Source organism: Aotus nancymaae, unplaced genomic scaffold (genome assembly GCF_030222135.1).
Source record: "Aotus nancymaae isolate 86718 unplaced genomic scaffold, 86718_ANA_hifiasm-v0.15.2.pri h1tg000040l, whole genome shotgun sequence".
Taxonomy (NCBI): domain Eukaryota; kingdom Metazoa; phylum Chordata; class Mammalia; order Primates; family Aotidae; genus Aotus; species Aotus nancymaae.
In genome coordinates, this window is record NW_026988454.1 from 56135552 (window position 1) to 56346656 (window position 211105).

At 40.1% G+C, this 211105-nt stretch overlaps 1 protein-coding gene, 1 non-coding gene and 1 pseudogene across 2 annotated transcripts; 2 read left to right on the forward strand and 1 right to left on the reverse strand.

The window, feature by feature from the left end:
• Positions 1 to 568: 568 nt before the first annotated feature.
• SLC16A10 (solute carrier family 16 member 10) lies at positions 569 to 153370 on the reverse strand. The gene is made up of 6 exons (XM_012438442.2): positions 153028 to 153370; positions 61636 to 61780; positions 56488 to 56941; positions 20630 to 20773; positions 11508 to 11736; positions 569 to 1690 (listed from the first exon to the last, which is right to left on the reverse strand). The coding sequence occupies exons 1-6, from the start codon at positions 153368 to 153370 to the stop codon at positions 1458 to 1460; spliced, it is 1548 nt and encodes a 515-aa protein (XP_012293865.2). The 3' UTR covers positions 569 to 1457.
• Positions 149824 to 149928, forward strand: LOC135268506 (U6 spliceosomal RNA). The gene has a single exon (XR_010336820.1). It is a non-coding gene; the product is annotated as a U6 spliceosomal RNA (small nuclear RNA).
• Positions 153371 to 198979: 45609 nt separating the features above from the next.
• LOC105707496 (glutathione S-transferase Mu 2-like) lies at positions 198980 to 199632 on the forward strand (annotated as a pseudogene).
• Positions 199633 to 211105: the final 11473 nt, after the last annotated feature.

The following is a 211105-nucleotide window of genomic DNA, read 5'->3' on the forward strand; positions in this document are numbered from 1 at the left end:
TTCTAAAAGTTTATAATAAGAACATGAAAAGGTAGTATGGTCAAAATGTAGATGTTTCTTTCCTGCAGAAGAACCATCCACAGGCAAATTATCTCAGTCCCCTGAATATGAAATATGAGACTATTACAAGAGGTAAGGGGCGACCACGTGTATGACAAAGCGAGGTGCTGAATGTCTTTACAATCAAAATCGCTAACTTAAAGGCCTAAGGTACTAGAGTATAATTGCAGGGATATAGGAAAATGTTCTTGTTTTTAAGGGTCATGGCATGACTTCAGTTTTAATTTTAAGTCCTCCAACTAACAGCTTTCTTATGATAACCTGTATACAAAGAGCAAAAAATAATGAGAATGTTAATAGGGAACACACTAGGATAAATACATATGAGTGCAAATTTTTGCCAGAAAGTTCTGGAAATGTAGGACTTGGTTCTTTTTATAAGTGCTTTTAACCTTTTCAGACTCATTAATTTCATAAACTAATTTAAGTAATTATTTCTATCAGATACAGGTATTTTCTTCACAAATATAAAGGGTTTTGCCCCTCCCCCCCACCACATCCTCCAGCCCCCACCAGTTTGTGCCTGTAACTGCCACTTGATAACATGCTCAGTAAGACTTTAAATATCAGGTCCTAGTGCTAACAAATCCAGAAGTCAGAAAAATTCTAAGTTACAATTGCCAGAATATCTTTCATGCATTCTATTTTACTTTATTGGTACAATTTAAACAAATTCAGAAATATGAGTGTTTCCGGCTACTTTAGTAAAACACACTGCAAACACAAAGGGAACAATGCCGTAAACTTAAATGATTTCTGAACAGCTCAGGATTCTCCTGGAGAGGACCCTTTTCATCTCACATATTGATTCTGAACACATTGTTAGCACCTGCTCCCTTGACATTGGAGCAAGTCAGAATATCTTAATATAATAGCTTATTTAACAGCAGGAAAGCAACTTTAACATAGACTTGAGGTTTAGGTAGATCTGGTATTATCCAAAACCCAGGCTTAAATTCAGCAAAAAGTTTCCAAAGAGCATAAGAAAGTAAAACAGAGGTACCAGAACTGAAGACATCATTAACAAATAAAATATTTCCACTCCTAACCAAACTGCAACCCTTTCAGTATAGCTTGAGGTATTTTTAAATATTTGTACAAGCTAAAGAGCATTCAGTTTCCAAAGTTGCTTTTTACTGAGATAGCTTCAAATTTTCACAATGTGACTTTCAGACATGTTTTATATACCAGAGTCTCTGCCCTCAGACTCATGGCAACATCTGAGATATTCGGTGGCAGAAAATGGTTCTTGTAGTAATAAGGGTTCTAATTCCCAATTATTGTGCTATTCCTAGGATGTGATTAAAAAAATATTAAATTTGCAATTCGTATAAAAGGAAAGGAAACTTGCTTAAAATTCAGAAAGCAAGTCCAGTCTGGTGGAGGTATATAAGACATTAAATAATAGAGTCAGATTCTTTCTTGAAGATTCCAGATGAACTTGACAGCAGAGAGTTCTGGTTCTCCAGCATTTTCTCCATCTTTTCTTTTCCAGTGGTTTTATTCACCTCTCTTTGCTTCTTACTATGGATCCATGGGATAAAACAAAGCACAGCACCTCCAATAAGGGGAGGGACTCCAGCGAGGTAGAATGCCATATCATAGGAGCCCAGCTTGTCACGAAGTAACCCTGAGAAGGGAAAAAGCTGTCACCAAGGGAGAACAAGTGTGGCTTTCTAGGGGGTCTCAGATCAGTCACACGCATGGCCTAGTCCAGCCTAATTCCACCTCAGCAGGACTGGTTCAAACATCTCAGATATCAGACTTTTTATTTTATTTTATTTTATTTTAGGAAACAGATCTGAAATATAAACCGTTTTTGATAGGAAGAAAAAGATCTCATATCTTTAGCCTTGTCATAAAGTACAGGCCTCTGGATTTTCATACCGAGATACTACTTGAAAAGATAGAAAGGTAGACTTTTTTTTGTTTTTGAGACAGGATCTCACTGCATCACCTAGGCTGGAGTGCAGTGGCGTAATCATGGCTCACTGCAGCCTTGACCTCCCAAGCTCAATTGATCCTCCCCGCTCAGCCTCCTGAGTAGCTGAGACCACAGGTGCATGCTACCATGCCTGGCTAATTTTTATATTTTTTGTAGAGATGGGGTTTTGTCATGTTGCCCAGGCTGGTCTCAAGCTCCTGGGCTAAAGCGATCCTCCCACCTCAGCCTCCCAGAATTCTGGGATTACAGGCATGAGCCACCATGCCCAGCTTCAAACTACTCTTCGGTCTATTTGTTTTTCATGAAATAACATGAAACTATTTTAAATTATAATTCAAAATTAAGAAAAATTGTAAATCTAATAATTTGGATGAAAGTTAGGTTGTTATATACATTTTGGAAAGAAACTAAGGTTTATTAAGTACCTGGGAAGAAAATATAAGAATATAAGAATGTATTAATGGCATTCTATATTTGGGTTCTGCTTCTAAAAACTATTATTTAGGGTACTCATCATTTCTAGTTTCTCTATAGAATTCCAGGACTCATGGTTTTAAAAGCTATCTTAGCGTTTGTTTTTAAAGTTTTATAACTTATACTATACAACATAAGTTATCTAAAATGTCCAGGGAACATACTGTACTAAGTATCTGACTTTGTTAAATAAATAGCTGACTGTTTGTCCAGTTAAGTACCAACACATAAAAATATGTACATCCATTCTACGTATATAAAACAGGCAATATTGGCCAGGTGCAGTGGCTCATGCCTGTAATCCCAGCACTTTGGGAGGCTGAGGTGGGTGGATCACAAGGTCAGGAGATCGAGACCATCCTGGCCAAATGGTGAAATCCCGTCTCTACTAAAATACAAAAAAGTAGCCAGGCGTAGTGGCATGTGTCTGTAGTCCCAGTTACTGGGGAGGCTGAGGCAGGGAATCACTTGAACCCAGGAGGCAGAGGTTGCAGTGAGTGGAGATTGCACCAGTGACAGCCTGGCGACAGAGCGAGACTCTGTCTCAAAAAATAAAAAGACAATATCTGTAAATATACAAGTTTTCTATCTTGGGAATCAGACTATTCCATATATAACTGAACTCTTCATCCTTATGAACACTTATAATTATGTTTTGCTCTAATACTATGATGCCCTCAGAGTCTCCTGGCGAGCCAGGGGCTTTCTGCTGCCGGTTGCTGTGTGCTGGTGTTCTGCCTGCTTTAGAAGTTTCATGTTACCTCCCTTATTCTTGCTGTTAACTGTCATTTCTGGTAGCAGAACTATTTACTACTAAAGTGTCATGTATGTAAAATCTCCTGTGGCCTTAGCAACTGTAAAACTAAGCTTGTAGGGTATAAAAAAGAGTGAATAGTATATTACCTGTGGGAGAGAAGAAGGAATGGAGGCTTCTCCTGTAGGAATACCATGACCTTTTGAACTTAAACTGTATTTGGTCTGCTCAGTAGTAAGTCTTGCTTGATTCATGACGAGGAATGCAGTTCAGGATATGAGAAGGAATTGAGCTCAACCTTCACTGAGCACCTCACGTGCCAAACACAGATGACAGTCCATACATTTAAATTTTATTGTATTTATATTGAATCTTCTAATACTAATTCACACAGGCACCCAAGTAATACTGAACATGAGACATCTTTATAATACCATTCAGAGAATTTCTAGAGGTGGAATTCACATGAGCTAGAACTAACAACTAGCTATTTTAAAGTGAACAAGTCAGTGGCATTTAGCGCATACACGATGTTGTGCACCCATCGCTTCTATTTAGTTCCAAAATATTTTCATCATGCCAAAAGGACACTTCGTCCCAATTAAATAGTTACTTCCCAATCCTCTTTCTCTCCAGGCCCTGGCAACCACCATTTTCTATCTGTAATGAATTTACCTATTATGGATATTTTACATGAAATGAGTCATACGATATACGATCTTTTATTTTATTTTGAGACAGATCACCCAGGCTGGAGTGCATGGTGCTATCACAGCTCTGCAGCCTTGATCTCTCAGCCTCAATAGACCCTCTCACCTTGGCTTCTGGAGTAGGTGGAACTACTACTATTAGTATGTGCCACCATGCTAGGCTATTTTTTTTTTATTTTTAGTAGAGACAAGGTCTTGCTATATTGCCCAAGTGAGTCTGGAACTCCTGAGCTCAAATGCTCCTCCTGCCTTGGCCTCTCAAAGTGCTGGAATTACAGGTGTGAGCCACCAGGCCCAGCTGTGTCACCTTTTATGTTTGGCTTCTTTCACTTCGTATGATGTTCTTGAGGTTCATTCACCTGGCAGCATCAGTTCTCCTCTTTATGGCTGAATAATATTGCACTGTAGATATTCTACATTTTGCGTATCCAGTTATCTATTTATGGGCATTTGGGTTTTTTCTACTATGTTATTTTTCTTTTTTATGTTATTTTTTTTGTTTTGGGCTCTGGGGTACATGTGCACGTCCTGCATCCTGCAGGATTGTTGCATAGGTACATACATGCCATGGTGGTTTGCTGTCTCCATCCCCACCCCACTGTTGCCTACATCAGGTATTTTTCCCAGTGTTACCCTCCCCATTCTCCCTGTCCAACCCCACTGTCCCCCACCTCCCCTCCCCTCCACCCCCCCACCTAGCCCTGTGAGTGTTGTTCCCTTCCCTGTGCCCAAGTGTTCTCATTGTTCATCACCTGCCTATGAATGAAAACGTGTGGTGTTTGTTTTTCTGTTCTTGTGTCAGTTTGCTGAGAATGATGATTTCTAGGTTCATCCATGTCTCTACAAAGGACACGAACTCATCAGTTTTAATGGCTGCGTAGTATTCCATGGACATTTTTTTTGTCCAGTCTATCATCGATGGGCATTTGGGTTGGTTCCAGGTCTTTGCTATTGTAAACAGTGCCACAGTGAACACATGTGCACGTGTCTTTATAATAGAATGATTTATAATCCTTGGGATATATACCCAGTAATGGGATTGCTGGGTCAAATGGAATTTCTATTTCTAGATCCTTGAGGAATCGCCACAGTGTCTTCCACAATGGTTGAACTAATTTACACTCCCACCAACAGTGTAAAAGTGTTCCTTTTTCTCCACATCCTCTCCAGCATCTGTTGTCTCCAGATTTTTTAATGATCACCATTCTAACTGGTGTGAGATGGTATCTCAATGTGGTTTTGATTTGCATTTCTCTAATGACCAGTGATGATGAGCATTTTTTCATAGTTTTATTGGCTTCGTATATGTCTTCTTTTGAAAAGTGTCTGTTCATATCCTTTGCCCACTTTTGAATGGGTTTGTTTGTTTTTTTCTTGTAAATCTGCTTTAGTTCTTTGTAGATTCTGGATATTAGCCCTTTGTCTGATGGGTAGATTGTGAAAATTTTTTCCCATTCTGTTGGTTGCTGGTTTACTCTAATGATTGTGTCTTTTGCTGTGCAGAAGCTCTTAAGTTTAATTAGGTATCATTTGTCTATTTTGACTTTTGTTGCCATTGCTTTTAGTGTTTTATTCATGAAGTCCTTGCCTGTGCCTATGTCCTGAATGGTTTTGCCTAGATTTTCTTCTAGGGTTTTTACAGTGTTAGTTCTTGTGTTTCAATCTTTAATCCATCTGGAGTTAATTTTTGTATAAGGTGTAAGGAAGGGGTCCAGTTTCAGCTTCCTGCATATGGCTAGCCAGTTTTCCCAACACCATTTATTAAACAGGGAATCCTTTCCCCATTGCTTGTTTTTGTCCGGTTTATCAAAGATCAGGTGGTTGTAAATGTGTAGTGTTACTTCCGAGGCCTCTGTTTTGTTCCTTTGGTCTATATCTCTGTTTTGGTGTGAGTACCATGCTGTTTTGATTACTGTAGCCTTGTAGTATAGTTTGAAGTCAGGTAGGGTGATGCCTCCAGCTTTGTTCTTTTTGCTTAGGATTGTCTTGGCTATGCAGGCTCTCTTTGGTTGCAAATGAAGTTTATTTTATTTATTTATTTTTTCTATTTTTTTAATTTCTTTTTTTATTTTAATTTTATTTTCCATACGAAGTTTAAAGTGTTTTTTTCCAGTTCTGTGAAGAAGGTCAATGGTAGCTTGATGGGGATAGCATTGAAGCTATAAATTACTTTGGGCAGTATGGCCATTTTCAGAATATTGATTCTTCCTAACCATGAGCATGGAATGTTTTTCCATCTGTTTGTGTCCTCTCTTATTTCCTTGATGATCAGTGGTTTGTAGTTCTTCTTGAAGAGATCTTTTACCTCCTTTGTTAATTGTATTCTTAGGTATTTTATTCTCTTTGTAGCAGTTGTAAAGAGGAGTTTGCTCATGATTTGGCTCTCTGTCTGTTATTGGTGTATAGGAATGCTTGTGATTTTTACACATTGATTTTGTATGCTGAGACTTTGCCGAAGTTTCTTATCAGCTTAAGGAGGTTTTGGGCTGAGATGATGGGGTCTTCTAAATATACGATCATGTCGTCTGCAAAGAGGGACAATTTGACTTCTTCTTTTCCTAATTGAATGCCCTTTATTTCTTCTTCTTGCCTCATTGCTCTGGCTAGAATTTCCAATACTATATTGAATAGGAGTGGTGAGAGAGGACATCCTTGTCTAGTGCCAACTTTTAAAGGGAATGTTTCTAATTTTTGCCCATTCAGTATGATATTGGCTATGGGTTTGTTGTAAATAGCTTTTATTGTTTTGAGATACGTTCCATCAATACCTAGTTTATTGAGAGTGTTTAGCATAAAGGGCTGTTGAGTTTTGTCGAAGGCCTTCTCTGCATCTCTTGAGATAATCATGTGGTTTTTGTCTTTGGTTCTGTTTATGTGGTGAATTACGTTTATAGATTTGCATATGTTGAACCAGCCTTGCATCCCTGGGTGAAGCCTACTTGATCGCAGTGGATAAGCTTTTTGATGTGCTGTTGGATTCGGTTTGCCCGTATTTTATTGAAGATTTTTGCATAAATGTTCATCATGGATATTGGCTTGTAGTTTTCTTTTTTAGTTGTGTCTCTGCCTGATTTTGGTATCAGGATGCTGTTGGTCTCATAGAAAGAGTTAGGGAGGATTCCCTCTTTTTGTATTGTTTGGAATAGTTTTAACAGGAATGGTACCAGCTCCTCTTTGTATGTCTGGTAGAATTCAGCTGTGAACCCATCTGGACCTGGATTTTTTTTGGTCGGTAGTCTATTAATTGCTGCCTCAACTTCAGCTCTTGTTATTGCTCTATTCAGGGTTTCAACTTCTTGGCTTAATCTTGGGAGAGTGCAAGTATCCAGTAATTTATCCATTTCCTCCAGATTTACTGGTTTGTGTGCATAGAGTTGTTTGTAGTAATCTCTGATGTATTTCTGAGGAATTGGTGGTGATCTCTTCTTTGTTGTTTTTTATTAGATCTATTTGATTCTTCTCTCTTTTCTTTTTTATTAGTCTAGCTAGCAGTCTGTCTATTTTGTTGATCTTTTCAAAAAACCAGCTCCTGGATTTATTGATTTTTTTGAGGGGTTTTTTGTGTCTCTACCTCCTTCAGTTCTGCTCTGATCTTAGTTATTTCTTGTCTTCTGCTTGCTTTTGAGTTTTTTTGATCTTCCTCCTCTAGCTCTTTCAATTTTGACAATAAGGTATCGATTTTAGATCTTTCCTTGCTTCTCACGTGGGCATTTATTGCTATAAATTTCCCTCTAGACACTGCTTTAAATGTGTCCCATAGGATCTGGTACATTGTGTCTTCATTTTTGTTGGTTTCAAAGAACATTTTTATTTCTGCCTTCATTTCATTGTTTATCCATTCATCATTCAGGAGCAAGTTGTTCAGTTTCCACATGATTGTGCGGTTTTGAGTGCTTTTCTTAATCCTGAGTTCTAATTTAATTGCACTGTGGTCTGAGAGAGTGTTTATTATGATTTCTGTTCTTTTGCATTTGCTGAGGAGTGATTTACTTCCAATTATGTGGTCAGTTTTGGAGTAAGTGCAATGTGGTGCTGAGAAGAATATGCATTCTGTGGATTTGGAGTGGAGTGTCCTGTAAATGTCTATTAAGTCTACTTGGTCCAAATCTGCATTCAAGTCCTGGATATCCTTGTTGACTTTCTGTCTCATTGAGCTGTACAATATTGTCAGTGGAGTGTTAAAGTCTCCCACTATTATTGTGTGGGAGTCTAAGTCTCTTTGTAGGTCTTTAAGAACTTGCTTTATGTATCTGGGTGCTCCTGCATTGGGTGCATATATATTTGGGAGAGTCAGCTCTTCTTGTTGCATTGATCCTTTTAGCATTATGTAATGCCCTTCTTTGTCTCTTTTGATCTTTGTTGGTTTAAAGTTCGTTTTATCAGAGACTAGGATTGCTACCCCTGCTTTTTTTTGCTCTTCATTTGCTTGGTAAATCTTCTTCCATCCCTTTATTTTGAGTCTATGTGAGTCTTTGCATGTGAGATGGGTCTCCTGAATACAGCATACCGATGGGTCTTGATTTTTTATCCAGTTTCCAGTCTGTGTCTTTTGACTGGGGCGTTTAGGACATTTACATTCAATGTTAATATTATAATGTTTGAATTTGATCCTGCCATTTTGTTACTGGCTGGTTGTTTTGCCCATTAGTTGATGTGGTTTCTTCATTGCGTCATTGTTCTTTACCTTTTTTCCTGTGACTGGTACTGGTTGTTCCTTTCCCTGTTTAGTACTTCCTTCAGTAGCTCTTGTAAGGCAGGTCTTGTAGCAATGAAATCTCTCAGCAATTGCTTGTCCATAAAGGATTTTATTTCTCCTTCACTTATGAAGCTTAGTTTGGCTGGATATGAAATTCTTGGTTGAAATTTCTTTTCTTTAAGGATGTTGAACATTGGCCCTCACTCCCTTCTAGCTTGCAGGGTTTCTGCCAAGAGATCCACTGTGAGTCTGATGGTCTTTCCTTTGTGGGTGACTTGACCTTTCTCTCTGGCTGCCCTTAGGATTTTTTCCTTCATTTCAATCCTGGTGAATCTGACAACTATGTGCCTTGGGGTTGCTCTTCTTGAGGAATATCATTGTGGTGTTCTCTGTATTTCCTGGATTTGAATGTTGGCCTGCCTTGTTAGGCTGGGAAAGTTCTCTTGGATAACATCCTGAAGAGTGTTTCCCAACTTGGATTCATTCTCCCTGTCACATTCAGGTATGCCAATCAAGTGTGGATTAGGTCTTTTCACATAATCCCATAGTTCTTGGTGGCTTTGTTCATTTTTTTTCACTCTTTTTTCTCTTTTCTTGCCTTTTCGTTTTATTTCATTGATTTGATCTTCTATCTCTGATATCCTTTCTTCTGCTTGATCAATTTGGTTGTTGAAACTTGTGTATGCCTCACGAAGTTCTCGTGCTGTGTTTTTCAGCTCCATCAAGTTGTTTATGTTCTTCTCTAAGCTGGTTATTCTAGTTAGCATTTCATCTAACCTTTTCTCAAGGTTCTTAGTTTCTTTGCATTGGGTTAGAACATGGTGTTTTAACTCAAAGAAGTTTGTTATTAACCACCTTCTGAAGCCAGCTTCTGTCAATTCATCAGATTCATTTTCTTTTTTTGTTCCCTTGATGGTGAGGAGCTGTGATCCCTGGGAGGAGAAAAGGTGTTCTGTTCTTTGATGGTTTCATCCTTTTTGCGCTGCTTTTTTCCCCATCTTCGTGGATTTATCTCCCTTTAATCTTTAAAGTTTGTGATTTAGGAGGAGTCTCTGAGCGGACTTTTTTTCTGTTGAGGTTGGAGCTGTATCTTTTTTGGCCTGTAGAGGGCGTTGCTGGGCTTTCTCGGGTTCAGTCAGGTTGCTTGGCGAGTGGTCCTTCCCTGGAGTTTGTTTGCAGGTGAGATTGGCCCCGCATTCCCAACGGACTCTCTCCTTCCCCAGCTGGATCTTCCTGGTTGGGGTCAAACTGGTGTATTCGCTGCCAAGCTCTTTAGCGAGGGCTTCAGTTTGAGTTCTTTGGAGGTGGGGCCTGCAGGCCTTATGGTCTGTTTCCCTGCTTTCAACTCTGCCTCCCTCTGTGGGACAGTCCGGCCCACTGGAGTTAGTCCAAACTCCCGCCCAGGTCCCTGTGACAACTTGCTGCCACTGTGGTAGCTGCTGCTCAGATTTGCATGGACTACCCACGGCGCCCCACCATCTGGCAAGGCTCTTCTGGACTGTGGGTTGCGAGAGGGATGAGATAAGCACAGGATCCAAATCAGAGCACTGAGGTAAAAGTCCCCTGACCCTCTGTCTGAGCCAGCTGCACAGGTGGGGATGCGCCCTCCCACTCCCGTCTTGATTTGCCCCCCTGGGCGGCTCTCGCCCTGCGGCTCCTTCCCTGGGCCTATTTTCAGAGCCCTATCAGTCCCACAGAAACAAACCTGGAACCTCATTTGGAATCATGAAGTCCTCTAGCCCTCTGCCTCTCATTTGCTGGGAGCTGCATTCTGGTGCTGGCTTCTCTGGCCATCATGGCGGCCCCTCCCGCACCCCACACTATGTTATTTTTCATCAACTATTCCTCAGGGAGATGTATGATCTCTTACAAAAAGCCAACAAATTTAGAAATATTTCAGAGTCTTTATCTTTTTTTTTTTTAAGATAGGGTCTTGCCCAGGCTGGGGTGCACTGGTATGATCACGGCTCACTGTAGCCTTGACCCCTGGGCTCAAGGGATCCTCTCATCTCAACCTCCTGAGTAGTGGGGACTACAGGTGCACAGCACTACGTCCGGCTAATTTTTTGATTTTTTTTTTTTTTTTTTTTTTGTAGAGATGAGGTCTCACTATGTTGCCCAACCTTGTCTCAAACTCCTGGACTGAAGTGATCCTCCCACCTTGTCCTCCTAAAATGCTGGAATTGCAGGTGTGAGCCACCGTGTCTGACCAGAATCTTCATCTTTTTTTAAAAAAACATGTTTCCATTCCTTTAGAGTGCATACCAAGTGAAATATAGAAATTGTGAATGCTGAAAGCCCAAAAGCTTACTGTTACACTTTTTTTTTTTTTTTTTTTTGTAGACAGGGTTTCACTCTGTTGCCCAGGCTAAAGTGCAGTGGTTCAATCACAGCTCACTGTAGCCTCAACCTCCTGGGCCCAAGCAATCCTCCCATCTCAGCCTCCTGTGCAGCTGGGACTGCAGATGCATGCTACCATGCCTGGCTGATATTTTTATTTTTTGTAGAAATAGTGTCTCACTATGCTGCCCAGGCTGGTCTCAAGCTCCTAAACTCAGGTGATCCTCCTGGCTCACCCTCCCAAAATGCTGCGATTGCAGGTGTGAGCCACTGTGCCTGGCCCACTGTTACATATTTTATTCAGGGTTTTAGCTACCAGTAACGATAAGAGGGACTCTTCAGCAAACTTTTTCAACATACCGTTTATAGCTAGCCTTATTAAAAATGTTGCCGGTAAAGCACACATAAAAGCAAAAGACCAGTAATCAATAACCTGTAATATGTTTCACATATAAGTGAGACTTAATTAAGACCTGAAGTAGAAAATACTATAAATTAATATAATTACTGAAGAATCATTATATTTACCTGCAATGGGTGGGCCAACAGTCATGGGTATAGACATGAATCCGAGCAGAAATCCAATTGCTTGGGAGACATCCTGGGCACCGACTAACTCAAAGGCTATGGGAGCCATAATGGAAATGAAGCATCCATCGAAGAGACCCATGATGAGACACACAGCAATAAGGGCCCCAAAGACGCTACACAGGGGAATCATCATGGACATCAGACCAATGAAGAAGAAGGAGAGTACCTAGGACGGACGCCATAACGTCAGCTCTGCTCTCAGGAAAAGTGAATGTCACAACTACCATGCAACATGCTTAGGACTTCTAAGTGATGGCTTGTTCTCCCTTTTCCCCCTGCCACCGCCTCACTCACTTTGATTTTACATACATAATCAACTCCTATAGTCATCTCCTTCAAGTTCCCCCAGCACTTTCTCAATATTTCCATTAAGGGACAAGAAGAAAATAACCTTTTTTTTTTTTTGAGCCAGAGTTTCGCTCTGTCACCCAGACTGGAGTGCAGTGGTAAGATCTCGGCTCATTATAACCTCCGCCTCCTGGCTTCAAGCGATTCTTCTGCCTCTGCCTCCTAAGCAGCTGGGACTACAGGCAAGCGCCACCATGTCTGGCTTATTTTTGTATTTTTAGTAGAGATGGGGTTTCACCATGTTGACCAGGCTGGTCTCAAACTCCTGACCCCAAGTGATCCTCCCACCTTGGCCTCCCAAAGTGCTAGGATTACAGGCATGAGCCACAGCACCCAGCCGAAAATAACTTTTTATATGCTTACCTTCCCTCCCAGCCCTTGAACTCAGAATCTGTAAAAAAAAAAAAAAAAAAAAAAAAAAAAAGATTTGCAAGGCATGGTGGCTCATGCCTGTAATCCCAGCACTTTGGGAGGCCGAGGTGGGCAGATCACCTGAGATCGGGAGTTTGAGACCAACCTGACCAACATGGAGAAACCCTGTCTCTACTAAAAATACAAAATTAGCTGGGCGTGGTGGTGATCCCTGTAATCCCAGCTACTTGGGAGGCTGAATCTGTAGAATCACTTGAACCCGGGAGGCGGAGTTTGCAGTAAGCCGAGATCATGCCATTACACAACAGCCTGGCCAACAAGAGTGAAATTCCATCTCAAAAAAAAAAAAATTTATGAAATTTAAGGATCCTGTACCTGGTCAGTGCTCAATCAGCTCAAATTCATTAAACAATTGATTTTTTTTAACCTTTAAAACTATGTATACTTCACTGGCAGACATTACAAATAAATTTAAGCACCCCAGAGTTAAGGTTTATGATATTTATTTTGAGCCATTGAACACTTTCATTTCAGTATTAGAGTAGTTAATAGAATCAAAAACCTGATTTTGCCCACTATTTGGTAGGCACCGTGCTATGTGCTAGAGATTTCAACAATGAATAAGACTCTGTTCCTACCCCTGGGTTATGGAAAGATGGATATTTAAATAAGCACAAGTGAAGTGTTTATATGCTGCCGTAGTTATATATTCAAAGTATGGGCCAGGCGTGGTGGCTCACACCTATAATCTCAGCACTTTGGGAGGCCAAGACAGGCAGATTACCTGAGGTCAGGAGTTCAAGACCAGCCTGGTCAACATGGTAAAACCCCGTCTCTACTAAAAATAAAAAAATTAGCTGGGCATGGTGGCACACGCCTGTAATCCCAGCTACTTGAAAGGCTGAGGCAGAAGAATTTCTTGAGCCCAGGAGATGGAGGTTGCAGTGAGCCAAGATCATGCCACTGCACTCCAGCCTGGACAACAGAGCAAGACTGTCTCAAAAAAATAATAATAAAATAAATAAAATGACACAAAAAAATAAGAAATAAAAATACAGCATAGTGGGCACAAAAAAGGAGAAAATAGTTAATTCAATACGTTTTTTAAGGCACAGAACTTATTAAAACTGAACAATTTACTAATCAGCAGAAAAAATGTTTTTAAAAGCATCAGGTTTTTTAAAAGTATGCATATTATAGCAACTATCATTTATTTAGTGTTTACTAAGTGCCAAGCATTATTGTAAGCACTTTAGATTGATTATCTCACTGGTGATCCTCATAACAACTTTATGAGGTGATTACTAATGTTATCTCCATTTTACTGATGAAGATAGTGATGCTGGGAGAGGTTAAGTAATGTGCCCAAAGCACAGAAGATGGAGCCATCCTGGAACCCATGGTCCACGTAGGCAGCAGCAGGCAGTGAACAGAACTGTGCCTAGAGGTTGCCTCCCAATGACAGTGAGGATGGGGAGGAAAGAGAGACCAGATAAAATAGGTGCATGCATCACTGTCTTTATCTGTTCTATTTTTCCTAGGCTCCACTAGCATGCCTACGGACCTACGGATGCTGGAGGTTGGTAGTACACCTCAGGACAGCCACTCACCATCTGAGGGGCTCTGAAGGTGCAGAGTGTGAGTTCTGGGTGGAATTCAGGCGTGTTGGTTTTCACAACTTTAACACAAGTGGTCCACTGACACCAAAATAGGAAACATGCTCTTGAAAAATGTTTCATATTGGGTTAGTTCTTTTTGACACCATCATATCATATAGTTGGTACATGTTTTCTTCAATCACTAAAATATGATCTTACGGTAAAATTATGGTTAGTTTAAGATTGTGAGTTGGCCATTTGAAAAATAAGCCTAGCACTTCACACTGGCATTTCTAAAGAACAAAATCTCCCTATTCTTCTGATTTGTATTTGCTAATTAAATATCCTCTTCAACACAACTTCCATGACAGCATGAGCATAACTGCTTAGCAGTAATTGCCAGGCTGTAAGCCCAGCAGGTTGGAAAGAACTGGGGCTCAAAGGGACATGATCAGCTTCTAAGCTCTCTATGACCTTGAGCAAGTAAAAAGACTTCCTTATGCGTCCCATTTATTGAGACAAAAAGAGACCTAAAGATAAAATGTAGAAAGGGGTTTGAAATTAACAAGTAGGGAAAGATTTAAGTAGTAATTTTTATTGAATATCTAAGTAGATAAACCCCAATTTTTTATTTTTTATATTTGAAACAGGTGTCACTTTGTTGCCCAGGCTGGAATGCAGTAGTGTGATCACAACTCACTGCAGCCTCAATCTCCTGGGCTCAAAGTAACCCTCACACTTCAGTCACCCAAGTAACTAGGACACGCCACCATGCCCGGCTAATTTTTTATGTTTTGTAGAGATGGGGTTTTACTATGTCGCCCAAGTCAATCTTGAACTCCTGGGCTCAAACAAACTACCTGCTTTGGCCTCCCAAAGTGTAGGATTACAGGCATGAGCCACTGCATCAACCCTAATATTCTTAACAGTAGAAACATTTTTATTCTATATACAAACACAAAAGGAGATAAACATAGAAACTTACTTAAATATTAGAAACATATCTATAATCACAAACTCCAGGAATCTAGAATAAAACTTCAGGATGGTAAGGGGCCAGATTTAATGGATTTAATTGTTAAAACTACAGACCAAACATTCCCAACCATGCCACTGTAATTATATAAGGTTTTCAGGAATATATATATTTTTATTTTAATGTGCTTCATATTCTTTTCCTATTTTGGTCAGTGCACATTTCCCTTTTTGTTTTTTGAACACCAGAGCTGCCTGCCAACAAATTTCTTTAAAGATAAGAAAACCAGCTCTGTAGAATTTTAATACCTAGTTAATTTTTAAAGCCTAGTACAGTACTTAGCTTTGTTAACTTTTCAACTTTGCTTAAGTACTAATGTTATTTTAGAACAATTTATGTAATATGAGTCCTGGAACTTGGCCTCTTCAAATTTTTGTTCTTTGGTCAGTTTTGTAAAAAATTATTTATGTAAAAGTTTCTAACTTATTGCTATATATTTCGAGCATATTATTTCTTTATACTTCCCCAACTGCAAGTTGTCCTTTTCTCTGTTCAAACTATATTGTTATATTCTTTTTAAAATTAGACAATGATTTATGTAGTTATTTAAATGTAATTTTTTTCATTTTCTTTTAAGACTTGTGTTTATAGAAATTTATACATCTATTCTTTAAGTGCTTCTCAGAAAAATAATTTGCTTCTTTCACCTTATTTGTAGCTACTGTAGTGATGCTCCTTCCCAGCAGATGCTTCTACCTAGAATCTGGCTAAATTTGGAGGTAAGTGGGTGAGGCTGGTGAGAATATACCTATTCCTTATATGCAGGGATGCCTGAGCCACAAGGACCACATGCCGACATTTGGCAAACTACACATGTAACAGATTCAGTGCTTCAGCACTCACCAAAATAAATATTAATCCAGGCATCAAATACTGATCTGGTGATCTGGGACTCAATGTGAAAGACGAATAAATTTAGTATTACATACAATCTTTTAAAACTTGCCCTCAAACACAGCAGCTCGTGTTAGATTCAAATAAGAGATACACAGCCTCCTTATTTTCTCCTAGGCTATGGCACTGACAATAAGTGGGTGACACTTTACATGTCTATATTGCTTTTGTTTTCTTTGAGGAAATATATCATATATCATAAATACATAAATATAATATTTGTTATAATAGCACAGGCTACAGAAGAATTAACCTTCTGTGAGTTAGTGTATGTACATGGGAACAAAAGATTCCTTTTGTTCTTACCTTTCCCATTTCTATCTCAAGGAGAGTGTTGCTAGAGAAATGTCAGTTTAGGTTTTTCTCAAGAATCTTAAATATAGCTCAAGAGGAAATAATGAGCTGCACCTGAATAAGAAGGCATCTTGGAGATGGACATCTAATTGACGTTCCTAAAGTTTAGTCAATATAAAGTCTCCAGACTTTCAGAGCCTCTGATTAGGCACCCAGGACAGAAAACAGTTGGCAACAGAGTTCTGTTGGTCCACCACAAACTAAACCCACAATACTAACTTTTAACTTACTGCTGTGTAACTGCAGACCAACATGGGACAAGCTAAGAAAGGCTATATTTTCTTTTGTAAATTACTAGAAACAAGTATTAAAATGTGTTCCAAAAATGTTGCAGATGATCTGTCTGCCCTATCTAGGGGAAGAGGACATTCAAAAATTGTTTTGGAATAAAGTGCTGTTGTATAAAATATATCATGACTTTATCTATTACAGCACCATAGTCTATCATCTCTCACCTGGACCCTGTACTGATCTCCTAATGGGTCTTCCTCCCCTCTTACACTCTTGTTTCCCCTCCGTAATCTGTCCTCCACACACAGAACAACCACAGTGACTTTAAAAATGTAAAATCAGACCTACATCCTTCAACAAAAGTCCACTACTCTGAAAGCAAAGTCTCTTCATCTTGGCTTTCAAGGTTAAGTCTAATCTGGCCCACTCTAATTTCCCAGTCTCTTCCCATGCCACTCTCCCCATCTTCTTGGGTTTCCAAACACATTTGGCATCTTCCTGCTTCAGTCTTGCTTTAGGAACTCAGGGACTGTGTCTGTCTTGTTTGCTTCACCCTAACAGCATCTGAGCTGGTGCTTGGGGCACAGGAGCACTCAAGTTTTTGAATGAATGAAAGCTGAAAGTCTGTAGTGCAACAAATGTCCATTAGAGGGCTCCCTTGACACTGGAGAACAAGACTGTTAGATGAGGATGTCTACAGTGAGATATTGACAAAGTGATTGTGATACAATAAATACATATTTATTTATTTATTTATTTTAGAGATGGGGTTTCACCGTATTGGTCAGGTTGGTCTCGAACTCCTGACCTCAGGTGATCCACCTGCCTCGGCTTCCCAAAGTGCTGGGATTACAGGTGTGAGCCACTGTGCCCAGCCAATAAATACATTTTTAAAAGTAGCACATTACCAACTGCCTTCACTTCCTTCTAGCTGTGTGACCAGACTGTCTGTGACTGCCTGGACCTCTATACACACTGACACCCACAGTGAGGTAGCCTCTCTGTTCCTCAGTGTTCACATCTCTAAGTGGAAATAACAATGGTACCTCCACTCTTAGAGGGCTGAGGCAAGGATCAATGAGATGACGCATGGAGAGCACTCAGTTCATTGTCTGGCACATGAAAGTCCTCAATAAATGGTTGACTGTTATCAAGTCAATTAATGCAAGTTAATTTTATCTGTAATACCTTTTCCAATAATTTTCCTGTGTCCAAATTTAACTTCTTTTTCAAGGCCCTGCTCAAATACTGCCTTTCATGGATGATATAATTTGACAAGCTTAATCCCCAAATCCTAAGGCCTCCCTTGTGGCTCGCCTTTACCTTCCTTCCACAGCCAAGCATTTGGACAAAGTTGTCGATATCTCCATTTGTGAAAATGATCACGATCAATTTTCCACAGCTGCCATCCACTGAAACCATTCTCTGTAAGGTCGCTCATAGCCTCCCTGTTCTAAATTCGATGAAAACCTTTCAGCCTCTTTGTCACTAGCTACTGGCACTGCTGACCACTCCTGCCCCGAGAAACTCTCGTCCCTGTTTTTCTCCCCTGTCTCTCTGGCCACTCCCTTTCAGTCTCCCTAGTCCTCCACTGACTTCATGTAGCCCATCAATGCCAAACTCTCAGGCCTTTTAACCCACAGGCTTCTTATCCAGACTCTTCCATGAGCTCTAAACTCAACTTGGCTTTCCTACAGGTATCACAAACTTAACATGGCAAAAATAAACTCATTGTTGGGGCAGAGGCAAGTAGGTTGGGTGAAAAAAAATTTTTCAATTAAAAAAAAATTCATCACCGTACTTAGATCTACTGAATATTGATCTTGATAAGATAGCAAAACCATCCACTCCATTACCTGAGTCACAAATCTCAGATCCAGTGTAAGTGGCTTCATCAGATTCTCAATGTCCCTAGCTTATTCCATTTGATCTCAATATCTCTGCCTTGGTTCTTCCTGTCTAGACCCCTGGACTACCTTAATATAGTTTCCAACTAGTCCCTGGGCCTCATCTCTTTTTTTCTAAATTTTAGAGACAAGGTGTCGCTCTGTCACCTAGGCTGGAGTGCAGTGGCATAATCATACTCCTTTGTAACCTCAAAGCCCTAGGCTCAAGCGATCCTCCCACCTCAGCCTCCTGCATAGCTAAGACTACAGGTGTGTGCCACCATGTCTGGCTAACTTAAAAACTTTTTTTTTTTTTTTTAGAGATGGGGTCTCACTATGATTCCAGGATTACCTCAAACTGGCCTGAAGTGATCCTCCTGCTTCAGCCTCCTAAAGTGTTGAGATTACAGACATGAGCCGCCATGCCCAGCCTTTTTAAAAAATAGCTTTATTGAGATATAATTCATATTCTATTAAATTCACCCATTTAAAGTGTACAATTCAGTGAGTTTTAGTATATTCACAATATTGTACAACCATCATCACTATCTAATTTTATAACATTTTCGTTACCCCCACAAAGCAGTTACTCCCCATTCCCTCCTTCTCCCAGCCCCTATAACCACAAATCTACCTTCTTTCTCTATGGAAAGAGACAGAGATGACCATTCTGGATACTTCATATAAATGAAATCATTCATTTGTATGTGGCCTTTTGTGACTATCTCAACTCTTACCCCCTCCTCCATTCTATTCCACTCATCATAGTTACCAGATTGATTTCCCCACCCCGCGCCCCAGAGATGGAGTCTTGCTCTGTCACTCAGGCTGGAGTGCAGTGGCACAATCTCGGCTCACTGTAACCTCTGCCTCCCAGGTTCAAGTGATTCTCCTGCCTCAGCCGCCTGAGTAGCTGGGATTACAGGAAAATGCCACCACACCTGGCTAATTTTTGTATTTTTAGTAGAGATGGGGTTTCGCCATGTCTAATCTCAAACTCCTGGCCTCGGGTGTTCTGCCCACCTCGGCCTCCCAAAGTGCTGGGATTACAGGCATGAGCCACCATACATGGCTGAGATTGATCTTGATAAAACACAGCTCTGGCTGGGCATGGCTCACACCTGTAATCCCTGCACTTTGGGAAGCCAAAATGAGTGGATTGTTTGAGTCCAAGAGTTTGAGACCAGCCTAGGCAAGACAGTGAAACCCTGTTACTATAAAAAAATATATAAAAATTAGCCAGGTGTGGTGGCATGCAACTGTAGTCACAGTTACTCAGGAGTTTGAGGTGGGAGGATTGCTTGAGCCCAGGAGGTCAAGGCTGCAGTGAGCCATAATGGCACCACTGTACTCCAGCCTGTGTAACAGAGTGACACCTTGTCTCAAAAAACAAAAAAACACCAACCTCCTGCTGCCCCAACTTATGTCACTCTCTGGCTTAAAATCCTTTAATAGCTCCTGGAAGATTTCAGGATAGAGTTCATGTACATAATGGCCCTTCCCAAGCTGCTTCCTGTCTATCTCCCCAACCAATCCATCCACTATTCTTCCTTTATTTCATTCAAACATTCGGTTTCCCAGATATATCCTCCCATGTCACACCTCCACAGCTTTCCCATGTGTTTGTCTCTGCTCAGTGCACGCTTCTCTGTCTTCCTTTTCCACATATTTGGTCCTCACCTCTTTAACTCTGTTCAGACCCTCACTAGTGACTCAGATGCACGGTGCCCGGTGTTGCCATGGCACCCATCTAGCAAATCCATTATTCCACTGTGCTGCAACACTGTTTTATCTTCTCCCATGAGACCATTAACTACTAGCTGAGGGCACAGACCATGTTTCACTTAACTCTTCAGCATTTAACAGTGTGTCGCATGAAGGAGTCACTTCAATACCTGTTCTGTTGATTGCCAGTAGAGATTTTGGAATTAGCATTTGTTTATACTCACCCCAAAACACCAGGAGGCAATTTGCCCTAAAGAAGTTCAAAAGTCACACACATGACCAAATTTCATAAGACACCCAGAGGGCACAGGATCTGCACATGACTATGAGAATTACACCAAAAAACATTCTTCTTAGAAAAATCAATGCATGAAAACCATTCTGGTTTGGTGGAGTTCCATAACAAAACAAAGGAAATGTTGTTTCATTGCCAATTTCTCATGTTTAAAACACAGACTCATAACTAATTTTGTCCTTGAAAAACTGCCTATAGGAATTATGTCATAGAAAATATTTCTCATTTTTATACAAGAATTTAAGCATGTAAGCACATTTGATAAGCCATCAGGTGATGAGAATAAATTTTTGTAGGGGAAAAAAGGTGTAAAAAAGTACCTGCAGATAAACCTTCTTCACACCAGGCACATAATCTGCAATCCGGCCAAAGAGCAGTCGTCCAGCTCCTGAAGTGATGCCAATGCATGTGAGAACAATCTCTTTATTTTTTTTATCTTGAAATCTTTCATTTACATGCTTCATCTGTAGGCCAAAGAGAAAGAAACCACACTAAGTATAGTAGAAAAACTTGACAAGTTTGAGGCTTTGCATCAAATGCATTTGCTTCTCTGCAATGTTATAGGCTCACAACTTTTTCCAAATTCGAATATTTATAAAATTTGTCCTATGATAATTTTTCATGAAAACATATGAAAAAAAATTGAACATGTTTTAGCTTTCATCTTTAAAAAGCATTTTTATGGCTGGGTGCAGTGGCTCATGCCTGTAATCCCAGTACTTTGGGAGGCCAAGGTGGGCGGATCACAAGGTCAGGAGTTTGAGACCAGCCTGGCCAATATGGCAAAATCAAACCTCTACAAAAAATACAAAAATTAGCCAGGCGTGATGGCACATGCCTGTAATCCCAGCTACTCAGGAGGCCGAGATAGGAGAATCCCTTGAACCCAGGAGGCAGAAGTTGCAGTGAGCTGAGATCGTGCAACTGCACTCCAGCCTGGGCAACAGAGCAAGACTCCATCTCAAAAAAGAAAAAAAGCATTTTTATAAGAGCTATTTTTCAACAAAGGGTTAGAACCATACAATTATAAGCTAACACTGAGCCATTAGCTAACGGAAGAGAACAGACATTTGAACATAATTGTTCTCTCAAGGTCACCCAAGGACTTATCTGCTCCCTAAGAGATAGTTCAAAGGTCAACTCTGGAGTTTCATTTCTTCTAGGAGGACCTGAACCAAACTGACACTCCTGAAATAAGTCATAACAGAGCTTCCAGAATGAAAGCATAAGGTTCTCTACCTGTAAAGTTGCCTATTTGTGTAGCATTAGAACAGATAAAGATGCAGGGGCAGCTTAACATAGCAGTTAAACGATAAACCTCTGGAGAGGCAGACTGTTTGCATTCAAATCCTGGTTCCGTCCTTATCAGCCTTGTGACTTTGGATAAGTTCTTAACCTCTAGGGTTTTAGTTTCTTTGTCTATAAAATGGAAATTGCAGTAGTACCTACTTCAGAAATTGGTTGTGAGGATTAAATAAAATGCCTGTGTAAAGAGCTTAGAACAGTGTTTGGCAAAGAGTTAATAACAATCAGATATTAATTTTAGCCTTTTTTTAAAAGGGCATTTCTCCATTTACAGTGTACTTAGAACAGAGACTACAGCGACCTGTGGGCCACGTAAGCATATCTTGTTTGACCTTTCCATAATGCCCGACACTCACTGTCCCCACACAACACATTGGTTTCAGTTCTGGAAGTCTGCAAACAAATTTCCCACCAAATACAACTGCCCATATAGTGCCTTACGTGGCAGTGAATAGCTTTTCTAGATGATATCACTATAAAACACTTCCATTTTGCATTGTAAAAGCCCATTTATATATCCCAACACCATCTCCTTTCTCTCTTCTCTTTCAAAACTAGTAACCGTTCGCCCTAGTTTCTGTGTTTTCATACTGGTCCAGAATAATCCTCCTAAATATGGCTTTAATCTCATCAATTCCTTATTCAAAGGTGGCCCACTGCCTACGTTTACACTCCTTAGTTTGGTATTCAAAGCCCTCGGTAACCTGTTGCTAATCTAGCTTTGTACCTTTGTTACCTACTGATCTTTGACTCAGAGGTAGAAAATTCATCTGACTTATAAGCCTGGCTAAACAAACAAACAAACAAACAACAACAAGCACAAAACAGTAGAAAATTCAAATGTCTAAGGGCCCAACAAAATAACATAAAAAAGTAAAACAGGTTCCTTGGAGAGAAAGGACATATACTTCAGTCGATTGTTATCTATAGGACTACGAGTGTTGCCAAATCTACCCCTGGGGCCCCTTTTATTTAAAAGAAAGTCAGAAGTCTGGATTTTGTGTGGAAATGTTGGCACCTAATTTAAATTCAGGACACTGTGTGATCCAGCCCTGCAAAAGCCAAACAAAACACGTCTGCAAACTGCATTAAGACTGCTTTGATCTCAGCCATAATCCCATCTGGCCCAGTAGGACAGGTTTATTCGCAATGTCAAACATGCTAAGATGTTCTTACCCATCTACATTTCTGCTGCCTCTTCTACCCTCTTTAACTTTCTAACTTCTTGTTATTGCCAACAGTTTTCATTTGGCACCTTAGGTATTATGTGTTCCTACCCAGCCCTGTTAGTGTCTCTACACATTCTCTTAAGTAGACACTTTCACGTAAAATTAGACATATCCAAAGTCAACACGCCCCATGCTGAACTCGATTCCCCCTCACAAATTGCCTGCCCCCCGTTTCACTTAATACACTACTCTTGGCCCAACTATCCATGGTAGCAACTGACAGCTACCCTAGATAATTCCCTTTCCCTCTTCAAATCCAAGAGTCACTGCTGAATCTTAATGATTTACCTTCTAAATCTCTCAGACTTGCTTCCTTTGGCCCACGTTCCTCATGGCATTTTAGTTCCGTTCCTACCACTCCCTACGAGGACCACTACAGTAGCCTTCTAACAGCAGTGCCTCTTGCTTGGGCCCTCACTTCTAAATCTCTCCCCTCTAACCTATGCTCCCTGAGAACACCAGTTTAGTTTCAAAATGAACCTGTCTCAAACAAACAAAAATAAGAGACATTCCTTAGTATTCATAAAAGACTGAATCTACCAGACATTTTTAAAAATGAAACTAAGAACACATGTCTGTCAAATGGCTATTATTCTTTATTAGTGGTTTATTCCCCGACCCCTCTTCTACTTTGTAATCCTTAAAAGGAATAATAAGGTGAAATGTTTGAGGTATTTTGAAAGAAGATAAATTGGGTAAGCCCAAATTATGCTTAAGTGGGAACTTAGTTCTTCAACTAGAAGGGGCATTATTATTTTATTTATTTATTTATTTATTTGAGATGGGAGTTTCACTCTGTCACCCAGGCTGGAGTGCAGTGGTGTGATCTTGGCTCACTGCAACCCCCACCTCCCTGGTTCAAGTGATTCTCCTGCCTCAGCCTCCCGAGTAACTGGGATTACAGGTGTGTGCCACCACACCTGGCTAACTTTTATATTTTTAGTAGAGATATGTTTCACCATGTTGACCAGGCTGGTCTGAAACTCCTGACCTCAAGTGATCTGACTGCCTCAAACCTCCCAAAATGCGGGGATTACAGGCATGACCCACCATGCCCGGCCCAGAAGGGGTATTATTTAACCGAATTTTGTTACTGTCATGATTATTTAAATAAAGCAAGAACTTCAGCTTCAGCTACTCCCTCCCTGTTCCCACCAAAATCTGCAAACTAAAAAAGTTTATTTGGTCAGTACGTGAGGGAATAGAGATTCTGGATCTCTAGATCCTTCTCACTGAGGCAGCAGTACCCAAGAGGTCTGGTATGTTCTACTTGTAGCCTGGACCATCCATGACTGCTGCTAACTGTTTTACAAATTTCTGCCTATCTGTCATCCTCTGGAGACTGGCATGTACTTTAGTTCAGCAGAAAGTGAATACAGGACAAAGTGGATACTTCTAATAAACAGTTGTAGAGATATGAAAATGTTGAAGAGGTGTTTTCATACTTAACCTAATTTATTTTTTAAACCAAAGCTTACACTAGAGGCCACTGTCTACACAGGGGATATATTAAGTTGTAGAGCAGTTGTTTAAAGTTAACTTTAAAGATAAGTTAGACTTTATCTAAATGTATTAATTGTCAGGAATTCATATTTTATTTATGTTCTTAAACATCTGTTTAATTCTGGGCTGCACACTTCCAGGGCATTAACAAAACCTTGCTAATTGATGTCTTCAACACTGCCTGTGCCTGAAACATTTTTGCTTTTGGAGACAGTTTCACTCTTGCCCAGGCTGGAATGCACTGGCATGATCATAGCTCACTGCAGCCTCCTGGGCTTAAGCAATCCTCCCACCTCAGCCTCCCAAGTAGCTGGGACCACAGGTACATGCCACCACACCCAGCTAATTTTCAAATCACTTCTGTAGAGATGTGCTCTTGTTAGGTTGCCCAGGCTAGTCTCAAACTCCTAGGCTCAAGCAATCCTCTGGCCTTGACCTCCCAAAGTGCTGGAATTACAGGCATGAGCCTCCATACCTGGCCCTGGATAACTGTTTCTGACTAGCCAACTGAAGGCAGGTTCCTCTCCCCTCACTAGAGCCCACAGGCAGATCCTGTTTTTTGAGAGGTCTCAGGCAGTAGCCTTAGAAAGTGATCATCTCACTGGAACTCAGCCCTGGTCTCTCTCCTCTCCACCTCTCTCTTACAGAGGAGCCACAGTGCAAGATATTTGGAGATATCAGATCGTGTTCTGATGAAGAAGCTAAGGCAGAGTCCTCTAGATCTGAGATATCAACCACAGAGGAAGTTAAATGGGTGGCCACAGTACAAAAGCAGCTCCAATAAAGCTGACACATACATGCATTAGACACTCAAGCTTCCCATCACCAAATGGTTTCATGATAGAAGAATGCCCAACAAAAGGGAACCCCAAATCACTTTATTTACAGAAACCTCTGAAACCCAGTGGTGGTACACACCTGCAAAGCAAGGATGCCAATGCCGTTGATGAAAAAGGTCCAATCATTACCTACTATACTGTTTTCTAAGATTGTGTACTTTGGCCATGCCTTGATGGTCATTATCTTCCTCCTTTTAAGGGGGTGAGTACTTTTTATTTAATGGCTTTTATGTAAGGTTTATGGATGTTATTTAATATGATAAAATACTGGTGCACACAAGTTAGACTATATGTTTTTTGGGGAATCATAGTTTAAAAAGAAGGGGGATTACTAGAGACTCTTCAAACAAAAGTAACTTTATTTCTGACAGAGGACTCGGAGTGACAGCTGACTGACAACTATAAAGTGATAACAAAGGCCCCATCACAGAGGCCAGGAAAGCAGGGCAAAAACAGTCCCAGGGGAGCAGTGCAGACTGTGGGACTAAAATAACTGCAACTGTCTTCTAGACAAAACCGAGGAAAACAACCCCTCCACCACCCCCAGTACTTATCATCCACTGCTGTAGCAGTTAACTATGCTCTTTGGGAGATAAGATTTCAATAACCCAGTCATCACCTGTACTCATTTGCAATGATTTTGATTCTCTCATCTCTGTCCTTCCTCATCAGATACACATCATCAAACTGAAAGGGGTGGACAATAGGTAGGCCTGTACACTAATTTTATCTCTAGGAGAATAAACTCTTTGGGGGAGGGAGGGGACCTAAATGTTTTACATTTACATGGTACATCAAAATATGGGATAATAAATGCTACATAATATTTACAGCAATGATGGAATTCAAACTGATTCAACTTCCTACTTTCCAATACGAACACTAAGTTCAGAGTACGTTTACTCACTGCTGTCAATACCAGAGATGGACAATTTCAGCTTGTTGCTTCTCATTAACATGCATTTTGGAGTAATTTTAAGAAAATATCCATCCAACATTTGAAAAGCTATTCCATAACTCTGGAAGACCATTCTGCCTAAATTTGAAAAGTAAACTTTTTTGAAAGGTAAACTCAAAAAGCCTGGCCCCTTTAAAAAATAGATGTATATCTGAAAGGGAGTAGAGAGCCTGCAAGAGTGGGTTAATGGATAATCTGAGTTTGTTGCAAATCAAAACTTAACACTACCCTTTGACTTAAAAGTAGGATGAACAGAAGCCTTCTGAATGAAATCAAACAGTTTATTTTTGTTTTCTTTCTTCCTTTTTTAAAAGATTGTGTTTCCCCTAGCTCTGTTTTTGCTAGAGGAAGTAAATTAAAACAAGTGGGGCCCTCCCTTAGGAAGTTTTGCATGAGCACTGCACACCAGCAAGCTGAGCGAGGTGATTAAAGGTGGAAGAAAACTAACTCCATAGATTTGAGTACCTAAAATTAATCCCTTTACACCAGAAAACACTGAAATAAAACTTTATGGTCATTGATAGATATTCATTGATTAGAACAGCGTCAAAATGTCATTTTAGCTTGTTTAATCTCATCAACTGTGCCTTGAGACTAAGGTATCTCTAAGATGTGCTTGAAAGGAAAATTTTCTTTGCTTGCCAACATTTTTAGGACTGAATCTTTTGGTAGCCCAGTGTCTATTTTTTAATGATATTTCTGTTGTGGCTAAACTGTGGTTCAGGTACCTACTGCCTCCTCAGCAGTTGACCAGGTGGAGCGCAGACCTTTGGCCTAACAGGACTGTAGGAGGCATGGGTGGTTGGTTCTGTTTGTTTTTTTTTTTAAACAGCTGATCTTTCCATTTCATTAAGATGGATTTCCATGTTGTAGCTAATCATGCATGGCACTGTTAAGCATGAAAAAGAACTAGGAAAAAAGAAGTTTCTGGAGTGCAGATTATTTATTAGCTACCAAAGGACAGAAAAAAAGAAGAGTTCGGAAGGAAGAGATGGCTGATTGTTTAAAGAACCTAATTTTGAAAACATTTCTAACTCTTAAAAATTCTTTAAAAGCCTTTGTTATTTCTACTTTTTTAAAAAAATAATTTTCCCTGGATTACAAACAAAACAAATAAATAGTCCATCTATGACATAGCATCATTTAGATAAAATCAAGATTTAGTAAAATGTCCTAGAGGAATTACCAACCAAAACCAGCTTGGATTTAGATGCCAGTTTAAATAACCCTGCATTTTAGAAGTTTAAAGTAGACTTCATCTTAAAATAGAAATAAATCTCTAGGATTTTTAGGTAACTTGAAATGATTTAGTGACTCTAAATTCTGTGCCAGATATTTCACAAGTTATCAAAAATTGTTCTGTTCCTTCCCCAACAATGAAAGATTTAATATATATATTTTTTTGAGATGGAGTTTTACTCTTGTCCCCCAGGCTGGAATGCAATGGCATGATCTTAGCTCACTGCAACATCCTCCTCCTGGGTTCAAGCGATTCTCCTGTGTCAGCCTCCCAAGTAGCTGGGATTACAGATGGGCACCACCATGCCCAACTAATTTTGTACTTTTAGTAGGGATAGGGTTTCACTATGTTGCCCAGGTTGGTCTCAAACTCCTGACCTCAGGTGATCTGCCCACCTTGGCCTCCCAAAGTGCTGGTACTACTGGTGTGAGCCACCATCCCCAGCCTAAATTCAAATTTGATTCTGAAGTTTCTTTTTTGAAGTTTCATTCTTGGCACACCAGACTTACCACTCTCTTAGATCCTTGGTTCCTGGCAAGTTTGAATGAACACAACAGACTGTGTCTATGGTGGTCATCAAGATGGCTCCTGAGGGCTCAGCCATAGTTGGCAGCCTACCTGCATAACTGACTGACTCCAGTACCTTAGTAGAGCACTTTGAAGATATAAAAGTGGCTGCAAAGGCTCTGTAGATGTGGACTCCCATTTGTGATTCATGCTCTTTTGAGGCATCATGTACTTCCATGTTTTATATTTATTAAAAAACAAGAAAAGGGGATATACTCTTTAAACTTATTTCTGGATTGATGTGGTGATTAAGCCACCTATTGGCTAAATGTGCATGCAACTGAACAGACAGGTGTGGGTTATGGAGTCTCTAATGAATAGTGGAATTACAGTCACGTGCTACATAATAACGTTTCTGGTCAAAGATGAACCACATATACAACAGCGATTCTATAATATTAAAATCCTGTATTTTCACTGTACCTTTTCTATGTTTAGATACACAAATACCATATGTTACAACTGCCTGCAACATACAGTTCAGTAACATGCTGTACAGGTTTGTAGCCTAGGAGCAATAGGCTATACCTATGCCATATAGTCTAGGTATGCAGTGACTACATCATGTAGGTTTATCTAAGTACACTGTATGATGTTTGCACATCAATGAAATTGCCTAAGGATGCACTACTCAGAACATATCCTCATTGTTAGGAGACACATGACTGTACGTGAATTTGGAAAAATAGTCCAAAGTGAACAAATGCACCCAACAAAAGGCTAGTTGAAATGATATTAAAGAGGGGATCCAAGATGGCCAAGTAGGAGTAGCTCTGGATTGCAGCTCCCAGTGGAGGATGAGTGGTCGCTGTGTTTCCAGACAGATTTTTATTACCCACAGACCAGGAGATTCCTGGGTGGAGGAGCACCACGGGTCTCCAACACAGCTGTTTCAGCCAGCATGGCGGGTCTCCGCACAAAAAGAAACTCACACAGGTCTAAGCACCATTTCAGCTGGCAACTAGAGTGCCTGGGAGACAGAGTCACCTATTCAACTGATAGAAAGGGGACTGAAGTAGGAAGCCAGGCCAGGAGATTCCCAGGTGAAAAAGCACCACAAGTCTCCAGCATGGCTGTTTCAGCTGGCGCAGTGGGTCTCCACACAAAATCTCACACAAATCCAGATGCCTTTTCAACAGGTGACTGGAATGCCTGGGAGACAGAGTCACCCATTCAACTGATAAAAAGTGGACTGAAACAGGGAGCCAGGCCAGGAGATTCCCGGGTGGAAAAGCACCACAAGACCCCAGTGCAATCTGGTCGCCATTTCAACTGGTGACTGGAAAACAGGGTCTGAGGCAGGGGGCCAGGTGATCAGGAATGGTTGGTCTCACCCGCACAAAGACCAGCAATCTGAAATGCTTTGGATTGAGAGTTTCACAGCAAGCACAGCTGAACCCGGGACAGTCTAGCTCTGTGGGGGAGGGGCGTCCACCATTACTGAGGCAGTCCACCACTACCGAGGTAGTCCGCCATTGCTGAGGTGGTCTGCCATTGCCAAGGCAGTCCACTGTTACCGAGGCAGCCCGCCATTGCCGAGGCAGTTCTAACTATACCCCTATAAACAAGACTGCAAGGAAGTTCACATAGCAACTAGGCAGAGCCCACAGCAGCTCAGCAACGCCTCTGCTGGCAGACTGTGACTAGGCTGCCTCCTCACTGGGCAGGGCATCCCTGAAAAAAGGCAGCAGCATGACAGAATCTTATAAATAAAAGCCTACCTTCTGGGGACAGAGCACCTGGGGGGAAAAAAAAGGCCATTATGAGTTCTGCTGCAGCAGACTTAAACGTACCTGCCCAGAAGCTCTGAATGGATAAACGGAGCTCACAGCTCAGCACTTGAGCTCCTATAAAGGACAGACTGTCTTCTCAAGCAGCTCCCTCACCCCCATATATCCAAAGAGTCACCTCATAAAGGACAGCTCAGACTGATATCGGGCAGGTATCCTTCTGGGACAAAGATAGCAGAAAAAGAAACTGGCAGCAACCCTTACTGTTCTGCAGCTGCTGCAGGTGATCCCCAGGCAAGCAGGGTCTGGAGTGGACCTCCAGCAGTCCTACAGCAGAGGGGCCTGACCATTAGAAGGAAAACTCAGAAACAAAGAAATAACTTCATCATCAACAAACAGGACATCCACTCAGAGATGTCATCCAAAAGTCACCAACTACAAAGACCACAGGTAAATAAATCCACAAAGATTGGAAGAAACTAGCACAAAAAGATGAAAACACCCAAAACCAGAACACATCTCCTCCTCCAAGGGATCACAACTCCTCACCAGCAAGGGAACAAGGCTGGATGGAGAATGAGTCTGATGAATTGACAGAAACAGGATTCAGAAGGTGGGTAATAAACTTCTCTGAGCTAAAAGAACATGTTCTAACCCAGTGCAAAGAAACTAAGAACCTTGAAAAAAGGTTTGACAAAATGCTAACAAGAATAAACAGCTTAGAGAAGAACATAAATGAATTGATGGAGCTGAAAAACACAACGCGAGAACTTCGTGAAGCATACACAAGTTTCAATAGCCGAATTGACCAAGCAGAAGAAAGGATATCAGAGGTCGAAGATCAACTCAATAAAATAAAACGAGAAGGCAAGATTAGAGAAAAAAGTAAAAAGAAATGAACAAAGCCTCCAAGAAATATGGGATTATGTGAAAAGACCTAATCTACATTTGATAGGTGTACCTGAATGTGACAGAGAGAATGAATCCAAGCTGGAAAACACTCTTCAGGATATTATCCAGGAAAACTTCCCCAATCTAGCAGGGCAGGCTAATATTCAAGTCCAGGAAATACAGAGAACACCACAAAGATATTCGTCAAGAAGAGCAACCCAAGGCACATAATTGTCAGATTCATCAGGGTTGAAATAAAGAAGAAAATTCTAAGGGCAGCCAGAGAGAAAGGTCGGGTCACCCACAAAGGGAAGCCCATCAGACCCACAGCAGATCTCTCAGCAGAAACCCTACAAGCCAGAAGAGAGTGGGGACCAATATTCAACATCCTTAAAGAAAAGAACTTTCAACCTAGGATTTCATATCCAGCCAAACTAAGTTTCATAAGCAAAGGAGAAATAAAATCCTTTACAACAAGCAATTACTCAGAGATTTCATCACCACCAAGCCTGCTTTACAAGAGCTCCTGAAAGAAGCACTAAACATAGAAAGGAACAACCAGTACCAGCCACTCCAAAAATGTACCAAATGGTAAAGAGCATCAACACAATGAAGAAACTGCATCAACTAACAGGCAAAACAACCAGCTAGCATCAAAATGGCAGGATCAAATTCACACATAAGAATATTAACCCTAAATGTAAATGGGCTAAATGCCCCAATCAAAAGATGCAGACTGGCAAATTGGATAAAAAGCCAAAACCATAGGTGTGCTGTATCCAGGAAACCCATCTCACATGCAAGGATACACATAGGCTCAAAATAAAGGGATGGAGGAAGATTTACCAAGCAAATGGAGAGCAAAAAAAAAAGCTGGAGTTGCAATCCTAGTCTCTGATAAAATAGACTTTAAACCAACAAAAATCAAAAGAGACAAAGAAGGACGTTACATAATAGTAAAAGGATCAATGCAACAAGAAGAGCTAACAATCCTAAATATATAGGCACCTAATACAGGAGCACCCAGATACATAAAGCAAGTTCTTAATGACTTACAAAGAGACTTAGACTCCTACACAGTAATAGTGAGAGAGTTTAACACTCCACTGTCAATATTAGACAGATCAACAAGACAGAAAATTAACAAGGATATCCAGGACTTGAACTCAGACCTGGACGAAGCAAACCTAATAGATATTTACAGAACTCATCACCCCAAATCCACAGAATATACATTCTTCTTAGCACCACGTTACACCTACTCTAAAACTGACCACATAATTGGAAGTAAATCACTCCTCAGCAAATGCAAAAGAATGGAAATCATAACAAACAGTCTCTCAGACCACAGTTCAATCAAGTTAGAAATCAGAATTCAGAAACTAACTCAGAACTGCACAGCTTCATGGAAACTGAACAACTGGCTCTTGAATGTTCACTGGATAAACAATGAAATGAAGGCAGAAATAAAGATGTTCTTTGAAACCGATGAGAATGAAGACACAGCATACCAGAATTGCTGGGACACATTTAAAGCAGTGTCTAGAGGAAAATATATAGCAATAAATGCCGACATGAGAAGCAAAGAAAGATCTAAAATCAACACCCTATCATCAAAATTGAAAGAGCTAGAGGAGCGAGATAAAAAAAAACAAAAAAACAAAAAAAAAAAACAAAACAAAAAACCTCAAAAGCTAGCAAAAGACAAGAAATAACTAACATCAGAGCAGAACTGAAGGAGATAGAGACACAAAAAACCCTTCAAAAAAATCAATAAATCCAGGAGATTGTTTTTTGAAAAGATCAACAAAATAGACAGGCCACTAGCCAGATTAATAAAAAAGAAAAGAGAGAAGAATCAAATAGATACAATAAAAAACAATAAAGAGGATATCACCACAGATTCCACAGAAATACAAACCACCATCAGAGATTACTACAAACAACTCTATGCACATAAACCAGTAAACCTGGAAGAAATGAATAAATTCCTGAACACTTGCATCCTCCCAAGCCTAAACCAGGAAGAAGTGAAAACCCTGAATAGACCAATAATGAGCACTGAAGTTGAGGCAGCAATTAATAGCCTACCAACCAAAAAAAGCCCAGGTCCAGATGGGTTCACAGCCGAATTCTACCAGACATACAAAGAGGAGCTGGTACCACTCCTTCTGAAACTATTCCAAATAATCCAAAAAGAGGGAATCCTTCCCAAATCATTTTATGAGACCAACAGCATCCTGATACCAAAACCTGGCATAAACTCAACAAGAAAAGAAAATTTCAGGCCAATATCCATGATGAACATAGATGCAAAAATCTTCAATAACATACTGGCAAACCGATTGCAACAGCACATCAAAAAGCTTATCCATCACGATCAAGTAGGCTTCATCCTGGGGATGATGCAAGGCTAGTTCAACATACACAAGTCTATAAATGTAATTCACCACATAAACAGAACCAAAGACAAAAACCACATGATTATCTCAATAGATGCAGAGAAGGCCTTTGACAAAATTCAACAGCCCTTTATGCTAAAAACTCGCAATAAACTAGGTATTGACAGAACGTATCTCAAAATAATAAAAGCTATTTATGACAAACCCACAGCCAATATCATACCAAATGGGCAAAAACTGGAAGCATTTCCTTTGAAATCTGGCACTAGACAAGGATGCCCTCTCTCACCACTCTTATGCAATACAGTATTGGAAGTTCTAGCCAGAGCAATCAGGCAAGAAAAAGAATTAAAGTGTATTCAGTTAGGAAAGAAGGAAATCAAATTGTCTCTATTGGCAGATGACATGATTGTATATTTAGAAGACCCCATCGTCTCAGCCCAAAATCTCCTGAAACTGATAAACAACTTTAGCAAAGTCTGAGGATACAAAATCAATGTGCAAAAATCACAAGCATTCCTATACAACAATAACAGACTTACTTAAAGAGAGCTAAATCAAGAGTGAACTGCCATTCACAATTGCTACAAGGAGAATAAAATACCTAGGAATACAACTAACAAAGGATGTAAAGGACCTCTTCAAGGAGAACTACAAACCACTGCTCAACAAAATAAGAGAGGACACAAACAGATGGAGAAACATTCCATTCTCATAGTTAGGAAGAATCAATATCGTGAAAATGGCCATACTGCACAAAGTAATTTATAGATTCAATGCTAGCCCCATCAAGCTACCAATGACCTTCTTCACAGAACTGGAAAAAAACACCTTAAACTTCATATGGAACCAAAAGAGAGCCTGCATAGTCAAGTCAATTCTAAGCAAAAAGAACAAAGCTGGAGGCATCACAAACTATACTACAAGACTACAGTAATCAAAACAGCATGGTACTAGTACCAAAACAGAGATATAGACCAATGGAACAGAACAGAGGCCTCGGAGGCAACACCACACATCTATAACCATCTGATCTTTGACAAACTTTACAAAAACAAGCAATGGGGAAAGGATTCCCTGTTTAATAAATGGTATTGGGAAAACTGGCTAGCCATGTGCAGAAAGCAGAAATTGGACCTCTTCCTGACACCTTACACTAAAACTAACTCCAGATGGATTAAAGACTTAAACATAAGACCTAACACCATAAAAACCCTAGAAGAAAACCTAGGCAAAACCATTCAGGACATAGGCATAGGCAAGGACTTCATGGCTAAAACACCAAAAGCATTGGCAACAAAAGCCAAAATAGATAAATGGGACCTAATTAAACTCCAGAGCTTCTGCACAGCAAAAGAAACAATCATTAGAGTGAATTGGCAACCAACGGAATGGGAAAAAATTTTTGCAATCTACCCATCAGACAAAGGGCTAATATCCAGAATCTATAAAGAACTAAAACAGATTTACAAGACAAAAACAAACAAGCCGATTCAAAAGTGGGTGAAGGATATGAACAGACACTTTACAAAAGAAGACATATATGAGGCCAACAAACATATGGAAAAAAATGCTCATCATCACTGGTCATTAGAGAAATGCAAATCAAAACTACATTGAGATACCACCTCACGCAAGTTAGAATGGCAATCATTAAAAAATCCTGAGACAACAGATGCCAGAGAGGATGTGGAGAAATAGGAACATTTTACACTGTTGGTGGGAGTGTAAGTTAGTTCAACCATTGTGGAAGACAGTGTGGTGATTCCTCAGGTACCTAGAAAGAGAAATTCCATTTGACCCAGCAATCCCATTACTGGGTATATATCCCAAGGATTATAAATCATTCTATTATAAGGACACATGCATACACATGTTCATTGCAGCACTGTTTACAATAGCAAAGACTTGGAACTAACCCAAATGCCCATTGATGATAGACTGGACAGGGAAAATGTGGCACATATACACCATGGAATACTATGCAGTCATAAAAAATGGTCAGTTTGTATCCTTTGTAGGGACATGAGTGAACCTGGAAACCATCATTCTCAGCAAACTGACACAAGAACAGAAAATCACACACTGCATGTTCTCACTCATAAGTGGGTGTCAAACAATGAGAACACATGGATACAGGGAGGGGAGCATCACACACTGGGGTCTGTGGGTGGGGGGGAACTAGGGGAGGGACAGCAGGGGGTGAGGAGTTGGGGAGGGATAACATGGGGAGAAATGCCAGATATAGGTGATGGGGAGGAAGGCAGCAAACCACATTGCCATGTATGTACCTATGTAACAATCTTGCATGTTCATCACATGTACCCCAAAACCTAAAATGCAATTAAATAAATAAATAAATAAATATATATATATATATATATATATATATATAGAGAGAGAGAGAGAGAGAGAGAGAGAGAGAGAGAAAGAGAGAGAGAGAGAGAAATGATACTATACTAAATTTTAGAATTTTAATATAGGCTTTTGTTTTAGATGGAGCCTTGCTCTGTTGCTGAGACTGGAGTGCAGTGGCAGAATCTCAGTGCACTGCAACCTCTGCCTCCTGGGTTCAAGAGAGTCTCCTGCCTCAGCCTCCCAAGTAGCTGAGATTACAGGTGCGTTCCACCATGCCCAGCAAATTTTTGTATTTTTAGTAGAGACGGGGTTTCGCCATGTTGCGCATGCTGGTCTCAAACTCCTGACCTCAAGTGATCTGCCTGCCTTGGCCTCCCAAAGTGCTGTGATTACAAGCGTGAGTCACCATGCCTAACCTAAGATGGGCTTCTGATATGGTTTGGATGTTTGTTCCCTCCATATCTCATGTTGAAATGTAATTCCCAATGTTGGATGTGGGACCTAGTGGGAAATGACTGGATTTTGGGGGTGGATCCATCACAAGTGGTTTAGCAGCATCCCCCTGGTGATAAGTGAGTTCTTGCTTGAGTTCACCAGAGATTGGGTTGTTTAAGAGTGTGGCAGCTTTCCACCCACACTCTTGCTCCCAATCTCATCAAGTGACCCGCTGCTCCCACTCTGCTTTTGCCATGAGTAAAAGCTCCCTGAGGGCTCACCAGAAACTGAGCAGATGCTGGGGCCATGCTTCCTATACAGCCTGCAGTCATAAGCCAATTAGACCTCTTTTCTTTATAAATCATCCAACCTTGGGTATTTCTTTATAGCAACACAAGAACCTAATACAGCTTCATTTTAAAACAGAAAAGGATACATTCAGAAAGCATTATTTAAATCACTGTGATCTGAGGTAACTTGATAACTACTTATTTAATGACCTTGCCAAGAGTGTCAATAAGCAGGTATTTTGTAAATTCACAAAACCGGTTCTACTTTCTACTGTTAGCTATTGAAATTTTAACTTATTTAGTTTAAGATTTGATTTTTGAGGGAAACAAAGAAATTAGGCCATTAGTTCTTATTCAGCTTCCTAATTTTGCCCTTAATTCTGAAGTGAAGAAAAATAGATCTTTCCATGAAAATTCTGCCTTCTTCTAATCTCTCCTCACTAAGATTTAGGCCAATGATATTGGCTAAAGTGCTACTTTGCCAAAGTCTCCTATCTATCTTTCTCTTTCCCTCAGTCTTTGGCAGGTATGGTGTTCAGCCTCTTCTATTAATCCTAAGAGCCATCTAATTGCTGGCTCAAATTTGCATCCACAAATTCTAATTTGTTTTTACTTGAATGAAGATTAAAATTTGTAGAGTAGGCCTAGATCAGCTTTCCTTCCACTGTTACATCATTTCTACATACTTCTGATATTGTCTATCCCAACTGTTCCTTTTCTTATTCTTATTTCAGAATTCTGGCATGGGGTTTGGGGAAACGAAATTAACATTAGTCTCTTGGTATCCATGGAGAACTGAACCCAGCACCTCCTTGGATACCCATATCTATGGATGCTCAAATCCCTGATATAAAATGGTGTAGTATTTGCATGTAACCTATGCATATCCTCCTGCATACTTTAAATAATCTCTAGATTACTTATAATACCCAATACAATATAAATGCTATGTAAATAATTGTTATTCTGCATTTTTATATTTCAATGCTCTACACAGAGAATTCTCTAGTAACAAACTATGATCCCCAGAAATGGTTCCTGAAAGTATAGTCTCCGGTTGTTGTTGTTGTTGTTGTTGTTGTTGTAGAGATGTGGTCTTGCCATGTTACCCAGGCTGATCTTGAACTCTTGGGCTCAAGCAATCCTCCCACCTTGGCCTCTCAAAGTTCTGGAATTACAGGCTTGAGCCACTGAGCCCAACCTGTATTGTTTCTTAATTTATGTTATTTTTTATTGTTGTTTTTGTTTTGAGATGGGCTCTTACTCTGTTGCTCAGGCTGGAGTGCAGTGGCACAATCACGGCTCACTGCCACCTCAACCTCCCAAGTAGCTGGGACTATGGGCACAAGTCACTATGCTCAGCTCATTATTTATTTATTTACTATTTTTATGGAGTCTCACTCTGTCTCCCAGGCTGGAGTGCAGTGGCATGATCTTGGCTCACTGCAACTCTACCTCCTGGGTTCAAGCAATTTTTCCTGCCTCAGCCTCCTGAGTAGCTGAAAAACTACAGGCAGCTGCCACCATGCCTGGCTAATGTTTGTATGTTTAGCAGAGACAGGGTTTCACCATGTTGGCCAGTCTGGTCTCGAACTCCTGACCTCAGGTGATCTGCCTGCCTTGGCCTCCCAAAATGCTGGGATGTTCAGCTAATTTTTTAATGTTTTTGTAGAGATGGCATCTCACTATGCTGCCTAGGCCAGTGTTATTTTTATTGTGGATTATTTTCCTCCAAAATATTTTCAATCCATGGTTGGTTGAATCCAAGGATGTGGAACCTCGGATGTAGAGGACTGCCTATATCTTAATTATGTTTAGTTTTGTCTTGTAATTATATAGTGTTCAGAAAGAAAAGGACCACAAGCTGGTAGGAGGACAGATAAGAAAGTGGAAGGCCTGAGTACTCTGGATTAAGGCAGCCTGAAGAGCAGACAGAAAACTTCCTTGGACTGGGAATCAGATGACCTTGGCATGGTAGGGAAAGAAATGTTTTCGGAGCCAAATAATAAACTCTTATCCTTATTGAAGCTAAAACCTTGGGCATCAGTTTCCCAGTCTCAAATACTGCACATTGGTTCACAGTACCGCCTCATCAGGGTTGTTTTGGAAATTTGTGGGGGCTATTTTTATCTTTCTGATATACTTTTGCCCAAGCAGTAACTTTTCTTAATTTTTAATTTTTTATTATGATAAATTCCTATCTCATAAAATTTGCCATTTTAACCATTTTAAGTTTACTATATTAAGTACATTTACCTTGTTGTGCAACCGTCATCACCATTTAGCTCCAGAACTTTTTCATTTTCTCAAGCTGAACCTCTGTACCCATTAAATAACTCCTTATTTCCCCCTCACCCTGGAAACTACCATACAACTTTCAGTACTTATGAATGCGACTTCTCTAGGTACCTCATCTAAGAGGAACCATACAGTATTCGTGCTTTTGTGCCTGGTGTATTTCACTTGGTGTAACATGCTCACGGGTCATCCATGTTGTAGCATGTATCCCAAGCATTACCATTACTTCTTTTATTTCTCCTTTATGTAACAAGTGGACATTACCGATTTTTAAAAACATTATGTATAGCGGTAGGGTAGGCTTTGTTTCTTTTTTCTAAAATCAAAGACAAGGCCTGGAATATAGAGGTCTTCTTATGTGGGAATTTTAATTCAGGAGAGAAAAGGAGGCACTGGATGTGATACTGCTTTGGGTACATTACAGGGTTGCTGTGAAGGTGAAAGGGATGCAGAGTTGAGAAAGCGCCTCACAAGGAAACGGGGAACGTGGGGACATTAGGTGATTCCTAATCCTGGGCAATTCCAACCGCATCATTCAGAAGAGCTCCAAGGGCTCACAAGCCTAGCAAGGAAATACCTGGCAGAAAAAAAGAAATTAATGCTTGAGGAATCAATAGGGAGCTAAGAATTGTCCTCTGAGAAAATGCTGAAAAGGACAAGGTCAGGAACTGAAAAGTTCCTGGGGCAGCTCCTGAGGAGTAAGGAGCATATAAAAGAAAACATGTCCACAGAAGCCGAGATAACAGGTTGGGAAAGGGACACTTGGTTTATTACTGAGGACATTATAATGCTTCACAAATTCAATAATCAATATGTGGCAGCATTCTAAATCCCACTGATATGTGTGTGGGTCAAGAGGGGCATGGGCATCTGTTAGCATACTTGTTGGGTGATGTTCACACTCACACTCCCTGTTCTTCTGGAAGCAGCTGGGAGATGGCACAAAGCACAGAGCATTATTTCACTCCAATAAGACTGTATACCTCTTGGCATCCATTTCCATACCTTTAAGTTATTCCACATTGAAACTAGTCTAGATAATTGTAAAATCACTTTTATTTATATTATTTAAGGTTTAAACCTCATCCTGTCTCTAACTATATGTGTGTGACTTGAGAAAGTCTCTTAACTCACTCTTCCCCCTGCGAGATGGAGATAAAACTGTTCTCACCTTATAATTGAAGAACAAAGAAAAAAAGCACTTGAAGAAAATAAAGTGCTATTAGAATGTAGTCATGAGTAGAGAACTTAGTAGATCTTGTACTCTACCAGACTATAAACTCAGTCAGCCTGTAAAGTCAACCTAAAATCAGTTAAAAAAAAAAAAAAAAAAGATTGAATGCCAGGCACATGCTAGGTGCTGGGGCTACAGCAATGAAGAGGACTCTCGCCCTACCCTTGTGGAGTGTTCAGTCTACCTTACCCATTTCTTCCTTAGCATTTCCTGAGGTGTTAGGACACTTCCCACACAAAACTCCCCAATGTACCAATGTATTTTGTAGATAAATCCACAGTTTTCACCAGCCTTTCCCATACTTACATAGACTATATTACCGAATATAAGGACCTAACAAAAATACACTACTGCTGTTTTTCAATTTAAGTTAAAATTATATCTTTTCAAATGTTTGTGGGTTTCTTTCTCCCTCACAAATTTAAAATTTTTTAGAAGTTTGGGGCCTACATTATGAGGATAATTTCCAGCCCTCAGTAATCCATGAATCACTTCTAAAAACTACTATTCAATTATCTATAAATGTTTATTTTGGCTAAGTATAATCTGGAACACATGACAAACTTGGTCTAGCTTACTATAAGCAGAAGCTCTGTTTTAGTTTAATTATTTCTACCCGATCAGTTCTCTAGATTTCTTCTGTATTATTAGCTCTTCTCTCAAGTTCCTATGTTAGTATATATTTTGAAAAGAAAAAGCTAGTTTGTTTTGATGAGTGTTCTGTAAATACTAAACTTCACCATGAATGAGTAAACAAGTGGTCAGAGAAATAAAGATCCTTATTCATCTCAAGTAGGAGAATGCTGGTGAATACTGCCTAAGGCACAAAACTGATAAATGGGCAAATTGTCACTAACCTGAATAGTCAAATTGCAGCAGATGTTGAGATCTGAAGGGAAATAAATGCAAGGTTAGAAAAGCTAAAAAAAAAAAAAAAAAAAAAACAAGAAAAGCATAGAGTCATTATTGAAAAAATCTGAGAAAAAGTAGGGACAAAGTGAAGGAGAGAAGGTGTCTTTATCATTCACCGTAACAACCACATGAGGCCGGGAGTGATGGCTCACATCTGTAATCCCAGCACTTTGGGAGGCCACAGTGGGAGGATGGCTTGAGCCCAGGAGTTTGAGACCAGCCTAGGCAACATACTGAGACTTCATCTCAGAAAAGAAGAATAACCACATGAGAACTAAGTAACACTAGTGCATTATTAGAAGAGATAAGTAGTTAATAAAGTACATAATATGGCTTGACTGTATGCCCACTCAAATCTCATCTTGAATTATAACTCCCATAATCCCCATGTGTCCTGGGAGGGACCTGGTAGGAGGTAATTGAATCATGGGGGTGGGTTTTTCCTGTGCTGTTCTCATAATAGTGAGTAAGTCTCATGAGATCTGATGTTTCATAAAGGGCAGTTCCTCTGCACACACTCTCTTGCCTGCTGCCATGTAAGATGTGGCTTTGCTCCTCCTCTACCATGATTGTGATGCCTTCCCAGCCATATGGAACTGTGAGCCCAATAAACCTCTTTCTCTTTATAAATTACCCAGTCTTGGGTATGTCTTTATTAGCAGCATGAGAACAGACTAATACAATAAATTGGTACTGGGTAGTGGGGTGCTGCTATAAAGATACCCAAAAATGTGGAAGCAACTTTGGAACTGGGTAACAGGCAGAGGGTGGAAGTGTGGAGGGCTCCAAAGCAGATAGGAAAATGTTGGAAAGTTTGGAACTTCCTAGAGACTTGGAGGGCTCAGAAGACAGGAAGATATGGGAAAGTGTTGGAAACTTCCTAGAGACCTGTTGAACAGCTTTGACCAAAATGCTGATAGTGATATGGACAATAAGGTCCAGGCTGAGGTGGTCTCAGATGGAGATAAGGGATTCGTTGGGATCTGGAGTAAGGGTCACTCTTGCTATGCAAAGAGATGGTGACATTTTGTCCCTGCCCTAGAGATCTGTGGAACTTTGAACTTGAGAGAGATGATTTAAGGTATCTGGTGGAAGAAATTTCTAAGCAGTAAAATGTTCAAGAGGAAGCAGAGCATAAAAGTTTGGAAAATTAGCAGCCTGATGATGCAATAGAACCATAAAAACCTAGAAGTAAAAACCTAGGCAATACCATTCAGGACAGAGGCATGGGCAAAGACTTCATGACTAAAACACCAAAAGCAATAGCAACAAAAGCCAAAATTGACAAATGGGATCTAATTAAACTAAAGTGCTTCTGCACAGCAAAATAAACTATCATCACAGTGATCAGGCAGCCTACAGAATGGGAGAAAATGTTTGCAATCTATCCATCTGACAAAGGGCTAATATCCAGAATCTACAAGGAACTTAAACAAATTTACAAGAAAAAAACAACCCCATCAAAGAGTGGGTGAAGGATACGAACAGACACTTCTCAAAAGAAGACATTTATGTGGCCAACAAACATATTTAAAAGAGCTCATCATCACTCGTCATTAGAGAAATGCAAATCAAAACCACAATGAGATACCATCTCACACCAGTTAGAACAATGATCATTAAAAAGTCAGGAAACAACAGATGCTGGAAAAGATGTGGAGAAATAGGAATGCTTTTACACTGTTAGTGGGAGTGTAAATTAGTTCAACTACTGTGGAAGACAGTGTGATGATTCCTCAAGGAATTAGAACCAGAAATACCATTTGACCCAGCAATTCCATTACTGGGTATATATACTCAAAAATTATAAATCATTCTACTATAAAGACACATGCGCACATGTGTTTATTGCAGCACTATTCACAATAGCAAAGACTTGGAACCAACCCAAATGCCCATCAATGATAGACTGGATAAAGAAAATGTGACATATATACACCATGGAATACTATGCAGCCATGAAAAAGGATGAGATCATATCCTTTGCAGGACATGGATGAAGGTCGAAACCATCATTCTCTGCAAACTAACACAGAAACAGAAACACAAACACCACATGTTCTCACTCATAAGTGGGAGTTGAACAATGATAACACATGGACATGGGGAGGGGAACATCACATGCTGGGACTTGCTGTGGTGTGGGGGGCTAGGGGAGGGAGAGCATTAGGAGAAATACCTAATGTAGATGACGAGTTGATGGGTGGAGCAAACCACCATGACACATGTGTACCAATGTAACAAACCTGCATGTTCTGCACATGCATCCCAGAACTTAAAGTATAATAAGAAAGAAAGAAAGAAAAGAAAAGAAAAAGAAAAACCCATTTTCTGGGAAGAAATTCAAGCTGGCTGCAGAAATTTGCATAAGTAACAAGAAGCTCAATGTTAATCACCAAGGCAATGGTGAAAATGTCCCCAGGGCATGTCAGAGAACTTCAAGGCAGCCCCTCCCATCGCAGGCCTGAAGGCCTAAGAAGAAAAAATGGTTTCATGGGCCAGGCCCAGGGACCCCCTGCTGTGTGCAGCTTAGGGACGTGGTATACTGTATCCCAGCTGCTCCAGTCATGGCTAAAGGGGTCAAGGTACAGCTCAGGCCATGGCTTCACAGTGTGCAAGCCCAAGCCTTAAAAGTTTTTACCTGGTGTTGAGCCTGCGGGTGCACAGAAATCAAGAACTGAGGTTTAGGAACCTCCATCTACATTTCAGAGGATATACAGAAATGCCTGGATGTCCAGGCAGATGTTTGCTGCAGGGGCAGGGCCCTCATGAAGAACCTCTGCTAGGGTGGTAAGGAAGGGAAATGTGGGGTTGGAGCCCCTACACAGAGTCCCCACTGGGGCACTGCCTAGTGGAGCTATGAGAAGAGGGCTACCATCCTCTAGACCCCAGAATGGTAGATCCACCAGCAGTTTGCACTGCACACCTAAAAAAGCCATAGGCAGTCAATGCCAGTCCATGAAAGCAGCCAGAAGCAGGGGCTGTACCCTGCAAAGCCACAGGGGAAGAGCTTCCCAAGGCCATGGGACCCCACCTATGCATCAGTGTGCCCTGAATGTGAGACATGGAGTCAAAGATCATTTTGGAACTTTAAGGTTTAATGACTGCCCTATTGAATTTCAGACTTGCATGGGGCCTGTAACCCCTTTGTTTTGGCCAATTTCTCCCATTTGGAATGGTGTATTTACCCAATGCCTGTACCCCCATTGTATGTAGTAAGTAACTAACTTTTTTTGATTTTACAGGTTCATAGGCAGAAGGGACTTGCCTTATCTCAGATGAGACTTTGGACTATGGACATTTGAGTTAATGCTGAAATGAATTAAGACTTTGAGGGACTACTGGAAAGGCATAATTGGTTTTGCAATGTGAGGACATGAGATTTGGGAGAAGCCAGGGGCAGAATGATATGGTTTGGCTGTGTTCCTCACCCAAATCTTATCTTGAATGGTAGCTCCCATAATCCTCACATGTCGTGGGAGCAAGTCGGTTGGGGGTGGGGAGGAATTAAATCATGAGGGTGAGTTTTTCTTGTGCTATTCTCGTGATAGTGAATAAGTCTCATGAGATCTGATGGTTTTATAAAGGACAGTTCCCCTGCTCATACTACCTTGTCTGCCACCATGTAAGAGGTGCCTTTGCTCTTCCTCCACCTTCCACCGTCACTGTGAGGCCTCCCCAGCCATGTGGAACTATGAGTCCATTAAACTTCTTTGTCTTTATAAATTACCCAGTCTCAGGCAAATCTTTATTAGCAGCATGAGAACAGACTGATAGAGTATATGAAGAAAAAACAATGATAGGGTCCTACAGCAAAGTATGTAAGACATTTTAATTTTTGACATGCAGATTTTAATAATATATCAGATAAAAATAAGTTGGATTCAAAAATCCAACTGTTGATTGGCCTTAGAGACTTGAGAAATTCTGTTATAAGCCTCCCAAGGGCAACAGAAAGCTGTCTTATTTTTGTATCTTCAAAGTACCTAATACTACCCTTCACCCATAGGACGTTACTGTCCGCTCTGTAATGAGGTTGTCCCTGACTGCCCAAAGTTGTCTCTTACCATCACCTTCCATCTCATTTTGTTTCCTTTGAAGAAAATATCACTATTTGAAAACTACTTTATGAACTTATTTGTTTATTGAGCTGTGTGTGAGAAAGCATCTGTTCTTACCACTGTATCCCCACATCTAGAATGTCTGTGGCACACAATAGACACTCAAATGAATGCTTCAATCTGTTTAACTGATTTATAATTAGAGGAAGTCACACAACAATAAATTAGGGTTGCCATTAGAATAACTTTGAAATCTATTCTAATGGCAACCCTGTCACTTAACTGTGCAACCTTAAGCAAACCTTTTAAAACTCTGAGCCTCAATGTTCTTACCTATTAGTAGGAGAACCACTGTAAGCACTGCTTTCCTTATAAAACTTCACCATGAGAGTTGAATTGGAAAATGTAAATGTGAACAAATGTCTTCATAGACTTTTTGGAAGTTAATTGTGAAGAGAATGAATGAATAAAGGAAACATTTCCAGGCCACATAACAACAACAGAAATACAAGAAATACATATAGGGGTTGAGAGTAAATTTAATCAGCATATGTGAATCTCAGTGGGTAAATTCTCATATTTAGATTAACAAAGGCTGAGTACAGTGGCTCATGCCTGTGATCCCAGCACTTGGGGAGGCTGAGACAGGAGGATCCCTTGACACCAGGAGTTCAAGACCAGCCTGGGCAACATAGCAAGAACTTTTCTCTAAATACATACATACATATATATTTATGTATATTTTTAGAGAAAGGATAGATATATATCCTTGTGTCAAAGAAATGTTATAAGCCTATTTTTGAAAGAAAAATAAAATTACTTAAATTTGAAAATCTTGATGAAAAAGCAATGTGATTACTTTTTATTTTGCAAAGTAGCAAAGCATTCTGCATAGCTAAGTAAAATGAAAAAGGCAAGAAGGGGAGGGAAGAAGGAAGGAAACAGGAAAGGAAGGAAGGAAAGGACAATAGAAAGTAAATGAAACTTTTAACCTCTGGTGTTTTAAGCCTCTAGGCCAAAAACAAAATTATCATTTTAAGCCTTTCTATTTTAATTGGTTGTAGTGCTAAGAAGACTGAGATAGGGCAACTCTTCAGTTAAATAACTCCATTTTAAATCAATAAAAAAATTGGCCGGGCGCGGTGGCTCAAGCCTGTAATCCCAGCACTTTGGGAGGCCGAGGCGGGTGGATCACGAGGTCAAGAGATCGAGACCATCCTGGTCGACATGGTGAAACCCCGTCTCTACTAATACAAAAAATTAGCTGGGCACGGTAGCGTGTGCCTGTAATCCCAGCTACTCAGGAGGCTGAGGCAGGAGAATTGCCTGAACCCAGGAGGCGGAGGTTGCGGTGAGCCGAGATCGCGCCATTGCACTCCAGCCTGGGTATCAAGAGCGAAACTCCGTCTCAAAAAAAAAAAAAAAATTTCCAGCACTCTGCAACCATCATCCACCAGGCTGGGGACAATGTAATGGGCCCCAAGAGCTCCTGTCAGAACCCTATAGTGAACAGAGATAAACACACCAACAGGAGAGAGGTCCCTTCAGCAGCCCATTCCTGGACCTCTGGCAGCCATTCCTGGCCAAGTGTACAGTGACCTTTGGTTTACAAGGATACTACTGTCAGCCTTGCATAGCCAGGGACCATCTGCCACATAGCAACCTTGTACCTGAGCTCCAAATAGATCCATGAAAGAAAGACACCAAAGCCAGTGCAACGGCTGTTGGCAGCTCTAAAAGCAACCTCCTGATTGGGAAATGAACCCTATGAGTTGACCAGGGTTAGGGGAGAAACTAATTTCATTCCTTTAATAATTTTGTTTCTACATACACATTCTGTTTCTATGTACACATTTACAGGCTGGGCTGTAATAAGCTTCCATTTATTTTCCATGGATGTTCTTGGGTGTTACACCCAGTTCTGCTACTTTTATAACTGTGGCTTTTGGCAAGCAACTTAACCACTCCGTGCCTTAGTTCCTTTACCTTTCTTTTTAAGTAGGGCAGGGGGAGGAGTGCAACTACATGACCTGTACAATGCCTTTTAGGTCCTAAGTTACTGTTAAACTTTTTTGGCAGGCACTTAAGTATTTTACTTAAAAGCCACACTTTCAAGAAGACTCAAACTCAAGCCCTGGCTGCACCATGTACCATTCTTACAACCCTGAGCAAGTTGTTTCACCATCTTAAGTCTGGTTCTTTTCTTGCTAGATAGAAGCCCTGATATTGCCCATTTCACATGGTGGTCCTGAGACTCCAATGAGAGATAATGTGGAAGCATCTTGTAAACTAAAATGTTAATAAAAATGTAGGCAATCAAAAAGAAATGTGGGAAATTAATAAATGTTAATTTGTCTCAAACAAACTTGTGGTTTAAAGCACACCCTTGCGTGGCTTGGGGGTTGGGCAAAAATCCGGAACTATGCTCTGAAGCCTAGATGTTGCATCGTTCTTACCATTTTACTTCAAAAAAGCATCAGTTCAATTTCACATGGATACAGAGATACAGGGATTGCATAACTATCCATGTTTGCAATTATACACCTCCAACTTGGTGTGCATAGCCTGTTAAATGAGCACTTTCACAATCTTTTATGAGGGAATATAAACTTCCTAATTACAAGTGAGCTGCGCAAGGGGAGAGGGGCAAAGAAGCCAGAGAGATAACAATAGGGTTAGAAAGCGGGGAAAGCATAGGGGGATGTAGACGCAACACAGGCAGCTGAGGGCTAACACATCAGCAAGGTACGGGCCCTAGAACTTTGTTTGGGTGCTGAAGACTCTTCCTGACAGCATGAATACTTAAGAAGGCCTGCTCCCGCTTGCGCTCTGTGATCCTTAGAGTTAGTGACTGCAAGGGCTTCTCCAAAAGGATGCCCTAGAAGTTGAAGGTAAGAAATGTACTTTCAATGGATCAGACGATTCTCTCCACAACCCAAAGCCACCTTGTAAATGCCAGGCAAAAGCCACTAAGTATGCCTCACAAGGGGAAAATTCTTCAAATTAAGATTTCTATTTCTATTCGCCCCATAACAATTTATTTTCTAGTTGATATAGAAACATGAAAGGACCCTTATTTAATTGGGCTAATTTAGGTTCTTCCAACTTGAATAAATTTTAATTTAATTATTAGTCCAAGGATTTTTGAGATAAATCAATATCTGTATTAGAATTGAAATCTGAGATGATTCAAAGTATACTGCATTTTGAAGAATTGCTTGAACTCAGGAGGCAGAGGTTACAGTTGGCCGAGATCATGCCACTGTACTCCAGCCTGGCCGACAGAGCAAGACTCCATCACAAAAAAAAAAAAAAAGTATATATATATTTGATATTTGATACATTTTATTATTTGATATATATATACTGCATTTTATCAACTAAAACCTGAGACACATGCAAAACAAAATGAAAAACCTAGTGAAGGCCAGGTGCAGTGGCTCGCACCTGTAATCCCAGTGCTTTGCAGGGGAGGGGGGCAAGGCAGGAAAATTGCTTGAGCCCAGAAGTTTGAGACCAGCCTGGGCAATGTGCTGAGAACCCATCTCAACAGAAAATTTGAAAATTAGCCAGGTGTGGTGGTGTGCACCTGTGGTCCCAGCTACTTGGGAGGCTGAGGTGGGAGGATTGCTTGAGTGAGCCTAGGAGGTCAAGGCTACAGTGAGGTGTGATTGTGCCCCTGCATTCCAGCCTGGACAAGAGAGTGAGACACTGTCTCAAAAAACAAAAATGAAAACAAAAAACAAAAACAAAAGCCACAAGTGAAATTTACACATTAACAAGAGGAAACAGTTTCCCAACACACTAATTCTTTAGAGCTCTCTCAGGAGACTAGTGATCCCTCAGTGGCCTTAGCGTTTATATGTGACTAAATTTCAAGCAGTTTACCTTTTTCCATTTTCCTACAATAGTATTTATGTTAATCAAATAATGGATAGATCTTGCTATAAATTTGTACACATCCATTTTTGTTCTTCTGCTATGCTTAATGTTTACTGTAGAAAGCAAAATTGAACACAAAGCTATGTATGGTCCATGTTCTGCTTGTCACAGGCTGTGAAAAGTAACTTTGCAAGGCCTCAGTTTTCTCATATTCACAATATACTAGAGATCAAAAGAGAAGTTAGGACTGAAAATAAGGGTAGAGATATTTTCTCATTCCCATTAATGATATCAGAACAAAAGCTGGTTTCCTCCAGAGTTTCCTCCCTCGCTGTGAAGCATGCTCTGAGTGCTGGAAGAGCTCAACATGGCCTCTGTTCTTAGTTTTGAGACAACAGAAGGGAAATGCGCAAAGCAATCTTTGGTATAGGCCCAGTGTGGCTGAAAATAGCAGCACTCCTATCACTGGATAAGTAATGAAGGAATGCAGTCTCCTTCATAAAAAGAACATAGAACTCAGATAATATGTCTGAAACCTGTGTTCAAATCCCAGCTTTAAGGATAACTCGAATGACTTTGAAGAAGCACAGCTTTGCAGAATTGTTTCCTTGGCTCTAACTATGTGTTACTTATTACATTTATTACACTCGTCCTTGTGCTGGTTCTGTGAGATTTTGGGGATGTGTTTTATACATGATCAATTCTTGGCAAATATTACCTGAACCTCCCTCTGGGGAAGCCACAGAAAGATGAAGGCTTGTATGCTGTTCCTATTTGCATGGCTCAGTGCCCTTAGCTCTGGCTTGGAGCAGTACTGTTGCTCTGACCACAGTGTAAATGGAGGTGCTCTGGATAGCAAGGTCCAATAACTACATTCCAGTGTTGACTGACCCTTGGCAGCATCTGGCACTACTCAAAGCTAAAAAATACCTCTTGAGATTTACATGCTCCATGTACTGACTTATTAGCCTCAAACTTTCATTTCTGGTTTAAAAACACAATTCATTTCCAATTACTAGTGGACTTGAAGTCCATTAATTGCCCTGCTAGCAAGCAAAGGATCTGTCTGTCTTTAATCATAGCATTGGGTAATTGGGATCTTTCTACCACGTCAAAGTTTCTTTTGAGAACAGTCAATTACTATCTATCACAAAGTCAATCCACTTACAAGGGAGTTTTTAAAAAACAGGCTAACGAACACACACGCATTTCAACATATGAGTCAGTCATCTTCTTGACAAAGAACTATGTGGGTCTCAAACTTAAAAACTGAAATTTGACCCAATGTCAGAGAACACAGGTACTAAGTAGCTGATTTTCAAGTTGAGTAGTAGGGGAGAGATATGAGAGTAACTGAAACTAAATCATCAGCTTCATACTGAGGATGGAGCATTTCTTGCCAATGAAAAAAGTTACCATCATTTTTGGTAACTTCATTATCATTGTCATTGTCATACTTTGGTATTTATCAGTTATCTCACACAGGAGACCCTGTGTTCAGTGCTCAACCAAAGCTATGTAGACCCAAGGCTTGGCTATGGTTCTGCATCCTGCATCCTATTCTTACACACACCACTCCAGACTCTTTGAGATTTTTCAGTTGGTACTGAAAACATAGTTGCTTGAGGGACCAGAAATTTCTTCTATTTGTTTAAAAATTTCAGCAAAGGCATAAGTGAACCAGAGCAAAACACATCAACTCTCTCCTCCATCAACAGACAGCATTACTGGTTACTCAATTATTCTGAGGCTTGCTTAGTTTGAGCTTATTTGTTGAATAAGTATTGAATAAATATGAACAACATCATGTCCTAAAGTACAGAATGTAAAAAATCATTATAGCATCAAAGTAGAGGATTTTAAAGATCCAAATGGTGAAAAAATGAACATTGCTTACACAATGTCACTTTAGACTGATACATAATATATTTAGTCATTCAACAAATATTTGAGCACCCAATGTATGCTAGGCACTGTAGTATATGCTTGGGATCTACCACTGAATGAAACAGAAAGATCCTTACCCTTGTGGGTAAGGATCTAGCAGATGTGTAAATACTGTGTAAATACAGAGTAAGCAATGACCACAATAAAGAAGTAAAATAGATAATATATCAGAAAGTATTAAGTGCTACAAAAAGGAAAAGGAGTAATAGGAGGGGTTTGGGAATACCTGGGGGAAAGTGGATAGAGGAAGTTTCATCCAGGTAGTCAGGGTGAGCCCCATTAATAGGTGAATGGCAAAAATGAGTGGGCAAGGAGACAGGGATGGAAGCTCAGAGAGGTAGTGGGGGACAGATTGTGGAGGACCTTGTAGGCCACTGTAAGGATGTTGGTTTCTACTCTTAGAGGAATGGGAAGCCAATGAAGGATTCTGAGCAGAGTGACTTATGTTTAGAAAGAATGCCTGTGGCTTCTGTATAGAGAACAAACTACATGGGGCAGGGAAGGAACAGGGAGACAGACCCATTAGGAGGCTCTGGCAGTGATCCAGTCTAGGGAGTGGTAGCCTGGGCTAAGCTGTGAGTAGTGAGGATGGTGACAGGTGGTCAGATCCTAGATATATTTTGAAAGAAAAGCCACTAGGACTTCCTGACTGGATCAGGACTATGGCATGCAAGGGACTAAGGATGACTCCAAAGTTTGAGGCCTGATCAACTGAAAGGATGGAATTGTCAACTCCTGAGATGAGGATGGCTGGGGTCAGAGTAAGTTTTAGGAGGCAAGATCAAACTTTAGGGTTAGACAGGGATAAGTCTGAAACATCTAGCAGTTACCCAAGTGGAGATATTAAGTAAGTAGCTGGATATACAACTCTGATGGAGGATTCAGGGAAAAGGTCTGGAATAGAACTATAAATTTGAAGTCATTGACATATACATAATGTATGAACTCAGGAGACTGGATGAAACCACCAGTAGAATACATGGAGAAAAAGATCAGGGGACAAGTCCTAGGACATGCTGATATTCAGGGGTCAGTGGGAAAAAGAATTGAGCAAAGAAACTAAGAAGGAGTTATGGGGAGGTAGGCAGAAAACCAAGAGAGTTTATGCTCCTGAAAGCTAAATGGAGAAAAATTGGAGTAAGAGGAGCCATTAAAAAATAAACCCAGAGGCCAGGCACGGTGGCTCACGCCTGTAATCCCAGCACTTTGGGAGGCCAAGGTGGGTGGATCACCTGAGGTCAGGGGTTCGGGACCAGCCTGGCCAACATGGCAAAACCCTGTCTCTACTAAAAATACAAAAAAATTAGCCAGGTATGGTAGCAGGCGCCTGTAATCCCAGCTTCTAAGGAGGCTGAGGCAGGAGAATCACTTGAAGCCAGGAAGTAGAGGTTGCAGTAACCCCAGATTGTGCCACTGAACTTTGGCCTGGGAGACAGAGCAAGACTCTGTCTCAAAAAAAAAAAAAAAAAAGAGATTCCAGAAAACAAAACAAAACAACTCTAGGCAAAAGGGGCAATTCATAAAAACTGATGCAGCTGTTACTAGGAATCATTTTTAGAAAGTTAGGCCTCACTTAAATCGATCTGTAAGATTTGTACCCTTCTAAAAAGATTTTAAGTGGGTAGGCCTACTTAGCTGGTGAATTACCTTCCAGGAGGCATTCTAATTCTTCATTTCAAAAAGTAAACTACAACAAGATCAAACCTTCAACCTCACTTTGAAAGCAAGCATACATTTTCTCTCTCAAATCATCATGTACAATCTAATAAGATCTTAGAATTTCTAACATAGCAATGAGAGCACTCCGTTGTACTTCTGAATCTTCAAAGACCTAAATTGGTAAGTTAGTTCCCTAGTTGATCAAATATCTGATTTGTATACAAAATCTCATGCTCAAGGCCCAATTCCAATGCTATGAAACTTTTTAAAACCACTTTTCCAAATGGATATTATCTTTCTCCTTTTAATCTTCTATCTTATTCTTTAAAACCACTCAGTTGGCAATTGCATTGTCTTACATTAAAATATATCCCATTTTTACACCAGAACTGAGGCAGATATTTTACATACATTTTCTCTAATCCTCACAACTCTGCAAAATTAGATTTATTGCCATAGATAAGGATACTGGTGCTTACAGAGGATGCCCAAAGTTATGCAACTAGTAAGAAACAAAAGCAGGATTTAAACCCAGATCTGTCTTACTTCAGAACATTCCCTTTTTTTTTTTTTTAAATGGAGTTTCGTTCTTGTCACCTAGGCTGGAGTGCAATGGCATGATCTCAGCTCACTACAACCTCCACCTCCCGAGTTCAAGCGATTTTCCTGACTCAGCCTCCCAGGTAGCTGAGATTACAGGTGTGAGCCATCATGCCCAGCTCATTTTTGTATTTTTAGTAAAGACGGGGTTTCACCATGTTCGCCAGGGTGATCACGAACTCCTGACCTCAGGTGATCTACCCGCCTTGGCCTCCCAAAGTGCTGGGATTATAGGCGTGAGCCATCACACCCGGCCCAGAACATTCACTTTTAAGCCACTATTCAATAGTGTCACTTACATAAAAGTACTACATTAATAATTATCAGTCACTATCTCTGTGACCTTGAGCAAGTTACTTCTTTATTTATTATTTGTTTTTTTAGAGACAGAGTCTCACTCTGTTATCCAGGCTGGCATGTTATCCAGGCTGGCAGTGGCGCAATCATAGCACACTGCAGCCTTGAACTCCTGGGCTCCAGCCATCCTCCTGCCTCAGCCTCCTGAGGAGTTAGGACTACAGGTGTGTACCACCACACCTGGCTCTTTATTTCTTCACCTTCCATATTTAAAAGCCTACCACTAGGAGGAGACAAATAAATTAAAAATTATTCAATCTGTTCTTCCTTTAGAGCACTTCTTAATTTTTTTTTTTAGAGATAGGGTCTTAGCCACCCAGGCTGGAGTGTAGTGGCACCATCATGGCTTACTGCAGCTTTGACCTCCTGGGCTCATGTGATCCTTCCACCTCAGCCTTCCAAGTAACTGGAACCATAGGCATGCACCACCATGCCCAGCTAATTTTTTAAATTATATTTTTGTAGAGGTGGAACCTCATTATGTTGCTTAAGCTGGTCTTGAACTGCTGGGCTCAAGTGATCCTCCTACCTCGTCCTCTCAAAGTGGTGGGATTATAGGCGTGAGCCACTGTGCCTGGCTGAGCAAGTTATTTAATCTTTCAAGGCCTTAGTCTTCCCAACCATGAAATAAAGAGGATACATCACAGATACTCCATTGTTATGTATATTAAATAAGAAAATGTATGTAAAAGTGCTTCATAAACTATAGCCATTTTTTATTACATGTACTAGGTTTATGCTCCTTCAGAACAAATTTTTATGCCTCATATATGTGTCCCCTCAACAGTCAATAAAGTGTTTAGTAGGAATTGAACATCATCTATTTACTAGTCTTTTGAAGGATAGGAGACACCTTTTCCCCATATAAAGAGGCAACTAGTGTCCCATTCCTGGTTAAGTATCCATAATTCAAACCTTAAATTACAACAAAGTGACAAACTTAGTACATCACCAAAGAGGAGATTTAAACACCTGTATGGCATTTAGCTATCTGGTCTTTCCTCTACTGTGCTGCATTCAGTGCCATAACGAGTTGAGAAAGAGAAAATCCCAAATCAAAAATATCAACACATTTTGTAAGAAGACATGCCTGGAAGAAGGGAGAGCAGAAAAAAGGCATGGTTTATTAACAGAGTTAACAGAGACTTTATTGTTCTGTGTACCATCTGATTTGCCATCTCCTGATCACAAAAGTATCTATAACATTGTCTAACTCAGGCTTTGATTTACCTGAAGAAATAGCATGTTTATTAAATTTCCTTAGGCATACTCATTTTCCCCCCAATATGATGGACACATCTGGTAATATATCCAGGGAAGTGGCCCAATATGCTATTAAGACTGTGTACTAAGTTTGCTACCAGATAAGCACAGTGGAAGAGAACCAACTCCTGCTCTACCGTTTACTGACATGTAATTCTTGGAAAATCACTTACCATCTCTATTAATTTAGATCTGTTTTTCAGTCTGTAAAACTGGAGTTAATATTTATTTTATCTGCTTTACCGGTTTATTGTGAAAGTCAAATGAAGTAATGTATGTGAAATTAATTTACAAATTATAAATATATAACTAAAAAAAAAAACTAGACAGTCATCTACCACTTTTCCTTTGGTAAATGTCTAGTATTAGCAAAGCTGAGTTATTGATTTCTCTGGGTGTGTTCATGTAGTGGTACCAAAGATAATTTTTTTTTTTAATAAAAGCTGGGTGTGATGGATGGCACATATAATCCCAGCTGAGGCAGGAGGATTGCTTAAAGCCAGTCTGAGCAACTTAACAAGACCCTGTCTGGAAAAAAGAAAAAAACAACAAGAATTTCTACTCATCTTTTTGAGAAAGGACACAATAAACGTTTTCTTGACTACAGAAGCTATGAAAGAGGTTAGTTGGTAAAGTTAATCTGTCACAACAGATCTATATTCCAGGAAACTTAGCTTAAGGTGGTTCAGCTATACCTTCCTAACAGTATGAAAATGGACTATCAGATCAGGATGTACCTGCATGTGTGACAGGGGGCACATACTGGGTCAATTTACTTAGTACCTCTGTCTTTGGAAAATACCAAGTGGCTCAGAGTACTAAAACCTAGTCCTTTCTCATGTCACCTCATTGGTCATCCCAATTGCCTCCTCAACTCCTAGCAAGAAGAGAATAGGAGAATTGAGAAATCAAAATTATTCTTAAACCCAAGACATGTCTACCATCTCTCTTCATGTTTCCTTGTCCTAATTCCTTCCTGAACAGTAATAATTGATGTAATTGATGTTGATAATGCAGTTACTAGCTGATTTCTTAAGCTCAGTAATTCTTTGAAGAGCTGTTACTAACTTTCACCAAAACTCTTAACTAAAGAAAAATTGTACAAATCTCTAAAAGTAGACTATAAGCTACAAAAAAATCCAAGTTCACAAACATACAACTATGTGTGCCAATGCCATTTTTGTTTATCATTTATGATGAACTGTAAATACATTTCAGCCACAAAAGTAAGAAAAAAGGAAGAAACATAATAAACACTTTTGAACAAATGCTGCCCGGGGCAGATATTTTAGACACTGCTTCTTCCTTCTTTTATATTCCCCCGGTAGGGATGAAGTCTCCCTATGTTGCCCACGCTGGTCTTGAACTCCTACATCAGCCTCCCACAGTGGTGGGATTACAGGCGTGAGCCACCAACCCCAGCCTAGACACTAATTATTTTTATTTCAGTATTACCAAGCTGAATTTTGCCTATGAAATAGAAATAAACAGTATAAACTGCTTGAGCACTTGAAATCCTAATTTCCTATAAAATCGTAGCTCTCTTTCCTCATTTGGTAACTTTTCTAAGATATTCCTCTGAATAGAATTCCCATTTTCCCAAAAGTGTACCACAAGTAGATGTGATGTTTCTTTGTATCAAAGTCATAGCTTTTTTGCTAATTAACTAATTTCTATACCCTTCGGTTGAAAAACAATTTGCTGATGTTAGCAAAATCTCAGCCCTAGCTTTGTCCCTGATAAAAGACATTTGAAGAAAAAGAGACCTATCAATTGTTTTATATTGAATATAATTTGTTCCAAGATTTCAGCCTTCCTTTTTTTTTTTTTTTTAAATGTGTTTGTTTGGGGACTTTTATTTTATTTTTAGAGGTAGAGTCTTTTTATGTTGTCTAGGCTGGATTCAAACTCCTGGGCTCAAGCGATCCTCCTACCTCAGCCTAGTAACTGGGACCACAGACAGGCACCATAGTGTCTGGCTGGGTTTGCGAGGTGTTTAAAATACCAAAGACACACTATGAAATATACTCTCTCTGTTTAGTGGTCTGATGGATGTGTTGACATTATCTGGAGAGAACTTTCATTTCAAGAATCCCCAAATTACAACCAGGATAATGTTTGAGGCCAACTTTAACTTGACCTATCTTGCTCTACAAAGAAGTTTTTCTATATGAAATAATAATATTCATGATCAGTGAAGGTGAAGGAGCATACTCACCAAGTGAACATAAGGCACAAAGTATCCAAAAAGTGCAAGTGGTATTCCAACTGCCCACACTGCATAAGCTGTCACCTTGAAGATGGCAAAATTGAAAATTTTTTTTGGAGGACTGAACTTTCTCCTGGAAAAGAGGGAGGATCTGCTACCTCCACTCTCTTTATCTTTGGTACTGGAACCAAGAGGTCGGTAAGTAAAGCCAGCCAAAAAGAGAACAAACATGAAGATGCAGAGCACCCTCAGTGTATGAAAGAGGCCCACACTGTCAATCAGAACCCTTAAGAGCAAAGGCAGCAGAACTGTGAAGACACTGCTGCCAGCAGTGACAATGCCATTCACCAGTCCAAGGCGCTTCTTGAAATAGTGTCCCAAAATGACCAATGAAGGCTGGTATGCAAAGGAGCAGCCGCAGGCAAATATGATTCCATAGGTAAGGTACAGAGGCTCGATGGAACTGTATAAAGATGAAAAAGATGGAAAGCAGCTTTCAATATTTTTACTGTGTGCTTGGTAGAATAAAACCTTATAGTAAGAGCGGGTTTTTGTTCATCAACATATTTTCTACAAATAAAAGTTAGAAAATAGAGGGGAAATAGAAGGGAAAAACACAATAAATCAAGAATGTAGCACTAAACATATTTTAATTTAATCTGAATGTGTGAAAAATAACCATTAAGGTCATTAGTGATTTTGTTCCGCCGCCTCTTTCTGTGATTTCAGGTGACGCACACAGCACTGAGTAAGAACTGTGTTCTCTACAGCGCAGAAATAAAAGTTGGTGCCAGGAAAGGTAAAATCAACAGTGATTCAACTAACAAACCAAAAACCTAGTCCCAATGAAACATTTGTTTTTAAACAATTAGAGTTAACTATCAAAACTAATTATTTCTTGGAGTTTTTCCAGGTACTTACCGAACAAAGGAAAAAGTAGTAAAAGAAAAGGCCGCATTTTATATTTTTTCCCCAAGGTTATTTCAGGAACATTTGCACAGAGGAGCAGTTGTGCCTCATTTTTGCTGGCCTAAGGGCTGTAGACCAACCTTCGCCCTCTATGCACTGTTCCCAATATTGTGCAAGATAACAAGAAATCATATTCTGACTGCAGAAAGACTAAATTAAGTGTGTTCCTTTAGTGATCCCAGTTTGTCAATTGTAAGGCCATGCATGTGTCAAAAGAATAATGGATTAAATAATCTTATAGTTTAACCAATTAATTGCATATTTCTTAGGAAGACAAAGGATCATATCATTATGTTCTTTGAAACAATTATGATAAGGAATAAAACTAGTTCACCTGGATCATCCCAAGGAAAAAAAGAAAGGAATAAAACTAGTTAAAATTTTTTGAAAAGGCTATCAGTAGTAAAAGCAAACAATTTATTAGAAAGTAAGATAGATAAAGTTGGTTAATAATTAAATTTTGGACAATAATGCTAGTCTAGCAACACGCTGAGGTAATCATAAGGAACTTTAGAATCTGATAAAATTAAGGCATGTTGGCAATCCTCTCTCTGAGATGCCCTTCCCCTCTATTAATCCACAGCTAGCACCACCTTCAAATCAGGCTCAAGAGTCACTTCTAGGCTCTCCCAGATTAATCTCACCTAACTCTGATCACCCTTTACTGAATCTCCACTCTTTGTTTAACCAACATATTAAGCAGCTACTATGTACCAAATAAATTGTGGAAAATAAAATTAAAAGTCTGGTCCTTGGCCAGACATGGTGGCTCATGCCTATAATCTCAGCACTTTGGGTGGCCAAGGCAGGAGGATGGCTTGAGACCAGTCTGGCAACATAGCAAAACCCCATCTCTACTTTAAAAATAAAAATTAGCTGAAATTAGCTGGGTGTGATGGCATGTGCCTGTAGTCCTAGCTACTCAGGAAGCTGAGGCTGAAGGATCGCTTGAACCCAGGAAGCCAGGCTGCAGTGAGCTATGATCACACACCTGCATTCTAGCCTGGGTAACAGTGAGACCCTGTCTCCAAAAAAAAAAAAAAGTGGTTCTGCCTTCAAGATACTCATAGCCTGCTTAGTAAAACAAGACATCTATCCCAAATAATAATAATTAATATAACACAGAACAAAACAGAAATTAATACTTCATTCATTCTGTATCAGTTTTTCCATCTAAGTAGTTTTCCAGATAATTTTAACTTACTCCTTAAAGCGCTAATTTGTTTTTAACAATTTTAAAGAAAAAAAATTACGTCTATTATACATTCCTCTGCCTTCTTCAAAGTGTATATTAAAAATATTGTCGACAGCAGAATCATCAGGAACATCAGTTGCTATGCAGTTGTACCACTGCACTGTAAGGCTCTCAGTTGGAAAACCAGAGCTTCTCCCTCCCAGAGAGTGAGGTGTATGAGCTTTGTGATAGCATTTTCACTGCTGCTGAACCATTTTCACTTCCAGGTTTTCCCTTTAGTAACAGATGGTTCCAGTTTGTGAAGTTTGGCAGCTGAATAAGTGCAATGTAAATGAGTAAGGCTGTCAGATACCAATCATATGTGCAAAAAGGATCTAGAGAAGGGACATGGGTATAATCGACCTAAGATGCTGGAGAAAGTTTTCCTCAGAAGGCAGAGTGGGAGCTAGAGGAAAAAAGGGCCTACCACTTACACTCTATACCACATTTCCCTTGCTCCTCTATCTTACTCTCAAGTTTCAGTAGCCCTTGACCAGCAGGCTAAATAATCAAACTGAATAGAAAATATGAGAATATTACATGTAGTAAGGAAATTTTGGTTTCAAGAAATTTTGTTTTACTTAGAGGGTAGAGGAAAAGAGAACTGGGTCACATCATAAATATGTATCATAATATTTATTGCTCAGTGGTCAGAAAAATTTGAAAAACACTGCTTTGTATGTGTGTTTTGTTAACAAACTAGGTAGTAGATTGCATAAGTTGTCTACCTCTCGGTCCCCTCTCTACCACAACTGGAGTTGTAATACATTCGGCAAGTGGTAGGGCCACAGGTACTGACAACAGGTACCTGGAAGCTTCCAGATCAAATAAGCTATCTGACGAGGCATTAATAACACAGTATTATGTTGCTCCTAGAATAAATGACCTCATGGATTTACCTAAACAGAATCTTATTCCAAACAAAACTTTTTTTCTTTAAAAAACGATTTTAGAAGAAAAAAAACATAAACGTACTTTAAAGATGAAATATCTATTTACCACCAGGAAATAAATATAATTTTTAAAAATCCAAATAGGATTTCTAAATTGGATGGCAGAAAGTATGAAAGAATGAGGCTCATGTTAGAGTTGAGGAAGGGATGTGTGTTGCGGGGTGAGGGGTGGCAATGAGTAAAGCCAAGGATTCTGTTGATTAAATATTTAAAAATAAAAAGTCAAATGTAAATTTGACTTATTTTTCCTTAATGACCACATTAATGCTTTTCAACTAAAGCAACATGAGAACAGCTAGGGACAGGAAAGAGGAAATGAAGATAAACCACTAAAGTAGAGACGAAGGATGGAAATAATCTTAAGAGGTTTTCTTCTTCATCACCTCCTCTTAGCCAGAGCTACATATTAAATCAGTGTTCCTCTAACTGAGGATTATTCTACCAATGCAAGGAACTTCCCAGGAGAACTAGAGCTGCAGGGAGAGGTGTTCCATACAGTTATGTGCTCATCTGCTCCTTACAGTTAGTCCCTCTTCAGTGCACTGCGTCTTTTCTCCTCATACAGCAGTCCCCTATCTTTGTGGCACCAGAGACAAGTTTCAGGAAAAATTTTTCCATGGATGAGGCCGGGGGAGGGTGGTTAGGGGTGATTCAAGTGCATTACATTTAGTGTGCACTTTGTTTCTATTATTATTACATCGTAATATATAATAAAATAATTATACAACTCATCATAATGTAGAATCAGTGGGAGCCCTGGGCTTGTTTTCCTGCAACTAGACAGTCACATCTGGGTGTGATGGGAGAAAGTGACAGATCATCAGATCATTTAGATTTTCATAAGGGGAGTGCAACCTAGATCCTTCCCATGTGCAGTTCACAATAGGATTTGCACTCCTATGAGAATCTAATGCCACCACTGATCTGACGGGAGGCAGAACTCAGGCAGTAATGCAAGTGATGGGGAGCAACTATAAATACAGATGAAGCTTCACTTGCTCACCGACAGCTCACCTCCTGCTGTGCAGCCCAGTTCCTAACAGGCCATGGACCTGTACCAGTCCTTGACATGGGGGTTGGAGACCCCTATTCTAATAGATACAGGAAAAGTACATTGACATTAAGCTTTATTTTAAGGTACATTGGACCACTTCATTTTGCCATGATATTTTAAATTATTATTATTATTATTATTTGAGACAGAATCTTGCTCTGTCACCCAGGCACAGGCTGGAGTGCAGTGGCGCAATCTTGGCTTGCTGCAACCTCCCCTCCCGGATTCAAGCAATTCTCTGCCTCAGCCTCCCGAATAGCTGGGACTACAGGCGCACACCATCATGCCCAGCAAATTTTTTTGTATTTTTGGTAGAGACAGGGTTTCACCCTGTTAGCCAGGATGGTCTCCATCTCCTGATCTTGTGATCTACCCACCTCGGCCTCCCAAAGTGCTGGGATTACAGGCATGAGCCACCGCACCCAGCCAGATATTTTAAAATTTTAGCATGTTCTTTTTTTAAAGAACCGACAGGAATTCTCTACCTGGGTTGGAATAAATGGCAGAGTTTTGGTTTCATTAATAAAAAAATTTCATTTCAAGCCTATGAACAGCTACTTTAAAACACCACTTATTGTAACCCTTGGGCCTCAGACTGAGCTGATCTTAAACTAAGGCTGCTGTTTTAGATAACTCATTGTTATAACTTGAGTGCCTTTAGGATTTTTATGTAAATAGAAGAAAAAGATAAGGTAAAACATTCTTTTATGTACCAGAAAACACATACATTCTGATGGATGTCCAAGTCTTAGGCATTACAAGAAAAAGCATTCAAATTCTCAAGCTCTGATTTGCTCTATGGATAACAGTTTGATTTATAAATCATACTGCTTAAAGGTTTAAGAAATGAAAAGGATCTTTGCTTGTAAATAGCAAAGTTTCTGAAAGTAAAACTTTAAGGTATCTAGCAGTTTTTAAAAAGCAACATGATAAAACCAAGTCCTTACCTTACAAAAGAACTGGACATGAGCCCAACAAATCCAACAGCAGCACCCACGACAGCTGTTTTCCGACAACCAAATATGTCTGTGAAGACGCTGACTACTGGACAGCAAAAGAAAATCATTCCCATGGAGAGAGAACCTACCCATGCTGTAAAAGAGGGGAAAAGGGTAGAAGGAATTATGACATGGTAAACTATATTTGTACTTATTCCACTGGACATAATACACATTTAGAAACATTTTCATTTTTAGTTATTTTGAGATCAGATCTCACTCTCTCATCCAGGCTAGAGCACAGTGATATGATTACGGCTCATTGCAGCCTCAACCTCTGGGGCTTAAGTGATCCTCCAGCCTCAGCCTCCCAAGTAGCTGGAACTATAGGCACATGCCACCATGCCTGGCTAATTTTTTAAAAAATTACTTGTAGAGATGAGATCTCACTATGTTGCCTAGGATGTAGAAAAATATAATACAGAAAAGATATAACACAGATTGACAACTAGGGGGAAAGTTGGAATAAATTAGATTGAAATCATAGCTCAACACAATGGCTAATACTAATTGTAATTAGGATAGCAATTTTATGTGTTTAATCGAAGTCTTGAAAAGTTTGTACTTTCAAATAAATTAAACATTCCCCTGTAACTTTAGCACTGTTAATCTCTACTTCAATATCTATCTATGGTTTCAAGCAACTTCTAATCTATGGGAAAAAATTCACTGAAAAAACAAAGAGATGTATTTAGGAGTATATATATAGGTGGTCAAACTGCAAAGAAATAATGACATTTGAAATCAGGATAGTAGAAATGATAATCATTTGGACCCACTAGTTAAGAAGTGATCATGTGCAGCCAGGCACAGTGGCTCACACCTGTAATCCCAGCACTTAGGGAGCCCGAGGTGGGGGGATCACAAGGTCAGGAGTTTGAGACCAGACTGGCCAACATGGTGAAACCCCATCTCTACTAGTAATACAAAAAAATTAGCTGGGCATAGTAGCACACACCTATAATCCCAGCTATGTGGGACGCTGAAGTAGGAGAATCACTTGAACCCAGGAGGTGAAAGTTGCAGTGAGCCGAGATCACGCCATTGCACTCCAGCCTGGGTGACAGGGCAAGACTCTGTCTCAAAAAAAAAAAAAAAAAAAGGAGTGATCATGTGCATGGTGCCTAAGCTTAGTTTTTTGCCATGGAAATTGACTCATATACCAGTAGAATATTTGCTGACCTGGATAACAGTCACTGCGTATTTATTTTATAAATGTTTATAAAACCACACTTGTGTTAAGTCTTCTTTTCTGAACGTATGTTATATTTCATGATAAAAAATTAAGACTCAGAAGTCATATTCCATATGAAAACCAACAAGAATGAACGAAATATTAAATACAAATAATCATAATTCTATGCCAAAGAAATGAGTGATCTGACTTCATTGAGGATATCAAGACTGTAAATCCTTCTAAAAAAGCATAATAACCTAATGGAACCTAAGTGAAAATGGGCTGTGGAAAAAGCAGACATGAGTCATAGTCCCAGCTCTACGACTACAACATATCCTTGGTCAAGTTACTTCCCCTCTGAATGAGTTTTCTTATCTTGAAAATGGATCAAACACATACCTCAGCATCTGGTACATAAGCACTTAATAATTTACAGATTTTTTTCTTTCTCTCTCTTTTTTTCTTTTCCAAAGCATCAAAATAAATTACAGTTTTAACAATAATGATGACAATGAATTTTCTGTCTTGGTAGATGACCCTAAAGCTATGTAGCTCTGGAAGTCTCCTTATATACTACTCTATTTTCTTAGTAAAGGAAGTTAAGCCCTATGCAAATGATCACTTCTTAGTAAAGAATTTCATTATTAAATTCAAATGAAGCTTTACCATACTAACAATTTTTTGCATTTTTTTTTTTGAGAAAGGGTCTCGCTCTGTTGCCCAGGCTGGAGTACAGTGGTGCAATCTCAGCTTACTGCCATCTCGGCAGCCTATGCTCAAGCAATCTTCCCACCACAATCTTCTAAGTAGCTGGAACCACAGGCATGCACCACCATGCCTGGCTAATTTTTGTGTTTTTTGTAGAAACAAGGTTTCACCATGTTGCCCAGGCTGGTCTTGAACTCTTGGGTTCAAGTGATTGCCTGCCTTGAGCCCAGGAACTTTTTGCCTTCTTATATTTTAAATTACTATAAAAATTATGTGTATTTTAGTCAGTCATATTTCTTTTTTTGTGTTTCTTTTGTAGAGGCAGGGTCTCAGTTTCTTACTCAAGCTGGTCCTGGCTACTCCTGGCTTCCAGCAGTCCTCCCACCTTGGCCTCTAAAGTGCTGGGATTGCAGGCGTGAGCCATGGCCCAGTCAGTCAGCCATATTTCTATTTCCTTTCTTCCCTCACCAGAAAGCAGACTATAATCTTAAAATACAATGAAGAGACCGTGTAAACACTGTCATCTTGACTCAGATGGTGGTGATAGGGATTCAGAAGTACACAGTAGGAAGCAGCTGATTGGCCAAATAAATTAGTATAATCCAACCAAGACATGAAGAACTTTACAATATGGGACTACTTGAGACAGGTTAAATTTTCTTTTTTTTAATGAGACAGGGTCTCACTGTGTCACCCAGGCTGTAGCGCCCTGATGCAGTCTTGGCTTACTGCAACCTCTGCCTTCTGGGCTCAACCTATTTTCCCACCTAAGCCTCCTGAGTAGCTGGGACTACAGGCATATGCCCTCACACTAGCTAATTTTTGTATTTTTTGCAGAGACAAGATTTTGCCATGTTGCCCAGGCTGGCCTCAAACTCCTGGGCTCAAGGGATTGGCCGACCTTGGCCTCCCAAGTTGCTAGCATTATAGGACTGAGCCAGCACACCCAGCCTAGTAAGAATTTTTTAGTCTACTACTTTATATAAAAATTTTACTAATTTCTAATAATTTAATCCGTTTCAAAAAAATTTAGACATCTATTGTGTTTAAGAAACAATGTTATATAAATAGTAGGCAGGCTAGAATAAAACATCCTAACATCTACTTTTATTTTGTATTTATTTATTTTTTACAGTGAACATTGCCTGACAACTAACATCTACTTTTAGATAAAGGCACTTTTATAATTATGGGGCCAACACTAAATACTAGACCACATCAAGAAACCCAAGAGCATATACTTATATTGCATATATTGTTTATATGAGTGAAGGTATTTTCAAGAAAAAATACCTTGGCCAGGCCTGGTGGCTCACACCTGTAATCCCAGCACTTTGGGAGGCGAAGCAGGCAGATCACCTGAGGTCAGGATCAAGACCAGCCTAGCCAACATGGAGAAACCACATCTCTACTAAATATACAAAAATTATCTGGTTGTGGTAGCTCATGCCTGTAATCCCAGCTACTCATGAGGCTGAGGCACAAGAATTGCTTGAACTTGGGAGGTGGCAGCTGCAGTGAGCTGAGGTCGTTGTACTGTACTCCAACCTTGGGAACAGAATGAGATTCTGTCTCCAAAAAAAAAGAGAAAGAAAAGAAAAGAAAACCATTGTACAAATTTTTGTGAATTACTGTGGATTTCAATCTACTGCTATACCAAATATTAAAAATTATAGATTTATGTGTCTATTGAATAATCACTAACAAGATATAATGAAATACAGCTTCTTGTCTTGACTGTCTTCTTAAAATTTATTCAGTGGGGAAAAAATTTCCTTTGCCACTAGATGACCACTTCAGCAGGCCCATTTGATTCTTTTGGCCAATATAAAAATAAAGAAAGGCCTATGGTATTTTAGATAACAAACCAATCTTCACTAGGTAATCAAATCTTTTCCCCAGCCCCCCAGGGAAGCTGGGAAGGGAATGAAATCAGCTGCTTCTCTTCTCTTCCAGGACTTTTCCCATCCCTAGCTGTCGGATCTTTCCAAGGTAGGCATGGGAGACAGGGAGGCTGGGGAAGGAAGGCAAAAAGATTCCAACCTGGGCCTTCCTGCCAAAAGACCTGTCTGCTGATGTTTGAAGCTAACTCTTTTTTCTCAGATGCACTTTCATGGGTTATTCAGATCTCACCTCAGAGTTTCTTCTGGCCACTGCTCCACTAACTTGGATAATTCATTCTCCTCCTGGCTTTTTGGCTGTCATTCAAAAGACTCACTGTTGTAACCTCACTGCTTTTTTAGGCATCTATTGGAACAGGAGTCAAACTCCAGGTTACCCCTCTCCTCCACTAGGCCCACCTCTAATCTGCAGGAAATATATTTCCTTTGCCCTGACAAAGGCTGTAGTATAGGCAAATTCAACACAGCCACCTTTAGTATAATTCTTTCTGTGGGAACAGTAAACCAGCCCATCCTTGTTGGATGTCTTGAAGAGTCAGACCCTGGTCCTCCTCTGTTCCCCGCAACTGGGGAGAATTTTAAATCTCTTAAGTGGTCCCTCTCAAGCCCCTCTCACTTGATACCAGGTGAGAGAACAAAGAGAGATATCAAGTAGGAGAACAAATGAGAGTAACCTCCACGTGTACCATGGTGGAGGGGACACAGCACCGTTTTCTCAAGAGTCCTCACAAAATGCTATTCCTGACTCATAATATCCTTCTTATGTGTTTTAGAGCCTTTAACTGGTTTGAAAACCTACTTTAAAAAGCTACATAAAATATCTCACTTTTGAAAGTCACACTATTGTACTGTAGTGCCCTAACAGAAATTCCAATAGATTCTGTTACAATAATAACTGGCAATAGATGAAGTTAAGTCTGTTTTCTGATCAAATTCAAGAATAAATTAATAAATGGATTAGTTATCTGCTATTGCACACTCACAACATTTCTAGTTTTTGTCAAGTTTTAACATGGCATCTAAATAATCCAGGATCTTAATGAGCTATTGTATATATGCTGCAAAAATAAAATGGACCTTGTTCTCTTTCACCCCTTCCAAGTCTATTACTACCGTTATAATAATAAAGACTCAACAGAGCTAGCTGTTGTGCTGATGATATATTTGTTGTGCTCAGAAGATTATTTCATTTAATCCCCAAAATTCTGTAAGGTAATACTTCTATTAAGTTCATTTAACAATTGAGAAACTGAAGTACATACATAGTTACTATAATATATCCAGCATGGTAAAAATTTTATCTTAAAAATGCAAACTAGACCAGGAACAGTGGCTCATATGTGTAATCCCAGCACTTTGGGAGGCTGAGGTAGGAGGAATACTTGAAGCTGGGAGTTTAAGCCCAGCCTGGACAACAAAGCAAGGCCCTGTCTCTAAAAATAAACAAACAAACAAAAACAACTTTAAAAACTAGCTGGGTATGGTGGCACACAACAGTAGTCCTAACTACTTGGAAGGCTGAGGCAGGAGGCTCCCTGGAGCCCAGGAGTTTGAGGCTGCAGTAAGGTATGATCGTGCCACTGCACTCCAGCCTGGGCAACAGAGCAAGACCTTGTCTCTAAAAATAAATAAATAAATAAAATGCAATCAAGCCCTAGTCCTTCTATTACTTCTACAAAACATCCACAGAGGACTTCATAATATATATCATACCCCCCAGGATCTCTCCTTGAAAGTTGACAGTTGATTTGGAGACCAAAGCATGTCCCCACGGAACTCTCACCTCCACGGGGCTGTCTCAGAACTCATGCCCACTAGGAGGGTATGTCAAAGGCATGCCCACTTGGACACTTTTATAACTTACCTCTGCCCAAGAAGAAGCCAACTCAGGTAACTGCCCAGTAGCAGAGGGACCCTTGACCTTGCTCCTTTCCTCTCCTCCCTTATAAAAATGCCCACTTTTTGCTCCAAAGGTGAATTGGCACATTTAAAGGCAGGAGGCTTTGTACCTCTCTCCCTAAGCTAGCTTTGAAATAAATACACTTCTTTGTATCAGAACTTGCTCTTGTTAATTGGACTCTACATGCAGTGACGAACTAACCTGCTTTTCAGTTACACTATTAAAATTTTAGTGTTCTTTAATGTTCTAGGCTCTATCCTAGGATGTTGGAAATATAAAAGCAAATAATATTTGCTACCTTCCAATAATTTTCAATCTAGTAACATATGCAAAAGTGGTCCAATCAGAGCACCAGATAAAATGTCCCATTTCTTAGGAGACATAGATGCCAAAAATGTACAAGAAAGGCTTTAGAATGTGCTTGTGTACTCTTATTTGAATATGTGTGTAAGTTTGACATCATAGACACATCCAAGAAGCTAAGTTAAGAAATCTTTTTACAGAAAAATACCAGGAAGCTTTTCAATTTCCCCATCCAGACTCTATTTGTTTCCTAACACTATTCTGAAGAAAAAAAAAAAAAAAAAACCCAAGGCTCTAAGTGTATGACAAAAGCAGGATGCAAATCACTCAAAGTGGTTAGGTTTAATATTTAAGAAGATTCTCCTGCATGCTAAATAAAACAAAGGTGTTGTAATTATCCAGATATAAATGGTTGCAAGGGCAAAGTATTTACAAATAAAAACACCCAAAGGGAAGATTTACTGTAGTTAAAGGGTGATAGTCTTTTGCCCTTTGGTAGACCCAACCTGCGATTCCACTCCGTCTTGGCCTCGTTCAAGATTATCTATACTCTGTAATAACCAATATCGATCTAATAGCCTTAAATTATATAAAATAATAGAATGCAAAACTGAGACTAAAATGCAAAATGTTAATATTATTTAGCAATGTCCCCGTAACTCCTGGAGCATGAAGCTGTCTGGCAGCTACACAAAAATTCAGGAATGGGTAGACTGTACTCTTGCCTTGACCATTTTATTGCCATCCTAAAAGTTATTTGGCAGTTATATTGCACTTAGGAGTGGCTTTAAAAATATTTGGGAATCAACTTCTGTTAATGGCACTGGAATAAACTGGTCATGCTAACCCTACTAAATATAACTATTATTAAATCTGGGCTAAACAAAACTATTTAAACATACTAGAAAATATCTTAAAACCTGATAGAAATTGGGAGAGAGTGTGAAAAGCTACAGTTGCAAGAAGAATTACAAAGTTGTGGGCTTTCTTGAGGGCCAACAAAATGTGCAGGTGCTCGGTAGACTGTACAGAAGCCAGAATCAAGAAAAGCAGCATCTGAAAGTTGTAAGAACAAAGCAGAGATATTAGCTGCTGCATGCCACAGTAGATAGGATTTGCAACGTGAGCTCCAGCAAGTTATCTGCTAGGAACAAAACATAATCCTTGGATTAACAAAATGGAATCAGAGTTATTTCAAAATATTATCTACATGTTCAAGTTTCAACCAAAAATTCTGAGGCATGCAAAAAAATAGCCAATCAATAAAAATAGATTCTGAATGGGCTCAGCTGTTCAATTTAGCAAAGATTTCAAAGTTTCTATTATAAATATGTTAGATGAATTAGAAAACAATATTTTTCAAAGAATTAAAGGCCGGGCACAGTGGCTCACACCTGTAATCCCAGCACTTTGGGAGGCCAAGGCAGGCAGATCAAGGGAGGCTGAGGCAGGAGAATTGCTTGAACCTGGGAGGCAGAGGTTGTAGTGAGCCGAGATCGTGCCACTGCACTCCAGCCTGGTAACAGTAGGAGACTCTGTCTCAAAATAATAATAATAATAATAATTAAAGATAAGAAGTGATCTTACTGAGTGAAAAGATAGGGAATCTCAACAACAAAATGTAAATTATAAAAAAAGAGAAAATTCTAGAGATGAAAACTAGGTATCTAAAGATTGAGTAATTTCTGTCTTCAAAGTTCCCAGATCTTTCTTATCTTTCATCTCCAATCTGCTAAGTGAACCTACTGAATGCATTTTTCAGTCATACTTTTGAAATATATTTATATCTTTACTCTGTTATAACTCAATATTGGTATAATAGCTATAAATTGTATAAAATAACAGTATGCAAAACCGATACTAAAATACAAAATATTATTTGCTAAAGTCCCAGTAATTCCTGGGGCATGAAGCTGTCTGGAAACTATACAAAAATTCAGGAGTGGGTAGACTGTACTCTTGCCTTGACCATTTTATTGCCATCCTAAAGTTACATTTTACTGGTAGTTATATTTCACTTAAGAGTGGCTTTTAAAATATTTGCTAATCCACTTCTGTTTATGGCACTGGAATAAAGTGGTCATGCAAACCCTATTACAGATAATTACTGAATGCATTTTTCAGTCATACTTTTGAAGGATGAAGTATTGGAGATAGAGATTACCCAATCTAAAGAAATTACTCAACCTAAAGATAGCTGGCCTGAGCTCACATTGCAAATCCTGTCTCACTGTGAGAGAATAGTATTAAACAAAATTAACTAAATCTTAGAGACCTATGGAACTCTAAGAAGAAATGTGAGTCATTTTGAATAAATAATGGGGCTGGGGACAGTGGCTCATGCTTATAATCCCAGCACTTTGAGAAGCCAAGGCAGGAGGATCATTTGAGCCCAGAAATTCAAAACTGGCCTAAGCAAAATAGTGAGACCTAATCTTTACAAGGGAAAAAAAAATAAGCTACGTGTGATAACATGTACCTGTGATCCCAACTACTCAGGAAGCTGAAGGGAGGATCACTTGAGCTTGGGAGGTTGAGGCTTTAGTGAGCTATGATTGCACCACTGTACTCCAGCCTGGATGACAGAGTAAGACATTGTAAAAAGCAAACAAGCAAAAAGAAATAACAGCCCAAAATAAAAACTGCAAATTGTGTGAAAAACTAACTTACAGATCCAAGAAGTTCAAAGACCGCCCCCCAGCAGGATAAACACTAAGAAAATGACTCCTAAGCTCATCATAATCAAACTGCTGAATGCCAAAAGGAAAATTCTGAAAGCAGACAAAAATAATATATCTAGAGAGAACAATGATACCATTAACAGGTAGACTCTTGTAAATAATGAGGGACAGAAGATATTGGAACTTTCACATTGACAATGCTGAAAGTAGGGGGAAAGTATCAACCAAGAATTCTATATCCAGCTAAACTAGCCTTCAAAAATGAAGGCAAAATAAAGATTTTTAAAATGGAGAGAATTTCTCACTGGAAAATTTACACTAGAAAAATGTTAAAGAAAGTTCTTTAGGCTGAAGAGAAATGACACCAGCTGGCAACTTGGGTTCAAAGGAAGGATAAACACAAATACACACTTTTCCTTATAATTTCTTTACAAGGATAACTTTACTGTTTAAAGAAAAACTATAACACCATATATAGATGTTATAATAAACAAATATGTGCACTACACACTGGAGTCTGTTGGGGGGAAATAGGGGATGGACAGTGGGGGGTGGGCAGTTGGGGAGAGATAGCATGGGGAGAAATGCCAGTATAGGTGAAGGGGAGGAAGGCAGCAAATCACACTGCCACATGTGTACCTATGCAACAATCTTGCATGTTCTTCACATGTACCCCAAAACCTAAAATGCAATAAAAAAAATAAATCAAATTAAAAAATAAAAAAATATGTAAAAACAACAGCATTAAAGATGGATGTAAATGGGTATACACTGTTACAAGGATCCTATATTTTACCTGAATTCTGTATTAACTTAAAATAGATTGGAATGGCTTAAAAATGCATATTGTAATACTCAAAGAAGCACTAAAAATTATTCACAGAGATATAGCTAAAAAGACAATCAAGGAATTAAAATTGATTACTAAAAATTATTTGATTAATGCAAAGGCAGGCAGAAAAGAAGGAATAGAAGAACGAAAGGTAGATGAGACAAATAGAAAACAAATAGCAAAATGGCAGACCTAAATGATATGGCCATATCAATTTTTTTTTTCCTTTTTTTTGCCAGCAACTTGAATTCAAATATACTCCAAGAATCAATTATTACATTAAATAAAAATTGACCTAAAGGTCATTAAATTTAAAAAGACCTAAATTGATATGGCCATATCAATTTTTACATTAAATAAAAATAGACTAAAGACTCTAATCAAATGGCAAAGATTATCTGACTGGATAAAGACATAAGAACTAATTATATCCTGTTTAGAGATACACTTTAAATTCAAAGGCAAATAAGTTAAAAATAAAAAGATGGAAAAAGATATCAAAAGTTAGTAGCCCTGAAAGTCTAAGGTGGCTATACTAATATTAGACAAGACAGATTTTGAGACAAGAAGTATTATTAGAAATGAGGAGAAATACTTCATAATGGTAAAAGTGTCAAGGCATTGGGAAACTATAACATTTATAAATGTATATATACCTAATAACAGAGCTTTAAAAATACATGAAGCAATGAAATTTGATCCCTACCTTACACCATATAAAACATTACCTCAAGATGGATCATAGAACTTAAATGTAAATGTACAACTGAAAACTATAAAACTTCTAGAAGAAAATATTGGAAGGCAGGTGTGATGGCTCACAACTGTAATCCCAGTCTCAGGGCTCACCCAGGATCCCTGAACGATGAGTAAATGTGGACTTCCATTTCCAAGGCTTCTTGTCCTCAGACTTTTGCTGAAGGCAGATCAGATGAAGCACCGAACCTCTGGTGAGCCAACTAATAGCGAATGGTGCAACTACAGAGGACAGGATGCTGGAAAGGACCCTGACACCCACCCTTCGCCCCATGGCTCTCAAGGGTTGGGAGTGTCAGCCTCAGTCCGGGAGTGTCAGCCTCGGTCCAATCCCGTTTTTTTCTATGGCATTTTCCTTCTTTTGGTGGGGCGGGACGGGGGCCGGGGGGGGGGGCGCGGGGCGGCTGTCATAGCACCTATCTCTTCTTTTACAATGTTAAGAGTGTTGTTACAAATTACAGAGATATTACTGGGTAGAATGAGCGTTTGGCCCAGCCATCACATATGCAATTCAGAACAATGCAGTTTCCATCTGTTCTTAGAGAAAAGGAGGATACAGCAATTAGAAGTGTCTTTTGTTTATTTCCTTGTTGAAGGAATCCATTTGCATAGAGCAAGAGGTTTTTTCCCCCAGGTACTTTCCCCTTCTTGTACTCAAGCTATTTTCTGTCTCTTCTCCATAATATCAGGAGTTAAATACAGCCCTGAGAATACAGGGAACTTTTCTATGTAAGGTTTTTTTTTTTTTTTTTTTTTTGTCCTTTTGGAAGGCATCTTACTAGGCCAGGACCACAATTCATGGGACTTCCTAACTTAATGATTCCATTCACCCTCCTGAGGCACCTTTTTGTCCCAAACTCAATTTCAAGCTTTGGGTTGAAGCCCTAGAAAGAAAAACTGGATCTGAGGGATCCAGAAGCAGACGGCAACGAAAGTCAAGGGACACAGCACAGATGAGTAGGACTAATTCTTGCAGATTAAACCCCTCCTTCATGGAAGGAGGCCATGCTTGTATCTATGACATAAATGAAGTCTAGGAAACTCAAAGGTTACCAACAGCAGGGAGGATAAGCAGCACATAGGTGAGTATGGATAACTTCTCTAGGCCTCCCTGTTCCACACAGATGAAAGCTGTGTTGGCATCCATGGGCAGCACCTGCCAAGGTGGCTGGGACTCAGAGATACAAAGATGGAAGAAAGGGAACACCTTTTCTTTCTCTCCCTCATATACACTAGATATACGCTGGGAAAAGAAAGGAACTAAAGGACACCTTCTCCCCCTCTTTCCAGATGGGCAACCCGCCATCTTCAGCCTGTACTTCTTTTGAATGCATCCTGGGACTCTTTTGAAATAAATGCCTTCTTTTTCCTCCCCTGTTTGTCTTCATGGATGGTTAATTGTGTCCCTATACCACAGGACACTATTTTTGGATGCATCCCCCAAACTGAGAAAAGTTTAATTTCCCCAAACCTTAAACTGCTTGAGTTAAAATTGGATTGAGAAGGGAACCCAGAAGCCTGACATGCCAGCAACAAGTTCTTACCAGTCAGACTTCTGGCCTCTTTCTCCCTGTGCAAACCAGTAAAAGGAATGATAAAAATCACTGTTTACTCTTCTGTAAAGTTTTGATTAATGGAAAAAGGGATTTGTGAGGCTAATCTTAAACTGTAGCCAATCTGGCGTGCTTTCTGTGTCTTTCCGTATAGTTTTGTCATAAGGGGGAAGACAGAATAGGATACAGGCCTAGGACCATAAGCCCACTGTTCAAGCCAGCCCTGCAAACTGGTCAGTTACAAACTTTGCTACAGGTCTCTGAGGGAAAAAAACTGAATGAGGCCTCCATCTTGTTTTACGTCCTTGGGAGCTTGACCTTGTAACCACATAGCAGTACTTTCCTTTGGTCTCTGCCATTTTACAATGGCAGCCCAGGTTCAATCCTGGCTTAGGGAATGAGTACTTTCTGGTTAATATCTGTGTGACTTTTATTGTTTGCTGATTCTCTTCCCCTCCATGACACCTAGCTTCCTTTCTTAAATATTCCTTTCTCTGAGCTATCTTTAAAGATTCTAGATTTTGTAAAAACTGCTTTACCACCTCTTTGAAAATACCTTGTACACTCACAATTAAGTCACAACCTTACTTAAGGCTTTGGTTTCACCTGTGAGGTTACTTTTGGTAAAGTTCAAAAGCCAGAAATATTGGCCACTTGATGTGGCTAAAGTTGGGCAACAAGGGATTTAAAAGGATAGCCTCGGATCACAAGGTCAGGAGTTTGAGACCAGCCTGATGAACATGGTGAAACCCTATCTCTACTAAAAATACAAAAATTAGCTGGGTGCAGTGGCATGCGCCTGTAATCCCAGCTACTCAGGATGCTGAGGGAGCAGAATCACTTGAACCTGGGAGGAGGAAGTCGCAGTGAGCTGACATTGTGCCACTGCACTCCAACCTGGGCGACAGAGTGAGACTGTCTCAAAAAAAAAAAAAAAATTTTTTTTTTAAAGTAAGAAGAGTATGGTCAAAAGTCGGCTTAATTAAAAGTGGACATCCAAGCTATAGGTATGCTTAGAAGACCTTTATGTTTTTCTCTTCTTGGATCTTGTTTCACTGGAAAAAAGAATTTTTTTTGCAGTCTACTGAATTACTTTTCCCCATTTTGTCTTGCCACTCTTAATGCATGCATGAGAGGCCCTCAGATAACTTCTGATGGCCTGGGACTCTCTGGAAAAAATAGAAGCAGTACTACTGACCCCATTTTAGAAAAAAAACCTCTGTTTTCCTCATGGAACTCCAATAATTAAAAGCACAGAAATCTCTCTCACAATCTGTTTTTGTCTTCCATCTATAACTGTTTATCAGGCCCTAGAAAGTGCATGCTTTCCTAGCCCTGTTCTTGAAGGGCTCCATCCTGAGTCTAGTAATCTAATTAGGAGATTGGCCAATTTAAGTTTAATAGTAAAAGATTGGTTAATGATAACAATGCATTGTAAAACCTTCAGAATGTTTTGTGGACCACGATGGCTTTCTTTTTTCACATGTGGCAGTTTTAAGTCATTAGTGTTTAAAATTAGTACTTTTTTTATATATGTATATTTCATTGCACTTTAGGTTCTGGGGTACATGTGAAGAACATGCAGGATTGTTGCATAGGTACACACATGGCTATGTGGTTTGCTGCCTTCATCCTCATCATCTATATCTGGCATTTCTCCCCATGTTATCCCTCCCCAACTCCCTACCTCCATTGTCCCTCCCCTAGTCCCCTCAACAGACCTCAGTGTATGATGCTCCCCAACCCCATGTCCATGTGTTCTTATTGTTCAACACCCGCCTATGAGTGAGAACATGTGGTGTTTAATTTTCTGTTCTTGTGTCAGTTTGCTGAGAATGATGGTTTCCAGGTTCATCCATGTCCCTAAAAAGGACATCATTTTAAATCATAAAAAAATTCATCATTTTTTATGGCTGCATAGTATTCCATGGTGTATATGTGCCATATTTTCCCTGTCCAGTCTATCATCTATGGGCATTTGGGTTGGTCCCAAGTCTTTGCTATCGTAAACAGTGCTGCAATGAACATTCGTGTGCATGTGTCCTTATGATAGAATGATTTATAATCCTTTGGATATATATCCAGTAATGGGATTGCTGGGTCAAATGGAATTTCTATTTCTAGGTCTTTGAGGAATCACCACACTGTCTTCCACAATGGTTGAACTAATTTACACTCCCACCAACAGTGTAAAAGTGTTTCTATTTCTCCACAGCCTCTCTGGCATCTGTTGTTTCCAGATCTTTTAATGATCACCATTCTAACTGGCATGAGATGGTATCTCAATGTAGTTTTGATTTGTATTTCTCGAACGACCAGTGATGATGAGCATTCTTTCATATGTTTGTTGGCCTCATATATGTCTTCTTTTGAAAAGTGTCTGTTAATATCCTTTGCCCACTTTTGAATGGGTTTGTTTGTTTTCCTGTAAATCTGTTTTAGTTCTTTGTAGATTCTGGATATAAGTCCTTTGTCTGATAGGTAGATTGCAAAAATCTTTTCCCATTCTGTTGGTTGCCAGTTCACTGTAATGATTGTTTCTTTTGCTGTGCAGAAGCTCTGGAGTTTAATTAGGTCCCATTTGTCTATTTTGACTTTTGTTGTCAATGCTTTTGCTGTTTTAGCCTTGAAGTCCTTGCCTATGCCTATGTCCTGAATGGTTTTGCCTAGGTTTTCTTCTAGGGTTTTTATGGTGTTAGGTCTTATGTTTAAGTCTTTAATCCATCTGGAGTTAATTTTAGTGTAAAGTGTCAGGAAGGGGTCCAGTTTCTCTTCTTTGCACATTGCTAGCCAGTTTTCCCAACACCATTTATTAAACAGGGAATCCGTTCCACATTCCTTGTTTTTGTGAGGTTTGCCAAAGATCAGATGATTGTAGATGTGTGGTGTTGCCTCCGAGGCCTCTGTTCTGTTCCATTGGTCTATATCTCTGTTTTGGTACTAGTACCATGCTGTTTTGATTACTGTAGTCTTGTAGTATAGTTTGAAGTCAGGTAGTGTGATGCCTCCAGCTTTGTTCTTTTTGCTTAGAATTGACTTGACTATGCAGGCTCTCTTTTGGTTCCATATGAAATTTAAGGTGGTTTTCTTCAGTTCTGTGAAGGTCATTGGTAGCTTGATGGGGATAGTGTTGAATCTATAAATTACTTTGGGCAGTATGGCCATTTTCATGATATTGATTCTTCCTAACCATGAGCATGGAATGTTTCTTCATCTGTTTGTGTCCTCTCTTATTTTGTCGAGCAGTGCAGTGGTTTGTAGTTCTCCTTGAAGAGGTCCTTTCTATCCTTTGTTAGTTGTATTCATAGGTATTTATTCTCTTTGTAGCAATTGTGAATGGCAGTTCACTCTTGATTTAGCTCTCTTTAAATCTGTTATTGTTGTAGAGGAATGCTTGTGATTTTTGCACATTGATTTTGTATCCTGAGACTTTGCTAAAGTTGCTTATCAGTTTCAGGGGATTTTGGGCTGAGACGATGGGGTCTTCTAAATATACAATCATGTCATCTGCAAATTGAGGCAATTTGACTTCCTCCTTTCCTAACTGAATACCCTTTAGTTCTTTTTCTTGCCTGATTGCTCTGGCTAGAACTTCCACTACTATATTGAATAGGAGTGGTGAGAGGGGGCATCCTTGTCTAGTGCCAGATTTCAACGGGAATGCTTCCAGGTTTTGCCCATTCGGTATGATATTGGCTGTGGGTTGGTCATAAATAGTTTTTATTATTTTGAGATACATTCCGTCAATACCTAGTTTATTGAGAGTTTTTAGCATAAAGGGCTGTTGAATTTTGCCAAAGGCCTTCTCCGCATCTATTGAGATAATCATGTGGTTTTTGTCTTTGATTCTGTTTCTGTGGTGGATTACGTTTATAGACTTGTGTATGTTCCACCAGCCTTGCATCCCTGGGATGAAGCCTACTTGATCGTGATGGATAAGCTTTTTAATGTGCTGTTGCAATCGGTTTGCCAGTATTTTATTGAAGATTTTTGCATCTATGTTCATCATGGATATTGGCCTGAAGTTTTCTTTTTTAATTGAGTCTCTGCCAGGTTTTGGTATCAGGATGATGTTGGTCTCATAAAATGATTTGGCAAGGATTCCTCTTTTTGGATTGTTTGGAATAGTTTCAGAAGGAGTGGTACCAGCTCCTCTTTGTATGTCTGGTAGAATTCAGCTGTGAACCCAACTGAACCTGGGCTTTTTTTGGTTGGTAGGCTATTAATTGCTGCCTCAACTTCAGTGCTTGTTACTGGTCTATTCAGGGTTTTCACTTCTTCCTGATTTAGGCTTGGGAGGGTGCAAGTGTTCAGGAATTTATTCATTTCTTTCAGGCTTACTGGTTTATATGCATAGAGTTGTTTGTAGTAATCTCTGATGATGGTTTCTATTTCTGTGGAATCTGTGGTGATATCCCATTTATCATTTTTATTGCATCTATTTGATTATTCTCTCTTTTCTTTTTTATTAATCTGGCTAGTGGCCTATTTTGTTGATCTTTTCAAAAAACAAGCTCCTGGATTTATTGATTTTTTGAAGGGTTTTTTGTGTCTCTATGTCCTTCCGTTTTGCTCTGATCTTAGTTATTTCTTGTCTTCTGCTAGCTTTCGAGTTTTTTGATCTTGCTCCTCTAGCTCTTTCAATTTTGAAGATACGGTGTCAATTTTAGATCTTTCCTTTGGGCACGTGGGCATTTATTGCTATAAATTTTCCTCTATAAACGGCTTTAAATGTGTCCCAGAGATTCTGGTATATTGTGTCTTTATTCTCATAAGATTCAAAGAACATCTTTATTTCTGCCTTCATTCATCCAGTGAACATTCCATGAAGTTGTGTGGTTCTGAGTTAATTTCTGAATTCTGAGTTCTAAATTGATTGCACTGTGGTCTGAGACAGTTTCTTATGATTTCCGTTCTTTTGCATTTGCTGAGGAGTGATTTACTTCCAGTTATGTGGTCAGTTTTAGAGTAGGTGTGATGTGGTGCTGAGAAGAATGTGTAATCTGTGGATTTAGGGTGGAGAGTTCTGTAAATGTCTATTAGGTTTGCTTCATCCAGGTCTGATTTCAAGTCCTGGATATCCTTGTTAATTTTCTGTCTCGTTGATCTGTCTAACAATGACAGTGGAGCGTTAAAGTCTCCCACTATTATTGTGTAGGAATCTAAGTCTCTTTGTAAGTCATTAAGAACTTGCTTTATGTATCTGGCTGCTCCTGTATTGGGTGCATATATATTTATGATCATTAGCTCTTCCTGTTGCATTGATCCTTTTACCATTATGTAATGCCCTTCTTTGTCTCTTTTGATTTTTGTTGGTTTAAAGTCTATTTTATCAGAGACTAGGATTGCAACTACTGCTTTCTTTTTTGCTCTCCATTTCCTTGGTAAATCTTCCTCCATCCCTTTGTTTTAAGCCTATGTGTATCCTTGCATGTTAGATGGGTTTCCTGGATACAACATACCTATGGGTTTTGACTTTTTATCCAAATTTGCCAGTCTGCATCTTTTGATTGGGGCATTTAGCCCAGTTACATTTAAGGTTAATATTGTTATGTGTGAATTTGATCCTGACATTTTCATGCTAGCTGGTTGTTTTGCCATTAGTTGATACAGTTTCTTCATTGTGTTGATGCTCTTTACAATTTGGTATGTTTTTGGAGTGGCTGGTACTGGTTGTTCCTTTCTATGTTTAGTGCTTCTTTCAGGAGCTCTTGTAAAGCAGGCCTGGTGGTGATGAAATCTCTGAGTAATTGCTTGTTCATAAAAGATTTTATTTCTCCTTCGCTTATGAAGCTTAGTTTGGCTGGATATGAAATTCTAGTTTGAAAGTTCTTTTCTTTAAGGATGTTGAATATTGGTCCCCACTCTCTTCTGGCTTGTAGGGTTTCTGCTGAGAGATCTGCTGTGAGTCTGATAGGCTTTACTTTGTGGGTAACCCAACCTTTCTCTCTGGCTGCCCTTAGAATTTTTTCCTTCATTTCAACCCTGGTGAATCTGACAATTATGTGCCTTGGGGTTGCTTTTGTTGAGGAATATCTTTGTGGTGTTCTCTATATTTCCTGGACTTGAATATTGCCCTGTCTTGATAGGTGGGGGAAGTTCTCCTGGATAATTTCCTGAAGAGTGTTTTCCAGCTTGGATTCATTTTCTCCATCACATTCAGGTACACCTATCAAATGTAGATTAGGTCTTTTCACATAATCCCATATTTCTTGGAGGCTTTGTTCATTTCTTTTTACTCTTTTTTCTCTAATCTTGCCTTCTCATTTTATTTCATTGAGTTGATCTTCAATCTCTGATATCCTTTCTTATGCTTGGTCAATTCGGCCATTGAAACTTGTGCATGCTTTGTGAAGTTCTTGTGCTGTTGTTTTCAGCTCCATCAATTCATTTATATTCCTCTCTAAGCTGTTTATTCTCGTTAGCATTTCGTCAAACCGTTTTTCAAGGTTCTTAGTTTCTTTGCACTGGGTTAGAACATGTTCTTTTAGCTCAAAGAAGTTTGTTATTACCCACCTTCTGAATCCTGTTTCTATCAATTCATCAGACTCATTCTCCATCCAGCCTTGCTCCCTTGCTGGTGAGGAGTTGTGATCCCTTGAAGGAGGAGAGGCATTCTGGTTTTGGGTGTTTTCATCCGTTTTGTGCTGGTTTCTTCCCATCTTTATGGATTTATCTACCTGTGGTCTTTGTAGTTCGTGACTTTCGGATGGGGTCTCTGAGTGGACATCTAGTTTGTTGATGATGAAGTTATTTCCTTCTGTTTCTTAGTTTTCCTTCTAACGGTCAGGCCCCTCTACTGTAGGACTGCTGGAGGTCCACTCCAGACCCTGCTTGCCTGGGGATCACCTGCAGTGGCTGCAGAACAGTAAGGGTTGTTGCCAGTTTCTTCTTCTGCTATCTTTGTCCGAGAAGGATACCTGCCCAATGTCAGTCTGGAGCTCTCCTTTATGAGGTGACTCTTTGGATATATGGGGATCTGGGAGCTGCTTGAGGAGACAGTCTGTCCCTTATAGGAGCTCAAGTGCTGAGCTGTGAGCTCCATTGTTCTGTTCAGAGCTGTTGGTCAGGTACAATTAAGTCTGCTGCAGCAGAACTCATAACGACCTTTTTTCCCCAGGTGCTCTGTCACTGGAAGGTAGGGCTTTATTTATAAGTTCCTGTCATGCTGCTGCCTTTTTTCAGAGATGCCCTGCCCAGCAAGGAGGTAGCCTAGTCACAGTCTGCCAGCAGAGGCATTGCTGAGCTGCCATGGGCTCTGCCCAGCTGCTGTGTGAACTTCCTTGCAGTTTTTTTTATAGGGGTATAGTTAGAACTGCCTCAGTAATGGCAGACTGCCTTGGTAATGGTGGACTGCCTCGGTAATGGCAGGCACCCTTCCCATGGAGCTGGACCATCCTGGGTCCAGCTGTGCTTGCTGTGAAACTCTCAATCCAGAGCATTTCAGATTGCTGGTCTTTGTGGGGGCGGGACCAGCCAAGCCAGATCACCTGGCTCCCTGTTTCAGCCTACTTTTTTTCAGTTGAACGGGTGACTCTGTCTCCCAGGTGTTCCAGTCGCCAGTTGAAATGGCACCCGGATTTGTGTGAGTTTTTGTGTGGAGACCCACTGCACCAGCTGAAACAGCTGTGGTGGAGAACTGTGGTGCTTTTCTGCCCAGGAATCTCCTGGTCTGTGGGCAGTAAAAATTTGTTTGGAAATATGGTGGTCACTAACCCTCTGTGTTTTTGCTGGGAGCTGCAATCCAGAGCTGTTCCTATTCAGCCATCTTGGATCTCCTGTTCCAAAATCAGTAGTTTTTAATGGAAACAACTTGACCAAAATTTGTCACAGAATTTTGAGACCCATTAAAAAAAAAAAAAAGAAGACTAGTCAATGAAAAATCTTGCAACTACTGGCTCTTCTGTCTGTGTAGTTATATATGTGTAATGTGTGTGATGTTTGTATAAAAAGAGCTCTAATTAATTGGCTTAGAGAAAAATAAGCACTTAGATCAAATATTTCTTGAAGGAAAAATAAAAGCTGTAATGCCTTTTAGTTCACATGATTTTTTAAAAATATATATTTGATTGCACTTTAGGTTCCGGGGTACATGTGAAGAACATAGTTCACATGATTTTAATCTTTGAAAAATAGAAAGTTTTAGAGATTATTGGTATAATACAAACATCTTCAAAATGTAAATATGTGGTCTAAATTATGCAGGTCAGTTACTAGGTTTATTAAATGTTTTAAAGTTATAAATTGCTTCTTTGGCATTTTCTTCTCTCTCTCTCTTTTTTTTTTCAACAGTCTCGCTCTGTTGCCCAGGCTGGAGTGCAGTGTCATGATCTTTGTTCCCTCTGCCTCCCAGGTTCAAGTGATACTCCTGCCTCACCTTCCTGAGTAGCTAGGACTACAGGCATGTGCCACCATGCCTGGCTAATTTTTGTATTTTTTTTAAATAGAGACAGGTTTTCACCATGTTAGCCAGGCTGGTCTTGAACTCCTAACCTCAGGTGATCCACCTGCCTCGGCCTCCCAAAGTGCTGGAATTAGAGGTGTGAGCCACAGCACCTAACCTGCTTCTTTGGCTTTTGAAAATTGTTCACCTTGCTTGCTTTACAGTTTGGTAAGGTCTGCGGACACATGGAATTAACTACACCCCTAACTATACTGGAAAGTGTCAGACCTTATCTGTGCCTAGCACATAACTGAAATTACTTACCAGGCTTTACATTAAAATTAAAAATTGCTAAGATTTATCATTATGCCATGTAATTGAGACGACTGAAAACAGATTTACATCAAGGCGTTTAAGGAAAGTAAAATGTGTTTTTAGCAAAGGATTATAAGGCATGGGAATGTACATTTTTGTCTAGTTTAGAGAATTAAAGAATTGTTTTAAGTTGCATAAGATAAAGTTCAAGGTTTAAACAAGTTGTGGAAAGTTTGTAAAAATTAACCTTGCAAAAGAAATTCTGTATGTGAACATACCAACTAAATTCAAAAGAGTATTATATGGTTTTTCTGTAAATTGAACATTAGAATAAAAGCACAATAAGGTTCTGTTATGGCACTGATCTGCTCTTTAACAAAAATTTGTAAAGGTTTATAAGAATCTCACCTCATGGTCAAACTGGTTAAGAATGGGCAGAATTATCTATGAGGTTTCCTCAAAAAATAAAGGGTATGGGGGAGACCAGAGACAGATTGTTTGGAAAGCTGTATTCCCTCTTTTTTTCTCTTTTATTTGAGACAGAGTTTCGCTCTTGTTGCCCAGGCTGGAGTGCAATGGCACGATCACAGCTCATTGCAACCTCCGCCTCCTGGATTCAAGCAATTCTTTTGCCTCAGCCTCCCTCCCCAATAGCTGAGATTACAGGCATGCACACCACACCCAGCCAATTTTTGTATTTTTAGTAGAGACGGGGTTTTTCAATGTTGGTCAGGCTGGTCTTAAACACCTGACCTCAGATGATCCACCTGCCTTGGCCTTCCAAAGTGCTGGGATTATAGGTGTGAGCCACTGCACCCAGCTTCCCTTCTAATGAGTAAAAGTTTTTACCTTTTAAAAAATGTTTGAGTCATTGAGACCATCTTGATCAACATGGAGAAACTCCGTCTCTACTAAAAATACAAAAAATTAGCTTGGCATGGTGGCACATGTCTGTAATCCCAGCTATTCAGGAGGCTGAGGCAGGAGAATTGCCTGAACCCAGGAGGCAGAGGTTGTGGTGAGCCAAGATTGTGCCATTGCACTCCGGCCTGGGTAACAAGAACGAAACTCCGTCTCAAAAAAAAAGAAAATTTTTTTTGAGCCATTATTTTGGCTAAATAAATGACTTAAGGTAATCTGGAATTCTATTTCATAATATAAAGTGTTTGAACCTCTAACATAATTAACAAGCTTCCCAAAATCAAACTTCAGTTTCAAGGTTGTCTTTTCTGACTGCTTACTTTTGGATGTTACAGAAGGCTTTTGGAGCTTCCAAAAGAGAGGTAAACAGGATTAACTGACATGTTTAGTTACATGGGATTGCCAAAATAAAAATAATGTTTAATCTTCTTCAGGTTATATTTTAGTAAAAATACTATTATATGTTCCAAAATTGTATGGTATTTCTAAAATTCTAATGTCTGAGTATATGCTATCAATCATAACTAAGATTATTATGTTGTTATTGTAAACCACAGAAATAATCAAATTTCTTTGTCAATCATGTTTTTGAGTGCAACTACCCAAAGACATTTTGTCATTCACAGACAACTGTCTTATTTTGATCCTTTTTAAAAGATGGTTTATAATCAGCTATAGGACTTTGACAGGTGCTCTCAAATGGAGGTTTCTGATAACTTTGAAGATTGTCACATTGGAATAGAGCAAAAATGTACAGGACTCATGAAGAGCTGAAATGCTCATGAATATCAAGCAGAAGAAGAGTTAACAAAATGTACTGAACTAATAGAAAGCTGAAGTAATCTTTAACTTTTTGTTTAAAACACTGCTGATCCTTGTTTTGTTTTTCAGTGTCAGGGAAACTTATTTTGAGCTATCTATAGCTTTTAACAATTGAGTAAGCTATACTCCAGTGAACAAAATAAATTTGAAGCACATTTATTTCTTTCTGCCTAGTTTCTCCAGAATTTGGAAATTATTTGTGAGTATTCTTTTTTTTTTTTTTTTTTTTTTTTTGAGACAGAGTCTCACTTTGTCACCCAGGGTGGAATCTAGCAGAGTCATCTTGGCTAACTGCAACCTCTGCCTCCTAGGTTCAAGCGATTCCCCTGCCTCAACCTCCCAAGTAGCTGGGACTACAGGCATGTGCTACCACGCCTGGTTCATTTTTGTATTATTAGTAGATACAGGGTTTCACCATGTTAGCCAGGATGGTCTTGATCTCCTGACCTCGTGATCTGCCCACTTCAGCCTCCCAATGTTCTGGGATTACCAGCGTGAGCCACCGCACTGGCATGAGTATTCTTAATTTGCAGCAATACAGTTATTTGCATCAGTGCGATAAGAATCAATTTTCTTTTGCAACAGGACACAATTGGAGAAACTGACTGTTTTGCCAAGGCTTTGACTGGAAGGGTGTGCTTACATTTAAGAAGTCAAGTCTGACTTGCGGAGCCAATAAAAGCCCCTTGGGAAAACTGGCCTCATACTTTGTCTTCTACATAGTCCCTGTACAGGGTTCCCAACCTGTGGTGAGTAAAGAATAGGCCCAAGAACCCCGTGATATCTTGGGACCTAAAGAGGAGAAGAATTTACCCAACTCATAGGTATTTGAGGGTACAGACCCATGGCTGGGCTCAGCTTTGAAAAGTTTTATCTTAAATTCCTTGTGGAACAGAGTTCCATCAAAGCCAATTTAAAAAGCCTGTGTGAAAAATAATTATTCTTGCTGTACTTTATGCAAATAACCAGGCCAAATATAAGACTAAAGTTTTATTTTGCAAACAACTCAGTCATATCATGATTTGTCTTTGACAAAAATGAGAACTGGAGAGAAAAAAATTATGTTTCAAAAGTTACCATATACTTGTCATTAAATTCTAGTCTCGTTAGTTGTTTTTAAGTTTTTGTCTGCATTTTAGACTAACCCTGCTTACTTCTGTAAACCAACCAGTGATCATCAGCTGTAGCTCAGAAGAAACAAAAGGGATGGGTGATGTAAAAATCTGGATCAATATTCTAGTTCTGGGCAATTATCCTGCAAATCCTGCCAGGTGATAGGAGTAAATAGGGTGTCCATAACCTGGAAGCTTCTTTGTTTGGGAGAATAAGACCAAGGAAGCTGACCAAAGCCAAGCCTCATGCACCCAAATCTTAGCAGGCATAACTATAACCACCAGTTATCTGGACATGTTGGCAGCCTTGGGATTTTTGAGCTGTCTTTACCCCCTTATTTCGTTTTTATATATGTCTTCTAATAATGTGGTTTTTCTTTTCTCATTTTCAGGCCATCAAACTCCAGTGATGCTACTGGAGCCTCAGATAATGACTCCCTTTTACCAGGGAACCTTAGATAGGCCTCTGAGGGAGAGTTGACTGCCATTTTCCCAACACAGCACCCCCAGTCAACAGGAAGCAGTTAATCAATCATTATCCCTATTCTAATGGCCGTTAGACATACCTCTTCAGAGGAGAAAATTGATAGTTGCAGGAGGCAGACAAATGCCTAGGCAAATCAGGTGTAGGGACAGGTCCCTAGTGAAACCCAACCTTCAAACTAAAGACAGTTTAAAGCCTAGCTACAAGTCCCAGGTAAATCCATGGACTGGATTGAGAACCTGTCTCCCTGTTTGGCATGTTTTCCTCTGATTGATCCCCCACCCTTCACCTATTTTACACATACCTATCCTTTGTTTTTTCTTTGAGACAGAGTCTCACTCTGTCACCCAGGCAGGAATGCAGTGGTGCAGTCTCAGCTCACTGCAACCTCTACCTTCCAGGTTCAAGCAATTCTCCTGCTTTGACTTTCCAAGTAGCTGGGACTACAGGTGTGTGCCACCACATCTGGCTAATTTTTGTATTTTTAGTAGAGATGCGGTTTCACCATGTTGGTCAGGCTGGTGTCAAACTCCTGACCTCAGGTGATCCTCCTGCCTTGGCCTCCCAAAGTACTGGGATTACAGGCATGAACCACCATGCCTGGCCACATATCTACCCTTTCCTAATTGGTTTTCTACACTATCATGACCACCTTTGAGTGTTGTCTTCACTTTAACCTTTTTTGCATACTCAAAAACCAACCCATATGTACTCCCCATTCTGAGTCTATAAAAAGCCCCAGGCCCAGACGCAGAGAGAAAGAGAAACCACTCACACTTCAAACTGTCAGCATATCCTCATTCTTTTCAGATGCATGATAAGAGCTTGGGAACCACTAAACATGGGTACAAGCTATAGCACAGTTGGGCCAAGTGGGTGGGGGCCAGAGGCAGGCCCATGGCCAAGCAAGTCCCTGGTTGGCAAAGCAGCTGAGAAAAATCCTGCGTCATCAGCACTTTGGCAGGCCAAGGTGGGCAGATCACCTGAGGTCAGAAGTTCAAGACCAGCCTTGCCAACATGATGAAACCCTGTGTCTACTAAACACACACACACACACACACACACACGAATTAGCTGAGCATAGTGGCACACGCTGCTAATCCTAGCTACTTAGGAGGCTGAGGCACAAGAATCACTTGAACCCAGGAGATGGAGATTGCAGTGAGCTGAGATTGCACCATTGCACTCAAGCCTGGGTAACAGAGTGAGACCGTGTCTGAAGAAGATGGAGAAGGAGAAGAAAAAAATAATATTGGAGAAAATCTTTATGATCTTGGTTTAGGCAAAGATTTCTTAGACATATCAAAAACCTAAATGCCCATACTAGAAAATGTTGATAAACTAAACTTCATCAAAACTAAGAACTTCTCTTTGAAAGGCACTGCTAAGAGAATAAAAAGACAATCCACAAACAGAGAGAAGATTTGCAAATTACATATCTAGTAAAGAACTTGTATGCAAATTGTATATAGAATTCTCAAAACTTGATAAAAACCAACCAACTCAATTTTAAAGATTTGAACTTTACAAAAAAGATATATAAATGGAAAATATGTATATGGTACCCAATATCCTTAGTCATTAGGGAACTGTCAATTAAAAAAATGAAAAACCACACACACCACAGGATGTCTAAAAAGGACTAATCATACCAAGTGTTGGTGAGGATGTAGAGCAGCAAGAATTCTCACATACTGATACTGGGAATATAAAATAGTCCAAACACTTTGGAAACCAGTTCAGGAATTTCTTAAAAAGTTAAACATAAGCCTACCATATGACCCAGCTATTCCTCCATTCCTAGGCATTTGCCTAAGAGAAACCAAAGCATATGCCTATACAAAAATTTATATCCAAATGTTTATAGCTGCTTTATTTCTAATAGTCAAAAACACAGAAAGAACCCAAATGTCTGGAAATAAGTGATTAGATAAACAAATTATGGTATATATATGTAATAGAATACACAGCAATAAATAAGAGTTAACTATTGATAAATACAACAACATGTACATGCCCCAGATTCTAGCAATTCCACTCCCAGGTGTGTACTCCAGAGAAATTTTGCACATGTGCACAAGGAGAAATGAATAAGAATGTTCACAGAAGCATCTGTAATAGTAAAAATCTGGAAACAACCTAAATTGCCCATCAGTCGTAAAATGAATTAAAAATGTTGGCATTAACATACAATGGAATATAGATTCACACATTTGTAGTCATAGCATAAAACATGATGGGAATAATTAAAGCAAAGTAATTACCTGTGGGAAAGTGTGCATGAAGGGGATTAGGAACAAAGAAGGATACACAGGGGACCACAGCTTGGCCTGTAATGTTTACATTTTTTTTTTTTTTTTTTTTTTGAGTCAGGGTCTTGCTTTGTCACCAGGCTAGAGTGCAGTGGCAGGATCACAACTCACTATAGCCGCTGGTCAACTGATCCTCCCACCTCAGGCTCCTGAGTACCTGAAACTACATGCGGTAACACCTGGCTAATTTTTGTAGAGACAGGGTTTTGCCTTATAGCCCAGGCTGGTTTCTAACTCCCGGATTCAAGTGATCTTCCCGCCTTGGCCTCCCAAAGTACTGACATTACAGACATGAGCCACCATGCCCGGCTTACATCTTTTCAAAAATGAGAATGTTAGGATCTGAGTAAAGAGTAGTGGATATGCAGAAAATACATGTGTTAGGTTATTCTCTAGATTTTTGTTTGTTTAAAATATTGAATAATACAAAAAAGTACTAAAGTTAATTTGCAGATCTTCAAAAGGTTATCTAGAGCAGGAGTCCCCAACCCCTGGGTCTGTTAGGGACCAGGTCACACAGCAGGAGGTGAGTGGCAGGTGAGTGAGCATTACCACCTGAGCTCCACCTCCTGTCAGATCAACTTCAGTATTAGGTTCTTATAGGAGCACAAACCCTATTGTGAACTGTGCATGCCAGGGATCTAGGTTGCACATTCCTTATGAGAATCTAATGCCTGATGATCTGAGGTAGAACAGTTTTATCCTGAAACTATCCCCCACCCCATTCATCAAAAAGTTTTCCTCCATGAAACCAGTCCCTAGTGCCAAAAAGTTTGGGGACTGCTGATATAGAAGAGGTAAAATCACTTTACCAAAAAAAAGCTAAAAATAGGGAAAATGTGCCATGTAATTGTCATGGCAGAAAAGTAAATTTTACAAATAAATAAATAATAATACAGAAAACAATTTCAAACTCTTTTCATTATAAAGATCACTTTTAAAGTGATCTTTTTTTGCAAAATTAGACTTATATTTTGCAGACCATATTTTGCAAAATTAAATCTTAAAATCCAAACATCCCATTCCTCTGAAATTAAAACTTCTCTTCACATTATATTATTAACAGTTCTTTTAAAACATCAAATCAAAATACAATAGAACAGCTTTCTGTTATCTCCTCTCATTTCTGCATACTGATAGCATTTCATGATGCTTTCACAGTTATCTTTTTTTGGCTATAAGTCAACATCGGCAACTAGAACCACAGTTATTCTTCTTTCTTTTTAGTCAGATATAACATTGTAGGAAGGATCACAGTTCTGATACTCTCTGTGGCATAGATCTGCCTTAAAACCACAAGTAGTCCGAAGTTATATTCTATGGTTTCACTGCTACTGACTACTCAGCTAACTTGTATCTTCATTTCTTGGAAACCTCATTCTCAGATAAAAACACCAAGTTTTATCTCAATAGTACAATCAAAATGTGAGCATTTCCTACCTTTTAAAAAATAAACTTTCATTTTAGAATAGTTTCAGATTTACCTAAGAATTGTGAAGACAGTACAGAGAATGCCCATATACCTCACAGTTTCCTCTATTATTAATGTCTTACAACAGTATGTTACATTTGTCACAATTAATGAACTAATATTGCTACATTATTACTAACAAACGTCTATACCTTATTCAGTTTTAACTAATATCCTTTTTCTATTCCGAGATCCCATCCAGAGTACCACATTATATGTAGTCATCATGTCTCCTTAGACTCCTCTTGACTGCAACAGTTTGCCAAACTTTCCTTGTTTCAGATGACCTTGACAGCATTGAGGAGTACTTTCCAGGTATTATATAGCATGCCCCTCAATTAGGATTTGTCTGATGTTCTTCCCATGATTAGTCTAAGGCTATGAGGTTTTTCTGGAAGCACGACTACACGAAGTGCCATTTCATCCCATTAGATCCAGGGAACACAGTGAAGTATCAACATTGCTTAGTGCTTTCAATGTAAACCTTGATCATCTGAGTGGGATAGTTTGCCAGATTCCTCCACTGTGAAGTTGTCTTCTTTTCCCTGTTTACACTGCAGTCCTAGAAGTAAGTCACTAAGAATAGCCCACACTTAAAGGAGTGAGGAATTAATTATGCTCTGCCTCTTTGACAGTGAAGTATTTACCTACAAAAATTATTTGGAATTCTTCTGCATGGGAGATTTGTCTAGACTCCCACATTTATTTATTTATTCAATCACTTGTTTATATCAGTATGGACTCAAAGACATTTATTTTATACTTTGATTTAAATTCAAATACTTCTTCATTTTGTTGGCTATTGCGAACTCTTTCACATGGCTCCTGTGACCCTTTGACATACTCCCATTATTGAGAAGCAGTTTTATTGTTTTTAGTTTTAGAGTACTCTCTTGCTTTCTGATATATAAGATGCTCCAGGCTAATCTTACATATTTTCATTAGGCCTTTCTTCAAGGAGCCCTGGTTGCTTTTACTGAAGAATAGTATTACAAACCAAGATAAATGGGTGCTAGATGTGCTTGTTGCTATAGGGATGACATGGCTTCTGGGCCCTCTTAGCCAATGGAGCTAGGAAATACATGTGCATGTACCAACCTATCTATCTATGCACATCTATAAATATTTGTCATGTGTAACCATCAGTATCTATATTAAGCTAAACATAAATTCACACTGAGCACACTTACATATACCTCCAACTCTAATTCATTATCACATGGGTAATTCTAGCTCCTTCCTTGCTTGTCTAAAATCTTCCACCATTACAACAATGAAAACTCTGGGAATTTTCTACTTTTCACCTCAGAAAGTTACAAAAGTAAAAGAAGAAATGAATTTATGTTTTGAGAGGAAATCACTTCTTCAAATAACCATATTATTATGTTTTTTTGGGCCAGGCGTGATGGCTCACATCTGCAATCCCAACACTTTGGGAGGTCAAGACTGGATACTTGGTTAAGGCCAGGAGTTTGAGACAAGCCTGGGCAATATAATGAGATCCTTTCTCTAAAAAAAAAAAAAAAACATTTTTTTTTAATTAGCCAGGCACAGTGGCATGCACCTGTTGTCCCAGCTACTCGGAAGGCTGAGCTGGGAGGTCAAGGCTGCAGTGCGCCATGATCACAACACTGCACTCCAACCTGGGTGACAGGGCAGGGCAAGACCCTGTCTCAAAAAAAAAAAAAAAAGCCATTAGATGAGGCCAGAGATAGAATCTATAACCCAGATACAATCATCCTGGCCCCTGGTAGAACCACTTACTACTTTCAGAATTGTCTTTTTTTTTTCCTTTTGAGACGGAGTCTTGTTCTGTTACCCAAGCTGGAGTGCAGTGGTGCGATTTCAGTTCACTGCAACCTCTACCTCCTGGGTTCAAGCAATTCTTCTGCCTCAGTCTCCCAAGTAGCTGAGATTACAGGCACTGCCACCACGCCCGGCTAATTTTTGTATTTTTAGTAGAGACAGGGTTTCCATGTTGACCAGGCTGGTCTCTAACTTTTGACTTCAAGTGATCTGCCCATGTTGGCCTCCCAAAGTGCTGGGATTACAGGTGTGAGGCACTGTACCCGGCCTCAGAATTGTCTCTTGATGTCACAGCCTCATCTTTCATCAAGAGATGCTTAAAGAAACTGCTGATAAAATCCATTATTACATCCACTATATGGCCAATGCCAACATTAGTTCATTATTCAGTGCTTCCTATAAGAAACAAAGGGGCAAAAAACATTTGCCTCTTTGAGTAAAGTAACATATAAATTGTGTCTTATTTAACCACATCCATCTTGCTTGCCAGAAGCTTAGAGTCAAATCTGCCAAATTTGCTAGAGTCAAATTTGCTATTGCATTATAACAACTATATAGGCCCTGATTGGTTATGTGTTTATATAACCCCAGTCTTAACAACACATACTATGTTATATTTTCCATGGTTACTGAAATTTACTTTCTACTCCTATCCTACCATTTTATTTGTCTTTTGTTTTATGCTTCTAAAAACTACCTCAAATCCTTTACGGAATGAAGTAATATAAATTAATGCACATATAATCCTATTATTACTATAGTTGTTTAATCTTTGAAATAATAGCAGGATTAATGGCCTATAGTGGGAAACCAGTTAAGAAGAAAATTTTTTACTAGGTTCTTATATAAGATATTGAAAAATATTCTCCAAAATAGAGAGGAAATAATAAACTGTTCTTAACCTGAATGTTATCATTTTCTCATAAGATTCTATGATGTAATTTTAAGTTCTGAACCATCAGGAAAAATACTTTCCTAATTAGATCCCCTTCAAACATCTATTTTCTCTACACCCATTTCTGTACACCTCCTTTCCCCCAGTGGTGAACCTTTGCCTCTTTTGTTAACTGCAGGAACCATATGGGTGGTGGCTGGACCAAGATTTAAAATCATAACCATTAATGATCATGAAGCCTAAAAATATACCCAAAAGCAAGCATCTTATCTTTGTCAGGAGAAAGGAAAACTAACATTTCTTGAGAACCTGCCACATGGCAGATAATCTGTAGGGGCACTTTAGATATACAGTTTCATTCAATCTTTGAAGCAACCCCAGGTGAAAGAGGCAAAGCTCAGAGGTTAAGTGATTTGCCTAAGGGCTCCCTACTATTTAAATGGAAGCTTCTAGATTTATACCCCTAGCCTTATCTGACTAGCTCAAAGACCTGCTCTGTCTATTCCATCACTCCTTATAAGCAACCACACTGCTTTTATTGTTTGTATTTATTTATTTATTGCTCTGTTGCCCAGGCTGGAGGGTAGTGGTGCAATCTCAGGTTACTGCAACCTCCACCTCCTAGGCTCAAGCCAACCTCCCTCCTTAGCTTCCTGGGTAGCTGGGGCTAAAGGCACACGCGACTGCTCCCAGAAGTTTTGTATTTTTTGTAGAGGCAGGGTTTAACCATGTTGCCCAGGCTGGTCTCAAACTCCTGAGCTCAAACAATCCTCCCACCTTGGCCTCCCAAAGTGCTGGGATTACAGGCATGAGCCACTATGCCTGGCCATGCTGCTTTTATAATTTCTTGTCAGTGCACCTAAGCTAGGGAAACTTCTAAAGATGGGAGAACAATTTAATAATGCTTAACAGAATAAGGACAAGAAAAAAGCTATTTAAAATGCCTTTCTATGGAGGAATATATCAGAACCCAGCTCTTCCAAAAATGTTCCAACCTATTGGCTCTCAGCACTCTCTCTCCCTTGAGCTTCTCCAGCACTTACTTACCACCAGTGCCACTCACTGTCACTAACCCAAGGTTCTTAACCCTGTGCATTCTTTTTAAATGCACACACATGCACATATACACACACACACCTTGTCTCCCCAAATCTGGGTTTCTTAAATGCTGCCAGCATGCCTTATATGTGCATTTCCCTCTTCTATTCTTCACATTGTAGTAGATGCACAAAAAGTATCAAATGATTGAATGAGAACATTCAGTCTTTGAAAGGGAAGTTATGGCTGGATATGTAATAGTTGACCCCTCTACCCTTCTCAAAGAAGGCTGTATCCAAATCTATCCCCTCTGTCCTCAATAAGGCATTCCTCTCTTACTCCAGCAGCATGTTCTGGGAAACCAGAGAAGAGTACTTACACATAAAATAAAACTACTTACAGCATACTATCAATCATTTCTATACTCTCTTACAGTGAAATAACCCTGATTCATTAAGATGTTCCTTCAATTTCTCAATATAGCCTTGTTCTGTAAGATTCACAGAACTCTTATGTGACAAGGAAGGTATTTTATGGTTATCTCTAATAAAAATATTGAACAGAGTGGAGCTAAGGATTAATATTTGAAAGAAAATCTAAGTTTTATTTATCAAATTTGTATGTGATGCCTTCATTCATTCAACAAATATTTTTTGAGTATCTATAATATATGTGCCAGTGCTATTCTAGATGCTGAAAAGACAGTGGTGAACAAAACAGACACTAATTCCTGTCTTCATGGAGCTGCCATTCTACCAGGTGACAAAAAGCTAGAAAGAACTGTTGATATGCTGGTTGACAAAATTAGGATTCAAAATCCATACAAAGAGGAAGCTGAAATCAATAAAACCAAATTTAATGAAGAAAAATACAGCATTTAAAGTTCAGAAATTAAATAGATAAGTATGAACAGGAAGAGGATATATAGCTTTATTCATGCAATACACATTTATTTGTAGGTTCTCTTCCCCAGGAGTAGTCACTGAGGGAGTGGAAACAGGTCTTGCTCTGCTGGGCACTGGAGATCTCAAGTCCCTAAGTCCCTAATCTCAAGAAACTCATATTCGAGAAATACAAACAGCAAGGGCAGAACAATGAACAGTGTGATAACTGACCGAGGTGTGTACTGTGTGTTGTGGGACAACTTAGGAGGGGTATCCAGCCCAGACAGGCAATGAAAAGGTAACCACTCTTTCCTCAGGGTAACACCCAAAGTGAAATTAAGAATGAATAGGCTTTCATCAGGCAAGGGATGGGGGAAAGAGGCAGGAACATTCCATGTAAAGGGAACAGCACAAGCAAAATTAATATCTGCAAGTGATTCCCTAAGGATATAGCCACAATCACAGCAAAGCCAAGTCAGTCATCTCAAGAAACACAGACTTTATTATTTAAATGTTAGAGAGTCAACAGCAGATTTTTAAAACCTGGGAATTACATGATTAAATGAGATTTTAGAAACTCCTCTCTGGCAACAGTTTGAAGAACAGAATGCTCATGGGGAGATTGGGAGGAAGGCAGCTGGAAGGCTGCTGCAAGTGACAAATGACAATTGTCTGAAATCAGAAGTGGCAAGGTATCCAAGGAGACAGATTTGAGAGACATGAGTGATGGAATCAACAGAACTTATGATCGATCCATTAGATTAAAAAAGATGAAGGGAGTGAATAGATTGGCTCTTAAGAGATTTAGCTAGGTAATAAAGTGAGGGGAAGACAGATGCCAAGTTTAAGCATGAAGAAAATGAACAGGTTTGGGGAATGGGGAAAGGAAAAGGTGATGAATTTGTTTGAAAATGAAAGCAACTTAATATGCCTGAATATAAGGCAAATTTATTTTCCCAAAATTATTCATCAGAGGAAAAAATAGTTACTTTACATTAAATCCCCTTTCAAAACTTTCTCATCATGGGTACTTTCCAAATTTCTGTATTTTGAACAAATTATTGTTTGGGAAAAACAAGCCAGAAACTACCTTTAATTGTTGCTGAGTATGTATGCTACTAGAGGTCACCTGATGGATGGAAGTGGCCTAAAAGGAGTAAAGAAATGTAACAGATATATAATTTTCCTGAGAGCATACCCTACATTTGCACATTTAGATGTTATAAATTTCAAAAAGCAACACAGTAAGTAGTTATGTTGTGGAGATCAAAAATATACACCCACAGAACAAATTAATAAACAGCTGTCCTAATATTGTGCAAGTAGAAACTTGCCACAGGGAAACTCAATTCCCTGGCTGCTATCCATTCAGGGACTTCCCAGTGGAGTCAACGCAGAACTTGTTTCCGCCCCCTCAGTGTCTACTCTTGGGAAAGAGAATCTGTCTGACTGATGCCTTTGGTAAAAGAACTGGGCATACTCAGTCAGATCCCTCTGGGCTTTTCTTGTCTTTAGCAGTGGCCTGTCATTAGGAGGTCCAAATTCTCTGATTATCCAAGACATAAGTTTATGGCAAAGCCTATAGGAGAGTTTTACAGCCAACTAGCTCATTTGTATTAATAACTGCTATACCAGCCCTCATCCTTTAAATGCACAGGGAAGTCAGCCACAGATGATGATGATGATGATGATGATGGTATTGGTGATACTGAAATCTGGAATTTAAAATGTACAATGTGCCAGATAGTATAGATGCTTCATATATATTAAGTGTCTTAGTCTGTTTTTTGCTGCCATAACAGAATATCAGAGACTGGGTAATTTATAAAGAAAAAAACTTTTATTTCTTATAGCTCTGGAGGCTCAGAAGTCCAAGATCAAGGAGACAGCATCTGGTAAGGGCCTTCCTACTGCATTACATGGCTAAGGCCATCACATTCATGAGGTGGTAAGGAAAGGGAGTCAAACTCTTCCTTTTTTGAATTTTTTTGGAGACAGAATTTTGCTTTGTCACCAGGCGCCAAGCTGGAGTGCAGTGGCATGATCTTGGCTCACTGTAACCTCTGCCTACTGGGTTCAAGCAATTCTCCTGCCTCAGCCTCCTGAGTAGCTGGGACTACAGGCGCACACCACCACGCCCAGCCAATTTTTTTGTATTTTTAGTAGAGATGGGGTTTCACCATGTTGGCCAGGATGGTCTCAATCTCTTGACCTTGTGATCTGCCTGCCTCGGCCCCCCAAAGTGCTGGGATTAAACTCTTCCTTTTGTAAGGAACCCACTACTGCAACAATGGCATTAATCCATTCATGAAAGCAGAGTCCTCATAACCTATTCACCTCTGAAAGGTCCCACTTCTCAATACTTGCACTGGGGATTAAGTTTCCAACAAATGAACTTTGGGAGACAAATTCAGCCCATAGGATTAAGTCACTTAATATCCACAACAATTCTATGAGGTACGTACTCAGTTGACAAAACTGAGGTACTAAGGTTTTAAAGCTTGCTCAAAGTCATCCAAAGTAGTGGTGGTGAGGCTGGAATTTGAGGTCAGCACCCTCACTCTTAAGCCACTACATTAAGAGATAAGAAAAGTAGTACAAAAAGAGCTAAATATTCATCTTCCATAAGGAAGTCTGTAGATAAAAATCTAAGTTTGAAAATTCAAAATACAGCCATATATGCATGCTGTTTTGAAATATGAAGATAACCATAAGAAATAGCTAAAAGAGTTGAAAGCAGTTGATTTTGGAGTAAGGTGCCCAGTATGAGAGGGGAGTAGGGCAAAGGAATACTATTCTTTATTATAAGCCTTATAGAAATCTGATATTATATACTGTATGCATATAAAACTTTGATAATCATAAAAAATTAATTTTAGGAAGAAAACATACAAACTTTGTTGAAATTAATCTGGGCATATGACCAAGTTCCTGCTTTTAAAAATCATATGATCCATTATGATGAAAAGACTTCACAAAACTACCTAGAAAATAGCCTACACTGAGAATGATACTACCGGGAACAGGAGAGTCATGACAGTGCCATAACCTTGCTGAGGATTTGAGAATTCTCATCAAAATTCCTGGGAATAGATTGGATCTGTAGATCAGGTATCAAAGAAAGAAGCAGGTTCTTTAAACCAATTCAGAACGTAGTTTCTCCTGATTAGGGTGGGTGGTGGGGGGACCGGGGAGTAGATAAAAAAAAGTCTAATGTTCATAACTGGTTTTGTCTGACCTAGAATCATAGTTGAATTACTAATTTGCCAGAATGCTTGAAAGCAAAAAGACATCTTTCATTTATCGATGAGAATATCTGTAGTGTGAAGGCTATGTCAATAGCTACAGAGGAAACTAGAGAAGGGTCCTGACTTAATAGGCTGCTTTGTCAAGCAGTATCAATTCTACCAAGGACAATCAATAACAGGCCAGCATAAGTAAAGGAAAACAATTATTTAAAAAAAAAACAAAACTCCTTTGCAAGATTTTGAAAATTTTAAAAGTGATTTGAAATCATAACACTTAATCTTGTTATTTAACACTTAAGAACAGCATATGTTGTTTTAAAAAGCCAAAAGAAACACCCTTCAGAGCTCAGTGTAACAAAAAGTAAAAGAAGTCATTCTAGACAGCTACTATATACTCTTCCTGTTCAAGAGGGAAGAAAGAACTGTTTATTCCCATTTAAAGAGGTTTATCTGAGTATAAGTAATTTAGGTAGGTCTAGGACAAACTCCGAGGTAAAATTTCCAGTTTATCTCAAACTGTCATCCCCTCTGTAGCCCAACATAGAACATGTGTATACATTTTCCTTCATTTTGTGCTAAGTAACTTCATTAAGTACTTAATATGTGCCAGGCACTGTTTAAGTGCTTTATATGCATTACTCCTATTTGACATCGTTTAATCCTCACAACAATTCTGATTGAGGTATTGTTTTTTGTTTGTTTCGTGTATGTGTTTTGTTTTGTTGTTTTTTTTTTTGAGATGGAGTCTTGCTCTGTTGCCCAGGCTGGAGTTCAGTGGTGCAATCTTGGCTCACTGCAACCTTTGTTCACTGCAACCTCCGCCTCCTGGGTTCAAGCAATTCTCCTGCCTCAGCCTCCCAAGTAGCTGGGACTACAGGTGCCCACCACCACGCCCAGCTAATTTTTGTATTTTTAGTAGAGACAGGGTTTCACCACATTAGCCAGGCTGGTCTCAAACTCCTGACCTCAGGTGATCCATCCACCTTGGCTTCCCAAAGGCTGGGATTATAGGAGTGAGCCACCATGCCCAGCCTGATTGAAGTATTCTTATTCTCCTTGTTCCGATGAAGAAACTGAGGCAAAAAGTGGTTTGTTAAACAACTTACCCAAAGCCACACAGACACAGAATGGAGGAAGGGAACCCAGTCTGGATCAAGGGTTGTTAATTGTTACACACTGTCCACCAGGAACAGCCCAACTTCTATAAAGAGCTACAGCAAAACTTTGGAGACATTCGGAGTACCCCTTCCTAAAGCTGTCATGCACAAACAAGACTTAATATTCTAAAAACATATCAACCCACACAGACAAGTTTCCACCTAACAGGCAGATTTCTATCTTGATGAATCAAATGCCTCCTTGCTTATAATTGTTGGCCAGTCAAATAGGTGACACCTTCTGTTCTTAGTACCAATTAAACAAAAATGCTCTAATAACAGCATTCTCTAGCCACAAGTAATTCTGCCAGGAAGTTACTTACTATTGAATAGCAAGAAGTTAAGAGATAAGGACATTAAATGTGCCAAGATAAACCATAAGCTGCATACACAGGCTGAGTTGCAAGCCAATCCTCTCACTTACATTTCTCCTTGACAGTGGATGTGGGACCTGGATCCTCTTTTATGTAAAAGAGTTCATTAGGACAAATTGAGATAGATGATGAATAATGAGAGAGAAAAAACAGCTTAGAAGAAAAATGGGATACCAAGACCATTCATCTTTTACTCCATTCTACCGTGTCCTAGAAATCTTGATCTTCCTACCACAGCATGAAAGAAAGATTTGTCTTAAAATTGTCTCTGCCATTCTGTTTAATCTCAAAATGAAATTTAAATAACAGGCATCTTAAAGTATAGCAGTGGGAAGGTAGACTGACGATCAATAAGGCCTAAGGATGGGAGTGATGTGATCAGCAACATTCCTTTAGAGTCACATAAGGGAAACCCCTGCTAATCTCAAATACACTCTCAAACAAATCAAAGAACACAGGGATACTCAGCACTGACATAATGAGACTCACAGACCTAAACGGTTGCATTTGTGCTGGTCCCAGAGAAGTACATCTCCACATCTGTTGTTCTATGTCACAAAACAAAAAGGGAATTCATCTAACTACCATAAAGTTGTGCCTGTTCCACTGCCAAACTGAGAGACTGACACTGCGTTAGTGTGTGTAGAGGATTTGAGCAGCAGAAGCTCTGAGGTAAGTAAAATATTAATTTATCAAATCCTCCCCCTGAGAGAGCATGAATGCAATGAATTCTTGCATAATGAGGTTTTACTTCCAAGTAGTGCTGAGTGTTCATTTTCTTGCTTTTCTTCCTGTTTCAATTCATAGTTCTAGTTATACTAATTACTATGGTACTCACAGCCACTGTACATGAAGAGAAACATTTTACAGTATTGACCACATTATTCTTAAAACATGATATTGTTTATGTATTGCAAATTAATAAACACTGAGTGCTAGAACAGCTTTGATTTAATGAAACTATGTAATAAGACTATTACATTTTTAAAATAAATCAAATTTGGTTATAAATACTTTATATTTAAAAACTAAAATTCTTGAATTATACTTGTATTTTGCCTTTGATGTTTTTTCTCATGTAACTATTTTAATGAGATATAATTCACATACCATAAAATTCAACCTTCTAAAATATACAATTCAGTGTTTCTTAGTATATTCACAAAGTTATATACCTATCACCATTATGTAATTCCAGAATACTTTTCTTACCCCGAAAAGAAACCCTGTACCCATTAGCAGTCACTCCCATTCCTCCTTCCCTTCAGCTCTTGGCAACTACTAATCTACTTTCTGTCTTTATGGAATTGCTAATTCCGGACATTTTATACAAATGTACTTGTGTACTATGTGGCCTTTTGTGTTTGGTTTCTTTCATTTAGTATAATGTTTTCAAGGTCCATCCATATTGGATCGTGTATCAGTACTTCATTGCTTTTTGTGGCTGAATAATATTTCATTTATTGATATACCACATTTTGCTTATCCATTCATCTACTGATGGGCATGTGGATTGGAATACTACTAGACCATCTGTGTACAAGTTTTTCTGCACATATGTCTTTTTAATTCTCTTGGGTATACACCTAAGAGTAGAATTGCTGTGTCATATGGTAAATCTTTGAGGAACAGCCAATTTTCCAAAGTGTCTGCACCATTTTACATTCCCATCCGAAGTGTATGAGGGTTCTGATTTCTCCACATCCTCACCAACATTTGTTATTGTTCATCTTTTTTATTTTAGCCATCCTAGTGGATGTGAAACAGTATCTCATGCCTTCTATTTGTATTTCTCTAATGACTAATGAAGTTGAGCACATTTTCATATGCTCATCGGCCATTTATCTATCTTCTTTGAAGAAATGTCTACTCAAATCCTTTGCACATTTTAAAATTGTGTTACTTGTCTTTTTATTGTTGAGTTGCAAGAGTTCTTTATATATTCTGGACACCAGTCCTATAAAATACATTATTTAGAAAAAATTATCTCCCATTGTGTGGATTCTCTTCTCACTTTCTTGGTGTGCCCTTTGAAGCACAGAGGTTTTAATTTTGATGAAGTCCAATTTATCTATTTTGTTGTTGTTTGTACTTTTAATGTTATATCTAAGAAACCATTGCCTAATCCAAGGCCACACACATTTATATCTTTACAGTTTGTGAAGGAGGGGTGGCAGAGACAAGTTCTCACTCTATCACCCAGACTGGAGTACAGTGGTACAATCATGGCTAACTGCAGCCTCTAACTCCTGGGCTCAAGCGATTCTCTGGCCTCGGGCTTCTGAGTAGCTAGGAATACAGGTACTATACATATATAATTTTTTAAGAGATGGAGGTCTCCATATGTTACCCAGGCTGATCTTGAACTCTAGGTCTCAAGTGATCTTCCTGCCTCAGCTTATACTTAGGTCTTTAATCCATTTTGAGTTAATTTTTTTATATGGTATGAGGTAGGAGATCTAACTTCATTCTTTTTCATGTGGCTATGCAGTTGCTCCAGCACCATTTGTTGGAAAAACTATTCTTTCCCCACTAAATTGTCTTGGCTTGCTTTTTCACTTAATAATATTCTTTTTAAAACACATCTATTATCTATCTATTTATTTTGAGACATGGTCTTTCTCTCTCACCTAAGCTGGAATGCAGTGATGCAAACATGGCTTATTGCAGCCTCAACCTGCTGAGCTCAAGTGATCCTCCAGCTGTAGCCTCTTGAGTACTACAGGCCACCACCACGCCCAGCTAATTTTTAAGTTTTTTGTAGAGATGGGGTCTTGCCATGTTGCCCAGGTTTGTCTCATGCTGGGATTACAGGTGTGAGCCACAGTGCCTGGCCCTTACTTTTCTTTTACATATTAAACATTATTAAGATGGCCAGGTGCAGTGGCTCATACCTGTAATCCCAGCACTTTGGGAGGCCAAGATGGGAGGACTACTTGAGCCCAGGAGTTCAAGATCAGCCTGGGTACCATGGCAAGACCCTATTTCTACAAAAAATAATTTAAAAATCAGCTGGGTGTGGTGGCATGCACTTGTGGTACCAGCTGCTTAGGAAGTTGAGGCTGGAGGATCATTTGAGCCTAGTAGGTCGAGGCTGCAATCAGCACTCCAGTCTAGGTGACAGAGGGAGACCCACCCTGTCTCAGAAAAAAAAGAAACAATGTTTTTAAAACAAACAAATTTTTATGACTTTTACAGCCTTATAGAATAATTGTTATACAATAAACTGTACATAAAGTATTCAATGAGAAATCTTGACATATGGATGTACCTGTGCCAATATCACTACAATCAAGATAATGAATTTATTTATTTATTTATTTATTTATTTATTTATTTATTTGAGACAGAGTCTTGCTCTGTCACCAGGTGCCGGGCTGGAGGGCAGTGGCACAATCTCGGCTCACTGCAACCTCCGCCTCCCAGGTTCAAGCAATTCTCCTGCTCAGCCTCCCAAGTAGCTGGGACTACAGGCACGCGCCACCACACCCAGCTAATTTTTGTATTTTTAGTAGAGTTGGGGTTTCACCACGGTGGCCAGGATGGTCTCGATTTCTTGATCTCGTGCTCCGCCTGCCTCGGTCTCCCAAAGTGCTGGGACTACAGGCGTGAGCCACCACGCCCAGCCAGATGATGAATATATTACCACAAAAGTTTTATTATACATCACTGCAATTCCTCCCTGCTGCCCTTCCCCAGGTAACTGCTGATCTATAGAGCAGTTTGCCATTATAAGTTAGTTTGCATTTTCTAGACATTTATACAAATAGAATCAGACAGTATGTGTTTTGTTTTTTACTTTTACATTTGTTTTAATTTACTTCTTTGGTAAAAATCATTAAAATATTTTACCTCAAATATAATTCTATTTATATATATATATTTACATATATATATAATTCTATATATATATATATTTACATATATATATAATTCTATTTTTAAAGAATTTTTTAAAGAGAAGTTTTGGATTCACAGCAAAATTAAGAGGAAGGTAAACAGATTTCCCATATACCTCCTGCCCCCACACATGCATTGCCTCCTCTAGTAAAAACATCCCCCACCAGAGTGGTACATTAGTTACAAATGATGAACCTACATTGGCACATCATTATAATCCAAAGTCCATGGTTTATTTATTTATTTTTGTAGTGATAGGGCCTCACAATGCTGACCAGGCTGGTTTTGAACTCCTGGCCTCAAGTGATCCTCCCATCTTGACCTCCCAAAGTGTTATGATTACAGGCGTAAGTCACCACACCCAGCCCCAAAATCCATAGTTTATATTAAGGTTCACTCTTAGCATTATACAGTCTATCAATTTAGACAAATATATAATAACATGTGTCTTCCATTACTGTGTCAAGAGTCATTTCACTGCCCTAAAAATCTTCTGTACTCCACCTATCCATTCTCTCCTGACCAACTCCCTGATAATTCATCTTTTTATTGTTGCCATAGTTTTGCCATTTCCAGAATGTCTTATAGTTGAAATCACATGGTATATAACCTTTCAGACTGGCTTCTTCACTTAGAAATATGCATTTAAGTTTGCTCCATAGCATGGGCAATATAGCAAGACTCCGTTTCTACAAAAATAAAAAAATAAAAAAATTAGCTGGTCTCCCACTTGAGCCCAGGATCTTGAAGCTGCAGTGAGCTATGATTGCATCATTACACTCCAGCCTGGGCAACAGAGCAAGACCTTGTCTCTAAAAGAAAAATAAATATATTTTTTTAAAAGCCAGGCATAGTGGCTCACACTTGTAATCCCAGCACTTCAGAAGGCTGAGGCAGGAGGATCACTTGAGCCCAGGAGTTCAAGATCAGCCTGGGCAACATTGCAAGACCCAATCTCTCTCTCAAAAAAAAAAAAAATTAGCCAGGTGTGATGACATGCTCCTGTAGTCCCAGCTACTTGGGAGGCTGAGGAAGGAAGATGGCTCAAGCCCAGGAGATCAAGGCAACAGTGAGCCATGATTATGCAATTGCATTCCAGCCTGGATGACAGATTAAGACCCTGTCTCTAAAAAAATAAAAATATAAAGGTTCCTCCATATCTTTTCATAGCTTGATACCTCATTCCTTTTTAGCACTGAGTAGTACTCCATTTCTGGATATACTACAGTTTATTTATTCATTTATCTATTGAAGGACATCTTGGTTGCTTCAAAGTTTTGGTGGTTATGAATTAAGCTGCTATAAGCATCCATGAGCAGGTTTCTCTGTGAACATAAATTTTCAACTCCTTTGGGTAAATACCAAGGAATGCAATTGTTGGATCATATGAGGAATGTGTTTAATTTTGTAAGAAACTGCCAAACTGTCTTCCAAAGTGGCTGTAACATTTTGCATTCCCACCAGCAATGAATGAGAGTTCTTGTTGCCCCACATCCTCACCAGCACTTGGTGTTGTCAGTGTTCTGGATTTTGGCCATTCTAATAAGTGTGTAGTAGAATATCATCATTTTTATTTGCATTTTTCTAATGTGCACATTAGAAAAATTTTCTATGATGTGGCACATAATTGCATATGCTTATTTGCCATCTGTATATCTTCTTTGATAAGAGCTCTGTTAGGGTATTTGGCATATTTTAAAATCAGATTTCTTTTTTTATTGTTCAGTTTTAAGAGTTCTTGTATATTTCAGATAAGAATCCTTTGTTAGATGTGTCTTTTACAAGCATTTCCCAGTCTGTGGCTTATCTTCTCATTCTCTTAGCATTATCTTTCATAGAGCAGAAATTTTTATACTTTTTTGTTTCCTATTTAGGTTGATGATCTATTTTGTGTTCATTTTTGTGAAAAGTATAAGGTCTGTGTCTAGATTCATTTTCTTTTTGCATGTAGATGTCCAGTTATTCCAACACCATTTGTTGAAAAGATATTTGCTCCATTCTATTGCCTTTGCTCCTTTGTCCAAGATTAGTTAACGATATTTGTCTGGTTCTATTTCTGGGCTCTCTATTCTGCTCTATCAATCTATTTGTCTGTTCTTTCACTAATACCACACTGTCCTGATTACTTTAGCTTTACAGTAAGTCTTGAAGTAAGACACTGTCAGTCTACAGTTGACTTCATATTGAGGAAGATGAGTTGTCTTCATATTAAAGAAAATGATATTGAAGAAGAAGTAGAAACTTTAACTTTATTCGTCTTCAACATCATGTCACCTATTCTGGGTCCTTTGCCTCTCCACATAAACTTTAGAATCAGTTTGTCAATATCCACAAAATAACTTGCTGGGATTTTGATTGGGAGGGTAATGAATCCCAAGAACTTACATCTTGACAATATTGAGTCTTCCTATCCTATTCATGAACATAGAATATCTGTCCATTTATTTGGTTCTTTTATTTCTTTCATCAGAGTTTTATAGTTTTACTTATATATCTCTTATGCATATTTTGCTGGATGCATACCTTATTTTGAGTGATGCTAATATAAATGGTATTGTAGTTTTTTTGTTTTTTTTTTTGGGACAGAGTTTCACTTTTGTTGCCCAGGCTGGAGTGCAATGGCACAATCTCGGCTCACCATAACCTCTGCCTCCCAGGTTCTAGTGATTCTGCCTCAGCCTCCCGAGTAGCTGGGATTACAGGCACGTGCCACCACGCCCACTTATTTTGTTATTTTTAGTAGAGATGGGGTTTTTCTGTGTTGGTCAGGCTGGTCTCATTTTCTGACCTCAGGTAATCCGCCCTCCTCAGCCTCCCAAAGTGCTGGGATTACAGGAGTGAGCCACCTCACCTGGCTGGTACTGTGTTTTAAATTTCAAATTCCACTTGATTATACTGGTTCCAATTATATTTTATGTTTTAATCCTTACATCATTACTGTGACTAGATCTTGTTACTAGAACACCAAAAGATCTTGATTATGGTAATATACTGATTTTGCTAAAATAAAGGTAAATAATTAATTTTGTAGAATAATTACATAATAATTTTTAATACATGTCTTTGATTTACTTTATTATTCACCCAAACATCACAACCCTATCAAAAGAATACTAAAACATGTGAAATATTAAATAATTGAATTCTGTTGGGTGAGTGCAGTGGCTCCCACCTTAAATCCCAGCACTTTGGGAGGACAAAAGGATCTCTTGAGCCCCTGGAGTTCAAGATCAGCCTAGACAACATACAAGACCCTTATCTCTGTTTTTAAAATTTTTTTAATTAGCCAGATTTGGTGGCACATGTCTGTAGTCCCAACTACTTGGGAGGCTGAGGTGGGAGGATCACTGGAGCCCAGAAGGTTGAGGTGGCAGTGAGCTGTGATTGCATCACTGTACTCCAGTCTGGGTGACAGAGCAAGACCCTGTCTCAAATAAAATAAAATAAAACAAAATAATTAAATAAATTCTGTCATCTTTGATATTTTGCTTTAAATTATTTAATGCTATAACATTAAATATTTTCTAATTTTGTTATAAATATTTGTCAGGGTAGAAAGTATATTTTAATGGTTTTTTAATTTAATAACTTTAAATATTTAGACATAAGGTATATAAATCTCCACTGGCATACCTTAGTCTCTACTGTCATACCTCCATTAGACATAGGATATGTGAGTACTTTAGAAGTCCATCGGTGATGACTTCATTAGACTGGTGGTGGGGGTGCAGGTGAAGAAGTGGGTTGGGCTGCCAACATTCTGTTTCTTTCTTTCTTTCTTCTTTTTATTGGAGACAGGGTCTTGCTGTGTCTCCCAGGCTAGAGTGCAGTGGCATGATCACAGATCAATGCAGCCTTGACCTCCTGGGCTTAAGGCATCCTTCCAGCTCAGTCTTCCAAGGGGCTGGGACTACAGGTGCATGCCACCACGCCCAGCTAATTTTTGTACTTTTTGAAGAGCTGGGGTCCTGCTATGTCGCCCAGGCTTGCCCCAAACTCCAGGCTCAAGTGATCTGCCCACCTCACCCTGCCAAAGTGCTGGGATTAGAGGCAATTAGCCTCCGTGCCTGGCTGGTGTTCTGTTTCTTTAAAAAAAAAAAAAATTTAGGTTTAGGGGTACATGTGAACGTTTGTTACACAGATAAACATGTGTCATGGGGGTTTGTTGTACATATTACATTGCCCAAGTATTAAGCCTTGTAACCAAGAGTTATTTTTTTGCTCCTCTCCCTCTTTCCACTCTCCTCACTCAAGAAGAACCCAGTGTCTGTTTCCTTCTTTGCATTCCTAAGTTCTTATCACTTAGCTCCCACTTATAAGTCAAAAAATAACAGATGCTGGCAAGGTTATAGAGAAATAAGAATGCTTATACACCGTAAGAGTATATGTTAGTTCAACCATTGTGGAAAGCAGTATGGAAAATCCTCAAAGAGCTAAAAGCAGAACTACCATTCAACCCAGCAATCCCATTACTGGGTATATACCCAGACGAATATAAAGCATTCTACCACAAAGACACATAAATGCGAATGTTCACAGCAGCACTGTTCACAATAGCAGACATGGAATCAACCTAGATGCCCATCAATGATAGAATGCATAAAGAAAATGTGGTAAATATACACCATGGAATACTAGGCAGCCATAAAAAAGAACAAGATCTCTGCAGGTCTAGATCTGGAAAAGGGCCAAAATAAAGAAAGGAAAAAAATTAAGAAAAAAAGAACAAGATCATGTCTTTTGCAGTAACATGGATGGAGCATTCTGTTTCTTAATAAGACTGTAAATAATTAGTCTTCAAACTATACCAGTATGCTTTCTTACTATTCTGTATATAGGTTGTATTTCACAGTTAAAAAAAAAAAAGCTAGCAGAGAGAAGGAAAGGGAATGGAGAGGGAAAAGTATCTCAGAAGGTCACAGTATGTGAGCCTGATGGACACCATAAATCGTCTAGACTTTGTGTAAAGTATGGGTGAAGTGGAAGCAACATGCTCACCTTGTTTACTTATTAATTCGGCTTTTGGAGGATTTGAGGTGAGCCATGTAACTCTGCTGGATCCTCTCTCCCTGAGGCAACCAGGTCCTTCATATATATGTATATATAAATATATACATATATATGTATATAAATATAAACTCCACACATACATATATATACATATATATATAAACATATATAAGGTCTGTGTCTAGATTCATTTTCTTTATATATATGTGTATATATATATATATACATACATATATATAAACTCCAAAACTATCAGAAGAGCTAGGAAGGAACTAAGGAAAAAGGACATTCAAAGAGCATTGCAGCTAGGCACAGTGGTGCATGCCTGTAGTCCCAGCTACTTGGAAGGCTGAGGCAGGAGGATCACTTGAGCCCAGGAGTTTGAATCCAGCCTGGTCAAGATTCAAGCAAGAACCTGTTGGAAAGAAAAGAAAGGGAAGAAGAGGGGAGGGGAGGGGTGGGAAAACAGAAGGAAAGAAAGAGGAAAAAAAAAAGCACCAAATGGGCCAGGCACAGGACTAAGTGCTTTGCACATACATATGTTGTTAAATCCTTGCAGCAACCCTGCAAGACAGGGAGGACCAACTCCATTTCACTGGTAGGAAAGCTGAGGTTTACAAATATTAAATAATTCTCCAAAGGACCACTGAGCTGGTTAGTAGTAGAGCTGGCTCACGGCCAGTTCTCTGAAGATTCATTCATCAAATTTAACAATTTATTGCTTTGTCAATAGCAGAGGAGTGATTTAAAAATTGGAAAAATAAGCAAATCATTATGATGAATAAGACAACCAGGCTAGGGGTTCAAAGACCAGATTCTAGTTTAGTTCTTTCTGCCTGAAACACGCCTGCCATCCTCACTACACACTTACTTATTCATTCCAACTCTTACTAAGTAATAACATTTCTGAATTCCCCAAGTTTTCTGCAATGTTAACGTATTACTTTTTTTTTTTTTTTTTAACGTATTACTTTTATAACTAAAAAGAAAGTATTTGGTTTACTTTATGCTTATATGATGTTTACCACAAGTCAGTCACTGTTTTAAGTGTTTTACAAATACTCATTTAATCCTCATACCTACCCTATGAGGGCACAATTAGTATCTGCTTTATATCTAAGAAAACCAAGGCACAGAGAGATTGAGTAGTTTTCTCAAGATTACATAGCTAGTAAGTAACTCAGCCAGGATTCAAAATCAGACACAGTTTGGATCATGCTCTTAACCATTATACATTGCTCTATGTCTATTTAAAAAACATCCTGGTGGGGAAAAGCTACTTTATTATCCTAGTAGATTCTATCGGAGCAGAGATGGGCAGGTGGGAGCATGGATAATAGCTCAATGGACCCAGGTCCAAGGCCCAGGTGGTGGGAGGGTACACGCTCCAGGAAACAAAGGTACTGGTAAGTAGCAGCAGAAGTGAATGGCCCTTCTGGCTGGTGAGGCTGAAGCATGTAATGCAGAGGTAATGCTACCAAGCCGCAAAGCAGCTCCACACACACGCAACAGGATGTCTAGTGTTGAGAGTACAACAGTGCTCATTCAACTGATACTCCCACAAAAAGGTAGAGCCCATCAAAAAAAGAACAGCTTGGGTAAAGATGCTTCTAAACACTGTTTACATGTAAACACAAAGGAACTAGCAACATGTCAGTGAACAGATTCACTGAAGACTATCTCAGCTGTCTTCTAGAAGCTACATAAACAAGTTCCTGTAGTAGAGAAGAATGCTTTCACATGAGTTTAACAGGAAGACCTTCTCCCCTAGAAATATTGTGTTGACGCCACTGTGGCAGCATTTAGTTTAGAACACATTCCCCATGACTACACACACTGCATTACAAACATTTGTCTCCTGTTTTTTTATGATAAAGTGTGGCGGGAGCAGGTCTTAAAAGCATACAAATGAGTGTTAAGAAGGAAACTACATACTCTGACATGATTGTGTTTCATAACCAAATATTCCAGTTCGTAACTCCAGTGTAGGTTTTCTTAAAGAAATGTGATAGCTTGAACTTAACACAAAACCCAATTTTGGAATTCTAGTTGTGTAAAATATTTTCTCAGGATTTTGGATTTTGCTGTGTAAGATGACCTCAATCAGATTGAATACAATGTGTCAAAGAAAAAAAAAAATCACTTTAAATTTTACTTATTTTATGAGGAAGAAAAAAGAAACAATTGTCTCTATCAATTGTCTCAGGTCTTCTGCATTGAGATTTAACAGCATCTCTACTTTGTCCTGTGGCCTTTCACTCAAGTTATCCCTTGTCACATCCAGAGGCCCAAGAGAAAAAAGGCAATTTCGTGGGGGAGCTGTCCGTAAAGATTCTGAATATGGGATTCCATCCTAAGGGTGTCTGGAGTTATATCTTGGAGGCCTTTGAATGCCATATGGCTAGTCTATAGTTATACAAATGTAAAACTTAAAAACCACTTTGAGTTAAACTGAATTTAAATACAGAATAACAGCTTTATCACTAAAATAGCATTTGTCAAGAACTTTGTTCTTTCACTGATAAAACTGGTTTTATAACATGTAACTATTAAATATAAGGCCACTGACAAGAACAAAATATTGGTAATTCTGACAAATTATAATGCATTGCCTATTCACTAAAGCTCTAACCTCAGTTGAAGTACAATATCAGGTGGAGATGGTTTTGTTTTTCCTATTTTCCAACACTGGACTCAACCAGCTTGATAGTTTCACATCGGCTCCAAATCACTGTATTTTTCCACTTGTCCCCCCAACCCCCACCCATTCTTTGCCCACTTTCTTGGAAGCCTGACAGACTGCTCCAAGGTCCAAACACACAGCTGTTCCTTCCAAGGCCAGCTCCAAAACTGACGTGGGCTGCCTGGTAGGCATCATCCCAGTCAATTAGTAATGCCTTTTCATATTTCAGTCTTTTCCTTTTCACTGAAAAGACTTACTGCTTAACTTTAAAAGCTGTTACAGTGCAATGTTAAGTGAAAAATAAGTAGATACTCTATAACTATGTACAACTTTTACGCATATAACATAAGAACTGGAAGTAAATATGAAAAAAAAACAATTTGTTGGCGGTAAAGATTTTTATTGATTTACACATTTTTATAATTATTATTATAGTCTGTGCAATAAAAAGTCACTGAGGTAATTATCATAATCTGCCACTGGCAAGCCCCCTTTTATCTTCTATAAAGAACAACACACTCTTTTTAACACAGAGGTATTCATTCTCTCCACAAAAAATAGCCTTCCTTAATGCATTTGACTTCGATGGCACACAGGTGGAACTAGAGTGTGGTGTTATGGAATTAACATCTCTATTTTTTCTTCAAACCAACCAGTGTATCTTGATCAGCCAGTCTTTCTTCTCCAATGAAAGAGCACCACTCCCTCTTCTTATCAGAACACTAAATAACCAATAATTAATTATTAAGCATATGATTGTGAAGAAACAAATAACAAAACAGACTCTAGTGTAGAGTTAAGAGTGCGTTTGAACCCTGGTATCACTGATCTGCTGCAGGAACTCAAACAGATTAATTGACCACTCTGTGCCTCATTTTCCTCACTGGTAAAATGGGGAAGAGAGTAGTAGAATAATGGAGATAAAACAGCTTGGAACTGGCTCTTCATAAGCACTCAATAAATGTTTGCGATAATTATAATTATTATTAGAATGCTAACCAATTGATGGTAATAGTTAAGCTGACAGAATGATGCAAAGAAACAAACTTACAAGGAAATGAAACACTGTTTTTAAGAAAAAACTCAAGGGTATCACTGCCCCTTTTGGCCTCAGTAGAGATGAGAAAAGCTACTAACAGTCTAAAGCCTCAGAGCAAAGGCAGCAGTATCTTGGGTGGCGCTGCCTGGATTCAGCTTGGTGAATAGGGAAGACATGACCCAGTCCACACAGGTTCACCCATGTAATCTCAAGAAGCCACAGTTTCAACAGGGTCCCTCTCCATGTACAACAGGATTTTGCTTTTTCCCCTCACTCCCCCTACTATTTAATCTATTTTGTGTCCAGTGTTCAGAAACAGCCTCTTCACCCCTTTCCCTCTACTCTGTCTCCACCCTTCATGCCCCTTCAGACTCTTAGAGCAAACATATTCATTGATAGATAACAAGAACCATAATGCCACTTCAGAGATGACTGCTGTGAGAATACGTGATAAATATCATCCAATGATAAGATTAAGAGTACACCAGCAGGAACACTGCAGTTCTAATTGCTGATCAGCCACCACTAGTTGAATGACACATAAGATTCTAGCAAGAAAGACATATTTCTTCTGTACCTTTATTTCCTTCACAGTGCCTGGCATAGCACCTGCCCAAAATAAGACACATCACTCCCCTGCTCAAAATCCTACACTTAAACAAAAAATCCAAGCTCTTTACCCTGGCCTACAAACCCTACACAAGACAGCCCCTCTACCTCCACATTGTACCAATAAAATGTGCCGCCTGTCATTCTGCCTCTTGGCTACTGTGCTTCTGTTTCCTCCTGGAAAGTGATTCCCCGAAGTCTTCATGTGGCTATGGTCACTCAGGTCTCAGATCAAATGATACTTCGTGTGATAGGACTTCCCAACTTGCACCCTTCTCAAGCATTGTCCGGTTTGACTTTCCTCAAAGTCCTTGTCACTCTATAAAATTCTTGTTGACTCATTTACCATTTCTACCACTAAAATGTAAATTCCATCAGAGTAAGCACCCTGTCAGGTTTGCACACTGACTAGCATATAAAAAGGGCTCTCAATTTTTGTTGAGTTAAATGGGTAATAACCTCTGAAAATAATACTATCAATATTTATTGATTGCCTACTATATGCCTCCACTGTTCTAAATATCGGGTTGGTGCAAAAGTAATTGAGGTTTTTGCTGTTACTTTTTATTCTACCCATTATTTCATTTAAGCTACCCAACAATCTACAAGGTCCTCCATTTTACAAGGAGAAAACCAAGACTTTGAGAGATTAAGTTGCTGCAAGATCATTCAGCTAGTAATCGGTAGAGCTAGTATTGTGGTCTGATTCATAATACATAATTCATATAAAAATATAAGAACTTCTATTCCTAACCACAGTGCTATACTACCTCCAAGTCAGATTTCTTCATTTGTAATATATTAATAACCATGTCATCTCACTAGACTTGACAGGCTTATAGTGAGGACAAACATATAAAAACAAATTGAAAAGTATGAAGTGCTATGTGGATACATTATAACATCCTAAAACAGTCATGGACTGCCTCACATGACTCTAACTATATGAAAAAGAAATGTGGTAAGCAATAAAGTTCTTTAATCTCACACTTCATCTAGGGCACAGGGATCAGTAGGAGCATGAATATGACACTCCTAGATACATTTCAACATTAGTCAATGCATATTTCTATGTACTTACCATTCAGCTGCAACTGTATAAACATGAAATACAAGAAGCTAACCAAAGGATTCATGTGAAAAAGAGGACCCATAAATACCAAGAAACACCTCCTGGTGAAGTCAACCTCTTCTTTACAACCAAACACCAGCCCCACTGGCTCCTCATTCATTACATGGAAAAAACTAAGGTAATACCCAGCCTGGAACACTGTTTTGAGCAGTCTTCAAAATCTTAATATTATTCTAGGACTTTAAGATCATTCCTACTGAAGTAGTTAGAGGTTTCAACTATAAATCTAGAAATAGGGCACTATCAATTATAAATCTGACATTTATGATAAATACTACATACATATAAACATATGCCACAAAATATGCATGTGCCTGTGTTTGAACAAAGCCACTACTGAGTCAAGTTACTAATTCCTATGTTTGTCTTCTCTAAGAATTTATAATAGAAATCAGTATATAACTGTAATTCAGTGTAGAGCAGTAAAAGAAACATGAAGTTGAATCCAAAGATTTAAGCTTGTGTCCTAGGTTTTCCAGACACCTCCTGTTTGATCCAGTCAATCTGAGCCTCAGTTTCCTCATCTGTACAATGAGGATAATAATAATACCATCTACCTGTTGGCCAAGTTAGAATTAAGGATGTTACTTTATATAAAAATATACCAGAAGGTATAAGGCAGTAAATAGACTTTACATTTTTTATATAGCAACTAAAAGAAATTCTAATAGCAAATATACAGTATAAATATAAGCTCTTACTGACATTCAAGAACAAAGAGAGTTGTAAAAGATTTATTTAACCACAGAAAAATCAAAAAAATTACATGCCTCCATTCAGACTGTCTAGAAAAATTTAACAGAGGCAAAGGAATTTCAGGGGCAATTTGATGAGATGCGGGTAGAATAGTTTTTTGGTGAACTCATTAAATGAGAATTTTTCAATGAGCCTTAATCATAACATCTTACAGCCTTAATCATAACATCTTACCTTAAATGTGTCCTGGTTTTCCAGAACACGTCTTTCCAGAAATTTCACAAGGAGGTAAGTGATAACCACTCCACACCCACATGCATTTATGAAAACATACTATTGTTTCTACAAAGGTTTACCCAAAACCACTCCCATTAGCTCTGGAGATGAAGTAATGTGTCTATAATTTAATGATAATGCTGCTTTCATTGATAATGTGAACTTTGGTGTGGTAAATTATAGATGCAGAAAGATCTTTGGATTAAAATACATCTTTTGGCAGAATTCACAGATCTACTGAGATGTTACTGAGAATTTGGAAACAAAAATAAAGACTAATTCAGGGTTTAAATAAATTTATTAGTAAAATGCAAAATACTTTAATAAGATACTTTCCTAGTTGTAGTTCACCTTCCTATAAAACTGTACTAAGATTAAAGTATGACTGTCTTTAATGAATTGTGCCATGTAGCCATCAGCACTTAATGATTCAAAGTCTTACTAATTAACAGTAAGGAAAATTTCCAGAAACTGTACAATGAACTGAACTTGAACTCTGACAGTTATCAATGGATGAAACTGCAGAGGTAGGAAGAACAAACAGTTGATAAGCAGACTCTATAAACATTTATTTTTCCTATAGAAAGTCTGTAAAGAACACTTTCTACTTCATGTTTGTAGAGATTTGCTTTTATGTAATGCTAAAGATTACACTTAAAATAATTACTCTCTGCCATTCCTACTCAATTACCTAAGCCAGAATAAAGTTTTAAGAATTCAACAAAGGAAAAACACTCTGGCTAGGCATGGTAGCTCACGCCTGTAATACCAGCACCTGAGGCCTGAGCCCAGGATGACAAAATCTCATCTCTACAAAAAAATACAAAAATTAGCCGGGTGAGATGGTACACGCCTATAGTCCTAGCTACTCAAGAGGCTGAGGTGGGAGGGTCTCTTGAGCCTGGGAGGTCAAGGCTGCAGTGAGCTGTGACCACAATTGTACCACTGGACTCCAGCCTGAGTAACAGAGCGAGACTCCATCTCACACCAGTTAGAATGTCGATCATTAAAAAATCAGGAGACAACAGATGCTGGAGAGGATGTGGAGAAATAAGAATGCTTTTACACTGTTGGTGAGAGTGTAAATGAATTCAACCATTGTGGAAGACAGTGTGGTGATTCCTCAAGGATCTAGAAATAGAAATTCCATTTGACCCAGCAATCCCATTACTGGGTATATATCCAAAGGACTATAAATCATTCCATTATAAAGACACATGTACACGTTATGTTTATTGTGGCACTGTTGACAATAGCAAAGACTTGGAACCAACCCAAATGCCCATCAGTGATAGACTGGATAAAGAAAACGTGGCATGTATACACCATGGAATGCTATGGAGCCATAAAAATGGATGAGTTCATGTCCTTTGCAGGGACATGGATAACGTTGGAAACCATCATTCTCAGCAAACTGAAACAAGAACAGAAAACCAAACACCACATGTTCTCACTTATAAGTGGGCGTTGAACAATAAGAACACATCAACACAGGGAGGGGAACATCACACACCGGGGCCTGTCAGGGGGTGGGAGGCTAGTGGAGGCATAGCAGGGGGTGAGGGGTTAGGGGAAGGACAGCAGGGGGTGGGGAGATAGGGGACGGATAGCATTAGGAGAAATACCTTATGTAGTTGACAGGGGATGGATGCAGCAAACCACCATGGCATGTGTATACCTATGTAACAAATCTGCACGTTTTGCACATGTACCCCAAAACTTAAAGTATAATTTAAAAAAAGAAAAAAATGTAAAGTTTTCCAAACATTAAAAATAAATAAATTTTTAAAAAATCACCATACTGGGGAAGAATTAATAAAAGTTCTTTAAATTTTTTTTTTTAACTATAAGTAAAAAAGTTACTTTTTTTTTTTTTTTTGCAAGCACCACCATACCTGGCTAATTTTTTTGTATTTTTTTGTAGAGATGGTGTTTTGCCATGTTGCCAGGCTGGTCTCAAACTCCTAGGCTCAAGCTATCCTCCCACTCTGGCCTCCCAAAGTGCTAGGATTACAGGTATGAGCCACAGTACCTGGCCTCTATGAGATATGTTTTGGTTTTTTTTTTTAAGAAAAAAAAAGGAAGAAAGAAAAAGAGAAAGAAAAAAAATGAAGAAGAGGAAGAAAAAGGAAGAGAAAGAGGGAGAGAGAACGGGAGTATTGCTTTATTGCCCAGGCTAGAATGCAGTCTAAAAATGGGAATTGAAAACCTCTTTTATGCTAATAATTGTGCTTAACAATGGAGACAGGAAGGAATAAGGGAAGAAAATAACAAACAAGCAGCCAACCAATATTTCATTTAAACCTATGAAATGCTATGCAATTATTGAGGAGTGATTTACTTCCAATTATGTAGTCACTTTTGGAATAGGTGTGATATGGTACTGATAAGAATGTATGTTTTGTGTATTTGAAGTGGAGAGTTCTATAAATGTTTATTAAGTTTACTTGTTTCGGGTCTGAGTTCAAGTCCTGGATATCCTTGTTAATTTTCTATCTTGTTGATCAGTCTAATATTGACAATGTGATGTTACAGTCTCCCACTATTATTGTGTGGGAGGTTAAGTCTCTTTATAAGTCATTAAGAACTTGTTTTATGTATCTGGGTGCTCCTGTATTGGGTACGTGTATATATAGGATCGTTAGCTCTTCTTGTTGCATTGATCCTTTTACCATTATGTAATGTCCTTCTTTGCCTCTTTTGATCTTTGTTGCTTTAAAGTCTATTTTATCAGAGGTGAGAATTGCAACTCCTGCTTTTTATTTATTTATGTTTGCTCTCCGTTTGGTTGGTAAATCTTCCTCTGTCCCTTTGCTTTGAGTCTTTGTGTATCATTGCATGTGAGATGGGTCTGGATACAGCGTACTGATGGGTTTTGGCTTTTTATCCAGTTAATAATATATATGAGTTTAATACTGCCATTTGATGCTAGCTGGATATATTTTTGGAAAGGCTGATACTGGTTGCTCCTTTATATGTATAGTGCTTCTTTCAGAAGCTTCTGCAAAGCAGGCCTGGTAATGGTGAAATCTCTAAGTACTTGCTTGTTTGCAAAAGATTTTATTTTTCCTTTGCTTTTGAAGCTCAGTTTGGCTGGATATGAAATTCTGGGTTGAAAGTTCTTTTCTTTAAGGATGTTGAATATTGGCCCCCACTCTTTTCTGGCTTGTAGGGTTTCTGCTGAGAGATCTGCTGTAAGTCTGACAGGCTTCCCTTTGTGGGTAACCTGACCTTTCTCTCTGGCTGCTCTTAGTATTTTCTCCTTCATTTCAACCCTAATGAATCTGACGATTATGTGCCTTGGGGTTGGTCTTCCTGAGGAATATCTTTGTGGTGTTCTCTGTATTACCTGGAGTTGAATATTGTCCTGTCTTACTAGGTTGGGAAAGTTTTCCTGAATAATCTCCTGAAGACTATTTTCCAACTTGGATTCATTCTCTTCGTCACATTCAGGTACATCTATCAAACGTAGATTAGGTCTTTTCACATAGTCCCATATTTCTTGGAGACTTTGCTCATTCTTTTTTATCCTTTTTTCTCTAATCTTGATTTCTCATTTTATTTCGTTAAGTTGGTCTTTGAACTCTGATATCCTTTCTTCTGCTTGATCAATTGGACTGTTAAAACTTGTGCATATTTCACGAAGTTCTCGTGTTGTGTTTTTTAGCTCCATTAATTCACCTATATTCCTCTCCAAATTGTCTATTCTCATTAGCATTTTGTCAAACCTTTTTTCAAAGTTCTTAGCTTCTTTGCATTGGGTTAGAACAAGTTCTTTTAATTCACAGAAGTTTCTTATCATCCACCTTCTGAAGCCTACTTCTGTTAATGGAACACACTCGTTCTCCATCAGGGCTTGTTCCGTTGCTGATGAGGAACTGTGATCACATGTAGAGGGAGAGGCATTCTGATTTTGGGTATTCTCAGCCTTTTTACGCTGGTTTCTTCCCATCATTGTAAATTTATCCACCTGTCGTCTTTGTGATTTCCGACTTTCAAATTAGGTTTCTGAGTGGATGTCCAACTTGTTGATTCCCAGCGCCGAAATCTGAGCAATCCACTGTGCTGGCCAAAACAGCAGTGTTAAGATTGATGGTGCTTTTCTGCCCAGGAATCGGCCAAAAGGGGACCCAGTCCTGCTCACTCTACACCAAGAACTGCCGCGCTGAGGCGCCAGCAAAACCACCGCGCTGGCCACAAGAGTCATGCTGGCGACCTGTGGGGCTCCTCCGCTGGGAATCTCCTGGTCCATGAGCAACAAAAATTTGTTTGAAAGTGTGGTGTCCTCTCGTTCTCTGCACTTTCACTGGGAGCTACAATCCCGAGCTGCTAGTGGTCAGCCATCTTGGATCTCTCTTTAAAAAAGTTAATTTCTTAGCCACCAATGAACCCCAAATAATTTGGTTCAGTCCTAACTTCACAAGAGTTGAAAGCATAGAGTTCCCTATATTTCTATGACCAATCCTATTACCTATAGTTTACTTACTTCCTGCCAATCAAGAAGCCTATTACTAATCACAAACTCCTTCATCTCATGCCGTATGATGAAATCATCCTGGATTTAGAGCAATTTTCTCTCAGGACCTCAGAGTATTTGGTTTGCTTTTAATGTGGCTCTCAAGCCCTCTGAAGTAGAACACTGGAACCCAAGGCCCCTTTCTCACCTTTGACTGGCTGACTTTTCTGTCCCTTCTGATCCAGGACTGACCCTCAATTCTGAGGATTCTTGAAAATTTTAAAAGGTTGCTGCATTGCTATGTATGTACCTATGCAACAATCCTGCATGTTCTTCACATGTACCCCAGTACTTAAAGTGCAATAAAATATATTTTAAAAAAATTTTAAAGGAAAAGAAGAGGGAAGAGGATTAAAGCCAGTGTCTCCCCTGATGGTAACATAACACAAACCCTACTTTTTTTTCTGATGAATATCAGCAATTTCTTCAGGAGGGTATTTAGGTTAGAAAGGACTCCTTGAGCCAAGGGTCACAGAAGTTAGTATGAAGGAGGACAAAGACTCAAATCCAGTAACCCAGGGAAACCATCTCTGCCGAGGGGCTCAGATTCAGGCTCCTATTGCCCCTTATACCTACATCAGAATATTTAGGAACTGTTCCTGGTTATCCATCTATTGGAACATAAAAGAATCAGGCAAAGATTACTGTCACTTCCTGGCTCAAGGACTTAAACAGTAAACCAAATAACTGAGGCAGTAGCAAGTCTCAGCCAGTAGGTCTTGCCCTGATTCTGTCCTCATGAAATTAGACATTGAAGAAGTAGACTAACACCAGACAAAGACCCTTGTGTAGAGGGAGCCACAGTCTCAGAGGAAAACCAAACACATATCTGAGCATGGATGTGAATTACACAAGTAAATAAATAATTGATTCAGTAAGCAATGATAGGTTGAAAGGGAACAGATTCTTTTACCCTGTAGTAATCTGAAGAGACTTCCTTGCAAGCATTAAAACAACCTGGGCTTTGGCCTATACATTGGGACTATCAGGCACAGTTGCTCATGAGACAATTATATCTGACAGGGAAGGGAAGGGTGGGTGAGAGAAGAAATAAAACTCCAAAAGCCAAGTTACTATGGAACCAGGCAGAGATCAACCTGATAAGATGACGACAGGTGGGAAAAATGGGCCAGAGTCCAAAGCAGCACCTGATGATAAAAATCATACATGGTAATAAGATCCAGATCACAGTAGCCTCCAAGATCATGTTGATCTTTTCAGAAGGCAAGTTAATATGCAACATGTGAGTGAAAGGCAAGTGTAAAAATACACCATGAACAGATAAGGCAATGTTTATTTTCCAAATGAAATGAGTCTCGGTAATGATGAAGAACTGGTAGTAAATAAAATACCAACAGTGATTATGCTCAGTACCCCTGTCAAGAGGGTGGATGACAGTCAGCAACTAAGAGTAAACTTCAAACATGCAGAAAAGCCTAAAACAGTTTTCAGCACCTGCATGGCAGGGCCTGGGAGGTGAGCTCCTGGTCTGGCCGAGGACGTTGCATCTCATCTTCCTCACCACTGCTTTATCAACCCCACTCCCCTCAATAATGTGGTTTGACACCCCCTACCACCACCAAAACAGAAAAGCCTAAAACAGAACCCACCAGTTCTCTCTGAGGAAGCAGGAAGCTGCGCTGAACATGATAAGAATCCAGTAAGAACTCAGTAACAAGAGCCCTTACCTAAAGCAGGTGCTAGGTCTGCATGGAAGAACTGTACCTCAAGGATCTCAATTGTGCTCTGGAAGCTTTAAAGAGCACAGAGTTCTTTAAAGGCAAGCGTTCCTCCCCAGCCAGCCCACAGTGGAGAAACAGCGCTAGCAGATCCAACAGGCATTAAAGTTCCACTTGCCTGGAAAATCAGTGACTTAACCCTCCAGAATCTGAACTCCTTTCCAATTGATACTCAGCATACTGGATTCTATCTTTAAAATCCCTAAGCATATTCTTCTTTGTCTCTGCAGTTTAGGTGGGCTTCCAAGGAATGCTGAGAAGTAGACTAGATTAAAGCCAAGATACAGAGTCAGGTCCAGGTTCAGGACAAACCATCATTCCAGCAGCTGCCCATCAATATACCAGCATGCTGCCAGCCTGGGATAAAATGACCACCATCACTTCCCCCAACACTGTGAGCCACAGACACCTGATCCCAACCCTCCCTTAGCTTGTACCCAGGACCCAGGAAGAGGTGAAGGAGGGTGACAGCAGAACACAGGTTTCCTCCTCTCCCATGTGACCCAGTTGTCAACCCAGGTGAGGGCAATAGTGAACATGGGGTGGGGGTCGAGAAGGGCCTGGAGTACAAGGGTACAGGAAGCCAGCTACCAAGAGCCCATCCTGGGGAGGTAAGGAGGAGGTACCTCACATGAGCCAAACCCAAACCCCTAGAACAGCCTCCATTGGCCCACTGGGCTTAGCTTACAAAACAAGACTAAATATAAAATTATTAAGAATTTTCAAGACGCTGACAGCAGAGCATTAATTATGAGACCCTTCTAAGAAGAGCCCTGCTCTACTACAGAGGTCACATGCCCAGGAATCTGGCCCTGGCTGGTTCTCTGCTATAACATGGAAAAAATCAAAGGAAAGGGAGGTTAGTCTGTTGCTTTCCATAAAGTTTCTTTAAACCAAGCTGTAAATGGAAATAAAAGAATAACACAGAATTTCTCTAAAAACTATGTATTTCAAAACACAATACAATCTTTTTTGTTTGTTTTAGACAGGGTCTCACTGTATCACCAAAGCTGGGGTGCAGTGGCACGATCACAGCTCACCACAGCCTCAACCTCCTGGGCTCAAGTGATCCTCCTGCCTCAGCATCCCAAGTAGCTGGCACTACAGGCACACGCCACCATGCTCAGCTAATTTTTATATATTTTGTAGAGACAGGGTTTTGCTATGTTGCCCAGGCTAGTCTTGAACTCCTGGGCTCAAATGATTGGCCCAACTCAGCCTCCCAAAGTGCTGGGATTACAGGCGTAAGCCACAGTGGCTGACCACAATAAAATCTTGATAATGCTGGTGCCAATGAACTGGACTAATCCAGGCCTACAGGGTTATCAGACTGCCTCAATTTCTCCAGCAGGGAGTGAGAGGCAAATGTGTCATTATATTTCGCTGATCATTATTTGACCTATGGCTCACTTAAAGTGGAATTATAAGAAACTGGTTATATTATATATTCCAAAATTTCCTGGAAATAAACATTCCAAATATACTTTGAATGAAAGAATGCAACAGAAATATTTGACAAAAATGCTTTATATATTTTTTTCTATTAGGGAAATAAAGTTCCTACTTGATTGCTATCTACCCACAGACTTATAAAAAATAACTTTAAAAATTATATATCAAAATAAGCTCTATTTCAGTGGGGTTCAGTTTATACCATAAGTACTAAAGGATAAAAATAATCCTAACACCTTAAGATAAATGTTTCCAAATCAATTCTTAAACACACACAGACACGCACACACACACACACCACTCTGCAATGATTGAGACATTGAGACAACCCTAGTATCTTGCTCAAATATTAATAACCAACACTACGACATGATGTTCATTCTCTTTTTAAAAAACAGCTAAATAATCTACAGTATTCTTCTGGCTCATGGTATAAGTGAAAGTCATCTAGACCAATGCTTAAAGTAGTTCATGGACGGGTACCAGTCTGCAAACTATTACCAGTTCACAATAACTAAAGAAACAAAGAATGTTTAGAAAGAGCAGTTTAAAAGAGCAATTTTATATCTGATAAATCTAATAATATAAAATACAAATGAAAGTCATTATGTCTGATTTTTTGCGGAGTTCTGAAATGGAGGGATGCACACATTAACAGAATCTACTGCCATTTTGGCATTTCACTTCCATTTTGGTTATAAAATGTATGTTGTATAGAAATTCAACTATAAAAAAGCATATTTGAAAGTGCAAAGGCTTCCATAGTTATCTAAGCCTGAACTAGTCCATAATCTAAGTTAAATTTCTAAAACATGACATGAAGAATTGCCATTTGACAACTGTAATAAGTAGCTCTGATTTTAGCGCACTTTTTTTTGCATACTTATATATTTTTTAAACAATGTTGATGCATGGTTTTTTTTAAGTAAAACAGTGTTGATGATCACTTTTCAGACTACATATATGCCTATTATTATAAATATACCCCCAGGAAAAAGTCTTGATTATTTTTCCAAGAATCTGAGAAAGGATTACATTTCTCTGAGAAAAAGGAGAAATGGGAAAAATGCTTCATGAAACCCAAACTAAGGCTGCTGGAAGAATGACGTCAGCATGTTTCCCTGGGTGTCAGTGTAGTTCTGCAATGTGAGGACATGTACAAATCCCTTTTTTGGGAAATGGATACAGGCATTAGTCATGACCAAATTTTTTCTATTTCTAGTCTACATTTCAAGTTAATTTCTAAGATGAATGTCCCCATTAATACTACTTAATGGTTTAAGTCAACTTCATAATTAAAGACTTCACCTAACAGTTCAAAAGAAATTTCCTTATCATAAAAATTGAGTCTGGATACATAAAATACTTGAAAGAAGACATTCAAAATAAGAAAAATGAAGACCAGCAAGCCTGCCAGTATTATGGTTTCCAAACCAGCAAGGTTACAATGTTCTGCATTTCCTCAAAGAGTGTATCTGGTGTTTCTTCTTATAAGGACACTAATCCTATCAGATCAGGACCCCACCCTTGTGACTTCATTCAACCTTAAGTACATCCTTCAAGGTCCCATCTCCAAATATTGCCACACCAGGGGTTTGAGTTTCAACATACTGATTTTGAGGGTTACAAATATTTAGTCCATAACACATGGCTAGCATTATATTTCTACTGGCAGTGATGCTATAGAGCAAAGATCAGCAAAATGTGGCCTGCAGGCAAAACATGGCCCACTGCTCTTTTTTGTATACCTCACAAGCTAAAAATGCTTCTACATTTTGAAATTGTTAGAAAAAATCAAAAGAATATGTCAAAACATACAAAAATGGTGTAAGATTTCAATGTTAGTGTCCAACAAAGTTTTACTAAAATACAGTCACACCTATTTGTTTACACGTTGTACGAAGCTGAGTAGCTGCAAAAGAGACTATGCAGCCTACTCTAAAATATTTACTAAATGGCTCTTTACAGAGAATATTTTTGCCAATTCTTGCTACAGAGGGTTAAAATGAAGCATCTCTATATGATCTGACTGACCCACCTCTAAAATATATAATCAACTTTAAAAAGCAACACTATTTATCACTTTTACCCTGTTTACTTCCAAATAGGATCTGAGAAAGCCTGTTTTTGTGTCAGCAATATTAAGTTCAGAGCTCTTACCAGAACTCCTGGGCTAGCTTAGCCCTTCAAAGATGTGGCACATTGCTTGCCAATGACAGAAAACCCACTCAGTCACCTTAATCTTGGCTTTACTGGAATACACTTGGCTTCATTTCAAAGTCCCATCCCTGCCTCCTTTAGCACAACACCTTCCAGTGTGACCTCAGACTTTTGGTCCTCTTCCTACTTTGACCGTTCTTGTTCTTTGGCTTTGTCTTCCTGAGAACCCTGAAAAATCTTCTGAAGAAGCGTGAAAATATTTCCTCAGTCAGAGATGAACCAGCTTCTCTGGTTGTGTGTGGCAGGAAAGGCAGGTAAAATTAAGTAGTGATACCCATTCTCAACTGCTTTGAGCCCTTCACAGCTTTCTTCATAATGGTCCATCAATGCCATACACAACCTGAAATAATTCATCTTTATAGGTGCTAGACAGAACTGGAGGGAATGAATAAAGAGAGGTTAAAACTACCATAACTTTCATAAAATTTATTGAGCAGGTCATACTTCGTCTTTTATCATTTGCATTCATTTTTTTCCTGTTACAATTACATTTTCTAAAATTAGGGTAGATCATCAACAAGAAGCCCTATGAGGCCAATGGTCTGAATAATAAAGCTCAGAGGTAAATGTTTTCTCTTGAGATACCAATAGAGATTTGCTACTTACATTTATTTAATTATGTTGGGTATTCTTTCATGTATATTGTATTTCTTTTTTGGTGAATTGCCTATTCGTATCTTTTACCTATTTTTGTTTTGGGGTGGTAGCATTTTTAAAAACTTTATAACTTAACATGATAATGACACCAAGTTCAATGTCCTATCCTTCCTTAAAAAGCAGCTCCTAAAATGTCAATAATTTGGCTTCTCTCTCCCTCCTGTTCTCTCTTTCAAGTACAACAGAAAGGGCACTGGATTTGAAGTCCTAAGACACAGATTCACTGCTGAGTCCCTAGGGCTTGTTTACTTACCTATAAAGTGAAGGGGCTAGATTATTGTTCAGCAAGGCCACAGAGGTCTAAAAAGCTTGTGGTCTATTAGTTTTTCTATTCTCCATTCATCAGCAGCTCCCATTCTATCTATGGTGGCAAGATGGCAGCTGTGAGTTAATTATGGGATCTGTAGGGTTTGGGTAGTCATAAATTGGTGGTGAAGCAAAACCCAAAAACAAGAAGTACAGAGAAAAGAAATAGTACTTCATGCCCTCAAAGGGTTCAATTTCTATAAAAAAGATAAAATTAGTTAAGATTCTACCATTTCAGGATCAGACTTTGGCTCTGTTGAGGATGTTAATGGCATTATTGCAAACAAATCGCTTCAAAACAAATAACCAAATATTGACTAAAGTAAAGCCAGTCCAAAAATTCAGTGCATTTGGTGGTACAAAAGAATAAACATGCACATTGGCTTTGATCCTCCCATTTCTTTTACCAATCCTCTTCAATATCCCAACTTCCACGTAATTGTGCTGGGCCAACTTTCTTCTAAAGGACAAAATTAAATAATCAATACGTGTACTGCTAAAGCAATTCCAAGCTTAAAATGGTTTAGTTTTGTCTTCAAAAGCTGCACTACTTTTAGTTTTCTAGTATCCTCTATCCTACCATCTGCCATTTTCTTGAAGAGAAATTCAAATTTACCTTTAAAAGATCTGGCTACCCATAATGAATTAGGTACAAAAAGTTTTACCAATAGCAGGAAGAGAAATGCACTCAAAATTCTACCATCCTAATACAACCATGTCTTCATTTTTCCATATTCCCTTGATCTCTCCTCATATGCATGCCCATTTTTGGAGTTACAGTCATGCGGTATATCCTGCTTTCACCAAGCTTTTCCATGTTGCTGCACAGCAACCATTATCATTTGCATTTGCATGACAGTACATAAAGTAGGTCATCAGTGTTTAACCATTTCTGTATTGGGGGGCATTTAAGTTGACTTCAAATTTTTACTTTTTGTGCCCAGGAGCAGCGGCTCACGCCTGTAATCCCAGCACTTTGGGAGGCCGAGGTGGATGGATCACCTAAAGTCAGGAGTTCAAGACCAGTCTGGCCAACATGGTGAAACTCCATCTCTACTAAAAATACAAAAATTAGCTGGGCATGGTGGCACATGTCTGTAAGTAATCCCAGCTACTTGGGAGTCTGAGGCATGAGAATTGTTTGAACCCCTGGAGGCAGAGGTTTCAGTGAGCTGAGGCTGCACCCCTGCACTCCAGCCTGGGCAACAAAGAGAGAATCTGTCTCAAAAAGAAAAAAAAAACAAAAAAACAAATTTTTACATTTTTGTAGTAATGGTATAGTGAACCTCTTTGGGCATTTAGCGTTTTTTTTGTTTTTTTTTTTTTTTGAGACGAAGTCTCGCTCTGTCACCCAGACTGGAGTGCAGTGGCATGATCTCAGTTCACTGCAACCTCCACCTGCCAGATTCAAGCAATTCTCCTGCCTCAGCCTCCAGAGTAGCTGGGACTACAGGTGCACACCACCATGCCTGGCTAATTTTTTGTATTTTTAGTAGACATGGGGTTTCACCATGCTAGCCAAGCTAGTCTCAAACTCCTGACCTCATGATCCACCCACCTCGGCCTCCCAAAGTGCTGGGATTATAGACGTGAGCCACCATGCCTGGCCCCTAGCCTCTTCTTTCTTATGAGTCACTACACAAGATGCTAGGGAAAGAGATTCTGAATCAAGTGATGTAACTGTATTTGCCATTTTAAAAAATTGGTCTTGCCCAAATTATTTTAATCTAACAGTAAAGACGTTAAAACCTAAGTGTGATACTAAAAGAATATTATGGGATTTAATAAATATTCCTTTTTCCTGGGTATAGGAGGTAAGGGATCCCTATTAGTAGTAAGATAAAACAAATGCCCTTCAGTCCTTTGATTCCTCACTGCTTGAGGAATAAGCAAACATGACTACAGCCCTTTCATCTAGTGATAGGAGGGCAAAACTGAAGACCTCTTTTTAGGTTTCAGAAAAGGGGTAAAAAAAAGTTTGTTAGCTTCAAGGCTGTATTTTAAAAGTGCCTCTTTATCAGATTTTGAGGCATGATACCACTGAGTTTTGTTCAACTTGCACAATAATTCTTTTTATCAAGGTACTCCATGAACTGACCCTCTCTAGATACCACATGCCTGAGAAAGAAAGAATAAGGGAGCAACCAGAAAGCTGGCTTCAAAGAAACATATAATGGAAACATTTCTTACTGCTTATTGACAGTGAGAAATAATGCCAGCCAATCCTATTCATTCCATGACATCTTTACCATTAAAAACTTTTTCCCGGCCTGGCACAGTGGCTCATGCATGTAATCCCAGGACTTTGGGAGGCCAAGGCAGGTGGCTCACCTGAGGTCAGGAGTTTGAGACCAGCCTGGCCAACTTGATGAAACACTGTCTCTACTCAAAATACAAAAATTAGCTGGCGTGGTGGCACATGCCTGTAATCCCAGAGACTTGGGAGGCTGAGGCAGAGAATAGCTTGAACACAGGAGGCAGAGGTTGCAGTGAGCCAAGACTGTGCCACTGTGCTCCTGCCTGAGTGGAGACTCCTTCCCAAAAAACAAACAAACAAACAAACAAACAAACAAACAAACAAACAAAAAACACCCTTTTTCTTGTTTGATCACCACTAAGATAAATGATACTGGTACATCTTTTAATTTAGACACAAAAATGGAGATGTGGAAAGCAATCTGTCCCCACTTCCACCAAAAAAGCCACAGCTACGGTATGATGGACATAGAAAAAATGTGGAAGAACATACAATTAAATACTATTAGAAAATAATAGAGCCCACTATATACAGGCTTCCACAACTTGCTTTGCATGTACCTTTTAAATAATGTAACTTTATAGAGGTTGCAGTGAGCCATGACTGCACCACTGCACTCCAGCCTGGGTGATGGAGTGAGATTGTCTCAAAAAAATAAAAATAAAAGTAAATAAATAAATAATGTACCTTTAAAATATATACTTTTCATTATTAAATACTGAAAGCATTCAGAAAATTGTATGTGCTTACCAATCAATTTTGTCAAATCTTAACTGTAGCAATGTTTGCTTTATAATTTTAAAAAACAAACTGTAGAGATGAAGCCCCTTGTCTGGCCTCCCCCTCCATGCCCCTCCCTCCCTTTATGGAGATTACCACATCCTGTATTGGCTAAACATCATTCCTATGCATGTTTTTATGTTTTTATTACATAACTATGCTTCAATAAAATACATTTACCTTATTTCCTTTGAAATAATGTAATTAAATTTACCTTCAATTTAAAAATGCATATTTTTTGATATACCATTTCTAAAATGAAAATGTATCTTATAATCCATCATGAGACATTACATCATAATTTAACTGGCAATTTTCCCGCTTTCTCAGTGTACATAAAATAATAGTGCATCTTAGCATCAATATAGCCTTTTAGATTGTATGAGATGTGGTAGGATTGCTTTACATGACTTTTTAAGGAAATATAAATGGCATCATATTAGACATTTCACAACTTTGTATTTTCATTCGATATGATGTTTCTGAGATTTACCAATGTTGTCATATGTATGCAACATCTTTAATGTCTTAACTCACTGTGACACACCACAGCATTAGAAGACATTTAAGTAAGGCAGAAGTCCTGTGCTTGCTAATGGAAATGGTAACTATTGATGTTCAAATGTGTGTGCTTGACTTAAAGAAAAGGTATACCAAACAAGATGGAAATAAGAAAAAAGGAAGGAGAGAAGAGAAAGAACAAAAAAATCCCTGCTTGTTCGATTCGTATGTAGCTGGAAACAGCAGACTAGTGAATAACTAAACTTGATGACTCAGGAATAAAAATGACAAGAGGAACTGTTTCCTGGAAATCTATGCTGTTGCTACTCCAGGGCCTAGTCAGAAATGCAAGCTGCTCATATCAGCCACGCAGGCACTGAAACTCCAGACCCTGTTTTTACTCACTCAAAGTTGGCTGAAAACCAGCATCATCATAAGACAGGCGACAACAGTGGAAAGACAAAGAAAGGGCGTTTACATGACTGAGACTGCAGCCTCATTCACTGTTTCCTGTGACTCTGCTCTTCCCTGTCCCTCCACACTCTTCATTTACATTCCTCTTTTTCACTATTACTTTAGTCAAGAAGTCCATTTCAAAGACCCGTACCCATTGTCTGTTTGCCCTACACACTTAAACACACAAGCGCACACATGCACACCCACACACACACACACACTCCCCACGATGAAAAGCCAAAGTAACCACTCAGTACTAGATTTTGCTGAAGGTACACAAGAAATTTTCTATTACTGGTTCCTAAAATGAAACTCCAGTTTTAGCTTTAGAGTGAAAAGTGGAGGAAAAAAAAAAAAAACTAGAGCTCCTGACAACTTTTTCTTCCCCTTTCCATTCAATCAAAAACCATCATGCTGGAGGCAGACTGTATTTTTAAAAAGGGCCTCCAGTGGCCTTCTTCACAAACACACACGGAACCCTTATCTTTCATAGAGGATGTACTGCGATAATTCTTACAGGGATGTATTAAATATTATACTACTAATTCTTACATGTGTAGTTTGCCTCTTTACCTCCATTTAACCATAAGCAAAAATGAATATCTAATTCCAGCTAACACATAAATGCCCACATTTACTCATATTTATTAAATAAAAGTATTACTGAACTCATTAATAAATGTAACCATCAAAGAAAAGAATTCCTAAATTATTTGATTTGTTAATAGGTAAACTACATCTTTTTATCTTTTACAGAGGTAATATTTTAAATTCTAGTATATTTTGTTTAATATAGAGTAATGCAACAAAATTACCCCAAATCACTTTATTGGTTTTTCTTCCTCCAAAACATTCCTGGAAGCCAGAAAATCCACCGGAGTTCTGGTATTTTGGGGCATTCTGCAACTAAAGTTCCTGTTACCTGCTGATACACTTGAAGTGTGTCTAAACATAAATTATTGGAACATTAAACTCTAAATTTGATTAACTCACTTTCTCTCACGTTATCCTAATTAACCTACAGCCTTCAAACTTAGGGATTATTGCTGCCAATTTTGTACAGCCATTTGTTTAGTGCACAGTCTGTTCTAATACCCTGTAAGGCAAAATTGCAAATAAAAATTCTTTTTGATTTCTACTAATTAAATAGACATTGGAATGTGCCATGCCTATAATCTGTATTAATATGTGAATACAAATTTTGCCTACTTCATATGAAGCATTCAGAAAGAATTTATTAAACTAAAATAAATTCTTCATGTAGTAAAGGACTTTCATTTGCTCAGAAACATCAGTGAATGCCTACTATGTGCCAAGCACTGTGCTGGCCAGTGCAAATATAGTTAAAAACAAGACAGACACAGCCCCTAAACTCATGGACTTTCCAAGACTAGGAAGGAAGACAGACATTAACAAATCATTACAACCAAATAGTTAGAAAGCTAATGCAACAATCTGTGCCTTGCACAGCACTTGCCACAATTAAGCTCAGTATCAAAAATACAAATGCTGGCTAGGCACGATGGTTCATTCCTATAATCGCAGCATCTTGGGAGGCCAAGGCAGGAGGACTGCTTGAGCCTATATGCTTGAGGCCAGCTTGGGCAACATAGGGAGACCTCATCTCTAGAAAAAAAAATTTTTTTTAATTAGCTAGTCATGGTGGTGCATGCACGTAGTCCTAGTTACTCAGGAGGCTGGAGTGAGTGGATTGCTTGAGCCTGTGTGGTAGAGGCTATAGAGAGCCATGATAATGCCACTGCACTCCAGCCTGGGCAACAGAGCAAGATTCTGTCTAAAAAAAAATACACACACACACACACACACACAAACAGTCCACTCAGTTACAGACTTTATTGAGTTTATAGATCAAGAATGGTACAAAGGATAGAAGAGAGATGACAAAGTTATGCCTCAAATTAAAATTGTAGGATAATAGTAATGGGTAAACAGCACTCCGTATGTAGTTAATGACACTAAATTGTACACTTTAAAATGGTTAAAATGGTAAAACAAGCCAGATACAGAAAGACAAATACAATATGACCTCACTCACATGTAGAATCTTAAATAGCTGATCTCACAGAAGTTGAAAGTACAATGGTCTCAGAGGCTGAACTGGTTAGAGATGAGGGGGAAATGGGAAGATGTTGGTTAAAGGATATATAATTACAATTAGGTAAGAGGAATAAATTCAAGAAATTTAGAAAATATTGCATTTTTTTTATAGAGCCAGGGTCTCACTATGTTGTCTAGGCTAGTCTAGAACTCCTAGCCTCAAGCAATCCTCCCTTCTTGGCCTCCCAAAGTGTTGGGATTACAGGCATGAGCCACCATGACCAGATGATAACATTTTATTCTTGAAAAATGCAAAGAGAGTGGATGTTAAATGTTCTCACCCCAAAAAATGACAACTGTCTGAGCAAATGCATTTGTTAATTACCTAGAGTTAACTATTCCACAATGCATATATTATGTTATTCATGATATATACATCATGTTATGCATGCTAAATAGATACAATTTTATCTGTCAATTTTTTAACAAAACATATTTTAAATGTAAAAACAAAAAAAGTATAGCATAAAATTTGTCCTTTTGGTAAATTTACCAAAATTATGTAGAAATCAAAAAGAGTTTTTATTTGCAATTTTCCCTTGGAGGGTATTAGAGCAGAGTGTGCATTAAATAAATGGCTGTACAGAATTGGCAACAATTTACAGTAAGTTTACCAAAATGGTAAATTTATGCTATAAATGGGTTTTGATAAATTTACCAGAATGGTAATGGTAATTTTATGCTACATATGTTTTGTCACAAGAAAAAAATGTTAAAAAAATTGTTAAGTTGTTAAATGTTAATAAACTTCACCAAAAACTTAAAACACATGAGTACTTCCAAGTCTCCAGTGGTCGTATAAAAAGAGAGAAGCTATACAGCACAGAAGTGAAAATAGATAGAAAACATGAAATTGCTTGGCTTTGATTATCTGCCAACCTTACATCAATTGTATAGTTCACCTATCAGAGCACAGCTAGAGGTGAGTAAGGGCACAATCTTAGAAACAGGTTTCACTGCAAATGCATGGTTTCTAATCTTCGTTGGATTCTCAAACTTTTTCCTTGTCACTCATCAGCTCCCAAACTTTTGCCATGCTCTCTCAATCTGCTGCTCAACTCCAGAGCCACATTTAATGACTTCTTCCCCTCCATTTCCTGATCCTCACCAAACCTACCTGCATTTGCTCCCATTCTTACTTTCTTCTCTCCAGGTTCTGAAAAGGTGTCTCCTCTAGCAAGAACCTTCCTTGCCAATTTCTGACCTGCTCATGAACCTTATCCCATCAATTAGCCCTTTAGTAACTTCACCTCCTCCCTCTCTACAGGCTCCTTCTTTAAGCTACTTCTCAAGCAACTCCTACCTTTAGAAGAAAAAAAAAAAATTGTTACCCTCCCTTGACTCTAATCTTCCTCTAGCTACCACGCTACTTCTCCCTTTGACTTGGCTTCCTCCCTTCTTAGCCTGCACTCCCATCTCTTCCTCCCATTCACTGCTCCACAGACTATAATCACACTTCACTTCCCATATACCCAGGCCAATGAAAGCATGCTGGCTGAAGTCATCAGGGATTTCCCACTGACTCATTTCAATGGACCCTCTTTGGTCTTTTTTAAATATAGGAAATCTCAGCCATATTTAAATCTCTTGATTGGCAGCACCACTATTCATCCAATCCCCTAAACCAAAGCCCTGTAACTCTTTCCAGGGTCCTCTCACTCCTAACTTTTCTATCTCCTTGTTCTTCAGCCACAGTTTTTTTTAATTTCAAAAAAAGTACACAGTATAACCCACCTGAGAAATTTAAAAATACAGATAATTCAGAACAAAATTTAAATTTAAATTTAATGTACACAAGAGAAATAAAAACATATGTCCCAACAAAGATTTGCACACAAAGCTTCACAGCAGCAGTATTCATAATAGGCAACAACTGAAAACAACCTAAATATCCATCAGTATGTGAATGGATAAAAAATTGTGGTAGGCCAGATGCGATGGCTCACGCCTGTAATCCCAACACTGTGGGGGCCAAGGCGGAAAGAAGGATTGCTTGAGGCTAGGAGTTTGAGACCAGCCTGGGCAACATATGGAGACCCCGTCTCCACAAATAATTTAAAAATTAGACAGATGTGGTGGCACACACCTGTGGTCCCAGTTACTCAGGAGGCTGAGGCAGGTGGATCACCTGAGTCTGGGAAGTCAAGGCTGCAGTAAGCCATGATCATACCACTGCACTCCAGCCTGGGTGACAAAGCAAGACACTGTCTCAAAAAAAAAAAAAAAAAAAAAAAAAAAAGTGGCATAGGCATACAAGGAATACTACTTAGTAATAAAAAGAAATAAACAACTAATACATGCCACAACAAGGAGAAATCTCAAAAGCCTCATGCTAAGTGAAAACCAGATGCAAAAGAAAACACACTGTATGATTCCATTCATATAAAATTATAAAATTTTAGAAAAGGCACAGCTATAGTGAAAGAAAGCAGATCAAGTTTTCAGGAGCCAGAGTGTAGGGGAAAAAGACTAGCTGCAAAAAGGATCATGAGGGTACATCCTGGGGTGATGGACACACTCTATATTACGATTGTGATGGTGGTTACATGATTGTATATATTTGTTAGAACTATCAAACTGTACACTTAAAATTTGTGAATTACATAATATGTAAGTCATCCCTCAATAAAGCTGATTTTTAAAAATTAACTAAATGTAATTAAGCCTTCTAAAATAAGATTTTTAAAATTTACGTTTATTTTCTAAAGACCTTATTTGTATTTCAGTCCTGTGGTGAATGAATCCCATATATAGTATTGTGTTGCTCATAATGACACAAAATTATGATTGGAAATAATACTTAGCTGAATTGCTTTATCTCCAGAAAGCTTATCAAGGCAACAATTTACAATGTATATAAGCAGGTGAATTTTGTTATGCAAATGGCATTATTTTGATTATGATAAATAAGCCGTGTGTTCTTTGATTCTACCTGCATAGCAATCTCATTTATTCTCTTTGAGAACCTCCTGAATGGAAACCTCAAATTCCAAAGGGTAAATACTGGTCTGCCTTTCAGACACTGTACCTACATGGAAAGCACAGGGCTGGGACTTCCTCCTTTCTTTATCACCTTAGGATTAAAATGTATACAAGGGGACTTCAAAAAAGTCATGAAAAAATTAAATTAAAAGATAATGAAAGTTTATTTCTCAACATAAGCTCTATCGAGCTCGAAATGCTTTTGTAGGTAATGATAACAGCCATTAGTCCCTCCCTAAAGAATTGAGGGTCCTAGGAATTTAACCATGTCAATGCAGTCCTTTTTACATTATTAAGTGAAGAAAAATAGGTGCCTTATAAAAATTTTTTAAGATTATGAAAGAAAAAGAAGTCAGATAAAGCCAAATCAAGACTGTAAGTCAAGCCAGGCAGGCATGGTGGCTCACACTTGTAATCCCAGCACTTTGGAAGGCTGAGCAGGGCAGATCACCTGAGGTCAGGAGTTCAAGACCAGCCTGGTCAACATGGTGAAACCCCATCTCTACTAAAAATACAAAAATTAGCTGGATGTGGAGGTGCACACCTGTAGTCCCAGCTACTCAGGAGGCTGAGGCAGGAGAATCACTTGAACCTGGGAGACGGAGGTTGCAGTGAGCTGCGATCATGCCACTGCACTCCAGCCTGGATAACAAAGTGAGACTCCATCTCAAAAAAAAAAAAAAAAAAAAAAAGACTGTAAGTGAATGCCTAATAATTTCCCATCAAACCTCTAGCAAAATTGCCCTTTTTTGATGAGAGGATGAGCAGAAACATTGTCCTGGTAGAGAAGGACTCTCTGGTAAAGCTTTCCTGGGTGTTTTTTGTTTGTTTTTGTTTTTGTTTTTTGGCTAAAACTTTGGCTAATTTTCTCAAAACACTCACAATAAGCAGATATTATCATTCTTTGGCTCCCCAGAAAGTCAACAAGCAAAATGCCTGGAGCATCCCAAAAGTCTCTTGTCATGAACTTTGCTCTTGACCCGTCTGCTTTTCCTTTAACTAGACCACTTCCACCTCTTGGCAGCCATTGCTTTGGTTGTGCTTTGTCTTCAGCATCATATTGGTAAAGCCCTGTTTCATCTCCTATTATAATCCTTCAGAAATATGCCACAGGATCTCAATCCCACTTGTTTAAAATTTCTATTGAAAGTTCCCTCTACAATTAAGGCATGAACAAGATTAATTTTTTTCTTGAAAATTGATATGGATGATCTACTGCTGTGGGCTTCATCTTCAACATCATCTCATCCCTTCTTAAAGGATGTTAGCCATTTGTAAACTGCTGGCTTCTTTAGAACATTGTCCCCATAAACTTTTTGTAAAGCATCAATGATTTCACCATCCTTTTACCCAAGCTCCACCATGAATTTGATGTTTGTTCTTGCTTCACTGTTGGTAGAGTTCATGTTGCCCTGATAGGGGCTTTTTAAAAACTGGTGCCATATCATTCCTTAATGTCTCAAACTAGATCTTGTTCAGACATGTTGTAACAAGTTAGTACAAGTTTATTTTGGTTCAGAATATTTTGAAATCCATGCATGGTTTTTTTTCATAGTGTACATTTTTTCCATGAACTTTTCCAAGACCCCTCATACATTTCTTTATTCCTATGCCCACCCTCTGCATCTAATAAATACAGTACTTAACAATGTTGACTAGTTCACAATATGTATTTGTTTAATGCATAACAGAATTGCTGCCACCAAAAGACTCACTTCCTAAACAATCCATATTCAAACCAATTTTATAACATTAACTTGCCTAATTCTAGTAACCTAAATGCATACACAGGGTGCAAACCTTTACCTATAAAGGCAGCTTTGTTAATCCCTGGCTAGAGGAAAGGCTCTGAACTTTGTCTAGTGCCTATATGAAAATCTACCATAAGATAGTTTATCATCGTAGTTTCCCTGTTGCCCCATAAACCATTTCCAGAGTTACAGAATGTTCATGCTACAATGCAGGGAGGAAAGGGTTGAAGGCAACTCGTTTCTATTCACTTATCATTAAGCTTAGAAAAGCTGATCAGTTTTGACAGTTCTAACTCACTGACTTGCTTTCCAAAAAACTAAGGATAGTTCCAGCTCAGTAGAGTGATTATCCAAAGATTAGTAACCACTGATTAATTTATCCTCTTAAGTAACCATAAATAATAGGGATTACATTGCCTTGACATTCTTCCATAACCCATTCTCAGTTGCCACCAGACACTGAAAGTCATCTTGATGAATTAGAGGAAGAAGACAGATTAATTGGATTAAGCATTACTTTTACTAGATTTTTTTTTCAAAAATATTCTGCCTCTTGAAGTGGCTCAAACACTTTTGTTTTTTAATCAAAGTGCAAAAAATAACTACCACATATACAAAACTAATTATAATAGCATACACATAACATATAAACACTAAGTTCTAGAACACCATGTTTTGAAGTCAATATCAAAAACTTACATTGCTCTTTTGATTCTCAACCTTTACTATTATCAAGTCTCATTGTCTGGTGTGTTGGCGTGGAATTTAAAAGATTATATGACTTTTATTTTTCAAACTCTGAGGAGAAAAATGCTTTAGTTGGACTTACCTTTTCCTCCCTTCCCTATAATTGTTAGAAAACATATTTACTAGTCAGCAAGCCAGTACTTCAGTTCAGCCAGAAGGTATAATAGCAGACAAGTGTGGTCAACATACCGCTTTACACGCTGAACTTTGTTTTAATACAAATTTTGTAAATGAAGCCAAATGATATTAAAAGATGAAACAATAACTAGAAGGGTAAAGGTGTCTTGGCTTGCAAAAAAGGGCAGGTATCTCTTCTTGCACAACTATCAATTCCCTTTCATCCACCCCCTGCTGTTACTGGTTCTTCCTCCAGGGTCACTGCACTTCCAGCACCTTCAACTGGGCTTCAATCACCAGAGAGCAATTCAGGACCTGAGTCCTGAGAGATCACAGGACAGCACGTGAGTCAATACACACACCTGCACACAGGCACTGTGCCGACCTGCTTGCTGTAGGACATACCTGTAGTGCTTTATGCACTGAAAAGTACTTTGACACTCTCTTACTTGAGACGCACTGCTTACTGTGTGACAGGAAACTAAGGCAAAATGCACTTGTGTGTGGCAAAGTGGCCAGTTATTTATTATCTCAATTAGGACTAACTTCCTTCCCAGCCAGAAAGTGCCATAAAGATGACACCTCCTCCCCTAACAAACCTCAGATGTCCATTATGAATGTGCAAACACAGGCCATATTTCTCAATAAACTGTGCAATACCCCACCCTAGTCCTAGTCAGATAACTTAATTTCACTTATTCTATAATAGTATTATAGTAGCTCTCCTAGATAACTTTTTTAAAGAGTAGAATCTACACTTACTTAAAAGAATTAGCTGTTTTCATTTTGAATTGTGAATGAAGTAGTTGGCTCAGTTACTAAACTCTGTGAATATATAAGATAACATCATCTGCTTGTTGAACAGGTTTTCATCACTGTCAATACTTTATATTCAAATTTGAAATACATAAATTAATTGAAATGACTCTAAGCTATTCTCACAGTCTCTCAGTCTAGAACATCTTAAAAATAAGACTTACAGACCAACTTAATTACATCACAAGTGAAAGGAGGACAAACATGCCCAAAGTCTTTGACATGGCCAAAGGGGTCGTGTCAAATTGAAGGGAAAAAGCAACTAAGTTTTAAGACTAAGTTTTGGAAATACATAAGACAGGGATAGTTAAAATTCAGTTCTGACCCTTGGAAAGACACAAATTTGAATTAGAGAAATCTAAAGGCTAGAAAGACATTTTAAGGAATTTCTATTCCTTTTTTTTTTTTTTAAACCAAAGCTAAGAGGTGGCAGCAGCTACAGCGGCCATCCCACTGCAGCCATACTTTTAAATATAATGATTTCAATAGAAATGAACTAAACAACTTAGAAGCAGCCCCTAAGTCCACTCAAGGCAGGACTTCTGGGTTTCTATTATGTCATGTTCCTCTTAGAGACATATGTTCTTTACAAAGCTCCAGCACTGGACTCAGCGTCACCCTGAGATTCCCAGTTTGCATTTCCAGTTACCTGCCTGACATCACCCTTGATGTCCTCCTGACCTTTAATGCTCCACATATCTAAAATGTGAGCCAGCCTTTCCCTGGCAGCTCCTTCTCCTCATGCCCTGCACCTGTCCGTGGCACCATCTGGGGTTGTCATGATTCTGTGGGGCCCAACACAAAGTAAAAATGTTGGTCTCCCTGATCAAAAATTATTAAGACACAGGCTCCAGATGTAGGCATCAACTCTGTTTCTGTGTTCATCACTGTCCACACCCACTCTTTGCCGGAATTCCTGCAGTTTATCCTTTGAAATGCCTCATATCTGTCCCTTCATTCCCATTTCCATGGCTGCCCCTCAAATCTCACTCAGCTTTCAGTCAGGGCTTTGTTATTGGTGTTTCTCCTATTTCTTGCCTCTGCAATCCAGACATCTTTTTAAAGTACTACTTAGAAACCCTCTTCAGAAATCCTCAGTATCTCCCCATTGCCTCTATTAAATAATGTCCAAACTAACCTTGGCATTTAGAGCTACCATTTCCCAGCTCCACCATTCTTTTCCAGCCTTATAGTCTATGACTTTTCACTACATATCCTGGGCCCTAGACAAACCAAACTCCTTGTCATTCACTTAATAAGCCCAGTGTGTAGTCAAGTATAAAGAACCTATGTGATAAAATCGGAGACTTAAGTTTAAATCCAGCCTCACTACTTACTAGCTTTAGTAGACCCACTTAAAACACACAGATCAGAATAGTTACATGAAAGGATTACTGGATAGATAAAATAACCTAAAATACATAGTAAACCATAGTCAAAAAATTCAGTATTAAAACTGCCTCCTAGCCCTTGCCCAGGCCTTACACTCTCACCTCGGATACCCTCTTCTGTTAGATATGCTGAGGAAAGTCTCCCAATCTCATAATGCCTAACTCAAAAACTGAAGCCTTCTCTGGTCAGCTCAGTCAGAAGTCATTCTCCCTTCCTCTAAAATCCTATATCTTGCTTGCACAGTATTTAGCATGTATAGCATATTCTTTAAGTAAATATTGTTCTGTTTCCCCTCATGACCTCTCAAGAGCATGGAATAAGTCAAATTTGTTTGTTTCTTATGTGGCTGTTAGTACATATTTTGTGCTTAAAAAATTAAATGGGTGGCTGGGCGTGGTGGCTCACACCTGTAATCCCAGCACTTTCGGAGGCTGAGGCAGGTGGATCACCTGAGGTCAGGAGTTTGAGACCAGCCTGACCAACATGGTGAAATCCCATCTCTACTGAAAATACAAAAATTATCTGGGCATAGTGGCGTGTCTCTGTAATCCCAGCTACTTGGGAGGCTGAGGCAGGAGAATCACTTGAACCCAGGAGGTGGAGGTTGCAGTGAGCAGAGATCACACCATTGCACTCCAGCCTGGGTGAAAAGAGTGAAACTCCATTTAGAAAACAACAACAAAAAAATTAAATGGGGAGCCAGGCATGGTAATTCACCTATAATATTTGCATTTTGGGAGGCTGGTGCAGGCAGATCCCTTGAGTCCAGGAGTTTGAGACCAACCTGGGCAATGAGGCAAAACCCCATCTCTACAAAATTATGAAAATTAGCCAGGTGTGGTGACATGCACTTGTAGTCCCAGCTACGCGGGAGGCTGAGGTGGGAGGATCATTTGAGCCTGGGAAGTCAAGGCTGCAGTGAGCCATGAGTGTGCAACTATACTCCAGCATGGGCAACAGAACAAGACCCTGTCTCTAAATAAATAAATAAATAAATGCAAAAAATAATTTAAAACATACCCCAAAATTAATTAATAAGATATTTTCAACAGAATTAGCTTGAGTCCAGAGGTTGATGCAAGGTGATAGCACTGAAAGAGATTAAGATATGGCTACTCTTGCAGACTTGATCCTCTGAAGGATCAGATGTCACCTGGAAGAATCACGAAGTTCTCATGCCTAAGTCTCTACATGGTTAATTTCCATTCCTACCCTGCCACCCTAAGATAGATCTTGATCAACACCTAGGCTAAGAGAGCCAAGAAAACAAGGGCATGGCCTTCCTGCCAAGATGTGTCAGATGAAGATCTAAGGCCTAAGATTATCTCAAGCCTTCCTTCATTACCTATGGTAACGAAGTTTTACTCTAATATAGTCACTGGTATATGTCCTCTTGTATATGTAAATATTATATATAATTGCCAGGCCATTTGCTGCTTCTAAAAGGCTCAAAACTGGGAACACAGACTTATAAGCACTGAAATACAATTTTAAACTACTTTTCAAAAATATCATTGGTACTTATCAAATTAGCAAATACTAATAAAAATAAAACCTAACATTGGTAGGGTTTTCAGGAAGCCAGCATATTACTGGTGGCACAATAAACCGATTCAAGTTTTCTAAAGAATAATCTGGCAATGTGTAACAGGTGTTATAAAGTTGTTCACACTCTTTGAACCAGTAATCACACTTTTGAATGTACACTCAAGGAAGCAATCCAAGAAAGGGAAAAAACAATTTGTTCGATGGCATATTCAGATATGCTACATATGTTGCATAACACTGCCTGCTACTCACTAAACAAAGGAGGCCTGGTTGAGTAACCTAGGGTAGACCAATATGGTAGAACATCACACTTACTGAAACAATTAAGCAGGTGCCCTATGTGATACAGAAAAATGTACCCTAAAAAATGGTTCCTAAAATACAGAAAGCAAAAACAAATATTTACATATAAGTGTATAGTTCTGCCAGGCCCAGTGGCTAATGCTTGTAATCTCAACATTTTGGGAGGCCGAGGCAGGCAGATCACTTGAGGCTAGGAGTCTGAGACCAGCCTGGCCAACACGCGAAACCCTGTCTCTACTAAAACTACAAAAATTAGCTGGATACAGCAGCACATTCCTGTAGTCCCAGGTACTTGGGAGGCTGAAGTAAGAGGATGGTGTGAGCCTAAGGTGGAGGTTGCAGTGAGCCATGATTGCACCATGACACTCCAGCCTGAGCAACACAGCAAGACTCTGTCTCAAAAAAAATAACAATTTATAATTACATATTTGCAATTCTGAAAACCCAAACCCAAAGTTTTTATAAGAGAGTATCAACACTTAATTAGAAGAAAAACTTGATCTGAACTGACATGAGGCTACTCAGGGTCTCTATTTAACTCACTTATTCATATATTTTGCTGCAGAAATGTTAATGTATTTGATTATAGGGTATCTGGGACTCTTCTAGGGATGTCAGAAAATACAGGTATCTGTACCAGGTTACTTTTTTTTCTTCTTCAAATTCTATGTATTTCAGTAGGGAACAGGTTACTTTTTTACAATTCAAAAAAATCTGGGCTGGGCACGGTGGCTCGGGACCTTGTAATGCCACCACTTTAGGAAGCCGAGGTGGGCAGATTGCTTGACCCCAGGACCCAACCTGAGCAACAAGGCAAAACCTCGTCTCTACAGAAAATAAAAACATTAGCTAAGTGTCGTGGCATGCCCCTGTAGTCCTAGCTACTTGGGAGGCTGAGGTGGGAGGATCACTTGAGCCCAGGAGGTCAAGGCTGCAGTGAGCTGTGATCCTACCACTGTACTGCAGCTTGGGTGACAGAATGAGACACTATCTCAAAAAAAGAAAAAAAAAATTACACACACACACACACACACACACACACAGAGACAGAGAGACCGAGAGACAGAGAGACAGAGAGAAAGAGAGAGTATGCCCAAGAGTTTCAGATAAACGATTACTATACTGATAGACTATCTACACTGATGACATCTATACATATATAATATATATGTATGTGTATATATATAGATATATAGATATATAGATATCAATACATGTATCAGTTGTAAATTAAAGTAAAAGTGTTAAAGTTTGGTGTTCCCTGGCTTTGTTGATAAAACTGCTTAAGGAGAGTGCATTCTTTAAGGAAGGCTAACCTCCTTATAATGCTTCATCTGCAGGGGTGAGTAAAAAAAAGACAACTGTAGGCTGGGCATGGTGGCTCACGGCAATAATGCCAGCACTTTGGTAGGCTGAGGTGGGCAGATCCCAAGGTCAAGAGATGGAGACCATCCTGGCTAACATGACGAAACCCCATCTGTACAAAAATACAAAAATTAGCTGGGCATGGTGGCGTATGCCTGAGTCCCAACTACTCAAGAGGCTGGAGAAGGAAAATCACTTGAACCAAGAAGGCAGAGGTTGCAGTGAACCAAGATCACACCACAGCACTCTAGCCTGGTGACAGAGCGAGACTCCATCAAGAAAAAAAAAAAGGGGAACTGTAGATAAACCAAATCCAAATCTCCAAATAATTACAGATTCAAAACCAATAAAACAATATGTATTACAATTTATTTTTATTTAGACTGAAGTAAATATCTGTAGATAATTTCACAACATTTCTGCAGACAGTTCAGGCTTCAGATCTATTGAGCATCATTTACAGACAAAAATATATTGAAAGAAGTGATAAACTCTCATGTTTTATAAAGAATCTTCCAGGTGATCCATAAATAGACTAATCTAAAGTTTAAATCATTTAAAAGCATTACTTTAAATGTGTTAGTTTAAATGAACATTTGAAATATAATCTTTTATTTCCTCTGCTTTGCCTATGCTGAGAAAAAAAAAAAAACCTCTTTTTCTTTTTTCTTTTTGAGACAGGGTCTTGCTCTGTTGCCCAGGCTGGCGGGCAGTGGAACAAGCTCGGCTCACTGCAGCCTTGACCTCCTGGGCTCAGGTGATCTCCCGCCTCAGCCTCTTGAGTAGCTGGAACTATAGGTGTGTGCCACCATGCCCAGCTAATTTTTGAATTTTTCATAGAGATGGGGTTTTCACCATGTTGCCCAGGCTGCTCTAGAACTTCTGGCCTCAAGAGATTCACCCACCTCGGCCTCTCAAAGTAATGGGATTACAGGCATGAGCCATCCTGCCCAGCCTTAACCATTTTTAATGCAGGTAAAAACCCGCCAAGATTCTGGCCAGCAACAAAATGTGGAAAAACATACCCTATTTGCCCTCCCTCTTCATATAAAATAGGATTTTTAGATTAGAAATTACTTATCAGCCGAACATGGTGGCTCACGCCTAAAATCCCAGCACTCTGGGAGGCCAAGGCAGAAGGACTGCTTGAACCCAGGAGTTCAAGACCAGCCTGGGCAACATGGTGAGACCCTATCTTGACAAAAAAAACTTTAAAAATTAGCCAAGTATGGTGGCACATGCCTGTGGTCCCAGCTCTTGGGAGGCTGAGACAAGAGAATCGCTTGAGCCCAGGAGGTCAAGGCTGCAGTGAACTGTGTTCGCACCACTACGCTTCAGTCTGGGCAGCAGAGTGGGACCCTGACTCAAAAATAAATAAATAAATACAAATTATTTATCAATTCTGGATTTAATGTTTCCTATATAATTATGCATAAAAAATACAAGTATAAGTCTATTATCTCCTCTGACCCTTCTTTATGCCTCACCAGCAACCCTTGACTCCCCAAAAAAATCAACAAGAACTTAAAATGTAGTCACTTGCTGAGGCTCAGGTGTTATTACTGCATGACAGAGCTCTTAACAATTGTGTATCTGAATCTTTGTTTTAAACCAACATCAAAATATGGCCAAAGGATCTGATCTTATTAAAAATCAGGTCCAGCTGGACGCAGTTGCTCACGCCTGTAATCCCAGCACTTTGGGAGGCCAAGGCAGGCAGATCACAAGGTCACGAGTTCAAGACCAGACTGGCCAATATGGGGAAACCCTGTCTCTACTAATAATACAAAAATTAACCGGGTATGGGGGCACACACCTGTAGTCCCAGCTACTCTGGAGGCTGAGGCACAAAAATTGCTTGAACCCAGGTGGTGGAGGTTGCAGTGAGCTGAGATCACGCCACCGCACTCCAGCTTAGGCAACAGAGCAAGACTTCTTATCAATAAAAAATTAAAATTAAAATTAAAAAAATAAAAGTAAAGCTTGACAAAATTTTGTCTGATGGATAAATATAGAATATGATGTTATCTTCTGAATATTCGGGATACTCACTCACAAGGAAAGGCAAACTACACTTGGATGTGTGCATCAAAATTCTGAAGGACCATGAAGACCTTTTACATTTATCAAGAGGGGATAAAGGGAGTCACAAACACTGTTTTCGGGCTCGGCACAATGCTCAAGCCTGTTATCCCAACACTTTGGGAGCCCAAGGTTGGAGGATCACCTGAGCTCAGGCATTCAAAAACAGCTGGGGCAACATAGGGAGACCGCCACCTCTACAAAAAAAAAATTTTAATTAGCCAGGTGTGGTGGTATGTGCCTATAGTCCCAGCTATTCAGGAGGCTGGGGCAGGAGGATCCCTTGAGCCCAAGAGGTTGAGCCATGATCACATCATTGACTGTACTCCAGTCTGAGCAACAGAGCAAGACCCTGTGAAAAGAGAGGAGGGGAGGGGAGGGGAGAGAAAGAGAGGAGAGGGGACAGGAGGGGGAAAGCAAGCAAAAAGAAACACTGCTTTGATCCATATATAGTATTTCTAATCTGTATTTCATACTTATGCCCATAATTAAAACTTAGTGAAATGAAAAAAGACTTCTTACTTGGGAATAAGGCAAGCCATTTTTCATTGACTTTTTTTAGTTCCTATACGAAAGGTGAAGAATTACTTTTGCTGTTAAAGAAGGCACTTTAGCAAAGAGGTATGATCATACACATTTGGCATGTACATTTGAAAGTACTGCTTTCCTCCATTCCTCCAGCCACTGACAGGTTATCTCTCTTACGTGGTGGGTCTGCACAGTTCCCAGGTGTTCTGGAGTTTCCTGTTCTGAATCTCTGCCAATAAAAACATCCACAGTCCCTGTGTGGGTGGCACCAGGCTAGGCAGGTGCTCAGAACTGTGGTGAGCTGACTGTTCAAGTTATGTTTGGGGTTTAGCTTGTTTTTGTTAAGGTTTGCTTGTTTAATTTTGAATATAAGACCAGATTTCTAGCTAAGTGGTGATAACTGGAATTCTTTTCCAAAAACGACATCACAGGATTTCTGATGACTTGAGTAGGAGACACTATTGAGAGAATATTCTAGAGAACATGCAAGTAAATATGCAGTAAAGAGTTTCAGGTTGGGGACAAGGGTAGGATTCTACTTTCAGGACAACTTTGACAAAAGTACAATTTTTTTTCTAGCCAAAAAGCTGCTTTTAAGTTCAACTTAATTAAAGTAAATACTGATATCATGTAGCCCAATCCTAAATGTGCAAGTTGCAACTTCCTTATCTATAAATGGAGGTAATGACATACCACAAGGCCAGTCTAAAAAATAATGTACCCGAAAGCCTTTTCTTTATGATAACGGAATGTATTATTCCATTTTCATACTGCTATGAAGAAATATCCAAGGCTGGGTAATTTATAAAGAAAAAGAGGTTTAATGGATTCACTGTTCAACAAGACTAGGGAGGCCTCACAATCATGGCGGAAGGTGAAGGAGGAGCAAAGACATGTCTTACATGGTGGCAGGCAAGAGAACATGTGCAGGGAACTGCTCTTTATAAACCATCAGATCTCATGAGACTTAATTCACTATCACAAGAACAGCACAGGAAAACCTGCTCTCATGATTCAATTACCTCCCACCGGGTCTCTCTCATGACAAGTGGGGATTATGGGAGCTATAATTCAAGATGAGATTTGGGTGGGAACACAGCCAAACCATATCAGGGAATATAAAAATCACCACTTTAACAAATATGGATCATCTTTAAAATACCTTTCACAGAATGCTTTATTAGAATAGGTTGAAATTAAGTTCTCTGACTACCATTTTAAGCATAATTTGTAACTTATTTGAATTGATTCTCAAAACTCCAAAATGTAGCTACCCTCAATATTCCAAGTGCATCAAATACGTAACAATTGGATAAAATCACTGTTTATGTCTCAGGGTTGTGACATAAGAATAAAATGGCCAACCATTTCATCAGAATCTCACAAGGACCAACCATCACATGAAGAGAGAAGTGGCACACACAGAGGCACAGAGGCAAAAAGCAGCAAGACAAATTTGGGCCAGTGTAACACTTACAGGTTGACTAGAACACAAACACCAATAAGGGGAGAGAGGCAGGGGCAAGGCTAGAGGGCCAGACAAGGGCTAGAGGGCCAGACAAGGGCTAGAGCCTTTGGAGTAGGGAGTTTGATGTTTTCCTAGAAGTAATGAGTGTCACTGGGCATTGAAACAGAAAAAGCATATGGTTCAATCGTCTAGAAAAATTACTCAGATGTACAACTGAGGACAAGCCATCCTGTTAAGGGATTATGACAATAATTGTGGCCAATAGTAATGAAGGTGGCCAGGCACAGTAGCTCATGCCTGTAGTCCCAACACTTACGGAGGCTGAGGCAGAAGACTCACTTGAGGCCAGGAGTTCAAGACAAGCCTGAGCCAAATAGCAAGATGCCATCTCCACACACACACACAAAAATTTAAATTAGATGGGCGTGGTGGCATGTGCCTGGTGTTCCAGATACTCAAGAAGCTGAGATAGGAGGATTGCTTGAGCCCAGAAGTTTAAGGCTGCAGTGAACTATGATCATGCCACTGTACTCTAGCCTGGGGAACACAGTGAGACCCTATCTCAAAAAATGAAATAAAAAGTGAATGAAGGCATGAATTAAGACACAGCAGTGAAAGAAAAGGGAGATTGATTTATGAGGCATTAAGGAGGTAAACACAAAAGAACTCTGATTTAGCAAAACAGGTAAGGAAGGAGGAGAAATAAGAAGTTAAGATAAATTCCAGGTTTCTGACTTAAACAACCAGAGGTATCATGCCCTGAGAAATGAGAAGGAGGAATATGGATTCAGAAGAGTGTTGACAAGTAGACTGTCATTTTTGGTATTAGGGGAAGGTTGTAGGGAGTGGCTGAAAAATGAGTTCATGTTAGTTTAGTATGATGTACCTGTGTACTCTAATGGAACTGTCCAGAAATAGTAAATAAGGGTCTTGAACACAGAGATGAGATTTGGAAATAGCCCCAAGACAGTGGATGGAAGAGGGCAGGAAAAGTGAAGTAAGTACATGGTCAGGGACTGAGCCTCAAGGAACTGCAACAAAAAAGATGTGAATAGTGTTTATAGTGAATTCTATAAACACTATTCAGTCTTGCACTGAATTAAGAAACATTCTGGAAATGAAGTAGGAAATGCCTACCCCATACTCACTATTATTCCAAAATCCCAGAACCATTTTTATAATCTCACTTATTTTAACAGGTAGTTTAGATTGGTTTATTGCTGTAAGTGAGTTCTCTCAGCTTTTCTACCTCTCTTCCAGTATAAATGACAATCAGGTATTTTTCTTACAATGAAAGATGTATAGGATCACGAAGCAGATTATTCATTCACTGTAAGCAGCTCAACAAAGCACTATTACTAAAAACTTTTCTAAGATAAAGAAATGGCTAGTTATGCAGGCTGCATTTCCTACCAAACAAAACAAAATAGCTTTAGTATAAAGGCAAAACACAGCAGTTAACTTCTGAACTGCAGCCAAAATTTCCTATAATCTAGATGTCGCATACAACTGTACGACGTAGATAACAGTATAACTGTAAACATGAAAACTTGGTGTGAGGGGAACAAATTCTGAGGAAGCACTAACTGACTTGAAGTTTCAGAGGGGCTAGCAAGATATAAGGAGAGGTACTGCAAGATTCATCCATCCCTAAATGCTACTGAAAATCCTATTTTGTGACTGTAATCGACTAAAAAGAAATCTGTCTCCATACAGGGAGTGTAGAGTTGCATTAAAGATTATAGCCAAAGAGCCTCCCTTTCAGGACCTTTTTGATAATCTACTTTTAAACTACTGAATTTTTAATGTTTTAATTTACACTTTTTTTTTTGAAACAAAGTTTCTCTCTTGTTGCCCAGGCTGGAGTGCAATGGCACAATCTCAAAGCAAAATAAATAAATAAACAAAAACCCTAGGCTCTTCATTAGTTCCATGGGTTTTCCAGTATCTAGCAGAGTTAAAACTAAGTTGCACTTTTTTTTTTTTTAAGATAAAGTTTTGCTCTTGCCCATGCTGGAGTGCAGTAGCGCTATCTCGGCTCACTGCAACCTCTGCCCCCCAGGTTCAAGCAATTCTCCTGCCTCAGCCTCCCGAGTAGCTGGGATTACAGGCACACCCAACCATACTCAGCTAATTTTTTGTATTTTTAGTAGAAACAAGGTTTCACCATGTTGGTCAGGCTGGTCTCAAACTCCTGAACCTCAGGTGATCCACCTGCCTCAGCCTCTCAAAGTGCCAAAATTGACTTTCTAAGGAAAAAAAGTGTTCCACTTAATTGCATTTTTTTAAAATTCTTCCCCAAAGTGTCTGATTCCTCCCTACCTAGGCAAGAAGCATGCACATGTGAACAGGTAAAAATTCAACTAAAAAGAGACAACTTGGCTGGGTGCAGTGGCTCACACCTGTAATCTCAACACTTTGGGAGGCCAAGGTGGGTGGATCACGAGGTCAGGAGTTCGAGACCAGCCTGGCCAACGTGGTAAAACCCTGTCTCTACTAAAAATATAAATATTAGCCAGGTGTGGTGGTGGGTGCCTGTCGTCCCAGCTCCTCAGGAGGCTGAGGCAGAAAAATCACTTGAACCCAGGAGGCAGAGGTTGCAATGAGCTGAGATCACACCATGGCACTCCAGCCTGGGCAACACAGAGAGACTCCGTCTCAAAAAAAGAGAAGCTCAAGCTCAGCTTGCTCCCTCAGACACAGCAGGATGTGTAAGGCACTCCTCTAAGTGCCATGTCATCGGCAGCTGGGCACCATAATGGGGCTGTGATGCCATCAGCATTTTTCATTGGTTCTACTGCCCAACTTGGAGTCGGCTTACTTCCCCTTTCCAAAGTCTTAATTTCACCAAGTGAGATTTATAACCATAGAGAAAGAGGTGTCAAATGCCTTCCCCACCCCCATCATCTGTTGAAATGACCTTAGAATTTCAGCCTTTTAGAATAACATTGAGTCCTGTTATATTGCAAATCCTTCAGCGAAATATTCTATTACTTCTGATCTGTTATTAATTTGTATCCCACAACAGATCCTAAGCTACTTGGAAACAGTAGCTTTTTCTCTCAGTCATTATCTCCAGTGCCTAGCACAGAGCCCAAAACAGAGCATGTTAGATAACTTGGTAAACATTTATAGAAAGAGAATTAAAGTAAGATGTGTAAACTCACTTATACCTCAGTGTGAATGAATTTCTTCAGGCCCTTTCCTGAGAAATTGTGGGTAGATTACCCATTGTGTAGGAATAGTTAACCGAGCCCTGAGAACTGAGCCTAAGAGTCTCCTCCTCAGTTCTGCCTAGAAACATTGTCCTGCTGTGGCTCAATCTAAAAGAGCATGATTCTTCAAAGGAAACCCCAGACTTTTGCTTGAATGGCATAGGGCAATATCTTATTCCTCTATGGAAGTCTCTCTACACTTTAGAAATATAGTTTGAGACATTAATAATTTGCAATTGTTTATTCACCACAAAGTGAGACCAAGAAATAGGGACCCTAATCTTTCAGACTTCTTTCTAATTCCACAATGTGTGGTTGAGCACTCAACCAATCACCAACACTTAAATTAATCAACAACATAAAGAACATCATATTTGCAGAATGTTATTTAGTCAATGCAATATGATGAATGATTAAAACTCAGCTCCTGGTGCTTGCTTCAGCAGCACTTTGAATGACAATTTACTAAAATTGGAATGACACAGAGAAGATTAGCATGACCCCTGCACAAAGATGACATGCAAATTCACGAAGCATTCCATATTTTAAATAAATAATAAAAATAAAAATCCCAGCTCTTGCAGTCAGATAAGCCTAGGGTTGAATTCTGGCTCCACTTCTTACTTAAACTCTGTAATCCCTGAGTTCCCATATCTGAACAGAAAGATATTAATAAAGTCTATCAGAGAATTACGGTGAGATTTAAACAAGAATGCATCTAAAATGTTTACCCATAGGGAAGTACGCAAGAAATGTGCACCATCATTTGGAGACCTAGATTCCATTCCACCACCACTTCTCTGTATATCCTCAGGCTAATCACTTGCCATAAAAAAGCAAATGCAAACAAGGAGCCAGAACTAACTGCACTCTAACACCAGGATTATCAATCATAAGTAAGGTAACAGGAAATAGACCAAAACTTTGAAAAATAAAAGCCTTAAACAAATTCCAGATATTTTTTGGCATGTATTTGAAGCTTGTATATGCTTGATCACAGATGACTCAGCATTCGACTATCAAAATGAAAAAGCCTGAGCAATTAAACTTCAAAGCAGATATTCTCAAATAACAGTGCCTGTGGTAGATGAGGGACTTTATGAAACACCTATGTGTGTATCTGTGCACTGAGGGAAAGTGAAAGGGGTGTGGGACAGGGGAAGAGAGAGAGATCTCAACAATAAGTGGCTTAAAGACTATCTTATAACCATATTTGCCACCATTAAGTTTAAATCTGTTTTCTTCCTCAGCCCTTAACATCTATCAGTCATAAAGGTATTACCTAGCACCCGAGTAATGGCCATTGTTCAATCTAGATGCTGTGTTATACAGGGCCATTACCAAGTGCATAGGGTCCTTTTGTGGGAATCAGACAAAGGGCACCCAGAACCCAGGGTGGTTTTCAGTCCCCACTTACCCCTGAGTTGGGCACCCTTGTGCAGTGGCACAACCATATACAGATATACAGCAGTCAGGCAGAGAAGCACAAAAAACTTCACACGTTTAACTAGCATACCTGTAAAACTGTTTATATGATACACACCCACACATACACAAACATGACTGAAAGAGTTGTCAAAGACTGAACTGAGTAAAAACAAGATATTAATCAAAACAGAAAACATGAAGTTTCAAAGAGCGCAAAAGGAAAATGAGGTCCTTCCCTTGCTTTCAGCTACCCACTATTGGGCTATTGTAGCCAATTGGAACTTTGGGGACAAGTAGTAAGTAGAGGCTTTGACACTGCAAAATTCTGATCCCTGGCAAAGCTATATCTCTCTCCAGCAACTGCTCTCTCTCTCTCTCTAAAAAAAAAACAAAAAACAAAAAAACCCACAGACACCAAAGGATCTACTTACCTTTTGAATTTGCAAAAATGATGATAAACAAAAGACTGCTGTTGTCTCGACTGCATTAAAAATCTGTAATCCCAGGCAGGAATTATGCTAAATGTTGGAACTAGTCTTTAAATGTTAACTCTGTCAATTCTGCCTTCTTTTGAGGGCTTTTCCCTCTCAGACTCCCAATACTTACATAGAAAAGACACCAAACTATGTTTGTTTTTTATTATATATGCATATCTCCCCTGCTATACTTCACGTTGATAACCTTCCTTAAAACGTAAGGACATGTTATTATATTTTTGACAATTTTTGTACCTAGCCCATTGACCTGCATACCACAGCAGTTTCAATAGCTATTTAAAGAACAGAAATTCCAGGTTAAATATGGTACCATATTCACATGCACAAAGAGACAGTGTACCATATTCATTGCAGTATTGTTTAGAATGAATTCGGAAGCAATCTAAATGTCCATCAAAGGGAGAATGTATAGAGTATAATATAGTCAAACAATGCAAACCATATAAGTTAAAATGGAAAGAATTTGAATTATCAGTTCAAACTGAGGTATTATGTGGACAAGTCACAAATGTGATGTGGAATGGAAGAAAAGTAAGTTGCAGAATGATACAAATAGTATAATAGTATTTATATAAGGTTTTAAAACTCTCAACACAAACCAGCATTACCTTTGTCTTAGAATTTATTACAGTCTTGCCCATTCCGTGTATGCATACTAAAGACCTAAGGAATATTCATTCTAAAAATAATAGAAAATCAAGGTTTAAAAAAAAGACTATTAATCATATAAAGTTACCCCAAATGACAGGGAGGGAGTCTGATTTAGTAATGGAAATCACTTAGCCCTTGAAGTCAGTTGATACATGTTTTATTGCCATTCTGCTACCCACCAAGACACTTTCACTGACCTACGGTATTCTCACCTAAATGGGATTGACAGCACTCACCTTGCAGGATAAAGTGAAATAATTTATGTTAAAAGTGTCATGTAGAAGGTCTTAGACTTGTTTTTGCCTAATCAGCCAAAAATTCATAATAATGCTCTGCAGGGAGAAAATACTGAATCTGCACCTTTTATATCTAATTTACTATATGGTTAAAAAAAATGTCAAAAAACACAAGAGGAAGAGGGAAGAGGCAACCCCTCACCTTCCTCTTCCTAGTCCCTAATCCGGCTGCCTCCCATGCTTTCTACATTTAGATCAGAGGGCAGAGCGGGGGCGGCGGGAAGGCACGGAACCGTGACTCTTCCAGGGCCCCCTTCGGAACTCCAGTGACCTTCGTACAAATCTCTTTCATTTCGCCAAACTCCACCCCCCCGCCCCGCCAACATACTAACACCCCTCTGCGGCCCAGTAGGCAGATGTACAACTACACAAATGGCATAGTCACGAAAGAGACCACAAAAACGACACTGCGATGTCTGGGGTTTAAGGTTCTGGGGTTCTGTTTGTTTTTATACATTAAAGGGAAGGGCTCCTGTGGGCTGTTAGCGTCTACTCTGCGGAGGGGAAAGGAGGACGATCTCGGCACGTAAGTTCTGCCACCTGCTTGCAAACACAGCTCTGCAGCTGGATTCCACATAAAGACAGGCACCCCGAAGCCCCAGAAACGGCAAGCTCTGTCAGCAACCCGACAGAGACCCCCCGCTTGCACCCTCTGGCACGGGACCCACCGACGCACGTACTCGGGGGCGGGCACAGCTCACACCTCACACGCGGAATGCGCTCTGGGGCCCCATGCGGGTCCCGCAGGCTGGCCTCGGCGGGCGCCGCGCCTCACCTGTCTTAAAGACCATCTTATCATCATCTTTGGAGCCGAAGGTCTTCAGCATGGACACGAAGAGCACCCCGCAAGCGTTCTGGATGCCGAACACCGACCCGTTACACCACATGGCCGCCAGCATCACCAGCCAGCCCCAGCCGCCCTCTGGGGGCTCGGGGGACTCACGGGGCTGCGCGTCCGCCGGTCCCGCCAACTCCACCTCCACCTTCTCGACAGCCGCCTCCGGGCTGTCCGAGGTTCCCGGGCCGGGCGGCGGAGCAGCCTCCGTGGGCACGGGGCCGAGCGGCTGCGCCTCGCCCGCGCCCCGCGAGGAGTCGGGCTCCTCCTGGGAGAGCACCATGGCCCGAGGCGGCCCCCTCAGGTGCTGGAGGAGCGCTTAGGGACACGAGTTACCCGCGGGTTCCCGCGGAGCTGCGGGGCTCCCGGCGGTCTAACGAGGCCGAGGCGAGGACGGCGGAGCCCCAGGCGGGCAGGCGGACGGGCGGGCAGCGCGCAGGCGGCCGCGAGGACAGCTGGCGCGCGCGAGCACCTCAGGGATCGGCACCGAATCCTCTCGGTGACAGCCCCGCACCCCCAACTGAGCCCAATGCCAGCCGCCGGTTCTTAAAAGCACCCCCAGCCTCGCCGGCTGGGGGCGTGGCCGGGAGAGGGATGTGCCCCCACAGCCTCCCGATGATTGGGCCTCGGAGAGCGGAGGCGGGGCGCCCCGCGGCGCGCGGCCCCAGGTGCCGGCTGCAGACGCTGTCTGCGCGCGCGTCTGCGACGGGGCCTCCTCCTGCTGAGAGAGGGGCACAGATGTGTGGGTCACCCCGCCTCAAAGCATGAGCAGAAGGGGCGCGTCTCCTAGGTGCGGGCGCGGTGGGCCCTTCAGGAGTCACACCGGATCTTAAGCCTCAACTCACCCACATAGCGTTACAGTCACCCTAACATTGTCTCGATTTTGTGTTTGTTTTACGTCTTGGCATTCACCTCTCAGTACTAATTATAATATGTAAGATTCGTTATGCCACCTGCCTGCTTAAAAAAGAAGTCTGAAGGATCAAAGGCCTTATTTTATTACTTCAGTTCCATTCTCCTGCATTCGTATACCATTTCCTTATGAACATTTGGCCCACCGAAGATGCTTATTTTCAGTCTTCGCTGCAATTTCAAAGTCTTCAACCAACAAACATTTCTAACAGACAGCTAGAAAGCATTACTTTTCAACTACAACACAGTCGTTTTCACTTTAAACAAAAACTAAAACCTGTATTCAACTCCTCTGTCTCCGTGAAGTATGGAGTGCCATCTTACTTAAAAGAAAGGAAGAGTAACCTACTATGCAATATTGAGGACGCTTCTTAATTTCTGTTATTCGGATTCTTCACTTCAATCAAAGTAAAAATATGCTAGTTATTTGATGTGCCCACCACTGTGATAGAGTACACAGATGAGTGCAATTGATCATATTTCTATCAGTTCATAAACTGATAGGAAAAACAGAGTCCTGGGAGAGACTAGGAGGCTCGGATGATGTGTTTTAATACATGCACAAAAGAGAGAGTGACGTAGTCTCTTAAATTCTCTCCAAAACTGATTCATACGTACGACTTCAGTAGGTGAAGACGGGAAAAGAGCATTCCAGGTAGAGAAAATAGCATAAACTAAGGAAAGCAAGGTGTGCTTGCTTGAGGGATGGGGAACATAGCTCAAGTGTAATATGCCTTACAAATGAGGGTAAAATAGTAAACTAAGGAATAGGCACCACAAGTGCACAAAAATGAATGTATGAAGATGTTACCCTAGTAATGTTGGAAATAAGGAAAATTTGCAAGTATAATGTACCTTGGTAGAGGGCTGATTAAACACATACTTTATAACCTCTAAAAGTTATGAAGATCATCTCTATTTATTGACTTTGAAAGTTGTCCACAACATATTATTGAGCAAAGAAAGCACATCGAATATATATTTTCGCATATGCACACACACATAAGAATTATCCATAAGGCAATACTGATGTAAGTAAATGATTAAGTAAATAAATAATGAGGAGAGAATATACAAATCTCTTCTGCAGGAAATGTAAATACTTTATGTAAATACTCCTCCCTCATGGAGGTGAAGTACAATGGTTCACTCCATAAGTGTGGGGTATGCGTAGTAAATTTCTTCCAAAGAGTACAGCATGAAAAAGGGGCTGGGGGGAAGGAGTAACTTTAGGATACAAAAAATGGCATACAGTACCTCAACCAGGTGATAATGTATCCCTGATATGATGTGATGAAAATGGTACTTTACCTCAATAGTCTTCCTGCCAAAACCCATAATCCCTGGCTAACCATCAGAAAAACATTAGACAAACCCCAATCAAGGGCAGTCAATGAAATATCCGTTAAGTACTTTTCATTTCCATAAACGTCATCAAAAACAAGAAAGTCTGAGAAATTGTCACAGTCAAGAAGAGCCTAAGAGGGCTGGGTGCCGTGGCTCAGCCTATAATCCCAGCACTTTGGGAGGCTGAGGCGGGTGGGTCACTTGAGGTCAGGAGTTTGAGACCAGCCTCGCTGATATGGCGAAACCCCATCTCTATGAAAAATACAAAAATTAGCCAGGTATAGTGGCATTGGCCTGTAATCCCAGCTACTCAAGTGGCTGAGGCAGGAGAATCGCTTGAACCCAGAAGGCAGGGGTTGCAATGAGCAGCCTCTCGCTTTGAGAGGTCTCATGGCTGAGACCAGCAACCAGGCTGGTCTCGAACTCCTAGCCTCAAGCAACATAACTAAGACTCCATCTCTTAAAAAAAAAAAAAAAAGAATATTTACTTCTAACCACCAATAAGCTGTTGAATGAAGCAGAGTTTTAGGTGTCCAGGAAAAATATCTTCTATTTCTATGTCCATACCAATCAATAACTCACATTGTGTTACTGGATTTACTTCACCTTCTCCATCTGAAAATATGAACCTGTTTACTTATACCTATGTCATACTGATGGTATGCTTATAATGAGTTCCTATTCATTAAGTGTTTTAGGATTAGATGAAAAGATTTATAAAATTTTAAAAAGTATAATTGTTCATTAAGTCTAAATGCCATCAGTACTTTATGTAGGACTTTTCATCTGTAGTTTATGTTAAACTTATTTATTAAATAAAATAATCTACTTGATTCCTTATTCTATTTTTTTTTTTTTAGACGGAGTCTCACTCTGTTGCCCAGGCTGGAGTGTAATGGCGAGATCTCCACTCACTGCAAACTTTGCCTCCCGGGTTCAGCAATTCTCCTGCCTCAGCCTCCTGAGTAGCTGGGACTACAGGTGCCCACCACCACACCTGGTTAATTTTTGTATTTTTAGTAGAGACAGGGTTTCACCATGTTGACAAGGCTGGTCTCAATGTCTTGACCTCATGATCCACCCGCCTTGGCCTCCCAAAGTGCTGGGATTACAGGCGTGAGCCACCGTGCCCAGCCCCCTTATTCTATTTTAAAAGACCAACATTTCCTATTTAGGACAGTCTTATTTATTTATATTTTATTTTATTTTTCAGATGGAGTCTTACTCTGTTACCCAGGCTGGAGTTCAGTGGCGCGATTTCAGCTCACTGCAACCCCCACCTCCTAGGTTCAAGTGATTCTCCTGCCTTGGCCTCCCAGGTAGCTGGGATTACAGGTGTGCACCACCACGCCAGGCTAATTTTTGTACTTTTAGTAGAGACAGGGTTTCAGCATGTTGGCCAGGCTGCTCTTGAACTCCTGACCTCAGGTGATCCACCCATCTTGGCCTCCCAAAGTGCTGGGATTACAGGCATGAACTACCGTGCCTGGCCTGCTCATTACTAAATACTAAAATGCTGAATTACTTTAAGTTGAATTACTAAATACTAAAATGCTGAAATATATGGTTATGGATTTCCATTTATACTATATGTAAATCCAATACGTGCATAGTACAGGCTGCTGTACTACAATTTTAATTAGTGTTTTCAATCTAGTGCCCAAGAGTAGCTTTGTATTGCCTTAATGGCTGTGAACAAAATTTAAAACATGATTTTTCCATGTCTCTACTCTCCAAATTATAAAATAGAAATAGTACTATACTATAGTGGTGATTATTTGGCAGGAAGCTGGAGTACTACTGAACTGCTATAATATAAAATTTTAGGCCAGGTGTGGTGACTCATGCCTATAATCCCAACACTTTGGAGGCCAAGGCATTGGGATCACCTGAGGTCAGGAGTTGGAGATCAGCCTGGCCAACATGGTGAAACTCCATTTCTATTGAAAATACAAAAATTGCCCTGGCCTGGTGGCAAGTGCCTGTAATCCCAGCTATTCAGGAGGCTAAGGCAGGAGGATCGCTTGAACTTGGGAGGCAGAGGTTGCAGTGAGCCAAGATTGTGCCACTGCACTCCAGCCTAGGTGACAGAGCAAGACTCCAACGCCAAAAATTTAATTTAATTTAATTTAATTTAATTTTAAAACACACAAAGATATACACATGACCTAGGAACCTTATTGTGAATGCCTTGGTTAAAAATATGCCAGAGAGATTATTCAACATTGGCTTGTACAAGTGACAAATTACAAATTTGGTGGGGAAAAAAAGTACTTTATTTTATTTTATTCTTTGAGACGGCATCTCGCTCTGTCCCCTAGACTGGCAATGGCACGATCTTGGCTCACTGCAACCTCTGCCTCCCAAGTTCAAGTGATTCTCCTGCCTCAGCCTTCTAAGTACCTGGGATTACAGGTACATGCCACCACGCCCAACTATTTTTTCTATTTTCAGTAGAGATGAGGTTTCACCATGTTGGCCAAGCTGATCTTGAACTCCTGATCTCAAGTGCTTCGCCCACCTTGGCCTCCCACAGTGCTGGGAGTACAGGTGTGAGCCACTGCACCGGGCCAAAAAATGCACTTTAAAAATGAGACTGAATTAATTCTCTCATCTCCACCTTTTTACCTCTCTTTCAGAAGTCTCCTCAATCTGATCCTCCTCTGGCATTACTCCTAATCCTCCCAAATCCAAACTAAAACCTGGGACCCCTTCCTGATCTACGTCTCCCCTGGTTCCCTTGAGTACACTCTGGTCAACTCTAGGTCCAGAAGGTCTTTTGACTGGTTCCCTATTTTCCATCCTTGCCGCTGGTTCCTTAACGATTCCTTATTATTTTCAAAGACCATCATAATGACCCACTAACTGGTCTTGCTGCCAGTAAATTCTGCCTGCACCAATTCATCCTCTACCCTATACCTGCCTAAACGGTTCTCCAGCCTTAAGACTGCTCCTCATTTCAGCAACAAGTATAAACACCTCTGTTCCTCCCTGCAGATCTGGCTTCTGAAATGACCTTCTCGCCCCTTTTCTGAATAATGAAATCTCACTCAATCTTCAAGGCTCAACTCTAAAATGGAATTCACTTCTCTGAAGGCTTTATTGATCCTTTCTCTAGGCTTCCATATTTTATTTATAGCATTTTTATGGTCAGTAGAATGTTTTTCAATCTCCTTGGCTAGGGTTGGAATTTTCAGACAGGTCAGATGGTCTTTCACAAATCTCTGAACCACAGCACCAAGTAGTGTTAAGTGCACAACAAATATTTGTTGAACCAACTTGAATAGAATTCAAAAATAATTTAAAGAACCACAAAGTGTAAAATTGAGATCTCATATTTTCAGATGAAAACTTTTCGATATTTTTAAATCAGGTGTTTCTTTTTTAGTTATAAAAGCAACACAGGGCCGGGCAAGGTGGCTCATGCCTATAATCCCAGCATTTTGGGAGGCCGGAATGGGCAGATTATTTGAGGTCAGGAGTTTGAGAGCAGCCTGGCCAATATGGTGAAACCCCATCTCTACTAAAAATACAAAAAATTAGCTGGGCATGGTGGTGCATGCTTGTAATCCCAGCTAGTTGGGAGGCTGAGGCAGGAGAATCCTTGAACCCAGAGGTAGAGGTTGCAGTGAGCTAAGATTGCACCATTGCACTCCAGCCTGGGCAACAATAGTGAAACACTGTCTTAAAAAAAAAAAAGGCTGGGCACAGTGGCTCACACCTGTAATTCCAGCACTTTGGGAGGCCCAGGCAGGTGGATCACCTGACGTCAGGAGTTCAAGACCAGCCTGACCAGCATAGAGACACCCCATTTCTACTAAAACCACAAAATTAGCCAGGTGTGGTGACACATGCCTGTAGTCCCAGCTATCTCGGCTGAGGCAGGAGAATCACTTGAACCCAGGAGGCAGAGGTCGTAGTGAGCCAAGATTGCACCATTGCATTCCAGCCAGGGCAACAAGAGCAAAACTCCATCTCCAAAACAAATTAGTTAGGTGTGGTGGTGCACACCTGTAGTCCCAGATACTCAGGAGGCTAAGGCAGGAGAATTGCTTGAACCCAGGAGGCAGAGCCTGCAGTAAGCCAAGATTGCACCATTGCACACCAGCCTGGGCAACAAGAGCAAACCTCTGTCTCAAAAAAAAAAACAAAAAAGGAATACGGGCCAGGCATAGTGGCTCACACCTATAATCCTAGCACTTTGGGAGGCCAAGGCCAAGGTGGGAGGATTACTTGATTCCAGGAGTTCTAGACCAACCTAGGCAACATGGTGAAACCCTATCTCTACAGACAAAAAAAAAAAAAAAAAAAGGAATGCATACTTGTTACAGCAAATAGCATAAAAACATTAAAGTTTAAATTTTTTTTATTATAGGCGAGGCATGGTGGCTTACGCCTGTAATCCCAGCACTTTGAGAGCCCAAGGCAGGCAGATAACTTGAAGCCAGGACTTTGAGGCCAGCCTGGCCAACATGTTGAAACCCTATCTCTACAAAAAATACAAAACTTAGCTGGGTGTGGTGGCTCATGCTTGTAATTCCAACTACTTAGGAGGCTGAGGCACAGAATTGCTTGAACCCAGGGGACAGCAGTTGCAATGAGCCAAGAGGGTGCCACTGTACTCCACCCTGGGTGACAGAGTGAGACTCTGTCTCAAAATATATATATATATATTTTATTATAGAGTCATTCAAATAACCCCTTTTAACCTTAATATTTGTTATTAAATATGCCTTTATGAGAGATACCGCATTCATTTTGTATTTTTCCTGTAAAAATAGTATAGTATCACCAAAAAAATTAAGTGACTCTTTTGATCCTAATTAAAATTGCTGCAATCAAGATGATGAGGAAACCTGAAGAAACCTGGTAAGATTAGATGCCCAGAGGACAACTAGAGTCACTTACTACATTGGGGTTCTGCCACAGGCCTTGTCCAAAAGTTTTTGTGACTCAAATCTATACATCAGCAAACATACTTACCAATTATTATATATTATGAACCTTCGGGATTGCTCAAAAGCCACAGCCCTACTGTATTTCCTTCTAGTCTTTGTGTCTATGCATTTTTAAACAAAATAAGAATCATAGTTTTATGGATTTAATTGTGTACCCCTCAAAATTCATATTTTGAAGCCCTAATCCCCAGTACCTCAGAATGTGACTGTACTTGGAGGTAGTGCCTTCAAAGAGCTAATTAAATTAAAATGGAGTCATTAAGGTGGACCCTAATCCAACATGACAGCAGTCCACATCAGAAGAGGAGATTGGAACATAGACAGTGACCAGGAAAGGCCATGTGAGAACACAGGAAGGGAGAAGACAGCCATCTGCAAGCCAAGGAGAATGGCCTCTAGAGAAAGCAAACTGCTGCTGACACCTTGATCTTGGACTTCTAGACTCCAGAAGTGTGAAAAAATACATTTCTGTTGTTTGAGCCTGGCATGTTGCCACATGCCTGTAGTCCCAGCTACTTGGGAGGCTGAGGCAGGATGATAACTTGAGCCCAGGAGTTTGAGGCTGCAGTGAGCTATGATCACACCTGTGGATAGACACTGCACTGCAGTCTGGGCAACATTTTAAGACCCCCATCTCTAAAAAAACAAACGACTTCTGTTGTTTGAGCCACTAGGTCTGTGGTGTTTCGTTTTGGCAGCCCTATCAAACTAATACAGCATTTAAAAAATTAGCTGGACATTGTGGTACATGCCTGTAACCCCAGCTACTTGGGAGCCTGAGGCAAGAGAATCACTTGAACCTAGGAGGTTGAGGCTGCAGTGAACGGTGATCATGCCACTGTACTCCAGCCTGGGTGACAGAGTGAGACCCTGTCTCTTAAAAACAAAAGTTAAAACTAACACAGTACACATAATAAAGCACAATTTTGTATCATTTCCCCATGTTATGAAATATTCTTCAAAAGCAGGATGCAAATGGCTATAAAGCATTCTACTGTGGAAATGGACCATAATTTATTTAGTCACATCCGTATCATTGCACACATAGGTTATTTCCGGTTTTCCACTATAAAAAAAATACTACAATAAACATCTTATCACACAAATCTTTATATCTCTAGTAAGTTCTTAGAATAAAGTTATAGATGTGAGATTACTGGTGAAAAGCAATATTTTAAGGAACCTAATACATTGTTAAATTTTAAAGAACTTTATCAATTTATACTACCACAAGTACTGTATCAAAATGCCCATGTTAGTGTACTCCAGAAATTTTTTTTTTTTTTTTTGAGACAGGGTCTCTCTGTATTGCTCAGGCTGGAGCGTAGTGGCGTGGTCTCAACTCACCACAACCTCTGCCCCTGGGCTCAAGCCTCCCCAGTAGCTGGGACCATAGGTGCACAACACCATGCTTGGCTTTTTTTTTTTTTTTTTTTGCATTTTAAGTAGAGACAAGGTCTCACCAAGTTGCCCAGGCTGGTCTTGAACTCCTGAGCTCAAGTGATCTGCCCACCTCGGCCTCCCAAAGTGCTGGGATCACAGGCATCAGCCACTGCACCCAGCAGGAAATCTTGAATAATGTAATTATTTTTAAATCTTTACCAATTTAGGATTAAGATGAAATTTCATCATTAGCTTCTTTTTCAAATCTTTGGTTATCAGTGAGAAAGATCATATCTATTGACTATCTGTATTTTCTTTTTTATAATTGTTTCCTGGTAGTCATTCCTCAGAGAAATTAGCTTTTACTTAGTGATATTTGTTAATATTTCTCCCTGTAGATCTCATGCATTTCTTGTTAGGATTAGCTCAGGCATTTCATTTTCATGCTACCAATGCTGTTGCCACTGCTTTTGGGAATTAATTTTTTTCCATAAGAATGTCTAACTGGTTATTGCTAATGCATTAAAAAGCAATTACGTTTTTATATAGTTATATGATCCCACTACTGTAATGCAATATATTTTTGAGAAATCTGAAGAAATTTAAATATAGTGCTTCAATTATCATTAAATGGTAATTTTTCTTTTAGTCTGGTATTTGACAGTAAAGCCAGCTCTACTAGGTTAAAATAACACAGCCTTAAAAATTTTTTTTTCTGGGAGCTAAGCTATGAGGATGCAAAGGCATAAGAAGGATAGAATGGACTTGGAGGACTCTGGGGAAAGGGTGGGAGTGGGGTGAGGGATAAAAGACTACCCACTGGGTACAGTATACACTCCTTGGGTACACTGCACCAAAACCTCAGAAATCACCACTAAAGAACTTATCCACATCACCAAAACCTACATGTTTCCCAAAAACTATGGAAAAAAAAAAATTATTTTTTTCTCATTTTACAGTTGATGTGACATCTAAATTCTACATCTTAAATAAATAAACTTTTTAAATTTAAATTTTTATGCAGCTCCAAATACCTAACATAGTTTATATTTCTAATGGAAAATAACTTCACCATTGCTTTTTTTTTAATGCAATGACTTCTGTCCTCAAACATTTTGGTTTTTATCTCAAGTGTGTTCAAAAGCAAAACATTGTGCATCAGTTTTTATGCTGTTAACTGTTCCATCAGATTTCTCCTGCCTTGTGCTGGGAGGACAGGGCAGAGACCAGCCCAAGGCTCCCAAGATACCCTTCAGGCCCCCAGGACACTCCACCCTCGTGGGTGTGATGTGGGCCCAGAATCTGCTCTTCAGCTCTTTGTGTTCCAGAATCCAATTATCCCCCCCTCACCAGAGCCATGTAGCTTCTAGAGAATGATTTAGTAAAAGCAAATTTACAGTAAAATGAATTGAGAACCTGCAATATTGTTTTTAAATGTAATTTCATGTACTGTCAGGCCAACTTGCGTATTCTTATGGGTTGCACAGTGCCTTATTTTCCCAGGGGAAAACTCTGTGTTAAAACCTATTGCTATAAAAAGGCTCTTAGGGGATTCAGAACCACGTTTAAAAGATTTAATAATATTTAGAGAAAATGTCATCAAGCTATGCTACCCTGATGTCTCCCCAAGTCCACTATAGAAAACACCAGCTATAATGGCAAAAGCATTTAAGTTTTTTCTTTTTGTGGGGATGGGGGTTGTTTTGAGAAAAAGTCTCACTCTTTCTCCCAGGCTGGAGTGCAATGGCGCGATCTCTGCTCACTGTAACCTCCACCTCCTGAGTTCAAACGATTCTCTGACCTCAGCCTCCCGGGTAGCTGGGATTACAGGCATGTACCACCACACCCAGCTAATTTTTTGTATTTTTTTTTTTTAGAAGAGACAGGGTTTCACCATATTGGCTAGGCTGGTGTTGAACTCCTGACCTCAGGTAATCCACCTGCCTCAGTCTCCCAAAGTGCTAGGATTACAGGCATGAGTCACCACACCCAGCCTTTTTTTTTTTTTTTTTTTTTGAGACAGTCTCACTTTGTTGCCCAGGCTGGAATGCAATGGCACAATCTTGGCTCACTGCAACCTCTGCCTCCAGGGTTCAAGTGATTCTCCCACCTCAGCTCGTCATCACACCTGGCTAATTTTTGTAATTTTTAGTAGAGACAAAGATTCACCATGTTGGCCAGGCTGGTCTTGAACTCCTGGCCTCAAGCAATTCACCTGCCTTGGCTTCCCAAAGTGCTGGGATTACAGGTGTGAGCCACCATACCCAGCCAGCATTTGGAATCAGATGAGTTTCTGTCACTTCACATCTGTGTGACCATGGTCCAGTCGCTAGCTTTCAAGAGGCTAGATCAGTGCTGGAGACCCACAGCAATTCCTGGGCATCTAACCCCAACTGGTCCACCCCATATACCTTCATTCTATTATGATAGCATTACCTAAGTCATGCTGTAGTTTATCTTAGATATATTTTAGTACTATGAATGAGGTTTGAGGAAACCCATTCTTTTTATTATTATTATTTTTTGAGATGGAGTTTCACTCTGCCATCCAGGCTGGAGTGCAATGGTGTGATCTCAGCTCACTGCAAACTCCACCTCCCAGGTTCAAGCAATTCTCCTGCCTCAGGCTCCCAAGTAGCTAGGAATACAGGCAACCGCCACTACACCTGCTAACTTTCGTATTTTTAGTAGAGACAGGGTTTCCCCATATTGGCCAGGCTGGTCTCGAAAGCCTGACCTCAGGTGATCTGCCCACCTTGGCCTTCCAAAGTGCTAGGAGTGTAGGCCTGAGCCACCGCACCTACCGAGGAAACGAAGCGCATTTTTTTTTTTTTTTTGACAAGCATACATAACTTTCTTTATTATTTTTATTATTTTTTTTTATTGCATTTTAGGTTTTGGGGCACATGTGAAGAACATGCAAGATTGTTGCATAGGTACACACGTGGCAGCGTGATTTGCTGCCTTCTTCCCCTTCACCTATATGTGGCATTTCTCCCCATGCTATCTCTCCCCAACTCCTCATCCACCGCTGTTCCTCCCCAATTTCCCCCCAACAGACCCCAGTGTATAGTGCTCCCCTCTCTGTGTCCATGTGTTCCCATTGTTCAACACCCATCTATGAGTGAGAACATGCGGTGTTTGATTTTGTGTTCTTGTGTCAGTTTGCTGAGAATGATGGTTTCCAGGTTCATTCATGTCCCTACAAAGGACGCGAACTCATCGTTTTTAATGGCTGCATAATATTCCATGGTGTATATGTGCCACATTTTCCCTGTCCAGTCTATCATCGATGGGCATTTGGGTTGGTTCCAGGTCTTTGCTATTGTAAACTGTGCTGCAATGAACATTCATGTGCATGTGTCCTTATGGTAGAACGATTTATAATCCTTTGGATATATACCCAGTAATGGGATTGCTGGGTCAAATGGAATTTCTATTTCTAGGTCCTTGAGGAATCGCCACACTGTCTTCCACAATGGTTGAACTAATTTACACTCCCACCAACAGTGTAAAAGTGTTCCTATTTCTCCACATCCTCTCCAGCATCTGTTGTCTCCAGCTTTTTTAATGATCGCCATTCTAACTGGCGTGAGATGGTATCTCAATGTAGTTTTGATTTGCATTTCTCTAATGACCAGTGATGATGAGCATTTTTTCATATGTTTGTTGGCCTCATATATGTCTTCTTTTGTGAAGTATTTGTTCATATCCATCGCCCAATTTTGAATGGGCTTATTTGTTTTTTTCTTGTAAATCCACTTTAGTTCTTTGTAGACTCTGGATATTAGGCCTTTGTCAGATGGGTAGATTGCAAAAATATTTTTCCATTCTGTTGGTTGCTGGTTCACTCTAGTGATTGTTTCTTTTGCTGTGCAGAAATTCTTAAGTTTAATTAGATCTCATTTGTCTATTTTGGCTTTTGTTGCCATTGCTTCTGATGTTTTAGTCATGAAGTTCTTGCCTTTGCCTATGTCCTGAATGGTTTTGCCTAGGTTTTCTTCTAGGGTTTTTATGGTGTTAGGTCTTATGTTTAAGTCTTTAATCCATCTGGAGTTAATTTTAGTGTAAGGTGTCAGGAAGGGTTCCAGTTTCTGCTTTCTGCATATGGCTAGCCATTTTTCCCAGCACCACTTATTAAACAGGGAATCCTTTCCCCATTGCTTGTTTTTGTCAGGTTTGTCAAAGATTGGGTGGTTGTAGATATGTTGTGTTGTGTCCGAGGCCTCTGTTCTGTTCCATTGGTCTATATCTCTGTTTTGGTACCAGTACCATGCTGTTTTGATTACTGTAGCCTTGTAGTATAGTTTGAAGTCCAGTAGTGTGATGCCTCCTGCTTTGTTCTTTTTGCTTAGAATTGACTTGGCTATGTGGGCTCTCTTTTGGTTCCATATGAAGTTTAAGGTGGTTTTTTCCAGTTCTGTGAAGAAGGTCATTGGTAGCTTGATGGGGATAGCGTTGAATCTGTAAATTACTTTGGGCAGTATGGCCATTTTCACGATATTGATTCTTCCTAACCATGAACATGGAATGTTTCTCCATCTGTTTGTGTCCTCTCATTTCATTGAGCAGTGGTTTGTAGTTCTCCTTGAAGAGGTCCTTTATGTTCCTTGTTAGTTGTATTCCTAGGTATTTTATTCTCTTTGTAGCAATTGTGAATGGCAGTTCACTCTTGATTTGGCTCTCTTTAAGTCTGTTATTGGTGTATAGGAATGCTTGTGATTTTTGCACATTGATTTTGTATCCTGAGACTTTGCTGAAGTTGCTTATCAGTTTCAGGAGATTTTGGGCTGAGATGATGGGGTCTTCTAGATATACCATCATGTCGTCTGCAAATAGAGACAATTTGACTTCCTCCTTTCCTAATTGAATACCCTTTATTTCTTTTTCTTGCCTCATTGCTCTGGCTAGAACTTCCAGTACTATATTGAATAGGAGTGGTGAGAGAGGGCATCCTTGTCTAGTGCCAGATTTCAAAGGAAATGCTTCCAGTTTTTGCCCATTCAGTATGATATTGGCTGTTGGTTTGTCATAAATAGCTTTTATTATTTTCAGATACGTTCCATCAATACCTAGTTTATTGAGGGTTTTTAGCATAAAGGGCTGTTGAATTTTGTCGAAGGCCTTCTCTGCATCTATTGAGATAATCATGTGGTTTTTGTCTTTGGTTCTGTTTATGTGGTGAATTACATTTATAGACTTGCATATGTTGAACCAGCCTTGCATCCCCGGGATGAATCCTACTTGATCATGGTGGATAAGCTTTTTGATGTGCTGTTGCAATCGGCTTGCCAGTATTTTATTGAAGATTTTTGCATCTATGTTCATCATAGATATTGGCCTGTAGCTTTTCTTGTTGAGTCTCTGCTGGGTTTTGGTATCAGGATGATGTTGGTCTCGTAAAATGATTTGGGAAGGATTCCCTCTTTTTGGATTGTTTGGAATAGTTTCAGAAGGAATGGTACCAGTTCCTCTTTGTATGTCTGGTACAATTCGGCTGTGAATCCATCTGGACCTGGGCCTTTTTGGGGTGGTAGGCTCTTAATTGCTGCCTCGACTTCAGACCTTGTTATTGGTCTATTCAGGGTTTTGACTTCTTCCTGGTTTAGGCTTGGGAGGAGGCAACTGTCCAGGAATTTATCCATTTCTTCCAGGTTTTCTAGTTTATGTGCATAGAGTTGTTTGTAATAATCTCTGATGATGGTTTGAATATTTGTGGCATCTTTGGTGATATCCCCTTTATCATTTTTTATTGCATCTATTTAGTTATTCTCTCTTTTCTTTTTTATTAATCTGGCTAGTGGTCTATTTTGTTGATCTTTTCAAAAAGCCAGCTCCTGGATTTATTGATTTTTTGAAGGATTTTTCGTGTCTCTATCTCCTTCAGTTCTGCTCTGATCTTAGTCATTTCTTGTCTTCTGCTAGGTTTTGAGTTTTTTTGATCTTGCTCCTCTAGCTCTTTCAATTTTGACGATAGGGTGTCAATTTTAGATCTCTCCTGGCTTCTCATGTGAGCACTTAAATTGCTATATATTTTCCTCTAGAGACTGCTTTAAATGTGTCCCAGAGATTCTGGTATGTGGTGTCTTTGTTCTCATTGGTTTCGAAGAACATCTTTATCTCTGCCTTCATTTCATTGTTTATCCAGTCAACATTCAAGAGAAAGTTGTTCAGTTTCCATGAATCTGTGTGGTTCTGGGTTGATTTCTGAATTCTGAGTTCTAACTTGATTGCACTGTGGTCTGAGAGACTGTTTGTTATGGTTTCAGTTCTTTTGCATTTGCTGAGGAGTATTCTTTAGTCAACATTGTCTTCGAATAATTCTGGAATGACAGCTTTGGTTTAGATATTTAAAAGCTTCATTTGCATACAGCAACACTGCATAACCAACTCTCGAGCTTTGGGAATATACCCTACTTGTGGCCTGTGGCTCCCCATGCTGTGTCCCCAAAGCATGGCTGCTCAACAAAGATCTCCCTTCAGTGCAGACCCTTCCCATGAATGTTTGTTGAGGTGTACTGAATAAAACTGAATTTACTGTCAGAAGAAGAAAAAAACATGTTAAAATTTTTTCTTAATTAGAGACAGTGTCTCACTCCATTGCCCAGACTAGAGTGCAGTGGTGCAGTCATAGCTCACTGTAACCTCGCACTCCTGCGCTCAAGCAATCCTTCCACCTCAGTCTCTCAAGTAGTTATGACTGCAGGCATGTACTAGCTAATGTTTAAAACTTTCTTTGTAGAGACAGGGTCTTGCTATGCTGCCCAGGCTGTTCTCAAACTCCTGGTCTCAAGGGGTCTTCCTGCCTTGGCCTCCCAAAGTGCTGGGATTACAGTGGTGAGTCACCATGCCTGGCCAAAAAAAATGTTTAATAATTCACATTTGGTGAAAATAATCTGTTTCCATGTGGTGTAGTAGAAGTTAAAAGCACTTTGGAGGAGGAAGATTTGAGCAAGTTGTGACTCAACTCCTGACAAGCTGCTGACCTCAGGCCTCAGGACTATTGAGGAAACAAAGCAAAAAAAAAAAAAAAAAATGACCAGAAGTTCTCTGTGACCCATGCCTCACTGTGAACGTGCTGATGTTTATTATTTTGTCTGACCTCCTGCTTACAGCAAGAATCTCTTCTAAAGCATCATAGTAAAATTGAAGGGCCTACACCGTACAAGAAACTGTCAGTGTATGTAAGTGTCAGGGAGTCCACATTAACAGCATGGCTCACAGTTACACCTCAGCCCCTCCTCTGCTCAACTTCTGAGGGGCTCTGCGTGTCACAGGCTCAGTACAAGCAAAGACTGCTTGCTTGGCAGGAGACTGTGGGATGGCATCACGGAAACTTGTTCTTCCAAATCACAGTGGAGGTGAATCCCCAAGGAGAGCCTTCTGCAGAGACAGGGAAATCTAAAACACCAGGTGGAAGGAACCTCAGGAATCACGGATTCCTGTGTTTTTAAAACATTTTTTACCATAACTCAGAGTTACAGTAATGACACGTTGGATGTCGTTACCCAGTATACACACACAAACACACACAATTGGAACAGTCTAACAAAACAATATTTACATTACTAAGTACAAGACAGCACATTCTGATCTGTTTTATTTCATTTTTTAAAAACTGTTGATAAAAAACTCTAAATTGATTCCACCACCTACTAATAGATTGTGCTTTGAGGTTTGAAGAACGCTGATTCAGTCTAATCCTCCCATTTGACAAATGAAGAAACTGAGGCTGGGAAAAAGGACATGATGGACATTTGACTGTTCCCTAACTAATCAGGTATCTACAGCAATGACAGCAATAAGACCCCAGGCTTCCGGAGCCTCAGCATGGCCTTGCTTCAGTAGCTCCTATACCTTCTCCTGTCCACGTGTAGAGAAGTCATATTTCTTATTTCTATTTTAAAGAAGAGGAGGTTAGATGAGCCTTCCCTCCTTCTCACCTGCCCTGAACCACCCCCAGGCTATGGCTTAACATACTGGTAACTGCAGAAAAGAGCACCCTATGGGGAATGTAGGGGTCTTTTTCTCCTCAAATCTTACATTGAGGGGGGAATTTTTCTTCCAATTAATTAGCCAACCCCTGAGAAAGATCACCTGAAGCTTGGCCTCAGAAAATTAAGGTAAAAGTTCCTTTCCATAGGTAGAAATGGGAGAATCCTAGCCGGGCGCGGTGGCTCAAGCCTGTAATCCCAGCACTTTGGGAGGCCGAGGCGGGTGGATCACGAGGTCAAGAGATCGAGACCATCCTGGTCAACATGGTGAAACCCCGTCTCTACTAATACAAAAAATTAGCTGGGCATGGTGGCGCGTGCCTGTAATCCCAGCTACTCAGGAGGCTGAGGCAGGAGAATTGCCTGAACCCGGGAGGCGGAGGTTGCGGTGAGCCGAGATCGCGCCATTGCACTCCAGCCTGGGTAACAAGAGCGAAACTCCGTCTCAAAAAAAAAAAAAAAGAAATGGGAGAATCCTGCAGAGAACTGGTCTATGACTAACCCTGGTTGATCAAGGGCCATTTGGGCCAATTGGGCAGCTATCTGGAAGTGTCAGCCCCAATCCTGGAACTAGTTTTGATGGATTTCAGAGAAGCAAAGCAGCACCTATTTGCCCTCAGGCAAATGACGTCCTCTGTCCTCTTATCCCAAGACCATCCCATGTCCTTCCTCACTCCCTTCTCCCTGGCTTAGATGAGGGGCAAAGGCTGTGTATTTTTCAACTGATAAACTCCTTATGAGATTGGCACTATGTTACATACAGTATATAGAAACCGTCATTGCCTGCCCCTGGTTATTTAAAGGAATCAGGAAAACAAATACAAAAACAAAATCAAGAATATCTTTTTGTTGGCTGTGTTTCCAAGGCCATATTTTTGAACATGAGGTAGAAGGCTGTGGATACATAAAAGAGAAGAAAATGGTTAGAGTAGTCAGGCAAGTTGACTGCTAGCCATGAAAAATGTATGATTGGGAGGTTTTTTTTCTCTCTCTCAATAGAAAAAAATATATACTGTCATTCTACAGTTTGATCCGTTTTCCCTTAGAATTCCACAACATTTCTTTTAGTTCCCGTTTCTCCTTCACACCTGTCTTCCTACCTCTTCCCCACCTACCCTTCAACAATAAGACTTAAGACCAAGATATTGAACTTGACATATGAAGTCTAGGACAGGAACCAAAACTCCTACATTGGCAGATTAGAACAGGATATGAGTTAATGCTGGTGAAGATACTGTGTCTTATCTCTCTCAGCTCTGACTCCAGCACAGTTCCTGCCTGGAACTTGAAAGGTGCTCCGCATAAACATATATAATAAATAAGTGGCAAATATAATGTAAGAACAAGCTGAAGATCTAAAGAATATCAGCTCAGTCTCTGCCAGAATCAGGAGACCAAGAAGTACAATGAGAAAAGAGTACTGAGCTAGACTCAGAATACATAGATAGTCACAAGTCAGAATCAAGAATGGGTGGAAAACGTGCCATTTTAACATGCTAGCCAGGGAGAAACACAAAATGGGTTTTTCCTATTATATGACGATTGTACTTATATGACAAATGACAATCAATTGGCTTAGCATCAGTAAAGAATTAAGAGTTTTCAGAGAAGCAAACTCAAGATGAACCTATGGCTACTCCAAAACCATGCAAAATTAAACTACATTATTACAGATATAACATCTAGAACTGTGCTGCCCAGTGTGATCACCACTAGCCATATGCAGCTATTTAAATTTAAAATAATTAAAGTAAAATTAGAAGTTCAGTTCTTTGTTCTCAGCCATACTTCAAATGCCCAATAACCACAGGTGGCCAGTGGTTATGTATCGGACAGCACAGATACAGAACATCTTCCTCATCACCGAAAGTTCTATTAGACAGCGCTGGTGTAATGAGCAGTAACAGTGCCCCCTGCTCTGGTGTATTCAGTCAGCCCTGCACATCACTCTAAATGAAGCAGAGACCAAAAAAAAAAAAAAAAAAAATCAGAAGAGGGTAACCACAAAGCTAAAATACATCATTTGTGAAATAGTTCAAAAGACTAGAGATATTAAGCCTGGAGTAGAGGAAAACTCAGTAGGGATGTGAAGATTGTCTTCAAATATTGGAGGACTGGCATGTGGATAAGGAAACAGTATTGTTAAAAGTGACATAAGGGATAGAATTAAACCCATGGATCAGAGTTAGAAGGAAAAAGATTTCTATCTCAGCAGAAGGAAGAACTCCTTCTCCATCAGAGCTGTCCAAAGTCAGGGTAGACTGCCTCGTAAAGAAACGACCCGCCTTTATGAAAATCTCAGGCAAAGGCTGAGCGTAGGCCTGACAAATAGGTATGACGAAACAGACACAGACAGGGTGCAGTGGTTCATGGCTATAATCCCACTGTTTTGGGAGGCTGGAACAGGAGGATAACTTGAGCCCAGGAGTTCGAGGCTGTAGAGAGCTATGATTGTGCCACTGCACTCCAGCCTGGGCAACAGAGCAAAACCCTGTCTCAATAAAATAAATAAAATATAATGAAATAAAATAAAAAGAAACAAAAAACAGTTTGCAGAAAGAAGGAAATTATTTATTTATCAAATATGCCAGGTAGGAGGGGAGACTTCAAACATGAATGGGTAGACTAATCTTTGAAACCCTTTCAAACTCTGAGAACTTCTGACTCCTCTGATTGAGATTGAACCACTGGCTGAGAAATTCTGCAGGGTGAAGTAGGCAAAGGGTCTGGACTCCTGAACAAGATTAGGTGGAAACTCAAGATTAACAGGTGAGAGATAGCTCCAGAGAAAAAGAGGAGAAGAAAACAGTGATCAACTAAATGGAATTAAGTGGAGCAGAGGGACAGAAAAGGAGGTACAAGAGGAGGGGGACATCTTGAGAAAAAGAAAGACTAAAAGACTCAGAGTGTGAAGGAAGAATGGAACATGTGTGGGAGGTTTGTGACAAAAGGCACAAATAGAAGCTTTGATTTTGACTCTTCCCTGACTCAGACAGCTCTTCATGAGACAGTTTCTTAAATAGGAATATAAAAAATATGATGGGATATGTAGCCAGAGAGACTGATAAAGGGAGACAAAAACAGATGAATAAAATAAACACAACGCATTACAAAGCTTTTGAAATACCAAAGTGGAAAATATTTGAACACCGCCACCCACAGAGACAAAAGGATTTCATTTTCTACTGCCCACTCACCCTCCACACCTTCAATAGTCTAATAAAAAATAATAGATTAGCAATTTTTTTTTAAGATTTTTTTTTTTTTTTTTTTTTAACAGACAGGGTCTCACTATGTTGCCCAGGTTGGCTGCCAGGCTGGTCTTGAACTCCTGTGCTCAAGCGATCTTCCTGCCATGGCCTCCCAAAGTGCTGGGATTACAGGTGCCAGCCACTGTGGCCACCATATTGGGAACTATTTTGAAATGAGGATTGTATTAGTCTCCCGTTACTGCTGTAACAAATCCCCACAATGTACTGGCTTAAAATAGCACAAATTGATTCTGTAACAGATTTGAAGATCAGTAGTCTGAAGTCAATCTTATTGGGCTAAAATTAAGACATTAGCAGGCCTGGTTCCTTCTGGAGGCTCCAAGGGAGAATCTGTTCCTTGTCTCTTCCAATTTCTATTTATCATATAATGAAATATATTTAATGGCAGGGCACAGTGGCTTATGCCTATAATTCCAGCACTTTGTGAGGCTGAGGTGAGTGGATCGCCTAAGGTCAGGAGTTCGAGACCAGCCTGGCCAACATAGTGAAACCCCGTCACTACTAAAAAAAAATTAGCTGGGTGTGGTGGCAGGCACCTGTAATCCCAGCTACTCAGGAGACTGAGGCAGGAGAATCGCTTGAACCCAGGGGGTTACAGTGAGTTGAGATCTTGCCATTGCACTCCAGCCTGGGCAATAAGAGCAAAACCCCATCTCAAAAAAAAAAAAAAGAAAGAAAGAAATATATTTAATTATTTTAATAAAAAAAATAGATCCTGGCCAGGCGTAGTGGCTCATGCCTGTAATCCCAGAACTTTGGGAGGCCAAGGTGGGTGGATCACTTGAGGCCAGGAGTTCAAAACCAGCCTGGCCAACATGGTGAAACTCTGTCTCTACTAAAAATACAAAAATTAGCCAGGCGTGGGGGCACGTACCTGTAATCTCAGCTACTCAGAAGGCTGAGGCAGGAGAATTTCTTGAACTCCGGAGACAGAGGTCATAGTGAGCTGAGATCGTGCCACAGCACTCCAGCCTGGGTGATACAGTGAGACTCTGTCTGAAAAAATAAATAAATAAAAATTAAAAAGAAAAATAGGTACTTATCACTTATGACAAGTTTACCCTCAAAGTAATCTCTCTGCTGGGAAACCTAGATGTACTGCTCAGTTTCTACAATAGTAGTGCATGTCTACACCACCTAATAGCTTTAAGCACTAATTGTAGTCATAAAGCATTTGTGAGATTTTAAGATTAAATTTTGACTCCTTTCCAACTCATTCTGAAACGTGGGGAGGACTGTTAAATCTTTCTGCACTGTGGTTTCTGGCCACATTTAAGTCTGGGCTTTCTTCCCTGACCTGGCACAAATTAAGAGTAATATGGGTTTTTATAGTCAAACAATCTTTGAAAACTTTCTACTTATCATACACACACACACACACACACACACACACACACATATGTATACCCAGTAATGGTCACTTTTTATGATACAAGAATTTGAGGGAGCTAATTTGGCACAATTATTGTCAGTCTCTTGAAACTAGTAAGTCTCAAAAGTAGAAGGTAATGAATTTCCAGATTAGATACTGATCATCATTGTAGCTTCCTGAAGGTCAACAGGAGAAAGAAGCTCACGTAAGTGCTGGCATAAGGTTATAATTTAACTAGTAGTTCTCTTTTGTGATGACGACATTCCTACACAGAAAAGAAAATGTTTGTTCAACAGTTTCATCTGTTTCATTTCTTACTGTGGATTTGAAGGGATTTACGGTTGAAAGGCAATTGTGCATTTTTCTAACTCCAGCTCCCTTCTTTCTTAAACTTTAGGATGAAGCCCACTTCATAGAGTATGTTGAAGGAGATGGTCTGATGATATGGTTGTAGTCCTTTGCTCAACCATAGAGAGATTAAGTCACCACAGTCACGTGGTTATGCAAAAAAGCAGGGTTTAGAACATGAAGTTCCTAGTCTCGGAAATAATCAAGGAACCCTGTGTAGTGCTGTACTGAATCACACAGGTCCCTTTTTAGTTTTCAACCCAGACTGTCTCCAGTTCTCACATATTACAGCTTGTTTAGTGCCTATGTTGTTTCAGTGCCTATCACTTACTGCTCCTTATTCATTCATTTAACAGCCATTTTTGAGCACCTGTTCTACGCCAGCCATCATGTTAAATGTTGGAAGAATAACCAACACATTGTAGTGTTGTGCCATTTACAAGCCACTCTTACAAACACCGTATCATTTGGTAATGTAATGTGAGGTACTCAAAGTCAAGAACCAAGACCCATTATCCTTGCATCATCTGGGACTTAGTTTGGTGCCTGCTCAATGCTCATTTGTTGAATGAATAAATAAATGGAGGAGAGAATAAATGAATGAGTGAATACAGAAAGCCTTATATCCCTGGTCTATGTTATTAGTTTTCATAGGATGGTCAAATATTTACTTTTCTCTGTAACTCTTTTTTTATCCTGGAAATGCTTTGTGCTTCCTACTCATTTCTTTCTCCCCTATAGAGCAGCTCCTCCTAATGATGCCCAGAGGCAACACCCCAGCTCTGCACAAGTCCCTAGACCTGCTGCTGCCTCTGCTCTGTTGCTGAGACTGTTCTGGCAGCTAATGATCTCTGGGGTGAGGGGTCACACTGTGTCCGCCCCAGCCACTTTCTGGCCTCTTTTTGAAACCAACCAACACTTTATGATGGACCATGATAAAAATTGTATCACTCCTATTACTACTATTGCAGAATAATTTTAATTGGGATTTTAAAAAAGCTGTGTAACGTGGCTTCCCTTGTTAACTTAGAAATCAAGAAAGCAACAAGCCAAGAAACCTAGAAAACAGTGGCGGAAACCATAAGCCAAGCTGATGCACATTTAGTGCTCAGAATGAGATCAACAGGCAGAATCAGAGAATGGATGGCATCCAGAGATTGCTAAAAATATTTCAAGCAGTATTCTACTAGCTTTGCAAACAGAATGCTCTTTTTCTCTTTTCCCTTTTATTAAAAAGATAATCAGGCCAGGCACAGTGTCTCGTGCCTATAATCCCAGCACTCTGGGAGGTCAAGACAGGCAGCTCACTTGAGTTCAGAAGTTGAAGACCAGCCTGGGAAACATGGTGAAACCCCATCTCTGCTAAAAATACAAAAATTAACTAGGTGTGGTGGCGCATGCCTGTAATCTCAGCTACTCGGGTGGCTGAGGCATGAGAATCGTTTAAACCCGGGTGGCGGAGGTTGAGGTGAGCAGAGATCACGCCATTGCACTCCAGCATGGACAACAGAGTGAGACTCTCTCTCAGAAACAAACAAACAAATAAATAAGCAATACCTTCCAGACCACCACAGATTTATTATTATTATTATACTTTAAGTTCTGGGATACATGTGCAGAACGTGCAGGTTTGTTACACAGGTATACACATGCCATGATGGTTTGCTGTGCCCATCAACCCATCATCTACATTAGGTATTTCTCCTAATGCTATCCCTCCCCTAGGTCCCCACCCCCCAACAGGCCCCTGTGTGTGATGGTCCCCTCCCTGCATCCATGTGTTCTCATTGTTCAACTCCCACTTATGAGTGAGAACATGTGGTGTTTGGTTTCCTGTTCCTGTGTTAGTTTGCTGAGAATGATGGTTTCCAGCTTCATCCATGTCCCTGCAAAGGACATGAACTCATCCTTTTTTATGGCTGCATAGTATTCCATGGTGTATATGTGCCACATTTTCTTCTTTATCCAGTCTATCATTGACAGGCATTTGGGTCAGTTCCAAGTCTTTGCTATTGTGAATAGTGCAAGAAATACATGTGTGCATGTGTCTTTATAGTAGAGTACTTAATAATCTTTTTAGTATATACCCAGTAATGGGATTGCTGGGTCAAATGACATTTCTGATTCTAGATCCTTGAGGAATCGCCACACTGTCTTCCACAATGGTTGAACTAATTTACACTCCCACCAACAGTGTAAAAGTGTTCCTATTTCTCCACATCCTCTCCAGCATCTGTTGTTTCCTGACTTTTTAATGATTGCCATTCTAACTGGCATGAGATGGTATCTCATTGTGGTTTTGATTTGCATTTCTCTAATGATGAGTGATGATGAGCTTTTTTGCATGTTTCTTGGCCACATAAATATCTTATTTTGAGAAGTGTCTGTTCATATCCTTCTCCCACTTTTTGATGGGGTTGTTTGTTTTTTCTTTTGCAAATTTTTTTAAGTTCCTTGTAGATTCTGGATATCAGCCCTTTGTCAGAAGAATAGAGATTGCAAACATTTTCTCCCATTCTGTAGGTTGCCTGTTCACTCTGATAATAGTTTCTTTTGCTGTGTAGAAGCTCTTTAATTAGATCCCATTTGTCTAATTTGACTTTTGTTGCTATTGCTTTTGGTGTTTTAGTCATGAAGTCCTTGCCATGCCTATGTCCTGAATGGTATTGCCTAGATTTTCTTCTAGGGTTTTTATGGTTTTAGGTCTTATGATGTTTAAGTCTTTAATCCATCTGGAGTCAATTTTTGTATAAGGTGTAAGGAAGGGATCCAGTCTCAGCTTTCTGCATGTGGCTAGCCAGTTTTCCCAACACCATTTATTAAATAGGGAATCCTTTCCCCATTGCTTGTTTTTGTAAGGTTTGACAAAGATCAGATGGTTGTAGATGTGTGGCGTTATTTCTGAGGCCTCTGTTCTCTTCCATTGGTCTATCTATCTGTTTTGGTACGAGTACCATGCTGTTTCAGTTATTGTACCTTGTAGTGTATCTTGAAGTCAGGTAGCATGATGCCTCCAGCTTTGTTCTTTTTGCTTAGAATTGATTGCCTTGACTATATGGGCTCTTTTTTGGTTCCATATGAAATTTAAAGTAGATTTTTTAAATTCTGTGAAGAAAGTCAATGGTAATTTGACAAGGATAGCATTGAATCTATAAATTACTTTGGGCAATATGGCTATTCTTATGATATTGATTCTTTCTATCCATGAGCATGGAATGTTCTATCATTTGTTTGTGTTCTTTCTTATTTCCTTGAGCAGTGGTTTATAGTTCTCCTTGAAGATGTCCTCCACATCCCTTGTAAGTTGTATTCCTAGGTGTTTTATTCTCTTTATAGCAATTGTGAATGGGAGTTCACTCATGATTTGGCTCTCTGTTTGTCTGTTATTGGTGTATAGGAATGCTTGTCATTTTTGCACGTTGATTTTGTATCATCCTGAGACTTTGCTGAAGTTGCTTATCAGCTTAAGGAGATTTTGGGTTGAGACAATGGGGTCTTCTAAATATACACTCATGTCATCTGCAAACAGAGACAATTAGACTTCCTCTCTTCCTATTTGAATACCCTTTGTTTCTTTCTCTTGCCTGATTGCCCTGGCCAGAACTTCCAATACTATGTTGAATAGGAGTGGTGAAAGAGGGCATCCTTGTTTTGTGCAGGTTTTCAAAGGGACTGCTTCCAGCTTTTGCCCATTCAGTATGATATTGGCTGTGGGTTTGTCATAAATGGCTCTTATTATTTTGAGATGTGTTCCATCAATACCTAGTTTATTGAGAGTTTTTAGCAAGAAGGGGTGTTAATTTCACTGAAGATCCTTTCTGCATCTATTGAGATAATCATGTGGTTTTTGTCATTGGTTCTATTGATGTGATGGATTACATTTCTTGATTTGCATATGTTGAACCAGCTTTGCATCCCAGGGATGAAGCTGACTCGATCATGGTGGATAAGCATTTTGATGTGCTGCTGGATTCAGTTTGCTGGTATTTTATTGAGGATTTTCACATCAATGTTCACCAGGGATATTGGCCTGAAATTTTCTTTTATGTTGTGTCGCTGACAGGTTTTGGTATCAGGATGATGCTGGCCTCATAAAATGAGTTAAGGAGGAGTCCCTCTTTTTCTATTGTTTGGAATAGTTTCAGAAGGAATGGTACCAATTCCTCTTTGTACCTCTGGTAGAATTTGGCTGTGAATCCATCTGGTTCTGGGTTTTTTTTTTTAGGTGGTAGGCTATTAATTACTGCCTCCATTTCAGAACTTGTTATTGGTCTATTCAGGGATTCACCTTCTTCCTGATTTAGTGTTGGGAGGGTGTATGTGTCCAGGAATTTATCCATTTCCTCTAAATTTTCTATTTTATTTGCATAAAGGTGTTTATAGTATTCTCTGATGGTAGTTTGTATTTCTGTGGGATTAGTGAGATCACCACTAATTTTTAAAACCTTCAGAGCACCACCTTAAAAACAGCCCCAAGCACAGATTAGACTAAAGAAACAAAACAACAAAAAAACCAAGGCCCTCCTTTCCTGCCTAAGCTGGCAGTGGTCCAGTTTCTTCCTGCACTCATCCAACAGCTATTTGTTAAGCATGCTTGTTGGGCACTCTTAGGGATGCAATGGGTTGTTTGGTTTTGTTTGTAAAAGACAGGGATCCTGCTAGGTGGCCAGGGAAGGAGATGTCACTTCATCTGAGACTGAAAGATGAACGGAACAGCACCTGCAGAGATCCTGAGGTGAAAGGGGCTGGGCTGCTCCCCTGCCAAGAGACTGCAGAGGGAAGGGTTTGAGATGAGATCCAAAAGCGAGGCAGGAGCCAGATGGAAGAAGTCCTAAGGTCAGAGGAGGCAGCTGGGTATGATTCTGAGCACAATGAGAGCCACAGGAAAAACAGATTTTCAGGTTCTAATGTGTTTTTCTCTGTGCCACATATAGTGACATGAGTAACATCAAGGTCCAATGGCCTCCTAAGTGGCACAAAAGTTATTGGCCACCCCCTTGGCCTCGTTTATTTGGATGCCACTTTGGAGGATTAGCTAGGTCAATATGTTTGTTACTTTACTAAACACTTCTTTTTTGATAAAGTTGTACCAGGTTTTACCTATATGATCACATTAAATCTTTACAAAGACCTTTCTTTATCAAGGTTGCCAAACTCATCTTCAAGTCTTCTGACAAGAGAATTCAAAGACTTCCCTATTCCATTGCACCTACAGGTTGTTCCTATTGGAGATGACATCCCGATAAGGCAGTGGGAGGAGAGTCAAGATGAGGATTGGCGCCCACTGCTGCTGCAACATCTTTCACCACCAAGGCAGATAAGGGAGATTGCAGATTTTGATCAGGAATGAAAATATATTCCTTCACTCAGCACATAATTATTAGCACTAGAGATATGAAAACAGATGGAACACAGCCCTAGTCCTTGTCCTTAGTCAAGTTAGATGGAATCTAACAAAAGCTCATCCCTGTTACCCCTTTTTAAATATTTTCTTTTAGTATTTTGAGTTGCTGTTTATGAAGCCTCCTTTTTAATCACTCCTTCTCCACTGACACCTTCAGTATTTTGGGATAGCTAGTGGGTGAGCAGCACAGGGAGAGGGGGAATTGTGTCGTGGGTGCAACTCACATCTGGTGAACACACCCTGGAACCACCATGCATGAGATTAGGTGAAAATTAAGATCAAGGTTGATCTTGCTGGAGAAATACAGGCTTGGCCGGGCATAGTGGCTCACACCTATAATCGTAGCACTTTGGGAGGCCGAGGGAGGGTGGATCACCTGAGGTTAGGAGTTCAAGACCAGATGGTCTCTACTAAAAATACAAAATTAGCTAGGCGTGGTGGCAAGTGCCTGTAATCACAGATACTCAGGAGGCTGAGGCAGGAGAATTGCTTGAACCCAGGAGGTGGAGGTTGCAGCAAGCAGAGATTGAGCCATTCCATTCCAGCCTGGGTGACAAGAGCAAAAACTCCATCTCCAAAAAAAAAAAAAAGGAAAGAAAGGCTGGGGCAGTGGTTACAGCATGGGCTTTGGCATCATCGAGGCCAGGGCTTGGGGACTATTCTGTCACTCACTAGCAGTGTGACTCTGGGCAAGTTACTTTCACCTCTTTGAGCCTTCATTTTTCTGTAAAAAGGGAGAAATAGGCTAGGCACGGTGGCTCACACCTGTAATCCCAGCACTTTGGGAGGCTGAGGCATGTGGATCATCTGAGGTAAGGAGTTGTAGACGAGCCTGGCTAACATGGTGAAACCCCGTTTCTACTTAATATATATATATAGTGTGTGTGTGTGTGTATACATATATATACATACACACACACACACACACAAACACACACAAATTAGCCAGGCATGGTGGTATGCACCGATAATCCCAGTTACTCAGGAAGCTGAGGCAGGACAATTGCTTGAGCTCAGGAGACAGAGGCTTGAGCCAAGATCACGCCACTGAACTCCAGCCTGGTGGACAGAGCGAGACTCTGCTTCAGAAAAAAAGGGGGGAAGAAATAGTACCTACGTGATTTGGTGGCTATAAGGACTGGATGAAGGGGTATGCAAAGCACCTAGCTCAAAAAAGCCTGGCAGATTGCAAGTGTGCCCCAGAGAATAACAAAGGAGGTTGGATGTGGAGGAGAGGAGCCGAGCCACCACTATGCCTGGAGGTACAGAAGGTACGTATGATCTGGCAAAGATTGGTTTCATAAAGCCACACATGAAGTGAAATTCACAGTCTCATGCACTGTCTTGTACATATGTAAGCCTCAGGTCAGAGGGGAGGCAAAGAGACTATTGGCACCACTGGGAGAGCTGTTCTCTCAGACCCCTTCCCCGCTTCCCTGCCCAAACCGTCACCAGCTGCCACTCACTGAAAGCACCCACAGCATCCACTGGGAGGAGAGCCTGGGAGCCTGGGGTCTGTTGACTTGTTCTATGAAGGTGCTGTATCTCTCAGCTCTTGTGGCCCACTTCATTCATCCAGCTGCATGGGGGAAAACAGACACCTAACCTGGGCCTTGCTGAACACAGTGTGGCCCAGGACCAGCCAACTTTGGAGTCTTTCAACTATATTTATAGAATGTCTGTGATGATGTGCAAGGTCAGAGACCCTGCCCTTGCCCTGCTACAGGCTTGGCACAATAGATACAATGACACCAAACAGTACAGGTACCTTGAGAGGAAAACAGAGCACTGGGACTTAGATGGGGGAGAGGGGGAAGAGCGATTGCATCCCATTAAGGGGTCTGGGGAGGCTCCATGAAGCAGATGAGTTTCGAGTAAATGGGAAGGGAAGGCATAAAAACCACAGAGACTATTTTCCAAGCAGCCTAGCTTGAAAAGAGAGAGAGCAAGTGAGATGGCATTAGCCAGAAAGAAAAGAGGGCTGAAGGGCCTTGGGGGCAACTCCCCAAGGGGCTGTGAGGCTCAGCTGGCCTGTGCAAAGGGACAGCTCGCCCTGCAATCTGGGAGAGAGGAGTGTGGTTAGTTCTAAGTGTAAGTAAAAAGGAAGGAGAAGCAGGTTGTTCAGATCGTTGAAACTGTGCAGCTCAATTTTTTCCATGAAGTAAGGAGTCAGGAGGTTCTGTCGGGTGGGGCTTGGGGAGAGCAGGGAACCTTTGCAAGCCTCACTGAAGACCACTGATGGGCATGGGGGGCTCAGTTGTGACTGGAGAGGACAGAGGTTTTGTTGTGGTCTTAGTGCTCACAGGAGTGTGGTTTCTTTTCTTTTAGACAGAAGCCTATGTGTCCTCATGGAGGGAGGCAGGCTGCGGATAGAGGATAGGAAGTCGGAGGAAGAGGTGATAAGATTCAGGTCATCAGCTGTGTGAATCAAGGCTAGATAGGAATACCTGGCCAGACACAGTGGCTCATGCCTGTAATCCCAGCACTCTGGGAGGCCAAGGGAAGGGGCATTGCTTGAGTCTAGGAATTCAAGAACAGCCTGGGCAATGTGGCAAAACCCTGTCTCCACAAAAAAATACAAAAAAATTAGCCAGGCTCAGTGGTGCACACTTGTGATCCCAGGTCCTTGGGAGGCTGGGGTGGGAGGACTGTGTGAGCCTGGGAGGCAGAGGTTGCAGTGAGCCAAGCTCGTGATACTATGCTCCAGCCTGGGTGACAGGGTGAGATCCTATGTCAAAAAAAAAAAAAAGAAAGAAAGAAAGAAAAAAGAAAATGTCTGAGGTCAACAGAGGACCCACAAAGGAGGGAGGCAGTCAGACTTCAGGTCCCCAAGAGGGAAGCAGAACATGTGAGAGGAGTGAGAAGGTGACAGCTGGAAAGACACTATACTACATTGAAGAGTGTCCCCAAAAGCTCATGTCCACCCAGAACCTCAGAATGTGACCTTATTTGGAAATAGGGTCTTTGAAGATGTAATCAGTTAAGATGAGGTCACTCTAGTCTAGGATGGGCCCTAAAGCCAATGACTGGTATCTTTAGAAGAAATCAGAGACACAGAGACATGCACATACAGAGGAGGGTGCCATATAAAGACGGAGCCAGAGTCAGAGGTGCAGCGTCTGTGAATCAAGGAATGCCAAGTGTTGCCAGGAACCACCAGCAGCTGGGAGAGAGGCAGGGAACAGGTTCTTCCTCAGGGCCTCTGGAAGGAACCGGCCCTGCCAACACCTTCATTTAGAACTCCTAGCCTCCAGAACTAGGAAAGAGCAAATTTCTGCATTTTAAAAAATATTTATTTATTTGTTGAGACATGGTCTGGCTCCACTGACCAGGCTGGAGTGCAGGGGCATAATCTCAGCTCACTGCAACCTCCACCTCCTGGACTCAAGCCATCCTCCCACCTCAGCCTCACAAGTAGCTTGGACTACAGGTGCATGTCATCATGTCTGGTTATTTTTTATTTTTTATTTTTTGAGACTGAGTTCTCCTCTTGTTGCCCAGGCTGGAGTGCAATGGCGCGATCTCAGCTCACTGCAACCTCCACCTCCCAGGTTCAAGCAATTCTCCTGCCTCAGCCTCCTGAGTAGCTGGGATTACAGGTGTGACCATCACGCCTGGCTAATTTTGACTTTTTTTTTTTTGGTAGAGACGGGATTTCGCCTTGCTGGCCAGGCTGGTCTCGAACTCCTGACCTCAGGTGATCCACTGACCTCAGCCTCCCAAAATGCTGCGATTACAGGTATGAGTCATGGTGCCTGGCCAGTTTCTGCAGTTTAAGGCCACTCTGTGGTATTTTGCTATAGCAACCTTAGGAAGCTCATATAGACATGAAGAAGGTGGTGGTTGGAGAGCTGGGGTTGATGGTGGGCAGTTTTCTCAGTCCCACTTTGGTGCGTTGTGACTGCTGTGAGGGTGAAGATGTCGGCAGATGCTAGAGAGATCCTATGGAGTGGACTTGGTGGGAGTTGGCAACTCATCAGATGCTGAGCTGGCAGTAAAGGGGACATGCACAAAAGAGGCAAAGATGACTCCAAGGCTTCATAGCTGCTGCCTGAGAGACTACCTTCCTCCTGATTTCCTGATTCTGGGAATGGCATTGCCATTCCCCCAGGGGAGAGGTTGTTGTCTGAGAATTGGTATCTTCCTGGAGAAGGAGTGGAGGAGGGAGTTGTCCTGAGAAGTGATGAGTGAGTTTGTGATGAGGAAATGGAGGTGGTGAGAGATGATGAATGATATGGTTTAGCTGTGTCCCCACCCAAATATCACTTGAATTGCATCTCCCAGAATTCCCATGTGTTGTGGGAGGGACCCAGGGAAAGTAATTGAATCTTGGGGCGGGGGGCAGTCTTTCCCTTGCTATTCTCGTCATAGAGAATAAGTCTCACGGGATCTGATGGGTTTATCAGGGGTTTCTGCTTTTGCTTCTTCCTCATTTTCTCTTGCAACCACCATGTAAGAAGTGCCTTTTGCCTCCTGCCATTATTCTGAGGCCTCCCCAGCCATGTGGAACTACAAGTCTAATTAAACCTCTTTTTCTTCCCAGTCTCAGGCACGTCTTTATCAGTAGCATGAAAACGGACTAATCCAGCGACTTTTCAAGTTTAGAAATGAAAGAGAGGAGGTTAATCTTTGCTAGGCCAGGAGGCACGTTCTTTGAATGTCACTGTATTTTGGCTGCCAAAGGGATATCTTGGCCTCAAAAATGTTAATACTACTCTTTTTTTTCTGCTCCCATCTCTGCTATAGCAAATTGAACCACGTCTCTGCATCATAATCCTGGATATTACAGTTGTCTATCCGAATCTGAAACAGACAATGAAACAGGATTGGAAGAAGGCTCAAAGGAAGGGGTGCATACCTGTGACCATGTCTACGTGTGTGAATGTGTATGTGTGTGCATGCATGTGCATGTGCAGGGGAGGAGGCAGGGAGTGCTTAGAAACTGGGCATCTCATCCCAACAATGCCCTTTGCCACACTTGTCTTGTTAATTTCTCAGGTGATGGCTCCCATCCTTCACCTTTCCCCACTCAGCCCACATGATGATCATCCTATGGAGGTGTGACAATAGCAATTGCCCATAGGAAGTCCTAGGCCTGGGTCTCCTCTAGCCAGCAGGGGCTGTGGCTCCAGAGAAGCTGGTTAACTGCAGTCAAGGTCAGGGGGTACGTCCTCTCCTGCTTCTAGATCACAGCCATGGCTGCTCCTACTTCAATTTTTGTAATTTTTAATTTTTGTGGATACACAGTAGGTGTATATATTTATGGGGTACCTGAGATATTTTGGTGCAGGCATGAAATGAGTAATAATCACAAACATGGAAAATTCGGTATCCATCCCCTGATGCTCCTACTTCTTGTCCTTACTGGAGAAGAACCTGTCTTCTAGTGCTATGTTGTGTCTCAGCCTGACAGCAATTCACTGTTGCTTGGTTTTTGTTGTTGTTGTTGTTGTTTTTTTAAAAAACAGGGTCTTCCTCTTTCCCCGAGGCTTGAGTACACTGGCATGATCATAGCTCACTGCAGCCTCCAACTCCTGAGCTTAAGCGAGCCTCCCACCTCAGCCTAGCCTCAGTAGCTAGGATTACAGTCATGCACCACCATCCTTGGTTAACTTTTAAATTTTTTGTAAAGACAGGGTCTCACTTCTTTTCTAAGCATGACCCCTCAGGCTACCTTCCTGGCACAGAAACAACGAGCTGGTTAAAGCTAATACCTTATTGTAATGGAGTCCTGGAGATCAAAGCCAGAGGATCAGAGGCAGCAAATCTCCAAAAGCCTGAAAGGCATTTTTCCTTCCGGCACAATTTCGACCCCCCTCCCCTGTTTGTTCAGACACTTCTTAGCTGTAATATAATCCTCTGGCTCCAATTGCAGCCTAATGCCAGGAAAGAATTCATGCTTATTTATTAAACCTTTACAAAGAGTAGAGTGGAGCAGGATGAAAATTAAGAACAGAATCAAATCAAAGGTTTAGCTGCTTTATCATGCATACCATCATCCACATAGCCCAGGTCTGCTGATTGAGACAAGGGGAAAGAGATTGCCCCTCAAACCCTTGAGGTAACCTTGAAAAGTTCAGTAGGAGAGCACTAAATATGAAAGACAGCAGTGTTCAAAAGTACAGAGTTGTACGAAGTACTGAGTTTAAAGAACAGATTTTGTTTGGAGGACATTAAGAAGCTGAAGGCTGGTATAATTTAGGCTGTGTTAGAGAATGCAGCCAGAGAGGCAGGCTGGGAATATATTATGAAGACTCTCTTCTACCGCAGAAGAAATTTTGATTTTATCACATGAATGGAGTTGTTAAGGAGAAGAGCTGAGAGTCCTTAAGCAGGAGAGTTGCTGGATCAGATTTTTATTTATAAATGACAGATTCTACTAAAGGCTGGGAGATGGAAGGGTAAAGGATGATAGGCAGAGGGTATCGAGAGAGAGGCAGAACTGGCAGAACAGTGGGAGGGAGAGGGAGGGGAAAGAGCCAAGGTGAAAGCCAAGATCCTGCCGGGCGACTAGGTGGGTGGTAGTGCTATTAACAGAGATGGGGAGTACAAGGTAGGCAGCAGGTTTGGCAGGGGAACCACATGCTTACTTCAAACCTGTTTAATGTACCTGGGTGCTCTCCAGAAGATACCCAGGAGGTAGGGGACTTTAAAACAAGAGGTAGAGGATAGGACATTTAGCACAGGTGGGGACACATCTACAGATGGAGAATCAAAATGGAAACTACCAGCTGGGCGGTGGCTCACACCTGTAATCCCAGCACTTTGGGAGGCCAAGGTAGGTGGATCACCTGAGGTCAGGAGTTCGAGAACAGCCTGGCCAACATGGGGAAACCACGTCTCTACTAAAAATACAAAAATTAGCTGGATGTGGTGGCGTGTGCCTGTAATCTCACCTACTTAGGTGGCTGAGGCAGGAGAATCGCTTGAACCCATGAGGCAGAGGTTGCAATGAGCCAAGATGGTACCACTGCACTCCAACCTGGGCAATAGAGTGAGACTCAGTCTCAAAAAAAAAAAAAAAAAAGATGCCAACAGATCATATAGAAGCTAAGTGTGAAATTATGAGCTACCAACTAGAGAGAACTTAGCATGGGAGGTGATCCAAGCCGTGAGAGCACAGTAGATGGGAAAGCTTCACAGGCTCACCTGGCTCTCCCGCAGCACATAAACAGCCGTGGTGAAGATGGAGAAAATGCCTCAGATGGAAGCAACTGAGATCCTTCCTCCTTTCCCTTTGGTTGACTCTGCCCACTGCCTTGCAGCTTCATCTGTAGTCCAGATCTGTTTTATTTTGTTTATTTAGAGATGGGGTCTGTCTGTGTTGCCCAAGCTGATCTGGAAGTCTTGGGCTCAAGCAATCCTCCTGCCTCAGCCTCCTGAATACCTGAGATTGCAAGTGGGACTGCTCCACTATGCCCGGCTTCTAGTCCACATCTAGCCCTTTTCCCACCAGGGGAGTTGAGACCATGTGGGTAGGCTAGTCCACCTCTGGACAGCTCTGTTACTGCAACCTGGAAAGATAGAATATAGTCATGTGTCACTTAACAACGAGGATACTGTAAACCAAAATTAAAATTCCAAGTCCCCCAACAGACTGAATGGACCCCCTCCCCCAGCCAAGGGGATTCCAAAGAAACCCAAATAGCTAGTCCAGGCCATGATAAGAAGGGGGTGTTGGACATGCCTCCTCATACACTCTCTCTTTTAAAGTTTACACACAACTGATCAGCATTAACGTTAAAATAGAGATCTTAAGACTGACAGAACAGATTCTTTGTAGCAATAAATATAAACTCCAGCTGACTCTGGAAATAAAAGTATTTTACCCCAAATTATATTTGTTTGACATATTTTGAAATGGCCCTGCAAAACTGTCTCATATGGGAGAAATTTACATTCTGGAGAGAATCCTCTTCCCTTTCCGGGTCTTTTCCTGATCCAGGAGAGATTTAACTAAGACTCTGACATCTTTTAAGGTCCAATAAGGGACATTTACCATGTATTCCCTCTGAAGCTTGCTACCTAAAGGCTTCATCTACATGAGAAGAGCCTTGGCTTCCACAACTCCCATCCCCCTTACCTTAATTCAAGCAGACTTTAACTCTTCAGGCAGAGCTTAACTCTTTCAACTAATCGCCAATCAGGAAATCTCTGAATCCATTTATGATCTGGAAGCCCCTACTTCCCATCCTGCTTCAAAATGTTCCACCTTTCTGGGATAAATCAATGTATACCTTATGTATTAGTCAGGGTTCTCTAGAGGGACAGAACTAATAGCATATATATATATATATATATATATATATATATATATGCTACTATATATATGGGAGTTTATTAACTCACACATTCATGAGGTCCCACAATAGGCCATCTGCAAGCTGAGGAGGAAGGAGAGCCAGTCCAAGTCCCAGAACTGAAGAACTTGGAGTCTGATGTTCAAGGACAGGAAGCATCCAGCACAGGAAAAAGATGTAGGCTGGCAGGCTGGGCCAGTCTCTCTTTTCATATTTTTCTGCCTGCTTTATATTCTAGCCACGCTGGCTGCTAATTAGATGATGCCCATCCAGATTAAGGGTGGGTCTGCCCTTCCCAGCCCACTGACTCAAATGTTAATCTGGCAACACCCTCACAGACACATTTGCATCCTTCGACCCAATCAGGTTGACACTCAGTATTAACCATCACACCCTACATGTATCAATTTATGTCTTTGTCTGTAACTTCTTTCTAAAATGTATAAAATCAAGCTGTAACCAAACCACCTCAGACACATGTTCTCAGGACCTCTTGAGGCTGTGCCATGGGCCATGGTCCTTAACCTTGGCAAAATAAACCTCTAAATTGATTGAGACCTGCCTCAGACACCTTTTGGTTTACAGTATGTTCTGAAAAAAATGTGTGTTTAAGCCATTTCATCATTGTGTAGACATCATAGAGTGAACTTACACAAACTTAGATGGTATAGTCACCTATGCCATCTATTTTGTTTCATAATGGTTAGCCGTTATGCAACAAAACATATAACAAAAGAAAATTTGGAAAATAATGAATAAAGAACAAAAGATGAGTTACAGAAACCACCATTAACCTTGTAGTATATCCCCTTCCAGTCTTTTTTCTATTATACATAGGAGTTTTGCTTATTGTTACTTTTGTTTGGTTTTATACATATATATAATGGTTCACTTAAAGTGATATTATAGGATGGGCACAGTGGCTCACGCCTGTAATCCCAGCACTTTGAAAGGCCGAGGGGGGTGGATTACCTAAGGTCAGAAGTTTGAGACCAGCTTGGCTAACAATGGTCAAACCCAGTGTCTACTAAAAATACAAAAATTAGCTGGGTATGGTAGCACACGTCTGCAATCCCAGCTACTCAGGAGGCTGAGGCAGGAGAATTGCTTGAACCCAGGAAGCGGAGGTTGCAGTGAGCCAAGATCGCGCCATTGCACTCCAGCTCAAGTTTATAATGTCTCAAAAGACATTATAAACTATGTTATTATATATATATATATATATATATCTCATAAATATTACTTTTAGGAACGATGTTAATTATTTTCGTTGGAAATAATAATTTGAATAGGTTATAATATATATATGGTAAAAAATTCAAAATGCAAAAAAAAAGTACAGTTGTCCCTCCCATTCACAGGGGATTGGTTCCAGGATCCCCTGAGGATACCAAAAACATGTAGATGCTCAAGTTCCTTATGTAAAATGAGCAGATACAGTACATTCAGCAGATACAGAGGGCCAACTGTCCACAGGAAAGCTGTCTCCCTGTATTCTCATCCCTGTCTTCGAACCACCCAGCTCTCATCAAACATTTCTAGTCTGTTGTGTGTACTTCCAGAGATATTTTGTGTATGTGCAAAATGAATTTACGAATACATAGTCTTCCTTCTTCTCCCCCTAGTGGCAGCACACTGTGCACACTCTCTGCACCTTATTTTTTTCACCTAGCAGTGTATCCTGGAGCCTGTTCCAGATTGCCTAATTAAAGCAGGCAGTTGGAGAGCCGGGCGCGGTGGCTCACACCTATAATCCCAGCACTTTGGGAGGCCGAGGTGGGTGGATCACGAGGTCAAGAGATCGAGCCCATCCCGACCAACACGGTGAAATTCCGTCTCTACTAAAAAATGCCAAAATTAGCGGGGTATGGTGGTGTGTGCCTGTAGTCCCAGCTACTCGGGAGGCTGAGGCAGGAGAATTGCTTGAACCCGGGAGGCAGAGATTGCAGTGAGCCGAGATTGTGCCACTGCACTCCAGCCTGGGAGACAGTGAGACTCTGTCTCAAAAAAAAAAAAAAAAAAAGCAGGCAGTTGGAATAGCTTTTTATTGAAAAAGCAATTTCTTTGCAAACAACAAATGGTGGCTCTCCCAGGGGCATCCATATCCTCCCTTGAGCCAAAATGACAGGAAGCAAGTGGCCCAACTACCAGGTCTGCCCATGGAAACCAGGAATACCAACTCTGAGATTCCTGTCTCTTGCCCACAGTGTGGGTACGCTCAGGAGGCAGAAATATCTGTTAATAAATGGAGGCACCATGTCCAGAGAAAACAAGACTAAATAATAAGCTTTGCTCCAGAAGTAAGGTTGCTTTCTGTCTCCTGTGCACTGGCTTATGCATGCCCATGTGCTCTAGGAGACTGCCCCATGTCTCCCCAGCTTTCCATCTCTCCAATGCCTCAAATGCAGATGGGCTGACTCAAGGATGTTGTGATCGGGGCCAAAAGGCCCACCTTGCCAATAAACATCCCCCTACCCACCACCCTACTATCGCCTTGCCATGGCCTTTTCTTCCTGGGTTTCTAAAAATTTCCTAGTTAGAGAAACAGTCTTCTGCCCTAGCTCAATCCTCTAGCGTTTTAAGGTGTGTGTTACCTTAAATCAGCTCAACTAGTCCCTGTGTTGAATACTCAGAAAGACACTAAAAATCTAAGATTTGGCATAATAATGATAGTATTAAGAGTCCTATAAAGAGGGGAATTGTTGAAGAGAAATGCGGACAGCGCCTGAAATATTTGTTGGGGACAAAATTTTCCTATTTGCCTAAACTACTAAGAACCATCCCGACTTCCACCTTGACCCCAGACAAATGGAAAGGGTGCTTTTCTCATGTTTACTGTGTTGAGGAGCCCCTAAGAGCCACACTATACAACTCTGTGTTTCAAGGAGCATACAATCCCCTATATACCAGGCACAGGGCCAGGCACTACAGATACGGAGATGAGCAAGGCAGGGGCTCATGCTCATGGTCCAGGTGGTGAGATGAGATGCTGGCATGAAAAATCAACTAGTGGGGAGGGTTAATGAGTACAAAAAAAAATAAAATGAATAAGACCTACTGTTTGATAGCACAACAAGGGACTATAATCAATAATAACTTAATTGTACATTTAAAAATAACTAAAAGAGTGTAATTGGAATGTTTGTGATACAAAGATAACTGCTTGAGGGGATGGATAGCCCATTCCATGATGTGATTATTACACATTGCATGCCTGTATCAAAACACCTCATGTACCCCATAAATATATACACCTACTATGTATCCACAAAAAATGTTTTTAAGTCAACTATACAAGAGCTATCATTGGGTGATAAAGAAAGATTGCCAAAAAAATAACACAGATTAACTTTTAAACTATGGGTCTTGACTCATCGATGGATAATGAAAGCAAGTTTGGTGGACAGTGGATGTGACCAGAAGTTTTTTTTTTAAAGGAGCAGAATAGAATGGAAAATATCAACGCATACAGCACATACTTTGGTTATTGTTTTGTGAATCTTTGTTTTCAGTTTTTTATCAAGTCACATGTGTTCCGATCATGATATGAAATATATTTTTATTGTGAATTATAGGCACAAAGGTTGAAAACAACTGACATCACAGGAAGGAGTCACCAATATAAATTTGAGAAACTAGGAAATAAATCTCTCAAAAGTACAGAATGTAGCACAGAATAGGAGCTCCAAAAATGTTTATTGAGGCTGGGCACGGTGGCTCATGCCTGTAATCCCAGCACTTTGGGAGGCCGAGGAGGATGGATCACCTGAGGTCAGAGCTCAAGACCAGCCTGGCCAACATGCTGAAATGCCATCTCTATTAAAAATATAAAAATTAGCCAAGCTTGGTGGTATGGGCCTATCGTCCCAGCTACTCAGGAAGCTGAGGCAGGAGAATCGCTTAAACCCAGGAGGTGGAGGTTGCAATGAGCTAAGATCACACCACTGCACTCCAGCCTGGGCGACAGAGCAAGACTCTGTCTCAAAAAATCAAAAATTAAAATTAAAAAAGAATTGATATCTGGAAGTGTCTGCCACATCTCCTTCAATACAGTCTCTGCTTCAAACCCTTCAATGATTTTCCACTGCTTTTCAAAGTAAATCTGAAATCCTTAAAGTTATCCTAAGTGAAATACTCAGAAAAGCTTTTTTTAAAGTAATCATAAAAATTTAAAAATTAAAAATAATTTAAAAAAAGGCCAGGTGTAGTGGCTTATGCCTGTAATCCCAGCTTTGAGAGGTTGAGATGGGAGGATCACTTGAGGCCAGGAGTTCCAGACCAGCCTGGGCAACATAATGAGACCCCGTCTTTGTAATAATAATAATAATAATAAATAAAAATGAAATCCTTGAAGTTGCTCTATGGGCTGAATTGTGTCCCCCAGCATCACAAAAAAATTCATATGTTGAAACCTTAACTTTCAGTACCTCGGAATGTGACTGTTATTGCATATAGGGCCTTCAAGGAAGTGAGCTAAATGGGAGTCTTTAGGGTGGGGTATAATCCAATCTTACTGGATTCCTATAAAAAGAGGAGATTAGAACATACGGAGAGAAACCAGGGATATGCAGGCACAGGGAAAAGACCATGCGGATGAGGCAGGAGAATAGGGTCTGGAGGCAAGGAACCTATGGCCAATTCACACTGATTTCCTAGAACTAAATCAAAAGGAAAACCCCAACTTTCCACACCTAAATAACAAAAGGACTGGAAGCTACTCCCTTTGCAAACTGTCCCCCACTTTTTATTCATGGGAGATGAAATATTGAAAGTACCTCTGATTGGTTGCTTTCCACAATCAATCAGACGTTTGCATAAGAGTATAACTTGTAACTTCACTTCAGCTTCTGATTGGTTACTTATCACAATCATTCAGACTGATTGGGCCATGTCTTCCTTTGCATAGAAGTGTAACTTTGTAACTTCACTTTAGTTTCTGATTGGTTGCTTTCCACAACCAATCAGATGTTTGCAAAGGGTGTAACCTTTGTAACTTCACTTCAGCCTCTGATTGGTTGCTTTCTGCAACCAATCAGACTGACTGTGAGCCACTATCTCATTTGCATGGGGTGTACACCAAGTGGTCAATGGAAAACCTCTAGAGGATATTCAAACCCCAGAAAACTCTGTAACTAGGCTCTTGAGTCCCTATGCTTGGCCTGCTCCCACCCTGTGCAGTGTACTTTTGTTTGCAATAAATCTCTGGGGATTTTTGGATTTTTGTTGTTGTTGTTGTTGTTTAGATGGAGTCTCACTCTGTCGCCCAGGCTGGAATGCAGTGGCACAGTCTGGACTCACCACAATCTTTGCCTCCCAGGTTCAAGTGATTCTCCTGCCTCAGCCTCCTGAGTAGCTGGGATTACAGGCATATGACACCATGCCCGGCTAATTTTTGTCTTTTTTTGTTTTTTTTTTTAGTAGAAATGGGGTTTCACCATATTGGACAGGCTGGTCTACAGACGCCTGACCTCGTGATTCACCCACCTCGGCCTCCCAAAGTGCTGGGATTACAAGTGTGAGCCACCGCATGGCCAAATCTGTTTTTATTGCTTCATTCTTTCCTTGCTTTGTTTGTGCATTTTGTCCAATTCTTTGTTCAGAATGCCAAGAACCTAGACACCCGCCACCTGTAACATGGAGACACTGAGAGAAGGTGGCCATCTGTAAGCCAAGGAGAGAGGCCTTAGAAGAAACCAAACCTGCCAATACCTTGATCTTGGACTTTAGCCTCTAGCCATGAGAAAATAAATTTCTATCATTTAAGCCACCCAGCCTGTGGTACTTTGTTATGGTAGCCTCAGCCAACTAACACAGTTGCTTAAGAGAGTTGGGTGTGATCTGGATCCCCACTAACCTAGGGTTCACTCTTTTGCCATTCTCTCTTGCTCATGGCCCTCCAGTCACACTGGCCTTTCTAGAAGGTCAGCCCCATTCCAGGCTCTGGAGCTTTTAATGCACTGTTCCTTCTAACTAGAGCTCTGTGCCCCCTGCTTTGTAAGTGACTGGCTCTTTCTTGTCCCATAGGTCTCAGCTCACAGAAGTGTCTTCCTGACCATCCTGTGGAAGAGAAGTGTCTCCCTCTCCCTGACATTCTTTTTTCCTGGCCATGGTGTGTTTCTTTATAGATTTTTATAATGATTTGTGATAATTTTGTTTGTTTACTTTTAGTCATCATTTCTTTTGTCTTTCCAGTAGTAGACCTTAAACTCCCATGAGGACAGAAACATGCCTGTCCTTTTTTTTTTTTTTTGACGAATCTTGCTCTGTCACCCAGGCTAGAGTGCAGTGGCACGATCTTGGCTCAATGCAACCTCCGCCTCCCGGGTTCAAGCGACTCTCCTGCCTCAGCCTCCTGAGTAGCTGGGATGACAGGCACATGCCACCATACACGGCTAATTTTTGTATTTTTAGTAGAGATGGGATTTCACCATGTTTGCCAGGCTGGTCTTGAACTCCTGACCTCAAGTTATCTGCCCGCCTTGGCCTTCCAAAGTGCTGGGATTACAGGTGTGAGCCACCGTGCTGACAGTGGCCATTTAAATTTATTTTTAACTATGTGTTGAATGAAAGGAGAAAGAATACGCCTGACTTTTCTAGATGGGGGATGGGTAGCAATTGGGTACAATCACCACCCACATATACACCCCTGGGGCACAGGGGTACCACACTCCTGCTTCCTTTAAGCCATTTAACACCTCGATGATCTTCTAAGAACCTTGCTTGTTGGTGGTTCCAGTTATAGCCTGGTGAGGGAGAAGGTTGAAAATAATCTGTTATACATAATGTGTCAGAATTCTGTCACCTTCACTCAACCACAGTGCATCCACTCCAAACTCCACTAGCTCATTACCTGAAGACATCCAAAAGCATTCAAACCCTTACATGTTCCCTTTGTAATAATTCAACAGCAAAAACTAAAACCTAATAAACCAAGCTGTTTAAAAAGTGTCATGGAGAGGAAGGTTATTCCAACGACCACATATCACAAATGCTGAACTGTTCAACAGAGGACTACCAAATGGAAATTGAAATCTGCTCCACGTTTTTAATATCAAGCCAGGAGAGAAAAGAGTCTGCCATTGTCTCTACATCTAAGATGAAACCTGGAGACTCAGAGCAGTGACTGCTTTGCCTCGGCTGGTCATAAATACCCCCTTGTCTTAAAAAGTCCATGCCCAAGGTGGGCATGGTGGCTCATGCCTATAATCCCAGCACTTTGGAAGGCCAAGGTGGGTGGATCACTTGAGGCCAGGAGTTCAAGACCAGACTGGCCAACGTTGTGAAACCCCATCTCTACTAAAAATACAAAAATTAGTGAGGCACGGTGGCACAGCCCTGTAATCCCAGCTACTCAGAAGACTGAGGCAGGAGAAACATTTGAACCCAGGAGGTGGAAGTTTCATGAGCTGAGATTATCCTACTGCACTCCAACCTGGGTGACAGAGGGAGACTCTGTCTCAAAGAAAATAAAGGAAAAGAAAAGAAAAGAAAAAAAAGTTCATGCCTGCCAGATTGTTGGAACAATGCAATATTATTTCAAAACATCTAAGTTTATGCAAAGAACAGACTAATCCAAAATAAGGACATAACGAGGATATTACTTCTGTTAATAAAATCTATTTATTTGTTTTTGAAACAGTCTTGCTTTGTCACCCAGGCTGGAGTGCAATTGCAAGATCTCAGCTCATTGCAACTTCTGTCTCCCGGGTTCAAGTGATTCACTTCCCTCAGCTTCCCGAGTAGCTGGGGCTACAAGGCTATGCCACCACACTCTGCTAATTTTTGTATTTTTAGTAGAGACGGGATTTCACCATGTTGGCCAGGCTGGTCTCAAACTCCTGACCTCAAGTGATCCACCCACCTTGGCCTCCCAAAGTGATGGGATTACAGGCCTGAGCCACCACACTCAGCCTAAAATCTACTTTAAAAGTTTTGTGTGGTTTCTTCCTCCAAAGTTTCTAGGCCTCTGAACATATTTAAGGGGAGCAAAAAGACTATGTTTGCATGTCTTAAATTGGTGAATAAAATATGGACAGCATTGACTGTCTCAAGAATCAGATCAGAACTTTTGACCCTAAAATAAACCCAAATATTAGTTTTCCTATTTTTCTCACTTTATAATCATAAATGTGCCTTATTTATTTATTTATTCATTCATTCAATCTGCGTCTGCTTGCTAGGAAATGTGTGCCTTGTTTTAAGAGTCCATTGTTTTCCTCAAAGGCTGTCTGCAAAGTATTTTTGGAAAGTGAATCATTTAATATCTAAAGATGCCAACTGTTTTAGGAATCCTTATACTGAACTTTGTTTGCAATAGTAAGAAGTATGTTTTTAATGTAAATATTCACTTTCTAGCTTTTCTATCTTTGAATATTCAGATTTTAAAGGCTCAGATTTATGTCTCATAGATTCTGAAAATTCATCACTATTAAAAGAGTAAATAGCTGACAAAATACAAATGGCATGGTATAAAACACAGAAGGGAATTAAATCAGTGGGTGGAAATGTCTTAACTTTGTGCTGATTAAGATGTAATATGTGAGAACTATTTGTTTCCTTTTTTAGCTTCCTCATCTCCCGTCTTATGTTTTCCTTCCCTCTCCCAATCCCCTACTTCAGCAAGTTCCCAAATTTTAAACATCAGTCTCCTGTTTGGCAACTTTTCCTGACTATTCAGCAGTCAGAAAACAGGAAAGTTACTCTTCCCTTTCCCCTGTTTTTAAAACTTCTATTTCTACTAGGCAGCTTTTACCTATCACACTGGGCTTTTAAAAAGTATCTGAGGAATTAACTCATGCTAATGTGGAAAACACTGGTGGAAATTTTCCATGTCTTTTTTTTTGAGATGGAGTTTCACTCTTGTTGCCCAGGCTGGAGTGCAATAGTCTAATCTTGGCTCACTGCAATGTCCGCCTCCTGGGTTCAAGTGATTCTCCTGCCTCACCCTCTCAAGTAGCTGGGATTACAGGTGCCCAGCTAATGTTTTGTATTTTTAGTGGAGACGGGGTTTCACCATGTTGGCCAGGCTGGTCTCGAACTCCTGACCTCAGGTGATCCACCTGCCCCAGCCTCCCAAAGTGCTAGGATTACAGGTGTGAGTCACCACACCTGGCCTCCATGTCATTTTTTTAAAAAGTCACCCAGAGGCAGCAATGTTTTGACTCAAAGGAACAATTCATTAGTGAATGGATTCTCAAGAGGTCTTCTATTTTACATGCATTTATCTCTGCTCTCTTTAGTTCACTCTAATGAGGCTAAAGAAGGCATACAGCCAAAAGGACAAAGAGACAACGAAGAACCATCTAAACCCAAAGCAAGCAGAAGGAAGGAAATAGTAAGGATTAGTGCAGATATTAATAAAATAGATAACAGAAAAACAGTAGAGAAAATCGATGAAAGCAAAAGTTGATTCTTTTAAAATACCAACATAGACAAAACCCTAGCAAGACTGACCAAGAAAAAAAGACTCAGTTACCAAATCCAGAATTGAGTTCATTACTATTGATCTCACAGAAATAAAAATTATAAGGCAGCCAGGTACAGTGGCTCATGCCTATAATTCCAGAACTTTGGGAGGCTGAGATGGGTGGATCACCAGAGGTCAGTAGTTCAAGACCAGCCTGACCAACATGGTAAAACCCCATCTCTACTAAAAATACAGAATTATCTGGGTGTAGTGGTGCACACCTGTAATCCCAGCTACTCTGTAGGCTGTTGGTAGGAAAATCGCTTGAACCTGGGAGGCAGAGGTTGCAGTGAGCTGAGATTGCGCCATGGTACTCCAGCCTGGGCAACAACAGAGAGACTCCATCTCAAAAAAAAGAAAACTTCTGGAAGCTGGTTGCACAAGAATGTGAATGTACTTATCACTATTAAATTGTATATTTAAATGGTTCACGTCTGTAATCCCAGCACTTTGGGAGGCCGACGCGGGTGGATCACGAGGTCAAGAGATCGAGATCATCCTGGTCAACACGGTGAAACCCCGTCTCTACTAAAAATACAAAAAATTAGTTGGGCATGGTGGCGCATGCCTGTAATCCCAGCTATTCAGGAGGCTGAGGCAGGAGAATTGCCTGAACCCAGGAGGCGGAGGTTGCGGTGAACCGAGATCGCGCCATTGCACTCCAGCCTGGGTAACAAGAGCGAAACTCCGTCTCAAAAAAAAAAAAAAAAAAAATTGTATACTTAAAAATGGTTAAGATAGAAATTTTTATGTTAGTGTATTTTACCATAATTTTTTAAGAATAAATAATGATTTATAAACTCTTTCAAAATATAGAAGAGAAGGGAACATTTCCAACTCATTCTATGAGGCTGGTATTACCCTGATACCTAAACCAAATACACCACAAAAAAAAGCTATAGACTAATATCTCTTACAAATCTACAGACTACTATCTCTTACAAATAAGATGCAAAATCCTCAAAAAAATATAAGCAAGTAGCATTTGGCAATATGTAAAATGGATTATACAGCACAATCAAGTGGAATTTATCTCAGGAATGGAAGATTGGCTTAACATCCAAAAGTCAATTGTGCAACACACCACATTAACAGAGTAAATGGGCCTGTCTGCAGAATCCGCACCAACCAACACCATGCCTATGACATTGGGGTACTGGGACATCCACAGGCTGGCCCACGCCATCTGCCTGCTCCTGGAATATACAGACTCAAGCTACAGGGAAAAGAAGTACAGGATGGGTGATGCTCCTGACTATCACAGAAGCCAGTGGCTGAATGAAAAATTCAGGCTGGGTCTGGACTTTCCCAATCTGCCCTACTTGATTGTTGGGGCTCACAAGATCACCTAGAGCAATGCCATCCTGCACTGCATTGCCTGCAAGCACAACCTGTGTGGGGAGACAGAAGAGAAGATTTGGGAAGACATTTTGGAGAATCAGCTTATATACAACTACATGCAGCTGGCCAGACCTGCTACAACCCAGATTTTGAGAAACTGAAGCCAGAATACCTGGAGGTACTCCTTGCAATGCTGACACTCTACTCACAGTTTCTGGGGAAGCAGCCATGGTTTCTTGGGGGCAAGATCACCTTTGTGGATTTCATTGCTTATGATATCCTTGAGGGAAACCAAGTATTTGAGCCGAAGTGCTTGGATGCCTTCCCAAACCTGAAGGACTTCATCTCCCGATTTGAGGGCTTGGAAAAGATCTCTACCTATATGGAGTCCAGCCACTTCCTCCCAAGACCTGTGTTCACATAGATGGCTGTCGGGGGCAACAAGTAGTGCCTTGTAGGCCAGGAGGTGGGAGTGAGTTGCCCATATTCAGCCCACTGCCAAGGCTGTGGAGAGCAGCTCGACTCTGCACCCCAGCACCTGCCTTCTCGTTCCTTTCTCCTGTATATTCCCTTCTTTACACCAAAGACTTTATTGAATAAAGTCTTTCCCTAAACCCCTGTCCCATTCAAACCCTTTAAAGCCTCAGCTACCCACTTTCCTTCATGAATGTCCCCCTCCCAACATTACCCTTCCCTGCACTAAAGCCAGCCTGTCCTTCCTTCCTGTTAGTGGCTGTGTCTGCTTTGAGGGGCTTCACTGGCCCCTTGCCTGTGGAGCTCAGCCCTGAGGTCCCAGCACTGCATGAAAGAGCAGCATTGACTGGTTCACAGGCCCTGTTCCTGCAGCATGATCCCTGCCTTAGGCCTACCTGATCCAAGTAAAGCCTAAACCATACACGCAAACACACACACACACACACACAGAGTCTGTCAAAATCCACAGGATCATTTCAATAGATGCAGAAAAAGCATTTGACAAAATTTAACACCCTTTCATGATGAAAAAACACTCAACAAAGTAGGAATAGATGAGAAGTTCTTCAACCTAATATAGGGCATCTACAGAAAACCCACAGTTAACAGCATATTTAATGGTAAAAGAACTGATTCTTTTTCAGATGAAGCATCAAGACAAAATGAATAGGACAAAGACGTCTGCTCTCCCAGCTTCCATTCAACATTGTGAAGGAGGTTTTCGCCAAGGCAATTAGGCAAGAATAAGATATAAAAGGCATCCAGTTTGGAAAGGAAGAAATAAAAGTATCCTATTAGTTGATTATGTGATTTTCCATATAGAAAATTCTAACGAATCCACTAAAAAACTATTCAAACTAATAAACAAGTTCAACAAGGTTGCAGAATATAAGATCAATATACAAACATAAATTGTATTTCTTTATAGTAGCAATAAGCAAACAGAAAATGAAATAAAGAAAATTCTGTTTACAATAGCATCAAAAAGAAAAAATACACAGCAATTACTTTAACAAAAGAGGTGAAAAGCTTGTACACTGAAACCTATAAACATCATTGAAAGAAATTGAAAATTTTAGGGGATTCCGCCAAGATGGCTGAATAGAAACAGCTCTGGTGCTTAGCTCCCAGTGAGAGAGATGCACAGTGAGTAATCTCCGCATCTCCAAACAAGGTACCAGGTTCATTTCAATGGGACTAGTTGGACAGTGGGTATAGCCCAAAGAGGGCAAACTGAGGCAGGGTGGGGCACTGCTCCATCCAGGAAGTGCATCTGACTGGAGGATCAGAGGCTGTGCCCCCCTGGCACACTGGTCTGGATACGGCACTTCACCCAAAGCCTCTGCAACCCACAGACCAGGAGATCTTCACTGGGCTGAAAAGAGCCTGAGTTACCTGGGCAGAGTTCAATAACAGCCCCGGCTGGTGCTGAGGATTGTCAGCACAGATCTAGGAAGATGCATTGGCTGGCTGGGAGAAGATGCATTAGCTGGCTGGAGCTACCACCCTACCCCCGGGAAAGAGGGGGTACTAAAAGAAGGGAGACAGGTGATAGGCTAGGCAGGTCCATCCCCCACAAAGCCCAGAAGGCTGAAGCCCTTTCGCTTGAGGATTTCACAGCCAGTACATCAGTTCAAGCTCAACCCAGAAGGATCAAGCTTGGTGGGGGAAGGGCATCTGCCATTACAGAGGAGGGCCTAATCTCCCTATGTAAACAAGACATGGGAAGCCTACACAGCAGCTGGACTGAGTCCATGGCAGCCCAGCAGTGCCTCTATAGGCAGACAAGGGGCAGACTCCATCCTCAAGTGGCTCCCTGAGATCAAAGCTAGATAAATCCACTCAAATGGGAAGACACCAGCAAAAAAAGAGAATAAAATCATCGACGACCAGAATGCCTTTCCTCCTCCAAGGGCCCACAACTCCTCACCAGCAAGGGAACAAAACAGGATGGAGAATGAGTTTGACGAATTGACAGAAGCAGGCTTCAGAAGGTGGGTAATAACAAACTTCTCTGAGCTAAAGGAACATGTTCTAACCCAATGCAAAGAAACTAAAAACCTTGAAAAAATGTTAGATGAAATGCTAACTAGAATAACCAGCTTAGAGAAGAACATAAACAATTTGATGGAGCTGAAAAACACAGCACGAGAACTTCACAAAGCGTACACAAGTTTCAATAGCCAAATCGATCGAGCAGAAGAAAGGATATCAGATATTGAAGATCAACTCAATGAAATAAAAGGAGAAGGCAAGACTAGAGAGAAAAAAGAGTAAAAAGAAATGAACAAAGCCTCCAAGAAATATGGGATTATGTGAAAAGACCTAATCTATGTTTGATTGGTGTAGCTAAATGTGACAGGGAGAATGAATCCAAGCTGGAAAACACTCACCAGGATATTATCCAGGAGAACTTCCCCAACCTAGCAAGGCAGGTCAATATTCAAATCCAGGAAATACAGAGAATACCACAAAGATATTCCTCAGGAAAAGCAACCCCAAGGCACGTAATTGTCAGATTCACCAGGGTTGAAATGAAAGAAAAAATACTAAGGCAGCCAGAGAGAAAGGTCAGGTCATCCACAAAGGGAAGCCCATCAGACTCACAGTGGATCTCTCGGAAGAAACCCTATAAGCTAGAAGAGAGTGGGGGCCAATATTCAACATCCTTAAAGAAAAGAACTTTCAACCCTGAATCTCACATCCAGCCAAACTAAACTTGATAAGTGAAGGAGAAATAAAATCCTTTATTGACAAGCAACTACTGAGAGACTTTGTCACCACCAGACCTGCCTTATAAGAGCTTCTGAAGGAAGCACTAAACATGAAAAGGAACAACCAGGACCAGCCACTACAAAAATGTACCAAATGGTAAAGACCAACGATGGAATGAAGTAACTGAGTCAACTAACGAGCAAAAAAAACAGCCAGTAACAAAATGGCAGGATGGAATTCGCACATAACAATATTAACATTAAATGTAAATGGCCTAAACGCCCCAATCAAAAGACACAGACTGGCAAATTGGATAAAAAGTCAAGACCCATTGGTGTACTGTATTCAGGAGACCCATCTCATGTGCAAAGACACACATAGACTCAAAATAAAGGGATGGAAGAAGATGTACCAAGAAAATGAAGAGCAAAAAAAAGGAACGGTTGCAATCCTAGTCTCTGATAAAACAGACTTCAAATTAAGAAAGATCAAAAGAGACAAGGAAGAGCAATATATAATGGTAAAAGGATCAATCCAACAAGAAGAGCTAATTATCCTAAATATATACACATCCAATATGGGAGCACCCAGATACATAAAGCAAGTTCTTAACAACCTACAGAGAGACTTAGACTCCCACACAATAATAGTGGGAGACTTTAACACTCCACTGTCAATATTAGACAGATCAACGCAACAGAAAATCAACAAGGATATCCAGGACTTGAATGCAGATCTGGACAAAGCAGACCGAATAGACATCTACAGAACTCTCCACCCCAAATCTATAGAATATACATTCTTCTCAGCACCACATCACACTTACTCTAAAATTGACCACATAATTGGAAGTAAATCACTCCTCAGCAAATGCAAAAGAACAGAAAGCATAATGAACAGTCTATCAGACCACAGTGCAATCAAATTAGCACTCAGGATTAAGAAACTCACTCAAAACTGAACAACTATGTGACAACTGAACAACTTGCTACTGAATGTCAACTGGATAAATAATGAAATGAAGGCAGAAATAAAGATGTTCTTCAAAACCAATAAGAACAAAGATACAATGTACCAGAATCTCTGGGACACATTTAAAGCAGTGTCTAGAGGGAAATGTATAGCAATAAACATCCACACGAGAAGTGAGGAAAGACCTAAAATCAACACCCAATGGTCAAAATTGAAAGAACTAGAGGAGCAAGATTAAAAAAAACTCAAAAGCTAGCAGAAGACAAGAAATAACTGAGATCAGAGCAGAACTGAAGGAGATAGAGACACAAAAAACCCTTCAAAAAAATCAATAAAACCAAGAGCTATTTTTCTGAAAAAAATCAACAAAATAGATAGTCCACTAGCCAGACTAACAAAATAGAAGAGAAGAGTCAAATAGATGCAATAAAAAATGATAAAGCGGATATCACCACCAAAGCCACAGAAATACAAACCACCTTCAGATATTACTACAAAAAACTCTCTGCACATAAACTAGCAAATCTGGAAGAAACGGATACATTCCTGGACACTTACACCCTCCCAAGACTATACCAGGAAGAAGTTGAATCCCTGAATAGACCAATAACAAGATCTGAAGATGAGGCAGCAATTAACAGTATACCAACCAAAAAAGTCAAGTTCCAGACAGGTTCACAGCTGAATTCTACCAGACATCCAAAGAGGAGCTGGTACCATTCCTTCTGAAACGATTTCAAACAATACCAAAAGAGGGAATCCCCCCTAACTCATTTTATGAGACCAGCCTCATCCTGATACCAAAACCTGGCAGAGACTCAAGTAAAAAAGAAAACTTCAGGCCAATATCCATGATGAACATCGATACAAAAATCTTCAATAAAATACTGGCAAACCGAATGCAAAAGCTCATCAAAAAGCTTATTCATCATGATCAAGTAGGCTTCATCCCGGGGATGCAAGGCTGGTTCAACACATGCAAATCTATAAACGTAATCCATCACATAAACAGAACCAAAGACAAAAGCCACATAATCATCTCAATAGATGCAGAGAAGGCCTTCAACAAAATTCAACAGCCTTTATGCTAAAAACTCTCAATAAACTAGGTATTGATGGAACATATCTCAAAATAATAAAAGCTATTTATGACAAACTCACAGCCAATATCATACTGAATGGGCAAAAACTGGAAGCAATCCCTTTGAAAACTGGCACTACACAAGGATGCCCTCTCTCACCACTCCTATTCAATATAGTATTGGAAGTTCTAGCCAGAGCAATCAGGCAAGGAAAAAAAAAAAGGGTATTAAATTAGGAAACGAGGAATTCACATTTTCTCTATTTGCAGATGCCATGATTGTATATTTAGAAGACCCCATCGTCTCAGCCCCAAATCTCCTTAAGCTGATAAGCAACTTGAGCAAAGTCTCAGGATACAATATCAATGGGCAGAAATCAAAAGCATTCCTATACAACAATAACAGACAAACAGCCAAATCATGAGTGAACTCCCATTCACAATTGCTACAAAGAGAATAAAATACCTAGGAATACAACTAACAAAGGATATGAAGGACCTCTTCAAGGAGAACTACAAACCACTGCTCAAGGAAATAAGAGAGGACATAAACAGATGGAAAAACATTCCATGCTCATGGTTGGGAAGAATTAATATCATGAAAATAGCCATACTGCCCAAAGTAATTTATAGATTCAATGCTATCCTCATCAAGCTACCATTGACCTTCTTCGCAGAACTAGAAAAAAACACTTTAAACTTTATATGGAACCAAAAGAGAGCCTGCATAGCCAAGGGAATCCTAAGCAAAAAAACAAAGCTGGAGGCATCATGCTACCTGACTTCAAACTATACCACAAGGCTACAGTAATCAAAACAGCATGGTACTGATACCAAAACAGAGATATAGACCAGTGGAACAGAACAGAGGCCTTGGAAGAAACATCACCCATCTACAACCATCTGATCTTCGACAAACATGACAAAAAAACAAGCAATGGGGAAAGGATTCCCTGTTTAATAAGTAGTGCTGGGGAAACTGGCTACCCATCTGCATAAAGCTGAAACTGGACACCTTCCTTACACCTTACACTAAAATTAACTCCAGATGGATTAAAGATTTAAACATAAGACCTAACACCATAAAAATCCTAGAAGAAAACCTAAGCAAAACCATTCAGGACATAGGCATAGGCAAGAACTTCATGACTAAAACATCAGAAGCAATGGCAACAAAAGCCAAAATAGACAAATGAGATCTAATTAAACTTAAGAGTTTCTGCACAGCAAAAGAAACAATCACTAGAGTGAACCAGCAACCAACAGAATGGAAAAATATTTTTGCAATCTACCCATCTGACAAAGGCCTAATATCCAGAGTCTACAAAGAACTAAAGTGGATTTACAAGAAAAAAACAAAAAGTGGATGAAAGATATGAACAGACACTTTTCAAAAGAAGACATATACAAGGCCAACAAACATGAAAAAAATCTCATCATCACTGGTCATCAGAGAAATGCAAATCAAAACCACATTGAGATACCATCTCACACCAGTTAGAATGGCAATCATTAAAAAGTTAGGAGACAGGCCAGGCATGGTGACTCATGCCTGTAATCCCAGCACTTTGGGGGGCCGAGGCAGGAGGATTACCTGAAGTCAGGAGTTCAAGACCAATCTGGCCAACATGGTGAAACCTGGTCTCTTAAAAAATAAGTAAATAAAATAAATAAATAAATAAATAAAAGTCGGGAGACAACAGATGCTAGGAAGGATGTGGAGAAGGAACACTTTTACACTGTTGGTGGGAGTATAAATTAGTTCAACCATTGTGGAAGACAGTGTGGCGATTCCTCAAGGATCTAGAAATAGAAATTCCATTTGACCCAGCAATCCCATTACTGGGTATATACCCAAATTGGGATTATAAATCATTCTATTATAGAGACGCATGGACATGTATGTTCACTGTGGCACTGTTTACAATAGCAAAGACCCAGAACCAACCCAAATACCCATCAATGATAGACTGGACAAAGAAAATGTGGTACATATACACCATGGAATACTATGCAGCCATTAAAAAGGATGAGTTCATGTTCTTTGTAGGGACATGGATGGACCTGGAAACCATTATTCTCAGCAAACTGACACAAGAACAGAAAACCACATACCACATGTTCTCGCTCACAGATGGGTGTTGAACAATGAGAACATGTGGACACAGCAAGGGGAGCATCATACACTGGGCTCTGCTGGGGGAGGCTAAGGGAGGGACAGTGGGGAGTGGGGACGTTGGGAAGGGATAACATGGGGAGAAATGCCAGATATAGGGGATAGGGGGGATGGAGGCAGCAAACCACCTTGCCATGTATGCATCTATGCAACAATCCTGCATGATCTGCACATGTACCCCAGAACCTAAAGTATAATAAAAAAAAAAAAAGAAGGATTGACACTGCAGCACAGGAATTTAAAAAAGAAGAAGAAGAAAGAAAAAAAGAAATTGAAGATTTTAATAAATGGAAAGATTTCTTATGTTCATAGAGCAGAACACCTAACATTAAGATGGAAAAACTCTTCAAATTGAACTATAGATTCAGGACAATCCCTAACAAAAATCTCAGCAGATTTCTTTGCAAAAATTGGCAAGCTAATCCCAAAACTCATATGGAAATTTAAGAAACTCAGAATGATCAAAACAGTTTTTAAAAAGGACAAAGCTGTAGAATGCACATTACCCAATTCTAAAACTAACTACAAACCTATAGTAATCAAGACAGTGTGGTACTGGCATAAGGACAGACATATCGATCAACAGAACAGAATTGAGAGTCCAGAAACAAGTCCTCACATTCACTGTCAATCTATTTTTGGCAAGAGCACACAACTATTCAATTAGGAAAGAATAATCTTTTCAAAAAATGGCTCCAAGACACTGGATATCCATATGCAAAGGATGAAGATGGACCCTCAAACTCACACCAGATACAAAAATGAATTCAGGCCAGGCATGGTGACTTGCGCCTATAATCCCGGCACTTTGGGAGGCTGAGGAGAGTGGATCACAAGATCAGAAGTTCAAGACCAGCCTGGCCAATATGGTGAAACCTCGTCTCTACTAAAATTACAAAAATTAGCTGGGCATGATGATGCACACCCATAATCGCAGCTACTCGGGAGGCTGAGGCAGGAGAATCATTTGAACCCAGGAGTCAGAGGTTGCAGTGAGCTGAGACTGTGCCATTGCACTCCAGCCTGGGCAACAGAGCAAGACTCTGTCTGAAAAAAAAAAAAAACAGATGCAAAAATGAACTTAAAATGGATCAAAGACTTAAATCTAAGAGCTAAAACTCTAAAACTCTTCAAAGGAAAGACAGGAGTAAGTATTTATGACCTTGGACTAGGCAATGGTTTCTTAGATATGACACCAAAAGCCCAAGAAAAAAAAAAAAAGAAAAGAAAAATGGGTAAATTAGACTTTATTAAAACTAAAACTTTAGTCCTTCAAAGTACATCATCAAGAAAGTGAACAGATTCCAATGCTCAGCGCCATTAATCATCTGATAAATGCAAATCAGAAACCATAATGAGGCACCACTTTACCTCTATTAGGACAACTATAATAAAAAGGGAAAATATACATAAGTGGACTTGTGTTATATGGGGGGAAATGAAAAATAGCAAGCATTGGTGATGATGTGGAGAAATCAGAACCCTCAGCCAGCCGTGGTGGCTCATGCCTGTAATCCCAGCACTTTGGGAGGCCAAGGCCGGAGAATCACTTGAACCCAGGAGGTGGAGGTTGTGGTGAGCTGAGATCATGCCACTGCACTCCAGCCTGGGTGACAGAGCGAGACTCCATCTCAAAAAGAAAAATAAAAATAAATTGGTAATTAAAAATGTACTTTTGTTGAGTTAATATGCCACAAAGTTATAAATATGCCTGTACTCTTACCTGGTGACTCCAGAACTGAGGAAGATCATGGCAGGATGAAGGCAATAGATTTCTCATGGCAGTGAATGTGCTTTTCTCTTTCCATTTTTCCTTCTCCCTCTTGTTAAATAAAATTCTTCCGGTTGGAACTCCGAGGTGAGAGGATGGATGACAATTGAGTTCTTTTGGAGGATCTATCTTTAGGCAGGTTCTGGTTATATCACTGAAGCTGTGACTGGGATGTCATATATGAGAAGATACACAGAATGAATCTATAGGTACCGCAGGCTAAGTCTAAAGTATGTCTTGATTTAGCTTCCTAGCCTAAAGAGCTTTTTAAAAGTTCATTCTTAGAGTTCTTATCAAAAGTTCCAGCAAAGCTTGGCAGCAGTTAATGCTATAGAAAAAGAGAAAATAGTTCCAGCAAAACAAACTTAAAAAGAGTCTGTGTGGTCAATCACTATTCTTGCTGCTCTTATATAAATAATCAGGCCAAGTCTGATGAGACTAACATGATTTTGTAAACACATTTGTCTTACTTTGATTATTTTGGTAGAAATGGGAGTGACTGTAGAGAGAAAACTTTCTGAAGAAAAGCTATAGTACACCCGTTATTAGGTTGTAGCTCTGCTCATTTTCAAGTTTTTCTTTTCTTTTTTTTTCTTTTTTTTTTTGAGATGGAGTCTTGCTCTGTCACCAGGCTGGAGTGCAGTGGCACAATCTTGGCTCACTGCAACCTCCGCCTCCCAGGTTCAAGCAATTCTCCTGCCTCAGCCTCTTGAGTAGCTGGGATTATAGGCATGCACCACCACGCCTGGCTAATTTTTTGTATTTTAGTAGAGACGGGGTTTCACCATGTTGGCCAGGATGGTCTTGAACTCCTGACCTCATGATATGCCTGCCTTGGCCTCCCAAAGCACTGGGATTACCGGTGTGAACCACTGTGCCTGGTGTTTTCAAGTTTTTCTTGTCTTCTTGTAGAGCAGACTGGATTCTAGAATTCTTCTCTTTTCCTCCAATATATGGTCACAACTATCCAACTAAGAACAAGAACTGCTCTGTTTCCAAAGCCCTCTAAGCTGAAACTGGACAACGCACTGTAAATTTCAAGGAACAAGTGTCATTCCTGATGTGTGGGCCACATAGAGTTCACCAAAACACCTGATGCCATAAGCAGAGACAATCAAACTGCAAACCAGGGAAAGAAGATGATAACTTCATGCTGTAAATAGCTTTTCCCAAGGTGTCAGCACAAGACTGCCTGTCATAATAAGATTCTTACCCCTCTGAACTTTTTTCTTTTTTCCTATCTTTTTCGCTTGGCAGTCAGCAGCTCCTGCAGGTAATCTGATGTACTGTTGGATCTGTCCTGTCAAAATCTAAATCTTTACATAACCTAAGAGATCATTTAGTCCATCTAGTGGGTAAATTTAGCAACATCCCTAATGTAACTGTTGTTTAAATTGTACTAGTGGTCCCTTTTTAGGGTTACACTTCAAAATCCACTTGTTCTCACTCCCTGCTTTAATTTAATCCAGTCACAGGATGCCAGATTTCCTATTAGCTGAGTAGGAGGAGTCTGTGCAGGTGATAACACTTCTTGTTGTACATGGATAGATACATTGGGTATTGCAGAGACTCAGTTGCAAAAAATAAACAGTCTGCTTGGTTAAAACAAATGGCTTCCTCATCTGGCTCATTCTTTGATCTATTCAATTTTAGTTGATTTGGTTCATGGGACTTTGGCCAAGGAGCTTCTGCCAAACTGTTGGTATTACCCTCCTCATAGTCATAATAGTAGTCTCCCTGGTGTGCTATATTCTCTCAAAGGTTTTTTTTTTGTTCATTGTACGTTAAGTCCTGGGGTACATGTGCAGATCTTGCAGGATTGTTGCATAGGTACACACATGCCATGGTAGTGATGATTTCTTTTTTTTTTTTCTTGGGCTTTTGGTGTCATATCTAAGAAACCATTGCCTAGTCCAAGGTCATAAATACTTACTCCTGTCTTTCCATCTCCCCGTCACCTACATCAGGCATTTCTCCCAGTGTTATCCCTCCCCAAACTCCCCATCCCCTGCTGTCCCTCCCCTACCCCCTACCCACCAACAGACCCCAGTGTGTGATGTTCCCTCTCTGTGCCCATGTGTTCTCATTGTTCAACACCCGCCTATGAGTGAGAACATGCGATGTTTGGTTTTCTGTTCTTGTGTCAGTTTGCTGAGAATGATGATTTCCAGATTTATCCATGTCCCTACAAAGGACACTAACTCATTTTTTTTTATGGCTGCATAGTATTCCATGGTGTATATGTGCCACATTTTCTTTGTCCAGTCTATCACTGATGGACATTTGGGTTGGTTCCAGGTCTTTGCTATTGTAAACAGTGCTGCAATGAACATGTGTGTGCATGTATCTTTATAATAGAATGATTTATAATCCTTTAAGTATATACTCAGTAATTGGATTGCTGGGTCAAATGGAATTTCTATTTCTCGGTCCTTGAGGAATCGCCACACTGTCTTCCACAATGGTTGAACTAATTTACACTCCCACCAACAATGTAAAAGTGTTCCCATTTCTCCACATCCTCTCCAGCAACTGCTGTCTCCAGATATTTTAATGACAACGATGGCAACAGTAGACACAGAGGACCGACTACTAGTGGGGAGGGAGAAGGAAGCGAAGGGTTCAAAAATTGTTGGGTACTGTGCTCAATACCTAGGTGATGGGATCAATCACACCACAAACTTCAGCATCATGCAATATGCCCAGGTAACAAACCTGTACGTGTACCCCCA

Bases quoted from the DNA above. Each gene is read 5' to 3' on its own strand.
- SLC16A10 (XM_012438442.2), bottom strand. From the start codon at position 153,370: ATGGTGCTCTCCCAGGAGGAGCCCGACTCCTCGCGGGGCGCGGGCGAG. The intron at 56,942-61,635 runs GTAAGGACTTGG...ATCTTTATACAG, and splicing joins ATGTCCAGTTCTTTTGTAAG to TTCCATCGAGCCTCTGTACC. The intron at 20,774-56,487 runs GTGAGTATGCTC...TTTGGCCTACAG, and splicing joins TTGTGCCTTATGTTCACTTG to ATGAAGCATGTAAATGAAAG.